The sequence below is a fragment of the Vidua chalybeata genome, chromosome 1 (genome assembly GCF_026979565.1).
Source record: "Vidua chalybeata isolate OUT-0048 chromosome 1, bVidCha1 merged haplotype, whole genome shotgun sequence".
In the NCBI taxonomy this organism is placed as follows: domain Eukaryota; kingdom Metazoa; phylum Chordata; class Aves; order Passeriformes; family Viduidae; genus Vidua; species Vidua chalybeata.
This window is the reverse complement of record NC_071530.1, coordinates 134,540,725-134,829,082: the sequence shown is the minus strand read 5'-3', so window position 1 is coordinate 134,829,082 and position 288,358 is coordinate 134,540,725. Positions and strand designations below refer to the sequence as shown.

Here is a 288,358-nt window from a genome sequence, read left to right as displayed (position 1 = left end):
GGTGAGGTTGACAGGTCAGTAGTTCCCAGGGTTACTCTTTCTAATGTTTTTTTTTTTAAAGATGGGTGCAATGTTTACCATTTTTCAGTCACCTGGAACTTCACCTGATTGCCATGACTTTTCCAAGATCGTGGAGAATGGCTTGCCCCCTTGACCAACAGAAAGGACATGTGATTAAACTGAATGTTTTCAGAAAAGGCATCAAGCAGGAAAAAAAAAAGACAGAGAAAAACACTCCTGTGAAGAAACCAGTGATTAAAAATTTTAACACTTCCAAAAGCCTCCATTTCACAGACATTGAGAGATCAGACAGCACTAGTCAAACACACAGTTTTTATACTACTGTCTGTTGGTGGTCAGAAGCCAGGCCCTCATCACAGCCTCTGAATTTTAACAGAAGTGTCTACAGCAAAATGTAGTATTTTACTTTAAATTTAATTCTATACTTCTGAAGCATTTTTTACCATTTTCTAGAACTGATATCCTAATTTTTCCCCATCAATATAATTCACTAAAGCAGTGGATATTATTTGATTTTGTCACACCTAGTTATCAGTAATTTGTAATCTTCACCCAGGACAAGCTCTGGATTTATAGAGTTTTGTTCTGAAAATTGTGGTTGTTCTCCATATGTTGCTGTTTCATATACCGGTACTATAGCCAGACAGGAGAAAAAAAATCCAGTTTTAATTGAGCCTCACAATGATTTAATGTAATTTACTATATCTTTTAGCAGCGTGGTTCATAACAAGTGCCTTTCTCTTAATTCCACCGTCTGTTCCCTTGATCTCCTTCAGGAAACACAAGCTGCAAAATATGACTATACAGTCTCTCTCTTTTGTTGGTTCCCTGGGAGTAAAGCAAAGTTGTCCAAGAATTGGGGTAAACACAAGCAAAGTACTGAAAACATTATCGTTATTTTACATTTTTTACATAATTATCTCATCTTCTATTTTCAAGAGAAAAGCTTCTAATATGTATGGATGCAGGGAAAAAAAAAACATTGAAAAAGCATGAATTTATAGGACATTTTCCAGTGCAGTTAGAGACTCAGAAGTTTTAGGGCTGAGGAGTGAACTTAGTTATCTGGATCAGTTCTGACTCAGAGTCTTCTTACACATTCTGCTTTAGCAAAGTTAAATACATATTGGTCAACATGGACTATCTAGAAAACAAGAAATGAAGAGTGGTGTGAAAATCACATGGAAAATTTGCAGAGAGCAAAATAATTGGTACCATTTTCATCAAAAACTCAACAGACACAGACAACAAAACAGAATCAGGGAATCATTTTCATGTGACTGTCAAGTAGAGTTTATCAGTTATGATACAGAAGTATACATAAATATGTATACATGTGTAAGATGTAACAAATGAGTATGAGTAATACAGAATACTGAAAATCATGTTCAGCCAGCAGAGAAATGTTGTATCTGGACACATATTTCACACAAAAATTGACATGAACAGAATAAACCCCATTTGCCAAAATACAAGTATTTAGGTTTTTATTTTTACTTCTAGAGTGCTTGATTTAAGGACCAAACAAGGTATTTCTATTGGGGAGAGCTCAGTCATCACTGGAGAAAGGATATGAGAAACAAAGAAAAGTCATTCAGAACTGATGTCTTAAGCAACATATGGACCCCTTTATCTTCCTTCTTAATATTCAGTGTAAGGTTTCTCAATGCTCTGGTTAAACACACAAACATCAGACAATTAATATGAAGTCCAAGGATTCCAAAAGATAATGAAGACTGAGTGTTCTGAGATGGATAGCTGAAAGAATTCAAGATTCAATCCCTCTCTTCATTGTGATTTTCTGGGAGAAAAATTCCAAATATATATTCCTAAATAGTCTCTGGAGTTACACAAGTAACTTCTCATGTTAATTACAGGGATGCCTGTATAAATAGGAAGTCATGATTTTTTGACCTCTTGTTGAAGTTACTCTTTCTGTCATTAGGACTGCTCATATACTAAAAATCCATGTTGACCATAAACGCCATGCAATTTTTCCTGGCATGGTTAATGCAGCTGGATTTAATTTTTTTTTTAATTTAAAAGCCTTCTCTTGTTTTAAGATGTCCATATAAATAAAATGTTTCTATATGAGGCTACTGACAGTATGGTAGATGCTTCTGTCAGGCCTTGAGCTGTGCAGGCAAAAGCAGGGAAATGCATGAGGGGTTGAGTTGGAAGAATTGGCTCAAGCTATTTCTGTGTACACAAGAGCACTGCAAATGGAGTTTGCCACTTAGGTGCCACCTCCTTCAGTTCAACCCTACCAGCATACTCATGTGCAATTAACTGGCAGGCTCAAAGCTTGCTCTTCAAGGCACAAAGTGTCCCCCTGAGTCTGACCTGCACCAGATCTGCATCCCCCTTTCCAAACCCATGTCCAAACCCTTGAGATACTGCCTCTACTGCTCACAACACTTCCTGCCAGGGATGATTTTCTACATATTTGGTATGGGATATCAGCCTCCCCAGACCAAGGTGTTTGCCTTTCCACATACATCTAAACTCCACAATCAGTCTAAACACCCTGGAAATGCTTGTGCTGAGTTGATGTGAACATAAGGACTTCCTTATCCTCCTGAGTCTGAAGGGGACCACTGGGGAAGGGAAGTCTGAAGAAACATCCTTCCTCTGCAGTACCACAGGAGCAGGCTAGGATGGAGAGCTTGTTGCAGGTTTTGCAGCTATACAAAGACCTGCCTGCACTGAAGGAGAAGGCAGGAGAACCTGCTCCCATTCACCATCCGTGCTGGATCTGCTCTCACCACAGTTTGCAAACTTGAATTATACTTTGTATGTAATGGCAGATGAGAGATGACTAATATATAGGCAAATTATTAGATTTTTTTGTTTCTTATTTCCTTCAGCCTTAGAGCTTTGTTTTCTTAAGAACACAGCAATATTTTTCTGGACAGCAACAGAAATAAGAAACTATAAGGTCATTCCAGATATCTGCATTTTTGGTGTCCTTTTCTCTTTTGCCTGCATAGATTCAAAAGTTCTGTCATAAGATCAAGAAATTTTGGACTAATTAAGACAAAAAGAGCTGGCATGGAGGAGATCACAATGCAATACATTTGCTTGTATCTTAAGACAAGCAAGGCAGAATTTTTGCTTGTTAATATTTATTCCTACGGTAGAGTTTCAAACAAACTTTATACTCATTACAGGAGAACCAAAGATAATTTGTTCTGACTCTTTATTCTATTTTAAAAGATGACTTTCACATATTTATTTTGGAGTACTCTTATTTTACCCTTGGGATAAGAGATTAACCAAATTCAAAGGCTCTAATTCAGGGCTTATTGACTTCAGTGGCCTCTTTTCCTCTGTCTTTACTGGAAGTCTCTGGCACACTGAAAAAATTACCCTAAAACATTTACTTTACAGAAGTGATTCTGTCAGAGACACCAAGTAATTTCCATGGGGTGATTAAAACCTGCTTCATTTGCTCTGTGAACAAGTTGAATCTGATACCATAGTAGTAACTGAAACAGCCATGGTTATCAAAGTGGATTAATGGCCTTTAGGGAGTTTCTGTCAACTGTGATATGGGTGGCTCATGCTGACAGCTTCCTATGTGTAATAGCATATCCCAAGTCTGTGAATACAAACCAGAAAGTACCAAGATAATAGCAAAAAATATATTTCAATGTCTAAAAATATTCCACATAAAAAAGGTAAATATATAGTTTAAAAAGGTTGTTTTCATTTAAAATCAAACATTAGTTTAAATTTTTTAGAGTTGCGTTAGCAACAGCTTTACAAAAGCTGTACTTTTTAAACTGACAGCATCACCTCATCCAACTACATTTATTTCAGCTAAATATTTAAAATAAATTCCTTAAATAAGCTCCTTGGTAAAAGCCCCTCCTTCCATTTATTTTTCTATTTGTTTCATTAAGTTCCCTATCAACAATAAAAATAAAATTGTTATTCTCAAATGATCACAGAGATCAGCATCTTTTATTAAGCCTGTTCTAGACATGTAAGACTTCTGAATTAAATATAATCAGAATTAAGTGGTAGTAAAAAGGCTCTTGTTACTTACTTCCCAACCCATTTCAGTGTAGTTGATTTATGATGACTCTGAGAAGATTTTGTGCGTAACCTCATGCCTGTGTAATTTAACACAAGGACTAGATCAGTCAAGAAGGATATTAGACAACTTTTTTATTACCAGCTAAGACTAATGCTATAAACTCAGGGATTAAACAATATGTATAGACTCATGTCTGGACATTTCAATTTTCAAGTCACTTTGGCAGAGCTCATTTATAACATTCTCTTCCTTGGCCAAAAGTGTAGATTTAGACATTGTAATTTCATGGAGAAGTGGCCAAGGTGAAATATTTTCACAAGTTTTGCTGTATAATAAAGGCAGTTTTCAAGAGTATCCCAAATATAGTCCAAAATTATCCCCAAAGTAGTCCAAAGGATTTTGTTTCATCTGTATCAAAGCAATAACTCCTCAACACTTTAAAAAAGAGTAGGAGACATGTTTCCTATTCCTAATGGCATATTTTGAATGTAAACTCATCTAAAAATTGAAATGAAAATACTTACTTTGTTTTCACAATAAATGGTTCCAAAACCATGCCTATATTACACCTTAGTTATATGAGTTAAGGTTTTTGGCTAAGATCATCCATGGTCCAAGGAAAAACCAAAAGCCACTGGTTTGTTTCCTTTCTAACCCTTTGCATTTCTTTGTTTTAGTCATAAAGCTAAAAATTATTTAATTTGTTCCAGCTACATGGGAAGCAAAGGGCATGCCCTGCTCAGGTGGGTGCCACTCAGTTTGACCATGGACCATGGTCCCAGATGTGACTCAGCTCTCTGCTACAAACCCAGAGGTTGCATAAATGGGCTGTTACAATCCAATTCAAATTTTTCAGCTGAAAAATTGGAAACAGAACAGTCAGACACTGCTGGATGGCTTCCTGGTCAGGGCTGGCCTGTGTCAGGTTAGCAGAGAGCAGGGTGGGCACAAGCTCAGCCATGCTCGTCCTCATTCAGCAGGAAGTAAAAGTGAGTAGTCTGTCAATTCCTTTGGACTTCATCTTTCTGTCTTTTAATTCTCCATGGTTTTAGCTCTATTGCTACATTTTAGGATATTTTAGAAGAAAGTTAACAACCCAGAAATTTTGTGCTGTTTGACATCAAAGGCACCTTATTGTCATCCAGTCTTTGATTATGTAGGTTGTTTTTGTTACTGGACAGATAGTTTTAGTTCACTTGGATAAAAAGGTCCCCAGGATCTCTCACCTTCTCTGGGTCCTCATTCCACTGCTGGGAAAATACTGGGCTTTCAGCCCATACCAGACATGATTTTTTTTTTTCCACTGAGAATCAAGAATACTTTTGAGCATCCTTAACAAGTTCTATGCATGTGTCTTCCATTTTATCAGTCAGAGAGATTCTAAGGAGATAACCTTCTTTTCCAGTATCATCAGAATGTCATAAAGCTCTTAGTATTTTTATATTAAAAACAACGGGATATTTGCCACTGCTTTTAATGAGGAGAGGATTAGGGCCAAAATCTTAACTGAAGGGTTGTTTTTATAAGAAGAATGATTTCATACCATTCCCTTGCTTGTCCTTTATCTGACTAAACTGCATACTCTATGTTAAGTATTTATTTTCAACTGGATAAGGCAAAAATCATTTTTGTTGGCATTTACTCTTAAGAGAACAAGTTCTTAGAAAGCCTTCAGTAAAGAATTGCATTCAAACCTTGTTTTTAAGCATGGTTTAATATTTTAATATTTTACAATTAATCTTTCTTGGTTTTGAAATTGATTGCAACAATGGATAGAAATTGCATCTTCAAATAAAACATCTTGAACTAAGGAACTATATTTTTAGTCCACCATTTTAAAATTTTGTGGCAAATATTTTCACTTGTATAAAATATGTATGTAGTATCTTAGACATTTCTCCCTGACTGCAATCACAAGCTTTTAAACTCATATCCTGAGAGTTGTTTTATTTTTGTTTTTGTCTTTCAGTTCAACAGTGTATATTGATCAGTCCTAAAATTTATAAGGACAGCAATTGTAAAAATGTCAAAATATGCTTGAGAAACATACCACAGAAAACAGAATCCAAACAGATTTTTCCCAACCAGTTTATCATTTAAAACAGGACTGTAAAAGCATTGAATAAGAAGTAAAAATTTATTTAAGTATTTACTCACTTGAATACTGTCCAATGTTCTCTGAAACATAAGGTTAAAATAATGGAGATAAGAAAGAACATGCTATCTTCCTATGTAGCTCCAGTTTTACTTTGATGTTTAAACAGCTCATTATCAGCTATTTTTAGTAGTGGTAGGTCAGTTTTCTGTTTTGATTTTATGGGTGTTTCATAGACTGATCAGTGTGAAATAGTATTGAAACCATACAAAAAATGGTAGTCCTTCAAATTGTTTTGTTTTGTTTTTTTTTCGTATGTGGGACATTTTTATATAAACCACTTATGTACTATTTTGTCTCACAGTATTTCCCTCCTAATTCATAGTTATCTTTGAATATGCTTTTTAAATGACTGTGAAAAGCCACTGGTATAGCTGCAGCAAAATTGACATTTTGCTCACTGAGCTTGACAGCCTCCTTCCCATCTGTGTGTCACTAACATTGCCAGACTATGGAAGACATATATTTCTGTTAAGAAATAAAGATTGATTTCAAGATCTTAAGTATTTTTCGGTAAGTTATTTGCAGTACATATTCTGCCTTAATTTAAAATATTTTAGAATATTTTATATAAAATACCCATCTGACTAGTATATTATCAAAGGTTATTGCCCTGGTTTTGGCACCCAGGTCAGTGGGAGAGGGTGTGACGAAGACCCAAATGATATTTGATACCTCTCCACGTCATTATTGGGGCAGGGCAAAGAGACTCTCACTTCCGTGGAGGACATTCCTTTTGGGCAGAGAAAGTGCGTCAGGAAAAACAATCTGGTATTGTTTCATTTTGTATTTAAATAATTTCTTTGTCTTATGCCTTTTGTTATTAATATTGTTGCTCTTACTCTTTCCTTATATGTACGAGTTTGAAAGCATTAAATGGTGGCTGCAGTCCTCTTGAAGTGACAGATGTGGTTCTGTTGAAGCAGTGATCCTGTGGAAGAGTCTGGTCTTCCTTTGAAGGTCCAGTGGTGGTTATGGAGCTCTTGTCCTCTGGGAATTCAGTGGATAAGGCTGCCTGTGGCAGCCAATTCTCAGATTATACCCAGGTAGGAATGTTTGGTTCCTCCCCCTGGGCAGAGCATCTCACAGTGGGATGATGTAATTTTATCAGTCATGCAGTGACACTCAGTGGCCCATTAACAGAAGATATCCCCCTTGAGGGAGGATGGGTCATGGAAGAGATAAAGAACACTGCATCACCTGGTTTTAACAGCTTATGAAGATGATGATAGAATACCTACTTTCAGTACACCTTACATTGTAACCTAAGACATTAAGTCATTCCCTTTTTCCAGAAAATGGTTCTTATCTTAACCTGTGATCTTTATCTTTTATGCCTCCCATTCAGGAGGGGAGAGGAATGGTTCATGGTCTTTTTAGTGGGCGTACTAAATTGAGGAAAACTATTTCTCAACCACAACAATTGTGGAAAATGCTACTGAGCCAAGAATGATATGGCAGTCAAGCTGAGTTTTCTTAAGCAAAATCATCAGATCTGGATTTCATTGCTCCTTATTACACAGAAAATTATGAACGCTTAACCCATGGCATTCAACTATTTGTCAATCTTCATTATTTACAGATCTAACTCAAACTGAATGAGAACATTGTAAGATTTTTAGTTTTCTGCATGGAATTGTTTCCTATGAGCAGTAGGGCTTTCTTGAATATATGATAAAAAGCAAAACTTCCATCAAACTAGTTCTGATGGGACATTATACAATAGATTTTGAAGAAGATGTAACCTTCTTTTTTTTTTTTTTTACAGGCTTTGAGATCATGAGGACATTATATATTTGCATACTTTAAACATTCTTAAAAATCTAAATTACTCATAGTAACTATCTGAATCTGTAAATTAAATTTGTCCCAGAAAAAATATCTGAATCTGAATTTAACTGCATGCACATACTTAAAATTCATTCAACAACATTTTATTCTAATAACGAATTTCAAAAAGGCTTGTCAACAAAAAAAATCTGATTTTGCAGTTATCAACAAATAAAAATAACCTCATAGATCTGCTTCTAATGGAATTAGGTGATACTCTCAAAAATGAGGGGAAAAGATATTGTTTTCAATCTTTCAACCATGAACTATTATACTGTACTATTATAACAATACTATGCCATTTTATAAACTGTCATTAGTAATAAAACTAACATTTTCTATATTTGCTGCAAGTTTACAACATATCTCCCTGGGTTAGTTCTGGAAAACATTTGAGGCAACCTATTGCTTGATTTTGCTCATTATTTGAGGCAGGGTTGAAAGCCAGACATGGGTTTATTACTGTCACCTCATCTGAGGGAATGGCCTCCAGCTTTCAAAGGCTCAGAATATTTTTGCTTCTGCTACACTGAAGTGTTTAAGGATCATACTGAAAATCCTGCAGCAACTCAGCTCTGAGTTAAAGTGTTGGCCTGTATTTTTTTTTTGTTCTAGTGTATGAAAAGCCTGTTAGAAAGTGGAAAAAAATATCTTACTGGCTTAATTTTCATGAGATAGTAAGTATTTTAAATTCTAATAGCAATTTCTCTTTTTCTTAATTTTGTTTTCTAATCTCCAGGCTTTTGATACTCATCAGAAAGTCTAAGAAAGTCTTCCAAAAGTTTCTTAGCGTCAGTGATATGTACTTGAGGTAAAACACTGGTTCAACTGAAAATAAAAACAACACTTGATTTTGTATTACTAGTAAAACATAGTCAGGAAACCAAACTAAAAGAAGCACCCAATAAAAATGAGAATCTCATTTTGACACCAAGCCAATACACATTTCTCTCAGAAGTAACAAAGTATCCAATGTATTTTCCCTGGCTTAAACTTTACTATCAGAAAGATAACTAAAAATCCTCTTCCCTCTATTTAAAACAAAACCAAAAGGTAATACCGAGTTGATTTCCATTTTGACAGCATGAACTTAGACAACTGTGTTGGGACATCTGAAATGGAATCTCTGACCTGGAGCAGATGCAAGTGGTCAAAGATTTCAGTTGAGTGATCAGGTATTACTGCTGATGAAGTATATCATCCATCAAACAGCTTGAGGGAAGAGCTGAAAGAACAAAAGAAAGCCAAAAAAGAAAGTGTCTTTCTTTTGTTGTACTTGACTTAAAAATCAGTATATGCCTTATTTTCTTAAGGTTTTTGTAATCTATCTGTAGTGTTACCGGAAACTTGCCTATATTTTGGGGAAAATAAAAAAAGTTTTTTCCTGCAATAATGACAACTGCTGACTTAAGTTTCCATTATGATTCTGATTTAGCTTTAGAGGAAATATAAACTGCCCTTTGGGACCATGGAATTAAGCAGAGCTCCTGGAATCTTAAGGCTCAGTACTGAGGTGGAAATTACTTGGGCCTCAGCTGTAGTAAGAGCTAGATGACTGGGATCACCCACATGCATTAGGTCTAAAGGAAAGCCCTTCAGTATAACTCACAGCAGCAGGAAACATGCCGATCTAACACAGAGAGTCAGATCTGGTGAGATGAGAAATAACTAACTGGCATTTTTGGGTGGGGAGGGATAAGACCACTCCCTGGCCTCTCCATTAAGGCTGGCAAAGGAGAAGGATGGCACTAGATTTAAGGGTGATCAATTTTTAAATTTTCATAAAGAAGCAGAGTAATGGCCTCTCCAGCAAGAGAATGGGAAATTATATTCCCAAGCCCACATAAACAGTGCTGTTTCTGTTTGACTGCAGAAGGAAATTTTGGTTCCTTTCCCTATTAGCATATATTTGTTTTAAAGAGCTATTTGTGGTTTCTGGTGTTTTCTAATATACACATATATTAACACATTATGATACACAAAAATTTAGGAAAAAAACAGTAGAAAGCGGTAAGGAAAAATCTCAGCAAATTAAAATTCAGTGTAAAACCAAACTGTTGTTCTTTTGCTAATTCACAATTGAGAATGTCTGTAGCTTACTTAGAAGGTACTCATTATTTCTGAGTTGCAATCACAGAAAACTAAAATTAGATTTATACTTCATATCATCATCCTCATTTGCAGAAAAGTGACTCAAAATTTTGGAATTAACTTTCTCCTATATGAGACCTCTCCCCTTCTGTCTGGTTCTAATTCTGACTACAAGAAGGAGCTCTTGCAGCCATTTCATTATTCAGCTTCTTTATAAACTCATGGGATGGAGATATTCAAAAATCCTATAGATATATGTATTCAGAAAAGATATTAAGTATGTATCAGTAACAGTCAAAAAGCTGCATTACCCTCTTGGCTTTCTTGAGCATCTGGGAGTGGTATCTAAATATTTTCTTTTGCAAAAGGTTTATGTCTACAACATCTGAAATGCTTATTTACCCCAGTACTTTTGAATAATTCCTTGACAAGGAAAATAAATTTCCTGCATTCTCTTTATAGTCATCAGTGGGGCTACCTGTCTGCATTCCAGAATATGTTAACAAATCATATTGCATAGCTTAAAGTTGTCTCATTGCTTTCAACTCAAATTCACAACTCCAGCTATGTAAACATGTTCTGGACTCCTAGAGTTGTAATTTTAATGGTTTATGATCTCATACTGTCACTGTTTGTTGTAATATGATAAACACATTGAAGTAATAATGATACATTTACTTTAACTGATTTAATAGAGTACTCACAGTATAAGGTTTTTCCCAAATTAGGTATAATTTTGACTACTGCAAATAGAAATTGTTTTACAGACTCCTGTTTTGGTATGATCTTTCTGGAAACAGATATTTACTTGTGAAAGCCTTGTTTACAATTCAGAATAAATTACTTTTACTCAGAAAACCTGAATATTCCCAAGAGCCAGATAGAAACAAGTGGATCAACCTATTTGGATAAGGTTCTATTATATTTAATATTTATTTCCATATCACAGAGTATTCTGAGTTGGAAGGGACCCACAAGATCATCAAGTCCACCTCTTGACTGGCTTATAGGGGGATGAGATCCACAGCCTTCGTACTATTAGCGCCGTGCTCCAACCTCTAATCTCAGAGTAATTCAGCAATGGAGAAGAGACATTCTCTGAGGGAGGGCTCAACTTGAGTTGCTTTGAACACTAAGCATTTTCTATCTAGCTGGAAACAGACACATTTATCTTACCTTTGTACCAAAGACGCCCAAAAAGCAGCAAATAATGTCATATTACGCAATGGTATCATCACTGTCTTTAGCTACTGCCAGCATTTCAGGTTCTTCTTTTAATTTGTTGGCATTTATTTTGAGCTAGCAGGTCAAAGCCAGTCACAGTTGGGAGAGCACAGAGTTAAAGTTTGCATGACAACCTGCACCAGCCTTAAATATCAGCCAGAGCCGGTTTTGACTCTGCTTTCCTGAGCACTAAATTCACTCAAGTTCTGAAATGCAAGAAGCGATCATTATTACATACAATTAATTTCTGAGTATTTGAAGAGAACAGGGTATGAAACCAAATCCTCATCTGAATTTAATGCTTGGACATACCAACAAATTTACAGCAATAAGAAGATGGACTGATAGCACTAAAATTAGATATTGGCTGGATTTTTCAATGGAGAAATAGATAATGAGAATATATTTTTATTTCTAATGAAAATATTTTCTCACTAAGACTTTTAGTCCTGGTCTTGGCCTATGTTTTTTTCATATTCTCAGACTTTTCTCACTCTAGGCCAGCTCTCCTGATAATGTACATTATCACAGTGAGCTCATTCTCATGTAGTTCTTTATATTTCTCAGAATCTGGAGATTGAAGGAGTAATTAATTTTGCTAGGATAAAATTAAATAGACATATCCAGAAAAATTGGAGACTTGCCTGTTGATGCTGGCTACAATGACTATCTATTTTTATTGTAGTGTTTTTCTTTGCAATACACCATTACAAGTTGGAAAGTACCCTAAAAGCTGAAAACAAGCTTCGAATGTTACAGTCTAAAGATCAGCATTATTCTCCACTAGAATTATTGACAGCTTCAATTAATAGTTTTAAAGAGTGCAGAAAGTGTAAAAATTAAATGCAGCTAAGTTCCAACTAAGCCCTACCTTGTGTTCTGATTATGCTTCAAAATATTACAGTAAATTACTTTTTTGAACATACAATTTGGCAACCACAACTTTAGGTTGCAAGAGAAATGACCTAGGGAAGTGCTCTAGCTTCTGTATGGCAGGCACCAAGGAAATCAAATTTTCAGTGGGAAGAAACAGATCCTGAAGTTGGAGGGGAGCAAAATTCTTGACTTGTTCATCACATGCCTTTCTAAGCAATTTCTCTCAAACTTATTCAAGTGCTAAAAGGAGATGTGTAGCATTGCTTTAATACTCTAATGGCTAATGGCTAATGTGCTAATGTGCTAATGGCAGTATTTAATCTCTATGTTAGAAGCAATGTTTTCATAGCTGCCACAGATTTATAACTCCTAGCTCAAATATTTTTACTCATTTTTCCTGTGAAGCTTTGATAAAGCTCATCAGAAAGCTACACTCAGGAGGGATTTTTAAGTGATTTTTGGTTTGATGGAGATTTTGTTTGAATAGAGAAATTTCCACCTCTTCTCTCATTTTCACAAGAAATAAGAGCCGCTCATGGAAATTCAAGTTTATCCAAAAACTTGAAAACTCTAGAGGGAACTTCTACCTTAGAGAATCTGGTATGTGCATTTTGATTACAAAGCCCTTTAACAGACAAAAAAGGATTTACAACAGCACCTACAATTTCAAAGTATATTTTTAGGATAGGGATGTCTGTGATAACTTTTGGTGAGTAGCTTTTAGTTTGACTACTTGATATACAAAATGTCTGGTTTTGTGACGTGTTAGCCTGTTAATTGCTGCATTAATGAAGCTACTTACTGATATTGAAAGTTTTTCACAATATCTTGTTTGCTATAATTTTATGATAGTATGTCAAAACACGTAAAATTGAGATACAGAGGCAAAAGGCAGTTTTGTGCTATTGGTACAAAATTGAGTCTGTTTAATTTAGTAAAATTACTATTGTACATGAATGCAACAAATCATAAAATCTGTTCCCGTGGTTTTCATTTACCACTGCATATGCATTTCATTTACCATTTGCATATGCAAATCCTTACCTTTAATTTAAATGGAAGATCTTGAGAGAACTATCTCAATTGTAAAGGAGAGAGAATTCCAGTGGGGAAAAACAAACAAAACAAAACCCACCAAGAATAATATGTCACCTTCATCCTTACTGCTTTCCAGGGAGGAGTTTATCTCACCAGCAAGGAATGAAGGCCTTGTGTCAGCAAGAGAGATTCCCTTACATCCATGCAGAAGTAATGACTCTTAAACATAAGCTGATAAAGCAAGGCCATAAGATGAATGAAAGTATTAAAAGAAATATTCTGATTAAGAATTGGACAAAGTATTAGTATTTATTTGCTGATATAAAAGATTAAATAATCATTTTATGACAAATCTTCATTTTATGCAATATTTTTATCAAATGAGATAATTAATAGAGGTAGAAGGAAAAAAAAAAGGCTGTTTAGTAAGTTGATTTGAAATTTTATTATCCAGAGCTCTCAGGAACTAAGCACTATCGAAGCCAGATAAGCATATGGGTAGAAACTAGTTAAGCCAAGTTCCAAGTGTCAGATAATTATGTTAAATATGTGCTGATTTCCAGGTGCAGGCAAATATCTCCACAAGAACAGTATCACTCCACCTAGAATTTAACAAGTTGGAACTAACCTCTATACCACTCAGTGTATATTTCACTTGCCATATGAGATTCAGTCTTTAGTGGGATGTCTGTGATAACTTTTGGTGAGTAGCTTTTAGTTTGACTACTTGATATACAAAATGTCTGGTTTTGTGACGTGTTAGCCTGTTAATTGCTACATTCATTTAGCTCTGCACAAAAAATGATAAAATGATGACTTCCAGTCTCTTCCAGTCTCACTTTTACAGGCTTCTGCTGGATACCCTCAGACATTCTTTTTCAGCTTGCCAAGTCACAGTCTACATAAGATGTTCTTTGTACAGAGTCTCCCACCTTTCAGATGTCCTCTGTTCCTGTTCCAGTCTTGTATCTTTCCTGAGATGGGAGACAAGGCCTGTGCAGAGCGGGCTGGACAACTGCACTTCCTAGAGTATACAGTGATATACTGATGCTCTGTTTATCGTCCGTTCAACATATAATCCAAATACAGGTAGTTCTGCCTGTCTCACTTTACACCTTTGTACTTTGGAAACAGACCATTTCATAAGTAAAGTATTTCTTCTGAAAACTTTTTTTCCAAATAGTGTGTTTTGCTTGGCAGTCTGTATATGATAATAGGTCCCCATATATAAGTATGAAAGAGGAAAATGTTATTTAAATTACATATGAAATTAAGATTCTTACTGCTTTTTAATAGCAAATCAGGAAAAATCACCCCTCACTCAAAGTAAAATAAAACAATAACGTGAAAAATAATTAAATACATTGTAATATGAACACTGTATCTTTCTAGAAGAAAGCATTATTGGTTATCTCTTCTGAAGTGAGCTAGATCTGGGAAAGAAGGGAAGCTTGGTCTGGTTCTTACAGAGATTTCAAAACCGTGTAGAGATAGAGGAGAACTCATTTTAAAAAATCAATAAAATTTGAAAGAGTCTTCATCATTAATAGAATTTGAATAGTACCATATGTATAAATCTACAGATATGAGCAATATTCATGCAACTTCCAGACCCTAATATGTAGAAAATGAGAAACATAACCATTTTTTTCATTCTCTTTTGCCCATTATGAATAAAATTACAAGCCCCTATTGGATAGCATAAGTTCCATACCAGGCATCAATAGTTGATTCAGCTGAAGGAAGTAAAATATTTACAGATATCTACAAACAAAAAAAATGAAGACAAAAATAAGGTTATACAATTATAGTGACTTTTTAAAGTCATATATTAACAATACACTAAGAGTACATATTAAAATCAGATATAAAGTTAAGAACACTCTTTGATAAGTGTGGAAAATTAACTTAGTCAGCAGCATGGAACAGAAGACAGAACTGCTTCTAAGAGCTCAATTTGCCAAGAGTTTGCATTGACGTGGCAACTGATGAACATGAAAATTCACCAAGAACTTGTGTAAGCTTGACCAGGCTTCATTTAGATTCAAACCCAATTTCCCTATGGTGAAAAGCCACTGAAAAGTATAAGAAAAATATATTTTTTTCTATATTAAGCTTCTTTAGTGTATTTTATATAAACCAGCTCCAGCTGAGGTTAACTCTAAAATCCACAGTATACCCTGATACCTAGTGCTAAGTTACTGCTCTTTATTTTGGCAATGTTGTTACTTTCACAGTCATAGGTCAAGAGATAAGTCTTTGGCATTAGAACTGGTTTTCACTTGGTTTAACCCACTTTCGTGTGAAGTCCTCCAAATCTAAATGTTTCCAGTGATTTGCTGATATCATAAACCTTATGTAGTTAAAATAGATCTAGTAGTATTGTTCCTCTTTTTGATAATTTGCAGTCAAAAAAAGGAACTTTGACTTAAGGGAGAATTAAAAAGTTACCTTAATTGCAAAACAAAAAATAAAACTTTATTTTTATAAAGTTAAAGGGTGTTAAATTTTTCATTTTGAATGCATTAGTAATTAGCTCACTTGCACTAAGGACTTAGTCCAAGATACTGAAATCAGTTAGAAGTAGGAGTTAACTTATGGTTGAAGTTAACTTATCCTGAGTTCTAATTATTTGCTTTATGTAATCTGCAGAAGCAGGCAGAAAGGGAATCAGTACAGAAATGTAGAGAGACATTCCTCTGGACGCCTGCAGATTCCTCTTTGCTGAAATGGGCAGGGGAGAAGATAGAAAGGGATCAGGATGGGATCAGGATGGGTTGTGTTCTGTTTCTTTAGAAGCATAAATCTCTTTTCTGAATCAGGAAACTCTTCTTAAACAGACTTTGAAAACTGCTGAAAACACCACAAACATATTTAGTGGTCTGTGTTAACAACTAAAATTGTGGATAAGCATGACATTTACTGAGACAGTAAACAGATTCAAGTGTGACTCAGACACACTGAGGCATATAAGCTAGTAAAAAGGTGTCATTCTGCATTGACAATTAACAAATGAATGACACTTTCTTGTATTTCACTAAATTAGCTGAAGTATAGGAAGGCATTAAAAAGATAACAAGTAGGGAGTGCAGAGGCAGCTACTACACTTAAACCTTTTAATGCTATCTTCAGTTCATTAGTTAGATATTAGCTAGAATGTTTTATAAATCACTCCTGCTATCCATAACTGACTCATCATTTGAAAAAAATATATTTCACTGTAAATAAACTTTATTTCATAGGTCAAATCCTGACATAGTGTTTCTCCCTTCAATCCTCCTATATTCATATAGGCAGTGTAAATGAAAATTAAAATAAAGTTTACAAGGTAGGTTAGAAGTGCTCTTTCTTGGTCACAAGCAATGTGTTATTCATAAAGAATTGTGAATGTTTTCTGCTGTTAGCAAACATCTTGTGTTTGATGCTTATATATAAAAAGAACAACGTTTAGTTTAATTTAACCCCCACAAATCAAAGCTGAAATATCAACTAAACCAGTAAGCAGTAATAAATGCACTAATGTTGCAATTGCTTGTTGTCACAAGCTGGTACTGTGCAAAATGAATTTGTAGTTACAGGTCATGTTACAAGGCCTGTAGTTACAGGCCTTTGAACAGCAAAATTTTTTAACACCTATTTCATTGGTATGTTCCATTTGAATCTGTTTCCTGACACATGAGTTGCTAGTGAGTCTTCATGTACCTCCTAACTCTCATGCAATTGAAAAAGATGCTTCTGTTATTGGGGTTGTTCTGTTTGAGCTGATCAAACAATCCTTCTTGCAAGAAATGCCATCCCTCTTCTGGCAGCCAGGGGTCCAGTTTCTCCTACAGGGCAGGAAGTTGCCTGGCCAGAGTTCTACTCCTCTTTTCTTACCATACTCAGTTCCTTCCAAGTCTGTCTCTAAAGGAAACAAGATCTACAAATCTGGCATCAGGGTCACTTGTAAAATGCCTATGTCACCTCTGACAGCTGAAGAAGAATGAACTTTTCCTGGCTGGGTCCTCTCAGGAATTGTGGTAAGGATGGCCCATCTGACCTGAGTTCGGACCCCAAGTGAAAGCAGCAGTGCTGAGACACCACATTTATTTTTTTAATCTTAGCTCTAAACAGTTTTCACATCTCCTCCCAGTCTTCCTGGAAAAGGCTCAGATTCAGTTTGGTTTAAGCACTGGGCAGAGGTTCAGTAAGACTGCATCCGAAACAGCAGTTTTCCTGAGAAGAGAGATTCATGTTCAGAAGAAAAATAAAGAAGAATAAATAGTTGAAGAAACCTAAAGCCTCTTCCTACCTCCATCTCTATGAAATACCAGCAAGTGATTAGATTGTATTTCTCCTACTCATTTTCTTTAATATAAGAAAGGGACACTCATAGTTTAACTCCCAGCAGTAACTCAGACTAGTGTGGAAAATACAGTTCTCTCCTGGATTCTATTTATGTTTAACTTATTAGATAAATGCTCAGCCAAATCCTCCTCTCATTTACGCAAAGAAACCTACCAGTTATAGCATGGCTTCATTGTTACATGGGAAAGAATTTGTTCCAGTCTCTTCTATATGTCCTGCACTTTCAGTTAACTCCTCACAAAGATCTATCTTACCGCCTTTGTGCCCAAATAGTCTCAGGCTTAAGTACCTTTCAATCCCTCTTTCTCCAGCCTTGAGACTCTCATCATGGCAGTTTGGCTTTGGTATAGGTGCTGAAAACTAGGTTAGATGAGGGAGAGAAAAATGACTTGATAATGTGCTGTGGATTGGCACGAAGGCTGTGTTGGCACTTGTGTGAGTTAATCAGATTGCTCAAGAGTAGTAAAGATTCAATCAAATTATTCAGGTCACCCCAAAATCTTCTCACTTTAGCAGTTCTTGTAACAGGTCCAAAATATACCATAAATGCTCACTTAGAACAGTGAAAGTATTTTTGCTCAATATGGATTAAACAATATCAAGTATATTGTAGTATTATTTAAGGAGATAGTACTGGTCTTCCTAAAATGCTTGTTTCTTGGTTGTTTTAGTTTGAAATATACAACATGGAGAAATAATTCACAAAATATTTTTCAGTGAACTATCTTCAAAGGTATTGTAGTACAAGAAGAAGTAGTTTAGATACCTGTACAGAGTTTCTGCCTCTCTCTTGATCACCCCACATATGTATTTATTAAAACATGTATTTTTAAATGGCTTTCCAAGGCACTCCCTAAAGAAAACAGTAATCTAGTAACTAGAAGGCATTATGAAAACAACTGAAAGAGATATTGAACCAGCAAGACAACCCTCTGCAGGGATGAACTCCAAATTTGAGGGGCACAGCACTGAAGGCAGACTGACTGAAGGAATTCCTCCTGAAACCTGGTGTTGACAGGGTAACAGCAGTGCTGGCTCCTACAAGAGCATGCCAGCATATAACTCAATATGCAAGCTGTGACATACATTAGCTAAAATTAAAGAAAACATTAGTCAAATCAAGAGAATGGATTCTCAGCCGACAACAGCGTCAGTAGTAAGAATGTAAATTTAAGTGTGAGACTACATCTCCCATCAATGAGATCAGTCATGATGTGGCTTCTGCTATTAAATTTGGTGACCAACACCAGTACAATTTTCATGAGATAAAATGGAGAAACAATCAAAGGCATAGGTGACTGCACATCTGCATGTGGATCTCTTAAGGGTCTTTTCCTTACTAATATTTCTTTATAGATGATTACCAGAATAAATATACTTCCTGTACACTTTAATATGGCCTAAAAAATGGGAAAAGGGGAATATTGCCCAGGACTGCATAGCTCTAACAGAAGGTTTTCTACAACAGTTCAAAACAATTTACAGTATTCAAATAACATCTTCTCTTCTGAAGGCTCTATCTTGGTAGAGTATAAAGTAGGGAAGGAAATAACTTGCACACAGCACATGCTTTGCAGCTGTCCAAAGTCAGTGACCAGGGATAAAAAATGTTGGGTGGACACAGAGCTTTTCTGAGTCTGGGCAGTGTGATGGGAAAGAGACCTGCAAGGCTCTGTGGAGTGGTACAAACAATGATGGAGAGGGAGAGGGAGAGGGAGAGGGAGAGGGAGAGGGAGAGGGAGAGGGAGAGGGAGAGGGAGAGGGAGAGGGAGAGGAGAGGAGAGGAGAGGAGAGGAGAGGAGAGGAGAGGAGAGGAGAGGAGAGGAGAGGAGAGGAGAGGAGAGGAGAGGAGAGGAGAGAGAAACCAAATATTGCAGGTTGAAGTACTTTTTATCATTTACATTTTCATCAAAAGACAAATTTAACATCAAAATATTTTCTATTTTAAGCATAAAGTTATCATCTCCTTTTAGAATATATTTGGCTTGCTCTGCTCTTTCTATATGATGGTATGAACTAAGAGCAGTTTTATTTTCATTATCTGGTAAATCTATTATCTTGAAATATCCTTCTGTAACACTCTTCTAACACATATAAAATTAATACATTGTAAGGGAAATGTAGCCAAAAGCTACATAACCTCTCTTATACATTAATTTTTAATCTGGGTGTGGAAACAAACCCTCAAAATATGAAAGTCCATTCTGACATTTTAAATATAAGAAAGGCATTTGATTCAAACTTGATAAATGAGTTTTTAAGATGGGAAATTTTAGGAGGAACTACTAAGTATGGTGCAACCCCCATTATATTCACTTGCCAATCTTACATATTTTTATAAATTACACTTTTTTCCATGAAATAAAAATTTGTAACAGTTTTACAAACTTTAAGTGCATATTTTCAAATAATTCTTAAGATTTTAATTCCTCAGTCCAATTATGTTGTATCCTTACACTGTTCTTAGGAAAAGAAGCCTGCTACTGTTCTTCATTCACATCAGCAAAAAGCTTTTTAAATTTACATCAAACAAGATGGTGACTTAAAGAGATTTTTAAGTATGGATATTAAACACTTACTGCTACCATTTAGAATATAAATCAGGAACTGTGAGATGCATGTCAAGCACTTATAAGAAATATACTAAGCAGCAGCATCATACAACCTTTATATCAGCAATAGGAATTCTTAATCCAAAATTTAAGGTGAAAATTTTTTGTCATGCAACTTTATAGTTGCATAGTTTAGTGTCAGCTAAATTTTAGCAAGTTGTTATGATGAGCCTTCTCCAGTATCAACAAAAGGAGCTGCAGTGTGATTGAGGCTGGAGCACCTTAATTCACCTCAGAGAACCTCTGGAGAGCTTGTCCAGTCTGGTCCAGTCCAACCCCACTTGAGCAGGATCAGCCAGATATGGCTGCTCATGTCCAGTCATGTTTTGAATATCTGCAAGGATGGAGACTCCACAACCTCTATTAGAAACCTGTTCCAATGTTTGCCCACCCTCATAACACAAAAGCTTCCGCTAATATTTAAATGGAATTTCCTGTATTTCAATTTTTGCTTGTTGCCTCCTGTTCTGTCACTGGACACCACTAAGAGTCTGCTTCTCTCTTCTTCACTCCTCACTGAGCCTTCCCAAGTCTGGGCTAAACAGCCTCTGCTCTCTCAGTCTCTCTTGATTTGACAGGTATTTCAATGACTTTATCATGCCTTTATCATGCCATTATCATCCCTTTCAGAAGATATTGTGTGTATAATATGTCCTTGTACTGGGCTCAGAGTTGGATGTTTTGATACATAAGAGTTCAATGTGTCTTTTGTGTATAGTTGCTTACTTCACTAATAACCTTGTTGAAGTAGTGTGGTGAGAGAACCACATTTTAACTTTCCATCTAACTTGTATATAGAATTTTGCAGAAATTATTCTGAAATTTGAATCATCCAGTGTATACATCAAGATATACTGTACAGAAATCTAAACTTATTTTTTATTTTCCATAAAATGTGCCATAGTTGCCACAAATGGCAGTTCATAATTCCATTGGAACTGCCGGTAAGAAAGCAGTGGACATTTTTACCTTTCATATTTCCTTTTAAACTTGATTCCCAGAACTTCTGTGTTCCAGTCCATTGTTACAGTAATGTGAGGGCTAATGAGTTTATTGACTTTATAGATAGTTTTCAATTTAGAGGAAAGAAAAATTCTTAGAAACAAATTGTGCCGAAGATCATCTGTCATCAGTGAGAACATCTCTCAATTAGAGGGTAATAACTGTCTCCAACAGAAATATATTCAGAAACTGGCTCAAGAATTATTGTCTACTTGTATCAGATACCATTTCAAGGGCAGATGAATAGACACTTCTACTGCAGGAAAGAAAATGAAAAGCTAAGGCAAATAAAAAGCTCTGAGCAAGAAGAGCAAGGCACAGAAAAGTAAGGCAGTATAAAGCCCAGTATCAGTGCACATGGACCATTTATAGCACCAAGTCAGGAACTGATAAGCATAGTCACCTAAAAGCCAACAGCCATTTGCAGCTCTGAACAGAGATAACCAAAGTCACAGAACACATGCAGGCTCTTAGTGTGCACATACATTTGTACCTGAAATAGAGAGGAGGATATCATTTCCAGCCCCATCAATTACATCCAAATCAACTAATTTTTGCACTTCTAGCTAACTGCTTTGTCAGTTACAAGAATGTTACAGCTGGCAGATTTGAAGGTGTCTATTTTTTTTTTAAGAAATATCTTCCATAAATCATGTTTCTTTTCCATATCTTCTCTTAGTTTTGCCTTTTTTTTTTTTTTCTAAGGCTTGATGTTTAAAACCTGGTGAAGTAAGAACAATGAACTTTAACAAAATAATGAGGAAGATTCTAAGCAAAAAATAATGGCAACATTTTACTATAAAATTATGTTTACTCAAATTATATTATTAAACTTCCACTCATGACATTGAAAATGTTTTATATAATGAAAAAATGCATCATTTAGGACATTTTAAAGTGTATAACACTAGAGAGATATCATTACGTTGCTTTTTGTCATCATTATGTTCCAATTTAAAATTTTTATATCTATTCTCCAAAGGCTGTCTTCAAAGGAGTGTTTTCTACTTTTTTCTTATTGAAAGTCTATTTTTCCTGAATTTCTTATAAAATCTTGACCTCTGTTCATAAAAGAACAGTAAAACTTATCTTCAGCAGTTTAAATGCACCTCCATATTAAAGATACGGCCAAAATAGAACGGAATACCTTAGTATGTACCATCAATCTGTCTCTAATGCCAGATATAATTGAAAAAAATAGGTATGAATATCCAAAGAAATTTTGGTCTTATATTTTATCAATATATATATAATTCTGCTGTTAGTGTCTCAGTAATTAGACATAATATATTACTCATTCTTGAAAAAGAACTGTACATATTTCAGTAGACAAGGTATTTCTAAAAATATGCCCATTTTGTTTCAATACCCTTTTTGTTTCCAAAAAGACTAAATAATACAACAATAAATTTTTCCGTCAAAATATCTGGATTGTTTTTCTCAAACATCAATGATCTAGATGAAGATTAAAATATTGAATTAGCTAATTTTCTTTGTAATTATTCACACATACATCTGCACATTCTGTATTCATATGCTATAAATATATCAGTCAATACTAAAGAAACCTGAGAACAAGAAGAAAACATGGCAAATTATTTTTTTGTTCTTTTGCCATAAATAGCATTTGAGAGAGAAAACAGTTGTGCCAAATGCTAAAGCTGCTCTGTGTCAATGGTTTATAGAAGTTTATAATATAAAACACATTCTTCAGGATTTCAGCTCAATTTTTTTCCCTGATGTAATATTAATACTTTCATAAATATTACTGATAAGATTCTGAACAATATTATTTCCAACTTAAACTTAACTTCTTTCTCCCACAGTAAAACAATGATGTCATTTAGCCCACTGGAGTCAATGTGAATCATGCTATTAATATAGTAGACTGTTATATGTAAATCTAAAGAATCCTTTGAACTATTTCTTTAAAGGTTTTCCATCCTGTAGTGGTTCCATGAAAATACATTTGAAGAGCAATGCAGCAGAAGGTCATCAGTCTGTAAAAATGAAAATATAAGTTCAGATCCCAAATATACCTTCCTCTCTACATCACAGACATATCCTGCTCTCTTTTTCCCTCAACTGTTACAACCATTAACAAACTTCCACTTACCAAGGGACTATTGCCATTTCCAGGTAGCAATTTTGTGAAGAAAGCAAAATTTTTTGTTTTCCTATTCCACTTGAGAAAACATATAGTGGAAAGCAAAATGAGGGCTGACTTCCAACATCAGAGGTATGTGTCATTGGTGGGGGACAGGTTGGGAGAAGCTAATGTGAAGAATACAATATTACGGTGATGTTTTATTTTTGTGCATCTATTTTAGCAGAAGTCTTCAATCTTGTTCCTTAAATATTATGCAATGAAATCAAAAAAACGTAGAAAAGTAAACTGATGAAGAACAATAAATATTTAACTCTCTGTTTGGAGATTTGGGCTGGTTGTGGGGTCTCTGTAGTAAGAAAAGAAGAAAACAAATCAAGGAGGACAGTGAAGAAGGAAACAATCAAAACACTAGGTTTTGCTAATATGTGCTAATATATGTTGCCCTAAGGAATTTGATACAATAGAGATTATTTGTTTTGTGAAATAGGAGCCAACAAGAACAAGAGCATTGTTATGCTGGGTGTTACAGGGTGTGCAACATGATGCATATCTCCAGCAGTTTACAAAGCAAATATAAATTCTATCCTTAATCTAATTTGCAAGTGAAATCTTCTCAATGTCAATATTGCTAAAGTACAAGACATACAAGTTCAAAACTCTTCCCATAATTCTGTGTGATTTAATTTTTATAGTGGCTAATCTGGAAATATGGAAAGTCTCAGCAACTTCTCCAGCTGTTCATAATTTCCTTGATCAACTTATAAGAAATAGGAATATTACCCACAGTACTGCCACTTAGAGATGTAAGGTGAAAACATACATGGCCAGTGTAAAATTAAATTTTTAGCAAAAGTGACAAAATCTATGTTATCATTAAATATTTCCCTTCTGACATAGTGTCAAGTAAACATTTCTTATAATTAAGGACAGAAATACTTTCTCATTTTCATTTTCAAGACAAACTTAATTAAAATAAATATTGAAAGAAATCAGACATGTATGGAAGAAAAAGTCTTCCAGTGAGTGAAAGATAATCCCTAAGGGATAAAGTTACAGATTCAAGGAACATGTTAATGAATCCTTCATATTTTAAGGCCATGACAGTATTGGCACTATAAAACATCCATATGGTACTGACAATAATAGCAGTACTATCACATCAGCACCACACTGTTCTGGTATTTTGTGTAGTTTTATGCAGAAACCTTGACACTGGGCTAATCTCATTAGTGTACTGTGCTTTCTAGTGGTTTGGCTTTATTTCGACAAGATCTAGTGGTAACAGAGCCACTTTCCTTCCACTCTTCTGCACATAGCTTTGATCGCAAAACCTATGTGATTTTAAGGACTGACTCTAAGCATAATCATGAATTGAAGAAATAAAAACACAAAGTTTGGAAGAATTTTAAGATGGTGACCCTGAGAAGACTGGCATAGTTGGTTTTAATCCCTATTCACATTTGAGTCACAGTCATATAGATCAGGAATACTAAGTCAAATGACTATATTGATGAAACAGTACTGATGAACCTTTTATTTATGGTCTGGTGCACCAGCAGACAGCATCAGCAAATACAATAAGAAAATGAACTTCATGTACAGGTTTTTGTGGAAGCATGCCCAGAAACAACCCCTTCACCTTTTTTACACATGTAGTATAGGTTCCTGAAGTATTTCTTGGAAAGACATTGGTGGAAAGATTTCTAAGTAAGGTAGATGGCTTTGTACTGTGTCAGTGTCACATCTGGCTCTAACCAGATGTGGAGGGTTACTGGATACTGCTGATTCTGCCTGACAGTGTCAGACGTGACATTTAAGCCAGGGTTCTCCAAGGGAAGTAACTTCTCAGGCCACTTGTTTATGCCATACTTCCAGAAGTCAGGCAGCCAAGGATTGGAGGTATCACAACACTGAAGAGCTACAGTCACAGAGGGTGGCAGCCTGCTGAGTCACAGGAAGGACAAAATAGCTCAGACACCTAGAAAGTTAAGGTAAAGAAAAAGTAATTGTAGGTCTCTCAAAGGGAGTCTATCAGAATCCTCTTTTCCTTCCAGTTTATTCTTTTCTTTGTTTAAATAAAAGCAAGCATGCAAGTAAGCAATAAAATGCCCCTGGAAAAAAACTCAATTATACAGACAGTTTAACTTATGCCTCCACTTGCTTCCATTGAGTGTATTACATACAATGAGTTACATCAGTTCATGGCACGCTATTTTTACAGGATTTCTCCTTGAATCTGAGTATATTCTAAGGGAGATTTTTCTGAGGGGTGTGGATACTTTTTAGAGATGGAAACCTCCCTTGGGGAAGTTTTCATGTCAGCTAAACAATCTATAGAAGTGTACAAGTGTTCTGTATTAGAGTTTCTACATAGGCTTATGCATGCATAACCATGAGTACTACATTTACTTCTCTCATGTGTTCTTTTTCCTTTGGATTTCCATCTCAAAAATATTTTTGTTAGCAGAATTTTGTGAATACTTCCAAGTTTGAATCTTTGATGTTATTGTTCTTCCCAAAAGAGATACTATCAATGCCAACACAGTTCATGGATGACTGTATGTTATTAAAGTTGGAATTTATCTTTTTCTCTTTTTTTCTGATGATACTGACAGCTCAGTATTAAGACCTGGAAAATAATATTTTAATTTCACTGTTTTTATCTACCTTTCTGACAAGTTCAATTGGTTTGATGGCTACCTAAATTGCTCTTTTTCTACCTAAATCTTTGCTGAAAAGAAAGGAGTATTTATTCTATGTTCTACGTGCTGTCTGGTTACTATCCTGGCAATTGTTATTGCAAGCTTAAAGTATTTTCTGAATTATGAAAAGGGATTACATAGAGAAAGTATTTACATTCCACATTATTCACTAGAGTAATGAACATCTCAGTTTTTGCTTCTCTTATTTCCATCTTCCAGTATGTCAGGTCTTTTATTTGAACCTGAATGTTACAATTGTTGGTTTATCTATCCATAATGAAGATCCACATTTTGTAAAAAGCTTCATTCAAACCAGGATACTAATGTGACTTCTGTTAATTCACTGCAAACAGCCCTGACAGCATGCTGATGTAGTGCCCACCATTCAGTTTTCCTGCTGTGACAACTCTGTTCCATAAAGAAGTTTCTTTTGGTATTTAGTCTCCTCAATATAACAGCAGAGATACAAGGCAGCTCCCTCACTAAAAACAAAATGGAGCTGAGAAAATAATATTTGGCTAAGTTACAGTGCTGCTACTAACCTTAGTCCTGAATATATCTCTTCAGACCTCCTGTCTTCAGTTCATTAGTCAAAACTCCTCTGACACAAGCATGGTTTTGGTATGTTTCTATCTCACAGCCCTTGTTTCTGTCAGTTTTGATGTTGTTGCTATGCATAAAATCAAACTAAGTCTTGTTTTACAATCCCAGTGTTGCCTGTGGAATCTGAGCAGTGCAAGAGCTCCATTAACAATGTTATTCTTCTCTATGGTCACTGTCACACTCAATTTAGCTTCAGTTTTATTTTTTGCCATAAAACAGCATTCCTGGTCACAGTAATTCTGTTACCACAATGATCTAAGAGCCACTAAAGGATATTAATGAATTAACAAAGTACGTGGCTTAGTGCACAGTCCCCAGGCTTCACTGAGGTGGGAGGGCTGAAGGCTGTATCAGTGAGTGTCCATCCCTGGGGATGACCACAACTCAGTGAGCTGTCTGAGAGTGGTCTGCTGTGGTTGGGCATCAACTCACAGACAGACCCTTGGGGGCTTGGAGTTCCGAAGTGAAGGCAGGACAGAAAAGACTGTTTGTTCAGAGGGCTCTGGGAAGAAATTGCAGATTGGACTCTGCTGGTAAGGAGACCTGTGTCAAGAAAAGGAGTTTTAGAATAAAGCAGTTCCCCAGTCTCCAGTAAAATACACTTTCCAAATGCCATAAAACTCATGGACTGAAAACACATGCTCGTGGCCATGTGTTTGTCACCAAGGGGTATTCATCACATCCCCTTAGTTGTCAGTGGGTATCTCTCAGCTCTTGGGTGCTCTGTCACTTTGAATCCCCTGTTGCTTGCACCAGAAAGGGAAGAGTGAGAATGGCTCAGCATTTGACCAAGGCTCTGCCTGAAATTGATGATTGCTTAATGATGGTACAAAGATATGAAAGGAAGGCATTGTAAAAACACCAGGTGGTAAATTATTTCTATAAACTGTTATCATATTGCTGGGCTTAGGAATGAGATCCACATATAGTATATGGGCAGTTGGTCTTCCTGTGGGATCACTAATGACTCAGGCACATATTAAAGACAAATGAAGACTGAAGCTTCTATTTTCCTATTTTCATATAGATCTAAAATGCTAGCAATTTAAAAGCAAGTCTGAAATAATGAAATAATGCATTAGAGGATAAAGTAAAGCATTAATGAGTCAAACTCATAGTCAAGGCCATATTGTGGTGTTCACTGTACAAGTAGAGGACAATAAATATATTCCTGCTTCAAAAGTGCAAGGTAGGCAGTCATTACAGCTCACCTCCAGCCTACTTTTTCTTAAAGATGCTATAAGACAAAATTGTGGTAGAAGGGGTGAATAAAATACTTGATTTTTCTAGCAAGTTAAAAGTAAAGTTTTACATGTTATTCCTGATACTTTCCATGTTAGGCCCATGAGGTTTATAAAGGTGAGCAACAAGAGTTGGAAATCTTTTGTTTCACTCTACCACTATCTTTTGGATTTTATTCCAACATTTTGTCCTACCTTTTAAAATATTTTAAACATGACAATTTAGCAGCCACTTTCTCCAACATTCTAGCCTCTTTCATAGTATTAAGACAAGGAGAACTGGGAATACAATCACTTATTAAGAGCCTGGCACATGGAATGTGGTGGCAGAGAGCTGTTTTCTCCAGATGTGAGGAGATAGATTTGATAGTTGTCTATTAAAATGACAAAGAGAAGTCCTAAAAAAAGCTGAAGAAGCTGCAGTGTTGAACACAAAAATGTGAATTTCCAAATTAAGAGTCTACTCCATCCCTTGCTCTGGATATCTTTTGAAATTCTGGTTAACTCAGTCCCTCTGTTCCTCAGGTATCTACCTGGAAAGTCATCCACTCACATAGTTCTTTTAGTCTTTAGGTTCTTCAAGGGGAAAGGTTATTTTGTGTGGCTGTCATTCAAGATAGAGATGTTTTAGACAACAGAGTGATACTATCTACTTCCTTTCATTCCCTAAGCACAAATAAAATAAAACCAAACCCAAAACCAAACCACCAGCAAAATCAAAACCCAAAATGTACATTTTTTCAGAAACAAGAAATCATAGAATTAGTATTTCTTTGCATGTATATGTTATGATACTAGCTCTATTCATATAACCTTCACTGTTGCTAAATACAATGGAAGTTAGTGTCTGAAGTTTTAGTAAGAACATATATGGGGCCTCAGCAGTTATAAAACTGGGAAAACACACGGAGAGTTGGAAAAACTAAGCACTTCATTTTATGAGAAGAGCACACCAAAGAACATAGAAAGGGTCCAAAGGCCATGAAGATTAAGTTAAGTTGCTCAGTAGATATGATCATGATTGAGTACAGAAGAAACCTAGAGCACTAGGTTTTGATTAGACACTTAACTTTGAGATGGCACAGGTTGCTCAAGCTAAACCTTAACCTAAATGACAAATTGACCTTAGATAGTAGAATGTGAATGTTTATTTTCCAGAAACTTTTATAGAAAAAAATAATCTTAAATCCTACACTTCCTAGACCAGGAATACTCTTTAATTTAAACTGTGGAGCTCTCAGCACCTTGTAGGGATTATATTCATGAATGAATAAGAACAAAACAATGGTTGTTTTTCCTGTGAGTGATCATTAGCATAAAATAGTAATGTTTCATGGTCAGGAAACCATTCTTTTTGCTGCACAGTCAACCAGTGTAAAAACTTGACAACAAGAACTACTAGGAGATGCATGTTTTAGAGCTCCATTCAAAACCATGCTATAACTAAGAAAGTTTTTGAGGTTTTTTTAGCTTTTTTTTTCCTGATGTTCTTCAGAATATGAATAAAATTACTCAGTGGAAGAATTCTTAACAGATGGTTGTCATTTTGGCCTCAGATGGCAGAAAGCCCTAGAACCAAGCAATTACAGAATTCTTTGATGCAGAACCAGCTGAACAGATTTTAAAAATTTCTTCCTAATTGGAGACACCTGGCCTCCAAGAAAGTGCCGCAAGCTGGATTATAGCAGAGGGCAATAGAAATATATTCCTGATGCCACCAGCATGGTTTTGGTGACAAAATCATGAAGACCAATAGGAAATAATATGAAAAATGCCTTTTTCTTTCTACTATTAATGCAATGAAATGTTGCAAATGGCCCTGTAAAATAATTTTAAAAATACTCTGAGGAAAGATTGTTTTGTTTTGATTTTCCATTACTAGAATATTTTATCTCCTGTCGAAGAATGTGGTACAGGATATACAGCTTTTATTGTTCACCTTTTTAAAGCTCATGAGCCTAACTCAGAAAGGATTTAAGAAGCACATGTAAAATGTTACTTCATCAAACTTACTCCTATTCTATTTTCTTCATGTAACTCCTGCCTTTGGGAAATTCAGATATATTCCCCTAGATGCACCACGTGCCCTAGAGAAGCCACTAGGCCAAACCCATTGGTATGACACTTCTGTGACAATTCTCCTGCATGGAGAGAGACGAAAAGGGGTATTATTTCTAAGGTTCAGCTTCACCTGAGTCACTGCCAAATTCTTCCATTCTCTTCTCATTCATTCAGCTCTGTGTCTGCTTTTGTGAGGTTATGTCTAGCTCATGCTTGGCAAAGCCCTGTTGCAATGCTGCCCATGTCTCCAGTACAAGGGAGCTGCAGCCAGCCAATTGCATGGCTCTACCACAGTGCTACGTGTGGTACAAATGCTTTGTAGGGGATCTGGTAAATCAGTTTGCTCTGGTGGCTGACAACCCAGCTTGTCCAATGAGCCAGTTGTGCTTGATAAAGCTGAGAAAATGGAAAGGAATTTTACAGTGCTGTCCCTGGACTTCATAACCTTAGACTTCTCCCATCCTGTGGGTCAATTTTCCTTAAAACTTCTCCTTGGTAAAATTAATTTATTGGTATAAAACATTAAAGTTATTTTGACTGTGTTTGTAGAATATCACATATACTTAGGAATTTGAATTGTGAGTGTAGGAGCATAAAAGGGACTGTAAAAATGCTAAATATTACAAACAAATCTGGCTAATTGATTTGTCTGTGTTCATAAATGTAAGTGCAATCACTGAATCTATCTTTGGTAGATTTACTAATTCTCTATGTACTAAAGAACATTATTTGTTATTAAAGATTATTTGTCTTACAAATAATGTACCAGAACAGCATTTCTGAATAATTCATTTTTTACAAAAAGGAACAAGAGACACAAATAAAGTTTTCTGATTTTCTCAGCTGACAGTTTTTTTGAACTGTAGTGAAATGGGGTGAGTAAAAGTGAAGGGGAAGAAATGCCATGATTTTATTTATGAAGCCATATGTCCTGATCCAAACCGAGCATTTAAAAGGCTAAAGTTTACATCCAAAAGCTGTATGTACAGTACAGCCAAGATAACACATTTTTAACTTGGCTACTTTTATATGTTTTGAATCAGATTTCATTTCCATGAAAATCAAAATCAGAAAACTCCCTGTGCATAAGATACACAAACTCAGTACAGACATCACACATCCTTCTGGTTTTCCATGTCCAAATTATATTTGACTGATTTATGTTATATTATATTATCATATACAATAACTTTTTACAATGTATATCTGGCAAAGTTATCCGTAAAATTGAATACAATAATCATTATAGTGCAATCATTCAGTTTTAGGGAATTAGTTGGGAATTAGTTCCATTTAAGTGGACTGCTTTTCACAATATGATCCATTCAATTGCATGCTTTCTCTCTTCACTGGAACAACCTCAGTAACAGAGTAGATTTGTACTCAGTGCCTTGCAACTTCGTTTGATCTCTTTGTTTCCTACAAAAAGGAATCAGTAGAATCAAACATTAGTGACCATTTTTACAGTCAGAACAAAGTCAGGTCAAATGGAAAGCAAGCACTTAATTTCATTCCCATGTCTCATAGGATACTTTCACATAACACATAAAACATATAAAAATACTTAAATGAAGTTACATTGCAATCTATTTTCAGAACTTTTTTCACTTTCACTGTAAATAGAGACAAAACATCAAATTTGTCTATAGTCCTCCTGAATATTTAAAACTCTCCCTCAGTGTTTGCTACATTATTTTTAAATGCCTTTTACACCCCTGCAATTTCTGTAAAGTAAGTTAGAGTGCTCTGCTCCTGTTCCAAGCCTGGACACTTTAAAGTTGCAGGATGGCAAAACCCAAATAATGTCAGCCTAGAGTAAAGAGATAAGTATAAAACATCTAAGGTTACAAATACTTGAATTTTTTTTTTTTTGTTATAGTACTATTAAAGCACCCTGTGACTGGAAAATATAATGAATTCTGATTCAATTTGAAAGAACTAAACTAATTGCTAAAAAAACTCTCTTAACCACATTATAATATGCACAAATCAATGGCATGTTAAATTTTAGGACAGCATTTATATAAGATCAGAGTATGAGCTCTTAGACTGCAGTTATTTGCTTGTTTAATTTCACTCATTATAATATTGATTCTTCTTTTCCATTAGTGATTAAATAATTTTCATGAGACTTTGCATACATCTCTAAAACAATTTGACATAGTTTCTTGCCTTGTAATTTCTGAAATTTGACTGAAGTAACTCAGTAGATAATTACCTAGGTCTATCTTGAAGATCATACTCTGACTCCAGCAGTTCCCCCACATTCTACAACTCACAGGGTAGGTCCTTGGTAATGGTCTATAATACCAATATAGTAGGATATAATCTCTGACTGTGCTTGATACAGATGAAATTAAAACCATGGTGATGAGTGTCCTTTAGGAACTTAGTAGGGAATACATAATCATCCATGCAGCAAGCTTGAAATGAAACATTACTGGTCAAGAAATGTGTTTTGTTTCTTTGTGTGGTGTTTTCATCATTACAGCTGTGACAGTTCAAAAATTATTTCCTTGGTCTCTATTTATCTTCTGCCTCTCACAAAAACTCATCCTGAAATGACTTGCTTCCCTATTCAACTTTTCCAGCTCACAGTGCTGTTAGTGTTGGTGTCATTAATTATCAGAAGAAAAGTCAATCTTCTGTAGCAGAACCATTAAAGTCTCTCAGAAGATCATAGAAACTCTCATCCTGGCTCCAAGAATGACTGATTATAGACTGACATGAAGGTCAAATTCCATCCTACTTTTAGGTGTTCTTCGTTCTTTTGGGTATTAACATTTGTGTGTATAGATCTCCTGTCTTCTGTGCGGTTATGATGTGTGACTAAGAAATACTTTCCTAGTGTGTGGTAGGTTCTGTGGTTTTGGTTCTGTTTGCTTTCTATGTCCTTTGTTGGAACTTGTCCTCTTTTTTCATTATTTTCCATAATTCTTTCTTGCCAAGCGCTGCTTGATGTCTGCTGTCACTGTGTTTTTTTCTCAGTCAAAGAAAGGAGTGGTTTATGTGCCAAGATCAGACAGCCCATTGACTTCACCTCCACAAACTATTTCTCCTTTACTAAGGCCAAAACCAGATGTCTGATGAGAAATTTCAGAACAGAGAAAACATATAGGATATATCCAGTCAATGATTTAGTAATCAAAAATATTCATCCAGCCTCCAATATTTTATGACTCAGGAACTTCCTAAGTCTGCAGCTCTGTGTCTGAGCAAAATGATCATAATCATCAGAAGAGGCAAAATTCAATATTATTAATTTTTGCCTACTAACATCTCAATAAAACTGCACTACTGAAAGTGAAATGTATGCATTTCACACATGATTAACAAGGGCTGTAGTAGATGAATACAGCCATGACTGTAAAGGTGGCAGGCTAATGCTGTGTGCCTTCATCTTCTGCTGCAGATTACTGATGCTGTAGCATGGGCAGCAGAACAGAAGACATTCAACACAATTCTGATACCCTGCTAGCACCTTTCCTGGAAGTTCTCTTTTGTGGTTTGATGTAAGTGTGAGCTGTGATGGCTGAGGAGAGAGCAAACTGAGCCTTGAGACATACCTGTCTCCATTATGATCTTCAACACAGGACCAGTTAGGACAGCTGAGGGTGACACTGCTGCCTAACCTAAGGAAGCCCTAACTTCCTTTTGAGGACGCTCAAAACCACTCTTGATGCGAGCTTCTGCATAAAACTGAAGCTAAGCTGAATGAAAGAAAGAACATCTGGACTCTTGTTCCTATGAGATGAGGGTTGTTGAAGATCTCTAGTCACCTTATGAAATTTTCAGCAGCCCAAACAGAAGTGATAAACTTCAGTAAAAGCATATCTGTTACTTATTGACATTTAAAACTGTTAGGGAGCATTATTTGGCAGTAAATCTACTGTGTTTCAGTAGTAAACATGCTTTGGTAAATAACTCATGCTTGTAAAACTTCTGTATATCACATTAATTTAAAGGCTACAGGACTTGCTAAAAATAAGCATGGACTTAGTAGAAAACATTTTATGTCCAAATCCCTAATTAAACTGCTGTAGCAAATTTAGCATAACTTCAAACTATTCCCGCCCTGCCTTCTTTTACCACTGTATCACATTCCGCCACAAAAGGAAAATCTCTGTTGATAATGTTTTATATTCTTTAGTTTACAGGAGCCAAGCATAACCAAATCATATTTTCATTTTATTTCACATTCTGCTTACTAATATTTGTACTATGTGACTAAGTTTCACTAGAAAAACAGTCAGTGTACTCAGCAACAGGAAAATGGAAAAGCGTACATAAAAAAAGCTTGTTTCAATAGTGCAATTTATGGACTTCAACAATGTAAATCTTAGACTGACACACTCTTTCTGGTTTCTCAGAAGAGCACCTATGGATGCCTTCTGCAGCACAAAATTATAATATTTGTGCAGATTTCTTCAACTCTGGCCTTAGCTATAACAATTTCAATAAATATTACTTTTAAATAGATTTATAGCTTTCGTGTCTTGTTTCCATGACCTTCCTAATTCAGTCAAACTTGAGTCTCATCTTTACAAAAATGCCTTGGGTCATTTGCTTATTTTAATCAGCATGGAATAACACTATCTCAGTACACTCAGAGAGAGCTGAAATGTTTAAGAAAAGTGAAATAAATCCCATGTGTAACCAACCAGGAGGTATCAGGGTACCAACAATATTTCTGCTTACTTCTCTTACCACAAGGTACTTTGAAACCCTAATTCCTTTTAGGCTTTTTTTCCTTGGAGAATTTAAAGAAAAACGAGGCTATTTAGGCTTGTAATATGGGCATTTCATTTGGACAAGCTAAATATAACACGTGCTTGGCAGTGAGTCAGTTGGATTACAGTCTGGACAAGTATTTCTTGGGACAAGCAAATGATATTTTGGTTCTTGTTTTGACACCACCACTGAGTTTCTATCTTGTTCTGAAAAGCTCATGTGATCTCTACATTTTTTCCTTTTCTAATTATTTTTTCTCTTGTATTTTTTTAATTTTTTTTTTTTTAAACATCATAAGTGTTGCGACTGTCACATTCTAGCATACTGTGAAATACCTCACATAAACCTGTCCTGGTCCCCATATGAGATGAGCAACATTCCTGAAGTACTATATGTAAACATCTGAAAATTGTCAAAATTAAATTTCAGGGATCCAAAAAATTTAAAAATTGTTTTTCATCTCTGTCACTCTGAACTAGTATTTTCTTGGAAATTTTCAAAATATATTTTTTATATTACAGCACAGTATCCACCCACCATCAACTGTTAAAATAAAAAGTCCCTTTTTCTTCACAGAGTACTCAACAGAAGAGCCTCTGAGGCTTTTGCTGGGTGAGAGAAAGAACCAAGAAAGGACACACATATAAACTTGGTGCTAAATTCTGGATATGGGATAATTCATCATACTAATGTTATACTTGCTTGTAGAATTGCCTGGGTCACCAGTTAGGAATAGCCAACATCTCACTGGAAAACAACTGAAGAATTCTGATACCAAACTGATGATTCAAGTGCTAATTGAAGTAAAAATATGTATTCCTAGCCCTTTGTCAAGCAGATTATGCTGTTCCAAGCATCATACTGAATATGCAGCAGATGTACAGAAGACAGGAAAAATCTTGAGATTTTCCTGCATTTAATGGCATTTTCAGAGAACTCTACAGAAAAAAAACAAAACTTCTGGGAAGTGACAAGAACTGTAAAATTCAGAAATATTTTTGACATATGACTGGAGGTAGCATTATGATCCTCATGCAACAAACCTTTCAGAATCCTGTTCAACTTTAAGTACATGGAAAAGCTGTTTTCTTTGTTGCTGCTTGTGTGAATTCTGGCCACACACCTAAAATGTTGTGTAGGTTTCATGCCTGAAAACCAAGGTTATCTGTCTGATTCTCCAAGTATGTACAGCAGTGATTCAGGAACAGCAACATAAGCCCACACCAAAAGCAATATAATAAAATGTTTCTACTGTTTCTAATAAAAACCCTCAGAGTCTAAACCTAATTTTATATTTAAATAGTAGCTTATCAAACTAAAAAAAAAATCTTACTCCAAGGACATGGAAATAAATAAAGTAACAAAAAACAATACAAGAAAAATAATGGATGTTTAATAACATACCTGAGTTTCCTACATTCATTTTGAAGGGAAAGAGCTGGGAAAGGTTTTATTTCTACAGCCTTGCTGTAGAATTGTATATGACAATAGCTTGAAAACTTCAAGAATGTGATAACAATGCTTAATTTTATAAGTAGTGTAACTGGAGGTAAATATTTAAAGTCATATCTGTCAATAGAATGGACATATGTTTTAGCTCTTCTGGTTTTAATATTTTTATTTTTCCATTCTACCCTCTAAGAATACAATTCTACCACTAAACACTACCAAGAAAACCCACAAATTATATGAATAAGGGGTGGATTTGGAATACAAATAAAGAATGCTAAAGTACAGCATTCAGACTCAAGCATTTCCTTACAATGCAAATCCTCTGCCCCAAGGGCCACACACAAATGACCAGTCATGTCACAGGTAGACCTGCTGTGATACAAACCTAGACCATGATCTTTTCCAAACATGCATAAAAGTTATTCACACGGTGTGTTTCAATACGAAATGCCATAAATTTTGCCTCCCAGTAATATCCCCCTAAGATGCTGAAACCATTGTACCTAATTTTTCTCTTTCTCATCTAGTGAACAGTGGTCACCAAAAGAAGTTATGACTCAAAAAAAATTCAGTAGACAAAATAGACATCTAATCAGAGCTACTAGCTAGGATAAGTTTTCTACATATAATTGTTCCCTGTAACAAGTAACAAATTCTATTGACACTAAAAATGGCATATTAGTAAAAAAAATATTGGATTTTACCAAAACTATTAACGAGAGTATGCGATTGGGAAATCAAATTTATTAGTATCTGAAAATCATAATGCTTTATAATATACATTTTTTCCCTTGTATGGTGGCAAATGAAAGGTAAAAGAGAAATTTCTAATCCTGTCTATAATGTCTATGTGCTTGCATTAAAGTCGCTGTTTTTTCTTTTACAGAGAAAAGAGTTCAGGCATAGTGAGTTGCCCAATCCTTTAAGCTACAATTCCACTGTGAGTAGTAAATTCTATATAAATGTGCAAATTTTAGGGGGCATGGGGGAGGAATTTTTTCCAAGACAGAAAAATATGTAAAGCATTTTTATTTCAATTAAGCAATAAGTAACGTAGTTGTGATGACAAAATTTATGTTTGAAATATCTGTAAAATAATCTTAGTAATTAAAATGCAATAGCCATCATATAGGATCCAATATATATATATAAAATTATAGTAGTGCATTATTGCAGTCTGGCGTCCACCTGTCCTGAGGAGTTATGTAGCAGGAGCCTTGCTGAGAGTTCCCTAAAACGTAATAAAACATTATTAGCACAGGGAATTCTGGACAGATGTCAAACTGGTCACAGTCTCTGCAGCTAAAGTGTTTCCTGCAGTAGAGAGCATGAGTGCTGGGGCTAAGGTGAGACATTTAAACCCAAGATTTAAACCAAGCAAAACCATGTGCCTCTGCTGCTGATGTGCTGGGAAGCAGTTACATTTCCCATGTGCCAAATTTGCTTCCAACACCTGAACATCCAAATATGTACCAAGGGCCCTGTTGCCCAGGAGTTCCAATGAGCTGAGACTCTGTGCACACAAGCACAAAGTTTTGAATGTGATGCCTTCTAGGATTTTGGAACCATCTTGCCAAATTGCAAAATTGGAGGCTACATTGTCCATCATGATTGACAATGGACATCTCAGAGTCCTGCTGTGTGAAGTTGCTTTCTTAAGATTACACAATGACTTTAAGTTAGGTAAGAGAACGGAAGTCTCTCTGTAAGTTTTTGCTTTCTCTTGGGCATAAGCCTTTTTATTCCACTCAATTTAGCTGAGTATCTTGCTCTCAGGGAACTGATTGGTTAATGAAGTTGCTTGTAGGATCAGTGAAGTGATTTCTCCTTTCTCTGTCTGTGTGGCTCAGATCTGGTGTCAGAGACACTTGTCTTCTGGGCAATTGAAAGGAGCTCAGAGAGGAGAATAAATCTGAATTTAGACTAATCACTACTTCTGAGGTGTACAAGTTCTTGATAAGCTAGCTGATTTTTTCATTCCAATTCTAACGTGGTAGGTTTTCACTAAATCTACTGACACAGACACTCTGTTACTTTATACAGCTTAAAAATCATGCTAAACTGGTAGCTCATTTTAATCTCACTTTTATGAGATTAACATAATTCTTAGAAAGGCTTCCTAAATGGAGATCTGGCTATTGTTATGAGCTGCTACATACAAAAGGCTTCATTTTTGATAGCTACTGAATGACTGCTGAGTGATCAAGCCTGAGATTTGTCTCCTTTATTTCTTTTAGTCTGAATAAGTTAATGAATTCTTCTACTCACAAGAATGTTCTTCACATGAGTATCTTACATGAAAAATAGAGTGGCAAGTCTTAAAATGTTGATGAAGTGTTCTCTGTGTTAAACATAGTACAAGGAAATTTCTCTTCATGAGTATGTGCATTTATTACAATTTAATAGAAGGCTAATTTTTAAGGAAAAAGAAAAATCTCTTTTGTGCTAGTCATAATATGACAATAGTTCTGAAAATTTGTAAAGGATTGAAGCTACACTTTATTCCTCTAGTAGACACACTGTCTCAAGGGTGAAGCAACAATCATAGTTCTTGATTCAAGCTTTCCCCTTGTTTGCAGTGTATGCATCAATCTGGATTTATATGGAGAAGATTTTGGCATGGAGATAAAAACTCCCTCCAGAAGACCAGGATATCACAAGCAGCTGTTGACAGAACTTTGACGTATCTTCTCACTGTCAACCCCAGCTCCACCCTAAAATATAATCTGGGACTTGGTGGTATTTAATTGACCATATTTGCATTTACACATGCACATGAATTTACTAACATAAATAGAACGTTGCTGCTTATGTGGACAACTAATTTTTCATTGTTCTCCCAAGCATATCTCTCCTCAAGAAAAATGGTTGCATTTTTTTAATGCAATGGATTTCTTTGCATTCATATCCAGATGAATATACTTGAAAAACAGAACACAAGAATGACAATGTAACTTGTAATGAGCTTTCAAGAAGATGGAGCAGCTAAATGAAATTTAATATTATATTATATTTGAAACATTAAATTAATATATATCAGGAGATTTTGAAAGTTGAATATCAAATCTTGCTTTTGCAGTTGATGAGTTTTAATTGGTTTGATGGGTTTGATTGTGCCTTAAGTTATCTGACATAGTTTTGTTTTTCTTTGTTATATTATTACTGCTAGTAATTTGGGCACAGATTGTACCTTGGACACATTATGCAGGAAAGAAGGCGTGGTACTCTGCCAAGCAGAGCCTTTCATAATTAAAAACTGCTACATCAGTTTTCTGCAACTGTGACAAAAGAAGGAAAGTGAGAGACAAAAAAAGTGGTGCTTTTAATTAAAACTGATGGTAGAAAAAGATAAAAATATTATGGAACCATCTCTTCAAGGCAAATACTGAACTATCAGACTGTTGACCCTCAGTTTCAACAATTGAGCAATATTAGGTTCAACAACATGTAGACTGATATAATGTTACAGGAGCCTGACCCTATTGAAACCAATAGGAAGAATTTCAAAGAATGTTGAGAGCTTTGGATATGATCCAAAAAGTAAACTGATACTCCTGTGGGAGACATTTTGCATACCACTTTTGTATTGTCATTTGCACTGTTATTGAATATGTCATTCACCTTAATATTAATGTATAGAACTGGTAGGGATCTTTTAATAAGCAGAAATTATATTTAATTCTAGCAATTACTACAGAAATACTGTCCTTTTCATAAGAATATGGATGTTTCTTCCCTATAAATGTTTAATAACATCTCATCTTGCAACACTTAATAGATGAAATGGCTTTCGTCAAGTACATCTAGAAAGCTTTTCTTTCTTTCTCAGATTTATTTGCATTTAAAATGACTTTTTAATTGTTTGTTGTTTTAGGCTTAAAGTCTACAAATAGAATAGAGTATAATCTGAGATTCTGGTCTTTCATCTGTAATAACAGAGATCACATTGAGGACTGTTTTGTTACTGAACTTGTATTCTTGTTTCATAAAGACTGTAATGTTACACTTGGGTCAGTAAGGGAAGAGCTTTGCTGACCAAAGGTCTCAGATTTGCTTGCTTCAAAAGAAGAATGTTTTTGAAAACATTTTTATGTTCTCCTTATGCTCACTATAAATCACCAGATTGCAATTTTTTAAGTTTAAAAGCTGACAAGTTGGGACTTTGAAGCTGTCACCAAACTATTTCTCTGCTGGACTCTTACTCATGATGGTTCAGAGTGTTAGTCTCTGCACAGGAGTAGTCAAGCTTTCTGTGTTGATGAAAATGCCATTGCTTCATGAAAACTGAAGTACTGCCCTGCTCTGCTTCCCTGGAAGGAAACCAGACTGAATCTCTCCAGAGCTTCTGGAGGCATGTCTTGAATCCTTCCCACAAGGTCAGTCAAGAACATCCCACAAGGTGAAAGAAGTGAAATTCCTTTCTGCTCAGCAGATACAGAGCAGAGAAATCAAGACCCAACAGCAAATACTAGTTCCTCTGATGTCTCTGGATACTAATAAGCATGGGAACTTGTTCTGGAGGACTTACAGAAAAATTGAACACTTGGGGTGTTGGTGTCCATATTTCTTCCATGTCATACCAGGGCATATTCAGTAACTTTGGTTTCAGAGCTGTGTTATAAAGTATGAGGGATTTATATTCAGAGTGTATGCTTCCTTCATTAAACACCCCCTCTCGAGGACAGCAAAGCTGGCAATCTTGTCTTGTGACTGACACTCTGTCAATGGTTTCATCAGCTGGACAGAAAATCCAGCTACAAAAGCCAGCTCTCTGACATTAGTTTTGCTTCTAGGTTAAAGTGAGCTTTGAAAACAGATATTACAAAAGGAAATCCTTTACTTTTTGAACTACTAGGAGAGATCAATATCCCTGATTAGTCTTAGAAGGAGTCATTTGGAAATATATAAATAATCAATTATTGTTTCCATGGGAAAAAAAATATTCTTGCACTTTTATTTCACTTACAATTGAGATTAGCAACTATTATTTATCCATAGCTTTAATTTGTGTCTTGTATATATCAAGTCTGTTTCACACATTACAAATCCAAAATAGTTGCAGAATATTTAATCTTTCATTTTCTTGTTTTCTTTGCTAATTTAACTTTTTTAATGATAAGAAATGGCTTTTCAAGCTTAAATGAAATGTTTTCATATTAGGCTTGTGTTTTGTATGTCTTGGAATTTAGCTGTGGATATTAAAAAGATTACTGAAATATGAAAACCTAATTTGTGAGGGGTTTAAAATATATTTTAGTATACAAAGGCTAAAATGCCAGGGAGACTTTCTAGCAACCTTACACTACCTAAAGGGGGCCTACAAGAAGGCTGTGTCTGATCTTTGGATTTAGCTATAAAAGACTAATTTTTTTAAAAAGTCAAAAAATCTAAATCTCTTAAATGTATGACTGCCATATTTTCATAGCTCTACAAATAACTGCATATTCAAGAGCCTGTCTCCTTGCCTGTTAATAGCTAAAATGTATCAGCAGAAACACTAAAAATTTCACTGGTGGTTTATCCAGGTTATCTCGGATTTTCTTCTGCCTGTTATCTGTATGTATACAGATATATATATATATATATATATATATATATATATCTCAATATACTTGATATATATACACTTGTCACAGCGTGTGGATGGTTAAAGAATATATTCATGTGTGGTATTACCTGAATTTATGTTCTGATGCGTGTTTTCTTGTTCAAATATATCAAATATCAGAGAAATGGTTACAGACAAATAGGTGACAGATTTGAAAACAGGTGTTCCTATGCAACTGTTTAATCAATAATCATAGGCATAACCTCAAAAGAAAAACTTGACTGAAATCAGTCTCAACTGATGGATAAAAATGAAGGCTTTGGGGAAGCTGTGGAAATATTTAACATGGAGGATAGCCCCAGAAATTATTTCAAAATTAAGTGCATGAAACGCCATTCTGAGCAGAGAAACAATTTTTTCCTGGCTGGTGCTGCACTGGTGTCAGTCATGAAACTGACAAAGCCACTGCTCTCCTTATGATTAACCAGCAGTGAGCACACACTTGACACATCGGAGATTTGTATCTGCTCAGGGGAGGATGGGGAAATGTGAGCCTGATGTTCTCACTCTGACTGTGGCCGGCGATTGGCAAGCACTGATCCTTACAGGATCTCAGGCTGACATGCTCCAATACTAATCTGACTCATCTGTGTTTGCCTTTCATATACGCTCAAATGTATCTTGAGGAGGAAGGGCATGTTTTTTAGAAAAGCAGAATATAGTAGCCTGAGGGATGATCTATTTTGATAGAGATGCTTTTATTTGCCGTACAAAAAAAAAAATTATTTACTGTTTCAGGCCAAAAATACTTTGCATTTCCAGGCTTTCCCAGTAAAATATTATGTTTAATTCTCTCACTACTTTTGAAGGCATGGTCAATAAAGCTGCTTCTTGACAAGTTCTTAAAGCTGTTATTTTTTGGCCGGGATCTGCAAACTAAGATAATAAATGTGTTAATAACAAAGTTCTGATGTATAATTCTTGAAATAAATGTATATATTTCAAGTGGTTTGAAGTGAATCCATTAGCAGTAATTTTGTAGAGTGATTTGGGCACTTAAACACCAAATTCCATTGGTTTAGCATGGAAATTGAGGTAGAGGAACCAGTCTTTTCTGGTTTGTAAGTCACTCAACTCCTGCTAGGTGTAGAGTAGTGCAGAATCTGAGGTATCCAAAGGAGTTGATTGCAAAAAGATGGGGTAAGGGAGATGAAGAGGTCCTTAAGCAAGTGATATTCAAAAACAGTTAGGGGAAAACTGTAGGGATAGTCAGAGGGACAGAAGCTGCCCTAAGTCCCAAGCTTGTGATTTGGGTCTGCTTAGCTTTCCCCATCCCCCAGTCTCCTCCTGATCTCTGCCAGCTGGAGCTGATCCCACAGCTCTTGTTGCTCTCCTTTGCTCTTTCACAGATGTGCCAGATCCTCTCCCTTTGACCACAGATCACCTAATAAGAGGAACTTATAGAAAACATTAATTTACTGGGTAAATGATGTTACAATTAATTCTAACATAGTTTACAGACATATAAATCATTAGAATGTCAGACCTAGCAATTAATTTCATCCAGAATATTGAAGAAGACAATATAAAAGGATCTGATCTAACAGTCAAGACAAGATCTTATATCAGTCAGTGTAAGAATATCATCTGCTTTGAAAAGAAATATCAAAGACTGTTCTTTCTTTCCAACCTGAATTCCATACCATCATTGCTTTGGAAAAGGCTGCTCAGGGAAGTGGTTGAGACAACATCCCTAGAGGTATTTAACAGGCATGCAGATGTGGCACTTGAGAGTGGTATTTAGTGGTGGACTTGGCAGTGTTAGGTTAATGGCTGGACTTTGAGAACTTAAGGGTCTTTTCCAATCCAAATGATTCTGTGATTTCTTGCTTTATCTTCCAGGATTACTGATTAACTTTTTATGTTTCACTCACTATAGGAATAACATTCTGTACTACAAGACGTGAAGACACAGAGACATGAAGGAGAGGTACAATGTCCAGCACCAGCAGTGAGAATATAGTGTCAGCATAAAAGCCCAAAGGATCATAGAAGTTGTGACCATGACAAAAAGCAATATCAATAAGTACATTGAGTTCTCTAGATTATTTAGCAACGGTGGCACAAAAATAGTTTCTCATGATCAAATGTGGTGGATTTTGATTCATTTTAATGAAAGAGTACTCATCGCAGGGGCCAATTGAATGAGTCTTTGTATTAACAAAATTAATTACACGATATCTTCTCTGCTCCCTAATTCCTCATAGTGCAGCTGAACTTGTCTTTCAGCTACTTGACATATTTTTGTCTCATTATTTACTCCTGCTGGAAGAATAACAACAGAACTAAAATCAGTGCTGAAGCAATCCAAGAACTAAAGCCATGTGATCTCAGCTCAGCCTAGAGCATGGGGAATGAAGCATTGCTCAAAGCCAGTGACCTGGTGAGTGACAATATAAAGCTGTGGCATGAAGTCAGTTCACTGGACTGCATCAAAATTTATTTTGTCTTTTTACCAGGAACACTGCTGGCTACCTTAGAGCATAGTGTATGCTGCATTCATCAAAAGGAAACTTGTTCAGCCTCCCTTTCAGGCTCATGGCCCACCTAAAGCAATCATGATTTATTTGTCCTCACAAACCCTTCTACTGACTTAGCTTCAGCATGAGGTTCAGAAGCCCTAATCTGTTTTATTGCCTAGGTCTGATGCTGTTTAAGATAACCCTGCTGACACTGCAGGGTTACCACACTGCAGCTCCTGTCAAGTTAAAAATTCACTCTGTATATCTGAAGAGCCTCCGCAGAGATGCCTGCATGCAGACAAGAGCCAAAGGGAATACACGGGTTGCTGGCTGCTATTTCATTCCTCAGGTACCATCCCTTCCCATCTTGCAGAATACTTCTGAGCTGCATGAAGCAATGTAGTGGAGCCAATTTTTCCTCAGTAGATGCTAGAATTACAGACAGAAGAAAACACAGTTGTCTTCAACATGGACTGAGTCACAAGAGACCCATGCAGTCATGTAAATAGAAAGATGATCAGCATGTTATTGCTGTGAACTGGAAAGGCTGTGAGAAGAAATATTAAGCAATCAGTTTTGTTTCCTTAGCAATGTTAGTCTTCAGGACAGTAACAGAGAGAAGTCCATTTTCCTGTATAAAGCTATCAACCCTGATCTCAGTCACTTGATGATTGAGTGGTCTCAGTCAAATGGTGAAACACTAAATAAGTAGAAATATAGTCATAGGAAAGTAAAGAGAAGTAAAACATCAATACATTAAATCTATAGTAAAAATGAGGTGTAATTTTCTCAACTATGATAACTTTAGCTCTTCTAAAATGATCTATTGCTGTAGAATTTAGAAAGAAATGTAAGAGAAACATCAACTTAGTTTTCTTTTTAGACAGTAATTCCATGTAACCAAGAGAATTATGCACTCCACTCATCATAAATACTTTCAGCAAATATTTTTGTCTTAAATTTTGAATAATTTCACACAATTACTCTTTTTTTCAGTATGACTGTAATATCATGATTTTTTACACACAGATTCTTAAGCTTTGGGTGTGCATGGGTCAATTTCAAGGAGCTCACTAAATGTACTAAAAACATATATACATCTTTTAGGAATACAACAAAATCTAGACACTTTAAGTATCTGTGCATTGGTAAACCTGCTACAAGTAAAGCAAAGACTTAAGCAAAGGAGTAAGCATGTAGTAAGCAAAGACTTACATGGGATATAAGATGCCAGAATTCAAATGGTATGAATGAAGTGCAAATAGGACAGAATAATTCCAGTTTTATCTGCAGCTATTGTGGTAATAATGGGTTTGGGATCCTAAAACTAAGTCCATTTCCTTGTGTTTAGATACAGTTTCCTTTTCCCAGACTCATCCCAGACAGCTTTAGACACTTGACTAAGAAATATCATTTTTCCCCACTGATTTGCTAAAATGTCTCTATCCCATCAGTCTGCGACTTGCATGAGATTCCTAAATGGCCAAAGGCAGTATGACAACAATCCTATCATTTGCTTATTAATTCCAGATAGTTGAAAGAAGAGGAAATACGGTGTCAGCCACCGTAGCTTATGAGAGACGGGGTCTGTTTCCTGCTTGCTCCTGATGTTATTGCATTGAAAACACTATCGTTCTGACTTTCCAAGATTTACAAGATTAATTTATGAGTACTGCTTAATGTAGCAAACATGGTGAGTGTTTATCAGTGAACTTTTTTTCAGAAGTCCTGTCTGTATCATTCCAGATATGTTTTATAAGGATCTTTAAGGTCTTGCTTTATTGATGCCTTTTCCTTTGCAGAAGAAAAGGCTTTTGCGTTTCGCAAAAAGAAAGCAATATCCTTTTTTTACAGTCAAACATTTTCATGTGAACAAAAGTATATTAATTTAAATACATTCTTTTACATTTATGTGAAATTTTTATGTGTCTTTTTAGTGACATACTTTCCTTGAGTTTATTTCCAGGTGTATTGACTTCAGTTTAATAATATTTTTTTACAGCATGCTGAGTTCTGATGACCATATAGCCTCAGACAGCTTTTTGGATATGTTTTACTCGTGGCTTCATTAAAAAAAAATGACTGTCATTTTTCTATAATTTTTGAAAGTATTGTTGAAATTATTTTCTATATACTTGTTATAGCAGGCTGAGGTATATTGTGTTATGAAAAACTGAAACTATAGTCCAGTCCTGTAATTTTCATGATTTGTAAACCTGAACAGTGATATCGTAGAAGTACAGAATGAACCAAACAAGAGGAATCATCTGGAAATTATCTTGACCAACCTCCTACCCCAGATCACAGAGTCACGGAAGGTATGGCTGGAAGGTACTACAGTGAGTCCTGTGGTCCAACCTTGCTGCTCAAGTAGGGTCATCCCAGAGCACATTACACAGGATGGTGTCCAGAAGGTTCTTCAATGTCTCCAGTGAGGGAGACTCCACAAACTCTGGACAATCTGTTCCAGCACACAGCCACTGCCCTGTAAAGTTCTTCCTTATGTTCAGGTGGAACTTCCTGTGCATCAATTCCTGCCCATTGCCTCTTGTCCTATCACTTGGCACCACAGGAAGAGCCTGGATCCACCCTCTTGACACCTTCCCTTCAGGTAATTATAGACAGTGATAAGGACCATGGCCCATACTGAGGTCAGATCCAAGCTGAAAGTTAGATCAGTTGAGGCTCATATTGAAAGGCATCGCTCTTCTCAAGCCTCAATCCAATATTCTCCCACTTTTCTGCATTCTATATGCAGACATGGTTTTTACTGTGACGTTGGAAACTCCTGACTGAGCAACTGGCAGAATAGGACAAAAATTACCCTGGCAGCATTCTAGCTTTATGCTTGATTTGTGATTCCTCAGTCTTAGGTGTCTTCAAGGTTTGATTCATTCCATCTGAAAAAAAGTTGATTCTAAATTATGTGGTATTATTTTCTCTGTATTTAAAAAAATAATATTGTCAAAGGAACAAATTTCAGCTCAGAGACAGACTGACACCAAATGTTACCTGTGTCTGTTGTCTGTGGGCTTTATGCTCACAGGTAGATAAAAGCAAGCTGGACTCTGGGAACTGGGTTTACAGCAGGAAGGAGATGCAGTTTCTTCTGTCTGTGTATGGCTGTGTTCAGATTAGAAAGACCTCACTGAGATAAAACATGGTGAATTTTTCACCAGTGCAAATAGAAGAAAAATCAGCCTCTTGGTAATTGTTATTCATGCTGGAATATGTTATTTATTTCATATTCATCCTCTTTTCTGTAAAAAAAGTGGCTTTAGTGATCGCCAAAAGGCTTAAGACAGATTAGATACAGACTTGTGACACAAAACATTTATTTTCAACTGGAGATTCAAAATGTTCTATTCAGCAGACATTAAAATAACTCAAAATGTTGTCTCTGTCTTTGATGTATGAAGCCTGAAGAAATGTGGCTGCCAGCTTTATCTGATTACTGAATCTTTATGGTCTGATACATTCTAGGATGCAAAGTTCAAGAGATGTTTGCATTAGAGTGTATAGGTAACCTAGGAATTGTCAGACCTAAGCAGACCAGTTACCAATTATTCTCTCTCCAAGTATTAGCTCCTTAAGGGAAGGGCTCCAGAGGTCATTGGTAGGGGAAGACTCGCATACTGTATGTAACTCATGCTGCAGTCTTCTTGTATATAGCAAAGTCAGTTATTCATTTAAGAGTTATATTCTATATGAAAAAGTTATTTTTAAATTTTGTTATTTAATTGCAAAAATTCCTGTAATATTTTTTAATACCTGAATGACTCATCGGAGAGGAAAGAAAGCTTCATTTTCTAAATGTAGAAGACTGCCTATTTATTGATCATACATTTCATTGTTATCCTTCTTAAACTAATGAGGAGCAGCTGCAGTTTTGGGATATTGAACCTAATGGAGAACTTTGATGACATAGATGCAGCTCTTCATAAATTTAATAGGCTTTAAATTAATTTGGTTGCTTCTTTACTTTCTTATTCAAGTCCAGCTAATCTAAGTGGCTAAAAGGAAGGAAGTATGGACTCGAAGATTCCAAACTGTCTCTATTTCTTCTTTTTTCCTACTATCATTTTATGCAGCATTTCCCAGGATTCAGAGGGAAAGATTTTATGTGATAAAATGTGCTATACAGATGCTCAGATTCAAATTAATTGGCTCTATCTTTTCATTCATTCATTTTTCTTCACTCATTTTTCCAAAAGCTTAAAATAACCTAAAACATTTTCAAAAGTGTTTGACATGTCACAGACAAAAACCAATTTAATTGAACTTTTCCTTTAAAAACTTCACCCCCTTATCAGGCCTGTTTCCCCCCTCCCCAGGTTCTTGAATATTTATCCCTTTTCATTATTTTCATTTCGCAGTCTCGCCTTTTACCCGAGATCACTTATCCTTGATTTTTAATATTGTATTAAACAACCAAGTCTTTGTATTTTATATTAAGATATATAATAGTATTTGATTGTGGAAGGAATAAGGTACAAATTGACCTTTGCTTTGTGTTTCTGGATGACCAGAAAACCTCTTGATTTATTAAAACCTAGTATTTTTTTTTATTACAACTGTCATATGAAATTCTGCCTTGCCTGAACTCAGCAGACATTTTCCCCACAGCTTCCATGCTGTTTCAGGAGGGAGAGGCTTGAAAAAAAGTTTTGCAATCCTCTTATAAAAGAAGTGGTTTTATCCTTCTTGGCTACACTGGGAATCTTAAAGTCTGAGAAAACGGTTCACCTTTTCCCATTCTAGGAACATTATCCTAAAAATGTCAATTTCCAATGTAAATTACACATTCTGTTTTGGTTCAGTGCTTAGACAGCTGAGGCCAGGCAGATGAGACATGTCCAAAAGAGAAGATAAGACATAATTCTGTTACAAACTGGTGGAAGTCAGGCTTGTTTAGCAGATATATATTTAATTTTATATTTGCTTGTTTAGCAAATATATTGCTTTTGTTCTCCCCATCCCCAACAAAATCATGAGAGGAAAATTTCTTATAATTATAGAGAATAAGTTCACAAACATTGTACACTTTGATTTGCACAGAAGTTTTGAAAAAGCCACATCTTATTTGATAATAGACTTACAAAGTTTACTTCCTTGGTTTCATTCAGAAGAGTGTCATTAACTGCTTTGCAAAGGTTTAGAAATTGGGTTTCTGCTGAATGGTCAAGCTCCTAGACATATATTACAGCATAAAGAAGCAATGACAAAAGACTTTCTTTCTGGCATGCTTTGCCATAATATAAACCTTTTGGAGATAAGGCAATTATTTGCTTTCATCATCAAAAGTTATTTCAACCACAGTAGTCCAATTGTGAGAATTTGCTGAGATTTTGTTACTAATTGCCTTTAATACTTCTGGACACCATTTTAAAAAAGATCTATAAGTATTAAATTAAAATAAATCATTATTGTAAATTAGACCTAAAAAAAGGAATGCACCCTGAACTCCCATAGGAAGAATCTGTTTTTACCCCTGAATGTCAATACCTTTTCCCAAATGTGAAAATTGTGATACAGGCTGTTGGATCAGTGAGAGGTTTAACAATTGAACAATAGAAACCAGACACTGATATCATTATAAAATCAGAACCACCTTTGGATTAAGGAAATGCTTTTGTTTAATTCTGACCTTGGAAATTCACTCAGTAATAGCTTTTAAAACTGTTGCATTCATGAAGAGATCTACTTTGGATAAGTTAGCTATTTTTTTTTTCCTTTTGGTGCTTTCTTCAGCTCAGAATATCCTTATTGTATAAGATCTGGTTTTAAGCAGGGAAGTACAAATTACATCAGATACACATTATGTGTCCTACACTTATGCAAATGGCAGCTTTATTCCAGGAATAAACAAAACTCAATCAAATGTCTGCTAAAATGCCTGGAAATTGGAACGTTCCCACTACAGTTCTGTGCTCATTAGCACCAGCAGACGTGAACTGATTCTTCTTGGGCAGTGCCAAGCATGCATACAATAAGGGGGAGTTTAAAAATGCTCCCCAAGCAACAATAACTGAGATTATGAAAGTCAAGCTAAAACTTCATAGCAATGGCCAAAGGATTTGCAGGGTTCCTTCTATTTCCTCTCTCCCCCATCTAACCTCAAGGTCCTATTTCACTGTGTTTGGTTTGAGAAAATTTTTAACAATTGTTTTCTAGGATATTTTTCTCATGGGAAAACTACTATGTCACTCCTTCTCAGCATTACTTCTCAGGAAGAGTTGAACTCAATTAGTCCAGATCTCCTTGAAAGATTTTAGTTTTATTTGGCTACCCTGGTGCCTCAAAATGTAAGTGACTGAAAGAAGGAACTTATGACAAGAAGTCTTACTGAGATCTAATGACAGATAACACTGAAAATCCAGCCTAAAGTGGCACATAAACTAAGCTGTCTAACTCAAATATATTTTAAATGATGTTCATTTGCAATTTTTGTTTCCTTCTTTTCTTTCATTCTTTTTGGTTTTGCTTTGGTTTTGTTTTTTAATAAATTATTTAAATCATATCTATTTAAAGAATTTCTGCTTTTAAGGTATGGGGAGATGAATATGATTTTGGCCAAAACCTAGGAACAGTTTATATGTAACCTTAGTTGTTGAGCATCTGGGATTGATCGCACTGAACCTGTGTTAAAAAGAACACATTTGATGAGTCCCAGATGTTTTGATATGGCAAACTCCCAAACTAACTGGATCAGGATGGGAAACAAATAAAAGATAAAAGTTTTAAAATTAAAGACCAAAGCAGTCTTAAATGTAGGCAGCTTGAAGGTGATGGAGATGGTGGCATTGTGTCCAAGTAAGTAGACACAAGTCCAAGTAAGTCTCTATACTTTATTTGGTTGATTTTGAGAGCTGAAATCTCATATGGACATAGAATTAGAGGAAAATGCTTAATCTTGACAGTGAAGATGGTGTTTGGATTAACTTCAGCTTGCTGATACCTGTGCTTCAGCCTTGTTTCATTTTACAGATGGGCATGTTAATGATGTAAATTTTAAAGACAAACTAATGCACATGGTAATTTCAAGGATAAGAAAAGCAAAGCAGAAGTGGTAGTCAGATAAAAAACTGGTAAGTTTTTACCAGTTTCTCTGTAGCTTAATAAGAGATAGACCAGCTAATTGATTAAAAAACACACAGTAAGTTTTTAAACATTTTCCTACAGCTGACGCACACAAACATAGGACCATCTTTGTCTCATTTTTCCTCTTTTGGGCTATTTTCTCATCCTTGGTTTTGGCTAAGTCAGGCATAAAGTATATTGTTCTTCATAAAATAATCTGGCATTTAAACTTTTCTTCTTTCCTTCCTCCAACCCATTTAAATTGTTAGAAAAATGTTTATGCAATAAGAAGTTTGCTGTTACTGCAGCTTGGACACTTGTCCATGGCTTTTGCTAGTACAAGGAACATGGAGAGGACAAGGGTCTTTTGCTTCATTATGGTAGCAGATGAGCAAAAGCATAATTCTCACCTTCCCAGAGTGCTGTGCAGACACAAAGAGCCAATACTTACCCTTTGAGGCCTGTGATTAGGCCGAGAAGAATAAAAAAAAAAAAAAAAAAAAAAAGGGTAAAAATATTTTCTAAATGTTGTAATTTAAGCCAAATGGGGAAGGAGCATGAGATCTACTGAAATAAAAGGACAGTTCCCATTTTCTGTGTTTGAAAGAGCAATTTTAGCTGGAATCCTAGGTAAAATTTGTCCTCCAGTGTTGGCTTCTCAGCAGAGGCAGGACAGTTTTTCTGTTTCTTTTCACTAGTGGTAGCATGGCTTGAGATGCAATGTGGGAGTCTGTCAGATCTTTTACCAGAGTGACTTTGTAGTGGGTTGACCTTGGCTGGATGTCAGGTGGCCTCTGAGCTGCCCTATCATGCCCCTTCTAAGCACGACAGGCTGGGGAGAAAGTAAGACAGGAAAATATTCTGGGTCAAGATTATGCCATTTTAATAAAGCAAAAGTACAGGTCACACACACAGAAGCAGAGGGAAACAAAAGATTTTATTCTCTGCTTCCCACCAGCAACCCATTTCTGGAAAGCTTCAGTATACTTAGAGGTCACCCAGGAAGATAAGTAGTAAATAAGGAATGTTCCCACTTCCTTCTCCTTTTTCCTAGCTTCTGATGCTGAAAATGCTCTATAGATTTTGCCCACCCCCAGACTGCTGGTGTGGTGGGAATGTTGGAAAGGGAGCGTTGGTGCTGTGTCAGCACTGCTCAGCACCACCCCAACATCTTCCTCATTACCAAAGCAAAGCACGGAGCTGCTGTGGAGAAATGAGCTGCATCTCAGTCCCAGCACAAGCATATAGCTGATTTTGTTTGCTCCACTCATGTGGAAATTGCCCTCTATTGTTCCAGGAAATCCTGAGCATTAACATCTTGATCATCCATATAACTTTTATTTTAATTTTCTTTTCTGCTTAGTTGAACCTTTTTTGTTAGTTTTATTTATAGACAGAAGTAATGTCTATACTGTCCTCTAAGTGTGTGCATGTGTGCACACATTTGCTACCCCGTGGAGTATTGAAGACAGATTGTTACCAACATCTGCAAGTTTGAGTGGAAAAGTATGTACTTATGTACTGCATTATGGAGAAATAGTGTTTCATTTTCGTGAAGGGGAATATACTGCAAGCCTGTACCTACAGAAATGAAAGCAAGTGCCTTTACAGGCCACTTAGTTTTATTTTGAGATAAAGTAATTAATTTTGGAACTTGTGACTTTAAAATAATTACATTTAAATGTCTAAAGTATTGAGTTGTACTTTTTCCACCAAAAATACCAAAGTATATCTAGTCAAGACAATTCCTAAAGTAAATGTTATGAATTCATGATGAATCAAATTATTAAATCATTAAATTATTTAAATTGGATTGAACAACATCGAAAGAACACATTTCAAGCTACATTAAAGACTTGATCAACATTCCAGAAAATTTAAAACTAATATATTAAAAGCACATAAATCAACAGTGACAACACAAATCCAACATGAAGACAGACTTTATGTCATATAATATTACAAATACTTTTACTTTAGAAGAACCATTAATGATTTAATCAGAATTGATAAAAGGAAAATAAGTCAGAGATAAGGCTCTTACTTTGAACTACTCTTGACCTGTTTTAGGGGTCTTGTCAGACTAAATGATCTTTTACTGTTTAGCATGGGATGTCTCAGGTGCAATAAAGTACAGTCTGCTAACTTGTTTTTTGGAAAAAGCCCTGTTTCTTAGTTAAAAAAAAAAAAAAAATAAATAAAGGTGTGCTTGAGCTCCTGTAAGCACAGCTGTGATGGGTTGGAATAAAGATTCTTCTAGTCCAAGATCCTGCCTCTGGCACTGCCAGTAGCAATTGTTTCAGAAAGAAGGAATAAAAATTGAATGAGTATAATAAGATAGTCCCCATGGCAAATCCTTCCAGAGGCTGGCAATCTGTGATTTAGGGAAACCCTGAGCCAGAGGCTGCAACCTTTCATTCACATTTCACAACACTCCATGAACCTGCTTATGATTTTACCTAATAGCTTTTTGCACCAGTTATTCTTCTGGCGTGCTGTACACCTCATGGCAATGAGCTCCACAGATTAAGTAGAAAGCTGTGAACGGCTGTGTCTTCAGTTTGTTTCAATCTTAAATTTGATTCTATTTCTTTATTCTTCTAATATAAGGCCTAGTAAGTACTCAACACTGTCTCATTACTTCTGCTTTTATGTTATCTCTAGTTATAAATCTTCTCAGTTGTCTTTTTCTTTGATGAGTTTTTGAGGTTTTAACTGAACTCTCCTTCAAAAAAGGTCATTCTGAACTTGTCTCTTGAAAATGTCTTAATCCACCTACCTTTCAGAACTGAACTGCTGAAGTTAGGGTCTTGTTTACTTATGATTCCTGAAGTGACTGGTGCACACATGTACCAAGACAAGGCATAACTTTTTATCTGCCAAGATTAAAAGACAGCTCCAAAGACAGCTCCAAAGACAGCTCCAAAACAGGCATGGCATTTAACTTTAAAAGAGTCTCTTGGTGTTAGAAGCCACCTACAGGCTCCAAACCACTGAAGACAAGTTGATCTAAGGGCAAATTTTGGCCCTAAAATTGCATTACATGAAGTAAGTGCCATTGGGAGCAATTAAAATTCACCATCTGCCAATAAATACATAGATATTTTCTGTTGGAAGAATAGGGAGTGAATGATATATTAGGTACCATTTTGTAATGACAACCACTGTACCAAAGTGAAAGTTTTAAAACACTCAAGAGGTCTTTCAGAAACTAAATCTTATGCCCTTGTGTCATCAGACCAAATATATGACATACAGAGGAAAAACTGGGATACATAAAAAAATGTTTGTTGTGCAAATACACTCAGGTCACAGTCACAGGACTGTGTTGCAGGTTGCATAAACATGAAGAAAACAAGCTTGCATAATACACAACTTCATTTTTAAGGACTTATATTTAAGGAGAATTTGTAATTAAAATTATAATGTAATTAAAATTATAATGCAGTTAAGAATTGGAATTTTTCACCTTAGAGAAGTTGCAGTTGAAGTTCAACTCATAAAGAATAAGAATGTATTTAAACAGGAATCCTAGCAGGCATTTTAGAGTTGTGTGTCACCACTGAAGAGCCCCATAGCTTCATTAATGAGCATCAGGGACATTCAGCCAGACAATCTAGTTTTGACAGGAGAGAAGACAAGTGCTTTTGTGATTTGGTTAGCTTGACCAAGGCCTTGCCTTCACCAAGTCCTAGATAAAACATAGGCTACCATGCCTGTGAAGAATGGCCACCTACACAGCCTCAGCCACATGACTTCATGAAGGCATATTGTAACAGAAACTTGCTGATGAAAAAGAACTATTTTAAAATTCCCAGATATAAATGTGTTCTTATAAACTTTAAGAATTTCCCATTATTCCTCAACCTTTCTCATATTATTTTCATATTACTGCTATATTACTTGCGTAAATCACATTACATTACATTAGCATATTGTTCTTCTACATACCTACAAATACAAAGTGTTTCATATTACTCATTAGTAAGTGTTGGTGTTTTATTTTAAAGTAAATTTTTCTACTAATGAGTTCCATCCTTTTAATTTTAATTTTTTTCTGTTGCATTACAGCCATCCACCTGTGAAATGCAGCTCTTCTTAGAGAATACATAGAAACAGTACTCAATCAGCCTCTAATCTTCTCCTTGATAAACAGACTATTTATCTATCCTTTGTTATGAAGTACAATTTTCAAACAACTAATTACCCTCTAAATGTTTTTGGAACCTCATTTAATATTTCAATATTTTTCTTAAATCACATAAATTATGTATACTAAATCTGGATCTCTTTGAGAACTGCAGAGGAAAAAATACTAATTTGTACATCATGTACCTACTCCTTAATATTTAACTTTATTTATAAAAGACAACAATTGAATTACCATCTTCAGTCAAGGAAAATCTTCAAAAATTTACAGTGAACTGACGGTGCTAATCAAGGTCACTATAGCCTTTGCTATTTAAACAAGTCATCAATATTATTGTAACTATGACCTACTTTTTTAGTTCCAGCAAGTACAAATTTCTCATTTTGCCATGAATTGATTTGCATCCCATATGCTGTCTCTCATCTGGAGGGTAATCCACATTACTTCAGTCAACTGCTTTATCTCTCACCTAAACTTGGAATTATATGTAACTAAAATCTGTGGTGATTTTATGTTTTTTTGTTTATGATACTTTTTTTAAGCTCAGGACCAAGAAACCTTAAAAAATGCATTTTAACACAACTTCCTCCTCTATGCCAGTAATAAACCCCAATTTACATTCACATACACTCAGGGTTTAATCCATTCAAAATGTATAATTTGTAACATTCTGATTTCTGAATGAAATGAAAGCACAATGGTATAATAATTCAAGTATTTAATAGCACATTCAATATACTATGTCATTAATATTCTGTCTACGGACCAAAGGGATTATGCAATGTTAATATGACTAGTGCTACAAGACCATGCTGACTATTGTTAATTTTACTGACTCCCCCTTGATTCTTTATTAATTGATTACCATACCATCATTTATCAAAGTTATGATGACAGGTCTATGAATTATTCAGATTTTTTCATATCTCAATTTTGGCTTGACATTAGCTTAGTTTGGATTTTTTTCAGTATTCCCTGGTTTACTAAAAATAAATGAGACAGCTCCCAAGCCATAGTTTTCAAATCTCTTGGACACAGTTTATTTGGGCCAGTAATTTAAAAATACCTAGAATTTAGTAATTGCCTTGTGATAGCTGGCTAAGATTCCACTGGAAAGCACATGTGTAACATTATGTAATGTAATCCTATTTTTTTATCCTAAAGATAATAATTGAAATAACACTTTCAAATTTTATACATTATTCAATCCAATATTAGTATCGTAATTTTCCTTGTTTCTAGCACCAAATGAAAATTCATCAGAATTCTACTTTACTTTCCCAGGCTAATAATTCTCCTTTCATTTTGTTTTTCATTTCATGTCAAAAGTATGCTTAATTTTTCAATATCACAAAGATATTCTTTCACTAAGAATCATTGTCGTCATTTCCTGTCTTGTCATATATATCCATTGCCATAAAATTAAATGTAGATTATTCCATTTTATCTCTAGACCAAGCTGTTATGCTAATGATTTGGATTTTTTGATCAGCATGGTATTTTTTTCCAGACTTTGGTTTCTGACGAATTCAGTTAACTTTTCTTCAGCATTTCCAGTTATCATCATAATTTTCTGTTTAAATTTTCTTTTAGATTACTTGACTCATATTAATTTCACCTTTGAGAAATTAGTCTCTTATGACATTATATATTTACTTATATGAAGCAATTTGTTTTAATTCATTCACAATATTTTAAATCTATGTATATAATAATGCTTGTGATTAATGGTTTAATATGTGACAAGACAGGAAGTAGTAGAATTTCACATATTTGCTGCAACTCATTTACTGAATAAAATTCATCTATCATTTCCAAAAATTGTGACATTTAAATATAGTCAACAAAATAGTACAAGCAGCTGCTCATATTGAATTGCACCATGATAATGTTATTTTACCTTCCCTCTGCAGTTCTGTCTTCAGGTGTCATTTGCTGACTGATTAACACTAGGTGTCACCTAAGTGACTATATTCTGTGTATGTATTCAAAAACACAAGAGTAGACAATGTGTTTTTCCTTCTCCCTAACAGATTAGAGGTCTTAATTTCAAATATTAGAGTCATGCAAATCTTGTGAAGACATCTGATTAACACTACAATACTAATTTCACCCTTCCCTATTGCTCTTAGTGTGAAACTTTTCCACCTTATACATCAGTTTGTCTTTTCTGAAAAAGGACGTTCGGTTTCTGCTGGGCTGTAAATGTATTCCGATCACATAATTTCCAACTAAGCTCAAAACATTCATGCATACAAGCCTCAGGATTCATATCACCTGTTCTCATGTACCTAAAATTATTCAATAACATCTTTTGGGACTATAACATAGAATTCCTTAAACCAGACTATGAAGTGCTTTGCACTGGGAACCACGTCTAAGTCCTAGTGGAAAATACTTAATTTAAATCTAAACTGCCACAGGAAAATAGTGCAACAGGTAAAGCTCCCAGCTCCCTTGGATAGAACTGAGTGTAATGCAAAGCTCATCCTCTTTCATTCCAAAACGTGCACAGAGAAACACAAAGAGAAATGACAGCCTGAAAGCAATGGCCTACTCATGAAAGCAAATTGGAACGCAGGTTTTTAGGTTCATTTCCATCTTAGGTGGTTTGAATTCACTTTGCTGAGCAGCAAGGTGCAAATGCCAGTTTAGAATTTTCCAATTTTTATTTTGAGGCTGTCATAGTGCCACCAAAAATGTGGTAATTGAGAAGCCAAATAAAGACTTAAACTAAATCTTGACCCTGTGTTGAACAAGAATAAATGCTAATTTTATTCCCTTGAACACTGAAGTAAGTGGATCATCCTTGGTGTCTCATTTTACCTAAAAAGGATCAGGGAAATCATCATCATGTGACACAGGTGGGGTAATGCTGTTATAGTTGAGTAACATCACACCTCTCTGTGGCTGGTCATTAGTTCCACAAATACATAATGAATTGTGCTAAGCCTTTTTTTTTCCTCCTGTAGCTATTCCCATTGCTACATTGCCCAGCGTTTAACTTTGAGGCCTCTGGCCTATCCCAAAGTCATGTTGTGCAGGAACCCTGTGCACAGGACTGCTGGGGACACAGCTGCTGCAATGTGCTGCTGCCCACTTGGCCACAGCTCACAGCCCTGGGCTATGGAGAGTTTAGACAGTGGGGTCTAAAACAAAGAGTCAAATTGTTGTCTCTTGAATGAGTTGATTTAAAAATCCTAGAAGCAGGCAGAGGTATGTGGATGGGCTGAAAAAGAACACCCCAAATTTCCCACCATGTAAGGCAGTGAGATTGCCAAAGCATGACCACACACAGAAACATGGCCCTGCAAGACAGGCGTAAACCACGGGGACATTCCCCCACAACATCTCCCAGTGTGTCTGTAATTGTCACAGACATGCTCTTTCACCACAAACAGGATGGTGATACACATCTTACCCTGCTCCCTGTAAGACATAGAAGAATGACATAACAGGGTGTTAAAACCCTGACACAGCTGGGAAAGCATTCTTTCAGAGCAGGCAAGACAACATCACACATACTCCAAGAATCCAATCCAAAGCCTTGGGATAATTCAAGCATGTGTTATGTTTCCCTGGACCCTGAATGACTCCTAAACTCAAGCACTTTAAGAGATGACAGCACAAACACCTCCGGGGCAAACAAACACTCATGTAAAGACATACTTACAATTTCCCTTTCCGCAAATACACATTTGGATGGAATCTGAGATAAGAATTTCTGAAGAAGAAGAATGTCAAAGAAAAATCTCTATTCAAATGAGTATCAAAAGATTTTTTTGTTTGGTACCCCGAAGCTGAGTTTGTGACAACCAAAAAATCTGACCTTGGAAAGTAAACCATTGGTGAAAGCCTGTGTTTCTAAAGGAATGAACTGCATGCCAAGATAGAAAAAAAATATAAATAAATAAGATAAATATTGAAAATGTTAGCCTGGCCAGAGTATAGTGAGGCTTTGTATGTGTTAATAAAGAGAGAACACTATTTGTTAATAAAACAATAAGACTAAAATTTATCTGATAAGAAGTCTTCAAGAATGAGAGAAACCCACATCACAGAGAGTATATAAGATTCATTGCTGTGTTTCGTAAACTTTGCAAGTGAAAGATAAGGAGTGAGACTGATTAGAGCTATATGGCACTTTTATTTATAACTTTTAACACAATGTATACTGTGTTAAAATATTTGTACCCATTAAATGTGGGCTCACAATTTACCATCTAAGCTGTCCTCACTGAATTCAGCTTAAAGAGAAATGCAAACAATGTCATATACATGGTAATTAGGTACAGATGTGATTATTTGACAAATAATCATAACGAATAATTGTCACTTCCTTGTTTATAAACCACTAATTTAAAACATGTGTGTGCTGACCTAACCTCACTAGTGCACCCTTTTCTGATGTGGGGAGAGAAGAGGGAGAGAGGTTCAAGCTGTTATCTTTTCTTCAAGAAAACTAACCTTTTGTTCTCTGGTTCTAACTTTCTGCTTCACAGAGTTATTTTGCTCAGAAGCACGTTTCCCACTGGCTTCTGTTTTGCAACACTTGTCATGAAAAGCCACTTTAGGAGAGAGGAGCAGGAGGACAGAGGCACAAGACACGGTATGTGGTTGATACCATTTCTTCCAGACATAGCAGTGAAAGTGGTTTACATCATTAGAGGGCTGCACACTCTCAGACATAAATGATACACAAATATCTTCTCAGTCAGAAGAACCATAGCTTAGATTAAGGCAACAACATAATTGAGAGATATTTCTTGTGTGAGAGAATGAATCATTTCACAGAGAGAGAGAGAGACCCAAACTAACTTTTCACTTTGCACATAGGCAAAGTTTTCAGTTTGTTCATGAACCAGACATGAAGTCAGTAATGGCATTTAATAACACCTCCTAGTTCATAAGAGACACATGACATTTAGTTGTTTACATATTAGAAAATAAGAATTTTAATTTTCCCATTTACATCAGTAAAATCAAAGGTGATTTCACTTCAGTTAATGATGTTATACCAAGGATGAACAAGCAATCTTTTCAGTAATGATTAAAATGGTATATTTCTAAGGTTGCACATGTCACATAACAATATTTACTTTGAAGTATGTTGTTTATCTGTACTGAAAAATGTTAAACCCTCTCTTCAAACAATTTAATTTAAGTTTGCAATCAAGTGCTGGAGTAGAATCTTTAGGAAAAAAGAGCAAGACTCTTAGTGAATGTTTATGTAAAAAAGTACTGTTTACATTTCAACTTCCCCTCAGGATCTTTAGTGTAATGTTTATAGAAAGTAGACAGCAAAGTTGTATAATTTTATTTAAATGAACAATATCATTTAAATTAATTATTATAAATTTCTCCTAGATCACCACTATAAAAAATTGAGATAACGGGGGTCTTGTACAATCACAGGTTGTTGACTTCTCGTCTCTTTTTTGTAGATGTTTCCTATAGCACAATAGAAACCTGACTTTTGACATCCCTGAAGATGCTGCCAAGATCTGCTCCTCACAGTGATATCAGTGCTGCTCTCCATGCAGAGGCTCTGGCTATGGCGAGGATGCAGGATGGGTGCACCCACACCCCTGGTCCTCAGAATACTCTGTCTGGGAAGATAGCAGAGCATACCATAGATTCCACCCTGTCCACAACCCCAGGTTGTTTTTGAAAGGAAACCAATGTGCATAGGAAGACAACAAGCATAACACAGATCTTCTCTTGGAGTTGAGTGAGAATGAAACAGATCCTGGTAACAAAACAATCAGAACTGGGAAGTGAAACATGAACCACATCCTCCTGCTCAGCCAGCATTCAACATGTTCTTTGGGTGTAATTGACTTTTTGTGCATCTGAATCTGCTAGAGCAGTAGAGCATGCAAGTAACAACCTTTCCAATGTTAATTAATACTTCTCAATTAGTTCATACTATTCTCAATTATGATTTTGAAAAATATTTTTTCAACTCATACCTTAAGGCAGACTTTCAGAGCAAAACCCATTCAAGATAAGAGAACTTGAAGAGAGGACTTTTCTGAATAAAGTCCTGTCCTGCTTTTGAATTTATAAGTTGATCAAAATTTTTCATACTACACTCTGAATATTAGTGTCCTGAGGCCTCAGACAGTGTGCACAGGTAGTCTATCCCAGAAATGGCAGACAACAATATCCTTGAGCAACACATGACCACGTGTAGGACCACAGCACCTCAGAATGATCCACCTCAGGGGAGACTGGGGCTCATACACCAGTCTCTTCTCTCCAACACCATGGCACTTCATTGGCACTGTCTTCCTTCCAATCCTCTTTTCAGCAACCTGTAACACATACTACCACCCCTCCCATCCCAGCAGTTTTCTCTCCCTCTTTTTTTTTTTTGGTTCCATGACTCTGCACTCACTCTTAAAGAACAGCTCCAGAAGCTCATTTCAGGAGAGGCAGTGCGAGCCCAGCTGGACAGGTCGCAGCCTTAGCTGTGGGACTGAGACAGACTTGCCAGTCTAACAGCTGAGGTTGACCCAGTGGCTCTGACCATCCACCACAAATAAACAGCTGCTTTTGGCTCCCAGGACTGGGAGAAAACCCCAACTACCTCACCTGATACTACCAAACCTCTCTTACTTCCTCTTCTCCCTACTTTTTATCAGAGAGAGTAAAAAACACTAAAATCTACTCTCCACTTCAGAGAGCTTTGTAGAAACCCTCAGCAGAAACAGTTTACTTTTCTCTATTAATAATTAAGACTAATCCAGACTAAGAGGCCCTCACCAATATCTCTGACAAAAAAAGGCTCAGGAAACTCCCAAATAAATTAACTTCACACTATCAGACTGTTTCCTAACCTTTCAGCTTCAGAACCTCACATGTTTTGTTTTGGTTTGTTGTGTTTTTTCCTCCAGTACAGTCTAATTTAAACTTTGTATGTGTGTGTGTGTGTGTGTGAGAGAGTGTGTGTGTTTACCATGAATATTCCAGTTTATTTATCATGGGGATTAGCCATGGTGATCCAGGGTTTCTGTACTCAAATATCTGATATCCTCGTAACTGCTTTACAGTGACTTGATCAGGTTAACACCTTTGGGTCCATTTACTCTGTTGAAATTAATATCATATTTTAATTCCATAATCATTGTACATATTTTAAAATATGTCATTTAAATGCATACATCTAAAATAGATAATTTGGCCCCACTTTATTCTACAGAGAGAAGCTAATTTTCTGAATAAAGTACATGATGTTTCCTCAGAGAAATTTCTTATGGAAAAATATGTATACATTTAAAGCTAAATATGTTTTTTCCTGGATTCATCCCTAAATAAATGCAAAGAATTAGACTTGATATCAGGAGATCTAGTTCAATATAATTAGATTCAATTACAAAGAAAAAAGGCCAGAAAACAACTCTTTACTCCAAAATAATTCAGAAAAGGGAAAGCTCTGCTGATGCAACATGTATTCTCCTCAGCTCCCTTTAGTGTCTGATCTCAGTATACTGAGACATCTGTTATTTTTGTGTATGATTGGGGTCAGAGAAAGAAATTGGCTTCTTTCATGTCCTGACACAACTGTGGAAAGAAAATTTCTAATACTGAGGTCAACTTCTCCTCACCCTGCAAAAGACAGAAACAAGTGGAAGGAATAACTGACAGATATAGTGAGAAATACATATATTAAAAAGTAGTTTAACATTTAAAAAGGGATACATTTACTTCTTTTTTTCCACTGTTTTAGGATAATGAAATATGTAAACTCTAGAGTGTCAACAAAAGAAGTGGATTCCTTTAGTTTATTAATGTATCTTTGACTATGGCACTGGGAATAACTTTTCTATGGGTGTGTGGCAAAAGAGCATCAGGAAAACACAGAAGATGCAGTGAAAACCTGAAATTCAGGGAATTATCACAGCTTTTCTGACTTCACTGAGTAAGCTGGCTTGCTAAGGTGCATCAACCTGATGCAAAGCTTTTCTGTGTCCTTGATTAACATGTGCATAATCAATCTTAACCAAACACAACTCTCATACACTTGCTCTGGCTTTGAGAAAATTAGGTCTGGGGCAGGTCTACAGAAAAAGTACTGTTTAGCACTTGACTCATAAATTTTCACTGACTAGTGGCACTGCTCACCCAGACCTGGTGCTTACTTGCTCTCCTCAGTCTCTCTAGGTGACCGCTGGAGGTTTGATGAAATATGAGATTTTCCTTGCACCTGCAGTCTCACTGAAGCAGTCAGCAGTTCAAGTTGTCTCCTTCCTGCCCGCTACAATTTGTCTGCAGGTTTGTGTCAGAAAACAAAGCAAAATATGTCACCACTGCAAAGGCAAACAAAAAAAAAAAAAAAAAAAAAAAGAGAAAATTAAAACCACAAAAAAAAACCAAAATCCCCAAACCAAAAGCACAATCAATCATACTAAAGGCTCAGTGTATGTGGTTACCTTGTTATAAGTCTTAGCACCTTACATTTCAACAGCTCTTCACAGCAAGCCTCCTGTGTGCAACTTGTTACTTGAAAGCTTAGATGCAATTTTTTTACATTCCTTTAGACTGGGGTTCACTCTACAAGTGAAAGAACTAAATTACACATCCACTTACTGGCCAGAAACAATATACTTGAAGAAATGTATTCACCTTAGATCATCCATGGAATGTAAAGCTGCTTACTGCAGAACTGTGTTACAGATATATGGTCTGATACACACTTCTTTCAGTCTTTTTTTTTTTTTTTTTTGTAAATTCCTCAAAAAACTACTAGAAATACATTTTTAAACATGTCTTGTATTCATTAAGTAGTATAGAAGAAGAAAACTTACTGGTTATCTATGAAAAATTGATTTTTAGAAATACTTTACTGTATCACATTTTAAATGTTTTTTGAGTGAATATTTCAGTTATTCCAGGACTTCATTATTTTTCCCTGTTGGTCAGAATGCAGTCTCCATTTCTGTACTGCATTAGTTACATTAAAATGCTTGCAGTGTGACTTTGGGAAAGTCATTCTGATTAGTAGCAGATGAGTAACAGCCAACTAAGATCCCTCCCTAACAGTGTCCAAAATCCTACTGAAATAAAGAGTATTATAAATATAGAAACATTAGGGTTAGAAAAGACCATCATTGAGTTAAATCTTTATACTCACATTTACTTATTTTCTTTATCTCTAAGGATTTTTCTCCACCATTACACAGAAAAATGTCATTGATTCAATAGTCTCAGAAATTGTGTAAAAACACTCGGAGATTGTGTAAAAACAAAGTACTTAAAGATGGAGGGAAAAATCTAGAAAATTGTATTTAGCATATTGGTAATTGTTATTTGTCATGAAAACATTTCAATTTAGGCAGAAATAATGGGAAAAACAAACCAAGATACTATCTAACTGCTCTACCAAAACAATTATATGTGTTTTGGTGAATAGCAAGCTAATCACAAAATAATATCACATTGTTTGTTCCCGAAAAATGTATAACACCTGGAAAGACTCTGGAGGGAAGTGGTAAATAACATCTTGAAAAGGTCTTCACTGTGGAAGGGATAAAAGAAACAGGATTGTGCATCTTAAGGAAGGGGAGGATGGAAGAAAGAGAGTGGAACACAGTAGTCTTCCAGTATGCAGATCATTGACACAATAGAAATAATTATTTAACTGGAGATGTTGCTATTAGCTATGCCCACAAAAAGGTGGAAAAGAAGATGAAGGAAAGAAGATTGAGTAAGTCACTCAAAAAAGGAAATAATCAAATATCACAGTAGCTTTCCTGGAGGGAGGCCTGGGAGAGTTCACTGCTGGAGGCTTTAAGGCCTGGTTATAGAACTGTGACTGAGGACACAGGCAGACCTGAAAGCCCATATGCAAGCTGGATGCTGCTGATTTTCCATTACTTGCTGTGATCTGTGATCTGCGTTTGAACACCAGGAGAGCAGAGTCTAAGTGCTATGAAATTCCCAGCTAAAAGTCACTCAGTGTCTGCTTTGACTCTTCATTATTTGTGCTGAGGGAAAAGTTGTTCTATATTCTTTCAAGTTTTCTCTGGATAGTTTTGAAAACAGAAGATTAGCGGCCAAAATGCCAAGAGAGCAAATAATAAATTGTGGGAAATGGATACTCTGACAAATGTGCTTCGTTGCATGTGAATATGGGTATTGATACAAATAGAAACCATTTATGAGAGTCTTCTGTAAGAAGAAATCAACTGTTTATTGAAGACAACAGGTTTTAAATTGGTGAAACAAGTTTTTAGGATTCCACCCATTGTTATAAACCATATGTAGGGTTTATCCAACTCCACTGTAGGTTATAGAGGCAGGGCCAGGTCTACCACAGCAGTTAATTCAGCAGTTAATTACATTAGCTAAACATAAGTAAAGGTCACCAAAATTCCTCATTTCATCAGGATGATTTTGGACTGAGCTGTGTTTTCTCCCCCTAACCTGCTGATTTTGTCAAAGACAAACCTGTCACTTCATGGATGTACAGCATTCATTTCATCAAGTATGTACAGTGCTAAGGTCAGTTCTGGCTCACTAAGCCAGAGGAAAATTTATCATGTCCTTATCTAGAGTCACAGTGAAGTGTGTCATTATTGGCTCCATTTTTCTGACATCTTCAGTCTTCTATAAAGACTCATTTCTATTTCCTTTTATCAGCTCTTGTTTAGCTTGTGTTTCTCTTGGTCTGAGATGTTCTTCAGTCTGCCATTGCCTCAACTGTCCTCCCACAGAATAGTCATTCCTGAGCAGCTTTTTGTCTCTCTGTCTCTCTTTAACTTGGGATGTTGGTAATTTATAAATGTGATAGCTGCTTTCAACAGAACTGAACACTGGATGTAGCAAAATGTGTGTTGGGGGACATCTACAGGCTGATTCCTAACACAGAAATTTAACAGAGAAGCTTTTCCGGGCAAGTCAAGGACATCTCAGTCTCACCTAGGTTACCTTCCCTTTTTGTTTTAATTAGTCAGTCTTGAAAAGTTATATTCTCACTCCAAAAATAAAAACAAAAAATCCATGATTCCACATGACATATATGCAAGTAAAAGAAACTGCTTATTGCCATCACAATAGCAGGAAAGCAATTATTTGATCTCAGAGCACTAAATTATATGATGTTGCACTATAACCCTTATGTCTGAAGATTTTGGCAAAGCAAAACCAAAAATAAACAAAAAAAAAAAAAAACCACACACCCCCCCTCCCAAAAAAAAAAAAAAAAAAAGAAAGAAAGAAAATTAAATACTCTTTACTCCAAAACAATTTGTGTTACACACTACTCAGATATCATAGCTGTGAGGTAAGCAATAGGTAAGTTTTTCACTTTTTTTTTCCTTTTTATTAGCTTCCAAAAATCAAACTAGTGAGAAAAATTAAGGTCTCCCTGACATGAAAAGAATATGGGTAAATCTAGCTGAAAATTCAACATCTCACACATAAAATTAATATCTTTCTTCTGAGTCTATAAAGATATCATTAAGGCAGCAAAAATCAGGTCTTCAAGGAAATGCAGCCATCCATTTCCTAGTGAATCCAGGGATGCTGAGAAATAGAGTAGGCCTAATTAGCCTATAAGAAGATGCATATTGAAATGTATAAAATATATCATACTCAACGTTTGCATAAATTCATTTTGTGAGAGACAGAGTTACAGATGAATTTGGAGGATTTCCACCTGAAAAAGTCCAGTGGCTTTCATATATCCTCCACGGCAGAAATCACCTATCTGCCAGTATAGCCTGGCTCACCTATAGCATAACTGCTGGAAGAAGTGTACAGCTGTCATTATGAAGTGTTTAGGTTACATATTCTCCAATTCCCAAACTTTCTGGTCACATTTTACTTCAGTCACCACTGCTGAGAACTCCCTCAGTTGGGATAGGGGACAAAGCAATTTCTTAATTCAAGATTCTCAGCCTTACCTTCATAGTAGTTGAGTATTTAATGAGTCCCAAAAAAACAGGAGTAAATGAAGAAATATCCACAAAAAATCCTATATTTGATCTGTGTCTCAGGGTTTGCCTGTTCAACTCTAGCGTACACTTAACACTCAAGACTGTGTTTAGAGAGGTGAAAGTTGCCTCATAGTGAAATTTTCACTAAAAGTCTTGTCTGTTGGGATTTTAGTGAACAGAAGGAATCCAACCCTGATAGAAACCTGAAGACTTTTAATCAGAAGGCAAAGGTTGCATTCACAGCACCAAGTAGATCAGTCCTGTTCTCTCCTCTGACATCTCATACCCAGATTTCTGCAGGAGCTCAGCTGCATGAGTGCCAAGCAACCAGCACAAAAAAACGTTTATATGCTTTCAGCAGATATTCAGGACTGGGCTCCCAGTGCTTACACAGCTGAGCTGTTGGCAGCATCTTATTACACGTTTTGCAGCAGAGAAAATCTTTTCCAGACCACTGATTTCTTTTTCTTTGCATGTGCCAATGTACTTAAGTGGCTCCACACAGGTGAAACAGTTTCCCATATGAAGCTGAAGAATTGAAGGATCTGGGGTTTAGGCTGGGAGCCCTTTGTGGAATATAGGCATCTACTTCCTGTGGTGGTATTTCTTTAAATCACTGGCTAAAGCCAAGGTCATGTCTCTTTTTCCCATCTTTACTATGACTGAACTATGATGAAGAGTGACCAAAGGCATAACTAGTGGAAGAAGTGAGGGGAAGCATTGAGGATAAGCCCTTGGTAGATTCTTGTGGTCTATTCAGATCTCTGCAACAGAGGGCTTTTGAAACAAAAATAATATGGTATTTTCATTTGAGTCTATCCTAGAATGGCAAGAAAAATACAAATTAATTTTCAATTGGTAGTTAAAAACTCTAATAAATTGGGTTAAAGTGGTGTATTTTGAAATTTTCCCTGAAACTCTGCAGAACATTTTTTTAAAAAGGCAAAGTGGTAGTGTTATTTGATATGAAGCTCATCATAGAGTTTTCCAGCCATAATTTACTTGTTTATTAACTTTCTTCTTGTAATTATTCACTTTCCTTTCTGTAATAACTAATATTCAATTTGCTTTCCTAACATTTCTTGTTGAAATACAACAGATCTAAGTGAAAATCAAAAACATTAAAAACATTTTCCTTGTGTCTGGATCAAAAGGTAGGTTCAGTGGTGTGTTGGTGATATTCTTAGTTACTCCAAAAATATAATTCACAATCCCAGACCAAACTTCAGAAAGTTGTTTCAGTAATGAAATCTTATCCATACATTTAAATGCATTCTTCCCTAACAGCAACCTGAGCTAGACAGATTACAATACCACTATTAAAGTGTGGGTTAGATTTTAATATAACAACACTATGTTAAAAATATTTATCTGTACCATATGCTCACATTCCAGACACGTATATAATAAAGCTATTCCTCCCTCTCAAGGTTTTCAGTCAGCACACAATTCTTCTGAAAGTACTGAAAAATTGCTAACTTGCACAGGTAAATATCTCAATTGTTAAATGAAGCCATATTCATTATTTATTGGCCTGAGAATCTAGTAAGTGACAGCTCTTTGCAGGTCACATAGTGATACAAGAGGAGCAAAGCAGGAAGTGGGTCAATATGAAAATTGTGATGCCACTTCTGAGCTCCTGAATTCCCCGGCAATTTGTGACAGTGTCAGAAGGACCATGCACAAGCTTGTAGATTTTCTACCTTTACACTCAAAAATTATAATATTTTAAATGTGGATTTCTTCCTCTAAATCAGCTGATATGCAATTTAGGAAAGAACTTTTTTTTATATGCCCACAAATACTTTACTACTTTGAGGACCTCATAATACCTGATGCAATCTGCTATGGTTCAGAGATTCAGAAGAGGGAATTATTATATATTGCATTTCAGTGTTAACATTTCAGCATCCATTAATGACAATGTTTCCTACTAGCAAACATATTGCAGTTCTTGGAGGATAACTTGTCTTCTGAACACCACCATGTTAAACTAAATGGGAGACCAGGTCGTCAAAATGCTCCGGCAAATCATGATATGCAGCTATGGAAAGGGCCAGTGGAAAAAACTCCTTGTAACAGAAGGGCGCAGTTTAAGGGTCATTCAAGTGCTAGTCAAAATCAGCTCTGCTTTTGTTAGTTTTGTGTCTCAGAGGAAAAGTATCTAACAGTCATCATCCCTTGGCATAGCTCTTTCTTCTCCTGCAACAGGTATGAAACTGCACTATGGAAGAGAAGACATGACAGTCACAATACTCATGAGCACAGCTGTGGAGTTGTGTTTTTAGGTTCCACTGTATGTATGATCAAAATGGTTTATCCCTCTGTACCCCCCTTGTGCCCTTTTGGTTCATCCTGGGTTTTCCCATCAGCACCTGTGTGTCCATCAATCCCAAAAACCCTGACTCATGTCCCTGACCCCTCCCAGGTGACTTGTCCATCCTTCCCCTCTGTCTAGAAGCTTCTGCCGGGGTCGCTGGGTGACTGGACAACGGCCTGGGGTCCCTCCCCTCCTTCCTGCTGAGTGGATACCCTGGGTGTCCTTCCCTCGGAGGGCCACTCCCATGTCTTCTCCCATTGCCTGATCGGGTTTCCCGCCCACCCTATATCAGGGCCTGCTCAAGGCCCAGAGCTCACTCTCTTCTGGAACCTCTTCGAGTGCTGTTGGGCTCCGGGACTCTCCTCAGAGTCACAATAAATCTTGGACCTACCCCCAGAAGGGTGTCACCTCCTTCCTTGCCGGTGGGATCAGCAGTGTCCTCAGACCCACGAAGGCACTCTCTGAAGCCCAGCTGGGTTCAGCAGGGAGTGCCTCTCGCTGCCCTATCGCCCTGAAAAGAGCTAGCCAGGGCTAGCAAGGGATCTGCTTTTGCGAAGTTGGGATGAGATGTGGCACACAGCTGCCTTGTATTTGTTCATAAAATACTCACTAAAATAGTCACTATCAAAAGCTAAGATCATAAAACTACGTCTTCAATCTTAAAGTCATACTAAGGCATGGTGTACTATGCCTTTATAAATTGATTCCCTGAGGATGATCTCTTCACAGGGATGAAAGCTATCAGCTTTCACAGTTTTTTGCAAGGGAAATATTTGCCTTTGTCAGGCCAAGGTAAGGTCTTAGAAGTGTCTCTTGTTTCTCATCTGCCTCTTTCAGCAGATACAAAAAAGCTTGAATGTCTATAAGATGCCTTATTTTCCTGAGAAGAGGTAAGGTTTTCAGGCACAGCACAACTACGTTCCAAAAGGTCTTTTAGGTCAGCTTCTTTATTTTAGTAAGAGATCTGTCATAATGCCGTCCTGCGCACATGATAACACAAAATGTATGCTGGTAACACAGCCTGCAGTTTTGCACAAAAGCCAAGGTTTCACTCTTGCATCAGCACTGGCCACCAGCACCCTGATGGTCTAGCAGCTCTGTGTTATCTCCAGTACTGCACTGACTGCTCCCCTGGCCATCCTTCCAAGTGGGTGATATGAATTTCTGTCCAGCCACAAGACTTGCTATTACACTATCACCTCTTACATCTTTTCATCAGATGGAGACCTCATTCCACATCCCCATCCCACAAAATCTGTCTTTCTCAATTCCTGCTCTGTCCTCTTCGCTTAACTAACAAAGACAACTGCTGTGTCCCAAAAAAACATTTTTTACTTCACCTGTGTGATCCTTGCCCTACCAGCCCTGAGCGAAATGCAGATTAAAGGACTAGGGGTCCTAGTCCTTTAAAGATCAGATTAAAGATCACAGCAGGAAGTTATCAGCATTCAAGTGACCAGCACTCAGTTACGCTATCTGCAAAAACTGCTTGCATGAATCTCTTTGTAGCACGGGTTTTCTGAGCCTTATGGCAAACTGGACACAAAGGCATAGACCAGATTGTGTAAAACTCCTGCAGAAAGTTGTTCTACATCTCACGTAAAATGCCACAAGCAGAGAGGGCCAGGAGGAAAAGATGACTTCCTGCAGAGACATCACACACATTTAAGGGGCAGGGAGGGGCTGCATCTATAGAGTGAGGACTAAATCTCTTTAATTAAACTCAGCTGCAACGAGGAATGTACCCAGGCCCAGGGACTCAGCTACTTTTTCCATTAAGTTATTAAAATGGTCTCTGAACATGTTCTGGTTTCCCAAACAATCCTCTCTTTTGTGCATGTTTTTGGAGTCTGAATGGGCCACTGTTGCCATCAATAGGCGGGTGTCCTGCAAATGACCACTTAGATGTGAGGGTGGCAGAGTACAATAATGACAAAGGAGCCTAATCCACTCCAGGATTCAGTGCCAGAGAATGGACATGGACAAATTTAGCCAGAGTGGTTAAGAAGCCTATGGACTGTAGCTACAGCTCTTCTAAGAGAGGCAAGCCAGGAAAGCTGTCACGGGCAGAAAGCCCAGCTGAACAACAGCAGATTCGTCCTGATGCATCCAGCACTAAGCTGCTCTCACTCTCCTTCGAGGCTGAACAGCCTCAGTCAGCCTCCCTCCCTTGGCTGAAGGCTCATCAAGCCTATTCCAAATGATCTCCTGAAAATAGTATTTCCTGTGTGCTGAAGATTTGCCCCAGAATGTTGTAACTCTATGCAGCACTACGACATTCACTTCAAGGGATTCATGTATCAGCCGTGCACCACAGCGTGGGAACTCAACTTCATGTATCATTAATCCTGCCTGGGGATAGGAAAATGAAGTAGGTGACCTTTTGAAATCTCTCCTATCCCTTTCTTCTACGATAAATATGGATTCAGGATGCAACTTCTTTCTATTTTCTTTTCTTTTTTTTTTAAGTCATTCCCCAATTTCTATAGTTCACCAAAAAAAGAGAAAATATTTAAGGAGATAAACCAAGCCATGCTCATTTAATGCCTGAGAAAATAGATAGGTCTGCCAAGCTCTGTCAGGTTCTGAGACCAATCAAGGAAGCCAATTTTTAATTCTGTGGGTGTCCCATGAGAATACTTGGCTAATATTTATATCTCTGTTCCAATTTGGGTGATTGCCCAACTCCTCAGCTGAACTCATCCCCTAACCCAATGTCAAGAGAAAAGAGACAGTTGTTTCTCCCTTTTGAAAGCTGCACCACAGGGCATCCAGCGCAATTCCAAGTCTCAAGCAGTAGCTACCAAGAATAAAAGATGTGTAAGTCTAAGTGCTCTCTTGGGTCAAGAGATCTGGGGTTTTGTTGTGCTGATACTTGCTGAGACTTCCAGTGATGCTCAGAGTATTTATTTATGCTTTCACAACTAAGTTCTAAGACATGATCACCGAATATATAGAAACGTGGATACTTTCCCTTAAAGGTTATAGGATTCCTCCTAGGTAGCGTGATCAGGGTGCACTTTCTCAGACAAGATATGGAGTATCCAGTTGCTCCTAATGCTATGGCTTCAGCTGTGCCACTACCAGCATATGGGAGAAAAAACTCAATACAAGATTCTGACAGAAGATTTCTTTCTAGGTCCCTCATTCATCCAACCATCTTCTAGCTGTCTGCATTGTAAAGACATATTTTGGATCAAAAAAAAGAGCATAAAAACTTTTGAACCTAAAAAAAAAATCTAACAAAACTCAAATTATTTTCAATTATCAGTGACACAAAAGAGTTTATTGATATGGAGTTTAACAAAAGTTATATGTAAAATCAAAACATCATAATTGCCATGGCCAGTAACTCTTCCAAACACCACAAAGCCAAAAACCTGCAACTCTTCTCTACATCATTATTAACCAAAGCCAACTCAAAGAAGAGAAGGAAGATGTTCTTTATTTGAGAGTATTATTTTAGGCCTCTTATAGCTATGTCTTTAAGAAAGCCCTTTTAGAAAGCAGAACTGAGTGTGTTTGCTTTTGTTCACCTTTAAGCAATAGACTCCTGATTTTCCAAATTCCCCCAGCTTTTTCAGATAAAGTTATTTTTAACAATTTGGTAAAATTGTTTAAAGGCAAGTGCTCCTTTTAAAATCACATGATAACACAATGAAAAGAATTGTCAAAGATCCATCATGAAATATGAAATAATATGCTTCATAAATCAAATGCTCTTCAGGTAAATGAAAGGGAATCCCATCTCTTTGTTCATCCACCAAAAAACCTACAATTGCAGAAACATGATTTTCACACCCTAACTACTATTTTTAAACATCAGATTGACCACAAACTTTCCTGTTCTAAAGTATTATACTAAAAATGCAGTAAATTCCAGAAGAAAGATTGCTTACACATCCAAGCTGGTGAATAACTTCATATAAATTGATTGAATTTTTCCCAATGTGGACACAACAACATTAAACCACATCATAAATGAAACTATAAACATGCATGCAAATACATTCCACATCCACCATGGATTTCTAGTCCGAAAATTCCATATTTTGTAATTCACTATTAAGTGAATGATGGAGTCGCCACCTTTTACTTGAGAGGGAAATCTGCTAATCTCTGGTAATTTCTTTTTTTTCAGCTCTGGGTCACAAGAATTTTGTCCACATCTGAAGGCCATTCCTGGCAGCTTCACTCATTAAGGCTTATGGAATTCTATTTCAAACCTCAGAGCAAAACCTTTGTCACAAATTTGAAGTAGAACAGAGAAAAACCCTTCTGATTTTTCATCACATCTAAGGAAAACAAATCCTATTAATCCCATTATCCCATTTTGCTGGCTCCTTCTGCTCACAGTGTGAAGAGCTGTCTCTGCTAGACCAGCTAATTTCTTGCATCACCTTCTGTTACACACTCCTACAAAAAAAAAAAATTGCATTTCAGGTGTGACTATGTTATTTTTCAGACTAAAGTCACACAAGCTGTTGTGTTGAGTACAGATTAAATCATTCTAATCTCCAGACTTTTCTTAATGGTCATTCCTGCTATTCTACTCCCATGATGACAGCAGGATATAACATTTGTTTGACCATTTTATGATCCAGATTGATAATGAATTGGTTTTTATAGCAGGTATAAATTAAGGAACAGGAAATTCAGGCCTGTACAAAACTAACAGCTGGGAGTGAAGAGAGGATGAAAATAACAGAAATCAGATATTTTCTTGAATCTAGTTAACTTGTGCAAACAGGCTGTAAGTGCACTTGGAAGTGGAAAAGCTGACCAAAAAGTTTAAAAAGGAGATATCCTGGTATAAAGGTCAGATTTACATTTTGTTCAACAGCAATTTTAGCAGCACAAATGAAGCAAGAGGGAGCTGGGGCATGGAATGAGAGCTGCGACTGAGGATGGGAACAAGGAGGCAGGAGGAAAGGGTTTCCTAAACCAGAGTCCCTACCATAACTGCTATGGAACCTCATTCTTTGCAGTGATTCTTGCCTTGGTTTACCACCCCCAGTATCAGATATTCAGGAGCAACACTGGGCTCACAGCAATGATCATACAAACCACAGCACCATGACAGCTGTTTGCAGCCTCCCCTTGGGAGCACAGCCCCATCAACCTGCCTCCCACTGAGCACCCACTGCCTTCCTTTTGAGAGCAGGAGGCAAGCCACTTTCCCAGCCAGGACTGTCAACTGCCAAACATCTCTACAGGCTCTTCAGAGACTAACTTTGATAATTCAGGACTCAATCCTCAGAAGAGTTAATAATTTCATACAGACTTACCAGCTTCTGTCACAGATTAGCGATTTTCTCACTTTAAAGATGTCTGTCTCTCCCCTGTCAGATCAGTTCCTGTGTCTATACAGCTCTCCTACACATGGTGAGAAATTTAGTGTTGTGAATGGAGCTCTGTGTCCTTGCTAAGCTGGGGGCTGACTGTGTTCCTGCCAGTGTTTGCACAGCAGCCTGCTAGGAGGGAAGAGAGCCTGGCTGACACTGGAAGTACACCCCAACTGCCAGAGTAGTTTGATCTGAAGAAAAGATGTCATTCTTCCATAATGGTAGTATTCCAAAGCTATTAAAATCTTTTTCAAAGGTCACAGAATAAAAAAGTGTGTCTTGAAAGCCAGAGCAAAGGACAAGAAAGTGCTGAAGGAAGCAAATCTGCTCATATCTATTCCTCTGCATTGCCAAGGACTCCAGACTAACCTTGATTTGTATTGCCTCTACTCCCTGTTTCTAATCCACATTATGGTAAATTATACGAGTAGATAAGAGCCAAATAAAAGTGATATTTCTAGTTGCAAGTGTTAGATCTGCCTTACAAGCAGAAAGATGTGTTTCCTCCCTCTCTCAGGTGGTCAGAGTGTACACTGGGAGATCCATTAGGGGCACTGGTGGTCATAGACTTGTTAGGAAATGTAAGCCTATTGAAATCCATTTTAATCCACAAAACCAAGATAACACTACAAAGTACTCTGCCTAAGAAGGAGCTGGCCTTCCTACTTCTTTAATCCACATAAGACAGTGGCTTATAAGCTTTAAGGCATTAGTGCCAATGATCATTATTTCAAAATGTCAAGAATACTATTTAAAGTCTTTGCCCCTTTACCACCCTACCTCCCCTTGTTTTTCTTTTTCTTGCATTCTTGAGAAATTAAATGGGAATTTAATTCAATTCCAATTCACCCCCCATGATAGATTTCAGCTTCCCCAGAGCAATACATCAGTGTGCTGAGAACTGTCTGCTAGGTAGTTCACTATAAGTATAGGCTACATTAATTCAGTTATGAATTAATGGGGGGAAATGCAAGCAGGAATGGAGAAAAAGATACAACAAAAGATAGCAGGTTTTTAGAAAAAACATCAAAGTAATGCATTTAGTGTTGCTACTTTGATAGCAACATTTGTCTTCTGAGTATTATTAAACTAGTTCATACATCTCAGCTTATACCTGGAAATAAAAGTCTTCTTTTAGCTATAAAAATGCAGCATAAGCTTCAGAAGCTACTGTGTAATAAACTGGCATCCAGCCCAGAGAAGGGAAAAGCTCCATTCAGGTAGGCATTCATGTACTCATTTATAATTCTAGATTAGAAAACCCCCACTTTGTCATTTTATGTTGTGGTGAGAGTAAACTTCATTTTCTTTCAAGTGATTCCTCATTCCGCTAAACCAATAGATGCTCTTCCAGGCAAACATTAGCAAGAGTAATCTGATTTATCTTCTGGATGAAGAGAGTTCAAGCACAAAAATGCCATCGCCTTCACCCTAGTGTAGGCGTAGAGAACCAGGGGCTTGCAGCACGGGAGGCAAAGGCACAAGGCCTGTCCCCTGAGGGAGGAAGGCACTCAGAGCAGCCAGATAGGGGTGTGTGTGCATGGCACCAAACCCTGCCTTCAAAGCTCTTCACTTCCTTCCCATGTGGATTTGAGGAAAGAAGTCAGGAAGAATTTATTTTCAAATCCTGTTTTTAGTGTATCCTTCCTTCAAAATAAATTTATCAGTCTATGTAAACAATCCCCATGGCCTCAAGTCCTAGGAAACATAAGTTTCCTTTCCCAGAAGCTCCTACATCTGCCATTCTCCAAGCAGGCCATAGCAACTTGGCCAATTTCAGCCCTCTGTCAATCCCAGAAGAGTCTATTGGCAAGCCAAGCCTTACCTTGTTTCTTTTTTTATTTTACTTTCAATAACCTATGTATCCTAAATGGTGCCCCTCTTGAAAGATCAGCACTTTGTGTCCCAAACAGTTTTTTTATGCAACTCCCACACTTTTTTGCTATTTTTAGCAAGGACCAGCACTGAGTTCCACAAATTATCCTTCTCTTTCTTGTCATGAGGGAAAAAAATTCCTAAAAAAAATTCCACAATTCCTGAGCAGAAATTACCATCTCATCTGAATTTTCAGGAATCAAAGCTTCTAGAATACCCACGAGGACCTCACCTTCAAAAAACACTTTCCATTTTTTTGGAGTCCTTATGTAGTCCATGTTAATTAACAATGATTTCTAACATTTCCTTACCAATATTAAATATATGAATTAACCTAGAATTGCCTTTTTGCCAAACAGGATGCAGCCAGAAATGGACATAAGTAGAAAATAATATCTTAAATAAGTAGGGAAACATGGACAAAATGCAGCACATTGCACTGCTTTACAGTCAAGTCTACTGGCAGCAGTGTAGATGATGAGCTCTAAACTTAAAGCAGAATGAAATTATGTTCTTATTCTGTGCATACCCCACTCTCCTGTAGATTCAAGTGATTTCTGAAGGAAAAGAGATGTTATTCCACTGGCAGAAACATACCCATAAAGCACAAACTGTGAAAAAAGGCTCAACCACGGAGAAGAGTTAGAAAAGGTGCAATGAAAGAGTCTGTAACTCAGATTAATAATATGCAAATTTTAAGAGAAATGAAACATAATGTTGCTTTGCACTGAGTACATTGAAAGCATTTCACAATGCATTAGAAGAACAAAAATTATTCCATCTTCAGTTATACCAACTCAAACCATTCTGTCATACTACAGTTCTATGATCTGAGTTCTCCGTCAGCCCAGAGCAGTTTGCACATCAGCTTCAAGTTTGGGAGGAAACATTTTCTGCTCTACCTGCCAGCTATGGCCCCTGTTTCTTTCATTAAACCAGATAAATGCTCCACTCAAAGGGTTGCTATCTTCTCCATTCTTGTTCCCAGCAAACTGAAACCTGGTGAATGATCTCCTGATTTTAAGGAAGGGCAAGAAGAAGGACCCCAGAAAATACAGGCCTGTTAGTCTAATTTCACTGCCTGGTAAAATTATGGTGTAGGTATTGAAAAACACCTGAAAGGTGATACAGTCATTGGTCCCAACCAGCACAACATCCTGAGGAAAGTCCTGCTTATCAAACATGATTTCCTTTTATGACAAGGTAGCCACTTACTGATCAAGGGAAGCCAGTTGATGTAATCCTTTCTATTTCACTACTGTCTGTCATAAGACCCTTCCAGAAAAAATCTCCAGATCACAGCTGGATAAACACATCATGTGATGGGGGAGCAACTAGCTCACAGGCTGGGCACAAAGTGTTCCAGTGAGTGGGGTGACAACAGACTGGAGATGCCACTAGTGGGGTTCTCCAGGGCTCGATTCTCAGCCCAGTTCTCTTCAACATCTTCATAAATGGGAAACTGAGCCAGTTTGCAGATGATACAACACTGGGAGGAGCTGCTGACTCCCTCGAAGATGGAGGCCTTGCAGAGAGATCTCAACGAATCAGAAGACTGGACAATGGCATGCCAGGGAATTTCAACAAGGGACAGTGCCAGATTCTGCTCCTGGGATGGGGCAGCCTCAGATGTAGATACAGACTGGGGATTGAGATGCTGGAGACCAGCACCATGGAAAGGGACCTGGGGGTCCTGGTCGATGGCAAGTTGAACATGAGCCAGCCGTGCCCTGGCAGCCAGGAGGGCCAAGTGTGTCCTGGGATGCATCAGGGACAGCATCACCAGGGGGGCAAGGGAGGGGATTGTCCTGCTCTGCTCTGCCCTGGGGCGGCCTCAACTCCAGTGCTGGGGGCAGTTTTGGGCACCACCATGTAAGAAAGAAATTAAACTACTAGAGCATGTCCAAGGGAGGGCAACAAAGATGGTGAAAGGCCTTGAGGAGAAGCTGTATGAAGAGTGGGTGAGGTCACTTGGTCTGTTCAGCCTGGAGAAGAGGAAACTGAGACACCTCATTGCAATCCAGAGCTTCCTCCTGAGGGAAAAAGGAGGGGCAGACACTGACCTCTTCTCTGCGGTGACCAGTGACATGAGACAGATTTAGGTTGGATTTTAGAAGAAGGTTCTTCCCCCAGCTGGAAGAACCTTTGTGGCTGGGCACTGGAGAGAGACTCTTGGGGATGGTACTGTGCAGGGCCAGGAGCTGGACTCACTGATCCTTGCTGGTCTTTTCCAACTCTTTTCCAACTCAGGGATTTATTAATCTTTGATTCTGTGATTCTGTGTGTGTACTGAGCTCTCTACATGGTGGCAGTGCTGGTTAAACTCATGAGGCTCAAGTGAGTAGATTTTATGCCAAAATAGAAGCAATACATTACAACAAAGAAACACAAATAATTATTTTTGCAGCCAGCAGTGTACATGCAGTAATAACACTGTGTGTGATAATTAATGAAGACTTTTCTGCAGCTATTTAGAAGGGTACTATAGATTCAGTCTTGAAAGAGCTGATGGATGGCCATTTGAATATATGAGGAAAAAATTATTTGTTTAATCACTGAACACAATAAATTAGGTTTGCATGTTATTTTGATTCCATGGGAAACATGGTTCATTGCATTTCTATTTTCAAAACTATGCTTAAAAAGGGCCAACTCTGTAGCCTAAGAACATAACTTTTTACTGCCAAACAAGGACATACATTCAAATCCCAGGTTTGGTAGGATTTAGATAATACAATCAGGTATAGAAATGAATAATCCTGATTTATGCCACAGAAATATAATGAGCGCACAAAGGTAAGATTGATAGTTTTGCTGAAAGAGTGGCAAGTATTTCCAGAGATCTCCATGCAACATAATCCTACACTCTGTGTATAAAGATATAAATAAAACGAATAGAAATGCAAAGATGTTTAATCTTTCCATCTTATCTCAGTTACTCAACATCACCACCCCTAACCTGGAAAACTCAGCACATACTTGTGCTCCCCTGTTGTAAGAAAACACAGCAATTTGCTTTATTGTAGTAGAGCATATCAGGGACTAAATGGAGAGAGCATTTGGAATTGTTGAGCCTCTACCAACTGAGCTGGTTTAAAAATGCCATGAACATCAATTTCTTTGAAAATAAAGCCTGCATGATTTAGTGACCTTAGTACATACTGAAGATTTCATAGATTCCATCTTAAAGGTATACTTGAAAGAAAAATATCAAACTCACCAAAGGGAAACTTTCCCTTTTGATTGTTATTATAAGGCTTATTCTAAATAAATTTCTTACCAAATTGCTTCAGGAATATCTTGATATAGTGCAAGATGCAGCATAGTGTGACTGTACTTATTTACTTATGCAGAACCCAGAATCTCAAGGACATAATTAAACTGGATTAAGTATTAAAGATTCCTCTACCCAACAAGTAGATACAAGGTAGCTCTTCAGTAAGTCACTATTTGATATGGATGCACAAATTAATCTTAGGGAAGCAAACTCTGTCAGCTGTCATTCCACTATGATCAGGAACTTGGGTGACTTCTAACAGTGATAAAATTGTCCTACTGAGGTACCTGCCCCTTTTCCCAACAAAGAATTTTTGAAATCAAGTGCCTTCTAAAGCACAGTCAGAACTTAGTTCTGGGAAGGAAAAAAAAAAACTCTGCAAGGGAAGGATGGAAATTGCAATGTTATTACCACTCTGAAAATGGCCAAAAAATTACCACCCCATATATTGTCACTGTCCTAGCAACTGGATAGATATTTCTTGATCCTTCTACCTTGTCTCAGTCTTTATTTTAATATTTGCTACTTTAACTAGAATATAGTAACTTTTATTCCATCATGTTTTGGTAAGATTTCCTGTTTACGTGTATTTCTGATAAGTGGTTTCTGTAGTACAACCAAATTTTGCTGGGATTTTTTATCCTATCATCTTTTTTCCAAGTAGCAGGTAATATGAAATCAAAGCCACATTGAAATCATTGAAAACTTGTCACAGATTACAATAAGTAAAAGAAGTTCAGGCTAGAGTTCATAACTGTAAATTTTTCCAGCCATCTAAGCTTCTCTGATCCGCAGAGGAAATTTCACAAAAAGACACATTTAGGTGAGTCAATTTCCTTTATCTTTTTGAGACACGTAAGTGAAATTATCTTGATTAGTTACTGTCCTTCTATAAACTAAGACAGCCTGGCTACATCTGCTTCTAGAACAGAATTTACATAGTTGGAACTTGATTACACATACTTCACAATTGAAAGCATAGATGTTTCTGGTGTGTGGTTGGGACTGCAAATAGAGTGTTCCTTGATTCATGCGTAGAAGCTTAAGCACAGGCCAGTGGGATAATGCACAGATGCAGTTCAGGTTTGTGTTTGTCTCTGTGCTGAGAGCTTCTCTGTGGTTGCAAAAAACAGATCAGGATGAGGCAGTAAAGAAAATTTCTTAATGACACAGTCAATATTAATGTTCCAGCCTGAAATATTTCTTTAATGACCACACTCAGGGTAATATAGTATTATGTTCAAATTAGTATAGTATTTATGTTCAAATTAGGAAACTGAGACATGGGCTTCAGTCATATAACACCAAGGGAAAAGGAACGTGGAATCATATTCTAGCAAGTTTTATTAATATATTTATCAAATGATGGTAAAGAGTTAAAGTCTATTATGTAAGCTTAAAAAGCAGAAAACAGTACATACAAATACAGATCTGATTTCTTTCCCCTCACATTTGTGTCTGATTGTGTCCTCTCTTAGCCCAAAAACGTTTGATAAGATGAATATGTAAACAGAGGTGTCTATTAGAGGGGTTAATTAATATCAGTTCATTAATGACAGGATATGTCAAATTGAGCCCCTGTCTGTCGTTGTTGACTTTCTTGGCAATCTGATCTATCTGGACTTAGGTGAATATGATAGTCTATTGCATGAGATATTAATAGATAAACCATGAAAAATAGAAGCAATAAAAGCATTATGAAAGGCTGAAAACAGCTGTGGGTAGTGCTGAAAGATCAGGTTGAGAGAAGAAAAAGGAGTTACAGCACAGCCCTGTGAGGCTTGGTGTGGGGAGGAGTTTCGTTACAGATTTTGTCACAAAAAGTAGGATGCTTGTAGGGCTTGCTGATGACATATGGTGGAAAGCAACACCAGAGGGAGATCAAAACAGCATACTAGATAGACTGGTGATCACTGGCAAGAGAGGGACATAGGAACAAGAGTGGGAATAGGATATAATTCCAGCTACATGCCTATGTAGAAGATGACTAGTAAGGATTTTAGGTATAAATTGCCACAGTCTCACAGTGTAAAAGAAGAGGCAGTGAGACACTGTTAGGCAGTCATAAAATGGCTGCATGTTCTGAAATGTTATAATCTAAACAGGACATACAATGCAAAGTGCTTTTGCCTCCACCAGAGGCTGAGTCGATACCATTCCATAAAGTATGGATGGGATGAGAAGAGACATCAGGGACAGTTGTGTCTGAAAGGAGGTTTGAATGTTTGAAAGCACTGAATAGAAAGGATAAATAGATTTTATCCAAACTTGTGTAGAGCCTTTCTACAGTTAACTGTTTTCTACCTAGGAAAAGAGAATTTTCTTTTAACAGCTAATCAGAGTAGATCATGTTTTACAGCATAGAGGTAGATGATGACTACTGCACTCATTAATGCTTGTAGGGTTTACTGAAGATAGTTATCTGCTTGTAGTGAACAGTGCTGGAGCTCAAGAGGATTACAGGAAAAAGCAGGGGTAGGAAGTTTGAGCTGGTAACATCTTCTACTTATCAGTTACTAGAAAGAAATGGCAGAAAATCCAAACTATCTCTGATGAAAGTAAGGCCAGACAAACTGTGTCAGTGGCTCCTCTCTGGTCTTTTTCAGTGAGCTATGAAAGGCCACTCAAAGGGCCAGTTTTGAGATGACACTAAGTTCTAGCACATCCCTAGTTATTTGGTGTAAGGCCTTCAAAGAGGACAATTTTAACAAGAAGCAACCAAGTTTGTTGCTGAGGCATCTTAACCTTCTCAGCTGGGTTTCCTCCCCAGTACTGCTTTGAGAGCAGACAGTTTGAATTGTTTCCACAAGCCCAAGAATGAGGGATCATACTGTTTATTTAGTTGCATTAGCATGCAGTGTGAACTTGACACAGACACAGTTAGATCAGGAGTAAGATCACAGGAATTTTTGTGTGTAAACTCCAAATTAAAAAACACACTGAGATTGTACAAGAGGTAGTTGATTTAGAAGCCAAACTTGTTAAGTTTGCATTTAACCAGTGATTGAATTAAAAATTCAAATTCACTCTCAAAAGGCAAAAGTTGAAGTAAGGAGTTTTTCTATACTTCCTGTTGCTGCCTTAGTGGCTGGAAAAGACTCCAGCTTCATTTCCATATGATGCAGTTGGAAGATCCTAAGCCAAACAAAAGGGCAACACTTTCTCTTGCTCATCTATGGTAATTGTGACAATCGTCTCTCATCTGAGATCTGTATGAATCTCATAAATTCCCAATAGCACTGGGATTCTCAGCAGAGGCTGGGATAGCCTCTATAGGTGTCATTCTACATTTGCTCACTGACAGAAACAGGGAATGCAGCCATTGTTTCACAAGGCTTTGATTACTGTGTGGTTGACACAATGCTGGACAGTGCCAGCTGCCCATATAGTGTCCTCAAACAGGACATCCCACTTTCCTTGCCCAGGGCCATCAGAGAGAGAATAGGTGAGGGTTTTGCATACAGTATTGTCCATTTGGAACTACTCATAATCTGCTACTGTAGGTCTCATATTTGATCTTGGTTTAGAAGTTTGGAGGGAATTGGAAAACAGAAGCTGGAATATCATTGCTCTGCTTCTAGTATTGACAAGGACTTTTCTTTGCCTTTTTGTGCTAAGCATTCACATCCAGCAACAAAAAAAAAAGTACTGACCACATATCCTACAGGAATGTACCAAGAGGCTTGGAGAAAGATGCCTGTTGCCATCTGATTCAACAACACCATGTAACACATCATAAACTTGGTTGTGGTTATTCTGTTTTGTATACAAAAGGTCACAAAGATATTTTCTGTGTACAGAGCTGCTGTTCCTGCTCTGTGGCCAATCTACTCTGCTGAGAAGAATTCTCTGCTGAGAATCTCTGGTAGAGAGAATGGATGGGTCACTGCTCTCACTGCTTTTGGCATCCTCCCAATGAGTTTGCAGTATTGATGAAGCCAGAAAAACAGCCCTCCTGGTTGAAGTGATTTATTTTTATTAGTTAAAAACTAATATAAAGTATGGAAGTAATGTGAAATCATCTTTACTTAATAAATTCCCAAAGGTATAATAATTTTTTTTATTGTTTTAAAGTTGTAGCCTCGTTTAGTGCAGTCTCAGTTCCCCACACAAGATGGCAGCTCTTCTTTCCTTCTGCTCAGCTATTCCTCAGTGAAAGCTGCCCCTTTCACACTGACACTGCAGGTGCTACTGCAATACAGTAATAAACCAAACCAGCCTATCATTATTCACTCCAAATAGAGCATCTCACATAGAACAGCATGGTTTGTGAGGAGCACCAGTTCTCTATTCAATACTCCATTTATCTAATTCCAGCAAGTAGCAGTAACTGTTTGTATTTGTGCTGATTTTGATTGAGATAAAATTATTTTTCTTCACAGTATCTGTCTCAGGGCTGCAATTTGGATTTGGGCATGATAACACAGAGATGGTTTTTTTTCCTGCTGAGCAAAGCTTATATAGAGCCAAGGCCTTTTCTGCTTTTGTCTTGCCATGCTGACAAAGTTGGGGGTGCATGGGAGACTGGGAGGAGAAACAGCCAGAAGAGGTGACCTAAACTGACCAGAGGGACACTCCAGACTATGTGATATCATGCTCAGTATATAAAGTGGGGGCAAAAAGAAGGAAGGGATGTGATGGGGTTTGTCTTCCTAAGTCACTACTATGTGTGATGGAGCCCTGCTCTCCTGGGGATGCTGAACACCTGCCTGCCTGTGAGAAGGAGTGAATAAATTCCTTGTTTTGCTTTGCTTTTGTGTGCAACTTTTGCTTTCCAAAAAACTGTCTTTATTTCAATTCAAGGGTTTTCAAGGGTAATTGTTACGCTTCTGATTCTCTCTCTCAATCCTGTTGGTAGGGGATTGAGTCCATGGCTATGTGATACATGGTTGCTTGCTTGCAGTTAAACTGCGTGTTGCAGTTTTTGAGGTTTGAAACGGCAAACTAAAAGGGGAAAAAAGCCAAAACCACTTCTTTCAGTTCAGATTACAGGACATTCACTTGCAGAGAAGGACATGAAACCCTATGCTCAAACTTTTAGACTATGTCTCCTACTACCCTGGCTGCACTGTCATTTAGAGAAATGTAAAGTTATTTACATTTCACAATTTTTTAAACTCACTAAATAAGTGAGTGTATTTCAGTCAAGGCAACAGAAAATTAGGTCTTTCTGTAATTCCAGCTTGCTAGAAAATAAATACTAGATTGTCCAGCCTGATATCTATTTGACCCCAGCATTGCACTGAGTATCCCTGTGAAGTCAGAAACTCTGAAGTAGCTCCAACAATTAATGTTTCATAATGTCGTGTCATAAAAGATGCCAAATAGCGAGCACTGCAAATTCATTTTGAAACATATGATGAGTCAATGTACACTGTACATCTTCTGCTCAGCTGAAACTCTTGTCTCCTTGAGTAGGTTGTGTGATGCCTCATTCTGTGGTGAGCCAGCCCGCAGCTGGTGTGAAGTGGATCTCTGCTCCATTGTCACCACCTTGGCCTGTCTGTCCTATTTCCAGAAGAGCCTAGAAGAAATACTGGAGTACCTAAGGATCATATTTACAGTCCTCCCAGGTGCAGAGGAGACATATTCTTCCTATGCCATGGTCATGGCATAATGTAGGCTTAGCCCGATAAATATTTGTACTAAATATATAAATCTCCTCTACAGTTCAGCAGCCGGCTGCTCAGGGCCTCGAAGGCAGCAGGAGCAAGAAGAGAAGAGAGCTGGCCCTCTTTCCCAGGCAGATGCCCCCCAACATTCTGAGCGGGAGGCCAGCAGGTGTCAGCAGGAGGCTGGGAATGGGACAGAAGCACACCGACCCCAGGAGCGGCAGGACTTCCCCGCTGACAGAAATAAGACTTGTTTACCGATTAATGAAGAAAACCTAACCAACCGACCAAAAAAAACCCAACCCACAGCCAAACCCCAAAGCAAAACAAAACATAAAAACCCACGACTTTTTAAGTGGGTTGTGGTCTCAAAAGCGCCTCCGGTCCTTTCCCTCTGGCTGACTCCGGCGGAGCAGCAGCGGCAGCCGCAGCCGGGGCCGGGCGCTCGCACACAGCGCACGGTCCCTCCCTGTCCCCTGTCCGTCCCTGTCCCCGCCCCGGGCACGGCTGTCCCGCAGCACAGCTCGCTGCCGGCAGCGTACCGGGAGCTGCAGGGCTTTGGCAGAGCGGCGGAGCCCTGCGGCTCGGGGGCCCCTGGGGCTGCCCGCCTGCCAGCAGAACCCGCCCCGCTGCCGGCGGCCGGGCTCCGGCGGGGGAAGGGGCAGCGGCTGCGGGAGGGGCAGAGGGAGGCGCCGGCTGCGCTACTCAGCGTCGAAGCCGCTGCGACTCTCCTCTTCATCTCCCAGTCAAGGCACCCCTGTGTACCTCATGTCAAATGTCACCTAATTGATTGAAAGTTGCTTACTTTTCAATTAAGGTACAAATTAATTTATTTTTCATCTCTTGAAGAGTGCCTGGTAGCTGAAAAGAATAGGAAGATAGTTACCATAGAGAATTTACCATGGTAACGTGTCCTTTGACTGCTTGTTTGTATATCAGACCTTTTATTTAAATATCTGCCTTCCTCAAAATCCCTGAGAAGTCTGGCTAGAGAGACTTAGCAGCTTCCACATTTGAGGCTTGGTTGTCCCTCTGCACAGGTCCTGCACTGCAGCCCTCGTTCCTGCAAACACCTAATGGATCCCTTTTGTTCCAAACAAGAGAAAGATCCCATGGAGGCCTCAGCACTATGAAGGACTGTTGCTATTCACCAACAACTGTGGTGTACTCTCAGGGTATCAGACAGGTGAAAATGCATTACACTATTTCCAGCAATGTTTCTTTCAAATTAAGTGAGTCAGGCCCTTTGATAGAATCATAGAATGACCTGGGTTAGAAGGGACATTAAAGATCCTCTAGCTCCAGCTCCCCTGCCATAGGTAGGGAACATTCCACTAGACTGGGTTGCCCATCCCACCTGGTCTTGAACACCTCCAGGGATGGCAATTTCACAACTTCTCTGGACAAAGTGTACCAGTGTCTCACCACTCTTAGAGTAAAAGGTTTCTCCATAATATCCAATATAAATCTATCTTACTTAAATTTAAGGCCATTTCCCCTTGACCTATCACTAAATGTCCCTGCAAAAGGTCCCTCTCTGGCTTTCCTGCAGCCCCCTTTAGGCACTGAAAGGTGCTCTAAGGTCTCCACAGAGCCTTCTCTTCAGCTGAACAGCCCCAGGTCTCCCAGCCAGTCTTCACAAGAGAGGTGTTCCAGTCTTTGGATCATCTTCATGACCCTCTCCTGGACTAGCTCCATCAGGTCAATGTCTTTCTTCTGTAAGGGAGTCGAGTTGGACACAATACTCCAGGTAGGGTTTAACAAGGGCAGAGTAGAAGAAGAGAATCACCTTGCTTGACCTTCTGATCATGCCTCTTGTGATCCAGCCCAGCCCAGAATACAATCCTTACTGAGTTTTTATTTGCTTGATTTTTTCTTTCTTCTATAAAGGAGTTTGGCAATGCAGCAGTATGGCCACTTTAAACAAAAATGGGAAATTTAGTATTAAGTTGGATCTCCAGCACTCGAAATATGTTACTTTATCAATATATATAGAGCTAATGTTACAACTTGAAAAAAGGTGAGAAAAACAAAAGAACAAGAAAACCACTTTGGTAACGAAGTCTTGGGTTGCAAACATAAACAAAAATGTTGGGGGTTTTAAAAATATTTTGATCTGTCATTTTCAGATATGTTTTCTGCTTTAGGAGAGGGTAGTATAATAAGATCTTCCAGCAGCTCTTCAAGAAGTGTGAGAAGGACTAGAGTACAAGCGATGTCACATCATTTTTCCTTTGATTTTCCAGGGTGTTGGTGAGCCAGTCAGGGTTTGTCTGTATCTTGTAATCAGGACAGTGAAAGCTGTACCACAGCTTGTATCAGTGCAGTGGGAAAGTGCTACCTTACACCAACCCATTAGTTATTGACAGCCTGTGCATGCATATTTTTCCCTCTCATTCCAAGGTTTACAGAACCATTTTTCATTACCAAATAGTAAAAATTTAATACCTATAGAATTTAGTGGCTTCACTCACTGATTGAAGTCCTGAGTGCATAATGACTTTCATTGACAGACAAAGCCTTGATGAAAAATAATTCCTTGTGGAGGCAACATAAATGACATAAAGTACAAGAAGGTTCTTGAGAAAATGGTGCACATTGTTTTTATTTAAAGGTATGTCTCAGGATGTGTTAGAACCCTAATACAGATTTAAATTTTCTTTTTAATGTTAGAGGAGTTGAAGGCTCTGTAGACAGCAATATTACAAACTGGAAACAACCTGCTACTTCTGGACAACATTGTGCAGCCAGAATGGCAAAGTGCAGGTGCCCGGCCACAATCTGAAAATACCCACTGACCTCAAGGGGAGCTGCACATTCCAGAAGAGTCTTGGGAACAACCCTGGGACATCACACAGGCTGCAGCCAGCTTCGGTGGCAGCTTGGCATGTCCACCCCAATAGAGCCCTCCTGCATCCACTGTATCTGAGTTTCCCCTAATGCTAAGACAACGTGGCTTGTCACCACTCTAAGCAGAGACAAGCTGTGTGCTCACACAGGCGGCTGAGAATGAAGGAGAGGGCTCAGGGCTGCCCGCACAATGCATGTCCAGCACACACCAGTAGCCCAGCACAAGCAGAGCCTGATGCTTACCCACATTCCCTTCCAGGGAAGAAACTGCATACAGGGATAGCTGCAACTTCACCTGGGAAAGGTGCTAGCCCAAATGAAGGCCCAAATACCAGGAGAGGAAAATTTCCTTCTCTTCCCTGCAAACACCTACTGCCAGAGTGTTCTTTCCCTGGAAAATTTCACCTTGCTGCACCACAGTGACTGCTCTACAAACAGAGGAAGCAGCTGCAAGACTTAGTTGAATATGACTAAAACATTTTTTGCTCTCTCTGCTTGGAAACAACTGGGTGAGGTTTCCTGGGACTTCCCAAGTAAAGCATCTAAAGGAAACATCCTGCTGAACAGCAGGAGTTACAACACAGGAAATTGTCACTGGAAATGCCAAGTAATTGTACACAAATGTGCTAGCAATACTCCCTTAAAAAGTATGTGATCATCTTTGATCCAAGTTTATAGAAATACTTGATTTGTTTGACAAGCCAGGTTCAAAATTCAGTTTCCCTGACAACATCTGAAAACATTAAACTGTGTAATACATTTAAGAAAGAAAATAAAAAGGAATGGAAAATTACTCCCAAAAGTTAGTTAAAAGGGTATGCAGAGAGAAGGAAAAACAAGAATGGACAAACAGTCATACATCAGTAACCTCAAAGATCAAATATTTCATCTTTCTAACTTTTGCAGGAAATAAAAGACTGAAGCTGGTAGTGGCTGCTGTTGCTTATATCACCCAGTTGATTTCATTGCTGCAGTAAGTAATATGTGGCAAAAACTATTTTGGCTGCTTCTAAGAGACAAAACAGGCAGAAGACTGCACTGTTCTCCTTAAGCATGGCTGGCCAAGGCAGCCTTGCACGAGCTGGGCTAAGTGGCCATCTGCAGAAGTGACCACTGGCACCTCTTGTCAAAAGAAAACCCCCACTTTTGTCTATGTGTGGGGATGATGGGCAGCCATTTATGAGACACCACAGCTAATGGTCAGAGAACACAGTGAGGGTCCTTAAGGTCCCACCCTGTGCCTCAGCACAGCCTCCTGCTCACCACTCTTGCCCTGCACAGAGCCTGTGTGTGACCTTGCGGGGATGGCGAGTCATGCCCAGCCTGCAGCACGAGCTCTGGCACCCAACCCATGGCTCCCTGCAGCCACAGAGCTCCAGACAGGCAACATCCCAAGGAGCCGCTGCTGAGCCCACCAGAGCTGGGTGAAAAGCTTGGCAGCACCATTTGCACAGAGTGGCACTGTTTGCAGTGTGGCATTTCTGAGGTTTTTATTTCTGTTAAATACAAACTGCAAATGTGTTATCTTTACCTGAGTTCTAATCAGCAAATTGGCATAGTTTGCTAGCTGAAATATTTCTGGGCATTCACAGAGCAATAGCTGATTCAGAGCTTTCAGAAATGCTTCTGTACTTTCCAAAAGTGAAGGAACTCAGAAGAAAATGAGCAGACCTCTCTTCAAATGATAGAAACAAGTTCTTTCTGCACAGAATCACATTCTTTATATTGAATAAACCACTAGACCTTCTGGGCTATTGGATCCACACCAAGGGAATACTACAACAGAGCAGTGGTACTATCCCTACATGTCCTCCATATACCAATAATGATTACCTGGAAAGACAACACTGCGAGAATGTGATTTGTTTAAGGAACAGACAGCTGTGGCATACAAAATGATTTGTGTCTGTGTGCTTCAGTGCTCAACTCTGCTAACTGAAAAAAATAAACAAAAGCCTGAAAATGCAATGAAATACCAGGTATTTATTGAGCCATTTATTGTGTTTCCAGCCTGTTTGTCTCTAGATTGATTTAAGAGCTCCTCTTCACCTTTTGTAAATTAAGCTTGTTTTCAAGCCTCATTTCACATTAAGAGTGATTTTAGAGTGATCTGGCACATTTGCTGCCCCTTTCCTCAGGGAACTGTGAATGTACTTAATGTGAACTATATTACACCATCCCCCTCGGCCACAGGAGTCTCTCCCTGTCCATAGGGCATCCTCCAGTAGGCTGGCTGGAGGCTGACAACATCAATTGTCAGATTTCAGGTGAAATACCCCCTCTGTAACTGCTAGCCACTGCTAGATGATCAAATTCAGGAAAGCATAATGAAAACTGATGTATTAAAGGAACAAGTGGCTCTATTTTCACATGAATGGTCCAGTGATGCTGCTCAAGGGGGGCAGCTAATACCTCCTATGCATACTGTATGGTTGTGACACTTTACTGTCATGCTCTTTTTGATTATGTTTAGCAGGAGCCAGTAGGAAGAAATGAGTGCTGCACCAGGTGCGAGATTCTCATTGATCATAGTGTGAACCTCCTTTCAAGAAAAGTTCCTGTTTCTGTACATTCCCTTCCTCTGTGCAAATTAGAGGAAGGAGAGCAAATCTGATCACAGCAAAGTAAGATCAGTCTTAGTTATGGGAGGGAAATGAAGCTATTGGGAAAAAATTCCTTAAAAGATATAAAAAGAGCAGTTCTAAGAATCAGTCTGTGGCTAAGAAGCTATTCAGATAATACCAGCTAGGATTTGAACTTTGATGTGAAATTCCCTTGGTCTTCAATCCTGCAGTCTCAGTATGATTTCTAGATGCCAGGACTAGAAAGGCTGCAGCTGGCATTCTCCATGCTGGGTTATGTGCCACTGACACAGAGCAGCAGACTGCTCCAGCCACTGGCTTCAGCCTTGGACAGAGGGAGAGCAGCAACAAATTATCATTAAGGTATCACGTCTGTGCCCAGGTCTGCCCAGGCTCCAGTTTCAGGAACACAACATGATCTGAAGCCACCCTCTGCCTCCAGCAAAATAAACATCGAGTGCCTTTCCTAGGAAGAAGCAGTTTTCCATTTTTGTACCAGCCCTGGGTGATTCTTTATTGGCAAAGTTCTGCCCTTACTTGCAAACCAATATTGCCTGAGACTTCTGCCAAATTGATCATGCTTCCTTGTCCTGTGACTTTTAAACTTTAAAGGCTGCTCTGAGTTGCTTAGAGAAGCAGTTTAGGTAAGCAAGTGCTGTATGAGGAACAGGAATATATGAAAAGTTTTTTGCTGAGGAAGGTGACAAAGCTTGTGGAACTTCATTTCAGAGAATGGCCCCAGTAAAGACTGCTGCCTCCCACATATCACTACTACAACTGGAGGCTTCCTTATACCCAGGAAATTATTTTTATCAGTGACCATCTTCATACTAGAGCTTTATGCAATCACTGAAAAAAAAAAAAAAAAAAAAAAAAAAAAAAAAAAAAAAAAAAAACAAAAAAAAACCAAACAAACAAAAAAAAAACCAAACCATTTTACTCTTCTCAAAGTAAGAACAAGTTCTCCAATCTGGCTTCTTTTATTTTTCTCCACCACTCTGGAGAAAAGCAGAGATTTGTGATGCTTCTGAAAACATTTGGTGTTGGTAAGATGTGTAGTACTGCTTTGTCCTGGCTGAGCCTCCCTAAATTCGCTTTCCTGTGTGTTCATTGATGTAATCTGGCTCCTAAATAAGCATGTAAGATTAACTGAGGACAATTTTGTATTCATTAGGCTGGAAGGCAAGGTTTTAGTAAGGCTGAGAAAGAACTCTTGCATCACTTAAGGAGCCTTTTTATGTTGCCTTCACCAGTAAACAGTGAGAAAGAGTCATGGAAAGAGAAGGAATGATAACAAGACAGCTGACACCAGCCATGGCTTTCACAGCCTGCAGCAGCTGACATCCAGACAGCCTCCATTTCCCACAGAGCTTCACTTGAGTTTTGATAGACTTTAGGAGAAAAAAAGATAATTACAGAATATGACCATAGGAAGAAGACAAGGTCTAGTGGTAGACATTCCTTTCTTAACCTTTTGGGGACCCCCAAGAAGAATCTATCAGATTTTAGTACACTTCTCAAGGCCTTACTGTTTTTCTGTGGTCTGCAGAGAGGTCTAAGAACCAGGGATCAGTTCCTGCCCAGCATCTATTACCAACAGGGGACCATCCATCACTGACTCCAAAATTATTTCCATTCCTAGTCATGACCTGAATCCATGTTGTGAATGATCCAGTGTTACCTTCAATTAGAGAAACTTGTAAAAATCTTAGTATTTTGTTTGTGATTGCTGGGGAATGAGAGGTTTGACAGCCCATGGCAGTGCTAGGTGGCATTTCTTCAGTATTGGCCATGCTATGATGCCTTGGCTGTAGGAACAGGAAAGTTCTCCCTGAGTGATGTGCTGCTTATTTTAATCAAATCTGGCAGCAGTTTTCCATGATTCTTACATTAGTTAAAAGATCAGGGAACAGCATCACAAGGTTTGGGTCAAGATGCCATTAAGATAGTCTTTCAACATATCACATCACACAGAGTCATTCTTTTTTTTTTTTTTTTTTTTTAATGTTTTGTGTATTTGGAAGACTTTAAAAGAGTTTCTTTTTTTAGTAAAATGCAGTTAATAGATGTGTTGATGTTTAACATTAGCAATCCACTTTAAAGTGTTTGATTGGAAATTTTAAGCCCAAGACTCTATTTAAATAAAACAAAAGCAAAATCCCCTCATCTTTGATGCTGACTCTGTTTATCAATTTTTATGCCATCAGCTTTATTCAGAGGAATATTGCAGAACAGCCGCTGTATCAAATGGAAGTACCAGTGAACAAAGATGGAGCCAGTGAGTTGCAATAAAATAAAAATCAAGAAAAATCATGACCATAACACTTTGTAAAATCCAAATTAACAATTATAGCACTCATACACAGAATGTTATTAAGTTTAAATTACTCTAAAACTTATTTGGGTTTGGTGAAACACCAGCCTTTGCAGCCAGCAAGAAAAAAAATTCAAAAGAAATCATAGTCCACAGAATTATTGAGCAGCCTAATTTCAGTGTAAAAAATATTTGAATTCACAGAAGTCTAGCCCAAGATGAGATGAAGAAGTCCGGAGAATTGTGTAGAAATGAAGTTCTCCTACATGTTATAGAAACACATAAATAGGTTATTTCCAGAATTTCTGGGAAACTACAGCACTGCTGAACTCTAAGACCCTGGAAACTGCTGACTGAAGGTGTTGCAGTTCTCATCAGTTTTATTTTGGGAAGACAAAGTCTGGTCAGGGTGGTAATGACAGTCAAGATGGGGATAGGAGGTCTGACAAGGACTGCAATAACTTAGTTCAGCAGCTGGCAGTGCTCACAAAGGACACGTGTGTGAGACAACAAGTAACTTTCTCTTTTAGATGCAGCAAAAAATAAATTCTCCTGCTTTCCTTCCAAATGAAAAATCAGTGAAGGAATCAGAAGAATTCCATTAACTAAGAAACCCAACAAAATCTCTTTTATTTTCTTTTATTGCAGAAGGAAGGCTTACAGTGTGACATTACATTTAATATTACATACAGCAAATTATCAAATAAAACTGAAAAATGAACTGTAATAGTTTCCATTTTCAAACTTTGAAAGGGAAAAGTTTTCAATTTTTACCAACTGTTTTCTGTTTTTCCTTGCAAACTCTTTGGGTTTCAGAGGGTGCAGGTGAAAGGTCTTATGTGGCAACAAAGATGAAGTTCTGAAAATTCCTGATGTTTTGTCAGAACTTTGTTGAGACTGAACTCTTTTCAAGAGACTTTTGGGTTTTCTATAACTTTATATTCCAATAGAGAAGGTGGTCCATAGAAAATTTTCTAGGAAATTATAATATGGTCTGTGGCATGCAAGATGCTGCTTTTGTTGTAGTACAGTATTAGGGATACTACAGTACAAAAATAAAAAAGAGCTGTGCTTTTGGAGACCTGCTCCCCTCCTGCCCCAGGCATCTCTCTCCACCCAAGAACTTTGTCCACCTTCCACAGAAATTTCTCCTCATTCAGTGCACAGGGACAAAAATGTTTTACAACAAGCCATTATTCTTTTTATCTGAGGTTTGTTATCACATACTACCCTAAGAACATCAACAATAAAAAAATGTTGATAGCAGTTGCCTGTACTGATACTAGTCAGCTGTCATAAAGCGTTCAGCAGCAGGAGATTCACCATTCCCATCATTCAGATAAGAGCTATTGATTGCAAGAGCTCTTCTTAATGTGCAATGAAAAACATGGCATTTAATATAGTTCAAATACAGCTTAGTGGATATTTAATAAGAGTTATCAAACACCATTTGCTACTACTCTGGCAATCTTTTTAGGTGGGTTCAACAGTCCACCCATATTTAAAAAGGAGAAGCTTTATTAGTCCCTCTTTCTTGTTGAAAAACACTTTTACAATAGCCATGGAGGGAGGTGGTTAAGTGGTTTCTCATGCAGAGGAACGTGCGACTTCTGGGGGCGTCGCGCAGCAAAAGACGGCTGACCGAGGGTGGTTTCAGGTTTCCCAACAGGCCCGTGGTGGGAAGGTATTGCTGCTGAGTGACCGTGCCAGTCAGGATCAGAGCTGAGTCTTTCATGTTATACTAAACCCAGACCAGGCCCTGGCAGCATGACCTCATTAACCTCATGACTCTTGATCTCTCAATTATGTCCAAGTCTCCACTCACTGAAGAATTTGGGACGAGTCTGGCTCCAATACTAATTTATTTATTTCCATAAATGATCTATTTACATTGGCTTGGAGGTCAGTATCTTTTTTTAAAGACAGTCACACTTAGAAGAGATTATCTATGTTTTTGAGATGCCTTCATGGTCTAATAATACAAATGTGGGACAGATGGTGTTGTAGAAGGAAATTTAACCTGGGAATTCATTTGCCATCCAAAATTTCAGCAAGAAAACTAAAAGTTATGTGTTTGAAGTGACACTTGAGATTTTTTGCAGTCATGCAATTATATGAACTAGTCCTGCATAATCAATGAAAATTGTTCAGAAAGCAGCTGAAATATAGAAGAGAGCTAAGCTGTAGGAAGATATCAAACAGGAGCATAGATAGACAATACCAGTGTGCAAACAGAGGGAGGTGAAGCTCTGCATTTACACAGAAGTCACCCACACTAGTCATTAAAAGCAGAACATTCTGTCTGATTCAGTAGGAAGGCTCTGGATCAATACTGGTATCTTAATCCTGTTACTATTTCTTCTGCAACCCTTGGTGTCATGTTCAAAGTTGAAACAGTCACAAGGACCTGTGCTTCTTGTTCTCTCCTAGACTCATACAGGATGCAGAACATTAAACACAAAGTCAATGTGATTTTGGCAGAGAAGTTTTCTGGCTATTGCTTCAGAGCTTCATGTGCTTCTTACAAATTCTCTCCAAAAGAAGCTACTGCATTTTCATTTACAGTTGTACCTGAGCAACCTCGGATCAAGAGCTTTATTTTGATGAAAGATTTTGCCCAGAGAGGTTGTCGAGTCTCCCTCACTAGAAAACTCAAGAACTTTCTGGATGCAATCCTGTGCCATGTACTCCAGATGACCCTGCTTGAGCAGGGATGTTGGACCAGATGACCCACTGTGGTTCATTCCAACCTGACACATTTTATTATTCTGTGATTCTGATTCTGTGATTAAAGTCCTTCTAGAGTTAGGTATGCATATAAATGTTCTATGACAAATGCTCAGGATTATTCATGACAGTAAAGACAGACAACTTTTTCTTAGAATGGAGTGGATAGGAGTTAATTCACATTAACCTACGAAGATATTTCTAAAACTAACTTGTGATACATTGATGTTTCTCTGATTTTCAGTGTCACTGAGGTACTTTTAAAGCTGCTGCCATTATTACTCTCAAAGACATTAAAGTTAGCAGTTGCCAAATGAGCAGGAGGAACACTTTCCTAAAATTTATACAGTAAGATGTATCCCTGTGCACCACAGGAAAAATCCATCCAACACTCAAAGAAACACTGATCTATATTCAGATTTATTTGGGTGATTACACAGTGACTGATTACCTTTGTGTTAGTATGTGATATGTGCATTCATCACTGCCATCATTTAACTCTGCACTCTAGCCTGAGCAGCCAGGAACCTTGAATTCCATTCCATGCCCTTCATCATCTAGTTTGTCCACACTTGTGCATATCTTCCAGTCCCAATAACAAGAGCTTTTCTGTCACTCAATTAGTTTTTTCTTCATTTGATGGACCACCACCCTTCATTGGATCAGATGAAAATCACTCATCTTGCCAGTGTACTCACTAGTGTCATTGCAAGTCCCTGTGTAATAAGCCTTAATCAGCAGCAGTAGATGTTAGAAGCTGATTCTTTCAGATTTCCCTAGATTTGAACTGCTTTCTGTACTAAAGCATTAAATATGCTTAAAGTAAGACATTCGGGGTGGTTTTAATGTAGGAAAAAACTTAAAATAAGAGAACTACAGTGCTTTGATCTGTGTCTAATATTGCAACTTCCAAAATGTACTGTTCCATAGATGGACTATAGTCTGTAGTCTGTGCTTAATAAATGTCAAGGAACCATCCTGATCTAGATGCAGCTGCACAATGTGGAAGATGGAATGGTTCAGTACAGTGATTTACTGAAGATTAGATAAAGTTAGATAAAATTACACTCAGACATAGAAATCAAATCATCCCTTAGACATTCTTCTGCATTGTTAACCTACATTATTTATACCAAGGATTATTCCCATAAATATTCCAGGATCACAAATTCTCACTAATAAACAACATAAGAAGGTCTTCCTCCCTTTGATCTCCTCAGCTGGCCAGTTGTCTCTGGGTATCTGACTCTTCCCATTACACTCTTTAAAGACCTTCATTGCCTGGCACCCTGGACTCTGCTCTGGGTGCTGGGGTCAGGGCAGTGCTCAGCCTCCTGGCCTCTCCATGGATCCAGTCTCACTGGCACAGCACAGGAACTGTGAGCAGCACCAGTGGGAGGAGCTGCTCGGGGAGCCCGAGCACGGTGCACTCCACAGGGGCACTGTGCACTCCATGGGAACACTGAACAGTCCATGGGAACATTGTACACTCCATGGCAGCACTGTGCACTCCATGGGAACACTGAACACTCCATGGCAGCACTGTGCACTCCATGGGAACACTGAACACTCCATAGGAACATTGTACACTCCATGGCAGCACTGTGCACTCCACAGAGGCACTGTGCACTCCATGGGTGCACTGTGTATTCCAGGGGAGTGGTGGATGGGTAGGAGCTGCCCAAGGGTTCATCACAGCAAGGCCTCCCCCATGGAATCACAGGAGAAAGTACCCTTGGAGTACCTCATAACAAATACCTCCTAAACAATGAGAATGAGAAATGTTCTTCCTACACACAATGCTTTTAATTGCACTTTTAGGGTACACGCAGCAGATATACTTCCTGAGAAAGATTCTTCCTAAGCTGCAAATTGTGTGGAATACTGTATCCCTTTTACTATTCAACTCTCAAAATAGGAGAGGCCTTAAAGAAGTACATACCCCTGCTCACTACTTTTTCTCATACCAAATTTTGCCTGTGGATTCCACTCGCTGAAATGCTTCTCTTATGATTCTCATGGGTTTCAAAGGTATGATGAGAAGATCTTATCTTTATTACATCTTTCCTACCATTCAAAACCTCCCAATCATTTTCTCTTTCTTTCCTGAGTAAACCTGGAACCTGGAAAAATCACTATCTGAAGAGAAATACCAAGAGGGAAATAAAGACCAATATTGATGCACTGCAGTAATTTCAACAACAAAAATTATTGGCAATTATATGGCTAAGAAAAGCACAAAAATAGATTACTTCGAACTGATTTAAAATTCTGATACTGTTATTATATTGGGAAATCTGTTAAGCCCTCAGGGACAGGTCCATTGACCTCTGCCACAAACCTTAGCAGGTTCCACAGAGAAAAAAAGAAAAATGCTATTGGCCCAAAATTACTGTATCCAGTCAAGTGATGTGAGTGCCATAGTACTCTTCAAATGTAAACATGTGTTTCTCCTTTATTTTAAGAAAAGAGCTAGAAAATCTGAAAAAGCACTCTGTGAAAATACTGACCTTGTTAGTGTTCACTGAAATTCCAAGCCTACAAATCTCCCGGGATATACAAGACTGAATAAATTCAGCAGTGACTAGTGATATAGGGAAAGAGCTAGGAAGGTCCAGGTCTCCAGTCCAGTGAGAACTACAATCAGTTTACTTGCCTGAGAAGCAAAACACTTCAAACTGACTAGTCACGTATTTTCAAATATCAAAAACCACCCTTGAAAATGCACCACCTTCTCAAATTTTCTGTGCTGAAATGGCTGACACCATTGTGAGGAATACTGTCTTGGTTTAGTCAAGCAAAGGGGAAGAGGAAGTTGATTTTTCCCTCAAAATCACTATTAGTACACTGATCTGTATTTTGTGTCACTAAGTCATTCACTGGATTAACAGGCATACCTGTCTCTGTGCTGAAGCATGAGGTAGCCACACAATTAGAAGATCAAGTTGCTGACAAAAATGAGTAGATACTTGTCACTGCCTCCCGGAACAGCTCATTCCAGTTTGGGTGCTGCTACTAGCAATTAGATATCCTTGTATCCAAGAGGTATGCATAGCTTGCTCCCATACTGCAAATCAAATGATGGGCAGTTTTAAATAATGACCTCAAACTCCCACTCTTCTACTCTCACCTTGTTTTTGCAAAGTATTTTACCCCTTAATCATGGCCTGTTAATTACTGTGACCTCATGTGAGAAGTAAGGCAGATGTCTGAAGCATAGTTTTAAAATGAGGTAGGTGTGGAATTTAATCTAATGTGGTTTAGAAGTTTCTGATGAAAACTAGGCCCATCATTCGGTCTCTCAGCTCTTCATTGCCAGCTTCCTTGGCAACTGAAGCTTAGTCATGAGCCAAGGGAACATCCATACAGCACTGTAAATATCACATGATCTTCCAGCAATTCCCATCACTCACTTCTTGACACCAAAAGTCAACGGGGCTCAGGCAGGCAGCTCCAGAGAGCAGCGCTCCTCTCGCAGCCTGGGCACCAGACTTCCACTCAAAGCCAGGGGTCTGCCTGTGCTAACAACACAGCTGCACGCTCTTAGAGCAGCTGGTGGCTAAGTGAGAACCAATAAATAAGGGTCTGTCCCGCCTGTGGCAGTGGAATGTGATAGCAGGGGAGCGCGGGCAGAGCCAACGGCACCCACGAGAATTCATCTGCGTCACCCAAAGGTCAAGAATCAGTCACAGGTTACGGCTTCAGCACGCTGCTATCACCTTTAAAATGAGATCCCCCACACTGCACGAAAATCCACAATGAATAGTCAAGAGGATTTCTGCTTTTTACCATAGATACCTCTAAATCTGAGCCGTAATATCAATTGTTTCAAACAATCCTTTGTGTCAGGATCTTTCAGGCTATGGAATGACAAAAGAGCTGAGCATGGTTTTGGCTGAGGCATTGAAAATATGCTCATTTCTTTAGCCAATTGATAGATTAAAACAGAAATGCAGTGTTTACCTAATTCAAGGTATTTCCATCAGTGAATATTAAAAAATCTTCACAATAAATTATCAAAATTATACTGAGGCATGTTTCCTGAGTTCTGAGACTGGTTCTGAATTACACTTTAAAGCAAATAACAAAATACTGTATCTCTATTATACTCAGACACCATTTTTCTGGGTTTTTTTTTCTTTTTTTTTGTATAGAGTTTTTGCATTCAAATATATTTCCTAAAGTTTGCAATCTGTTTTTCACTCCATTCTCCAACGATAATTTCAGAAATTAAGATTTTAATTTTTTTTTAAGTTGCAATACTTATAATGTAAAGACAATAACTAGTAACTCTATTAGAAGTACAAATGTAAATTCTCAATGATCCTTCCAAAAACCCATGGTAGGTCCACTATACACATAGAAGGCACAACTGTTTATGTTTTATACTTTTTGTTGGCAGATTTTAATATGCTAATAAATATAGTAGACTGTAAAGACAATACAGAAGAACCAAGTGATGCACATGCTGGAGAACTGTGCATAACTGGAAGTAAATGCACTTTAAACAGACTAGTGATAAAGCAAACACTTAAAAAGTGATTAATTCAGGTCTGATTTGTATTGCTGTAATTAACTGGACACTGTCCCTGAATATTTTTTAAATTGTAAAAATTCTACTTTCTTCTCACATTTGCTGTTTTTAAATCTGAGAAACACCCATTAGCAGAAACATGCAGTTTATGTTACCCTAAAAATAAAAGTCACAATGCATGGGAGCACTGCCTTATTAATACCTGGAGGACGCTAATTCGATTATGCCTCTTATCTCTTGTTTGTAACATATTTTGACTATATAGAACTGTGCTTTTATTTACTTTTTTTTACCTGTGATTTCTTTCTTGTAGATGTGTAAAATACATTTATCATCTCTCATATTACATCCAGGTGTCTGATTTCAAGTTCTCCTATTCTGGTATGCCTCCCATCCATCTTGTATTGCAAAGTTATGTGAAGACTCAATTCCTCATATCCAGTGTTCTTCTCAGATTTCAATAGCAGCAAAAAGGCCATATTCTCAAAGCCATAAGACTATTTCTAGGTAAACTTTAAACTAAGATACGTCAGCAAGTTGGAACCACAAAATTAAATTACTTATTATATAATTTTCTTATCAGAAAAGCATAACCATTCACTGACAAAAAGATATGATCAATACAAACTTGAATAGCAACATATTTGTGGATTTCTTTCAAAGGCTATCTTGTTTAAATGATCTTCAGAAAGTTCTCCATAATGCAAGTAGAACTAAATGCCTCATGCAAATTATTTCCTGCAAGTGTTTGCTTATAAACAGAATTGCTTCATTACTGCTTCTTACTTGTTTCTGTTCATTCACTATAGATATTCAAATAAGACATGCATTTATGCTCAAAGCTAAAATAAGACTAAAAGCATGTGGTCTTACCTCTGCTTCCCTTTCCTGTGTAAATTTTATTAAACTTGTATGGATTTCTTACAAGCTTCTGACTCCAAAAAAAAGCTATGGGCACTATTTGCAAAAGTAGGAAAAAGGTGCCAAAGTGCTTTAAGGCTCCACATCCCAGTCTTAGTTTTCATCTTCTGAAATGTGAAGACAACTTTACAAGACAGCTAAGAATTTTGTCACTTGAGTAGCAGGTAGGAACTTGAAGATGCATGGATTCATGTAAATCCATCCTGAATTGGGTTTGTCAGCTCTAACAGCCAGGTCTCTCTACCAGACTGCAGCGAAAAATTATGCTGAAATCTCATCCTCAGCCAGCTGAGAATCTGCAGGGCTGTTTTCTATTACTTGGGTGGCTTGCATTTAAATCTGTCTCACCTGGAAGGAGAGGAGTTTTGGGGCTGCACTCCACAAATAGCTGCAGCTGCTGCTACTGGATAGTGCATCTTCCCTCTCCTCATTACCTTTCCACAACTAAGAGTCTGTCAGCCTTGGTTCTGACCAGGCTTTTCTTCGGGGTTTGTTGGATTTATTTTCTTCACAGAGAAGTGCTGCCATGATAGGTCATGGACAAGCCCTGATATCTCATATATTGAAACCAGATGACACATAATCAAATGCATACTCAAAATTCCATGTAATTATTACACAGGGATAATTACTCAGTAAAACACAATTTCAGTTAAACAAAAAAGGTTATGGCCAGATATAGGATGCAACTATAAGAAACTACACCAAAGAATGCATAAACTTCTTTCAGCTAATGGCTGGACACTACCCAGTCCAAAGGCTCAGGAGCATCCATTTCTTGGAGCTCAGACACCTGGATTGTCCATGGAACTGCACGCTGAATGAGACACAGTTGCTCACTGCTGTTAGAAGGAATTTGTTTGATGTGAACTCTAAAAATAAGGAAATCCCAAACTCTAACTCCTTTTACAGGCTTCCTGTGATAACTGGCAAAGTATGTACTTTAACTGTGTCACAGTGAAAAGAATTGCTGAGATTCCTGATAATAGCAGCTGGTTATACTTAGGAAAGAAACACATCTTGTTTTCGTTATTCACCACTAACTCTGGGGAGGAAGACAGCATCTTTCATACACTTACAATTGGTTCAAAATTAAATTCCTTGGAATCAAAAACATTGAATAACTTATGTCAGTGTCTGACAAGGTAAAGTAATGTATGAAGGATACAGTTCTACCTTTAAAATTAATCATCCTTAAACAAATCAAAAGTAATTTGATAGCATACTGGTCTCCCAGATACTGTTAGTCTTCTACAGCAAAGACAAAATTAAAGGATTTTTAAACAGTTTATAACCATACAGGGAAAACTCCATCCAGGGGGACCAAACCATCACACAGCAAAACCATCCCAACTTTTATCTCTGACACTGGCAACCCCTCAGCTGGTCCTTCACAACTTTGGTTTCAGGAAGTCAGAGGTATTATGTGAAATGGAGCTACCTACAAGCAGCAACAAGGTCTTAGGGACATGTGCAGACTTGTCTAAAGGTGTCAAAGAGATTAAATCCCAGAAATGAAGGCAGCCAGGGTCAAGGAAAAATAAGTTTACAATGTCAGTATGTGTCAAGCTTGCTCATCAAAGTTAATACTTTCTCCAGTGACCTTTTCTTGTATAGATCTTCTGCAAGAAATCTGGCCTCAAGGATAGTAGCTGAACTTATGAAAGCCTGTGACAGTCACCCTCACACAGCCTTGCTAAGCATTTAGAGTGCATTTTGTGACCTTGTGATGTATGGAAGACATGTAGAAAATGTGTTTTGGTCCAGCCTGCCTAAAACATACCTAAAACTGCAATAAAACATTTGCAAAGTAAACAACACACGAAGTATGAATATCACTGGATGATTTGGACATAATTTATACTTATAATTAACTTCTTGCTGGCAGCACTACCATATAAAATGAGACAACATTCAACACATTCAAGGCATCGTCATTGTACACCCTAAAATTAAGAATTATAAAGATAGTTATCCTCAGAATAATTATATCAAAGTTTCACTGGCACTTTGGACAAGTCTGTGATAACACTTCAGCTTAATATAGTGACCAATTTAAACTAAACATTTGTTTAACATGTTGTGCAATATGGATTTAATAGCAGTTTAGATCTGCAGTCTTGGTGGTTTTCATTAGTCTGTAACCTTTCATTGTCATTTATCTAAACTATCTAAGCATTAAGTCTGTAGGATTGAGCAGTATACCAAGGTCAAGTCTGTAAGAAAAAAAACAGAAGTCTCTTTTAACAACTTCTTTAAAATGTACTGTAATTTCTAAACATTCCTCAGGAATGCAATTATTTTTCAGTGCCATGAATTTCAATACAACTACTTGCAATTATTGTATAAGAGCAAAAGTGTTCAAGAACCTCAAGAGTATTTGCACTAACAAACTGAGAAGAGGCCTTTGATTGCAAAATACAGCCAATTAACCAGTGGAATAGATTGCCTAGACAGTGGGGACTATCTCCTGCTGGTAGTCTTTAAGAGCAGGTAAAACAGGATCCAGGACACATGGAGGTGGAGCTGACCTTGCCTTTTAACAGGGATCTCTATTGCCCTTACGCTTCAGGATTGTCCTTCCACAGTCCCTTGTACTACATGCAGTCCTTCTTTGGCCTGACCCCTTATCTGTATTTAGCTTTCAGCTCATTCTTAAAGCCTCAGCCACCCTTACACTCCAGAAATCACACAGAATGACATAATGAACTGGTGTAATACTCTTATTCTGCATGTGCATTATTATCTTTCACTTGCCTCTTCCTTGTATTTTAGGGAGCATACACCCCCCTGTGTGTGTGTGCATGGACATGTGTAAATTCTAAGCACAAGGAGGTCCAACTCCTGATTAGCCTTAAAATGACCAAAATAAATGTTTGGTGACACATGTTCCTTAATCGGGTTGTATGGGTACATCTCACAATGTCATCTCACAGCTATGACGCAGTGGGCAATAGATGAGACTGTACAGTACACAGAGGTGACACATTTTTTTCTAAAATAAAAGCATGAGCAAATATCTAATAGCAACACAAACTTACATTATGTCATCAGTTTTGAAGAGGAAATTACTCCACAGATTAATGAGGAATTCTACATGGAAGTCAAAGGTATGATGTAGACTTATAGCATTAATCAAGAGCTAAATATGATCTGACCTACTTCAAACAGCCCAGCCTTTAACAGAGAGAAGATAAAAAAAGGCAGAGTACGAGCGTCCATATTTATCTCTGATGTAACACCAACAAAGCCAACAGAATTCCTTGAAGTTCTGAGTGCCTCAGAGCACCACATGGCAAGTGCCACGGGTCATCCTGTAATCTGCAAGGTATGATGGATTGAAAAAGCAATGACATTTTCCGTTCCTATTTAGGAAACATTGTACTAAGACATAAAATATTACAGGACTGTATCTCAGAAAAATGTTTATTACCATGCAACAATGGATGTATCAATTCACTAAACAATTTTACAAGTTCGAATATGAACTCACTCCAGGAAGTCCTCTGGAATGAACAAATCACAAGGTTTCCTAGAAAAACTGATTTTTTCTAGACTGTACACAGTAAACATAATTATGCTGCATATAACTCGATTGAAAAGCAGTGAGAAATTAAATAGGTTATATTTTATTTTCTCAAAATCCTAAAACTTGGGAGATCATTCATCCATCCGATCAAGTCAGACTTACTATACTGATCCACAGACATAGTGATTCCCTGTTCCTTAGTGCTGACAGCAAACATGATAGTGTTCCCAGGCCCCCCTGAAGGTACGTTCTAAAGAGAGAGACATTAATAGATAATGACTGGGAAGAGAACTCATAAATACCTTTTAAAAAATTAACAAACTCCGATTTCCTTGGACACATGAGCAATAAGAAAAAAATCATACAGTATCTTTTTAGGAAATACCTCTAAAAATTTCTCAGTCATAACTTGCTTCTGGCTTCACACTCCATGACAAGGGCCACTATTTTCTTGTGATGATGAGGAGTGTCCATTCTGGCCAGACTTCCTAGCCACTGACAGCCCTTCACATTTAGCATTTTCAGCCATTCTGATCAGGATCTCTAACCCAAGTGCTGCATTTCCAAAAGAACAAGACCCTTGCCAGCAAACTGGGAATTCAGCAGTCCCAGGGAGGGGGGACTAAAGGAGCTGTTACTTTCCCACTATTTCCAGAACAGGTCTGTGTCACACTGTTTACATCATGCATAATTCATCTGCTGTGATGAAATGTAACCCTGCATTTTAAAAAAAGACTTCTGCAACAGTGAGGATACTCTATCTTTGTGAGAAGCATGTCACATATTTTCCATGGGCATCAACTGCTCCTGCTTCTATTTAAATCTGTGTGGCCCTCTTCAGAGGGCATTATTCACTTCAGGAAGCCCATTCAGAAGGTGCTGAGCAGAAGAAGGGGAGAAGCCAGGATGGCAGCAGACAGCAGCATGGCTCCTGAAGAAAAGCCGAGAACTGCTCCTGTGAAAAGGGCTGTCCACAAGATCCGGATGGCCAGCCAGGTCTTCAGCTTGGCACGAGGCTGGCAGCAGTGGGCATCTGACCACCATGTAAAGCAAGAGCAAGAGCCCTCTGGATGGGTCCCCACTGCTGAAAGCTCATCAGCTGAGCCTGTACAAGAAAGTTCCTTTGAAAAATGGCAAATTCCATCTGTCAAGAGGGACCAAGAAAAAGATGATAAAAAATCCTTAGCAAAGGAATCGGTGACAATAAGAGATGCTGAGAAAAAATCAACGGAATCAGATGAAGACCTCAAAATGTTCAGCATTAAAAGCAAAGAGGTGACCAAAACAGTCGTCAGCAAAGCCTACGAACGAGGGGGTGATGTCAGCCTCCTCAGTGAAAGATACGAGAACAACAAGAGCAGCTCCGAGATGACCAAACTTAAAGAAGAATCAAGTGCTATTGACAAAATTCTTAGTAACAAATTACCTTCAACTATAAGGAGGAAGTGTTCAAATGTGGTATCAGAGCTGACCAAGGGCTGGGAGAAGATGGAAGATGAGGACAAAGATGGGCCCAAGGGAGAGCTGCTGCTGAAGTGTCGTGATGACAGCCTGGATGCTCAGGACAGTGGCTATGGGGAAGCAGAGGACAAGCTCGAGCAGGAAGACAGTGACCGGGAGGTGACAGCTGTGAGGATTAAACGGCCTGTCCCATCTCTGTAAGTAAAGCATCTTCATTACATCAACACAAATGGCAGAGGGACACAGCTTTCCATGAGGAAAATGGTGGGGGTGGGGGGGTAGAGGGAATAGGAAGTGGTCAAAGATGAACTTTTATTCTTGATTTAGAAGACTAATCAAGATTCAGGAGATCTTTCACTTATCACTCTGTGCTTAAATAGTTACTCAACAACATTTGACTATGTACGTAATACAAAAAGTCAGGAAGTTATATTTGGGAGATGTTAATTGTATTTAATTTGCACATTGGATTTACTGGTTCATCAAAATAACTACTTCTTAATACTTAGTCCATATTTCAGAATCACAACTTTTACCTCATCAAGAGCCTTTAGCTAGTCATTAATTTCAGCAAATTTTTTCTAAATCAATATATTTGACAAGTAATATTTCCAAATACTTATTTATTATTTTGCTTAGTATAAATTGTAAATATCCTCAGGAGCAATTTGAAGAGAATGTCCCAAATTAATGTTGCAGGAATTACTTCCATGTATTTCTTACCAGAAGTTGGGTTCACTGCTTCTCTTTGGAAGCTTTCCATGAATTTGGAATTCATCAACTCAAAGAAAGGAAAATTCCACAGTATCTTGGACCCCAAGTTCATACTGTATCTCAATCACATTTTCAGAAATTAAAAACTGGATCAGCACCGATGATGAAAAACTGATGAAAATGCCAAAACAGATATTGTGATCCCTGTGCAGACAGGCAGGCAGGCTGTATTATGGTCACTGTTTTGGTTTTACACCTCACTACTGATGAGCATTATCGTGACCATTAGACTGTGACTAACATAGTTATGGACTTCAATCATATAGAACCTTTAAGCACAGCTATCTGAACACACACCCCCAGAGCTATTTTAACTATTCAAATGGAATTAGAACGATGCTTTGCTGTACAGCTGAGCAGTCAGCTCCTGTAAGAAGAAAATGGTTAACAGCCCAAGTGAAAAAAGCTCCCCAGTAACCTAGGGCTTGAAAGTTCATGGTACCTGCTTTTGGCAAGGACTGTGTGCACCATCCTTTCACAGAAGTTATGACCTCAAATCAAAGATTCCAAATATACAGTGGAAAAAAGATACATTTGCAGCACTTATCTGTAAACAACTTCATTTAAAACAAATTTTCTCAGTTTCAAATGTTATAGTAGAAACAGACCAACTATCTAGCTTCTGTTAAACTTTTCTTATATTTTCCTCATATGTCTAATTTTAGTGCTGCTACCATGAAAAAGATTGATTAGCCATATTTACCGTGATCCAAATTATTGAAATAACACTCTCTATGTTACTTATAGCTCTTTCTTCCATTGAAATTGAACACAGAACTAATTTCCTGCACTTACAGTGCTGCTATCAGGACTGAACTTTTTTAACTATTCATTTTTTTTAAATTTTTTACAGCCTAAGAATATAATATTTCACCCTGCTACCCTTATGAACCTTTCAATGTGGTTTAATCTTCAAAAAGGCCATAAGTACACAGTTGTTAAAGCATATCTCCTATTTTCCTCTCCACATTCCAGGAAAAAAAGCATCAATACAAGTATTTTGTTTTCCTCACATCACACTCCATTATTTCCAGCTTCACTACTTACTGGAATAAGGTTGCTTCCTTAGCAGAAGGCTTGTTGACTCCTACTGGCATAAGAGACACTCTTCTGTTCATGCTTAGAAGCAAAATGGATGCAACAAAAGGGATATGAAACTCAAAACATTAAAATAGAATTCATACCTCTCCCCTACAGACAGAAACAGGGCAAATATGCAACATGGACATTATTTGCCTAGAAGGTCAGAATACATTTAGGATGATCATTCTGGTTAACAGGTTAACTTAGTTGATTGTTGCATGTAAAGCACCTCTTAGACTGACTAGAAGTTCAAAACCTTCACTTTGGGTGCACAATCCTTCGTGTCGGTGCAGTAGAAATATGAAGAAATGCTTCTCTGTGTACACAATTCACTTTTTAAACCTGTTATTAAGCTAAACAATGGCAAAAATAGCACTTCAGCAACTAGAAATGATTAAATTACAAGCTGCATTAAAAAAGTAAGTTTTTTTCAAGCCCATATGAGGCACAATAAAAGCAAGATGGTTTTCTCAACCACTGAGAAGATGATTTGGATGAGGAAGGCAATCATAATATTCTGCAGGAAAGGAAAATTAGTTTCAGTAGAAAAAGGAGGGAATACATTCTAGACCATTAAAGTAAGTAACAAAGACTTCACAGCCTCCTCCTGTCTCAGTCCCCCTCTTCTCTGAACTCAACCTGGGGAACCAAAGCTCTAGGACTTTCTCAGTGGTCATAGTCCCTGGAGAGAAGGGGAAGCAGCTGGCTGTGGCTGAGGAATAAGTCCTCCACAATGATATCTACTCATAAACTCCACTGAGACTGATGGCATCACTTCTTCAAGGCAATTTTGATTCACTTAGGATTTTTTCCCCCTGCCTTAACTGATAGCTTCCACATGAAGAGCTAGTGAAGCAATCTGAGCTCCAGCTGGAGTTCAGACTGTGCTGGCACAGGGTTTCTGTGACTTTTGAGGTAGCCATAGGCTTCAGGAGGCAAATTCCTTTGCATAGCCAAACCCTGTGACCACAGTTCCTCTGGGCAATGAAGGCACAATTCAGGTGAAGAGACAAAGGATCCCAGCTCTCCCTTTCTCTGTATGACAATAGCTTATATAGAGGAGCATTTGGTTTATTGTCGGGAAACCAAATTGTCTATATTTACCCCACTAGTATATTTTAATGCTTTCCTGCCAACACCTACCTGTTAGTCATTTACACAAAATTACAGGTACAGACATGCTGCCCTCTCTCAGGATGCTCTGTAGTCACATCACAGAAGAAAGGTGCACTTACTTGGCAACTCAGTATGCTCAATTCTTCTGATGATTTTCCACCAAATTGATAGGGAAGAGTATTTTGGAGCTTTTAAAACACAGTTTCTCAATACAGCTAAGCAAATCTTAGGGCAATTCCACAGCTAATGAAGTAGTGCAGCTCTCCTAGTTCTTTTTCTATCCCTGGCACTAGGTGTTTGCAGTTCTTACCCTAGCATAGCCCTGCCTAATATTGGCATCTTTCTGGTGCACTGATCTGAACTAGGAACATCTCTATGAGCCCTATTCTGTATTTCAACCAGCTTAGTAGAATACAAAGGAATGATCAAACAGCGGGGCAACAGAATTTTCTACAACTTTGCAGCCCTGTGTATTGTTTGCTAAGTGCATTTTGATTTTCTGGTGTTAATATTCAGCTGACATTACTGGGGAGGTTTCAGAGCAGCCTTTTGGGGAGGAAAAATATTAGAAAACAAATTACTTTGGCACAGCTACAGCACAGCATAGTCCCAGCTGAGTTCAGTACATATACATTGACAGGACGTGGACAGCACAAAGACTAGCTCAGACTATCTATAACTACCCCACAAGGTAGGGGCCACTAGAGGATAGAGTGTCTGCCTGGAGTCATCCAGAACTATTACACACATTAAAAAAAAGAAAAAAAAAAATCTCTGAAGGTCTTTCCTTATCCTTTGTCCTTGACACTTTCAGGCTTCTACTCTACACATGGGAATGTGCATTTTGGACTTCAGTATTTGTTCAGAACCATACTCTAAATATAGAAGCATAGACAGATCTACTGCACTCAATTAGCTCTTTGTTGTTGCTATAATCATTGACATCTATTACAGAGGGCAGATTTTTCTAGGCACTACCCTCTAGTTTTCAGCCAGGTCACACACCTACAGCAATCAGCACCTCTCACCTCAGGGCAGGCACACTTCAGGCTTGGCCAAGCAGGCAGGAATGGGGAACTGTGTGACTGACCAAAGGTACAGAACGTGCAGGTGTCAGCAACATAGTTTTGTTCCCTTACAGAATTAAGTAATTCTGGGACAAAGTTTGTCAAAACAGGCTCAGATCAGGGCTGGAAAGTGGTAGCATAGACAGGATAAAGCTGGGATCACGGAACTTACCTTTGTGTGCAAACTGAATGTGGATAAACAGCCCCTAGAGAACTAATGTAGAAGTGGTGAACTCGTGCCACCTGGTGGATTCCAACTCATCCCTAAAGCACAGAACCCAGTTACAGCAGAGACCAACAAACAGCAGAACTGTATCAGGAAAGGTGGACATGCAAAGCTCAGGTGTGTTTCTGTGTCTTTCAGCGCCAGCCGGCTGAGCGAGGAGGCGCGGAGCAACGCGCGCAGGAAATGCAGCGCCGTGCACAGCCTCAAGGACAGGTGGCAGGAATGGGCCGACCAGCACATCATAACGCAGAAGCTGAACCCCTTCAGTGAGGAGTTTGACCACGAGCTGGCCATGTCCACACGCCTGCACAAAGGAGATGAAGGATACGGCCACCCAAAGGAAGGAACCAAAACTGCTGAGAGAGCCAAGAGAGCTGAGGCCCACATCCACCGGGAGATCAGGGACATGTGCTTCATCATTGAATCAATGGCCAAGCCACGGCCCGACGGCAAGATCCAAGTCACTTTTGGGGAACTCTTCGACAGATACGTTCGTATTTCAGATAAGGTTGTTGGGATTCTGATGAGAGCCAGGAAACACGGGCTGGTGGACTTTGAAGGAGAAATGTTATGGCAAGGAAGAGATGATAATGTCATAATTACTTTATTAAAATAGGTTAGGCTATAACCAGAACAACTTTTGGAAAACTTTTCTCCTCCCTTGCCATTAGCATTTGCACACTTTGAATATAAGATTCCCTTGTTCACCACATAGAAAAGAATATTTTTTGAAATATGTATTTTATAACTAGTGCATGATAACCCAAACACCCAAATGGACTTCATTTTATACCAGAAGTGCTTTCAAGACAATTAAGTTAATTACTACATAAAAAATAAGGAGGAAAAGCAATATGGAATATAAGCAGCTGATGATAAAAGCCCATAGCAATATAAATAGCTACAGGAATATGAAACATGCCAGATCAGAAGCTGAATGACAAAATAAACTCAAAGTTTTTGATCTGAAAAATGGTCTTGTGCATGCATGCACTTTCTAATTAATTAACTACAATTAAAATTACCTTATTTTAATAGAGAATCAAGGATGCCACATTTGTTTTCTTTACAAACAATATGTAACTATTACTGCAGTATTCTCTTGTTGATACAACTGTTGACACAGCTTTCTCTTACATATCACATAAAAATTCTTCTTTTTATAAATGGAGTTTTATATATTTATTGTATTTATATAACTAATTTTTTAGATTGTTTCATATTTAAAGTTATGGAGGTTGGAATGTAATGAATAAAAATGTTTTGATTAGATAGCTACCTAAAAAATACCTTCTATGTAACATTGTGCAATGTCTTATCTGATTATCTATGCTGATACTGTTCTTATAAATACAGGGAAAAATAATATGTAACATATAAAAACTAGCCAGGTACTTGTACTTTTGTATACAGCAAAAAAGTGACTAACATCATCATCTCCTATTGAAATGTATCTCTGTGAAAAAAGAGAGAAACGGCATTCATAACTTCGAGGAAAATGTTGTTCCACATTACACAGAAATACTGACCTAATTTTAAAGGATTTGCCATTCCAATGTCACTAAAATAATGTATTTCAGTCCAGGTGATGCTGAAGAGGACTAAGTGCTAATGAACTAATACTTTTAGGACTTGAAATTGTATTGTTCACAAATCTGAGATCTCTGTAAGGTCTCTGCTACTTACTGGATTAGAGAGATCAGTTTACTACTGGAAAAATAGCTGTCCTGGTAAAATGTGCACTTCACATGAAAAGCATTTGTTTTAGAGCAGCTGCCTGGGCAAGTAATCAAAAAGAAGTGTTTTTTTCCCCCTTAATATTCTTTCAAACTGAAAGAACAAATATCTTCTTACAGAAGTAGAGGTGTATTAACATCTTGTCTCTGATAAAACAAATATTGCTGTCTTATTATGAGTACAGGTACTCCAGTCTGAAGCTTCAATGTACAAATAAACCAAGTATTTTATAACTCAATTATACAAGAACTGACTACTACATATCCTAAATCTATGTAGATCATTAATACTTTAGGCATAATTATGTGACTATGGAAGAAAAAATTCTAAGGTCGAATCAATGGAGCTTTTTTAATATTTTCTTGAGATCTCTTAGACTACTCAAGTTAACCTACAAAATGGATGTCTTAGTGTAATACTTACATATCATAATTTTTACCTGCATATTATTAACTTATTATTTACATCTTTATATAATGACCTTTTATAGCTATCTAAATTGCACAAAGCAATTTAGCATTCAACAGCATGTGTACTATTAGCAGTGTAATTATCACAGGAGAAAACAAACTACAATTACAAAGCTGGTAAGGTAAGCAGGACAGCAGAAATCAGAGCTGGCACTGGCATTTCTGCAGTGAAATGCAGCCAGCAGGACTGGCTTGCACATACCATACCAAATGTACACCAGTCCCTCAGCTGGACAATCCCCCTCTCTGCTCCAGAAGCACAGTGTAGCTGTCTATCACTGCAGTAGCACATACTCTTTAAGTGGAGAAAGAGGAGTTTTGTTCCCTTAATTGAGCTCCAAATTGCAATGACAACAGTAAAATACCCTGATGACATCTGTTCTTTTATGAAGGGAGAACATATCAGTGTTTAAGATTCAAATACTGAATGAAGAATACAAGATTATTTTTTTATTTGAAGTTGAATGAATAGTCAATGCTCTTACTCATCTTCCAAGAGCAAATTTTATGCAGATATTCTAATTCCTGTACCAAAAAATAATTCTAACGCAATATAAACAGGTGAGTAGGAAAATGCAAGCAAAAGCTGTATGTCATAAATTATGACCTTTTTGCAGATTACACAAAATCAGGCACTAACACAGATAGGATTTAGAGCCAAAAGATGGTACTTTAAGAATCCCACATTTGGATCCCAGGTACCCAAATAAAACACCAAATTACTCAGTGAATTCATCTAAGTACTGGATGCTGAGACACGCTCTGCTGGCAGCTAACTCTAGATAAATGGGTCTCACAAGCCTTCAGTGAATGTCAAACCCCAACACTTTACAATCATGGAAACAAACCTTTCCAGGAAAGATGGAAAGGAATTCTATTGCAGAAAAAGAATGATGAACTGAAGACAGAAGGGACATCAAGGCTTCTATGTATGTCATACAGAAATTAACTACACCTCTGGTAATAAAATTCATGGTCTTGCCTAAATAGACATACACTACTTTCTACAGATCTCTTACACAGTCAGTTGCTTCACCAAGCATTGCCACAGTCACTTATGCTTTAAATCAAATGTCCTTCTTTTTCTGAACTAATTTAGTATTTTACAAGCATGATTGCTAATGTACTGCTCACACCAGTAAGCGCCAATTTCCACTTTTTTGCTTTCTATTTGCTTTTCCAAGACTGGTCCAATACTTGGCAACATTCAACTACTGAAGATTTTTGTGTGCTTTCATTTAATTATTCAAAGTATAATTATTTATAAAATTCTCCACACCACCTTCTAAAAAACTAAAATATATTTATTTGCAATATGAGCTTAGGATAGAGACTATGCATTTGAATCAATAGTTTTGTCAGCAAGGATGATCCGAGACTTTTCTTTTTCCCTGTCCTTCTTCAAAATGGTTGGAAACAATGTATTTCATTCCCACTGCTTCCCATAGGGCTTTAAAAAGCCCCAGAAATGCCAAAAAAACATGGGAAAATGCATTCTGTACATTCAGTTGTTGAATGAACAGCAAAAAATGGCATTTGTGCTTCTACATAAACTCAACCTTCTAAATAAACTCCAACTCAAGTTTATTTTTACATATATTTAGATTTATTTGCTATACATCACTGTGAGCTTATAGTACTTGAAATCCATTACAGGATTTTTTTTTTGTTGTTGTAATCATCAGTTGTAACTCCACAAAGACAATAATACTGCTGTGGAAGACCAAAGGGGAGAAAAGCCATTTCAATTTATTTACAGTTCCTTATTTTGTAAACATTTACTCTACACATTGTACTAAGTTCTAATAAGGATAAAGAGATATACATAGAGACAGGAAACAAAGCCCTGTTTTTCTATTCATATTGAGCATTAGCATATTATAAATGAAACATCTGCCCTTTCTTGTTACCATAGCAGTAAGCTGTCTTGAAATAAGTTTTTTTTTTAACTTTCCAGAAATGTAAATATTTTGAAATATACAACTACATCTACGTAAGCCAACCCATTTGGCTTTTATTCCATTTCTAGAATAATTTAAAGTGCTATAAGCAACCCGTCAATCAACACTTTTCTATAATAACAAAACTACTTTAAACATTAATTTACAAGATAATATACAATGTTTGTCTGAAATAGCTGAAATTTCAGCACAAAGTCAGTCACTGTCACACTTAACAGCAATTTTTTTGTTTTTTGTTTTTTGTTTTTTTTTTTTTTGCAGAACATAGAATAAAAGCTTTGAAACAAACAGTTTTGTTGAGCTGTTATTGCCACAATGGCTTATCAAGTTTTCTACAAAAGTGAACAAGAGCTACTGGAACTGTATTCTAGCCTGTCATTTATTTTTTGAGGTCACATGACAGTAAGTTTGCATATTCCACAAGTCTACTGAATTACAATATTGTCTACCTATGATACATGATGTCATTTTAATCAGAGCTGGTGCTTATTGTAAATTTACAACACAGACCCACTCAAAAACATCACAAGTTTTTTTTTCTTTGGACAGGAATAAGCTATATTCTTGGAGCTGATGTGCTACACGGCTACAACAGTATAACAGTATATATCTGACACTTTATGTTGAAGAAAGATGCATCTGTGTCTGTACTTTTAATGCCCTACTATAGCTACAAATTGTTCACTGAGTTTTGCTTGCTTTAGCCTTTTAATTTCTGAACTATCATATTCTTACATTCTCTTGCTATTTTGTAAGTCTTTGCCACTTAGCTCAATATTGTCAGTATTTGTCCCAAACCTGCAGATCCTTAACAGCATGTGCAAAACACTCTTTAAATACAATCAGCATGCAGCTACAACACCTATTAACTGACTTTTTTTCTACACGTGAACAAGAAACAAGACAAGTGGCACTGTTGACTTTGGATATCTTCTAACTTCACCATTTGTGTACTGGGATGCATTAGGAAGGAATGCTCAGCTTCTCATCCATTTGTGGCACCACTTGAATAACCCATCATTGGTCTGGACCAATCTCTGCAGTGCCACGGCCAAACACCCACACGCAGCTTTCTTAGAGGTTCACAGAGGGCAACTTCATTCATAGACATAATTTGAATACAAAAATAATAAGCTATATTCAATGAAGCAGCCCCCTAGCAAGATTGCAGGAAAGGTGTGTGTGGGAAACCTGGGAGGCAACTGTAATATAGAAAAGAAAATTTCACAGGCCACAAGGCTCAAAGTAACTAATGTTAATTTTTAGTCCACAAGGTCAATATTTTGTAAAAGAGTCTATAGCTTAGAAAAAGTATGACAGTATATTACAGATGCAAGAGCATGAAAAAACATCTGCTATTTAAAAACAATAACTAATGGCCACACTGAAATATTAAAAAAAAAAAAAAAAGATAAGTAAAACACATTATATTGCTCCTAGGGATTTTTAAGCTGCACTGATTCATGTCAGGTTTGGGACAATAACCTGTAGAAATAGTGAAATACTTATTCAAAAGCCCATATTTCTATGTCTTGAATAGTGAAGTCTTCCCGCTTAGAAAGTGTGTGATTCCCAAATGTTTTACATGAATGACTTCTTCCATGGTAGAGATCACCATCAAGCCAAAGAGCAAACTCTCCTCTGCAAGACAGACAATATATTAAAACAAAAGACTGAGAAAATAAGCATTAAATACATCAATATATTTTTAACACAAGTACATCATGGCTATTAATAAATTTATGCTACAAGGATTTTTTTTTTTTTACTATTATTAATTTGGGAATATCCCTTTTGCAGATATTCTGAAATAATCTAACTATAATTCTTTGGTTTTCAGCCTCTTCCATTTTTATTAAAGAGATGACATAACACCACTTTTATATCTAAAGAGAATGCTAGCAACAAATAAGGAAAACATTCCAGAAGCATATGCACTTGCATGGGCAGGAAAAAACCAGGACATGACAATGTATGATTTCTGGAGACCCTGGCATGTTTTGGGGGGCTCAGTTTCAATTCAGGCCTCTTCTAGTTACATATAATTTTCACATTTACATCCTTCCACAATCATATCTTGTGTCCATTCTGAATACGGGAAGACACACATGCAAGTCAAGCACGGAAGGCATCATAACCTTGCAGGGCAGAAACCTCATGCCACACAACAGGGAAGACAAAACTCCTGTTTAAGTTTTGTCAGCATCGGAAGCCTGACATACTAAAGTTCCTTGGCTGGTAACTGTTGAGTCCTGATCTACCAAACTGAAGTAAATTCCAATTTTTCTTTTCAAAGGTGTCCAGACAAATATTTTTAACATATTCTAACTGTAACTTACCCTCCTCCACCAAAAGCAAGAGAGTCCATGTCTCCTTTAATGAAGAACATGTTGTCTCCTGTCCATTTAAAAACCTAAGGAAAAAAAAAAACCGAAACAGACTAGCAAGTAAAAATATCTGAACTTTTCATTTTGGCTGAAGGGAAACCAACCATCAGTAAAGACAGACTATGGGTGGGTAGACGCCAATTTAACGAAGTTGACACAAAATTCAGGAAACAGATAGCTGCAGACAAAAAAATTCTCTGACATTTTACACTAATTAAAGTAAGACCATTCCAAACCAGGTTGGTTTTGAGCACCAAAACTCCTACACAATGAAAAAATACCAAGGAAATATGCTTCAATTAGATGATATGCTCCTAAAGGATGTAGTTTGTGAATTTAAACAGTAGAAAAATCTTCAGTACAATTAAAGAGAGTCAGTTTGAATGTGTTCTTCAGCATGCAAATACTACTAATTCACTGTGTAGTTAAAGATTCCACAAAAAACTAGTGTGATGACTTTTTTTTGGCCATCATGCAATATTTTTCAGATTTACCGTTACATTTATTCCTTAATGATTTTAAGATCATGTACTTGTGGTGGTGGTGGTGAAGGGAGCAAAAGCATACAAAGTCATTACAACTTACCTCGAAATCTGGAGAAAAAGTGAACATAAAGGTCTCTCCAGTGCCATAAAAGCCATCGCTCACTTTAAATGGTTCAGATGCTAGTGCACCAAAAACCTGTAGCAAAAAATCATCAGAGCGAGAAAAACTTCAGAGAAGCAACATAGAAACCAAAAATCTCTAATGATAGTAACTGATAAATAAGGTTGTAAATAATGTCAATTTGAAATTCACTCTATGAATTTCACTGTACCACAGTTCTGAGATATGGCCTTGGCACATGTAAACTCTAAAAAACAAGACAGATGAGACACTTTACTTTTTGTTATTTCAGGCATCTGACTAGACTTCAGGAAACTGGCTGTTAACTTTTCTCTGTCAAACATTTTGTGACCGTAGACTGCACTTAGTGTATGCAGATAAGTGAACTTAAATAGAGCATTTTTTAGCATAAAAATCCATACTGAACTCAAATTTAGTTTCATCAATAAATATTACAAAATGTGCTGGTGAAATACATAATATTCCATATTTAAATAACTACATGCATATTTTCCAGCAATGGGAACCCTTGCAATTATTTCTTAGCCCTCAAACTATTTGAGTCTCTGTATCCTAACTTCTTTAAAGGGCTCAACTCATTCTTTGAATAACTGCAGCAGTTTTGGTAGCTAAACTACATTCAGGTAGCTCTGACATGCCTTATTTCAGATAAATATCCTTAGGGCTGATACCACATCTAGTAAATAAATATAAGTAAAAAAGATAAAAGTTAATGTAAGATTTCATTAACAACTGAGGAACTAACCTTCAGTTAAATTATCAAACAGAGTTTTGTCAAACCTAAACTATCTCAGTTCAGCCTCTACACAGGTGTAAACTTTACATACAACACTTATTCCAGCATTTGTCTTGGATCCTCTCAAAGATGTTATCCGGGTAGCCAGTAAAACACAAAACTAGTAAATTCTAACCATGTAGAAGACCTTACGTATTTTACTTAAGAGACTGAAGCTTTATTTCTAATTATGGAATACATTTAACTATTAAGAATCTCAGACAGTCTACCACTTATTTCCCAACTTAATGGAGGACTGACTCTGAAGCTATTAGGTTGACTCAGTTTTGTCCAGTTGAGCTTCAAGTACCCTCAGGAATTAGGATGTGACAATCTCTCTGTGCTCTATATGCTTCAAGCTGACTCTTGAAAGATCACCTCTTTGCTATAAGCAACAATAAAAGAATAAGGCTTTACAGAAAAAGTGCAATCTGCTTCCCAACAGTTATTCTAGTTCTTGAGAAGCGATGTACCTAGGATTTTTCCATGATATCCAATTTTTGTGGCTAGTTGTTAGGGTGGATAACTGGTGAAGGACTGAGAATGTAAAATTCATCTGAACCACCCCTTCTGCACATGCTGCTCACTGAATAGACATGGATTTCCCCCACTCTCATGTGGAGTTCAGTGACTACTTGATCCAGAATTCCAAGGCATGCTTTCATATATATTCCTAGGTATAAGGCTGCAAGCTGAAAATCAGCAAGGTTTTTTTCACAAAGAAATAAATAAAATATGACATATCTATGAACTCCATGTTTTGACAGGGCAACTATGACACTTTTTGAACATTCAAGCCAAGATGCTCATATACAGAAAGTAACACCAATTCCTTCAGCAACAGACAATATGACATAGTTGTGGCAAGACAGCCCCACCAGAAAAAGGACATTTTTTCTGGGACAGATCAGGTACTAGGTAGGAGGTATATCTTATTAATTTATGAGAAGGAGGTAAGTGTAATTAGAGAAGTCACCAAAGTACATTTATGATACTGATGAGTCTGCTGAGACATCTCAGGTCTATTCAATTGTTTTTGTCTTCAAGATTAAAAGGTAAATGAAGAAAATATTTTTAAAGAACTTCTGGGAAAGAGTCCACTACTAGTGGAGAGATAGAAGGGATTTTTCTTTTTCATGGACCCTGGGGTAGGAAACAATGAAAAAATCAGGTTGTGACTTGAATAAGAAAAGATACCCTTCATTTACTGTTTTCCAACCCCCTGAACGAGACCACGCTTCCTGAAAATAAAAACGTTGGTTACCAAACTGGGAGAAGTAAGTGAAGTGAAAGCTATAGATTTTATAGCAGTTCTGTCAATCTTTCATGACAGCAGTAACATGCTTCCACAAGCAAACAGAGAAGCTGCAGAAAAAGAATCAAGAAGTTTCATACTGCCTGCAGTGTTCACCTGTTACTAGATTATTCAAGAGAGGATGTCTGCTATTCAAATGGTGAGATGTGAGCCACTTCCTAAAATTCATAACCCAGTCAAAGAAAAACAGAGCACAACTACAGAGACTCAAAGAACAAATTAATAATGTAACAAAGGTAGTACAGCTCTTGAAAGATGTTAGCTGCAGCCACAGAATATACCAAGAAGAACTAGCCACAGCTAACAGCATTCCAATTCAACAAGCCCTTCCAGCATCAGAAGGTTTTAGAGACTTTATTTCTCATGCCTTAAGTGCATAAAAAATTAAAATTAAATTGATTAATTGGATATTACCAGCCTCTTGCATTACATCAACTAACTTATATCATTCACTTATTTCCTAGACATGTAGTATGTTGGAGGACTGCTTAAGAGTAAAACACAATTTCTAAGGAGAAAATTTGCTTGATACACAAAATTTTAACTTGCTTGATACACAGAATTTTATCTCTCATGATGGATTGAAGCATCAGCTATTCCTTTATACTCCTCAAACATTTTTCTTGATGGGCCCCTACTGCCACACAAGTATTTTCCTACCTGTCCATCACTGTCTTTGATAACCAACAGCACAGGTGTGTCTAATCCCATCATTGTCCGATACAAGGTCTTCAAGCTCATGCCATGCTTTGCAGTACTGTAGACAAGAGTCCATGGATAGCCGATAGTCCGTGGTGGAAGAGACTTTGTGAGCTATTAACAAGAAAATTACAACCCTTTATTTAATATATGTTTTATATTTAAGAACACATTACACATAAATGAAAGCAGATTATGTTCTGCTCAACCATTTTTATGTGGCCTTAAAACCTAAGAACTAAACCTGAAGTTTCACATGTATATTTTCTACTTTTGGTCACTCAAGCAGGTTTCTTTTCCTGCCTCTACTAGTGACCTGCATAAGAATGATTTATCAACTAAAGAACATGTGTTTGTTAAGGTCTCTAAAAGGTTCACTCACATAATTATTCTTGCCTAACAATATTGCATGTCCCACCAATGTCTTAGCATTGAGTAAGTAGATCATTCAAGTCAGCAGGTAACAAGCTGAAGGGTAAATGCTGCTTCTTGACCTGTTCTTGTGCTTTTTAATCCAAAACTTCAATTAACACATTTGTAATGAAATCACTTTAGACTGGACAGCAAGAACTGCCATGTTTTCACTGATATTTTCAAGAAAGAATGGAAACGGGGCAAAGACAGACAGGAGTCTGTCTGAATATATGGTGTATTCAAAGTTAGGATTTAAAAAAGAGCAGTATTTTAGCTATGAATAGCGCTCTGCTTTGACACTTAGACACACACGTCTATGGTGTGAGATGGGATCCACCCCAGGAAACAGACAGCTGGCAGATATGCTCACTGAGCCACTTCTCACCATTTATCAGTATTCCAGGAAAACTGGGGACGTCCCAGTTAGCAAATGTGTGTCTATTTATGAGACGGCCTATAGGAAGAATCCCAGGAAGCACAGGCCTGTCAGTCTGACCTCAGTGCCTGGGAAGGTCACAAAACAGGTCACCTTCAGTGCCATCACACAGAACGTGCAGGAAAACCAGGGGATCAGGCCCAGCCAGGGTGGATTCATGAGGGGCAGGTCCTACTTGGCAAACGTGATTTTCCTTTATGCCAAGGTGACCTGCTTGGGGGATAAGGCTGTGAATACTGTCCACCAGGACTTCAGTAAAGCCTTTGACACCGTTTCCCACAGCACTCTCCTAGAGAAACTGGCTGTTCATGGCTTGGACAGGTACACTGTTTGCTGGGTAAAAAACTGGCTGGATGATCAGGCCCAGAAAGTGGTGATGAATGGAGGTAAATCCACTTTGTGGCCAGTCACCTGTGGTGCTCCCCAGGGCTCAGTACTGGGCCAGTCCTGTTTAATGTCTTTACTAATGAACTGGATGAGGGGATGAAGTGCATCTCAGTCTGTTTGCAGATTACAGCAAGCTGGGCTAAAATGTCGATCTGCTGGAGGGTATGTAGGCTCTGCAGAGGGATCTGGACAGGCTGGACTGATGGGCCATGGCCATCAGTATGAGGTTCAATAAGGCTAATTGCCAGGTCCTGCACTTGTGTCACAAAACGTACTGCAGCACTACAGGCTGGGAGAAGAGCAGCTGGAAAGATGAAAAGGACCTAAGGGTGCTGCTTGACAGACAGCTGCGCATGAGATAGTGGGTGCCCAGGTGGCCAAGAATGGAATCATGACTTGTCCTCCTGTACTGAGCACTGGTGAGACCACACCTTGAAGAACTGTTTGCTGTTCCGGGCCCCTCACTAAAAGAAAAATATTGAAATGCTGCCGTGTGTCCAAAGAAGGGCAGTGAAGCTGGTGAAGAGTCTGGAGAGGACTGAGGGAGCTGGGATTGTTAAGCCTGGGGAAAAGGAGGCTCAGAGGGACCTCATCACTCTCTACAACTACCTGGAGGTAGGTTGTAACAGTCAGTCTTTTCTCCCAAAACAGGACAAGAGAAAATGTCCTCAAGTCGAGCCACTGGAGGTCTGGATTGGATCTTAGGCAAAAGATCTTCAGTGAAAGGGCTGTCAAGCATTGGAACAGGGTACCCAGGGAAGTGGCTGAGTTACCATCCCTGCTGAAATATTTAAAGGAGGCATAAGCCATGGCACTTAGGGAGAGTTTAGTGGTGGATTTGGCAGTGCTGAGGTAACAGTTGGTTAGCCATCTAACCAGTGATGGTCTTAGCCATCTTTTCAATATATACAGTTTATTTTCTTCTATTTAGTATCACACAAGGGCTTCTTACTGGTGTGTTTTACACTACAGTCACAGCATTTGTGATACATTAATGTGCAAAAGTAAAAAATTACATATCTAAGTGCAAACCTTTTCAATTTGTTCTGGCTGTAGTAATTCACTTGGATCACTAAGATTTGGTCGGAATGCTTCAGGCTCCAGGTCTGTTTTGATATTTGTTGCCTGTTTTGAATTGATATCTTCTCTTGTTGTTATCTACAAAAAGAATAGCAAGAAAGTAAGTATATGCCACCCTATTAGCAGATAAGGTCAAACTCCACAGGTTTAAAATCATGCAGTTATCAATTATGCAAGTCCTTTCAAAGTTTAAAAATTGAATAGATTTGATCTGACAGACGTTTTCACTGTTTCTGATAGCAAACTAGTACACAACTATATAACAATAACTTACACAGACACCTACTCAGAAGAAAACTATGGTTTTATGCTAAAACAACAAACAGTTCTCATACACAGCTGAAGAGCTTCAAATGCTTTTCACAAGATACCTTAAAAAGTTCTTGAATTTTAATACTGACATAGCATTCTAACTGCAATTAAAAAAACCCCAGAAACGAAAGGAATTAAAGCTTCAACACAGACATTTCTCAGTAGCTTCTGAATCAATACACTTTTACAGTACTTAAGAAATGTTTCAGATATGCAGAAGACTCTGGGAAGACTGCTGCCATATATTTTGAGCAAACCATTTGAATGGAGCCTTAGGAATACTGCTGCTCCATAAGCTGATCTGCCGGAGTACTTATGGGAATCTAAGAAGAAAGAATTGAGATGGTGGGGTGGGAAAGCAGCAATAATACTTAAGTTGCATTGTGAGCACTGAGCTCTGGCACAGACACACTATACAGGGTCCTGTAATAATTTAAAATACCTGACCTACATATCTACCCTATTGAGTGGAGATGGCAGAGGCCACAAAATTCCTCATCAGATGTAGCTCACAACAGCTTCTTACCCCAGCCAATACTCACTGGCACTTCAAAGTTAACTAGATAACTAGATAACTAGAATAGCTGCAATCCAAACAGATTTCCATCTATAAATCCAGCTGCGGTGATATTTAAAACTTTCTAGGAACAGTGAAATCCAACAGAGGACAAAGTGAGAAAGTTAGTAAGATAAGCCATTGCAGCAAGACTTACTAAAATGTTGAGAGAAAAAAGAAATCTTAACAACATTAAGTGCATCTGAAAATTTTTTCAGCCTAAACCAAGTATCACTGAAAGCCAGACTGTCCAAATTAAAACCTGAATCCTGAAAATTTCAAGAAAATACCTGCCAAATCCAGTTTGCCACATCCCTTATACTTTAAGCATACAGGACACAACTGCAATATTTCACAGTATCACCATGGTAAATTTTGCCAACCTTTTGTGAGCTTCCTTAGTTAATTAAAAAAAAAAGGCAATTCAAAGAAAACTCTGAAATACAATCGGAATATTTAAACAAATACAGTCACCTGAGCCAAAAAATAAGGACACCCCTTTCATCTCCCTCAAGAACTACAAAAAAGTTCCTATCACAAACTCTTGTTGTTTAAAAATCAGCTTATAAAGTCAACATATCAAAGTATATTCATACAGTAACACAATTACAGTATTAATTCCAAACCCAAGAAAAGGTGTGCTTAAACTGAGTATCAAGCAAGAAAAAGCTGAAATTTTCCTTTTTTCAATGGAAGGTAACAAGAAATTCCAACGTAGACTAAGCACTAATTTCCATATCACAACAAAATGCAATTATCCATATAGCTTCATGTACAAAAAGATGACCTGCATGCTGCTTTACAGACTGCTATCTCTAAAATGTTATTTCATAGTCCAAGTATTTTCCACTTTAAATGCCTGACATCCATCATATTAGTGCTTCAGCTCCAGAGAAGTTCAGCATTGTCCAACTGTAGAGCATAAAGCTTTTTTCCCCTTGTCATTCTTTAATTCTCATTAAAGACCACCATGCAAAACATGAATAATTTGGATTCAAGTGTGTGGCAAACTGAGTTTTTCGGTTTAGAGTTTTTGGGGATTGGGTATTTTTTGGATAGATATTTTTCCTTTTTTACTATTATTAACGTAAAGCAGTTTTCTTCTAGGAAGAACACTGCTTTGTAGAAGCAGTCAAACAGTGTCTGTTCAAAAGAATCTGAGAGAAAGCACTCTAACTTCAAAATCTGCAGATTTGCTTCCCACCAAAGTTGGACAAAGCAGACTAAGTTATAGTCAGATTCCAGGGGCTTCCATGATTGGTAAATGTCACACAGTCTACACCACATTTGAGAGCACAACTCTCAAATGGCCTCAGAGCAGAGTTTATAGGCTGCAGCACATCACATCAGATTTTTCTAGTCAGCCTAAACCTTGAGTTTGGGCATATCAGGTGAAAGGTATTTGGAAAGAACTCCTACACTTCCAGTGCATTAATACAGGGATTCTTCACCACCACTTGCCAAAAATAGAATAGTTCTGTTCTCAAGTGGGAATAATTTTTTTTTTTGCAACATTTTTGACTTTCCTATAATGGTGCAGCTTTCAGGTTCAAGGTTCATGCTCATTATTGATCTAGATAATTGTACTACTTACAAAACATTTTAAAGCAATTAATTTTGGATTATTAAATTAATAGAAATATCAGAGCTAAGAAAAAGTTTGCTTATTAATATATAAAAAAAGCCAAGATCAAAGAAATAAAAAAACACAGAAAATAATTTTACATTTTCAGCAGCCAAGTACTAGGGAAAAACAAAATACTCAATGCTTCTAAGGAAATGTAAGCTATGCTTTCTGTCAGTAAGGCATGTATAATGTGCACAGCAGCTAACAACTTTATAACTCTCAAAAAACTATGAAATACCTAAAGAGAATGCAAATATCAGTTTCAAGACCTTCAAAAATCCAAACTGATTTCAAAGTAGTGTTTTGTGTGTATGTGTATGACCTTTGCCATGTTGAACCGCCTCAGTTACCTGCTTTTATAATGAGAAAAATACTTACCTATTTCACAGAAGTTGTGAAGCTTCATACTTGCCATATACTGTGAAATTCTTGATGAAAGATTCCTATATAAAATTAAACACCCATGCAACAAGGTTTTGATTCTTCACCTGTTTTGCATTCTTTTTAGGGAAGATTCTAACACAACACACCAGCCTAAAGTAGAAGTTAAAACACAACACTGCAAGTCAAGCAGCACTGAAAACGAATTTTCAAATTCTAACAGAAAATTTAACAGAAAATTCCTGTGTGAAAAAGGTGGAAGTAGTAATTCCATCATAAAATTACTGATTCCATCATAGAACTGCACAATTAAATACACCCAAAACAAAGGAATTTTCTGCTGCGTCCTTGTAGTGCTGTAGACAAGACAAACCCACTGAGTGCAGGAATTGCCCTGATCCAAGACACTACAAAGAAAGATGTTTTAGTATCTGGAGATGGGGTTTAAACTACTGAAGAGGGCACCTGGAGACGTCTGCAGAGTGTGCGCAGTTCTTCACTATTTAGAGCATCGATCCTGCGGTGATACTCAGCCACTGACACTACCTGAATATGGAGACAGGAAGACAATAATTCCACTGACAGTTGAAGAAAAGTAAAAAGGTATGAAAGAAAAAACTGGAGGAGAGTAATGAAGGGAAAATGCGCAATGACAACAAACAAACAAGAAGGGCCAAAAGATGTGTGTTTCTGCAAGGACAGCGCACATGTAGGTGATTTTAGACATATGAGTAAACACAGCAAGATTACAAAATAAACACTAAGGGCACTAGCAGTCAGATATCTCACTGATCTAGGATGAATAAAGAACTGATATAGGAGTGCATAAAGTTTCTAGTATCAGGATGCTAAATGAAAAGTCAATCTGAGTTACATGCCTTAACCCAAACTCTTCAGCTCAAGGTCCTCTCAAACATTCTTTACACTCAAATTAATGAATCTTATGAACCTGGTTTGCTTTCCTAGATGAAGACTAGAAGCAAATCTCAGGCTTCTCAGTAAGCTCTAACTCTTGTGTCTGGCAGTGAAGGTAAAGACTACAGTTTAGTAACATCCCAATACAACCCAAACATTTCTTTATCCTGGACTTTCTATTCCCCTCCAAAGCTTCTGGAGTTGCTCATCTGTCAACACATTCACTTCAAATGGCATCTCCACTTTGGCAGGAGATGGACAGCCAGAAAGTCTTTAGTCAGAAAGCTCTAGAACATGCTGCTCTGGTGCAACAAGCTGGCTAAAGGACTACAACAGTCATTTTGATGTAACTAGAGCAAATAATGTGATTTTGAGAATAACTCAAAATCATCATTGGTATGAAAGCATCTTAAAACAGCTGGTGGAGAGATTAAATGGATGTCCCATGTAGTAAGAGCATATTAAAAACTTCTAGAGCCTACCACAGTGCAAAGGAAGACAACCACAAGTCCAGCAGCTCCCCATCTACCTGTCCCTACTACAAGGAGTTTGGCCAGATACTCGCCACTGTCCTGAGTACAGAGCCCACAGTCATTCATGACTGGCTCTTGAGCAGCGATGGTTCACTCTACCCCATGCAACTGCAAGGCAAGGAAAAAGGAATACTTGTGACACCCAGCTTTATTACTGAATAATCTGTCATTACTAGCACTCAATTTATTTCCATTATTTTTCTACTGTTGTCTCAAAACAGATAACGAATATAGTTGTAAATTGTATTGGCTTGTGCATTCTCAGAGTCACATAGATGTATGTAAAGCTTTAACAGTATTCCACTCAAACATGTAAGTGATAGTGCAGTTTTATCCTTTTATTTGCTATGACACCTCATTGCAAATTTACATTGTTCACACCAGCAACTTATGAACATAACCCTGAAAGCAGTAATGTGAGGACCCTTTAGCCTTATTGCTTCTTTAAGCTACACCCTACCACATGTGACACTGTAGGTAACTTACAAAAGGCTGTAAATATGTGATTACTTAAGGAAATTCTTGAGAAAAAAAATCTCAAAATCTCTGACACCATTATATAGTTGTTTTTTCACATAGTGGAAATGTAGACGGTTTTATGGGCACTGCCATCTTGCCTTCAACCTCTCAAATGCACACTTATCTTGCATCTGTGAATTGCTTATAAGCTTTTTAACTCAGAGATTGACCTTTTCATATGCCATGGAGATGCCTTATTTTTCTTGCTTGAGAGAAACATGAATACCTATTCATGTGTATACAATATAATAGCTTCTTGGCATGCTGACTCTGTTGCACACTGTCACATTCCATTTGTTTTGAGAACAAAAACCTGCATAATGGCAGACCATTGGTATGCAATGATAAACATCATAAATAACATGTCACAGAATGTCAAACTAGCCACAGGAAAATTAAAGGAAAAGAACCCACACTCTCAAACCCAGAGCTTATTTTAAGTATAGAGTTCATACTAAGTTCCATGAGTAAACCATGGGACACTGCCTCAAATTTATCCACTCATCACTGAACTAGGCTTCAAATGATTATGTCAAGATACTTCAACCTTTCAGATGCAGCACCTGGCCTTCTATATAATGCCTGTGGTTTAGGCCAACATGCTTTATTCTTGCTTTGCAGTGGACAAGACTATGTACTTCTTGATTAAATTAGCTACAGAATCTTAATGTCATATATATCTAAGCTTACTCGCAACTACCTTCCACTTCATTCAGGAATTGAGATATATCTTGCAAACAGACAGCATTTTGTTGCTGCCAAGAACAGAAGCTCAAGAGCACTACTTTGAAATGTTAGTAGTAATACTAGAAGTTTATTATTCCTTATAACCTGGTTTAATTCATAGACTGCTTATGCTATTTCCTCTTAAATCAAGATTTCCTCATGTTCCTTCCTTATAGTCCTATTAATCTTCTAGTCTACTTCACCAAGCTAAATAAACCAGTGTTTTCTTCCGTCTCCTGCCCCACTCCCTGCCCCCCATCAGATGTTTTCCTATAATTCCAGGACCTACTTCTACCTCATTCTAATTTGAACTTTGATTCTCAAATATCGAATGTAGTCTTTCATATGGTATGAGAAATACCTAGAAAGCAAGACATTTCATTAAACAAGTAGATGCAGATTCATATTCATCAAATTAGTCTGCAGTTTTCAGTACAAAGTACTTTGTGGTGATGAAATTCTTCCATTAAAATAATTAGTTTAAGGTCTACCTGTATGACTTTGCTATGTGCTTTATTTACTATGTTCTCTTTACTAAGCCATCTCAGCATCCAGTTTCCTGGATAACCAAAGCTAATTTTTGAGGATCAGGAAACGTTCCTGAAAGACACTTTATTCTCCTTCTAGTTTTTTCTGCTTTAAAATGAATATAGGAGAAGAGAAAAACAGCTAAACATCTTATAGTTAATCTGGGCACTGGTTGGAATAGAGCAAAACAAGTAACATATATAGCCTGTATTGTTAGTGTACTTCAGGGCAAAAAAGGGTTCCAAAACTGTATAGTGCAGATGATACAGCACTGGGAAGAGCTGCTGACTCCCTCAGAAAAATGGAGGCCCTACAGAGAGACCTCAGCAAATCAAAGGACTGGGCAATCACCAACCACATGCAGTTCAACTAGGGACAGTGCTGAATTCTACTCGTGGGATACAGCAACCCTGGATGCATGGACAGATTGGGGAATGAGATGCTGGAGAGAGCACCATGGAAAGGGACCTGGAGGTCCTGGTCGATGGCATGTTGAACATGAGTCAGCAGTGCCCTGGCAGCCAGGAGGGTCAAGTGTGTCCTGGGGGGCATCAGGCACAGCATCACCAGCTGGGCAACAAGGGGATTGTCCTGCTCTGCTCTGGGGCACCCGCCTCGAGTGCTGGGGGCAGTTTTGGGTGCCACAAGAAAAGACAGATAGAAAACTATCAGAGAGTGTCCAAAGGAGGGCAACAAAGATGGTGAAAGGCCTTGAGGGGAAACTCTATGAGGAGAGGCTGAGGTCACTTGGCCTGTTCAGCTGGGAGGAGACTGAAGGGAGACCTCATTGCAGTTACAACTTCCTCGTGAGGGGAAGAGAAGGAGCAGGCACTGATCTCCTCTTTGTGGTGAGCAGTGACAGGACCTGAGGGAATGGCCTGAAGCTGTGTCAGGAGAGATTTAGTTTGGATATCGGAAAAAGGTGGATATATCAGAAGGTGGTTGGGCACTGGAACAGGCTCCCCAGGGAAGTGGTCACAGCACCAGCCTGACAGAGTTCAGGAAGTGTTTGGACAGTGCTCTCTAGTACATGGTGTGACTTTTGGGGATGGTGCTGTGCAGGGCCAGGACTGGATGATCCTCATGGGTCCTTTCCAACTCAGCTTATTCTATGATTCTGTAATTCCAAGTTTGAAAATATATGGAATATATCCTTAGATATCTAATACTACCTGCTGTATTCATATTGGCAGCATTGGTGAAAAAACACAGGATGAATTGCATGATTTGTGGCATGACTTTTTAACTTGTGGCAAAACCTTTTTAACCTCTCCACACCATGTATATGTGAGTTAACCACTTAGCAAAACATCCAACAGTTTTAATATTTAATGCAGCAAGTCGAGGGTTTATATAATAACGATTCAAACAATCAAGAAGCCAAGGATTCTCCTTTTGGAGAAACTCATGTTTCTAAACTTTGTTTTCCTGAAAAGATCTAAAAAAAAAATACCTCACTTTACAAGCTATGCTGGCCACTTGCAGTGAATGAAGCTGAAGACAAAATTCCAAATATGAAATATTTCTTGTCCTTCAACAACACACATGAAAATGCAGTTACATTTTTTAAATGTTTGATCAGCCCCTTCAGCCACTGATCATATCATCCTGCAGATGTAAAAAAAGCTTTTTACACCAGTGAGGGATTCCTCAGTTTAACAAAGCCACAAGTGACAACCTCCACCCCCCCGCTGCCCCCCCATGCCTGTTTGCTAACAGGGAGCAGCTTTCACTGCTGCCCTCAAAACAAACACAGCTAAATGCTCAGAGCTAACAAGTAGCCGAAACTGTCTCCCATCGAGAATGGGAGGTTCTTATCAGAGCTGAACAGTGCTTCTGGAAGTTAAAAAGAGATAAAGCTTAACGGCTCTGAAACGTACATACCTCGTTACCAGCACAGAATATGAAATAAAAAAAACAAGAAAGAACATAAGCTGAACAATTTTACTTTGAATCTTAATACATAATACTGAATCTTAATACATAGGTGTAAGCTTGGCTGAACTGTAAACTTCATGGACATTAATACTTGAGATACAAAAATATTTCAGGATATTTAAATGAAGAAAAAGAAAAACCCAATGTAGTTTTATTAGGCCACTTACAAAGTTACTTTGGAATACCTTCCAATAAAAAGCTGCCTATGTGAACTGAATGCTGCTATGAATATTTTAAGAGAAAACACTAGTTTTATTTTTCAGACAAATTTAGTTTCCTCTCAAAAATATCAGACTGCTGGAGAGAAGACAATATTGAAGAAGCACTCTGCTCCATCATATCAAATACAATTATTTGGGACATATTGATTACCTCACAAAAACACATTAATTCATGGGTCATACTGCACCAGATAAAAAGCTGTAAGGTATCATTTGAAAAAAACCCAAACCTTAAGACTAATTTAATTTGATTCATTTTTAAAGCATGTGGCTGTTTTGTGTGGTATTCAGTCTGTTGTTGTAGGTCTATAGCTGGGGAATAATTAATATTGACTTTATGACTGTAGAAGGTTTATTAATTACTTCATTATGTAATATAATTTTATACTATACTATACTTATTAAAAAACTTAGTAACTTTTATAGTTAGTCTGTTGGAGTCCAGGACATCTCTCTGGCTGCCCTGGCAGTCTCGAGACCCGGGCAAGGGGCTAGAAGACCTGGGCACAAAGTCAAAAACACCTGTGACTTTGATTTTAGCCTGTGGAAAAAGCTGCCAACTCTGTATGAGGAATTACAAGCCACAAGGGTTTGAGTAGTGTAGTAGCTGAATTGACACAGGGTGAAAAAGTAGAATTTTGGAATTTTTAGAATGCGATTCAGGGGTACAAGATGGAGGAATTTGAGCATGTCCTAGCCTTCTTCTTGTCCTCCATGTCTTGCCATATACTGTGGTGACACTTCTCTATTGGTTTAAGGCAGAGACACACTGTCCAACATAGATGATAGTTATTGGCATAGAATTGTAAACAGACTATACGTAACTTTTGATATAAAAGGTAAACACCGCCCGACAGGGCAGGCAGATTACCATGGCCTCCTGGCTAGATGGACCTCAGCAGGTCAGAGAAAATGTTATAGATAAGGAAAAATAAACAACCTTGAGAACTCGATCCTATGCATTTCAGACTTCTTTTGGCTGCGCGGGCTAGGAAACAAGGACTTTTACAATCTTGGGGTCAGCTGAGCATCAAGACCCCGAGATTAGTCCAATACAGCTTTGACCTAATTGGTCAACTTAGCTAAACAACATCTAGTGTTTAATTAAGAAATTACTTTTTGGTAAACAAATTTTTATGACACATTCCACATGTGCACAACAGTAGGTGTTACAAGTGGAGATAAGAATTGTTTCTCATTCTTTTATTTGATCTTTTCACAGCCTTCCCCAGGAAAATGCCTGGGAAAGCCTGTCTGTGCTCCTTGTGGTCAGAGAGCTGCTGCTACATTCAGTCAGTTCAGCTCCCTGCCACTCTACTGGTGACAAGGAAGGGAAGGGATGACAGCTGGCCATTTTATGCAGAGAAGGACCATAGAATGTCAGCAGTCCCCTGGTTTGGCTGTCACCATGGTTCCTCCTCTCAGTGTTTTTAAAACTGCCCCTCTTCAAACTGTTGTGCACACTAGGGTGTTTTCCAGAGCAGGGACAGAAATGCTGAGTAGGTCAGGTGACAGCAGAATTCTCCCTGTGACCAGTAATTGTCCCCACAGCTTTGCAGGATGAGCCGTTAAATATCTGCCTCAAAGTGCTCTAAGCCCACAGAAACTGTACCAAGCTGTAATTAACATATACTGATGATAAACGGAAGTATCTGCAATAACCAGAATAAATGAACTTGAAAAGAACGAAATCAAAGCCTGAAGCACACAAAGTGTTACATCAAGTCTGCAGACCTTAATAACAAGATATTGTTTTCAAGACATGAAAAAACACTCATACGAGAGATATCATAATGCCAGCAAGATAACTAAATTTAGCATGCAAAACATTAAACAGTTTAGGATGTTTGTGCAAAGAAGTAAGAATTAGATTTAAGAAAATTACTTTCTTAAAGAGGCAAGCCAGACAACTTTATTAATTTTGTCCTAACAGAAAAAGATCTGTAGCAACACAGCCAATGAAACACCGCTCCCTTGCAAAACTATTTAAGGAAGTTTCAGCACTTGCAAGCAGAGAAACCAGAGGTTCAGCTGCTGAAACCACAGCACCTGGTGCTTGAGTGCAAGCTGCCATTACAGGAGAAGGCAGACTGAGCAAGGTTACATCTCAGTTCTGATATTGCCTTGCAAAGATTCTCTCAGGTATGACAAGAAAGCATTACACAGGCTTAGAAGTAACTAGCCCAGTATGAAAACATTTGTCTCCTGCTTTAAGCAGAAAAAACTCAATTACGGATCGACTTCAGATTCCACAGATCATTAGAAACATACAGGAAAAATGTAATGCTTTACTACTCATTTGCTTTCTTTTAACTTATAAACAACCATTTCAAAAACTCCTCTACTACTCTACTTTGACTTTGTTGAGGTAGACTAATATTTCATAATTATTAAAAATGCAAACAATATAACACCAAATAATTCAATGGAAGAACTATAATAACTGAATAGCTCAAGTTGGAACAGACTTTACAGACCATACAGCTCCAGTCCCATGGGTAGGGAACTTTCCATTATACCAGGTTACTCAAAGCCCCATCAACCTGGCACTGAATACTTCTAGGGATGGGAATTCCACAAATCCTCTTGAGAAATCTATTCCTCACCACCCTCATAGCGAATTTCTTCATAGTACCTAATCTAGACCTTTCCTCCTTCACGTTAAGGCCATTCCCCTTTGTCCTATCACAACATGCCCTTGGAAAAAGTCCCTCTCCCATTCCCTTACAAGACAACCCCTGTAGGCTCTGCAAGGTGTCATAATAAGGTCTCTCCAGAGCCTTCTCTCCTTCAGGTTGAACAGTCCCAACTCTCTCAGCCTGTCTCCATAACAGAGGTATCCAGCTGATACCAAAACACAGCCCTTGGATCAACTCAGTGGCCCGCCTCTGGACTTGCTCCAAGAGGCTTGCATGAGACCATGCAGTCATGGCAAAAGCACAAACTTGATTCGTAAACCCCCAAATTACCCAGGACAACAGGTACAGCAAATATCTGTCAAGGAAAGGTTCCAGGCCAAGTGATCTGTATAAGTAAGTACTGGATTTCACTCTGCTTTTTTATTACTAAAGTATATAATTAGTTCACTAAATTACTCTAAAAACTTAATATGGAAAACTGATTTTAAAAATATTTCAGTAGCATTATTGAATTGATGCAACCGTGCAATTCTGGCATCTACAGAGAAGTACTAAATTCTCATTTTTCACATGTAAGCCCCTATTATTAGACCTTTGTAATTGCCAAAGAAATACAGGCATTAGATTACTAAGTAAAGTTAACCAATAACTCAAAATGTCAGAAGTTGTGCAAGTGTCAAACAATTCAAGCTCTTAAAACCAACATTTTAATTCTCTTTACATGCTAATAACTTGAGAATATAAAAGCCAAGATCAGTTTTCATTGGTTTTGTCCCCTTTGGCTATACTGCCTATCCAAGCTGTGCAAAGCACAGACAAGCATGGCAATCCACCTTTTGTTCCCTTGCATTGTCTGATGTCTTTTGTCTGAAATGCTTTAATAGGAAGAACTATTGCTTGCATTTTTGACATTCTAGAAACTTACTGGCATCCCTTGTATTGCCATAAAATAAACAGAGTAAATACCAAACATTTACTAAAACATGGGAGGCTGACATTACTAGCATTTTAAAGGGGGAGCATAATACACTAGTAAGTCACCAAAATTTTGATTTCTTACCCTGGGAAAGTACCAAACCCTTTCAATGCTGAGCTCAAATTAATAGTATCATCAGGAAAGTAACAAAGGCCTTTCCTGTAAATAATCTAGGGCAACTTAGTTGCTTCAAGCTAGCATTTCTATTTTATCACTTCATGTAGCCCAGCAACTGTTACTTCATGTCAGACTAGACTTCACACAAATTCAGAACAACCACTAATGAGATATTCAGTCAGAAACCTGTACACTTTATATGCTGCCAGTCTCCTTAATATTCTTTCCACTGGTCTTGCATAGCAGGAATAATTATACCAATACTCTTTCCTTTCTGTGAAAAGATTACACTTGCACATTAGGTTTATGAACATTCATTGAAGAAAAAACCCAACTTCAAGAATAAAGCTTGTCTTATTGACATAGCAACATTTAAAAAATATCCTCATCTGTAGGTAGTTCTCTAGCCTCTTTTTCCAATTTGCCTTTTTACATGTTATAATAACCTGTTCTCTACCTCCCTCACAGCAAAGTTGATTCTTATTCTCAGTCTTCTTTAGTTCAAACTGTCCTGATAAGTATTGTTTTTTATAACATAGCTAGACTCTGGCTAAAGTTCAGTATTGGTCCTAAGGGAAACAATTATAACAAGGGATACTACTACTGTTTAAAATAACTGTGCAAGTTATATCTATGTAACTAGATACATGTTAAAAACCACATTTTTTGTAAACTGAACTTCACATAGTTTTACACTGCTACAGAGTATGCTAAAATAACATTGCAATTCATTTACATATTATATCTCCAATCTACTCCACTACCACAGAGGAAAGTTAAGAGAGTATAGCTTCAAAAATGTGTTGTTATTTAGGAACACACATTTTATAGAACCATTTGTTGCAACAAGTCAATTTCATACTTTGCAAGTATCCTGGCTAAAAATAAAGAGAAAAACAATACATAAGAGATAAAGAATAAAAACTTGCTAATAAATAAAAAATAAAACCCCAACTCAACAGCACCCTGAAAGTAGTATGTGCTTCAAAACCCAGTAATATGTAATTCTTAAGAATTAGACTCTCCTGTCACAAGGAGAGTCTAAATGAAAGCTATTTTCCAAATTTACCAGTGGGTAAAAGCACAGTATATTGTCAAGATCACTTCTTCCCTATCCTCAAGATGTTGTTTCGCAAGTCTCACTGAAAACCTTTTCCTTTAGATATTACTACATATTAAATAGTACTACAAAAAGTCTGTTTGGGGAAAACACTGAAAAATCCCATTTCCCTTCATAAATTGAATAAACTGCAAAGCCGGTGTTTTTGCTTCCTCCCCTTCACTATAAACATGAGAATGGGACAACAGCAAACTCATGTCCATGAATTTAGAAGTATTATCAGACCTATATATATGGTTGACTGACTTCTGAGAAGGTAACGGTAAGTCAGGAAATTTACACTTCTCTAATTGTATGCCCATGAAAACTCTTGTTCTTGGTACTTAGGTATAAAGCACATTTTTTTTGTGAAAAAAATTCATTACTCCAAGGGAAAAGAAAGGAAAAAAAAACCACCTTAAAACTGCTGAACCCCCTTAATGCTCAAAGCAGTTTCTATTATCGAATGTCAAAGGAATACCAGTAATTAGATTCTATTCCAAAGATAATGAAAATTTGTGACTTAGCATCCTGTTTACACATTCAAAATTTAAACTTCCAGAGACTGTCTCTGCACCACAACATTTAAAGACCACAATAACAGACATGAAGATACTACACTGAGAATTACCAGAGTGCATTTACGATTAACTGGCTGGTGCTTTCTTCCCTTCTTCCCATACCAGAGACGAGACATTTCCCTTCTAAAAATAAAACGAGACTGAAAAAGGAAATGAAACAAAAACCACGGTTCAAGGGTGTTTGAAAGCATTCTCTGTACCTGCTGTCAGCTCCAAGCACAGGCAGAGCCCCACGACGCTGTGACAGGATAGTTTGCTGGACGCTCACATTTGACTGACAAGGTAGGGAGCAAATGAGCGAGTGTGTAGCAGGGGGATGTATCGCAAGTGATGACGATACACGAGGAGGAAGGCTTCCTGTGCTCAAGCGTGGTTGCAGAGCACTAGTTTGTTAAAAGGCCAAAGTATTTAAAGATACAGAGCTGAATTATTCATACATAATATTGAAGAACACAAAAAGAATCCCCAAGGACTGCTTGCAATATTCGGTTATAAGGTAATTGCTTTTAAACGATTTCTAATGGTAAAGTGTTTGCATTCAATATTAAACTAATAGTTTGTCTTCCTTATGCTGACAACCCTGTAAGTAAATTCTGAGAGTCCAGAACCAGTTAGAAGAGGGTCAGTGAAGATTTAAAATATTGTTAAAAAAAGGGGGGCTTTTAAAGCATTTGGAAACTGTTAGCCTCACAGCCTTTTCAGTTTGTAAGCTACAAGAAAATGAATCCTTCTGTGTGTAAGCTAAATTTGCTGTATGGGTTAAATGCTAGTCCCAGCAAGAAAGTATTTTTGGACTCATGATTATTTTTTCCTTTAAGGAAGGATGTTTAAATAAACAGGCACGTGCAATACTAAAAAGCATGACAACCCTGTAAGAATCTCTTTGCAGTAGCACTTGCAGTCTTTCTAACCCACACCCAAAATGAAACACCTCCCTTCCCCCCCGCAATATCCCCCAAAACAAACAACAACCACCAAAATAATCTCCACATCACCCATGCTCCAGGTTCTGTGTGAGAGTATTAAATAGGCCAGGGCAGCAACAGAACAACATTAAATCATTGCTCACTCAGGCTGTTGCACTGTGATCTAAAAGCCAAGACATCCAAGCAGAGAAAAGCAGGACCAAAACTTGTATTTTACTGCAAATTATGTATTGGAACACCTCACCTTGCACTAGTGTCTAACATTCTGATGGATAAAATGTTTTTCTTTTCAGTAAAACCTTTTATGGGAGCTGGCATTTCTAAAAGTAAATTTGTTCTAACTTATCAGAAGTATTAAGGTGGCAAGTCAGAAGTATTAAGGTGGCAAGTAAAAACATCTTTATCATTGGAACATTGAAGCTGGTATTTAGGAAATTCAAATATGTGATTTGACTAAATATATAGTCAAATGGTGTACAATTCCAATAATAAGCCATATGCCTATTTATGTGCTTGAGTTTTTTGGTTGGGTTTTCCGTTCAAATAATAAGCGAACTAATACTGAGGGTTAAAATAAGAACAAAACCCAGACATCCTTAAAACTGTTTCAAATGAGAATTGCCATCAATATAAAAATAATACAAGCTACAGACATCACCCCCTTCTCTGCCAAGTATGGGAAATCTTAAAGGAATGGAGACTATGCAGCAAAAGTATTTCAAACTTTGTCTGGAAATGAAACCTTTAGGGCTGAAAGCAAAAGCTCTTCCACAGCCTACAACAAACTCTTCCACAGCCTACTATCAGTCATCTGTTCCCTGCCCTTCAAGAAAAAAAAAATTCTTCCCTAACACAAGCCAACATGTTTCTGGGAAGGAAGAAAAGAATCTGACGAACTGAATCCTTTTTTATCCAGCAACATTTAATCTTAAACAATTCTAACAATTTGCTTATTAGAAGTTTCAAGCTTCTCTCTAAATAAAAATGACTTCTCTCATAGCTTCTCAAAAGGATTTAAAAACATGCTCCAATGAAAAGTGAGCAATAAAATTCTGTTCGATCTGCCAACTCACTTTTTCACTTAACTACAGCTGCAAACTTTAATGGGAATGAATGCACAAGTAACTTTATGAGACCCCCTGACAGTGTTTTGCTCTCAGCCCTGCAGCAGCCACCCCCATGAGCTGGCAGCTGCCCACAGCTGGGAGCATCTGCTGCAGAGGGAGGGAGGCAGAATCTGAGCAGCACCCAGACACAGCACACTCAGGGACGTGGCAAAATTGTCACTTGCAACAGATCTCCACCCCAGCCACAGAAAGAAGCCCACATGAGAAATCTGACCTCAGTAGCAACACTTAAAGATTAATAAACTGCTCTTTTATTTTTTTCATGTGTTTGGGGATTACAGTACTGATCTGTTAACTGGAATCAGAATCTCATATCTTGTTGCAATTTATGTAGGCCTTGCCATCAGTGTTCTTAATAAAAGTTTCTAGTGAGGAGCACAAGCTCACACATGACATCTGTGCAGAACAGCAGTAAACACTTAAGAGCATCCACCTATTTCTTACATTGACAATGGAGCAACAGAAGATGTATCTAATTACATTGAATAATGATCTTGTTATTGTTAATTCACAGCGAAGATAAAGATCTCTACACAATCAATATGCATAGTCCTTTCAGTAATTTTACCTCACAAAGTCGTTTCTTCTAATAAACTAATCTGTCTCAAAAAAAAAATCTGTCTCAGAGAAAAAGGAGAGTGACAATAAATAAAGGCACAACTTACAGAATGTCGTATTTCCTCTCCAAACCAATTACCTAGTTTAGACCTTTTGCCATACCAGATTTTAACTTATCATCAAGATTTTCACTTATGACAAGATTACATAACACTGAAACAGGGCAGTAAGCATAGTAACCCTCAACTTCAGTAGGAAGACTAGACACCAGGTGTGGAAAAAGGTTTTTGCAGCCAGATAAGATGGAACTATTTTGTTTCACGTAGTCACTAACAATGTCCTGATACCACAGCAACAGAAAAGTTGTGACACTGAATTCTACAATCCCTACATTTAGCATTCATGCTTTTTGAGTGAGGTTACATTAGTAGAAAAGATATTTCCTGTGCTCCATTCCTCTTAAGAAACAGAGGTTAGCCTAGAAGGATAACAGGACAGGTGGGAGGGGGCACAATTACTCCATTTATTTACAACTTGCTGTTGACTCCACATGAATAAGTATAAAGTTCAGGAGTAATGAAGTTAGAATGCAGTTGAAATTAAAAAAAAAAAAAAGACACTGAAACCTTACAAAAAGCTATCTCCTCTAGTATCAATACAACATGGACTGGCCCAGCTTCTTAACTTCTCTTGGCTGAGAAAATTTCCATAAGAAAGGAAGTCTAATTTGAGAAGTCATCCTTTGTTTCCTGTCAACAGCTTAAGGAAAGGGAGGGGGAAAAAAACTGAAGTATTTTTCCATCACAAAGCTTTTCTGAGGATTTTCAAAGGTATGCTGAAAGCCATTAAGAATCTCAAAAGCACAAGTTTTTTAGATAAATGGCTCTGTTTTAACTCTTAGCAGAGGGACCATCCCAGATGCCTCTATCAGACCAATTACAACTGCACATTCACGACTCCAACTACAGGACAGCTCCAAGCCATCAAAACCTCTGAATTTCCACTTACAAGTTATAAATAGATTCAAAATAGATTAAGTAGCGACAATAAATACAGCAAAACAAGAAATACCCTAATACTGAGAGACAGTACAATATCACTCAAGTTAATTGCAAAAGCAAGAAAGAAATTTATCAATCTCTGCAAAGAGATGTAAATAGACAACAGAGTCCTTTTCTCCAACCACAACAAATTAACAGAAATGTTTCTACTACAGCACATGACTGCTAGAATTGAAGAGACTCATCCTCCAGTATAAGAGCAAAGCCTATTAGAAATTCTGTGGTAATGCAGAGGAACACATGCATAGTGACACATCCAATTTCTTCACTGACAATACACAATATAAAAACCAAATAACCATCTAGCTTGTATATCCAATTCATTATCATAAAGAGACAGCCTTTCCAGAAACATATTGGAAAAAATATTCTTCTGAAGACTGTTAGCATGGTTCATCTTTACACATCCTATGCAATGTTTCATTCAAGAAGCCTACAAGTTTCAGGCTTCCTCTTCTCTCTGCTCATCCAGTATTATCCAGCTTATCATACAGCATTATGTTCATATCACATTTTAAAATGCAAGACACAACAAGCAGATGTTGCACCAGCATCCAAGCACTGAAGTAGAGAATGGAACTAAATTTACAGAAGGAACATGATTAAGAATACAAAAATTTAAGATAGCAGTGCATTCTAAAACTGCAATATCCACTTTAATATAGAAATGTTGTAGGTTTCAGTCCAGATCCAATAAAGAACGTAACATCTGAAAAAGGTTTCAAGACTGGGATACTGCACATAGGTGCTTATCTAACCAGGAGACAATCACAATTTGTGACCTTCACATTTCCATAAATACGCAGAAATAGAATTCTGAGACACTCCAGAAGTTACAGCTTCGGTAATGTTGGATTGCTGAGTGTCCAAGTCCAATAGCATTTCAAGGAGATAGAACTTCAGTTGCAACTAATGGTTTGATCTAGTAAGCATTTTCAAACCACATCTTAAGTTCTAACTGAAATTCAGTTGGACAAGTGAGTTACTGCTTTCCAGAAGCATTGTATCCATGTTTTCTACAGACATTCAATAGGCAAAACCAAAGGTAATGCAAGTAAATGCAAGTCCAGAACATGACCTACCATGTCTAGGAAAAAATATTTGCAAGTATCTATCAACTCAATCTTCATTTTGAAAATTAACTTCTAGACAGTTTAAAATCAAATTTTCTGTATTTCTTCCACAATGAACAAAGGTAATGAAAAAAATCAAACTGATGAGCTTCCAACTACTTTAAGACCAGTTCATGGGTCCTAAGACAAGAAATTTCCTGTTTTCAAATATCTTTTGCATGAGTATTTAGATTTACATGGACAGTAAGTACGACTCAATCTTGAATAATGGCAATGAGATCAGGTGACAGTGAAAGGAAAGGAAGAATCAATGCTTTAAACAAGAATTACTCTAATGCAGAGCAATTCAAGTGTTTCCTTAACAGATATCAGGTTTAAAAGGGAACCTACTATATACACAACTTGAACTTAAAAAGGAAACAAGATTACATCATAAGTACCAATTGAAATTGTTTCCGAGACACTGCACAACAGAAGGAGTCAGCTTGCTGTAAAGTCTTGCCATGTTTGGATGCAAGTGTAGAATATGCTTAGGAACACGAGTTTGTTTATTAACATGTAACAGTATTCATCATTTGTGCTAACAGATATAGAAAGCCATTAGCACTTGAACTTAGACACATCAAGTAAAAAAAGAATACCATGATAAATATACCTTATAGCTCAGTACAGATGGTAAAAAAAAAAAGCACTAAAACAACCCTGAAACATAGCCAAAACAAAAAACCCAACAACCCCACACAATTCAAAACACCCTCTTTCTTGGTATAAGCTCATTCACTAAAAGTACAAGATAAAAGAGATATTCGAGAAAAATGGATGGGCTTAACACAACTGAGAACCTAGCATCACTTTCATTTCTTAGACAGTATATTAAAGTTATTGCCTGTTTATTTCTAGTGGATACCAGAGACAAGTCTTTAGTAAGGGCTGATCTTAAGTGAAAAAGTATCCTTTTTATAAAGCTTTGCAAATGACACAGGCAGGAAGAGATACTGAGCAGCAACATCAGCAACAGCAGCTACAAGGTGTCTCGGACAGATTGTTTCAAACTCTGTGAATTAGAATTACCTTTACTGATGGTAATATTAGCAGTAGATTCATCGTTTTTTCTATTAAGTAGATTTTCTATCAAGGGTGCAACACAAAAGGACAAAGTTACAAGGATTTGCTGGACTTCTTCTGACACTATGTACAATGCAGTATTTGATTAAGGTAGAAGCAAGCACACAAAAACTGAAGTTTGAGTAAGAGTTCAATTAATTCATTATTCATTGATAAACTTAATAAACCAACACCTACTATCCCATAATCTTTCCATAATTTCTTTTCCAGTAAACAAGCATAGGGTTTCTCAAAGTGTATTGATAAAAGCTGCACCTGAATGTATTAACAAAAATTGCAAAGAAACAAAAGCTGTTTCAGAGCACCACACCTGGGTTACCCATTAATCCTCTTCCCTGTTCTTCTAGTTTTAAGATACTGTAAAATGACAGCAGGAAGAACACATTTTGGAAAAGAAAGGTACTCTACTACCTTCATCCTTTGGTAGATGAACAATACTTTGTCATGCATTTCCACTTCCCTTCCGCCCAAAGTTCTCCTATCCTTGTGATCTGAAAAAGGCAGCCTGTTTTTCAGCCAAATACCCAGAAAAAGGCTTCAATTATACTGTTCACCTGCTATTTTAGATTGCACCTGGAGCAAAAACTGGCAGAAGAAAAGCTTGTTGCATTGAAGGAAGTATATTGATTGAAAATAATGACTGAAATTCAGTGGAAATAATGAGTGTGACAACAACATCTACAATTCCCCATATTTTCTCTAATTTTCTAGCATATATGTTAAAAGGCACTGAAATGATAGCTCAAACCATCCAGTACTGTCAAACATTTCTGATTAGAAGGTTTTTAAGAGCTTTCAGATTTGTGCTAAAAGTCAGTCATAGGAAGCCACCTTACACAAATTAAAATGCACAGAAGACCACATTAGCATATTTCTTGTACTATTTCTATACCACTTTTTTATAAAGTTATCCATCTCACTAATCACATTAGCATGTAAATCCAGAAAATTATTATTTGATAATACTAAGAGAACCAAGCTTGACAATTTCACATAACACACAGAAATTATTGTATTAAGTATTTTTGAAATATTTCCTATGACTGTTTCCAGAGAAGTCCCAAATACAGGCTTAAGGTGCGGTCTCATTCTGTGGTAAATAACTTACAGATTTTAATACTTGCAAAAACTCTACTGCCTCAATTACTTTCAGAAATAGTTTCTAAAATCTACCACATTCCATCAAGAAAAAAACATTTTCACTATATTCTGTGAAAATTATTCTGTAGTTATATTAAGGTGCCAAATACTGAAGAGCTCACTAAAAGAGAGATATACTGTGCTTTTAAACCATAATGTAGATCACTATCCACTGATACCCATGCTCCAAAAGGTCAAATTTTAAACCACCAAATACCTATAAAGGCTTTGAGCAAGTGTTAACACCAAAATACACTGCTGGGAAAAACTCAAGCAATACATATGCTGAAAATATGAAAGTTAAAAAGACAAGTTTTTATGATACTAATTTCAATGTCTCAAAGCAAAATTGCTCCATGGGACCATGGGAAATCACTGAGTTGCAGGGAATGTCTTGCAACCACAGCCTAATTCTTCAACTAGCTACATTTCAACTTTGAATTCAGAGTTCTATGGTTCTGAGTTTTGTAGCTAAGCAGAAAACTACTACCTGTAGTTAGACTATTGCTGTTCTTTAAAATTTCTTTTACACTCTACATAAAACAGTGTAGACTTCCTTAATTTCAACATGTTACACTGCAGGGTAGGGGTAGGGGGAAGAAAAACAAAAGAAATCTTACAGTCAGAGATTGCAATTGCTGTCCCAAGACTCAAATTAAACAGTGCTGATGGGATACTTCTACAATATATATGACAAGAATCATCAAACTTTTGACCAACACTTGAATGTACAAGACTGGAAGTGCTTTAACTGCATGTACACTACAAAACAAAACCACGTAGACGTGTAAAGATGTGTCCATAGAAACACAGTGGACACAGAGTCACATGAGCGAAATGTGCTTATTATTTAAAGAGAAAATAAATAGTTACAATATATTTCTAAAATACACTCAACAGCATTATAATGCATGAATAAGTCAAAATTGCAAAATTAATTACTAAATTATTGAAAAGGCATGTCATTAATAGCTGTTCTTTTCGTCTTTTGCTGTCCCGTCCATTTTTAGAGTCTTGCCAATAAACACTGAACACTCTAAATATAGGAATAATCAATATCAGAAAACTGTCAGTTTATGAGACTGAAAATTAAGTCTGCTTCACCAAAATTCCAACTTTGTTGCTCTACTCACATTCCTTTACCTAGGAGTTTTAAGTTACAACTTGCTCCACACAAAAATGATTTGGAATTGTGAAATGTTGCCCTGATCTGATGTTGGAGTAAAGCATTAGGATGGCATAAACTGAACAGCCATGGTCATGATAACCAGACTAATAAAGTGTTTTTTTTTTTCCCTCTTGGAAAATATTTAATACTATTTTAATATATTCTTATGAGTGTATTAAAAAAAAAAATCTTTGACACTGTTCTTCCTTACCTCCCATTCTTTAGCAGCATCTTCAGTACTTGATTCTTCGCTAGTTTCAGGCTCTTCCTTCTTTTTTACCACTATAAATCCAGGTTCCCGAAGAGACTCCCCAGTATCTTCTGCATATATTTCTGGACTCCACTGGATAAAGAAGACATACAAGTGATCTGTCCTAGAAAAGTCAAGTTATGACACAGAAAAAAAAAATAAGCTAAGTTTGTGATGTCTAATAATATTAAGTATTTAAGGTTAAAATAAAAATACTATTTCACATTTTACTAGATATTAGAGACACATGTAATAAAAACACTAGCTAGTTCTTTGGGTTTTTTTTTTTATTTTTTAAATACATGAAGCTGACTCTGTAGAAAAAAAACAGGAAACAAGTTGGCAATGGATTAGCTGTGATTTCACATACAAGTATGATCTTTCAACCACTTCTGTCTCATTGGATACCTCTGCTTAAAACTGAAGTTACTGCCAAAATAAAACATAAAGACTTCTTCATCTTATTTAGAAAGAGTTACATAAAACCAAACAAAATTAGAATTTAAAAAATTCCTGCACATCTGTTTTCCCTATGCCTGAAGAACAGCTGACCACTTCCAAGACAATCAGAATTATACAAATTGTGGGAAGTACTACAGATGTGGGGGAAGACTGCTGAAAGCATGCACATATATATATGAATCATGAAATCATAAGCTCCAAGCTACAGTAAGTACCAAGATTCAAAGTTACCTCCTTTTAAGTTATGTGCCACAAATGGCACTGTTCTCCAGTTTAGAAGAGCAAAATCACCCAAATTCACAGGAGGCAGTTATTTGCAATCCTAACAGATGTCAGTTTATCCTGTATTTGCTGCAGGTGCACAGACAGAGCACTCAGGAAAAGGACTTGCAATGCATCCACTAGTATCCCTTGATCATAGAAAAGAGTCGGAGCTAGATCTTCATGGCTCTGGTTACAAGAGTTTGAATATTTCTTATGTCTTTCTTCAGAGATGTTTTGCTTTATCTGAGTATTGTCTTAGCATGAAGAATAATATTTGAGCCTTTTTTTCTCCCTTCCTTAATAATCCTTGAAAAACTGAACACTTGAAGAACAGGAAGAGATACAGAACTGCAAAGTTTCTCAAAAGTGTAGTTATATTTTTCATGCACCTTTGCCCAAAAGAATGCTGCACACAGGTATGCAGTAACAGTCTCTGAACAGGGTCAGACTTATTCATAATCAATCTTAACAAGGGTGATTCAGAATCACCCTTGTTAAGATTGAGGTTCCTGAATAACAGTGATAAAAGGGGGGAAAAAAAAGGGGTAAATCTTTCTCTGGCAATAGGAAATAATAAAATATTCTGGATGCACAAGGTTAGGTAAGTTCTTTCAGTCAAAACCAAGAAACTGCAGACTCTTCATGCACTGAATGAGGCATCAATTTTAAGTTGTCATGCAAGTATGAAAGTTTTTTTAAGTCCCGATTTTAACTTTTCAAGAACTTTGAGTTATATATTATTATAGTAGTTACAAAAAGTACATGAAACTTGATGCTTGAGGAACTGTAAGACACTCCTTCCCAGACTGGCTCCTTTGAGAGTAAGAACACTGAAATAATGCTTTTCTCTCTTTCATACTACTCGGTGACAAAGACAGCTGGATTGGCTCTAGGTATTTTCATCTATGCAGACTAGCACTCAGCAAGATTAACACCAAATTAAGAAAATTAACACCCCACTATGAGGACATAGCTGTTTCTTTACAAAAAACATAGGACACACATTGAATGAATAAAGAACTGATACTGATAGTATACTACTCCATTCAGTTAGAGAGAGACCCTCCACAGATGAAAATAATTTCCAAGGATATCAGTACAGACTGAAAAATAAGAAACATTTCTTCCAAAATAGGTGATCAATTCTGCTTTGTGCTGGAGATAAGTGCTTGCTACATTAAAAAATGAGCCAAAGAGACAGTAATAATTTTAATCAACTAATCTAGATATCATTGCCATATATGAAACATCTATCTGTTTTCAAATTAAATATGATACTACTAGAACAAGCAGATTTGAGTTAGCTGTAACCACAAGAGAACTCCTGGCCCAGACAGGATTAACAGCAGCAGAATTAGTGGGACAGACCTTTGACTCAAAACTTTGTGTCCCCTCTACCACTTAAGAGCTAGCAGGGTTGATGTTTGAAAGCAGGTTAGTGATGCATTACCATAGACTCAGTTCTACCTGTTGGATAAGTATAATACTTTGCCATAATTTCAGTCCATCACACATTTCCATCCATAGCAGACATAAAAAGAAGACTACTGCCTTTCTTGTTGCACCCAATTTCAGTATAAAAGAATTTTATTTCTGTAATCAACCTCTTCTGCTTCAGATTAAAGAACCCCACTTCTAATTTTCTTTATATGTTACACTTTCTAGGCATTAAATAGTCTTGCTGTTGTCCTCTAGACTCCCTCCAATTGATCCATATCTGTCCTCAACTGCAGTGCCCCAACTGGACATTCTATGCCATTCAGCTCAAAAGAAAAGATGGAAAAGTGACTTGATCATGGCAGGTAGGTATTTATACCAGCTGATAACTGACAGTTTTTTGTTTCTTTCTTTTCCCCTCACTCTTTGACAAGTATGTACCACCCCTAAAAACCACTCTTGGGTTGAAAAGCAGTTACAGTTTCCTAGCAGTAAAGATCATTTCAGAATACGAGACTGTACCAGCGAGTGAGCATGAACAGTCTCATGTCTTATTTGAATGAGTTCAACCAATTTAGCTATTTTTCCAGTAGACATGCTTAAGTTGGTTCATGGAAAGGTTTTGTGTTCCATATACAAAGATAAGACAAAGGAACCCCAGCTAGCTCTTCTGAACTACAAGAGGATTTTTAGAAAGTTTCCAAATAATGGGAAGCACAGATAATGACAAACTTAGCTTCCTCCACCAGACTTGAATCTTCCTTTCATTATTTACTTGCTACAAACAAGAGCTTAAATAATATGATGAGAAACTATTTGCCAAACTTACAAGTAACTCCAGTAAACCAGTAAAATGTCAGTAAGGTAATGAGGTACTCCAATGGCAAATACAAGCCAATCAACATCCTCAGACGCTGACCCTTTTTTGTGGTTAGAGAGATACAGTCACTGCAAAATTTTGAATAGTGCAGAAAAAATAAAAAGCTCAAACACCTACTGGCAATTGCTGATTTTTTACAATTTATCTCTGTCTTACCTTTCTTGTGGAACAGCAAACCAGTACTCATGTTTTTTGTCCCTTTGTGCATACTGCTGCATTGTTGCACTTGCTTGAGAAACAAATGTTTTTCTCATGGGTTTTCCAACCCTGAGACACAGAAACTTGTGAGATCGATGTCGTCTTTTTTCTTTCGCAACAGAAGAACCTATTAATAAAGACAAAGTAAGCTGTCCACAATGTACTAAAGAGCTTAACAAAATCATTAATTATATTAGACAATTGAGGGATATAAGACATTTATGTAAGTAAGTAATGGGAGATGGGGTAAGATAAGCAGTAATAATAATCTGCCCTTTTATGTTATGAAAATCACAACAGCAGAATTAACTTAAGAATACAACACACTAAATTCTAACATTCATTTCTGCTTCCAACTACAGATCACACTGTTACAGCATTTCATCCAAGCTTGCAAGTATTCAGACAGTATTCTTGATGCATACTCTCAACACTGAATCACCATCCTCCCACTATTAAACAGCTATCCCACATATATGAAAAAGATACTGTGTTAAATATGTATTTTAAAAAAAGACTTCTGTTAAATACACTTGATTCACACGTGTCAGAGCTATTTGTTATTTTCTTATAATTTACAAGGGAAAATGGGCCCTATTGATACAGGATTAAGACAAATTTTAATTTTTTAGCTATATCAAACATTTCAATGGTATGAACACCACCTCAGGATGAAGTATACTGGATGTTGCTGTACAGGATTTTTCTCTTTGGTTGTTTATTGAATTGAACTAAAAGAATTATGTGATTACTCTCAAGGTCTAAATTGTCAAGTCAGCACAAGGTAAAAGAAGAAGCCTTCTTAAAATTGTTTCTTTACTATATTTGCCAAATCCTCCAGCCACAAGAGAATTTTTTAAAGCAAGAAAGGAAAATGTAATTTTAAGAGCTATTATGATCAGTTATGACAAGTTTATCCTAGCTCTGGTATTACATCTACATACAGATAGGTTTCAATTTCCCAGGACACATCTTTTCTTTACAGCTGAAGTTCTCCTTCAGCATCCATGCAGACCACAGATCCACTAAGCACAGACCTTCTTGCTCTATAAACATTTTCTTAATGAGATTTTCACCATGAAGTTTAGAACAGCACTGTTCCTCAAATACTATTTTTTTTTCTAGTAACTATTTAAATGTTTGCCTCCTAATTTTTAGTCATGTTTTCAGTCAACATTTTAGAATTATACCTGCAGCATACAGTATAGTAAATTAGCCATAGTAACATGCATTATTTGGAAGTATTTTATTAATGTGTAAACGCAAAGGTAAATTGTCATATTAAAAAAAAACAACACTAAAAAGAAATAAAAATAAACAAAAAAGCCTGGTTCATAGGACTGGCATGCAAACTCTGTGGCAGTGTTAGATAAATACTCTTCAAATGATTTGGTATTTGTGATTTTGGTCCTTCAGAGGCAGCACATTAGGACTTCCCTGAGCTCAGGTAAGTGGGATTATGGTTTCAGCTATCAGATTGATAAAAAAAATAAAAAACAATTTAGCTCTGCTCCAAGTCTCAAAAGGACTATTTCAGATGCTTTCTTTTTTTTGTGAGTTCTCCAATATCTTGTTGTATATTTGACACTAAATTAATGAGAAAAGATTTCAGCAATGGCTACTGTCTCATGCTTCTTGTCTTTCCTTTCAATCTCTGCCAATATTCAGCTAAGCAGCAAATATTTTGACATGTCATCATTAATGAGATTTTAAATTGTTTATATACACACAAAATTATAGATTGTTACAATTTCTCCAAAGTATCAACCACATCTAGCTTTATTTCAGTCCAGTGGTTAACAAAGGTGTCTGTAAAAACAGAAGCTTGGGCAATAAAAAAATAAAAGTAGATACAAGCAAGACTTTTTTAGTTATTCTAAACTTGATGTGTCTACCCATAAGTATCTACTTGCATTGCATCACCTCAACATTCAGAACAAAGATTTAGATCATTAATTCCAAACTCAAACAACTAGCTTCTGCTAAGTTCAAAAAAACAATAGCTCTCAAAACCTAAATTCTCAAAAGCTGCCACAAAAGAGAAAAAATTCAACTAAGCTCCTGCTATATGAAAGAGACAAAAAGACTATCTAGGTAAGTTATTGATCCAAAACTCATAGTATGACTACTTTAGAGTTGTATTTTGAGAAAGGGTACTTGAAAGTATTTATTATATTTCAAATCTTAAATGACCTGGTGTTTTTAGTGACCTACTGTTAACAGATGTCATATTCAGTCTGATGATTTTCAAGAGTTATAGATCAGATTTATGCTTTTACCTTGGTTCTGTTTAATCATGCCTAGAAGCTTCACCAAAGGTGAGAAATATTACTTCATAATTTATTCATTTATTTGCATTCTGCTAATACAACATGCAAGAATAAGAGCTGTAGTAATTCCTGCTTAAGTTGGACTGAATTGGTCCAAATCTCCAAGAGGCATCTTGTGCTTTTCGTGTTTTTTTCTTTGTACTTTAGCCCATCAGCCTGGAGTGAGGCAGCAGCACTATGTGTATATAAGGTTTCTAGCCAGCGCTCTTCTGTAGGACTGTATGCAGACACTTTTTTGGTTATATATATATTTACTCTGCAAATATACATATCACATAACACACAAACAACCCGCAGTTAGTCAATGATACAATCTTACAAAAAAACCAAAATTAAGGCATTTAATGCAACTGAGTTACAAATATTAATTTGTAAGAAAAACAGCAACTGTGCCAAAGAAGACTTAGTACCTGAATTTTTTTAAAGTTACAATCAGCAACTACTGCTAGCTGACATCTGCCAGAGGTATTAGAAAGTAGTACTAGTAAGTATATTAGAAAGTAGCCAGAAGTATTAGAAATACTTCTAATATTTACAGCATAAAAACCAAATTTATCACAGAATGATGCAAGTATTCATCTGCTTCAAATTTCAAAATTCAGTTACTTCCTTAAAAGAAAAAAACCCCAACCCAACCAACCAAAAAAAAAAGTGTAGATGAACTTCAGTTAACCAAAGAATGTACTTCTATTCAATATAATTTCAACTTTAATAATTAATATAATGAATTTAACCTTTAAATGCACTTCACTTACCTTTAATGCCTGTCACACACTAACAGAGCCTTATCTAGTTACCCAAATATTGCACAATTAAAACAAATAGTTCGGTTATCTCCATTAGTAAGATGGGAAGACATGAGAAAGTAACTTGTGATTTTTTTAGAAAGCAAATTCAAATTCATCCAGAAGCATATTTAAGTTGTTTAAAGGCACAGCATATTTCTGTATGATAAAAACTTGAACAGACTTTAAGGGTAACTTCCAACTAATAATCCCAGGATCCTGATCTTTGCAGAAGAATCAAGGTACTCAAGAAATAAAACCTAGCTGTTCACTGTATCCACAGTACTAGTTTCCTAAAATCTAGCCCTTATTTTTCCTGAATCAGGCTTTTTGGATGCTTAACCTTGTTCTAGTCAGCATCAAAGTAAGACAAGATGCAAGTGAAACAGCATTCTGAAAGCATCAAATATTTTCTCCAAAAATTATGTAAAGTTTAACTTTGGAGTATCTTCAAGCCAATAAGAAATATAACCGGCACATGAAGAGATATGTTGTACAGAATGAAAAAAATCCAGAATTTCCATTAAACTGGAGGATGATATATTTTAAATCTGAAGGTAAATACTGTACCCATGAATACCTACTGACTCACCTTCTAACCGCCCATCTCCTGCAGACACAGCTTTCTGACTGATTTCTTTTTGTGAATCCTGATGCATGTTTTCTCTTTGTTGTTTTGTTTGTTGCATAGTGTGGGTCTTCCAGAGCTTGCGGAGTTCTTCAACTTCTGCCTCTGAGTCTTGACTTGGCTCTCCCACTACTTTTCCTTTGCTAGGTGTCTCTTTCTTTTGAGAGTCTGTGGTACCTTCACAACCTGGACATTCCTCTTCCATCTCATTATCTGCTTTTTTTCCTAGTGAGGAATCCTGATTCTTACCCACTTCTGTCTCCTTGCTGTGCTCCTCACTACCCTGTGATCTTTGCAAAGACTGCTGGAGGATATCTGCAGTATTTTCACCAGGTTCTTGTCCCCCTTTTACAGACATTTTAGCACTTTCTGAACTTAAGTGGGTACCAAACTGTTTAACACCTACAACCATTTCGGCACTGGGCTTTAAGTCACTGGCAGCTTCATTGGATTCTGAAATGACTGTTAAACATTCAGCACTAGTCTGGTTTATTGTTTGGACAGATTCTGATGATGCTCCAGAAGATTTATCTTGTCGAAGCTCATCTGAGGAAACAAGTTCCTCACGTATTGGAGAAAGTTCTGATTCTGTGAACACATCTTCTGAAAGAGACTCCTCTGTGCTTCTTGGGGCAGTGCTAGCACTGTCATTGCCCGTGTCCCGAACCTTGGAATCCATGTCATCTGTATTGCTCTTTGCAGCTTTCTTGGAATGGCCAAGTTCCCTTACTGACAGCTGCTCTACATCTCTGTTGAGCAAAATAAGAATGTTGTTATAACAGGTACCTTGTTAGTGAAGCTCTTTTCTTCACTGCATCGTTCAAGCTCTTAAAACAAACACAATTTCAACTTAATCCAGAGCATTAGTAATAAACAAGCATAAAATGTGATACCATCATGGTAAACGTGGCTGACCTTTTGCCAGCACAACATAGCTGGAACTTCCCAAGTTCATGACATTACTTTCACAAGAAACTCTCCTATGAAACTAACAAGATTATGAGAAGCACTTAAAGTGTAAAAATAAAATAAAAAACCAAAGTAAAACCAACAAAAAGCTACACAAACCCATAATCTCTAAAGGTAAAAATCATCCACAGTTTTTTAGGTTTTGTCTCCCCAAGCAATCAGTACAGTTGTACAGACATGCCCCACCCTACAAGGAGGCTGACACCTAGCTCACATGTAAGACATGAATGGCAGAAATCATCTGGTCTAACCTCAGATATCAAAGCCAGTAAATGCAGAACAGTAGGAACCATCAAAGTATATCTCACTATTCTGCCCATAGAAAATACCTGAAACAGTGTTTAGTGTCTTCAGCAGGTACTTAACTTTGAGGATACCACTGTTTGGGGAAATAAAACCCAAACTACTTGACACTACTGAAGATGCTGATAAATAGTGTAAAAAAAAAAAAAAAAAAAGCAAGCATAAAAATTTATTTTACCCAGAGGAAATAATCTTGCTTAAACCTGCCTTTCAAAACAAACTGACTAGAAATTCTATGACTTTTGGAAAAGGAAGGCTAGAAAGGTACTATGAACATGCTCAAGCTTTTCCCTGTTGTCAAAAAACACCTGGGCGGTACACAGCCATCACAAAAAATTCTCATATTTAAACTTACTCTTGACTAGAGCTCTCTGTCAACTTCTTGGCTATCAGAAGCACACCAACTCTTCGATTACCTAGTACTAAATGCTGTTAAGATGCTTGTACATTAATCTCTCTTTTGAAGGACAATAAATTCACTCCACAAGTCTCACAAAACTTGATAATCAGTTACATCATATTACTGAGATGCTGCTAAAATTCAGGCTGTTTGCAAAGCATATGCACCCTCCTATCTAAGTGTTTACATGAAACTTGTACTAAGCTTTAGCTGACTGCATGATTTTGCTTACAAAGCATGTGGATTCAGCTTTTGAATTCATTACCTATTAGACTAGGCCATTTCTTTAAATTTGCAGGATTACGCACAATGTAAGGTTCATGAAATCTGTAAAACATCTGCCTGCGGTCAGACATTTCTGTCCAGTTTAAGCATAGATTGTGGCTCACATATAGAAACCATACAACACGAAATTTTAGTTTTAAGAACCAAAACATCCATTGGGCTTATGACCATTTTCCATATCAACAATCTGAATACTAAAAATAAGATTGCTTTCCCAAGTTTAAGCAGGTTTGACAGCTGGAAAAATTGAGAGAATGGAAGAAGGTTAACTACAACAGTGGAATATAATATGTAGGGAAAAAAACAGTGAGAAAACATGATTTAAGTGTCAAATACCTCAAGACATATGGGTCTTGTCAGATCTAGCTGAAGCTGTTAGGACTTCTGTTTAGACATTAAAGATTTGATTTCTGTTTTACCCCAAATTTACAAATATGCCTCATATTTAGCTAAGGCACAAAAGTACAGGGACTGAAGAAAATGCTAGCAGCTAGTGCTCCATCCACTAGTTTATACAGCTGACAAGAAAGATAAACCAAATTGGGCATACAGGCCTCTGAATGCAGAGTATGACCTTTCATTAGCAGACACATTTTCATTCCATATGCATTCATATTATAAACAAAAGATGCATGTAAAATGCATGTACTACAGAAGCACAAAAATCAGTGGCATCATTAACAAACTAAGCATTTTAGAAAAATACTTGCTTTCCAACTGCAATAACATGATTCAAGCATAGAGTTATCTAATTCGTTCCACTGTGTATCAATTGAAATAGGAACTGTGAGCTACGTTTTAAAACTCAGTCTGGAAAAAGAAACTTCCAGAAAGAAATTATGCTGAAGGCATCATCATTCTACATCAAAAGCCCCAAAAGTACTACTGTAGCAACATGTATTTCAGTTGCCCTTTCAACAGACACATGACATTGGAGAGCAAACAAGACCATGCTAAGATAACCGTTCATTCCCAGGTTTACGCCAAAACTGAGCTCATAAATGATATGAGGCAACTTACTACTTGTGAGTGTCCATATTGTTAAGATTATCAAGAAAGATGTGCTTAGGGTACTACCTAGATGAACTGGAAGAGGGTATTTTGAAGAGTTACTGAGTATCTAAAAAAATGCAACTATTTATGTAGGGTACAGTGTTACATATCAAGGAAACAGCTTTACACTCTCTTGGTTAAAGATGCCCACTTCACTGCAGCTCAACAACTGAGGCAGTCTGCAAATGTTTGTGCTTTATGGGCTGCAACAGGTAAAGGTGGCATGATTTATTTTTTAATCCTTTTTGGATTTCAAGACAGCATTTATCTTTTTCTGATGACAATATAAAAGCTCAGCATAAAAAAACCAGAGAGAACAGAACAAAGATTTCTCATAATGCTCTTTAAAGTTGATTTTAAATATCTGCTGCACTAAACACCAGTGCTTAGACCTCACCAATCCAAATTCACTGTTTACTCCAAAAAAAGACTACACCTAAAGGTGAATATGCAGTTCCTCCCCTAGCCATAAAGGGAGAAAAATATACTCCTATGCCCATGATAATTTATACAAATATTAGAAAATGAGTTTAAATAATTTGTCAGAGCAACAAGATTGAGAAGCAAATGAGAAATGCCAAACAATGAAAATTTATTCCTAAAATTGTCAAAGCTGCACTTTCTTATTGTGAACACGAGTTTTTAAATTACTGAAAAACCAAACAGCATCTATTACTGTTTCCATAGTGGGGAAGGGGCAGAGGAAATGATGTGGTACCACAGATCTTTATAAGAGATTACTGGAGGAAATTAGAATCCATGTATATAGAAGATGATTTATCCTGTATCATATATATGATGTGAGAACTGAAGGTAAAGCAAACTTTCTATAGGATCTTTCCAAGCCAATCTTTGATATCCTTTCCTAACAAGAAAAAGAAGGAAAATGCTGGTTTGCTAGTTTTATATGGTCAACAATGTGGCTACAGTTCAGATTTACTCAAAGCTTTACAAATACTGTTCTATCTTACATGCTTAATGACTCCTTAATTTTGCTGTCCACAATTTCCTTATACAGAGCAGCTGACATCACTTCTTCCATTGGACACATGATGCCATATTCTTCACAGCCATTCTCTTGGACCAGAGGATCCATTTTATGAGGATCAAACATTATATTATTTGGCGTCACTAGCAGCACACCATTGACCGTACCCTAAAATGAGAGGGAAAAGAAGTGGTAATTTTTCTCCTTCAAATTCCAGTTTATTCTTCATTCTTCATTAGGAAAAAGGTTTTTTATTTTTTTCTTTTTAAATAAAGCCATTTTAAATTTATATTTAAGCAACCTGTTATGTTACTAAGTCACTGTTAAAGACAAGAAACTGTAACTTTTTCTGGGGAAGAAAATTAATACCACCTGCTTTCCCAAAAGAAAATAGTTTTATTCCTCACAACTAAGCAATCACTGGTTTTAGTAAAGTAAGAGAAACCTTACACACTGGAGAATACACTAAACAGCTCCTCTGAGATAAGGAGACATCCTTCCCAGATAACCACTGGGCTTAATTGGTAGGTCTGAAAGCAATTGTTGTCTGAAACTTGACTCTTAACTCTTCTCTCTCACTTACTAGTATTTATTTAGAGAGACCCTAAAAACCTATCATTATCTTAATTTATTTTACACAAAAGTAACAGAGAGGCTGATACAAGTCCTTCTAACTTAATGGACACATTGACTGATGGGACAAATGCATTTATAGAATGAAATTAGAATAAAAAATACTCAAGATTATTAAAGATGAAACTTTGGATGGTTTTAATCACAATTGTACTGCTGCAGTACATGACTGCAAGTAGAGTTTAAACTTTAACTATGAAAAATTTTGAGACTGATATTCATACTATGAATTGTAGGGTTCTTATACAATATAAGTATAAAAACAGTTAGCTTACAATATGTTGAACTTTTTTTGAACAAAAAAAGTTAGCAACACGTGCAAACAGCAATTGCCTGCTACAGAAATTCATTTAACTGTTGGAACAGTACAGTTTGAGCTGCAACTACGAACTGGAGAAAACCTAGCTTTAAGTAGAGTGACAGGAATACTTCAGTTACAGATCTTGACTCCTAAACACTTTACAAATCTGGTCAGACATTCCAAACTTTCATGCAAGAACTCAGTTCACGAGCTGTTGAAGGAATCAAATATTTATCTTACTGATAAAACATTCACAGCTATTATAAAGAGTGTGTATTGGAGATTGTTTTCAATTTTGTTTCAAGAAGACGTTAGCAGAGCACAAACACAGATAACAGTTCCTCCAAACTCAAGAAATTTTCTTCCCAGGTGATGGTTGATGACCTTCACAGTAGGAATACAAAGACGACAAGTAGTACAAAGAACTGTGCAAGTTATAAAAAAACCCCAACCAAAACAAAAGTGTTATTCAAGTCTCAACAATGACCAATGCTATTTCTAGTACAGAAAAATGAAGACATGTCTCAAAAGCAGCCCAAGCATCTGTACTTGAGTCTTTTAGTTGTTCAGTGTTTAATCAGATTTCATATAAATCTTTTAGAGTGCAACACTTGTGCTGAAGACTTTGACGTCAGCAGAAGACATCTACATATTTCCAAGGTGTTTAAAGTACCAAAACAAGATTGTTACGGGCATTTCTTTCCTAGCGCTATACTGTGGAAATAGACTTTCAAGGCTGTCCTCCAAGAGGACAACTATCCAGAGAAGTCTACATTTTGTTATATCTATTGTAGTCAAGAAAACAAATTCAATATGACTGCAGAAGTCAATGAGTCTACTCAGAAGAACAACTGCTTCTCTTTAAACAAATATAACTTCTGTAAATTCAGTACATAATTAAAACAAAAAAGCAACAGCTTTTCTACATCTGAGCTCTTTCATTAATGGTCATGAAAATGGAATTTTATTAATACTCTCTAGATCTGACCCAGAAATTGTCATAGTCTTGATGGCAGTTGGAATAGATGATCATTGTAGGTCCCTTCCAACCAAAATATCCTATTATATTCTTTCACTACCCAAATACTGCATGTGGATCTTCAAAATAGCCAGGCTGAAGATGTTAAGACTGTATGACTGCTCTATCTGAAGGATTTAAGTGTTCAATACCAACTTCCACAAATGTATTACTCAGTAGAAAAAAAAAAAAAAAACAGTAATTGAGTTCATTAGAAAGCTCTCAATTTCCAGAATAATATTGTCTTTATTTGTCCACTAGCTCATGAACCTTCCTTGATAAATTAAGTACACAGGAAGTGCTAAAGCTTTTGAGGCAATAAAGAGATGATATTTTTCTGTCAAGGGGTGCACTGTCCCAACTAAGATATCATTCATGTCAACAAGGTCCAATACTTTATAACTTGCTTTCTAGAGCACTGAAGCAACTGCTTCAGCTGACAGCACAGGCCAAAAATTGATTAAAGGAAAAAGCTTATCTGAATATTAGAGAGTCATCATCAGAGTAACTTGTATGAAGAACCAGTTACACATCAACCACTCATTTCAGTTGTCTTGCCTCACACTCAGTTTTAGCAGTTCAGAAAACAACAACTTACCCCTCCCAAAGCCCATAAGCCAGGCTTGTTAGTATCTTAAGGAAATACCATCATATCAAGGACAAAAATCTGTTCATGTGCAAGACTACTCACTATATAAGAAAAACAAGTTTAAGAGACCTTCTATTGTAAACAGAAGATTCCTACAGAATGACTGACAATGACCCATCTAATGGCAAAGATTCCCAAACTGGTACCTTGACATGGCCTTAGCACATATGGAATTAAGGATTAAAGCCTACCTCTAGAGCCTCAAAGACACAGCTAGAAATAATAAAAGCTTATATTGACCTTAGAAGAATTCCTCAACAACAATAGGTAGGCAGACATTCAACATGAAAATTAACTGGAAAGTGTATTTTCATGTAAAATTTACTACAGCTATAGAAATTGAGAATTAAACACTCAGACCTAGCAGACTTTTATCTGGATTTGACAAAGTGGCTCATCAAACACTTCACCTGCAATTACTATAAGAAGTGAAAGATTATACAGGTATCTTGAAAACAATGGATTTATAGCACCTTAACAACAGATGACCTATTTCATTTTTATCTATTTAAAAAAAATAATGCAACACTTCTGTTTCACAAGTTACTAGACATGGTCCACAGTTTCTAGTTGAACACTTCAGGATACTTTTCTAGAGAAGAACTGCTGCCCCAAATTAATAAAAATTAAATTCCTAATAATATACTAATTAGCATTACTTTTCATTATTTCCTCCAAGGATCACTGAATGTAACCCAGGTAGCTAAGCAATGCTCAGGTAAGAGCCAGATAAAGAAACATTTGTTTGGCTGCACATTTTAGTTACTCTTTTTCAGACATGCCAATATTTCTGACACTTTCTCTTAAAATTTCTATGACTCTTACAGGAGAAATACCTTCTGTCTTTACTACCTTGTTTGCAGGAGTAAAAGCTTCCTTAAAACCTATTACTCAATAGATGTTTCTAGCATGGACAGAAACCAAGTGCTATTGATTCTGGGAGGAAAAAAGAACATCAGAACAAAACATACAAGTGGGAGCACACAAGCCTTTAGCCAACTGCTTAAGAGCTGCTCATTGCATTATGCTAGTCTTCCCTGAGAGATGAAAACTGCAGCAACTCCTGCCTTTGAGAGTTAACACCAAAGCTTCGCATAAGTCAAGAAAAAAATCACATCTGTTCTTTAAAGGAAATACTGGAAACTTCATTTCCTTGTTGGAAATGAAGGATGAGACAGATTTCTCTGTTAGCATTCCTAAAATACATATACTCCAGAACTATTGTATCGGAGTATGCAATGATGAACTCTAGAGTCCTGTAGTATCAGGCGCTCATTTAAGGTTCTAAAACAACTTTTCTGGTTACTCATATAAATTTTTGCACTATGGCAACAGATGTCACAGTCATCTCATAAAATACCCAGGAATGGGTAATAACAGTGGCACCAGGAAATACCCTAGAGTATCTCTGTATCAATAGTGTGGCTGGCAGGACCAGGGCAGTGATTGTCACTCTGTACTCAGCACTAGTGAGGCCACATGTCAAATACTGTGTTCAGTTCTGGATCCCTCAATTCAGGAAGCACATCGAGGTGCTGGAGCAAGTTCACAATAGGCCAGTTGAGCTGGTGAATGGTCTAGAGATTAAGTCCTGTGAGCAACAGCAGAGGGAGCTGGGCTTGTTCAGTCTGGAGAAGAGGAAGTTCAGGAGGGACCTTATTACTCTCTAAAACTGTGTAAGAAGAGATTGTAGCCAGGTGGGCATTGGCCTCTTCTCCCAGGCAACCAGGGACAGGACAAGAAGAAATGGCCTCAAGGTGCACCAGAGGAGGTTTACGTTGGGCATCAAGAGGAATTTCTTCACAAAAAGGATTATTAAGCATTGGAATGGGCTACCTAGTGAGGTGGTGGTGCCACCATTCCAGGAGGTTCAAGTAATGACTGGATGTGGCACTCAGTGCCATGTTCTAATCGACAACGTGGTGGATCAGGGAAAGACTGGACATGACCTCGGAGGTGTTTTCCAACCGAAATGATTCTGTAATGCTGCTCTTGGTAAGTTACTTCCAACAAGCTAACCTCCCTTGCTATCTTACAAGCACCAAAGACAACTGAGAGCCTAGTCTGCTCCCCATATATAATCTCCTCAATTCCTTGCTCTTGGAGCAGGGAGCAAGTCTTCAAGCTCCTTCTCTGACCTCTGAATTCAGCTGAATTACTGAAAATATTTTCAGTGTGAATATCTTCTTCAAAATGAAGAATATCATGGGGGTTTATTTATGAAAAACAAAGCCCTTTCTATGCCTTTGTCTACCAATATTAAGAAAAGATGAACCCAGCTTCTCCTTTATGGGCTACTAAGTTGGGTCTTCAGCCCAGATCCCTTTAAAATAAATCAAATACTCACTTAACATTTCAGAAACAGCTTTTTCACTTATTTTTTTTACTAATTCATTTTTTAAAAATAGCCACAAGAATTATTCAAATTATGTTGAATTTTTAATTGAATATTATTTGAATTGAATTTTAATTGAATATTATTTGAATTATGTTGTTTGAACATTGTTGCTATTAAGAGATCTGCAAATCCGAGCGCAAGCTCAAGTAAAAACACTGGACAATGGCATGCACACTACCAACTGCTACATGACTCCAGTACACTGATGTTTGCTCTAATCTCCTAATTTTCTAGCCCTTGGGAAAAATAATTTTTAAAATGAATATCTATAAACAGCTCAATTGTTGCTACAGAACCTTGGGAAACAGCTTTTTAGGGCATCCTCCACAAAATAACCAATAGCTTGTTTCTCTTGGACCATAATTACTAAGTTTTTGAGAGAAAAAAATACTGTCTATGAAAATTAAATACAAATTAGGCTCTGCATGTAGCTACTAAGTAGTTCAACATAATACTGTTACAGGAAGTTCTGGTTCTGGAACAAAACTCCCCAAAATAGCACTTGCAGAAGTCAAGTTTCCTGTGCGCAATAGATTTTAAAGACATGAAATAAAATTCTGTCCAGGTGACGTTCAGATTTAAGATCCTCCAAGAGAAATGCTAAGCCACACTCTTGCTAAAAAGCATGTGGAAATTCTAGGTTATTAAAAAAAAAAAAAAAAATCGATCCCTTGAATCTTAAAGCTGGTCCAGAAAATATTAATCCAGATACATAAAAACATACACATTGAAAGTAGACTAAACTGCACATGCAGACATTCAGTTCTGAATCAGTCTTCTTACCATTAAAATTCCTTACACCTCAGGAAATGGAAGCTCTAATTCCCATGCAATACCTGAGATGGAAATCTGAACAATCATTATAAGGGGAGGTTTAGAGCCAAACTATCACACTTGTGAGCCCACACATTAAGATTAAGCAGTTCAGTAAAACAGTTCTAAGAAAGTTTGAAAGGACTCCTAACAAGAATTTTTCAAAGATAAGTTCTCTAAATAATTCCATTATATTCTTGAACACACAAGGTTGAATAAAAACTGTAATTTATGATTTATGAAGCTTTCATAATGAAAATAACATTTATATTTTGTTTCTTGTATAAGTTTTGAACCACATTAATGTCCTACTTTTCACTTAATGAACGATAAATGTGTATTTTCTGTGCTTTAATTTCCAGGTCAGTGGTTTGAGTTTTTTCAAGCCTGAGTATTAGTAATTTTCCCTTACCTATTACATTTCAAAACAGTTAAGTAAGTTAGCAAAAATAATAAAGAATTCCAAACTTCCCTTACCAATTCCAGTTACCATCAAGCAAACTTTTTAATATACTTTTAAAAACTTTTAAAAGTTTTTAAAGTTTCTTTCCGCTCAAGGAACAGTGCAGAGAATGAAAAAAACCCAGAGCAGCACTTTTCTACAGCAGAAGCCAACAGTGCAGCTGTAAGACAGGGCACACCTATGTTCACAGTAAGCAGCGAGTCAAGGTGTGACTGTAGCACACTGGTCACACTGATTTTTTTTATCTGTACAGAATATTCACATGACCCTGTCTCTTACTGTGCTCAGCACCCTGCCTCTATCAGTAGCCATAACCAGTTAACATGGAGCAAGTGAAATGAACACAGCAAGCATTCCAGGTTCCAAACACTGCTCCTCAGAGAATTCCTCTGTGCTTGTCCAGAAAGTCACAAGTGTGACTAAATGCAACTCCAACCATATACAGAATAAGCAGTCTAAAAAAGTGAGAAATGAGACAATCTTACCCTAATGAAAGCCCTTATGCATAGGCACTGAAAAATAGGCTTTCACTAGATTTCAGTCTACAAGTAGCAGTCACAGTGATGACACACTCCACAGCGGAAGCCCTAAAGAATGGATAACTATGAGATTCAAAAATCACTTTCAGGGCAGAAAGCAAAGGATCAATCTTTTAAGCTTTCTCCAGGAAACTTTTACAAGTTTATCATCCTGCATCATAAGAAAATTTATCAAGGAGAGGCAAGACAACATTCAAGAGGACATTCTTACCAGATGTGGCACAAAGTCTAAATTACACGCTAACCTACAAGATCTGGCACTCAAATCTGAGCAAGTCAGTATTCATTTTTCTCCCACCCACCTCCCCAAGTATTCATAGACAGTGCAGTGGGTTATAGAACTTTTTAGAAACAGAATTCTCCCTGAAACTCTTCGAAAATAGGCTGTAATGCTGAAAGTCAAAGACCATTAATACTCCCTGTAATATTCTGAGGAGAAAATACAGCACATAAATAACATGCTGTAAATTTTAACTCCAGATTTTTTTTTCCAGTACATCAAATTTCTAACAAAGGCTCACATGTCTCAATTCCTCTGCATAACAGCACTTAAAACTGATAAATAAGGATGTGCCTAGGATTAACCTAAAAAAAGTCACCCACAGGCAGAACGCAATGAGTGAAAAAAATTACCTGCAAAGTAGAACAAAGTAAAAACCAAAGCTGTTCCAGTACTTGCCTCACCAACTCCTAACAAGTAGCTTTTGTCAATATACATATATTGTCAAAAGGCTTCAAGCCTAGACACACAGATTTGCAATCCTTTCCCCATCAGCCAAAAAAACCTAAAATTGCAGTTTTAGGAGATTCTTATTAATCTGTTTACTATTAGTGTACCTTATCTGCAAACCTATTGCTGAACAAAACAGAAACAGCAGTATTTCTACATACACATCTAAAGTTCAGGCAAAGGAGAAAGTATTACAAGTACTTTGAATTTTATTGCATTCATTGAGTGAAAGCATTTTTCATAGATAAAGTGTCTAATAGTAATTTTTCTGTGAAGTAGGGGAGCAATACCTTTTGATTTTTGGTAAAGTGCTCTGAAATAATGGCAAAACACTTTATCTCAGTCCCTAGAAGTCTGTGCAAGACTTGTGCACTTATGCGCTAAACAGAGTTTAATTAAGTGTCACTAACTTGAAGGCATTTTGTGTAATGATGCTATTGAGAGAACTGTAACTGTGTCAAAGAAAAAAAAAATCAAGGTTTCTACCATACCACATCAAACCAAATGGTGAAAAACACGGAACTTGTTTGCAAAATCAGAGGTTTATTCTGCTCTCACTGTTCTGCTTTTAAAAAAAAAGCAAGCAAAGCAACACAACTATGTATTTTCTAATACAGTTTAAGGCATGTTTTTGTTCACTGCAAGTAAAGAAAATTACCTATGAGAGATACTAACATAAGGAACAGACCTCAGGCCCTCAACATACAAGAATTATGTAACAGTATGGCATCGGGGATGTCTGTCACGTATCAACTGCTTGCACCAATCATGTCCTGAACAAGAGGCCTGGAGAACCCAAAGGAAACAGTGAGTAAAAAAATTAATATATTTATACAGATGTAGGCATGTGAGTTGATTTCATCTATTCATCCCTGACTAAAGGCTATTCTATGTTTATACTTTAAACATGCTTTATTATTAGATCCTATACAGTAACAGTAAAGCCTGAATGTTTCAGTACCTTGCCATTAGTGATGTACTTGCAATTAATTTTTAGAAATTTCTCTGTAAATGCTTCCTCCTCTTCAGAGGTGGATGATACCACTCTTGAAGGACGAACACATGCATGTGCTGGCGAGACAGCTGACTCCTTCTGTTGGACTCCATCTGAATCCTGAAAGGAAATATAAAGAAACAAAGAACTTAGCAACTTGTTTTTTTCAATATCAACTTCTGGAGATTTTCTGCTGTGTAATTGGACCAGTCAGATCATTGATGGGCAGATTATAAAAGAACTGCCCCAACAGGGACTCAAGGATTTGAAACTGACCGCCAACACAGCAAACAGTGTTCAAGGTCAGGCTGGATGGAGTATGAGTAATCTGGTCTAGTGGAAGGTGTCCCTGCCTGTGACAGAGGGGTTGAAACTGGATATCTTTACGGCCCCTTCCAACCCAACCTATTCTACAATTCTACAAAAGATTAAAAAAAAGAAAAAAATCACATACACAAATACTGAATAAGTTTGAACACAATCATCCTGGCAATTTTTCTGGCCCATTTTTTAGTCTACCCATTCAGTTCACATTTTTCCAGTATTTTAACTGGGCTGCTTTGGAACAGTGTCAAGGGCGTGGCTCCAGTCAGGGTAACAAACATACCTTTCCTCATCTGTTGAGCTTGTCATTTCCTCACAGAAAGCAATCAGTTTTGTCAGGTATGATATAGCCTTGGTAAGTTCTCTCTGGTTGTTTCCAACCATCTCTGTCATTCACATGCCTGGATTTAACTTTCAGAGGATTGCCTTCATGACTTCCCCAGCAAGATAACAGAGTTATCTACCTCACTATCTACCAGTATATCCAACTAAGTAATGAACATGGAGAACCCTACCAGGGACAGGACAGACAACAAAAAAAATTGTTTTCGAACAAACAGACAGACTTCACCAAAGTCTATTTTATAGGCATAGAAATCCTGTTTTGGAGCTTCATCCACATCTAAAGGCTTCAATTTCATACATAATTGCTATTTTTAGTTACTAATAAAATATTACTATTTTTAGAAAACAGGAAGTCCCATGTTCCCTTTGGTTTTCTGCTTTCCTGTTCAGTCCTATTCACTAGTACAGATTGCAGATAAATGCCTTTAATCATATCTAGGAACATTATGTACAACTGTTTTCAGTTCATTATCTCTCTGGCACGACTTTAGTCTTTGCCAGCATCTTTCAACCTCCATTACAGATCAACCAAGAAACAAAAACAATATACAGAACACAAAACTGAATTTTGCTGAAAAAGCTAATCAAGGTATAATTGGGAAACAAACCTTCTGGAGATTAATTCTACTTCTACATATGCCTTCCTACTGAAAACTACAGAGTCACTCTTGTGACACATAACTCAGCAAGTGGCTCTGAAAGTGCTCAGCTGATATCCAAGCCCACTCAGAATAAGGCAGCTATTTCTCACAGTCTCAGTATGGCCTGGGAAAGGGAGGGGCAGGGGGATGCATCACCACAATGGTACTTTCCAATTTAATGATGATGCCCTTGTCACTACATATTATTTTGAAGTGGAATTTAAGCTTTATAGGTAGCAAAGCATGCAGGATCTTCTCAAATATGTGCCTAAGACTGCTGAATGAAGAAATCTTTCAAAAACCCAGCAGCACCAGAAAAACTTCAAAATCTAAGCTAGTTCTTACACAGTCTTACTGACAGAAACAAAATTATTGAAATACACAATGAAATCTTAGCTTAAGTGTCACAAAATTAAAACAAAACAAAAAGCCAACCAAAAAAACCTACCAAAAGCCCCCCAGTTTTAACAAAGAGTTATGCAGGTTTTATATCAGCCACATGCTGGTTGTATCTAGCCACATGGCTGTGGTAAGCTACTCCAATTTTCGATACAACAAAAGAACAAGAATAGAACATGCCAGTTTATTTTTGACTGAGCAGACATTCGGATATTTGTTAGCCTTCTTATTAAATTTGTAACAAGAAAGCACTGATTCTATTGTCCAGAGCTGAGAGAAGACTCCTTTACATTATATAAGCAGAGGAACACATCTTTACCTTGAAACATGCTCAAATTTAAACTGCAAATCTGGAGTCAAAACTGGAGGACAGTCAAAGAAGACAGGCATCAAGAGAGCATTAGAGAATGTATACTAGTATGTGTCTCCTTCATAATGATAGCAACCAGCAAAAAGAGAAAAGAAAACCATCAAAGACAGCTGTTATGATGAAGAACAAAACCCTCCAGCCTTAACTGCTCACATAGAAGCTGAGTGCTTTTTGTGCTGTTAGAGAAGACTGAAAACAAAACCAAATGCACACAGTCTACACTGACAAGTACAAGTGATTTCTGTTCCTTGGTTTTTTGACAAACATGTCTTCTTCCCTTAGATGTACTTTGAAAGGCCTCAGAAACAAAATAATTATATTATTTTATATTATATATTGTCTCATTGCTAATCTGATCTTCCCTGAAGCCTTTAAGAACTGCTTGTGATGATCTACAACATATAACAAGATACTTTGTTACATAACTATTTTGTGCATCGGTTAAATGAAATTTAATATTCCAACTGTTTTTAGCACTAGACTGACTACACTAAATGAAAAAATCTTTTGCAGAAGAGGTTTTTAAGTATTTTCATTTACTTTGTTTCTTCTACACTTGCAAGTTTTTATCTCCCATATGAGCATACAGTCAACAAAAAGTTTTCAAACAAATTACAAGTATGGTTACATCTCCTTATCTACTATATGCTAAATGATATACACAAAATAATTGACAAAAGGAAGAATAAGGTATTTTTCTGGCATGGAATCTGTAGGAAAAGCTCAGATTCTCAACTGTAAAATTGATAATTTTTCCCTCTAGTAACTTCTCACAACATATGTTACACGGGTAGGTCTTTCTGAGACTGATATAGATACAAGATATATGATACAAGAATGTATTCTTGCAGGCGAGTCTGCTTACTGTGCTACACCACCCTCAGTTTGCCATCAAACAAAAGAAATTATTCAGCACAAATGACAGATATAAGAACTGGCATGCTAAGACAGAGAAAAGGTATCACAGCAAAACAAAACACTGATTTTCAGTAGAAGGGCCACCATAGGCTGTAATGCAGCTTGGGAACCTGTTGAGCAACAATGCAAAATCTTTATATTTAAACTTGTCTGGACCAAGTCATGTAAGCAAATCAGTAAATGCTTTAAGTCTCAAACCTTCCTAAATTTTGAGCACACAGAATCCTGGAACAGATGTTTTGACAGTTTGACTGAGTAGTGTCAAAATATGCTAACATGGAAATTTCTTATTTGAGAGGAAAAGATAAAAACTGGGAAAAGAACAGTGGTGATGCATGAAGAAGCATCCAAATGAGATCATAGTTACAAAAACTGCAGAGCAGCTCAGGCTCAAATACTGCATCTTCCTGGTTGGACTGTTCCCTATGGGATGCTGCTGACAGCAAACCACTGTTCCTGGAAAGACACATTTCTTTCTACAAAGCCAGCTCCTACTCAAAAATCTACATTTGAGCTGAATTACAGTGCAATGCGGGTGGCTAAACATTTTTAGCATTTTGAAAGTCTACAAATGTAGAACTACCAAGTAAAAGTTTGTTGCAATTAATTCTGCATTAGTCCTTCACCAATCCCCCTTTTTAACTTCATTTTCTGAAATGAAACTAGAGGACCCTCTCCAATACCTCTATAGCAAGCAGAGGGAAACTGAGCATTCCTGCCAATACATCTTTTCTAAAAAAACTATCAATAAGATTAGAGACAAATGTTTAACAAGCTCTGAAATGTAACAAATACAGAAATGCAAGTAATTAAGATTTCCATGTGCAATTGCAGCATTTTGCTACAAGTAATTTGCCTTCAAATCAGTTTTCACACTGAAAACTATAACTTTAAAAGACTAAAATCTTGTATTTACTTTTAAAAATGAACTATTTTACTTTCAACTCCAAGTGTTGCCTGATACTTTCTCCCCAAAACAAACAGTTTAAGAAGAAAGCATGGCATCTTCAACATTTATCTTGTAAGGGAAGGTTAATTTTAAGGACAATAGGTATACCTACATTTACTGTAGCCTTGTCAAGCTCTGCTTCGGAAGATGTAGGTGATAGGGGACTTACAGGACTTAGAGAGGGGGAGCTGTCCACACTAGATATGTAGTCTGGGTCAGGAACATACAAAATCTATAAAGAAGATATAATGTAGACAGATGTTAGTTATGCTTTCAGATTTACTTTAGATTTCCCATCAGTTAAGCTATATTTACTATGCTTTCTCGAGTAAGCTACACAAAATCGTTTCTGCTACCATTGCTTTTAAAGGAATTATGACCTGAGGGAAAAAAACAATACTATACAAAGTACTTGAAATTTTAGCATTTCAAGTTTTAAATGCTATATTGATAAAATTTTGATTTTCAGTCATAATAACAGAGGAAGAAGTTCAGATAGAAAGCATTAAAAGTATACAGCATGCCAGAAATAAGAGTGTCCAAGGAAAATGTGTCCAATTATTTCTCTTGCTATGACTCTACTATTTCAGCAATAAGAAACAGACTCACTGAATGTATAAAAAAATTTCAACTGAAGGTATTCACACTTTTAATACATTATTTCAGCCATAGTAGGCATTCAGTCTACCTAGGGAAAGTTCTGCAGCAATCAAAAATGAATGCAGAACTTTATCAACCAAAGGGCAAATACCAAATGACTGATACCACAGTTGACCTATCACTTGTTTCCAGGCCTGGCTTTCAAGGAGAAGTGAAAATTGAATGCAAAAACAGGAAGGGGGGGTGGGGGGGAAGGCAATAGTGACCTATAATAAGTGAATGGCAATTAATATACTGCTGGTAAAAACAAAGTTTCCAGAGCGGAACATAAACATTAGAATAGAAATTGCAGGCAGTAATATACTATACAGTCACAGAAGCTTGTAAGCTCCACACTGAACGTGTCTGCTGATCTAGAGTTGGTAAACAGCCTGCTATATTTGCAAAGTAACAATTTGGCTTGTATCTAAATGTATTTGTTGTACCACTAAGTACATCTAGTTTTATAAGTTCTCTGATCTTATATAAGGGACACAGGTAGCTTCCTTACATGTTTCCTTTTAGGCAGTTATTTTATAGGAACAAGGAATAGACTGGAGAAAATGGAAAAACTCTTTTACAAAGCCAGTAAGAAAATCAGTAAGAGAAGTACTTTAGCACTCTGGTAGGAATGAGAAATATAGTAAAAGAGGACTTTGTTGGATAAGTAGCATATATAGTGTAATAGTACCTGTCCAGGAACGACTGCTCTGGAGAAAAGCTTATTTAATTGAACCAGTTCATTGGGTGTTGTATCAAATTTCAAAGCAATACTGTTTAAAGTATCTCTTGATTCCACCTGTATCAATTGGGGAAAAAAAACAAAACAAACATAACAAACCTGTAAGCAGTTAGTTCAAATAGTGGCTTACATATTTTAGCATGTGTAGATTTACCAAGATTCTGATGAACTTTAACAATAACTTTCTTTATTTCTTATGACTTCCCACCCCCCAAAAAACAACAAACCCACCACAAAAAACATTCCTACACCCTAAATATTAGTGTACTGCAACCCCATGTAAAAGCATACACCTTCCTACTATATTTCCAGGTGGCCAGAAGTGTCAGTCATACAGTTTGAGCTGTAGGCTCAGCTATTGCACCAGAACTTCCACTCTACAAATTCACTGCTGGTTACCACTAGGCAATACACCATTGACTGGGTTCATAGAATGATTCATTCCCTTTCTTCAACTGCTTTTCTCCTACAGAAAAGCTCAAGGGTTCTCTCTATAAATACACCCTCTTACTACTGAAATAAGCTTCTGTTAGGCCTTGACTTTCAAGTAAAATCCATCACTGAGAAAATGCAAAAATGCTGAAGCAAAGCAGGTCGACTACTATGACAGCAGATGAAGCATAAACATTTTGAGAAAGTGATTTCCAGCTAAGGAAAGGATTTTTTCCAAGCTCAGATTCTGACCTCCATCTCCCAAAGTGTAGTCAAAATGAGCTACTAGAAGAAAGCAAAAGGAAGAAAGTTTTATACAGAAAGACTATTTCAGAATAAAGAAATCAAAGCCTTAGGAATAATGGTGATACAAGGAAACAACCAGAAGTTTTACTGCATAATAGCACAAGGCTTCATAAACATTGTACCAGAAAAAATACATTTTATCAGTTAAGACAAGATGAAGCTATATAAGCTAAGATATATTTGCAGTTACATGCAAGTAGAGCTAGAGAATTCTTTTCCATATGATTTTGTAAAGGTGCACTTGTCAACCTGGATTCACTAACAAAAAGATATAAGCATTGCCAAAGAAAAGGCAATTAGCTTTTTAAGATAGGATTAGAAACCTATTATGAGATTTTTTTATACAGAAAAACCAATTAGCTAAGCAAAGCAGCAAACATCTCTCTACACTAGTATTTCCAGTATAGAAGACTGTATTGTAGTAGCTCTCAGTCATTCAGTATATACTATCACAGATATACAAAAAAGTAAGAATATTTTCATTTGCCATGTTCAACTGGTACTACAGCAGAAATCAGAACAGGACTGTAATGAGACCAGATATGTACCACGTGCTTCACAGACCACAACAAAACTAACCGCCAAATCATTGAACATCAGAAGCTCTACACGATACAGAAAGTTTGCTAAAACAAACTGTAAATTCAAAAGTTTTGCCTAAGTTTGCATTCATATAAATGTTGAAGGGCAACAGTCAGCTGCTAGGTAAGTATTTCTTATGTATCACTTAATGATTGAAGCAATTGAGATTTTAAGACTAATTTATGACATAAAACAAATTAAAAGCATTCAAACCACAAAGCTTAAGCCCTTTTTAGAGTGCATTCACTTTTACAGCCTTCTGAAATTAAAACATCTTGTGAAATTTTGGCAACTAAAGGACTTATCTCACTCATGATAAACATAATGGCAAGTATAAGCTTCCATTTTGTTTGGCTGTCAAGTTTGCACAGGTAAATTTCCACACTACATGGGACTTCAGGGACCAGCAGAGATACCTTCTCAAAACAATGACACTGCTCACATAATAGAGACTTCCAAAGTATCTTCCTAGATTCAAAGGCCTATTTTCCAGTTCTCAGGCCCTCTACTATTCTAAAAAGTAGAATCTGAACAGCCAAAATCTCAAAGAATAACTTTGTAGAAAAGCACAGAACTAACAAGATTTGAATAGTGCCACCACATACCTTGGATTCCCAGCTTTTCCCCTATCAATTCACTTCTATATGAGAAGGCAAGAAGTTTTTCCTTCTCTCTCAGAGAATAAACTCCCTATACATTGAGGTAGCTACTTAAATGCTATTCTGAATGTTAAAAGTCTTATATAAATATTTGAATATTAAATCTTCATTGAGAATACACCCATGTTTGCCAGGTGCATTTATGTATAACAGCAGACGGAGAACTTCAGCCACCATTGTCTCTTGTTTCAAACCACCTTCATCTCCCTCAGATAAACAGCTGGCAAAGTTATTCAAAAACTTTATTTTAAACCAAATTTTCTACTGGTATTTTAATGAACTTTACTGTAATTGCATCTCAACAGTCAGAATTCACTCATTCCTCCATTAAAAATTAAACATCAAATACATATGAATCAGAGTGCAGAAATAATTATTTTTTATTTCAACACTAGATGCCCAAGAGCCAGAAAAATCAAACAGTAGCTTAAGCACATTAAAATAGACTAACAAAATTAAACAGATGGGAAGACTAAAAAAAAGGGTGAGAACAAATAATACAACTTTGGCACTGTACCCAAGCCTTTAGAAATACCAATTATGACTATATTAACTAATTGTTAATTTTTATAATATGCAACATCAGTAAAACCCGGTAAATATCATAAAGCCAACTTCAAAAATAATTAGTAAAAGACAACAGATGAAGTAACATCACCATTATGACCTACATTTCCAATATTCCCCAAAGCAGGTTAAAAGATTATGACAATGGCATGCTCAAAGAAAAGCAGCAGCCAAAAAATAACACGTTCCTTGAGTTTAAAATGGAAGAGCCAAGAAATTAAAAAAAAAAAAAAAAAAAAAAAAAAAAAAAAAAAAAATATCACCAAAACTCCTGTGTGTAGCTTTCTAAATAGCATGTAAAGGCTTCTAATGGCAATAGAACTAGTGGCACCAGCCAGAAGAGTGCCCTTAGCACTCTCTATATACAGGCTGAAAATTCAGTCTTGAGGCTAGGGTCTACTAGAGGCTTCTGTGACCTTCAGGAATTTATACTGGCCTCTTACCATAACAACATCATCTGTGTATTAAGTACTTACTCACTACTTCAGGAGAACACAGCCTTCAATCCCCAGAGAGATAAAGGGAAGTCGTAGATTAGACCCTACAACACTCATAAACCAGATCACCCATTTCAACTACTCACTTAAATGTTTTTCTAAACAAAAATTAAATATATCTGTAAATATCGACAATGATTTCTTTCTTCTCCTCAAAAGGAAGAGCAGTTAGAAGGCTTTCACTGAAGTCACAAGACTGCTAGCATGCTACAGTCACTAGTGATCAGTAAGCAGTACTCTGCTCATGTTCCAATATTCACCCATAGCTGGCTCTTTTGACACCTATAGGCAGGCACCAGTTGTGTTTGTACAACATGGAACACAAAAGGCAGAAGGGGAAAACATATTGCATGAGCAGCAGCTGTGAATTCTGAAATAACAGACAATATCAACTTGCATCTAATATGCTGACTCACATTTGAGAAAAGGATAAATATTAAGATATCTGTTCGCTGTCCAAGCAGTATCAGCAAAAATGAACCAGTTTTTTCTGCATCCTTTAGAGGCAGTTCAGGACTTACTTCCCTTAATTAGTACCATATCTGTTGACATCTTCTCTCTGCTGCTACATACAGAACAGCAGGTTCAAGTTTTTATGCCTTGGGAATTTTATATTAAAATCTTAAACATTAACTGCATTCTGTCTTTAGGTTTTAAAAGAAAATTTATTTTATTGTTTATTTGTCCCATAGTAATTTTTTTTCTGGTGTGAAGTCTACTTCATACTAAAACCCCATAGCTTGCACAAGTGAGATGCCAACTCACTCCAAACTTCATGAATAAGACCTTCCCTCCTAAAACCACATAGCCACTGGAAAAATGAACATATTAAATTATTATCTTATTTAAAATTATGAAATTATCTTAAAGGCAAAAAATCCCACTAACTTCAACAATGCTGGAAGGTGAGGTGGAGTCTGGTTTCTGCCTTCATTCTCTACTACTTCTCAAAGAAGCAACACATGCAGGTATATAAATTCATGTGTGCTCATGTGTCATCACTGTGACAGGAAGTAGGATGACATCAGAAACAAGACACAAGTGCACCTCTTCACATATAATAAAGTAATAAATGACAACAGTAGCAAATTACCACAATAGCTACCACAATAGCTTACAGTGAGCATAAGCTCAGTTCCTAAAGGTTATATCCATGCATTTTATTAAAATAGATGCACACAATATTAACTAAACATGATGCTACTCAAGTGTTTCACAAGCTTCATGAGTGAAATGTACAGCAAGACCTGGCAGAATACAGTATTTGTGAAGATGATATGCACCATGTTCCATATATGCAACAGGCTCCTTTAGAAGGTGGACTAAGTTTAATGACAAAAAGCTTTTGATTCCTGTGAATCATCTTTTTGACTCACAAGGAAGTGATGCATATTTCAGTACGTATTAAGAAAGCTATTTTTGGCTCTAAAACTCCACCTACTGGAACACAAAAACCTGCAGAAGTATATGACAACTTGACACAAACACACACCAAGTTAAAAAAAGGAAAGTTTGTTGCTTTTACTCTGCCTGGTATGTTACATACCAAAGTAAAAGCACTCACATGGTGGCAAGAGCCAAATTACTGGATTTACTGAGTATGTATGCCAGTAATGCAGAGCTACACCTGACTGTTTTTCCCAGGTATTTCAGACCAAATGGAGTTAATATAACATCAACAACAGTCACATTTACATTAACATTCTTCAACTGCTAGAACCTAAGCAGCAGGAATTTCTGTTTTGAATTTCAACTTCAAGGAAGTCTTTAGAGCAGGCTAGAATTATGTCTAAATTCCAATAAAAGCCAAGCTAATGAAATGCTTCTTGCTCCACTCCACACATTCTGTCTCTATCCAAAAGACTATCACAGCCCTCTCAGTACTTAAGCAATTATCACAGCTTGGCTTAATGTAACAGAGTGAAGTCTTGCACATATCTCTTATTCCTGGAGTAAGAGAACACCAAGAGGTCAAGTAAAGACTTTTCATAAAGCAGTTGTCATTTTTATTTATCATGTCCAGCTTCAAAAGCATTCAAAGGGAACTGTGGCAGACCTTCCCTATTTTAACATCAACTCCATAAGCATTATTTATAGGCTTAATTGTATTTCCAGTACATAACACAAGACAGATACTTCTCACTTCTGTTTCCCTTAGTAACCACAAATGTGAAAGCTGACTGCAGCACAGTTTGAGGGTCATTTCAAGAACAGAACAGGGAGAGAAAGGCTCCATTTTCAGATACTGATGCAGAAACTGAGTTATACAGTAAAAGGCACAGATCTACAGCAATTATTATAAGAATACCAGAAAGTCAGTATCAAGATACAGCTTCCCTTCTCAACTTTATTCTGTTATTTCCCCTGACAGCAACAGTTTACTAATAATGCTGAAAGCAGAGAACTTGCACATAATGATATAACTATTGTTACTTGTTTCTAACTAGTTACCTAAACCTGAACCAGTCAATAGTTTGATTAGCTTGGAATTTCTAAGGAAAAAGGCACTTAAAGGGAAAAAAAACAGTATTAGCACTACCAGCTAATTCCCTCATTTAATTTCTGTCAAACTAAACTATCAGATACACAGAATTCTAACATTAAAGGCAATACATATTACAGTTTTGCTTATATTTTGTAACGCAACTTTTTAGCCTGCATTTGCTTTGCAGTAACATTCTAACAGTAAAGCAGTAACTTACAGAATATTCAAGAGTCCCTCTAGGTTTTTGAAAAGACATTCGTCGCCCATCTTTCTTGTCTGGGGTCTTCTTCTGGCCAGCATCTGAAAAAAATTGAGGCAATGTGTGTGTTAAATTCATTTTCCTCTCTCAGTACTGTCACAGGCTGCTGACTACAGCCCCGTGGGCAGACATCTAATCCACCAGTTACACAGCTTACTCCTGCTGATTCCAACAGGCACCAGCTGCTAAAATAGGGACTTCATTCCTCTGCAATGCTTTAAGAATTTGACCAATACAAACAACTGATAACTGGAAACCAGCTAACTACAGAAGTACTTGCTGCTATCCAGGAAGACATTAATGAAAACATTGGACATCAAATAGGACATTGACCCCATCAGGCAAGAAACATTTCTGGAATAGCTGTGTTTGATTTTGTATCATACCCAGTCTGCTTTCATCTGAGGGGAGATGATTTGCAGTTCCTGCATGTCTGATCTAATCAGTGGAGATATTTTGCTGCTGTTTGATAAGTACAGAGTATTTAAAGCTTTTTTTTTATAAAATAAAGAGTATTAGTATTAAATTCAGAAGTATCCTGTCTGTAGCAAACACATAGAGCTAGTAAATAAACACTAAAGATTCTACATAAATTATACAAATGAAAAACTGTTCTTTTTTTGGGACCCTGTATTTTGATGACCTGTTTCACAGGCCAAGCAAGCAACCATCTGTAACTAAAGTATGCTCTATTTTATACTAACTGGCTTGATATTTATGATCATCACAATGCACCTGTGTAGTTATATGATTCAATAGAAAGCACATAGACCTCTAGAAAATTGAGAGTTTTAATATCTGCATCTATACACATACACATGTTTTTTTTAAATTAATCTCCTCCACCTTCAACAGTCAAATATCTGCTATTAAGAAGCCCAAAATACTTATGTGAATGAGACATTAAGTTTTCGTGCTACAATGGGATTAATTTCTATCCCATTTTGATATATTCGGTTTTTTTACCATAATTTACTCAAATACTTCAAGCCAAATTGAATAGAAGCAAGAAACCTTCTATATTTTTAAAAATACTTTAGCATGGCTACATTGAGAATAGGATATTCAGTGTAATCCACTTAAGCCTCACATAAAGTACAAAGGAAACGTGCTATAAACAAACAGCATCTTTAGTGCACCATTAGATTTAATTAGTATCATGACTCCAATACTGTAAGAGACTAGAGAAGAATTAGCACAACTTTCCTACACCCCCCTCCCAAATTTCTACATGGATAGCCAAAACTATCAAGATATAGAGGGCAGGGAAATCACAATGCAAATTACACAGCAAATTCTGCCAAAGAAGAAGAAACAAAATGACATCTTGGAAAAAAAACAAAAAAACCCAAAAAAAAACAAACAAAAAAAAAAAAACCAAAAAAAAAAAAAAACAACAACAAAAAAAAAAAAAAAAAACAACAACAAAAAAAAAACAACCCACAAGAGGAAACCTACCTCAGAAATATTTTATATATTTGCTATATAGGACAAGCCACACAGGATAAAGTAGTGATTTCTAGCAGAGCCAACATAAATAATCTCCTGTGGTACTCTTTATATAGAAAAAAAGGATATAAACTTTGGTCTAATCCATCCTTTTTTTATATAGCCTGAGGAAGAATGCACCCATACCTAAAACTGATCTATGGATGGTATTAATTATGATAAATTTTTATAGCTATGAATGATATTCAAGACTAAGCCTACTTCTAAGAAGTTTCTAGCAATTCTAAAAACCTATACACTAATTCTGCACACTGCTATCTTCATTCAATACATGCAAAGGTACTCCTTCCCTTATTTACTAATAGCAGCTTTTTATAACTTAGCTGAAAGAAACATTCATTTCTGATTATATTCATAGTGTTTAAACATACTACAAATGCCTCTGAGGGAAATGAAGCCATCTTGGGAACAATAAAATACACTACAAGTTTGTGTGTAGGCTTAGGAACAGCAATGTTCTCCTCATCTAGGTCAAATATTTTGTTACCAAAGTTTCTACCTGACCTTGCAGCACAACAGGTGCCTCCTTAGCAAGCTACAGAAAATCTAACAGTTGCTTGACTGTAGCTGTTCCAAATTTTTCAGCCCTTATCAAAACTTTGCCAATAGCCTAATTATTTTCTTTCAAGAGCAGTGTGGGTCAAGTAATCCTAAGAGGAAGTCCAAGGATGCATATGAAAATAGACTGATCTCATCCAGGATGCCATACATGCCTTAATAATCTGTAAACAGAGAACCCTTATTCCACAACAAAACGTCTTCTTCCCCTCCTCCCCACCATTAGATGAAAGTAAAGAAGTCCCATACTACAAATACATGTACACACACTTCAGTTGTATATATGGCCCAATGTAGCTTGTGGGTTTTATTTCCTCAACCCAAATTTCTTTTTTCTTCTTACTGGTTCAAGTGTCTGAAGAGCTTGCCGACAGGTGCCACTCAAGAGGTCAAGATAAATTATCTTCTCCCTCTACAGTAACTGAGCAGCAGAATGAAGCCTTGTACAAATACCCACTTCTGTTCCTTATGCCAGAAATAAAACCAGGAAATTATTTGTTCTTCACAGCAGAAGAACCTTCACTGCTGCTTTAGACTTATAATCACAGAATGATCATAAAAAAAAAAATCCTGAGTTGGAAGTCACTCACAAGGATCACTGTGTCCAACTCCTGGCCATGCCCTAGACAACATCAAGAATAACATCATGTGCCAAACTCTGGGAGTCTTAGTGTTGCAATCACTTCCCTGGGGAGACTGTTCCAGTGCCCAGTCATTCTCTGCTTGAGGAAGCTTTTCTTAATACCCAGCCTTAACCTCCCTTTACATGGCCTTATGGTGCTCCCTTGGACCCTGTCACTGGTCGGAGAGAAGAGGCCAGTGCCAGTCCCTCCCATTTCCCCCTTCTTGAGGAAGCTGCAGGTCTCTATGAGGTCTCCTCTTCTGCAAGCTGGACAAGACCAAGTGACTTCAGCCACTTCTCATATGGTTTCCATTCTAGGCCCTTCAGAGATTTAAGAGAACCAGTAACTTCAGGAAAGTAAGATCAAACAGAGGGTAGGGGTGGGGAAGACAGGTCCCTGTTAAAGGCATCATGTAGGAAAGCCAGGAGAGCTCCTCCCTAAAGTTTCCCAGAGTTTATAGTCTGCAGTTACAGTTTTTGATGTCCTCCCCTCCCATACCTAAGGCAGTAAATCCTACCCTTCCCATCAGTGCCCACTTCCACTCCTTCAGTCTGTGAAGGCATTACCTCCCCCCTCACTATATGGGTACAGGATTCAAGTGTTTCATAACCTGACACAATGTAAGTCTCCTGACTCAACAAGAGATGGAGGTAGGCAACACTGAGCTCCATCTCAGTGTGTGCTGACTACCCAGCTGGCCAAGCTATCAAAATCCACACCTCTGCCCACAGCCCAAGTCCTCGAGCTGTCTGTTCATACAGAACACATCAATTTTGACCTAACCTCTCAGAAACAAAACTAGGATGTATTTCAGCTGTGAAAATAGGTCAGAGCAGTAGAAACATGAATTCAACTTCCCTGATGACACACTACAAAGCCTCTATCTCTCACTAAATGAGTCAGCTATTCATTTTTGAGGGCAAAGTAAATGCATCTTTCAGCCATTCCAGTGCCCCTAGCATTCTAGGAAGCATATGCAAGCAGAAATAACAGAAAGAATGCAGTGGTCTAAAAAGTCCTCAGACCCAACAAGAGTCAGTCTGATGCTTTCATTTTACTTATTTTCCAGGTAACTCTTGCACAGGCACTCATTTTGTTAGGTTACACACAAGCATTACTTCATCTGCCAGCAGCAAGCCAGCAAGGCTAACAAAGGCTGATGCTCTCGGACCACACTAAGAAAAACTTGACACCACTGACCACACTTAAACACAACCTCAGGAGTCAAGTAACTTGTTTAACATGGGATCTGGGGTGCTATGTTATCAGAGCTCTTAGCTGTGCTGTTTTAGACAGAAAGAAGACAAGACTTTTTGTAACATGAGGATTCATGCATTAATTCTCAACTACCTCTTCACAGGACTGGGCAGGCCTCCACAACAGCTTGAAACATTGAAGTCAAGAAGTGTGTGCCAGGTCCACAAATGACAAGAAAATATTTCAGCTAGGATTTAAAATACTAGAACTAGAAAGATGCAAAACACAGTGTTCAAAGTGACACAAGACCAATATTTAGTCTGAATGCACAGACTCAGAATCTTGAGGTTAAATAGCTGCAGCATAAGAACGATTATATATGATCATCCAACACAGAAAAGAGGACTTTCTGTTTCAACATACTTATACAAGATAGGAAAAGGGGGTTATGAACATGTTTTAGGAAGATGCAGTTTTCAATAAGGCAGTTTTGACATTAGAATATGAAATAGTGGCATTCAACTCAAAACAACTAAAGTCAAACTCCTAACATTTAGAGCAGGCCTTCTATAAACAATCTCTATATGGCCCTGTGCCACTAAGTTTTGGTTGACTGAAAATATTCTTGTGGTACTGCTAGCTCAAATTATTATGACAAGAGTGGCATTTCTCATTTCTTAAGTATGCCACCTAAGCTTAATTGTAGAACTCAATTGGCTGTTCACTGATGCTTTTAGCACATCCTTTGGAGTTCTGGCACTAAGAGCTGGTAAAGATAAGGATACAAGCTAAAACTGCTTAGGAGGATCTACAAGCTCTGCATAGAGTAAAATGAATTCACTTTCCTTTAACTTTGTCTGCACACTAAGATTAAATCTCAATTTGCAATGTTTCTCAGCTGATATGTCATTCATTCCAATGTAACAAAAATAACAAAAATCACTTTTTCCAGAGAAAGAAATTGATAAATCAAACAAGTATCCTCTGACAAAAAGCAAAGAATCTGGACAAGTCCACAATTACTGCAAATGGTTTAAAATTAATAAATGAGCTCAAAGTATCAAGCTTATTATTATCAAGAAGGTAAGAAAAAGATGATTCATCCACTGTGCCACACCCCAACAAGAAATGTACATTTGTGCATCAGATTTACAGGTGTTTAAAAAAAGGAAAAGGCAGCAACTTTGTCAAATTCTTGTCTAGGACACAGTTTTTCACAGGATCTTAAATATACAGCACATATGGAGTAATGAATCAAAGTAAGAAAAGTAGTCTGAAATATTTTCAAATACTTCTTTATTTAACAGTACATGGAAACAACGCACTAATTGATAAAACAGGAAGCACAGATATTACATCTTTATTAGATTAGTTCTGCTCAATAACAATTAGATCATTATAATCCATTCATAAAGAAACAAAAGAGATTAAAGTAGGAAATCTTTATATTCCAAAAGACCTGGTGACCTGACTCTCCTAACAGCAGGGACTACATTTCAGTCAGCAACTGTCTCATTAACCCTTCTCCCCTCCTGCAGTTAGATATGCTTACGATAATTACAGGAATATTATTTTCAGTTATCTTCCAACGTCTTAGGAACCAGAAACACAGGCCCTAACAGTAGCCTACAAGATACTTGTAGTCTGCAGTTTAGCCAAAATGGTAAGCTTTCAGACCAAGGCAATGTCATAATGCCTCCTTCAGTCTCTTCTTGCTAAGCAACTGATATTTATTCTGATTCAGTCTTTCCAAGTCATGCTCTCAAAACTCTTGATCCTTATCACTGCTCTTCACATGATGCTTTTGTTCACATTTTTCTCAAGCAAGCCCCCATGCTCAATGAATCTGAGACCTTGCTAATGTTGCATTAGCACGTCGAACACATCAAAATAGCTTTTTCCTGAACGGATACAGCATCAATCCAATCCAATGTGATTCCCCCTTACACACGACACTCTGCTATCCAGTCAGATGCATAGTATGTAGGCAGAAATAATTAAATTTATGATTTCAGGAATAAAAACAATTGAAGAGAAACAAACTTAAGACAGGAGACTTCTCCAAGTGGCTAGAATGTGCTCTGTGCATGATACTCCTGGTATGTGCATCACAAGGGCTTTCTTCTAAAATAAGATTTCACATTCAAAGTAAACAGAAATGCTTTACCAAATTTTCAGATTATGCCACAGTATGTCTAATCAACAGTAAGCTTCCTTTCCTGTTCCATTTGCAATATACACGTATACACTTTAATACATTAGAAATCACCCAACTCCAATCTCCACCTTCCATATAATCTCTCTGTAGTCCAAACACATCTTTTAATGAAACTTGCAAAAATCTTGTCTGCACTATTGATACTGCAAGTCAACTTTTCCAACAACAACTCACCACCTCTTTCAGATATTTAAGCCCATTTAGTTGTACATGCTTAAGCCTACCACATCAGCAGTTTGACCATCAAGCAGTAATATCAAGTTATATCCTTACATATCTTCAAGAATTTACACTTTGCCTTATCACACTTAAGCCCATGATACCTACCCCTTTCTAAGAGTTCAAAGTCAGTCAGCTTATCCTGCTGACTTGTGCACTACAACTGCTCTGCTCAGATGCAAAGAGATCGGTCATGAAGTCACTTGTAGAGCCCCAGTGAACATCTTACTGTACAAGTTTATTGCATTACGTTTGCAGATAAATAGGGGACCAGTACATGATAGCAGGGCTGCCATTCAGCAGGACCTGGACAGGCTGGGGAGCAAGCTGAAAGGAACCTAATGGAATTCAGCAGGACAAGTCTTCTGCACAGGAGGGAAGAGCCCTTGGTGTTGTAAAGCTGGCACTGCTCAGCCAAGGAGCAGCTCTGCTGAAAAAAAACCCCAAGGGTCTTGGTAGGCAGAAGCCAAAACAGGAGCCTGAAGCATGACCTGGAAACAAAGAGGGGCCAGCAGCATCCTCAGCTGTATTACTATAAACCGAGGTCAGCAGACTGAAAGCACACTTATTATCCTTGCATTGCACTGCCTTTGTAATAGTGGCTCTAGTGGCTCCCCCTGCCCCCATTCAATATAAGGAAGGCACAGACAAACAAAACTATTTCGGTGAAGGGACACCAAGGTAGTCGGGGGCTGTGAGAAGAGGCCAGGAAAACAGAGCCTCTCCAGTCTGAAGTGGTTTTGAAGGACTGTAACAGCAGCCATCCTGTACCTTTCTAAATAGCTTTCCCAGAGGTGTCAAGATGACAGAGCCAGTGACATATAGCAGGATAACAAAAGGTAACAGACAAAGAAGAAACAAAAGGGCTTCTGAGTAGACAGAAGGCAAAAACTCCTAATTTATCAGTGCAGCTGATAAATATCAGTGCAGTTTCCATCTCTGGACATTTCCAAAGCAGAATAAAGCACTGAGAAACCTAGCCTGAAACCATCACCTTCCCAACTTTAGCAGGGTTAAACAGCCTTACTTGCAATTTGAGTTACCTGTAACTATGATTCCTTCCATTTTTCTGGCAAGCAATACAGATACATAAGACCACCCCATCAAACTAAGCCAGAGGGAAATTTACATATATAACACAAGGTGCATTGCTTACTGATGAAAAGAAATTATTCATACATGTAGTGACCTGAAATGCTGCTATGAGTACGCAGGTTCTCAGTATCACCTTCTAGACTGTTTGAATGTTAGAAATGGAAATTAACCAGAAAAATTAAGATAAAAACACAACCAATATAACACAGTAAAAAAAAATGCAATACAGTCAAAGGATACTAGAACAAAATGTTTCAGTCATCTGCTAGATTAGTATATAAACTAAACTTCAGCTAAACATTTGATACATCAGAATCCTGCTGAACAGCAAAAACTGGATAAAGAATTATAAAATATGTAAAAGATTCAGTGAAGACGAGAGAAATACAAATCAGGAGAATGGAGAGGTGTATTAATGAGATCCCAATGGGGTAGTTTTTAACACAGTTCAATTGCACATCAGCAGACAAATTCAAAAGGATAATCAACAGCAAAGACTGTGTAAAAGGACACACAATGAATTCTGAAGTTCCAAAGCTTGGAGGAACAAAAGCAGGGAAAGATGCAATAGTACAAAGCAGAACCTGAAGTAAAAGATTATTTAACATCACATGCACCAAGGGAATACTCAAGAAATCCTGTACACTAGTAGCACAGAAGTCTGAAGAAGAGCTTGTGCATACATTAACATATCACAAGATGACTGAGTCACCAGCCTGATACATTCCAAGATCACATTTGCTTCTTATGCCTGTACCAACTGAATTATTTTCAGCCATGAAAGCAAAGCATTCGCATCTTTGTAAAGGGTGTTGGTACATTTCATATGTGCTTCATCCGGAACAGTGTGTACAAGAAAACTCACAGAAGTGCGTCTCCCCAGTTTGAATCCTCTTTCCTACTTTATCATACACCTGGTAATTTCTTAAAAATGAGGTACTGAATCAAGATGAAAGCAGAAAACCTGCCTTATTCTTATATTTGTCTTATATTTGCTTTATTCTAAGACAGATTTTTTAGAAAGAAAGAAACTAACTTTTACAGCAAGATTTGAGAAATGTATTATAAGTTGGCACTGCACATTTATCCTTCTAATGTACTGCTGCTACCTTGACCATAGTACAGAGGACTGACAAGCCACACAGTTTACTGGATATACTGTGTATGGTAGCCTTACCAATCAAGACTCCAAAGCTGGTATGAAAGAAATGTATATAAGCCCACAGGCCAGATGGTTCAGAACTGAACAATCAAGTTGAACCTGAGGGAGAAAAACACAACAAAAGTTTCAATAGAAGGCAGCTATAAGAGCTTCCCTGACAGTTGAGAGGAGTCTCTGAATCACTGATTTTTATTTTATGTCTGTACTTAATGAAAGACACACTGCAGGAAGTCAGCACTACCCATGCAGTGTATCTTCTCTCTCCATGAAATGAGGTGAAAATATCTAGGAGGGAAGAAGCATAATACTCCAGGTACGAAAGTATATCCTCACAAAATGAAAAGCTTATCCAGAAGAGAAGCCTCTTGAATACATTTACTCCAGCCTCCAGTTTGAACTAGAATTATCATCAACATCAAATCAGGTCAGCTTAAAGCTGTCCCAGGGACGGACCACTCTATGTGAAGTTTTTCCTATTGTCCAGTTTGAACCTCCTAAGCTAAAACTCATGGCTGCTGCTCCTCCTTGATCTCTTAGCACTAAGAAGAGTGTGTCCCTCTAGGTAGATGAAGGTCATTATTAGATTGCCTGTAAGTTGCCTTGGTCTCCCTCTGCATCACTAAAGCCCAGCTCCCTCAACCCCTCCTCACAAGCCATATGCCCTGTGCCCCTAAATAAACTGGCTGGACCCTCTGTAGCTCCCCAGCAGCTCTCCTTAACAATGGTACACAAACCAAAGAGCACATTCAATGTACAGCCTCAGCAGAGTCACAGAAAAGAAGCAAAACCATGTCCCTCCACTGCTGGTCACACTCTTCTTACAAAGCAAAGCAAACAACAGACTGAACTACGGGATGTGCTGCTGGCTCATTTAAGTAAAAGGTTTGTATAGATGAGACTCAAATTAAACTGAACCTTCAAGTTAATTCTGCAGAAAAGATAATTCTTAACCACACATTCCCTAAAGTCTTGAGTTGCATCTTAAAGCAACTAAAACCACATGCAACTTTAGCATGCTAACCTCTATAGTACATAATAATGAAGAAAAATTACACTGTTCTAGCTAAAGTTTCTAGGTAAATCCAGGCTTGAATACATACCTATTAGCTCATCCTATAAATTATCAATAGATTATACTTAGAAGTTTAATTTCAAAGCTTACAGGCCTTTTTAAAAAAATAATAATGTTACACTCTGACATTGAGAGTCTCTTTACTAAAGCCAGATGTTTTCTCTTGACTTTCTAATTATATTCACATTTTTATCCTGCATCACAACCATTAAAAGACAAAATCTTTATGAAGTTCTTTCACTGACTACGCTGCTGACACAAACAGTATAAACCAGATAAACAGGTTTGTAGCCTCCTATGGCACTACTCAGTCTCTTCCAGTGCGTCCGTTCTCCCTACTAAGAAATACTATAGACTGTTCTGCATGTGTCCAAAGAAGTGATTTAAAACACAGCATTTGAACAGACTTGCCTCCCTGAACTTGGAAACCTGATAGAAAAGCTGTTCAATTGTTCAAAAAGACAAGCATAAAAACAGTAAAGGTAAAATTCTTAATATTACATTTGACTGAGATACTTCATTGTAGAAGCTAAAATAGGTTTGCTTTTGTTTCATATAAGTTGAAACATGGTTTTAAGGCATTTATGAAGAACTAGTCTCTTAACAAGTAATGCAGTCTCAACTGAACCACTCAAAAAAAAAAAAAAAATCCAACAAAAAATACCCCAAAACACTGAAAGCCTTAAGTGGAGAAGAAAAATTACAGTAATAGGTGGGTCTGGGTTCAGAACACTGCAGAGACTAAGCATTTGGAGCATTTAGAGTCTGCCATTAAGTCTTAAGCTAATGCCAGGGGACCCATCTCTAATTAAAACAGAGGTTTGATTTCAAATGAAGCATTGTAATCATTGTTACAGCTTCCACAGCACCCATTACCAGGACACAGGTGGTTTGTGAAAGCCAGCAAAATGCTTGACAGAAGAATTCTACAGTCATAAGGATTTGTTTCTGCCCATAACTCATAGAAACTTTGTGGAGGGGAAGGCAGCACAGGAGGGCCAAGGCCTACCTGCCTTGCACATAGTTCACCTAGGTGAGGAAAAAGGTGCATTAAAGTCCATATATGCAGAAACTCACTCTGCATTCTAGAACTTGTCATTAACACAAATTTTAAGCATTACATTATGAAAGCATCTGAAAAGATACATTTTCTGCTCAAAGCTAGATGAAAAAAACCCAGAACATTACAATGCACTCTAAGTTAAGCCTTTCTCCCAGAAGAAGAGGGGAAAAAATAGAGCCTTTCCCTCCAAGAAATCCCATGTATTACAGGAGATGCTTTATAGTAACAGTTCAACACAAGGCCTTGTAAGAGATTAAAAGACCAGAAGATGCTGAAGTATTTTACTGCCATTTTGGTTCTGCAAAAGAGTGTAATCTTTGTCAAAAAGTCTTTAACTGTTTGCAGAGGCCTTATTCAAGGTACTTCATTTCACTGCTGAAAAACAAGTTACTGTCTCTATCACTCTGTGTATGTTGTGAGGAGGGACATGAAATAAATAAAGTGGCACTGTAAATATAGCCAGTTACCAATTATCCTTTCTGTGCAAGAACTGTGACCCAATGCACACAAGGAAAAACCATCTACATCCGACTGGCTGCACGGGCATTCCTATTACCTTACCTACCACACTGAGCAGCAGACTCAGGTTCCCTTGAAGGAAAACAACTATTTCACTCTTACATAATAATCTACAATAACAAAGAAACTTAATGTGTTTTAATATTTCATTTCAGTAGAGACCTGACTTCAACCTCACCTAGAGACTATAACAAACATTCATTCATTCACTTCACATACAGATTCTCAAAACAGGGGAAAAAAATGAAAATATTTACTATTCCTTGTATACTCCTCTTTATTTATTACAAAGCACTTTCATAAACTTAACTTCATATGTTATTTCCTTTCCAAGCCATCATTAGATCATGCTGCTCTTACTAGTTATGTCATGACTTGTTTTTAACTCCCAATCAATAGCATTACCTCTCTAGAGTTCACACCGCGTGCTCCTCTTCAGCATAAACAAGGGTGTGTGCAATCACTCCTCCAGTTTTCGTGGTATTTCTTGCCAATATAAGTGATCGCATCAGATACTTACAATACCTATACCAACAGCATTATCAAGAAAAGGGGTGGCAACAGCAGCCCTCTTCCTCCCAGGCACAGGACAAGGAGTCATCTACTACTGGCTCCTGACTGACCTGTTTGGCCACTGAGCGGCAGAGGTACTACTTCTGCCCTTAGCATCCCCGAGCCTACTTCCCAGTAATGCTGCCTGTTCCTCAGGAGCACCTGAGAGGCAGAGGCAACCTCGTAGACAAAGGACATCGCCAGTCCAGGAGCTTGTACTCCAGGTGCTTTCCCACACCCTGGTCTGCAAAAATACCAGGAAAGGGAAGTTAATAAAGGAAGTGTAGGAGTTGTGTCACGGAGATCAGGAAGACGTTCAGTCGGTTTTCTGCTGTTAGACGCAGCCCCGCTGCAACCGCTCCGTGGCGCGGCGCCGGCAGTGCCCGGCCCCGGCCCATGTGCCGGCCCTTCCCCGCCCGCCCTGCGCCCCTTTCCCCCGCCGCCTCCTCCCTCTCACCCTCCCCCAATTGCCGCCCGGAGCCGCCCCGGGAGCGGGACACCAGCCGCTGTCGGTCTCCCCGACAGGCTCGGCTGCGAGTCCGGGACACGGCGGGGCCGCTCCCGGCTGAGAAGGGACCCTCTGCCCCTGCTGCTCCCACTCTCTCTCGCTTTCCCTAAGCGCACTCCAAGAAGGCTCAGAAGGGGCGAGGAGCCGAGCCCGCTGCCCGAGCGAGGCCCAGGCCGCCCGTTGCCCGTCGTTACCCCCGGCCACCCCCGCGCCCTCGGCCCCCTCCCCAGCGGTACCTGGCGTCGGCTTGGCGGGGCCCGGCTCCCCACGGCTCCGTCCATCCTGGCAGCGGCCGTGGCGAAGGCCGCCGGGCACGGCGCCCCAGAGGCGGCTGGCGGTGCCGCGGAGCAGGCGGCCGCCCTTGCCGGTGAGGGCGGTCAGCGAGTCCATGGCGGCGCTACCGGCCGGGGGGCGCCATGGCCGGGCCGGGACCCGCGCGCCGCCGGCCCGCGCCGCAACTTGGGCAAACTTTGGGGCGGCCCCGCCCCCTTTTAAAGGAACCGCGCCGCCGCCGCGGGGCGCGGGCGGGGCCGGGCCGGGCCGGGCCGGGCGCCGGGCGCTCTGTCCACGGGACGCCCGGGACACCGCTTCCTTCTGGCCTCGGGCAGGCTGACGGCCACCTGTACATCTGCGTGGGCTCACCCGCAGTCCGGGGAGTTGGTTATGTTTCGTGGAAGCGCAGTGCTTTGCAACCATGTGCTGCAACGCTTTCTATGAACTTTCAGCTTTCCTGTCTCAGCGTTCCCAAGCGTGAAAATCAAGGCAATCGCTTACTTTTAAATCTTTTCACAGTCGCGGATACGAAGATGGTTATCCACTGTAAGTGTAAAACAGGACCAGCCGTGGCACTGTGTGGTTTTGCTGTTCTGGACCCCTCCCTCTCTCCGAGTGTCCCTGCCGTGGGATGCCGTCATCCTTGCCAGCCATGTCCCCGTGCCCTCCTTGGAGTGTTTGCCAACATCGATACCCGACTCAACGTTTGAACCGACTAGGGCACTTTAGACTTCCAGCAAAACTTACTAGGTACACACTTTTTCTTTCTTTTTGAAAAAGACATTTGATTTGTGGTATTCATTTGTAGCTTTGCATTCTTCATCTCCATAATTCTTGGAACTTTTTAAGTTTTGAAAAAATAAATCTAATTGAAACGTGATCCAACAGTTTCACAGAAAAAAGAAATACCTAAGGCATTGAATCTCATTATTAAGATCTGCCTTATGATGTGTTCTGTGATATTTATACCTGTGCCATAGACCTTGAGAACGCAGAACTGTAAGCTAATGTGCTTATATTCTGAGTATGATACAATTATATGCTGCATCTAGCTGCAAATGAAGGCATTGTTTAGTAAAAAAATGCTCTTGTTGAACCAAATCTATTGTGTACATGCATTACAGTTGAACAAAGTGCCGAGCTATTTCAACTCCTATTCACTTGCAGCAGCTGCTCAATTAAATCAGAGTTTAATGTCAGCATTTTAGAGTGCTGATTTCTGAGGGTTACTTGATTTAACAGTACACTCAAATCAACCTTTCTACTACTCAAATCAGTTCTTGCTCAGGAGATAATAATGTTCAAGACTTTTTTCAAATAAAACCTTTGACTGAAAGAGAACAAAAAAATTTTGACAGATTTAGCTCCTCCTCCCTTTCCCCAAGATCTGCCAGTAGAAATGGATGAGTAATCTGTCTGTTCCAAGGCTACTGAATAAATCTGGAGCTGTAGAGTCACTGGATGGTCTAAGTACCACTAGATGTTTAGAATATAAACAGCTGTGCCAACCAGATATTTCTTGCCCTAAACAGTGTAATTAGTTATCATTTTATGACAGGGCTTCTGCCATGAAGAAGTTATGACTGGTCTTTTGCCCTGCTGATACTTTTTTTTTATACTATAAATCTATTATATCTTTGCATGAGAAATAAGTTTACAAATGTGGTGATCAGCCCATTTGAAACTTCCAGATCAGTTGCCCACCAGTATTCCTGCCACATACAGACCTCTGCTATTGTACTGATTGCATGTATTTCTTCTGTGGTTTGAAATAGTCCTTTTTTTTTTTTTTTTTTCTCTTTCAGGTTTATATTTGTAGAACCATAAAATTGTTTAGGTTAGGAAAGACCCTTTAGATCATCAAGTCCAACTGTTATCCCAGCACTGCCAAGTCCACCACTAAACCATGTTCCTAAGTGCCAGACCCTCTAGGGATGGGAACTCTACCACTTCCATAGGCAGCCTGTTCCAAGACTTGACAACCCTTTTGATGAAGAAATTTTTCCTAACATCCAATCTAAACTTCCCCTGGTGCAGCTTGAGGCAGAGTTTTTTCATTATATTGCAGTAATAGAGTCTACAAATTCAGATTCAGACAGCATTTTGACGACTTATTCAAGGTAAATGTTTGATAATTATGAATTTATTTTAGCTGCTTTCATCTGCTTTCCTCACAAGTAGTCCTACTGAACTATAAAAAGACCACTTCTTACTGAAATATGGGTTTTTTTCATAGTATTGAAAATCATTGTCTATACTCAAAAGCATCCATTTAGCAATGTTTTTACTTAGCAAGAACAAATTCTTCAGTTAAACCATTTTAACTATAAAATCAAGATTTAGGTATCAATGCTTAGAAAAGTAACAGTACTCTTTAAGACACGTGACACTCATAAACTACTGATAAAATTTCAAGGCATTACTGTAATACAAGAATTAATGTCACACTGTTATTAAATTGTGAAGAACATAGAGCTATACTCATTGCCATCCAGAGGGATGCACTGGTGAGAAGGACTTGGGGGGTTGGTTGATGAGAGGCTCAGAGTGATCTAGCAGTGCACACTTGCAGCCCAGAAAGCCAACTGTATCCTGGGCTGCATCAAGAGAATTGTGGTTGAGGGAGAGGATTCTCCCCCTCTACTCTGCTCTCCCACCTGGGAGCACTGCATTCAGCTCTGGGGCCCCCAACACGAGAATGGGGACCTGTTTGAACCAGGGAGGGCTGGGGTGCAGTCTGGAGAAGAGGAGGCTCCAGGAGATCTTAAAGCACCTTCCATTACCTACAGGGGATCTACAAGAGTGTTCAAGAGGGTATTTTTACAAGGAGTAATGGCTTTAAATTGAAAGAGGTCAGGTTTAGATATTAGGAAGAAATTCTTTGCTGTGAGTGGTGGGGCACTGAAACAGGTTGCCCAGAGATGTTGTGCATGCCCCATCCCTGGAATTGTTCCAAGCCAGGGTGGACAGAGCTTTGAGCAACCTGGTATAGTGGAAGGTGTCTCTGCCCATGACAGGGAGGCTGGAATTAGATGACCTTTAAGGACCCTTCCAACCCAAACCATTCTAAGATACTTCAGTAGGTATCATCAAATATCCAGTAGTATGGGCTTTAAGATGCTGTTTCAACTTGGTTATGCCTTAGTTGAATAACATCTGTGCTAGCAAGATTTTTAACAAAGATCTCTGCTCTGAAAACTGACCAGACTTAATCCAGTGTCACTTTAAAAATCTAATGTACTGGTACTTAAGATTGTAGCCTATATTTCCATGTGAAAAGCTTTGCAGCATTCCTTTTTAATCAGTAGGAGCAACATGAACACTCCATACATAAGCAATGTGTGTCCCTTTTGCCCTAAAGCTAAACCCATATAAATGGGTTCTAAAATATTTGTAATTTTTTACATTTCTATTCATCTTGAACACCTTTACAGATCATTCTACCTTTCTGTCCTCAAAATGTCTGGAAACAGCCAGGATTTTGCTGAGGAGGACTAATAAATCTGTGTTTGATCTCTAAATGTACAACAAGGATCTCTTCTGGGTTTATCTTCTGGCCTGTGGTATCAGTGGTATCAGGAGTATCTCTGTAACTCAACCACTTTAAACTGTCCCTCCAAAAAAAGGAACTGGTCCTACCTGCTTTTAATTGCTTGTTTCTGCTGCCATGCTATGATTGTAAGTACGAGGATTCATTTGGCTGGTGAATGAACTATGTATAAAGCTGATCAATTTAAAAGTACCTTTTAGTTTAGTAAAAACTAACTAAACTTTTTTGTTAATTTGTTATTATTTTGTTTTGAGGGTACAATTATCCCCAGTTAGATCTCTAGATCTGTTTGAATTGTGTGTAAACACCTGTAGTAGCACAAGCTGCAAAACAACAGATGAGTCTAAGTGGCTGGGAAAGCAGAAAGGGAGGGAGGGAGAGAGAGAAAGTTTCATGCCAGTCTCTGTATCTTCAGAGATATACACTTCAGTGCCAGTGTATATTAGCTCAAAATGAAGTCAAATTGTGGCACAAATAGAGATGCCTTCATATTGGTATTATACACAAACCCTAGTAGCTACAGAAGTGTCCCACAGAATATGTCTGTATTTATGATGTAATATTTAATAACACCTTATGCTAATCTGTTGCACAACCTGGTCTTGTAGCTAGATCTCCAAATCCTAAACCAGAGCAGGTCTGAACATACAGTTATATATAAAAGTATTTCATAGGAGAATAAAAAGATCAAACCTTAGCAAGTGGTAGCGATATCAGGGACAGATTTCTTGCTTGTGAAAATGCAAATTGTAGCAAGTAATCCAGCAAAATGCCAGCAGATGCTGTTCAGCTTCCTCAGGGCTGGGCCAGTTCACATGCCTGGTGTGCAGGATATGGGCCTCTTGCAATATGTCTTGCCAAATTCACCAAGCTGCAGGCAAAAGTGCACCAGGCACTAACACAAACCCCTCACTCTATTTTGTGAGAAAGGAGGTTTGTACATGCCTTCCGAGATGACAGTCATTTGGCAATTAGTCAGCATTCATTTGTATATAAACAGCCTCTAGGCAAGTATGTAATTCTGGCAGCTTGAACCAAATGCCCCATTTAAGGTTCCTTAGTCATTCTGGAGGCACTGACTGTCATGTAACACTATGGGGATGCTGCATGCCTTTGTTAGGTATTCTAAACTACCACCTCTGGTCAAGACACTACCTATTTGTGTGGTTGTAAAACCCATAATTGGCAAAAATATGAATTTGAATTAGACCTTCTTAAAAGCTTAACCTCTTTCTTGGTTTTTAATGAAACCTATTTTTAGTAATGTAAAATAATTCAGGATTTGTTTGGGTTTTTGTTTCCTTGTGAAAAAGATAAACTCTTAAGACACAGAAAAGCGTATTGCACTCTGTTTCCAATGCTGTTTCTATAAAAATTAAGCAGAATGCAGAATGCACATGCAGTCCCTGAAGGAGGGACCAGAACTCAGGCATGAAGAACTCCCACATTCTCAGGCCTATTTCCCTAGGAACAAACTAATTTGAATGATGAAGTATGGAAGTACACAGTTCTAGAAGCAAAAACATTTGCACAGATCTATTTTTGTGATTAAGAATGTTCCATTTATTCCAAAGGGAAATTCGGTGTCAGTATAAGTTTGGGAGAATTTGAAAAGGGATAACCAGTAGGTGACACTAAATAAATGGGTGTGTTGAAAACAGGTTCTTCACAGAGAACTGTGGGCTAGATGTGGCTGTTCATAAGGTTTCACAGACCACATCCTCTTTTCAGATTAGGCACTCAACAAGAAAGGAACTCCCATCTGCATACTAGCTTCAGAAATGGGAAACCTAAAACTTCAGACTTCAGCAGGTAGGGATATAATTCTGATTTTACTAACCAGCTCCCTGTAAGATTGAAATGACATGGGGCCCATTCTCTACTTTGACCATTGATGCTGTTCACTGTTAGCAGAAAATGTCACTCTGAAGGGACAAGACAGAATAAACATGGGTAACAAGGGAATTTGGCAGTCCCTGATTCTGGACTGGGATACTTCAAGTGTACGTTGTTTTTTGTATACAATTACTTTTAAAATAACACTGAAAAAGACAGGAAGCCATAACAGCATCTCTTTTAGGAGAGTTGTTTTCTTAGTAGAAAACTGAATCAAATGCCTACTGTATTTGTATCTCAAATATGGCTCAATAAATCTTTAATTTCTTAAGAAGCTGTATAAAACAAAGGTACCACACCTAGATATGAGGTTTCTCCAGGCTGAGGAGAACATTAGGACATCTCAGCTTACCCTTACAATATATTTTAGCATCAAAAGATGCACTGCTCCTTATGTTTAATTTCATAATAGCTAAGTACTGTAACATTCACTGTGTGATTTTGTCTTCTTACCAAGAAGTTGAATACATAAATATTATAGTTTTGTTTGTTTGTTTGGTATCTAATCTAATCCAAGAGAGACTATTTATAATTAGGACAGCCCAACAGGTCCATTTCCCCTTTAAGGACAAAGGAATTTTTGCTTTTCTAGCCAGATTTCAAAACTCTTCATACAATAATTGAATTTAGATAGTAAAGATAGAAACATCATGCAAATAAAACGTTCAATCAAATCTGGGGCATACTATAACACATATATGAAAAATGTTAATTGATTCACAAATGTCCTGTACTGGCATACATAGCATAGTTACAGGAATGCATACTAAGCATATGAAACCCAGCAGAAGTGAGTATAAATTAAGAGTATTTTACTCCACTTAACCTCATCTTGCAAAATAATTTTTTCAGATTTCAAAAACATGCCACAGTTTTTTGACACTTTTGGGTTGGGTGTACCCAATTTCAGCTGCGTATGGTCTGAATTTTCAGAGATTCAGGTAACTGACAAGCTTTGTTGCCTACAGTTATCCAGCCTCTCTGCAAAATTATAGAATCATAGTCCTCATCCAACTTGTTTTTATGGTTTTTTTTTTCATGAAACAGCAAAAGAATTAGCATTACAAAAATTAATATTCTAAGACTAAAAGTGCATTTTTTCTTATTTTCCCAAAGTATACTTATGTTTGGATGTTGAAATGATCCATTCTACAATAGCATGACAACATTCATTAGAATATCAAAGATATCAACATGGAAGTTTTCAAATATGGCCCTGAGAACAAAGGCACATCATATGGGCCTTCTCCATGTTTATGGCAGAATTTTAGTTTCAGCTGCAATTGCTCAGCTCTTTATAGAGACTACCTTATCAAATAAACATGAACTGACCTCCAGGTCTTTCGTTCATATTTATCTGGTCAGTAGTAGCTTATTGTAAACAGAACATTCTGTTCTTTCAGGGAGATGTATGAAATTGTATTTGGACCCCAGGCAGTATGAACACATGTTCATAGAGACACCCATGCAGTTTAAGGATGTTTACTAGTTATGGCACTTGCTGAACAGAGTTGGTTTTCAGTAGACACGTCTTCTGTCTTTGTGTCATCCATTTACTGACTTTTTTTTTCTTTCATCATGTGTTTTGCAACTGAATGTGGGAAACACTGACAGTATAATTGATGACTCCATAGTATTTTCTAGCTAATCTTGTCCTCCACAGAGGCATAAATTATGCAAATGATAAATAATTGCTTATGAAAGGTGTTCAGAAAATTGATTATTCATCAGATATTTGAATCACAAGCAAACAGTATTGACTTAATCATTTTTTTCCTTTTTGCCATATAAGTGTAACTATTTTTTCCTTAACACTCACTAAATGCTCATCAAGTTGTTAATGCATTGTATTCCTGTAAGGAAGTTGCTTGTACTTGCTCAGAAGCAATAGAACTAGATTCCAATTCACTTTTTACATTGACTGGTCCATGATAAAATAGAATGTCCCTCTGGTAGGATACAGTTGTTAAAGTTCAGTCTGGTTCTATACCATTTCTAAAGACTAAGCAGACATAACTCAACTCAGATTTCAAACTAAAGCCCTGATTCAGAGCATTAACAGGAAAAATATTTTTAGATCAATATCTCAGCACCTCATGACTGGCTGTATTCCTCATGTTTATAGGAAAAGCCACATATTTTAGAAATCCACAGTCCTTCTTGGTGTTATAACATTAAAAATCTTCAAATTAATAATGTCTTTAAAGTGATATAATGAACTGGTTCTGTCTGTTTGAAGAAATAATTAACTGCTTGTCACATAGTCTCATTATGCTTGGTTGGCACCAAATCAGTTTACAATTCAAAAAACATTACGGCTTTTAGTAATGAGTTATGTGTTTTCATTGCAACCTTTAGACCTGAAGATATCTAAGATACAAGATGCTTTCAGTTCACTAGAACAAAATAATTCTTCTCAGACACGTGGAAAACACAGGCTTAAGAACAAAGATAAGCAGTCAGTTCTATGTAGAAATGCCATCTAAAGTACAGTGATATTTACTAGAGAAATGAGTCCAAAATATCATCAGAATTTATCTTAAACCAGAATAAGGCTAATGGCAACAGCTGATCATTTTGATTGCATTTTTTTCATTCTAATAAGAATTACTGATTTTCTATTTTACTTGCTCCTGCTTAGGCAATGCATTCTAGGATTAAGGATTAGTTAAAAAAAGACTGAATTCTGCTCCAGTCTTTGCTACCTGTTTTGGTTTTTTTTTTTTTTTTTTTTGTGGTTGTTCCCCTTAACGAAGCATATGAAAGCCTTCTGTACATACCTTTTCCTGAGCCTAAATTTGTGCAGGACATTTCTGAAATTTTCTTTTGAATGAAAACCCAGAAGAAGTATGTTGATCTTACTAGGAGGAAGTTCTGCTTTTTCTTTCTTGTTAAATCTTGCTTCTTAAGGAACATCTGGTGTCTCTCCCCTCCCCCACTGGCACCACATCACAAGCGTATGCCTGATTCATTTGCTCCCATAATATCATGTACAAAACTTCAGGATGGTTATTCACTCTGTCCTTTTGGAGATAATTACTACAATTTATCCTCAAAAATCAAATCCATTGCTTCTAGCTAGCTAAATCATTTGAAGGTTGTCCATTACTGTATTATCTCTGAATTAAGAAACTTTATCCTTTATACAGTAATTTTTCCCCCTGAGAGTTCCTATCTTAACTCCTGTGTCTCTCTCACATTTTATTATCTTGGCTTTGATTACTGTCACAATTTCCCCTGAAATGATTTGCAGTATGTTGTGTCTAGCCACATTTAGCTGCAAGGCTGTACACACCATTAAGAACCTATGCACATACAGAGCTTTACAGATCCTACTTGCCTCTTATTAATCTCCTTCGATTTGTTTAGATGGGATCTTCTGTAGGCTTCATTTAAAATTACTACAGGCATGTCTTGCTGTTTTCCTTATATTTCATTTGAGGATGAAATATTGTGAACATACATTGTATACAAAATCTCAACAGTTCTTTTCATAGGTAATTAACGGTTATCTGTCAAGGTTTTTTATATCAGTGCTTCAGGATCAAGATTTGGAATTTGTAAGTGATTTGACTGACAGGGGTTAAGGGTGAAGCACTAGTGACATGCTTTTTATCAAGGAAGCAGGCTGTTATACTTCTCAGAAGTCAAAAGCTTATTTCTTCCAACAATAGGTCCTAATATTAATAAATTATGCTATGTTGGAAATACATACAGCATACTAGTTTAGTCATGAACCTTAGTAAGGTCAGCAAACCTCAGTGAGAAGAGAAGGGAAAAATAACTACTGTCTAACCTTGATCTATTTTTGTATTAAATACGAAGGAAAAATTCAGTTATTTGAATTGGAGCTTGCCTCTTGAGTTCCTACTAATCTGTTGTTCTGCCTTGGGTATGGCTCATATCTCAGCGTCATTGAGAAAGACCTCAAGGCTGCTCCAGCAGACCTGCTCTGGAGCTGACACCAGTGGAGCTGCCATGAAAACCTCCAGGTGTCAGGCTGCAGAGCGTGCCAGGGCCGGGCAGTGGCACTGGACGGCAGGAGAGGTGACTCCTGTGTGGGGTGTGGCCAGATGGATGAGCTGCTCAGCCTGGTGGCAGAGCTAAAGAGGGGGAAGAAAGGTTAAAAAGTATCAGGGGCTCTGAGGAGGAGATTGACTGGTGGAGAACAGTCTCTACCATCCCTGAGGTGCATGCACCAGACCTTGCACCTCTAGAAGGAAAGGATCCTCTCTTGCACTTTCCCTTCCCCCTTTCACCAGTGGGATGGGAATGGGAATCAGGAAAGAAAAGAAAACATAACTCAACTGAGATAAGAAGAGTTTAATGACTGAAACAAAGTAAAGGATAATAATTAACAAAGTAAAGGATAATAATAATAAACTACTACTATTAATAATTGTCATAAACAGGAGAAGGAGGGAGAAATATGGAAACCAGGAAAGACAAGGTGCACAACACAATTGCTCACTACCTGCAGCCCATTCCTGAGCACTGATCAGCTCCCTTCCAGGTAGCTCCCCCAGTTCATACACTTGGCATGACATGCTATGGGATGGAATATCCCTCTGGCCAGTTTAGGTCAGTGGTCCTGTGTTGCAGCAACAGTCCTGGCTGTGGTCCCTTCCAGTTTTTCTGCACCTCCTCACTAGTGGAGCATGGGATAGTGAAAAGTCCTTGACTCACAGTAAGCACTGTTCAGCAACAACCAAAATATCAGTGTGTTATCAAGATTATTCTCATCCTGAGTACAAAACACAGCTACTAAGAAGAAAATGAGCTCTGTCCTATCTGAAGCCAGGACAGGATCACTAAAGCAATTCTGAAAAAACCCAGCACCACAACCTTTTAATACTTTAGACTTGTTTTATAGCCTCAGTAACTTTCCTTTTTGTTTTGGTTTTTTTGCACAGAAAGCTTTGAGGGACTTTGTGGTATCAAAGTACCTCTGGTGTTACTCAAGGCTTCATGAAGAAATTAAATTGTAATAATAAAGTTAGAAGGCATCTGGATAAGTAGAACAGCAAAAATCAACAACTGTTTTAATCATGGTTGACAAATCTATAGTTCTGTATAGGAGTCAATAATCATGTGGATAAGAATAATCTGTTGATAGCAGTGTACTTGTACTTTCAGGAAGCTTTTTACAAAGTCCTGCAGCAAGGAAATGAAGCTGTTGTAGGATGAGATGGCTCATCATTTAAAGTACAGTAAGCAAGAGCCCAGACTTCACAGCAGAGGAAGAAAGATTCTCAATTCAGCCCAACAGAGATGCATGTTTATGAACTTACAGCATTATTAGGCTAAGGAGAGAATGACAAGGTGATGGAGTTTGCTGATGGTACTAAATTATGTAGAAAAGTAAAATATGCTGAAAAAAGTTAAAAATTGATTCATAGTACAAAACATAAACAAAGCAGCAAATGAAATTCATTGTTGATAAATGCTGGATAAAAACAAGTTTTCCTCTATGTGCCTATGTTTATACATACACAGTGATGATCTTTATGTGAGCTATCCAGTAGAGATATAGGAAACTGTCAGTCAATAGACATCAAAAAGGCAAAATAAATATGAATTATTAGAAAAAAAATATAGTTACACTATACTGTAAATTCTTCAAATGAATATAGATTGAACTGCTGGTCACACTGTCTCAAAAAAAAGATGCAATGTACTCAGAAAACGTACTGAGAAAAGCAACAAAGGTGTTGAGCTGCTGCTTTCTAGGAAAGCAGAGAAAATAATAGAAAGTAGGTAAGCAGAAAACAGATCAGAGAAAAACTATTCACATTTCTTGTGATAAGAGAAGTAGGGGCACCTAATGAAATTACTATGAAGATTTTTATAAAAGCGAACATTTTGTTACACAACATAACTGAATCACAGAATTCATTACCACAGGATGTTGTATATGACAAAACTATGAATGGTTCAGAAAGCGATTAGAAAAATCCATAGAAAGCCCATCAAGACCCAATAAGCAAAAGAATGCAAATGCAAACTGGTTTCTGGAAATCCCTGTGCAACAGACTGCCTAAAGCTCAGAGCAAAGTGTCCTTTCATACTTGACCTCTTCTATATTCTTTCCCTAATTACCAGCTGCTGCTGGCCGCTGTGGAAATAGGACACTAAACTGAACATGAGTAAAACATTACCTTCACCTCACCCTGCCCAGCCAGTGTGATGCAAGGACTTGCCATGACACCACCCTGTCCCCCTGCTCTGGAACCAGGAGAAGTTCTCGGCAAGTGTTTTCCTTGGGTCACTTGCGGTCTGAAGGGGGTGACCTCTGCAGATGGCGGAAGTTCAGATCAGTTCTGGGGCCTCAATTGCTATGGATGTTGAAGCAGAGAGAGAGAGAAAAGCTATCATTTTGCTTTAATTTTTCTCTCTTTTTTAATCTCCTGAAATGAATACAAGATGATGTGGCTTTTCCACCTCAGTTGCCTTTTCCAGAAAATTGGAAATCTCACCAAGTACCAGTGTTAATAACTTAGTTTGAAGAGGAGTCATGAACATAAAGTGTTTCTGGAAAAGAATCCAAATAGACTTCAGAACATTCTCAGATATCTAAATCTTAAGGGCTCTGAAGTTGTATTCTACACAGGGAAACAAATGTTAAAAAAAAGCATTGAAGGACAACCAGGAGACTTTGCCAAATATCCTGGGTATTATAGTGGCTGTGGACTGCCCTGAGAAACCAACTGTGATCTTGGAAGGGCAGGGAATGTATTCTACAGCAGGTTTAGATTTAGCATACAAATATCCCTCTGTGCTGGTGCAGCTGCACTGCCAAGCTTGCTGGCAGGCAGGGAGAGGAGGAGCCTGCTCGTGCCCTGACTCCACAGATGCTGCTTTGCACTCTGTAACACAAATAGTTGGCACAGGAGTTTCATAGCACTGTTCCTCAATGTGCAGACATAGGATAAGGGATTCTTTGGTTTTCAAAAATTAAAGCTAATCTTCAGAATTCAAGGCCTTTAGGAAAAGAGATTATATTTTATGGGTTTTTTAAAATCCAAATTAATATTTTTTACTGTCATGCAAAGTTATTGTCAGGAATGGAAAATCTGTTACAATTAAGAGATGTAGTGCCTATAGAAGGAAGGGGTATTGAAAAAAGCTTGTAACCCACTATGCATATTTCATTTTAAAAAAGTCAACCTGGAAACAGCTTATCAAATATAATGGTCTATTCACATATGACTTACCAAACAGAATGATGCTGTACCAAAATAAAGCAGCAATACCCAAGATTTGTTTCCCAAGTCTTACAACATGTCAGTCATTCCTCTAATAAGATACAAAATTCCTACGTGAAAAAGGTGCAAGATTGAGCTAAAATAATTTTAAAACATAGTCAGAGGCATGGCTTTCTTACTATTGATGCACGGCACAAAGCACTGGGAGCTGTTACTTTGCTTTCTTTAGCAAAGCACAGAGACTTTGACCGTGACCATAACTTTTTCCCTGAAAGTTTTGTTCCATGCCAAAATGAAGATGAACCTGAGGACTGTACCATGGAGCTATGATCATTTGTGATTTAAACTTTCAGCACTCAGGTGTTCTGACTGCTCAAGAACTTTGATAAATTACCTAGGAACTATCATTTATTTTCTACCAGTTTGAGTCAACTACCACCTGTATCACCTGGTAGAAGCTACCTTTTACCTTACCTCTCTTGATGCTACTACATTTCTCTCGTAATGAATGTGGCAGTATGGGATAACACAGAGTGTGCTGGCTGCTCTTTTAGAGCATCTTTCTGATAGTTCAATAGTTCAATAGGAGTAACAGTCCAGAATTAGCTCTGCATTCTACTGAAGACCACAGGAATCAGATACTGAATTATCAGAATTAGTATTATAATAAATACCATAATTATTATGACTGTCAACACTTTTAGGAAAAGTCAAGGGAGGCAGACAATTTGGATTTGTTTGGCACTGAGATTGTACTCAGCTGAATGAAATACATGGATATAAAACAAGCCAGTGGCCCAAACAATTTATCATTTAAACAGATTTCTGCAAACTAAAGTCATAGCTTTCTGATGCTGAAATCCTTTTTGATTAAATGATTTTGCTTCAAAGGTGAATGTAGGCATCACAGGTGTGAATTAGTAGGTGCATAATATCTACCCACCTAAACATATTTTACATTCTTCATATCCTCCATGCTTCCCATGTCCTCTGGATTAAGAATATACTACCTGATTATTCCATTTTGTATATAATTCTTTATTTGGCCATTGGACTTTGTGCTTTTTAAAAGGAATTTTATTTTCTTGGTTTTTATGAAACTCAATAAGCCTTAATAAATAAATATGCATCACTTGTTTTCATATGATGCTCATTTTCAAGTTGCATGAAATGAGCAATTTTTAAATTAAAGTATTCCCCTCTAAAAAATTATTTTAACCTCAGTACCATAAGATTTCTAGGCTTTTTGCTGTGTAATTTGTATACAGCATTCTCTGCATAAGGACGTCAAACTAAACACCATTTCTGGTATTAAATATTTTATTTTGAGCAATAATTCTTCTAGAAGCATTTTGTTTTATAATTCACAGAAAAACAGTAGTCTTTCAAATGAGATGTGTCGTAAATTTTAAACTGAATAGTATTGGCCTTTCTGTGAAGAGTAATGTTTTGCCTTTACATTTTAAAGCTAGCAGGTAGAAAACAAGATAGTCTCATTTTATAAGTTTTCTTATGCATACAGTGTTTACTTATGTGATCAAAAATGTTGAGGTCAATTAGAAGTTTGAGACAGCACATTACAGTTCACTATTTCTCAATAGTCTTAACATGTAATATTACTTTTAAGAGGCGTGATGACAAGGGAGCATGAGCTAGCTATAGCATTCGCTTTCCAACGTTACTCACACTGGATGACATAAGGATTTGCTTGTACCATAAACATTCCCCACCTCTCCTGCATGAAAGCCTGCAAAACAAGCTTTAAAGTGCTGCAGGGCCTCAGAGGAGTGGTTTCGCAGATTTTTAGTGCATGAATAGCAAAGGAGGGTAAGCCTCTAGTGGTGATATAAATAGGGATTTCAGGAGCACTGTAATGGTGTATGTTCATCATAACAAAGTGCTACCTGTGACACATTGTGACCAAATGGTCTGGATGTAGAAGCTGTGTTTCCTTTTTGTAAATTGGTCTGAGTCAGGACAATGGTGTCTCAGTCAACAAACCAGCATCACTGGGTGCTTAGTCTAGGCAATATTCTCTCCTGGGAAATAGGGTGTATCACACATGTTTGATATCCACAGCAGTGTTTTGATTGTTTAAATGCTTTTCCATTTGATTTTATAACAAGAACCTTCTTCAAGTATCAGCATTATTACTCTGAAGAAAAAGAATTAGGAATAAATTGTGTGCAGCTTGCACAATCACACAAGTCTTTTGAAAGAGGTAATTGGACTTTTGAGGGCAGATTGCCATAGCATATTGCAGATAGGAAAATATTGCTAAATTTTGTGGTCTGCCATGCCTCTTGCATTTTACAAAAGCATCTTGCACCATTTGAGGGTAAAGCATTCTCATAAACATTAAAAAGGAGAGGAGCTATGGTTTGTTTTATTGCAAGCAATATTCTCCTTTTCTCCCCCAATATTAATTTTTCCATTCTCTTAAGAAAACTTTCATACAGTCAGATGTTAGTACCACTAAATTCTGACACTCCCCTTTAAATGAACTGCTCTTCCAACACTTTTTCAGCCTTGGTGTCAAACAGAATCTTGTGGAAGTTATGAGCCAATGAAAGCATAACCACACTGGCCAGTCAGCCCCGCTGCGACACAAAACACACTTCATAAAAAAATATTTTATCGCCATCTACATATGTAATGCAGAGTTGTATTTCTTTGATAACAGGATCTTCAGACAGATCTCCATTGTCTGGAAGTGCTTGGTTTGTACGTCCTTTGCCTATTGTTTTTTGGAACTCATGCTTCAAGAAGAAAATACAAATATTAGTCTAAGGTTAAGTGCAAATAGATCCATAGGGATGATCTCCAAGCCATTTTCAGATGAGAGTCTTCTTAGTTTCTTTCATACTGAAAGATGATGTGTAATCTCACTCAAACATACTTGAAATATTTCACATTTACTCCCTGTTACAGATCATAATGTTTTTAGGAGGGAAAAAACCCCTGAATTTCAGTGAACAGTTATCAGTAAGTGCAACAGATTCTCCTTACATTAGTTAAAGTTGAATCCTGTGAGCTACTTCATTACTACAGCAGAGTAGAAAGCAATTGATTCTGTTGTATTTCAGTAACTTAAATTCCTCTGATGCCCTTTTTTCTTTTTCCTCTTTCATGGTTTTACGTATATAAAACACAGGAAATGTTTTTACTAATGGTATTGTACATCTCTAAATTAAGTTTTCAGGGCTGGTTCTGTAACGAAGGTACGGTGCACTCAGTGAAAAGAGGGCATTGCACAAGTTGAGACTGAGCTCTTGCAGATGTAGGGAGAAAATGCTTGGTTTCTCTAATAACTGATCAAAATAGCACAGCAAGGAGACAGCAAAAAACTATAAGTGACAAAGTGTTTTCACATATGATAATAAACAGTGGATTGCCTACTTGGAAATCTTATTCTTTGCATAAACACTATACAAAATGTTTGAAAGAAATTGTATGAACAATCCTCTCAAAAAATATTACCTTTCAAAATATGGCAATGAATTAAAACAGCATTGCTAGAAAACAGTAATAAACTGCCTGACTCACCCAGTTTTCTCAAGGACATATTATGCTAGATGTTGAGCATGAAGTACAGCTGGTTTTCAGAGTTACAGTGTTAAATGCTTCATATAGTTTTATATGCTTTATATAGTTTCATTTATAGTTTTACACAGTTGATGTTAAAGATAGACACTAAAGTGCCTGAAGCTGCATTGAGGACACACCAAATTGTGTATTAGCATAGTATCAAATAGCATCTTTAGAGGCTTCTTAAACACTTGGTCTCACTTGATTCCTTTTACTATCAAGGACTGTGTACTGGATCCTTCAGGGTGGATGCTGGGGGGAGGAAGCTAGGAACTGTTCCGCTCACAAGAAGTGAAGTCCTGTGGCCTTTTATTTCACTGTTAAATAGGTTTGACAAAGGGCGTGAACATTTCAGTCTGTGTCTTCCATTACAACCCACGGGTATTGTTCTGCAGGACAAAGTTTACAAGTGAAGAAAGTAGTTATTTTCCACATCTGATATGATTTCCTGCAGAAAGGGCAAAGTATCATTACATGATTTTCCAAAGAAAGGACACAGTACCATGAGTCACATACCCTGGATGAATTCCTTATATGTACAGGAACAAATCTTGCATTACTGACCTCTAAGAAGGTACAATGTCTGGTGTTAGCTTTATAAATCATATCCTGGAAATTTCTCCACAGGGCAGTCTCATGCAAGAATGCTTCAGTACAGAAGTGTTTGATGGCCCTGGCATAACAGCTTGACTCCAAGGCATAGAGTCTTGTGAAGGGGCATGGTCAAAAATGTGAAAGATGCTCTGAGCCAATTTCTTCTGGCTACTTTGGTCATATTCTTAACTCAGCTCTGTTTCTGGGTCAAGAGGAGGTTTGGTTGAAGAGCACAGAGAGAGATGGAAAGCACTGAATGGGGCTCAACGAGATTTTACAGCAGAACTCCTGTGGTGCTGTTGCAAGTCCTGAACTTTGCTTCTCTTATTCCACTCCAAGATCTTATTTCCAAATGTTAATAAACTGGGCAGCAGAGGATTAATCAAGAGAAAAGTGAAAGGGAAGCTTTCTCTACTTCTTAGTTGTTTGAAGAGCTAACCGAGCATGCAGTAGAAGAATTTAAGAAAACATTTGACCAAGATTTGTTTGTGCCAACCACACCTTTTCTTTCCTCCTCACAGAATACAGAAATGTGTATCTCCCTGAGGACATTCTGCCGAGTTTTGAGATGTAACATCTTGACAGTGGAAAAGTACAAGTCTAAATATAGTACATTTTGTCAAACTTTGTTTAAAGGAATGTTCCAATACATATCTGTTCAAAAATGCACCTTGCTATTAGTTCCTATGCAAACCCCTTTATTAATAGGGATTCTGCAAGGCAGTAATACCAGTATGAGGCCATATACATGACTGATTGCTTTGGCAAGTATTCAGGCCACACAATGGCCTTTGGCTTTGCAGTCATATTTGTCATAGTCTGGAATGCAGGAGGTCTTACTATTTTCTTTCTTCTTTTTTGTTTACTCACTGGTTCCTCTTCTCTGGCACATAACAAACTGTGTCCTTGAAAGGCACAAAAAGTACAGTTAGCTACTTCATTCCCAGAGCATTTCTTTCCATGATGGATTCTAACTCACAGCTCCCAAATCTCCATTTATACAGAAGGAAGAAAACCTTGCAGTGGGCAGGCAAAAAGAAGAAGACAAGTCTTTGAGATATGGAAATTCAGTATCTGAAAATCTACACAGCACTGCAATCACAGATATCAGAGATAGAGTTTTAAGGGAAAAAAAAAGGTAGAACAAGTAAAAAGACTGCTTTGTCTAGCAGTCTATGCTTCTATCATTAGCGTTCCCTTGTTATACAAAATATTTTATGATACCACACATTTCATACTGTCAGGAGTAGTGGAGACACGGGCATAGTTACTGGAAGAGAAGGAAAGAAGCATATTCATGCAATTTTTATTGCTCTCCTTAAAGCTTTTTCTTGGTGCTAGTGAAGGACACACAGGAGGCACTTAATCCTCTCCCCCACTTGTGTTTTTGATGGAATCCCTGATCAGGAGAAGGTGACCTCCAGGAAACAGCATGCAGGGGGTAGCCAGCAGGACAGGATCTCCTTGTGAATAATATCACTTCTCTGGGAAGCCTAAGTGTGATTTTTCACATTTTACTGGAGCATAATGTCCAACCTTTCACTCCTCCTCTGTGACCACATGCATGGATTCTGCCTCATCTAAATACCTAGAAAAAACTTTATAGTCCACTCTCTGTTTTCTTATTTACTTCTAAAGCTACCTATTCCTTGCAGTAGGTTTTTGCTCACATTGTATAAACAGCTCTTCAGGCACTGCTGTGGTACAGTACATACCTACTGGAATCAGAATGCAAGAATGATAAGAAAACAAAAATCATGAAGGCACAAGAAAAAATCTCAGCAGTGATGAGACAACACATGGTGCATTTTGCAGCACCCCAAGTTGGAAAAAGAGATTTTAAATTTCAAAAATGTTTTGAAGCAGAAATTATGTCTTCTGCACACTCTGATGACAGCAATTTTTTCTACTTTTTTTTTTTTTTTTTTTTTTGCAGCAATGAAACTTTGCTGGAAGATACAGCTCCAATTTCCATGTAGGAAACAATGTGGTGGGGGTTACCCTCCTCCCACCTCCCACCAGGACTTGTTAACAGCAGGTAAAGACCCAGCAGGACATAGAAAGTAAGCTGATTTTTTCAGCTCTTTTCCCGCAGGATCCTAACCCAAGAAATGCTTAGGTAGCCCCTGATCTGGCCCTTTGCACAAGACTATAATTTTCCTGCTGAGGAAGCACAAACATTTCAGTGTTCCCCATTCATCTTTGGGAACTTCTGTGCTGGCACTGTGACAAACTCACTGACCTCTGTGGAGGGACTTACAGCCTCCATTGACATGGATTATGAGAAACTGATGCCACATGTGGTAATAACAATGGCACAACCTGAAAAGAAATTCACAAATGCTCGTTCGTAACTGAGCAAAGCTGCAAGTAATTCCATGGCTCAGGCTCTCTCAGTGTCAGCTGTGAGGACTCATTTATATTTAGTTAAGTCTCATCCTCAAGTTTTAGTCTATCTTTGACATCAAACTTAAACTGCCTTTTCTTGGGGAACTCTTCAACCTAGAGGCAGTACAGCTCTGGAGGATGGGACATGATTGAAAAAGATTGCCTGTATTAAAAAATGCTTAGATAATTTTCTCCAGTACCCAAAAACATATATTATCATTCCTGTGAAAGAAGAATGGGAGATTTGCAAAGGATTCCGGATATTCTAGATATTTTTCCACTGAGTGATTTCCATATATGGGAATCTTCCCTTGGAGCTCCACTGGAGATAGAACTTGCTCTAAACTCAAAATGAGGAAGCCCAGAATTTTGTTTTTCCAAGGAGTTTATACATGCAGCTCCCCTTTTGTAACTGACCTTCTAGAGGATTTTTTTTTTTTTAATGAACAAAATGTTCGTTTATTTATTGGATCAAAAGTTGTTCTCTTTAAAAATACTGGCCATGTTTTATAGCCATCAGAAGACATGTTCTTTCATCCCCTCAGAAGTGGACTGGCAAAGGGAAGAGCCTCCAGAATACAAGGCCTGGGGAAAACAGTGGCCAATAGCCATGCAAAGGTGTGTTTAGAAAAGTCTCTGTCACATCAAGTCCCAGCTGGGGCACAGATGCTGTCCCCATCCAGCTGGGAAGGGTGGCGATCACAAGCACAGCTACAAGCTTCTTTGAGTTAGCAGCATAAAATCATAAGTAATTTCCTAGAAATGCCTAAAACTCTAAATTACTGCATGGAGATTGTCAGTCCATGGCTTTAAGAAGGCCTGCATGAGCTGTCTGTCCCAAAATCATAGAATTACAGGATCATAGTATGGTTTAGGCTGAAATAGACCTTTAAGATCATTGTCCAACTGTTAACCCAGTACTGCCAAATCCACCACTAAACCATGTCCCCAAGTGGTGCTGCTATGTGTCTTTTAAATACCTCCAAGGACAGTGACTCCAGCACTTCCCTGCACAGCCTGATCCAATGCTTGACAACCTTTCAGTGAAGAAATTTTTCAGATATCGATTTTAAACCTCCTGTGGTGCAACTTGAGGCCACAACCTCCTTTCAGATAGTTGTAGAGAGCAATAAGGTCTCCCCTGAGCCTACTGTCTTCCAGGCTAAACAACCCCAGCTCCCTCAGCCACTCTGTTCCTCATAAGACTTGTGCTCCAAACCCTTTACCTCCAGTTTGTATTCTCTCTGCTGTGTTGTATTTCCAGCAGACATCTGGTAAGTTGAAGTCCTCCATGACAAGTGAAAGCGAATATGAGACTGTTTATAGAGTATTTTCTTTGTCTCTTTGTCCTGATTGGGAGCCTAAAGCACACTCCCACCGTGATAATTGCTTTGTTGGCCTTCCCCCCAGTTCTGACCCAGAAACACTCAACCATATCCTCACCATCATTAAGCTCTAGATAATTAAAATACTCCTAACATAGAAGGCTACCTCAGCACCTCCCCTTCCTTGCCTATCCCTTCTGAGGAATTAATATCCATCTATTGAAGCATTCCAGTTGTGTGACTCATCCCACAATGTTTCCATGATGCCATGAGTGAGGGTAAAACATGAAGGCTATTTGTATATAAGACAGCATTGTACACACACCAAAAAAACCCCAACCCACCACATGTTTTAAAACAGAAGCTATATATTTGTTCTCCACTTGGCTTTTAGGTAGCAATCACTTATCCAAGTGTAAGTGTATTCTTAAGACATAATGTTCTCATTTACTATGCTTCTGAAAGAGTGCTCTGTAATTTCTTTAGTAAAGGGTACAGATAAGTATTCCTGCCAAACTTACAGGCAGGAGCTGAAGATCGTCTCTGACTCAACTTGGATGCACCATTCTGAACCCTAAAAATTCTGGTTTCACTTTCTTTGTTCCTGTAGAAACTCTTGGTCTACCAGAGGCAGATCCTTCAGGAAAGACAGAGCAGTGAGAACTTCAGAGTCTTCCAAGCTGTAACTCCTGACAATTACCATCCTGCATAAAGAAACTGTCATCACAACCTGTATCTGCTATGTTCTTCCAAAACTTTTATCAGTAAGTAAAGATTTAAACTGTCAGAAGAGCTTTTGACAAGAGTATTGATTTCTCCATGCTCTCCTCCAGTCCCTTTTATCTTCTAGAGAGAGACTCTTCACTGAAGTTTGAATTTGCAGGTGACACTTCTGATGTTATTTCCCTTAAGTTTTTGCAGTGCACCTATATGTCTCCAGATGAGGTGTAAGAGAATGCAGTTGCCTTCTCTATGACAATTTTTCTTCCTTAAAATTGTTTTTATAGAGGATAAAGGATATGCAGAACTATGCAAGGGAAGCACATTTAAAAATAGGAGCTGTGGTCCCTCTATCAATTATGAACTTAAATAAGAGCAAAAAGCAATCTTTTTGATAACTTTGCAACCCCTGAGTTCGAGTTTGTGTTGAAGGAGAAGACTGCATTAATTTTAAATTGCTTCTCCTTTTTATTACAGGTGATCTAAAGATATCTGAATCATTTTCTTAAAACAAATGATGCAGTGCAACATAACTTGCACTTACGCAGTAAGAGCAGCTCATATAACTCTGTGCTGATGGTGACTTCTGAGTACTCTGGATGCAAGCTGTAAGTCTTGACTGAAAACATTTTGTGGGCACAATATTAATGCTAAAAGGAATGCCCATCAGGACAAAGATAGTTTAAGCAAAGCACATTTTAAATTCACAAGGGAGACAGATGTTGGAGCCATTTGAGAATCCAAGTCAAAAGCTGCCAGCAGTGGAGGAACTGCATGAGAATCCTTCAGCACTAAGGTGAGCACTAGTTTGCTATCAGACTCAACACCAGATTTTCCTCATCAGACCTTTGCCAATATGTGCATTTTGTACATGATCTTGGTCTGTGTATTGCAAATCTGCATTTCAGCTTCACAGATGGTAGGTTTGGTCTTCTGGAAATATTACAACTTGTCTTGGAAATTTTAGATCTGGGCTTCCTTTCAAGACAATCTCAAGTGTATGTTCCATTCAGAAATGCATCTATTTCATTAACTAGCCAAGCCTACAATATTAAAACTCAACTCCACTCTTCCTTCTCTGGCAGAATGTGGCACTGTTGACATTCTATCAAATCCAAATGTCCTAGGATTGTAAAATGCAAACCATAAGAATAGTGCCGTGTAATAAATCTTTGTAGAGGTGAGGAATTTGTACTAAATTTCACCTAAAATAAAATGTACATGTACTAAAATGAAACTACATTTTATGGGGAGATAATATGTTTGCAACTACTTGTGAAGTTTCTAGTAGCAATGCAATCTTTAATTCATTTTTATAAAACTGACACCCTCATTCTTGGTGATTCAGTAGATTGCAAACGTTTTTCTTAAAAAAAGGTATTTCAATAAATCTTAAGATACATTTTAATCCTTTGAAGGTAAATTGAATAATTCTTCCATGAAAATGTATTACCTTGACATGGAATGGAATGAGGAAAAGACAATTCTAGTTGAAACTTTGTGTTAGGACATTGGACCTGTCTGAAAATATATAATTAAGTTATTTTTCTTGCTCTTGCTGTTTTATTGAGAAAAAAAGTTTCAAGCTAATACTTCCATACAGTTTGGGTTTCACATTTGATAATTCAGTCATTGCTAAGAGTTCTTCCTAATAGACAGCACCATGCTCACACTTTAATCTGCTGCCCAAGATTAAGGGGGTTGGACCTTTAAAGGTCGCCTCCAACCCAAACTATTCTATGGTTTTGTGATTCTAAGACTAAGACTAATCTGTCACAGACTAGCCTGGACTGCAAATGTCCAGTAAATATAAAGAATACAGACATCACAGTAATTTTAAAGGAAAATTGCACATGCTGGAAAGGAACTAAATAATGAAACATATGAAGTACATCAAATTTGTTTAGGGAACAAAATAACATTTCCTGGTGGCAAAGGAGGAAAAACTTTTAGGAGAAATATTACTTGCATTGTTCATTGTAATAAAAAAACCCCAAATAATCCTTCAATATTTTTTAAGATCTTCTATCACATTTCAGGTATCACTTATAACTGAAAATTACAATAATTTATGATGACATTATATATCCATATATATCCATATTTTAATTTTTTCCCCTATACCAGGTTGTTTCAAATTATAATAATAAAATATTTTGAGCACTAAAGTGTTTTGCTAATCTACTGTAATATATGGCATTCTAGAAATAATTATTTCGACTTCTCACTTTTTCTTTATTTATTTTTTTCTTTAAATTCATAGCTGTACAGGTTTATATAGCAGATAAAATTTCTATATAAAACTCTGAAATACCAGAATTGTTTACAAAACAGTTCAGTGTAGTCCCAAAGCAACCTACAGTTATCATAATTACTTTTATAGAAATTAGGTGTTGTTAGACACTTTGCAAAAATAGGGCTCAATTCTAAATCTACAGTCAGTTGAATCTCTGCTGTTCTAAGGCTGGTTCACCAAAGCCTCATTCCATAGTAATCATATCACTAGTCTGACATATGCCAGTTGAGAATATCCCTAAAATGCCAGCCACCATCTGGGAACAGCTAAAGCACAGTAGCTACTGCTCTGATCCTTTCTGTTCCTCCAGTATTCTTCAGTCAAAGAAGCCAAAACAAAACCAACTACATCAACAAAACTACTTCAATGCCATTATGTAATTTATGAGTACCTGTCTGCATTTTGTCTAGCTTTGTAAACATTTTTTTGCTATTTTTTTGTCTCCAAGTTATTCCCAGCTTTCCCATTCTGACCTCTTTCATACCTACATCTTCACCCGCATGCCCAGATCCTGAGCATTCACACCCTGCATAAGCTTGGGTGCACTCACAAGTGCTGGAAGAAAGTCCTAACAGGCATAATGGGGTCACTAAGACCTCAGGACTACTGATCCTCTGCAGCACCCTGCATTGGATACTCACTGGCACCTTGGGCATGGGAGTGCCTTGGTCAAAATACCACAATCTGTGATCCATCAGTGCTCACAAACCTTCATGTGTAGGAGGCTTTTTGAGAAAAAAAATTAAATGGCCTAAACTTTTCACCTTGAGTCAGTTTGGCTCATGTAGTTTTTCACTTTATGCTGCACAGACAAATTAAAGTTTCCTCACTTAGAACTGGACTGTCTCAAAAGCCAGCCCTAGCAGAGCCTGGGTTTGAGCTGGGACAGACGCTGTGCACTGGACATACATTCTTGGCAAGGCTGGGGCCAGGGGCCTCTGACAGGTCCATTAGAGGGCTCCTCTTACTGCTTTTTGTCCCCTCCCTTCAATCTTTGTTTGGAGGCTGATGGGAAAATACGGAGTATGGTTGGTTTTCTTTGGATGGCTCCATTGCTGCTCACAGGAGCAAATACTGCTGCCAGAAGCATGTAGTTTCTTTGGGGGAAAGGTGGGCATCTTGTAGAAGACAAGAGGCTGATCTTGGTATTGGTGATGAATCACATACAAAACGGGGAATCACATATAAAGTGGGCTTGAAAACAAGAAAATGTTTCCTTTATTGCAAGATTCACCACGTGAGCTCAAGGTACTTGAAAATAGATCTCTAACAGGTCTTCAGAGCACATGGCCTGAACAAGAATCTGGTTGATTGAATGAGAGATTTATAGGAACTTTGGTCTTTTGATGTGTATTTCCAAAGTTCCTACTAAATTGTGGCACATTAATGTATATAGATGTGGTTGATCTGAGACAAAGCATAATCTAAAAAGGCAGGGTATATCCAGCAAAGTCAATTAAAAAATAAGTATAAAAAAAGGAGGGAATAGTCTTTGCAACTCTGCTCTGTGTTCCAGCAAACATCATATGCTTTGGGGTTTAAAAGTATTGATTGACAATTATATCAGATCTAATCAATCTTGCACATTTAAACAGACTTCTTTTGCATGCACATACTCTATTTATTCATGTTTTGATATCCTTAATTTCATTCTTGTAATCTGGTTTTCATGTCCGATACATATAGGAAGTAACAACAAGTTCGAAAAACTAAGTAAGTCCATTACAAACATGCATTTCCTGTTTGCATGCTCTGTGCAAAGGAGCCTGTTCTCCCCAAGCATAGGTGCCTATGGAACTGAAACCATAGAAGCCGGCCTCTTCCAGGAAAGTAAATTTATAAAAAATGCAATATCCTTTGGTGGAGTTCATGTTTCAGAAAAACTTCCACAGTCCGTGGAGTTTTACTATCCCAGCACATCACTCAGCAGTCAACTCCAAGCATATGGGCCATGGGCTGAAGCTAAAGCTAAAGCTAAAGCTAGAGCAGCATCATGGTCTGCACCCTCACAAGGCCATGAATGAGGAAAGATGGCAAATTATGCACACAAAAAGAATGTGTTACATTCATTCCCTCTCCTTACAGCTGAGTAATTTCCACAAGCATTATGCATAGATCTGGTTGCTCTAGCCATAGGCGGTACGTGTCCTGCCCACACCTTCCTGCATCAGACACATAAGTGAATCAAATACAAGTTCATTTATCAGCCATGATTCCTTCTCCACAGTTTTGACAAGCTTCTTAGAACCACTAATCAGAAAATAGATTTTCATTTTCACAGCAAAGTCAAAGTTCCACCTTTTATTTAATCATGCAACCCAAATAAACTCACCAGAACATTTTTACATAAGGTTGTGAATGCACATACACAGATCTGCATCTAGAATAATGGAGTTGACTTTCTATTATCCCTATTGAATTTAGTGAGACATTTACCTAACTGTACATTTCAAAGAAAAAGAAACAACCTTTTTTTTCTTGACATGAGAAACTTAAATTACTGGGGTGTTTTATTTCTAAAAATTAGAACTTTCATATCCATTTTTAAAATCACATGAAGGATTATACATTTTGGAATTCATAAGCAATTTTACTTAACAGCAAAGTTAGTGTTCCTTTCTGTGGGAACCAACATAAAAATAAATTTTCTTCTACATATACACAGTTATTAGTAGAGAATTCATTTTCTGTCTTGGAAATGCAACAAATGCTGAGCCAGATGAAAAATAAAAAGAAAATGAGAATTGAGTTATCAGTATTAAACTGATAATCCTGTTTTCTTTAGCAATCAAAAAACTCTGCAGTAATAAATCCATCACAGTGTTGCTTGATCTATATTAACAAACCATTAAAATTGTTGTCAGCTGACTCTTCAGCAGGCTAAGCTGCAATCTGCTTTTGCAAGCCTGTATTGAATGATTTCCCAATTTTTTAAGGATAAAGTATGTTCAGGCACATTTTGCAGAACAGCAAAATTGACTGTAATATTTGAAAATAGCCATAAAGCACAGTTAAACTTTTTAATGAGACATGTAACATTATCTTCTGTCAGCCAAAAAGGCTCTTGATTTTAAAGACAGTCACTACCTTGCAATTTTACAGAAGAGAAATGCACAGCTCTCCTGCCCACTTATAACGTATGATAAATGACATGCAAATCTCTGAAGTTTCTCACACAGTTCTCCTTTTTAAGTTAAAACAAATCAAATTATCTTTGAAAGAATTTAAAAACTTTGCATCCTACAGTGTAAAACTACCACAAAATATTGTGTTGTCCTGTTTCTGTTTTCCTTTTGTAACAAGAAGGTCACTCCTCTGAGTGCAGCATGATGTAACATTATTTCTGTGAGCCATGAGCATTGTCAGTGTTGCAGTTTCCTTTTAACCAATGCTGCACTGCCAGCAGTGGCCCAGCAGCTGCAGGCAAGGCATGAAGAGCTGACACTGAAGTACTGGGTGCCTCCTGCTGAGCCACCCTCCAGCCAGCCCTTCCTTCTCCTGGACACGGGGAAGTGACCAACCATCAGCTTAGGGCATTGGGATACACACTGGGGGAGATGGGTGCAAGGTAGCTGAGATGAAGAAGCCCTCAGGGAGGGTGAGGGGAGGAGTGGGACATAGCATGAATGATCTAGTTCTGACCTGTCCCTCAGTCACTAAAACACAGGTGTGTGTGAATACTACTTGCACAGTGTCTTACTTGTATACTGACCAAATTTGAATTGAATTATGCTCAGATTCTTGCACAGCTGATTGGAACTAATTTTTGCCATATGCATGTGCCTTGATTCTGCACTGACTTACTTTGCCTTCTGGAAGCAAGCAGACAACACCAGAACACACTCATTCCTAACCAGGATTTACCAGCTTGTACCAGAAGCAGAGTAGAGGTTGGAAAAAAACGTAGTCATACAGAAATTTGGATATCCTAGAATATCCTGAGTTGGAAGGGACCCACAAGGATCATAGAGTCCAACAGTTAGTCCTGCACAGGACAGCCACAAGAGTCATGCCATGTGCAAACACGTGGTCACAGCATTGTCCAAACGCTTCTTGAACTCTGTCAGGCTTGGTGCTGTGGCCACTTCCAAGAGGAGCTGTTCCAGTGCCCAGCCACCCTCTGGGTAAAGAATCTTTTCCTGATATCCAACCTCAACCTCCCCTGGCTCAACTCCATGCCATTTCCATTAGCCCTGTGAAGTATTGGTACCTGCTCCTCCTCTTTCCCTCATGAAGAAGTTGTAAGACTGTGATGAGGTCTTCCCTCAGTTTCCTCTTCTCCAGGCTGAACAGACCAAGTGACATCAGCATCTTCTCATACAGCTTCCCCTCAAGGCCCTTCACCATCTTTGTTGCCCTCCCTTGGACACTCTATAATTGTTCATATTGTGGCACCCAAAACTGCCCTCAGCACTCGAGTTGAGGCCACCCCAGGGCAGAGCAGAGCAGGACAATCCCCTCCCTTGCCCCTCTGGTGATGCTGTGCCTGATGCCCCCAGGACACACTTGGCCCTCCTGGCTGCCAGGGCACTGCTGGCTCATGTTCAACTTGCCATCGACCAGGACCCCCAGGTCCCTTTCCATGGCACTGCTTTTCCAGTGTCTCATTCTGTCTGTCCGTACATCCAAGGTGCCCCATCCCAGGAGCAGCATCTGGCACTGTCCCTGGTTGAACTTCATACAGTTGGTGATTGTCCAGTTCTCTGATTTTTTCAGGTCTCTGCAAAGAATCTAATCGAATCCTTAAGTGTTCATCCCTCTTTTGATTAGAACTTATGTTACCTGAAGGCACTTCATATGATGATCCACATATTTTTTTCTGCTAAGTTATTTTGCCTTCATGTACCTGTTTATTTCCAGAATGAAATATGTGGTAACTTCTTCTGATTACTAATTCTTTGTGCCTTTCACAAAACATTACTTTTTAGGGTTTTTTTCTGCATGAATTTTGAAGATAAGTGTTTAAAATATAAATGCATACACATAAACATATGTCTCTCCAATATATTCTAAATTACTGATGTGGAGCTACATGATTCTCCTAAAATAACAATGTCTCTGATGAAGTACAGCAAAGCAGTATACTTAAAATCACAGACAAGTGATTTTAAGTCAGGAAGCAGCATCAGGAATAACCTGGCATGACATAAGAGAAAGAAGCATGCTATGAGGAAGAGTTCAAACCCTGGAAAGGTGAAAGGAAAATCATATTCTTATTCAGCATTTGTGTGTCTTCAGGGTTTAACCACAGTGCATGTCAGTACTACTGCTGTTGCTACAACAATTTAGGACAAGTGAGAAATCAAAACAGCCTAATCTAAATTAGGTGAACATCAGTTATGAACAAATACAAAGCCATAATGTAAAAACTCATTGTAAAAATAGTTGGTGTCATCTACATGGGCAGAAATCTGCCAGTATTCATGTCTCATAACAGGGAACAGCTACAGTGGACGGCAACCAGCACCCTAGAAGCAGAATCCCTGTTCTGAGTGCCTTATGCCTCAGGAGAGCCACAACAGTGACACTGGTCAGCTGGTATTTCATGTTATACCTCTGAGGAAGCAAAGACTCAAATGAGGAATGCTCACAGCAAGAAACAGTGACTGACTGGAGAGGTTGTTTGTGTGCAGAATCACTAGCAAGGCTGTGAGGATCCCCAGCCACATCTCCTGGAGCTGCCCACCCACTAGGTTCCCAAAGGAATCACAGCAGTGATTGAAAATATGGGTATTTCAATACACATGTGAGGTGAGGAATGGGACAAGAGATCTGTGGCTGGAGCTGCTGAAGAAAAGGAATCTGCCCAACAACTAGAGGTAGCAGTAAGGGAGATTTTGAGGTAGTCTTTCATGATATGTCTACATTATTTGAGAAATTGTGAATATATATATGCTACCTGCTGGGACTCTGCCTGATTGCTAGCTATATCTACAGATGACTTCCTTTAGAAGTAGCTACTCTGTGGAGTCTGAGGAGGTAGACAAGGTCAGTACTACACAACAACTTGTTCACTATTAATAAAACTTCCAGCTTAACATAAACCAATTTCATTTATCCTGAAAATCAGTCTTGCATTATGCAGGAAAAAAAATAGAGTTTTCTGTTGTTGCTGCAGCCAACGAAAATACTGAAACGTGCATTAAGCCAGCTCTCTAATAGTACTAAACCATCAGGAAAACAAAGTTCAATGATTAAAAAGAAATTATTTCCTCTGTTTTCTGCCTTTTTTATCTGAAAGACCTGATTGATGGAAAATAATGAACAGAAATGCTTTCTAGCCAAGAAGCTGCTCCCACCGTCTGGGAGGCAGCAGGGGCAGCCCCACATCAGACACTCAGCTCCTTTGCTGCTATTTCCATGTGTTTCAGGGTTTGGCTTGAAGTACAAAGTGAAGGGCAGAGCCTGTCACCTTTCATCCACACGGTGACCTCGGGGGAAATCCCTGCACTGACAGTGCATCAGGTCTTCCAGCACAGAATACGGATGAAAACTTTTTGTGCAATCATGTAAATGAGTTGCCACAGGTATGCACTCTCTGCTGGTTGTAATAAAATTTCAAGGTGATCAGCATCTGAGCATAATGAACACACTGAAAGCTCAGTTGCTTAATTGAACTAAATTTCTCCAACCAGACTTAATCCTGGATGAAAATCAGGAATAATAAAAAAATAAGACCTATAACAAGTAAAGACTCCAAATCCAAGTACTACTACAGCTCATGAAATCAAGGCTAGAGATCTCTTTTCCATATGAAATATGTTATTTTTCTTTGACCACCTAAGGGTCAGTCACACTAGCTGTAAGCAAACCCAGATGCATGAATTGGACAAGTAAACAAGATCCAGTCCTTCTCTTTTGTTTTTCCTGCAAATTCTATGTTCATTTCTCCTTGCAGGAATGCACTATTCCAGCATCATAGCAAATACAGTGAGTTAATTCCAAGCACGGGTATGGTCATATAAACACCTTTCTGCACCTTAGGAAAAGGTCATCAGTCTTGGCTTCTGGAGCAGAGACTTTCAGACCCCTGAAGACACAGCAGTGCAGGAGACCTCCAGAGTGACCCATAGGTCAGTGTCAAGAGCCTCCAGGGTGTGAGGCACTGCCCCTTCCTCCCAGTCTGACCTGGCACACAGGTGCATCAACGTGCAAAGATACACTTTGGATCTAACATACACTTTTGGCCAGCCTGTTTGCAAGATACATGGTGACAGAAACAGATTCAGTAAGAAGGGCTCTCTGTCCCAAGCTGACTGTCATCAAATACTGGTGCAGAAGATTTCAATCAGTAGTTATTAAGAAACACTTCATTAAAGAGGGAGAGGAAAAGAGAAAGAACAAAGCAGTCTTATGTCCTGAATCATGAAAGGAACAAATCCACAAATGCTAACAAATTTCTTTTAATTAGTCTTTCGTAAACATCTGCTGCCTCATTAAAAAAAAAAAAAGAAATAAAGAAAGAAGAAAAAAAAATCAAGAAAATAATCCAACAAACAGCACCCCAAAATATACATTCTGCTTAGTAATAAATCTGTGTTATCTGCCATAGACTTTCATGAGGGCAGACCTTGTCAGATGTTACCAAGGTTATTTATCTAGACATTTATCATTACTTCTTTGAAGTTCACATGAAAAAGATTCTAGAATGTCCTAAAAGGATATAATCTATATTTTACCATTATTGACTACAGAGGGTTTGTGACTCATTCTTGATCTCACCCTAATCAATGGCATTACTCATTCACTTTGACAGGCATGAGATGAAACTCTAAAGTTGAAATCCTATTTTCCTGAAATCAACAAAATTTTCTATCCATTTTACTGGGTTCAGAATTTCAACCTGAAGTTTTGAAGAGAACAGAAAATATTTACTCCTATGCAGAGGCCTAACATGTTGCCTGTGTGCCTAAAATCCCCTTAAATCTGGTCTGAAGGCTCTGCTAATGTATAGTGCTTGCATCTCTCACCTGAATAATGGCAAAGTTGACCCCAGAAAGTCAGGCATATTTTAAAATTTGAAAGTCTATAAAAGAAATACAAGTCTGCTGTTTTTTTTTTTTTTTTTTTTTTCCCGAAAGACTGCATACCCTGTATGTGTACCCAGGTAGTAGTCTATACTCATATTTAGCCCTGTGTTGAATGGCAAAATCTGTTTCCTACTTACATTCCAATGCCATTTAAGACAATATGGTATCAGATGCATGGATTACACAGATGCTATCCTGTTTCCCTTGTTTATACGGTTAAAGTTTTTCTTCAGTTAAGGAAAAAAAAAAACAAAAAAGGCAGGAAAATACTCCTTTTATAACCAGCTGTCTAGACTACCTGTATTATAAATAGACCAAAACATTCTCTTCCATATGTATTTCTCATTCTAATTTGATTAGGTAGGAAGAACCCCAAAGATTTAGTGTTCAAATTATATCTTGTACACTTCAGACTCAGGCTAAATTAACATGTAAGAAATGTCAGGGGACTCACTGGCCAACACTTCGCCAACACATATCTCATTTGCACAGCTCCCACTGCCTTGAATGAGCTGGTCTATTCAATTCCTGTTTGCTAGCTTAGCATTTTATTCTCAAAAAAAACCCCCACCTATCTCTAGAGAGTGTCCTCTAGTCTAATTTAGATCCGTAGTAGCTTCTGGAAGTCACTCCGAAGCATCCACTGCTGTCCCTTCATTCAGCGATCCAGTCACCTTGCCAGAGGATGCGTTCAGTTTCCCAGGCACTGCCCTTGGTAGCCCCAGGCTGGGTGTACCCAGTCACACCTTAGCATCTGGGGGCCTGCAAGTGGCTACTACTCCTACACTGAGGGGAGCCTGACAGGTCCAGATCCTCTCTCCTGAAGATGGGTGTGCATTTGTTTATTTCCACTCCCCAGGAATCTCCCTGATCTGCATGACCTTTCAAAGAGACAGAGAGAGGCCGTACAACTGGCCAACTCCTCAACACCTTCAGATGCGTCATGGATTTGTGCAAACTGTGGTACAATCTTCATATTTAATGACGGAACCATCTTTATAATTTTGACTTTACAGATAGGACTTTTAAAACATTACATTGTATATTTACATACAGAAAAAGAAAATCCAGTTATGCTCTTATTAGGTTAAGAATACAAAAAAATGTAAGACATATATATAACCCTGTTCTAACATTAAGTTATATAGCTTCAGATTATCAGTGGCATTCTGGCTCCCTGGAGTATAAAGTCTACTCAGTTTCCTATTCATCTCTCCCACCTTTTTTTCTTTGCTCTTCCTGTCATTAGTTTTGTTTATGTCTCTCTCAAATATTGGGGATTTTCTTCCATATTCCTTATGACACCTCAAGCATACCTACTAATAACAAGCTATATGCCTAAGCTCAGGAAGGCTAAGATAAGCTTTCGTTACAAGGTATCTTTGTAATTAACCTTTTGTAACCATGTAGAAAACAAGGTACGAACAGAAAAGCTCACACACAACTCTTCCATCCTTCAATAAGTAATAGGTAATTCTCCTTATTAAGGAATAGTATTCAATTCTAAACAAACTTTTTGTGGTAATAGATGTCACAGTACTAGGGTTGCACTCACTCTGGATGGGACATCCAGGCAATGGTACTACAGTCATTCTTAATCCATGAACTTTACATAAATGGGAAGCCCTCAATGTTGCTGCAATAATTTTTACTCCATGCACTCTAACTGTATAAATGGGAAGCCCTTTATTTTATTTTATTTATAAAATAGTTCAAAGAAGCAATGCAGAATCTCTCAATGAATTCTATGCATGGACACCAATTCATCTGAAGCATGGCAATGGGACTTGACTTCAAAGCATCCTGGTACCAGGGAGAGGAACAGAGCCTGAATGAGTGACACTTACATTGTAGGGCAAGTCCTAGATGACAGTCAAAAGGAGCCACAAAGTCAGTATGGCTCAGAAATCAGTTCAGCTCTCTCCCCAGCCCAGGGGTGACACAGACACAGGATGACACAGGTTAACTGAAAAGATCCCAAACCTGCTGGTCTGGATGGACTATGTAGACATGAAGAAATCATAACAAGAGATGGTGTCGATGACTGCATCAATCAAGGCTTTGATCTCTAGGCAGCATTAGATCTTGTCTCTAGGCAATGGCAGTTCATAAACTGAATGGGTGTGCTAACAGTCCTCATTCAGGCTACAGGAAAGCCCTGCTGAATACTTCAGTGGACTGAGATAAGACTAAAGAAGCTACTGCCTAGGGCAATCCTGCAGGTGATAAACCCTTATCGCCTAGATACTTTCAATATCCCCATCTATCTTATCTGAAAACAAAAAACAAACAAAAAAACAAACAAACAAACAACTTTAATTCATTCTCCATTTATCCAGGGAGAATAGAAGTCAACATATCCATTAGCTTCCACTGTATCTGAAATTGCCTGAAAAAAATTCGCAGATGAGGCAGCACAGTGCATTAACTCAAGGGCAAAGCTGCTTTTGCTGCTTCCAAGATCTGTGGACAACCCAGCCACTTGAATTACCCATGGAAACCATCCTGCACAACCAAGGCAGCTCACAAGCACAATATGAACTGAGTAACATGGGCATACAAATGGCTCTGCAGAGTGTGTTAAATCCAATCGGATTTTCTTTGCTCTACTAGGCCTCCCAGAATCACTGTTTTGCACCAATTTTCTCAGCATGCATGGCTTCATCAGCCCTCTGTCAGCTAGGTCAGAGACAGCCAAGTGCATCTCTGTTCAAGCTAATATAGTCTTCCAGAAATGAAGTAAAGTAAAAATGAAGATATGCAAAATAGTTTGGAGAGAGCCAGGCTGTCCTTGACATGGATGGCAAGCAGATCCTGCTGCAACCTAAGCAGCTCCACACAGTGCTGCTCTCATGCCTTTCCATCATAAGTGACATGTAAACCTTCCCTTATCCAATTGTCCTAAGTCTCTCTCCTCCCTTTCCCAGTCCCCCGGGAGATAAAAGCTGACTATTGGAGACAAATCCTCAAACAGCCACTTTCTCAGAGAGACCAAACAGGCTGCATGGATTTTTTTGGGGTCAAGCTATTTTTCTTCTTTCTTCTCCTTTCAGAGTCTGTTACTTTTGCCATTATTATTTCCTAAAGAAAATCCTACACTTATTTTAACAGGTAGTACTAAAATACTCACCAGTCCTCTGAAAGCTCAAAATCAACCCAGTCTATGAATGCAAGAGAAGACATATCAATGAACAATTAAAAAAACCCACACAACAATCTAAAAAAAACAAACTCAAATAAATTCAGGTTTTTTCCTGATTTTCTCTAATATGTTTTCCTCTGTCAAAAATTAACACCACCAACATCTATTTCTACACAGTGAAACTATGATATTCTAAACCCATATAATTATTACCAGTAACGAAATTTATATTTTAAAGTACTACTGTTGTATACAGATATTGAAAGACAAAAGGTAATGTCAAATTATTTACTATATTTCTAGAAACCTAAGGCATAGATTCATTTAAAACACGCTATAGTATGATCGCCTCCTCTGAATTATTGTACCGCTAACATCTCATATAAAATTGAATGATTAACAGGGTAAAACTAACTTACTTAGCAAAAGAAAAGCTCTGTCACAACATTGTATTTTAGGCACAACACTGTATTTATAAACTCTCCCAAAAACATACTGGAACTGCCAAATCTGTGCTTGACACACAATTCATACAGCCCTGCTAAGAAATGATTGAAACCAGGCGGTGCTGGGGATGTAGGCGTGTAAATGCCATCTGAAGACATCTTTGTGGAAAAGTGCCATTTTGGTTGTGTAACTGGAGGCCCAGAACTCTCATCAGGGAACAATTCTATTCTCTGCTACTCTGGCAATGATCTGATTAATTCAATCTAGTTGATAGATGTCCTTAGCAATTTTGGGTAGCAAATTAACTCCATTGTATTTGCAGGCATGACTTTAATGCTGTTTGGGGGCTGTGCCATGACAAATGGCAGGATTTGTGCCTGACCTATGTCTGAGAAAGTTATCCACATCATATGTCAAGAAGAAAGCTTGCTGAGCACATTGTGCCCTTTAAAATGCTATTCCAGGAAGAAGCAGTCACCACGCAAGTTTTTTCCACCGTTCACTACTGCAATTGCCTGTCCTACATGAACTCCATAGGCTAACAGGAATGATCTCATTTGGAACACAAACTCAAAGAGAAAAGTAGGACTAAAATATCTAGCAAGGAATCACTGACAAAAAAAACCAAAACACACAAAAAACCCCCCAAAAAACCTAAACCAAACCAAACCAAACACCAAAAAAAAAAAAAAAAAAACAAAAAACCAAAAAAACCCCAAAAATACATCAACAAACCAAACCAATCAACCAACCAAAAACACCCCTCACCAAACAAAACCCTGAGATGTTTGTGTGCTATTTTTAAAGGTTAAAAATATTTTTCAGACTGTGTGGCAAGAGTTCTGTGCACTTTCACAGGAGCTTCGAGTCTTTGTGGTTTCTGCAAAGACATACATAACTAACATTTTCTTTTATTTTAAATTATCCTACCATTATTCATCTCTTATTGAATGCATAGAAATTGCAGATCCCTCCTCATCTCATTTCTACTCATTTTGTGTCACATAAACTTCCAGTCTGTCACATCTGCAGATCTTGTAGCCATTTAAATATATATCTCAACCCTGAAGGCCCAGCTGTGTGCCCTGGGGGCAGAATAAAACTACAGCAAAATATGGTGGGTGCTGAGAAGACACTTTTATCTAGGGAACATGCACATGCCCCATCCTTTGGAAGTGACTACTCTAAGGGCTTTGAGGCAGAGCTTGCTCCCTCTGCTCCACAGGCACTGGCAGTGCACTCTGTACAAGCCTGGATGGGTCTTGTTCCAGCTTCACCCAAGAAGGATGGTTCACAAAAAAAAAAAAAAAAAAAACCACCAAAAAAACACCCCAAAGTCCTCAGAAACCTTTCCCTTCATATAATCAGTTTGAAGGTGGAAGCTCTTTGTCACTGAATCTCTACACACTTTCTAAATTATACATGTCTTCTAAATTAACATACCATACAGTCATAAACTCATAGCTACTTTGTCTTTAACCATACAGTAACTGAATATTTAGAAAAAGGAAATAAAAAGGCATACATGTTGTGTTGACTTTTGGCCTGTTTTCAAGGTGCTTAAATGGTCCCAGTTTGGGCTGGTGTAATTGTTTCTGATAGCCCTCCAAGGTACAAGCACAGGTTAGGCAACCTTTGAGCTGTAGGTTTTGCTGGCATAAGTAGGCAAAATGTCTCCTTGTGCTACACACAGCTGGTTTGGTACCTGTTCTCCACGACTTGCAGCAGAATATAAAGGCAATGATGGTATTAAACTGGAGCACTGCAGACTGGAGACCCTGCTTAATTAACATGACAGATAGACTGCCCTGCTGCAGCCTGAGCACATTCTCAGTGCCTTCCTACCAATTAGGTTAAACACCACTCTGGAGAGTCCACTTCATGGGTGAGAATGTTTACTTGCTAATGTTTATGTTTCTCCACCTTTCAGACTCGATTCCACAGCTGCTACTACAGCAGCCCATCAGTATTAATTGCTATAGTCTTTTATGACACACTTGAACAGTAGAAACCATTCCCATATCACCAGTTCATTTCAGAGGCACAGAGCCTACCCAGCGCCACCAGCCTAAATTTGTTCTGGGCTAGTGACCAGAGTGGAAAAGCTGGATATCCTCTTGTTAATTCAATGAGCTCTTACTAGCATAATTGCAGGATATTAGCTCAAATTAGTGTAACACGATTTTTCCTACCAGTTTAAACATTTTTTTTCCTTTTTAAAAAGATTTTATTTAAAAATGTAACATTCAGTGTTCAGTTGGGAAGCTGCTTATATTCTCTACAGAATCACTGAAAAGCATTTCTCTTAAGAAGTAAGTACTTCAGTAAATTCAAAATATCATAACCTGAGTTATTATTACACACAAAAAATATTTATATATTTATAGATTTATTATTTTATTTGTGTGTATTATTACACACAAAAAATTATATAGGTCCTGCAGTTTTAATATTTAGAAAGAAGAGCTGTTCTTGAGAGCATGCATGGTTATAATATATGAGTTTGTAAGGTAGTTGCTGTTCGTCTTTTCACAAAGAAGGACAGATTTGGAACATTTTCCATATATATTCCTCTGGCTGCACCAATAAGATCACCTCATATAAAACCTAAACTGCTGTATAAATCATAAAACAGCAAATTCTTTAAATACCCTTTTGTGAATTACAAAACATTAGATAAATAATAAATAAACTGTAGGAAATCATGAACACCTACAACTTCAGGACATCAAAAACATCAGCTAAAGCTTGTCTAATGGCTCACAGACCAATTAAAGATCTTTTTTAGCTTGCTACAAAAGAAAAAAAAAAGAGATGTGTCTTCTACTTGCCTCACAGGCAGGCAGATTTGGAAAGTTCATCTGCTACAACAAAGCTTTGTGCAGAGAGGCAAAGGCTGTTGTGGAGCAGAAGAGACACAGTTCTGTACAGGATCCGTTTATACCTTGACATCTATGCTGGATCCCCTTGGCTCAGTTTATCACTGGATACACAAACCCAGGTATCTACAGGCAGGTGTCTTCAGACCAGCCTCCTGAGCTGGGCCTAGCTCCTGCAGGGCCAGCTCAAGCCCACTTTGGGCACAATCACCCTCTCCCTGTGCTGGTTATCTCCATGTCTTCCTCAGCAGCCTCTCAGATGAGAAATCTGAGGCTGAAGAAGGGACGGTGTGGCTCTCTGGTCCTGTTCGTAATGCACCAAGCACTAGAGGTTCACTAATGGGGCTCCCAGGTGTCAGAGTAATTAAGACTTTGACCACTTTGTATTACTCATAAACTGCTAAATGAGATAGGTACTGGGAAGACACTGTGTTCATTATAGGTGCTGTCACTACTTAATAAAGTAATTTTATAATTAGCTTGAATCAGTCAAAATTTTTAACTCAAAAAAATAAATAATGGGCTTTAACAATGTTGGGGTGTCCTCATTATCAAATTTTAGTAAGTGTCCAACATTTGAAAAACTTGACATGATGAGGGAAGTGCTTAATTCATTATGCGTTCATTAGTAAAATGTTTGGAGGTAAGTTTTTGTTCTTAATTAAAACCTTATGAGGTTTGAGAACAGAACATACAGAAGTATTTCTGGTTTTTTTAATGAACCACTTTTCTACATTTCTACATTTTCAACAGTATTTCTGTTTTTTTTAATGAGCCACTTTTCTACATGTAATGTAGAAAACTATTTGCGTTATCACTGCTATAATAATCGCAATTTTTTATTTACGCAATAGACCCAGAGCTCATTTCTCACAAGTTGTGCTTTCATACTGACAGTCTAGAGCAGTAACTATAACAGAAGTACTACAAATATCTTGAAAAAGTATTTTGCTGCCACATTAATGTCACAGCAGAAGTTAAGAACTCTTGGATTTGATTACACATAGACACAGGACAGATGTCTACAGATGGTTTGGGTTGGATGGTTGTGAAACCGCAACAGCTGCGCAATCGTGTGCAAGACAGACCTGGAGTGAAGAGGTTTATTTCCTTTGCTGCTATGATTACTTTATGCCCCAACCAGAACATAATTTCCACTCCCTTTTGTGCCTAAAGAAGTTTTGCTTCAGTGATCAGATCCTGATTCACAAAGTTATTAGAAATTCCCACATGGTGCTCTCACTGCATGTTTTTGTTTGAAAAGAGGTGAGTGGTCTCCAAGAAGGTGACATTTTAGCTCTGCAAACAGCAAATACAACTCCCTTCCTAGTTAGCTTCAGTCTTGCAAAGTGGTTTGGCTGAATACTTTCCTCAGTGCTGTTCAGCTGTTTCAAAGAAAAAACCACACACAAAGTAAACAATTATTAAAAACCACTCATTTATTAAAAATCACCATAATGTAGGGTACAAAAGTAGATGTGGACACCATTTGGGCACCACAGTGGTAAATAGCTGGAGAAAGCTGAATTAAGCATTTCCAATTAAGTTAGCAATTCAAGTTTAAAAGGAATTCCAATTCTTGGATTGAAGCTGTGAATTCAATGGTAATTTACAGTTCTACTTTTGGTGCAAGTCTGTTGTGACAGGAAGTGGTGGAACAAACAAACAACTTTTGTCCCACACACTGCTCTGCTTGGGCAGTGCACTATGCACACACACATCCTGCCTTGAAGGGAAGAAGCTGCCAGACTGTTCCTGCTGCCAATATAATTCCATACTTGTATTTGAATCACTGTAATTCCTAACACACCATCTTTAGGCAGGTGAAGCCAATTTCTCCATTGCTCCCTACAGCCTCCTGAATAGCATTGTGCAGAAATGATGGGCACATTCTGCTTAAAGCTTTGATGAAGCAAACTCAGAGTAAACTTTATGAACACTGACAGTTTGTGCAGATTTATACCTTCATCTAGGACTCACTCCTGAATGTAGTAGGGTAGATTATTTTGTACATAAAGAATTGGACATTTTTGCCTCTGCCCCCAAGTTTTGTGAAACTTACTTGTTGTTTTTAAATTGTCTGAATTCATAAATTTTACAGAGATAAATGGAAGGCATTAATCTAATTTGATAATCAGACTTGTAGGCATTGATGTTTTGAAGTGGTTAACTGGCTAACAGCTAATTTCCCTGTGGGATTAGCAATGCACTAACCTCTCTTCCCCCTGAATGACAGCAGCATATAAATATCTGCTGCATTTGAAAAACTCTTAAATCACTAGCCATTAAGAAACACTAATAACTTGCATGTTTTCATACATAATTTATTATGAAGAAATGAATGTGGTCTGTATCAGAGCATGTCTGCAACCCCCAACTCTGGTGACTTCTGCTAGGATTTTCAGTTGGTGCAAACTGTCATCTGCCAACACTGCCCTTTACCAGGAAATTTAACTTGCTTGGTTAGGACAGCCTGCCCTCACATATTTGTAGAATTGTTCACAGGCCAGAAATATAAGCTGGAATTGGGAACAAGGAAAGTTATAAGACAGCAGAGCAAATAATCTGCCTTGCAAAGAAACTAATTTACCTACTAGTATTATCAGCATATAAAAACAAAGGGGATCAGCACTCATAGAGCTGAGGAGAGCTACCCATTTAATTTAGCCCACAGTAACAGTGACTGAATTTGAATTCCATGGGAGCAGTTCAGTTCACGTGAACAGGAATTTGTATATACTTCAATACAAAATTTAGAGCATTACATAAATGGAAGAGAGACTCTTGATTTCTTAAGAAATTAATTAGTCTCTTGATTTCAACAGCCTTTTTGGTGGGGTTCTGCTCAGAAAGGTGGTAGCAAATTGCTCGATCCTAGCTTGCATTAGTGAAACAAAACCTGGGATAAAACATAACATGATGAACAGAAATCATCTGAATTGAATAGTTTGAGCTGAACCTGTTCCTATAGTATTGATGGCAGCAATATTATGACAGTTTGTTGGATTATGGGCTAAACAGACCAAAACCATTTTCTTTATAGGTCACTTAAATACAACAAGAAAAAAAAAGTACATTTAAAACCTCTATCACCAGCAAATATTACAGCTGTCTACAAAATACCCTTCTACCATTTTTTTTTTACTAGGAGAAGTAAGTTTTATAATGTATTTATTTTATATACAATCCTAATTCTGAAAGTGAAGAAGGATTCACTCAAGACCTGTAGCACAACTTAGAGTGTTGATAGAAACCCAAATTCTACATTAATTGATGTGAATTTAAAGACAAGGGAGGGAAGGGGAGGGGAGGGGAGGGGAGGGGAGGGGAGGAGGAGGAAGGAGAGGAAGGAAGGAGAGGAAGGAGAGGAAGGAGAGGAAGGAAGGGAAGGGAAGGGAAGGGAAGGGAAGGGAAGGGAAGGGAAGGGAAGGGGGAAGGGAAGGGAAGGGAAGGGAAGGGAAGGGAAGGGAAGGGAAGGGAAGGGAAGGGAAGGGAAGGGAAGGGAAGGGAAGGGAAGGGAAGGGAAGGGAAGGGAAGGGAAGGGAAGGGAAGGCAAACTTCATCTTCCCTCCCTCATGAAACAAGAAAAGTAATTTCCAAGAGTGGAATGACTTGTTCTCTGTCTTGCATCCCAGAAAAAAAAAAAAAATCAAGCTCTGGTAGAGGGCATTGAGTTTTTAAACTGAAAGCATTGGTTCCCCCACCATACATTAACTTAGCAACTTACAGTATTTCCCTGAGTGGGATATGCTTTGGGGGCAGCTTGCTTCCAGCAATGCAATCCAATTACACTTTAACCTAAGTCTCTGTTTTTATTAACAATACAGGTAAAGAATAAATTATTTTAAATCCTTAATCGTTCTGTATGACTTTGATCAGTGCTTCCTGAATATACTGCAAGAGACTCTGTTTATTCAATTTTTTCTTGCTGTGATGTTAGGCTGCATGACAACAGGTTTATTGTGCTAATACGTCTACAATGTTAACAAGCAACTGACACTAGCTGGCTGTAAGACTCCTCAGTGTTGCAAATACCTTCTTTTTTTAATATGAATTTCCCCACTAGGATGGAATCACATTCCTAGGCACTCCTCTACAAAAATTACACCAGCAGGATCATCACAGATGTCACACACAAATCTTCCCTCAAATAGCATTAATTCATGCTGAACTGTTCATCATCTTTGTGGACAGCATGGATCTGCTGGTGACACCATGATGTGTGGTGTGGTCAGCACACTGGAGGGAAGGGATGACATACAGAGGGACCTGGACAGGCTTTAGAGGTGAGGCCATGGAAACCTCATGAAGTTCAACAGAGTGAAGAGCAAGGTTCTACACTGGGGCCACAGCAATTCCAATCCGAGGCACACCCACAGATTAGGCAGAGACATGATTGAGAGCACTTCTATGAAGAAAGACTTGGGGGTGATGGTTGATGGGAACATCAATGTGAGCTGGCAATATGGCCTCATAGCTCAAAAAGCTAACAAAATCCTGGGCTGCATCAAAAGGAGCATGGCTGGCAAGTCAAAGGAGGTGATTCTGCCCCTCTGCTCTTATGAGACCACACCTGGAGTGCTGATGTCCCCAGCATAAGAGGGACATGGAACTGTTGGAGTGAATGGGCCATGAAGATGGCAGGCTGAGAAAGCTGGGACTGCTTAACCTGCAGAAGAGAAGGTTGCGTGGAGACTTCGCAGCACCTTCTAGTACCTGAAGGGGGCTTGCAGGTGAGCTGGAGAGGGATTCTTCATCAGGAACTTAAGTGATAGGACAAGGAGCAACAGGTACAAACTGAAAGAGGGGAAATTCAGATATTAAGAAGAAATTATTTGCTTGAGAGGGCGGTGAGGTACTGGAACAGGTTGCCCAGGGAGGCTGTGGATGCCTCATCCCTGGCAGTGTTGGTGTTGGTTAAGGTCTTGAGCAACCTCAGTAATGGCAGAAGGGGGTTGGGCCTAGATGATCTTTAAGGTCCTTTTCAACCCTTAATGTTCTACCATTCTATGAATAACCTAAATTCAAACTACCATCGTAACAATGAAAACAATTATCTCGCATGCCTTGGGGTGTCACAAAAATAACATTAGACTGATATTTGTCAGAACATTGTCCTGATTCTTCTCTCATCTGTGCTGTATTAGAAGTAGGCAAGTTCAGAGAGATGGATCCTTCTGCCATAACCAAAACATGCCTCCTGATACCCAGAAAAATTGAAAAGAACCCCAAAACCAATCTGTTCCTCCCCTCCTCCTCCTCCCTCCCAAAAAAAATCAATAAAAGCCCCCTGACATAGGCACTGTGTTTATGATGGAACTTACAGTAGAAACCTGTTTTCTAAACACTAGCCTTGGGAGGAAAATGATGCCTTACAACAGAGCTGATCTGCAAATAATTGTTGAAATAAATTCCCATAGCAGCAAACCCTACATTTTATGCTGTCACCTGGTGGCACTGTTATACAGCCTGCTACATCTCTCTTTTCAGCACAGGGCTCTGGGAGTGCACATGGTGCTGCATTTACCCTGGGGTTACCCAGGACCTCCCAGGAAGCTTTGGGATGGAGCCCAGGAAGCTTTTGGAAGGGAGCCAACTGACCTAGACACTGAGTTTTGTTTTTGACTTCAAAATATATCTGGTCTTCCAAAACAGGCATTTGTTAGGTTGACATTTGGGAAGAACACCTATCTAAACTCCATCTCAAGGCTGGTGTTGGTATAGATAATAGCAATTTGCATGTAAGTTTCATATTTCTGATAATTCTTCCATAAGCAAGACACTAGCGAGCTAACTGAAGACCGAGGAGGTTTCAGTGGAAAAAAAAAAAAAAAAAACAACAGAAGAAAGCTGTTGTATTACTGCAGATGGTTTTAAGGGAACTTGTTTCACTGAGCAGATAAATATGAAGATCATGTAATATAACCCCCTGAAAATAAGAATAACTGCAAATATTAACAATCTGTCCTGTTTGTAGAAATAATATTTTAAACTGCTTCCTTTAGCAAAGATAGAATAACCTATACATTGTGCTAAAAACCCCAAGTCAAACCGACCAAACCTGCATCTCCTATCTTCCAGTCAGTATCCTAATTTACAGGCAGATGAAGAACATTCAAAACTGAAATATCAGTTTCAATTATGCTAATAAGCAACAGATACCTCTTCAGTGTATGAGGTTAGATACCACTATACATAATTTTGCATTCATACATATGATGTGCATTGGTTAGAAAAATATGATCCCACTCAAGTCTCTGACAACTAAAAATCAAATTATATTTAGGTTTTTCCCCTCTACTTTTACATCCTATTCCCATGTAAGTCATCCTGACAGTAGAAAAGGGTGAAGTGTAAGTCTACAAGGCAGTGGGTACATAAAACATGCTAAATGTTCCTACCTTTTCCCCCTCACAAAACTATAACTGAAATTATCAGAATACTAGAACTGAGATTTCTGTATTTTTCCTAACAAGGTACTTTAACTCAGGGATAGAAATTCTATCCCTGTTCTTTAAAATTAAAAATGTCTTAATACCAAATGTGATTGATAGGAATGCTGTCAGCAGAGCAAGGATCTGAGAAGACTGGTTAATTAACAGAACACTGGGTTGTGGTATGAGACAGGGCTTTTCTGATGTTCTGTATCTCTACTTGTGCTTTTATCAAGTAAATATTTTTGATAGCTCTGATCCTCTTCATTGCCTGGGCACCACTCTCATTTACTTCCACACCTAGCCTTGTGCTGCCCTCTTCTTGTGTTGGTGCTTCACTGACACTATATTCCTCATATCTGTGGTGCTGCCATTCCTTTACTCCAACACATTTCCCTGCAATCTCTTTCTTTACCCAAGCAGAGTTTGATAACTCAGGGTTTACTCAGATGAATTATACATCCCTCAGACATATTTATTTCAACCCTATGAAAGCATCTTTTAGCCTTTCTTTGCTAAGTATTTTAGATTGAAGTTGTAATAAAGAGGTTTTTTTTTCTCTCTCTCAGTGTGACAGTTTCATGTTTAAAAAATAAAATTAAGTATCCTTTTTTCAAGTTGTCCCTAATTGTCACTCAGCACATTCTCCCCCTTGAAAAAAACATAAATTAAATAATTCAAAAGAACTTGCAGCATCTTGTTCTTAGCAGAGTAGAGAAAAACATTTGTTGGTCTGAAGAAGAAATTTGCCAACTATCCAAAAGAAAATGAAGTTATGCTTTTTCTCTCTCTCTGGTAGTTGAAATAGGAAAATCAATTTGATGGCAAATATGGGGGTAAAACAGTGAAAGAGATGGGTATTTTAAAAGACCATCAAATACAGGGACGTTGTTCAATGAATACTGAGCCACTGAGTTGAACCCAATCCATCTTTATTAATGGGGCTTATTGGAGAAAGTGTTTTCTGGCAGGTTATTTACAATCACATGTAACAATGACATGGTATTCCTAAGACGACACTATTCCACCTGGATATATTCTCATTCAAACAGGCAATCCTTCAGAACCACCTTGTCAGGAAAAAATAAATTCTCCTCTCTTGGAAGATCCTGCTGTAGGGTTCAAGGCGAACCCTTTACTTCTCAAATTATTTATCTTTACTCTCATGTTTTTTACTTGTGATGACTTACAGTCCCACTAGTAACCCTAGCAGAGAAATGTGGTGTTTAAGGAAGGCAAAACTGCTTGGGCTTGGTTTGTTTTCCAGCAAACACTGAATAAGTTTTATATTTTACATTTGGCATATTATCTTCTTCTATCTGACAGATTTAAAATGTGGGCATTCAATACTGATTAAAAAAAATCACAAGAAATCAGTGCAGATTTAGATCAGTGTCAGATAACATGACAAAGCTCTCCTACTCTAACTAAAAATGTCAAAATCAACTCAACTGTGCATTATGTAGTTGCAATCGCACACTTTTACTACTACAGCTGAGTTTGGGCCAAACCACTAGAGAGCTGAGAGTCAGCAGTGTGTAATTCAGCATTTCCTCAGGGTTCACACTGGTGATGGTTTCTCTCCAAGATCCCAGCAGATTTCAGTACCTAACTGATGCTAGCATCAGCAGCTATGTTGAGAAGTCCTGACCTGTGAACAATCAGTGTCTCATGTTTTATTAAAATGAGAATTTCTTGGTTTTAAATAGAACATGTCATCTAGTTTGTAGATGGAATTTATGAAAATTTCTCAAATCATCATTTTATTTCCTAGTACATTTATGTTTTAAAAAATGACTGTAGGGAGGAGCTATTTTCTCTGGGATTTATTCAGAGCAAGAGCATCAGAGACTTGGCAAACTATCAAAGAGCCAACCTCAGCACTGTTTTACATACAAGTGTAAAGGGAAAAACATAATTCAACCTGTAGATAGGTGACAGAAGCACCTAATTCCATACCCATGTGGTCACGCAGGTTCCTAAATAAATGTGTGGCAAAAGTGCCTGAGAAACTGCAAGTCAACAACCCTTAGAACAGGTCATGCTTGTCACATTTCCTCTGGCAGAGGAAACAGACTGTCATTCTTTCTTCTACAAATTAAAAGAACAAAATAATCTCTCAAGCATATTAATTAATGAGATTCATTGGAAACATAGCAGGCTGCTGCTACTATTTAGTTTTCATGAGCTTATCTGGCCAATTAGTATCTAAATTTATAAAAAGAATTTTTGTACATGTTGAATATTTTATGCTTGTAAAGTCTTTGTATACCGCTATGTGCATACTAATGCTCTAAAATTGTGGGATGTTCAACAGTACAATAACTCCATCATAAAATCCAACCGTTTTTCCTGGTTCAAGATAAAAATCAGGGTTTAGCGACAACACTCAGTTCCCATAATGTTTTTGAGGGAAAGAAGCAAAACAAGCCAGTTTGCTAAAATCCAAAAGGACCTTCACAGCAAGCTGTCCTGGATGCGATCCTAACTCAGAAGAACTGTCTCCTGAAAATTGCATCTGACTCTTATTTATCTAGCAAAATCTTTATCTAGTAATAATATTTATCTAGGAACATCTAGCAAAATAATATGATAAATAATCACACTAATACAAGAAAGGGTAAAAATTTATTAAAAAGGAAGACCTAAAATGACAGTTTGTTTGAAGCCCAGTGCATGCTGCAAGGTATTTGGTAGCCCCTCATGTGTAGGACCCATAAATATAAGGCAATGGGTAAGGTCTGTTCTGGCACAGTATAAATGGCTTGAATTAGATCTTTGAATTGGATCATTCTCACAGGAAAACAACCTCCTTGAACAGGAGGGAGACGGTCCCACCCCATCAGCACAGGCCACCGGGTGGTGGAGACTGAGGTGGGTCGTGCCTCAGGATCAGCGTCCCTGCACAGCTGGACTTGGTCACTTTATTCCAGACTGACTTTGGTTTCAGTGTAGTTATTCTACAATAAATAAGATCAGATTTTGACCTTAGATTTCATGCTCACGCATATATGTAAGCTGTATGCAAGGAAACTCAATGGCTTCATTCAGCATCTCAGTGTTGGCTTCTAAGGGTCAGGAAGTCACTTTGCAAACAGGTTTCCAGCAGTATTTGTGGTTTGATCCTTTGCATAATATCTTTTTCCACTCTCACACCACTCATCTCTGAACGCTTTTTATGGATTTCAAGAAAGTTGAAGGGAACAAGTAAAAAACATATGGGGACATTTGACACCATCAATAAAGTAGAGTTTCTGATTAATGCCCCAAAATCATAGCTTTCATGATATATATACAGAGAAGTGAAACAATCACTAAAACAGAAATATCACAAGAGACCAAGAGATCTTCCATAATATTTTAAGACCTTTTATTTTTTTTTTTCCTGAGAGTGGAGAATCAGAAAAATTCAGCTACCTTAAACTTTATTTTAAAAATAAAAAATAACAAATTTTTATAATCAATTTTATTGCATTTTTTTAGCTATATAGAATTATCGAGCTGTCTGGAAAAATTGCACTTGATTTCAGAATGAGTAAAATATGAATAAGCACAACAGGTGCTTTGGTGTGCTAACATTCCTTTTACTTATAGAAAATTGAGTTGTTGGGTCTTAAAAACCTCTAAAGATAGAGACAGCACAGCCTCTTTGTACATTCTCATGCGCTGGGGGAAAAGAGTTTTTCCTTCTGTTAAGTCTAAACCTCTTATATTTCAATCTCTAGGCTGGCTATGTGCCATTTCCTGCCTTGCACCACTGCAAAGAGCAGACTAGAGGTTTGCAGACAGCAACAGGCTGCTGTAAGGTGCCCTTCAACGTGTCCCTTCTCCAGCTCCCTCCAACAACCGAGGGAGCTGGAAAAGGGACACGTTGAAGGGCATCACATCATCGCATAGCCCCTGATGATCTTGGTGACTGCTGTCTTTAGAGTTTTTTCCAGCCATGAAGTAGTCCAACCACCTAGGCCATAGTGCTCCAACATGGACACAGGGCTGCTCTGGAAGACAATGACCAATAGAAGTGAAGCTGAACAACCTGTGGACCAGGCCTGGAAAATCCTTCTGGCCCTTTTTGAAAAGGAATTTAGCATTTGCCTTTTCCAAAATGTCATGGGTCTCCCATGATCTCCATAACTTTTCAACAATGAGAACCTCACAATGACCTCAGCAGTTCCTTCAGCATCCTTACTATGTATTCCAATGGGTCCCATCAACTCCTATGGATCAAGATATTTTTCAGAATCACTGACTTAGCCCTTTTCCACTACCAGTAATAATCATTCTCCCAGTACTATGCCCCCAGATTCAAAAGCCTCAGTCCTATCTGCCTCTGCTAGCACTAAATCACCCAGGTATTTCAGCACTGAATCAGTATTTTCCTTCTTTGTTCTTGTACTGCTAGGAGGAAGACTTTACTATTTCCCAGTACTCAAAAGACTGGTTGTCACACTATGTTAGAAATCATGTCCTTTTTTTTTCAGTCATTTTTCTCTTCTACAGAAAATCTCCAATGAGAGAGAGACTGAGGGTGATGCAACCTCTAACAGCTGAGAGCTTATGGGTCAGACCAAATTTTTTTTCTTCCCCCAGAGATTCAAATTTTAGTATCCCAAGAGTACACATGATTAGCTGATCTTGCAAACTGGGTAGCTTGCCTACAGAACTATAAAAGATTTCAACTTTATCCTGACGTAAAGCAAGAAAATTAGAAAATCCTGAAATATTTCTTGTCCAAAATGACTCAGCAGATGATATGATAGCATTCTATATGATTAAAACCAAAACCAGATGCTAAGAAAAGGGAAATACTGAGATGAAAGGACATTAATGAGCATCACATTTCTGGTGGATGCTGTCTCTATAGCTCAGAACTAATTTATATTCAAAGGATATGCAGAGTATCTGTAAAGGACAAAAGAAGGATACAACATTAAAAAGTGGCTTGTAATGGCTCCAAGTTTGAAATACTAAAAAATAGAAAAACAAAGACATGAATAAATGCTTGCTTGCTCATCCAGAGTAGCTATGTGATCTGAATCACTAATAAAAATCTTCAGAAAGGTTGAATGAGTAAGGATTTTGCATAGTTACTGTTGCTATGAGAGACACTTTCCTTATTATCCACACATTCCACAAATTATTTCCCTTTCCTTATCACTCACAAACAGGTAATGAGGTGCTAGGAAAATAGCCTCCTCCTCTAAAAGTTTCTGAAAACATATTTGAAAGAAGGCAGTCAGAATGATGTTTTTCAAAAAGTACTGAGTGTTCAATAAAGAAATTATAAGTGGAGTGAATGGGACAGAGTCAAACTCTGCAAATGTGTCCAAGCAGCATCTGGATCCTCTGAGATAGAGTTGGAAGCTCCATCTCCCATCTGTCCTTCTCTAAAAGGGAGAAGATGAAGCTGAAATTTACAGCACCTACTGCATCAAACTCCACCAGTTATCTAACAGCTAATATACCTATGTATGTTGTGTGCTTTGCTAGTATCAGCAACAAATAACTAAAGTAATTTGGGAGCCACTACAAAAAGGAACCACATTCAATTATGCAGAAGAGTAGAAGCAAATATATTCAATGGCCAAATTATAAGAATGTTATTTGGAAAGAAAGTGAAGTATTCTTTGCAGGAAAACCTCTCTAGTAAATACACCAAATATCAGATAATGTCTTCTAAAAAGAATATCTTTCTAGAGCATCTCAAATAAAATCTTGCAGAGCAGGAAGAGGTTGGCACACTGAAAACAAGAGTACCACAAGTCACAATGTCTGTCTTTCAAACAAGTTTTATGCCTATTTTAGAGGAGAAGGTAAGAGGCAACCCCCTAACTCTGTTTTTAAACAGTGACTTCGATAGAGGGTAGTCCCATAAGGTAAACTCCATAAAACTGTCAGCTTGATTGTAAATAAGCTTTTCAGGTGGATCAATGTTGTCCTTTTCCAGTTTTGAGTCCAATAGCAGATTCACTGTAATGTCTGACTAGCTCTCTCACAGCAGCTCCAATAGCTCCAGCAGGGTGAGAGATCAGTGAGATATGAAATCACCACTTGAACTGATATTAATGCCACACATTAATTTTATATTGGCAGATTCTGTGACACCATATAAATTTAGTAACAAATGTGTATGAATTCACATTTAAACAGATATCTCTGACTTTTTTAAAAGTAATATTTTTATGGACGCAAACTGGAATGTATGCAAACAGCAAGAAAATTAATCTACTGCATATCTAAACAATATGATATTTATTTATGCTTCCAAATCATTGGTACAGTTACGGTGTAAACAGACTCACTGGAAAGCATATACCACAAAGGTTAGGCATAATTGTATCTACTAAATAATAGCTGATCACTTTTCATTTAGTTCTTCCTTTCATAACAGGAAGAATGGATTTATTAATCACTTAAAAAAAATTTATGTTTTAGGTTTCCCCATAAAATCATCTCTATTATACTCTCACTTTATAAACAGTGTTTTATACAGCTTTGTGCATTAGTAATAATTCCTGTAACCAGTTGTAACTTATATGCATTAAATTAACTTACATACTTATATTTAACATATAACTTATATGCATTCAATTCTTTGGAATATCTATCTTCTTTTCACATCAATACATTTAGAAGTACTAAATTATTAGTAGTGACTTGGGGGTGCTGGTTGATAAGGAGCTCAACATGCCCCAGCAATGTGCGCTCACAGCCCAGAAATCCACAGGTATCCTGGGCCTCATCACAAGCAGTGTGGCCAGAAGGTCAAGAAAGGTGATTCTGTCACTCTAGCTCACTCTCTGAGACGCCTCCTTGAGTAGTGTTTCAGTAGCTCTGGGACCTGCTGGAGCGAATCCAAAGGAGAGACACCAAAATGATCACAGGGCTGGAGCACCTCTCCTATGGAGACAAGCTGGGACAGTTGGGGTTGTTCAGCCTTGGACAAGAAAAGGCTCCAGGGAAATCTTACAGCAACTTCCCAGTACCTGAAGGGAGCTTACAAGAAGAACAGAGAGGGACTTTTGGCATGGGCATGTAGTGATAGGACAAGGCTTTAAACTAAAAGAGGCTCGGTTTAGGTACTAGAGAGAATTCTTCATGAGCATGGTGAGGCATTGGCACAGATTACCCAGAGAAGGTGTGGACATCCCATCCCTGGAAGTATTCAAGGCCAAGCTGGGGCTTTTAGAAACCCAGTCTGGTGTTAAGGTGTCTCTGCCTATGGCAAAGGAGCTGGAACTAGATGAACTTTAAGGTCCCTTTCAACCCAGACCATTCTGTAATTCTATGACTAAATTAATCCCAACTAAATTTGAAGAAACTTCCCAATGAAACTTTGTCTCTTACAAACAAGATTAGGAACCCACATGAAAATCAGTCTTTTCCAAGTTATCACTTTGGCATTAGCTACTAGACAATTGCTTTGGAAACTTAGTCAATTAATATGTATTTATTCAGATTTGCTTATCCCAAAAGCTTAATTTCTCTTCCACACTGATTTTATATTAGTTAATTCAGAGCATTAATATGGCAAGGTTAAGCTAGCAGAAAATATTTTCTCTGTTAAGAATTCTACTGGCTCCATTTGCAAGAGAGTATGAAGGAGAAAAGGCTTATTTCTTTTTTTCCTTTTTTCTTTTTTTTTTTTAGCAAGTGGAATATGAAATAAACTTTTTAAAAAATGGACCACTGCAGGGAAGGGAACTTTGGCAATTAGTATTTTTCAAGTGTCCTCATGCCGCATATTATGTGCACATAGACATACTTAGGCATTCTGTCTAAACGACTAAGTGTGTGTAGTTGTAGCAGCAACACCTTCCACTGATGACAGAGATTGTGCCAACAAAAGATGTCTCCTGAGGCAGTTGATAGTTGTCTTCCAAATGAAATAAGCTGTGCTAGGAAGAGGCTGCACAGCAACACTTGCATTAAGGCATTTATTAGAAGATACAATGAAAAAAAAAAAAAAAAAACCTGCATTCCTCATCTCCCCACCAATACTGTACTATAACATTTTTTAGTATGAACTTCTGTCCTTTTTCATCATTGCTTTTGCCTGATCAAAAGAATATTTTTATGCAACCTTCTTATTTTTAAATCATGTATTTACTCTATGGCAGTGCTGCAGTTTTATTTTAATGGCAAATAAAACAAAATGAGGCCTTTTACATCTACAAAACTAGGTTTATTAGGTAGGCAGTCCACTGGGTATGTCCTTTTAGAGGTATCTAAGCACGATAAACCAGGCTTGCACAGCTGAGTATACACCTCAAATGTCTCTGTAGGGTAACATTAACTACTCCATTCATCTTAATAAATTGCTAAAAGTATATCCTGAGGCAGCATACTGTAAAGTACAGTCCTACAACCCTTCAGCTGAGTCCTACAAACAGCACAGCTTTGATGCAGCCACCTAAGAATGGCTGTAGCTCTTGTAGTTGGACAGGGCATTAAGCTGATACAGCCTTACTGCTTTGAATTCAGGTTACCCATATCATTCTCCATTGTTTAATATTCCAGCCCCTTTTTCAGAGTGCTGAAGACCCAGGCACCTTCTTTTTCTCATTTGAGGGAGCTGCTTAACAAAAAGCACTTCAGAAATAAATGGCCTGAATTTTTAAGTGTATGAAGCATCTAAAAAGTCTAATTTTAGTTTTTTATTTTTAAATGTCTTGGGTGCTGTTTCTAGAGTTCTCCAAAAAACTTCATCCAACCCACCATGCAGACTGTTTTTCCTACACTCATCTTATTAATCTAGAGGTTCCCACTCAATTTCTTCACACCAGTTCAGCACTGGAGGTGCTGGAGCCTTCCTGCCTGCTGAGCCTGCCATATGGAAGAGATATTTATCCCTGTCACTGACTCTAATTTTTTATTTCATTTCAACTAAGCATACAACTTGTTCCCCTTTGCCTATTCCTATCAGTTCTTCTCTTTCTTACCTACTTTTTCCCCCACTTTTAAAAAGTGCAACTAGACTCACTAAGTTTGGAAAGCACCTGAAGTGTAGTCTGTGGAAAAGATGAAATGCAAAATAAGTGACTTGTTTATAGCTGTCTAAAGTAGGAGCAGTGCTGATGAAATTTTAAAATCTCTTGGAATTACCAGACATTCCTTCCTTATTACTCAATCAGTTTTGGAAGGTCTGGGTAAATATGTGTGCACATAAGGTGTCGAAAAAAAATTTAAAAATATTCTGATGCTAGAGAGCCTTTACAAACACAACCTCTTAGACAATTGCCTGTGCCTACTCACAGTAGCTGCAAGCATACACAAGCTGCTACAATTTCTTCTGCAAAGAATATTTGTGCAAGGTAAATGCTCACATTTCTGGATCTGCAAAGCAGAGTCTGATTTATAGAAAGATCTCTGAAGTGCTTCCTGCATAGCCAAATCAAAAAAACTCCATATTTTTAAAATACCTTTGATTTTTTAATGCTTCCCATGAATTGATAAAGTAAAACTGGTTACATATTCCTTATACATAATCATAAGTTGCATGGCTATTTAATAAAATGGGCAGATATTAACAAATCCAGCTAGTCCCTGAAGTAAGTTTTCATTTAATAGACAACGTGATGCTGACAGTTCCATTTTAAAGCACAAACTGTCTATATGCACAAGTCTAAACATAGATGTGATACTTTTTTTAATGTATTGGAACTCAGTTGTCATATCTATAAAGTAGTTTACACATCATATAATTACTTAAAATAAATTCTTAAAGAGCAAAAGAGTAACACAAAACACATTTGGTGCTTGTTAGCTCAAGCTCAGTTACTCACTGTCACAAACACTACCATTTGCCAATTTGTTCTGAGGTTAATGTAACAGAATGCTAATTTTAAAATAAAATAAAAAATCAGCTGAGAGCATTACTTCTTTAACATATTTTCTTAATCCATTTACTTGATCTTGAACACAGGTTGCTTTTAGTAGAACAACATGAAAACAAGGGCAGAACAAGGTAAACCTCTGTGTAATTGTATTAAGTCAGCCACAGATCTAGTGTGCTTGTTTATGCTATATAACAGCCAATCATACACAAAACATCACAGGAATCTGAGGGTTTTTCTTCAATTTTAGAGTAAGGGTCTGTTACAGGTGTGTCAGTACATTCGTCTTCAGAAAGTAACAAATTATTTTATTATATTTTAACTATCAGAAATTATTTTTGAGACAAGTCACAGAAAATTTATTTTAAGACAAGAGGGTGATATAGGTCATAAACTAACATATGTTCTAATAAGATAATTATTCTTTCAGGTTACCAAAGCTATAGAATCAATATTGGAGCAACTCAGTCAGTACAGTAAACGTGTTCACCTGGTATCAGTACTGTGCTGTCCAAGATTAAACCATTCATTTTCACAGTCATTAGGAATGTGTGCTATCAAACTTTGAGAAAATACAGAGCAACTCTTGTCTCTTTAATTTGCCTGTCAGCAAAAGTAAGACATAATGCACTGTGCAGTAATACTGGCTCTAGCAACTTAATCTTTGTGATTTAGACAAGTCCCATAGACAAGGCTGTATGTATAAAAGGAGAAAACCAACATCTCTCCCATAGTGGGTCAGTCCAGATGGCTCTGGAGTCTCCCAATACTCTGTACAAGGATAACAGAAGATGATATTTGGAAAAAACATGAAAGTTTGGCCACTTTCTATAGTCTGTTGCCCTCATACTTCCCTAGGGTCTGCAACTGTTGTTCACTAATGTCAGCATCTGTTTATGGGCAAGTTGCCCACGACTGCTGTTGTCTATGGACACACTGTCCATGTTCCAGCATGACAGGCAGAGAGGTAGTGGAGTATCCACCCCTGGAGACTGTCAAAACTCAGCAAGACAAAGCCTTGGCTGTTCTATCTGGTGCTGGCTGAGGTCCTGCTTTAAACAGGACATCAGACTATGCAAACTTCTGAGGCCTTTTCCAGTCAACAAGTCTGTCAAATAAGTGCTGCACAATATCCAAACAAATTATTCAAATGTATGAACAACATTCTGTTACTTTGGCACAGAGATTACATCCTTAGCAGCTAGGGCTCAGACCCTGTGATCACTCAAAGCACATATAGACTGGAGTTCACAATATAGACTGCGTGAAGAGTCCCAAAAGAAATTGCAGTGAGTCAAATTTAACAAGTAGATAAACACAAATCTTAATCTGTAGTTCCATATGCAGACTGTGTTTTGGGTGCTCTCAGAAATATTCAACTATGGTCAAAATGGCAATAATACATTTTAATACTGAATTAGATTTAGAACTCCTTTTGATGATGTGGTGGATTTCTACTTTCATTATTACTCTTATGAAACCCACCCCGCATTCCAAATCCTGCTTCACGTATAAAGCAATCTTGGCTTATCTTTGATATTCCTGTAAGATCATTTGAAGAAAATAGGAGAAAAAACACCACAGAGTAAAATTTTTGGGCATCACAAAATGCAAACACATACAGTCAGTCACCACTTAAAATACAGATTTCATTATTAAAATGGGTAGATTGCTAATGCAGTTCTCTTTTTTAAAAGCAACATAACTTACAATGACAGCCAGTTTCAAGGGATCAGACATAACACAGTGAAAGATGTCTAAGGAAACACATTTTTCTTGATCTTTTAGACAAGTGAAAGATATGTAAATAGTTCCCTTGGAGCAGAAGAAACAATCACATTATACTGCAATAATTCAACAGCTCACAAACTATTGTCAAGCAACAGGAAGAGGCAATGAGCAGAAATTGATGCATGGGAAGTTCTACCTGAATATGAGGAAGAACTTTACTGTGCAGGTGACCGTGCACTAGAACAGGTTGCCCAGAGAGGATGTGGAGTCTCCCTCACTGGAGGTATTCGAGAGCCATCTGGACACAATCTTGTGCCATGTGCTCTGGGATGAGCCTGCTTGAGCAGGGAGATCAGACCAGATGACCCACTGTGGTCCCTTCCAACCTTGCCAAAAGGAGTCAAGCACAATCTCGAAATTATTTATGGGGAAGCAGGCTGCAAAACATATTCCAGGGTGCCCAAGATTGTTTTAAAGACTCATGTAGATGCTGACATTCCAGATGAAAATCCAGAAAACCAAAATATTCAGCAAAAGATAACTATAAGCCCCATAAAAAATTCTTCACAGTCAGTATGCCTCCTCCCTCTCCAAACTGGAAATCCTTCCTAATCAGGAACCTTCTAAACAATCTCTGCTGAAATTCCAGTGCAGTCCATTGTAAGAATTACATTTTTCCTAAAGCATCCCTTTCAAAATTGCTTTTATGCCTTCTTCAATAGGTCCTCTTATGGAAAAAAGAAAAAAAAAAAAAAGAAAAGAAAAAAAAAAGGAGTAAGAAAGAATTCAGGTAAATAAAGCAGGTTAACTCTTTAGAGCAATTTGACATCAGCATTAAGCTATGATAACTTATTGCTCACTGTGAGCATTTGTAAACTTAGTAGCCAGCCGTGATTAAGCAAAAGAAATAAACCACAAATAAACAAACAGTCCCTACTTTGGTAAAAAAGCATATTTGATTTTTTTCCTGTGAAAGGAAACTCACCAATGGTGTAATATCTCTTCAAGTCACTCCTCCGCGGGTTGCGCCTTTGGGTGTTTGTGGTGTTGTCCTGTTCCTCCTCGGAAGCCGCTGCCTGAGTGGCAGGTAAAGGTTTGCTGGGCTGAGGTGTCTGAGCTTCAGCTGCCACTGGGTTGCATCCTGGCCCACTAATATCCACCGACTGGGACTTTTTCTTTAACCTAAAGGCAATTTAAGACAGTAAAGTATTACTAATCATCATTCTATACCTAGATTATGTGTAGAATAACAGTGATATTCTACTGTTCATTGTACAATAATTCATGCATGTCACAGCCGAACACGGAACAACAGTGATAAATTAGGCCTTGCATTTATTTCCCCTTTCAGGTTCTGCTAAATCAGTTACAGCACGTCCATCTCCCATGTAGCTGCAAATAGTAAACTGCCCTCAGATCAGCCTGCAGAGCTGCTTGAAGGATCAGTTCCTAATCTATTTCCAAGCCAAGCTGCCCACCACTACCCTATCATTAAGGTGTTTGGCTTAATTTTCCACAGATGAGGGGAGTAAAAGAAATTAAATAATTTGCACGAAGTTGCTGAAAGCCTTGAGAGAAAAGAATTGATGTATGATCTTCTGAATTCAGATGTAGCTCTACAACTGCATTTCCCATTCTGCAATATTTTCTATACCTTATTTGTCAAGAATCCCACTAACCCCAGGTATCATTTTTGCACTGCAGTAGCAGGGGACAAAGGAAAATAAATTCTCTGTTCTGCAGAAGAAATTAGTGTTTAACTCATTACTGGCAGACAGGTACTGTATGAATTATTAACCACTATTCTCTAGGCTTTTTACCCCTCTAGTTGTACACACATCCAGACATAACATCACAACTTGTGCAAAAGTATATTCTGTGGCATTGTCAAAACCCTTTTTAAAGTAGAGGCAAATTACTTTATCACTCTCAACTCCTCCTCAGATCTAGATATGTTATCAAAGTTCTGAGCGAAAGACTTAACTAACTCTCAAACCCTAATTTGGAGTGGGGTGAGTCCACCCCTGTCACTGACTCACCATAGTTCTGATGTCTCCATTATCTCTAGCAATGTAAAATAGAGGTTACTATGCTGCTAAGGTTGTTGAATAGAGACAAATGACCTGTTACAATGAAGTTCACAGCATACACATTGGATTTTGTCAATACTTTTCTTAAATTAGGACTCTATAAATGTATATAGATGACTACATTATTTGATCCTAGAATAAAAGAGGTTTATGACTTCACAGTGAAATACTGATTTGAGAGGAAGGGATCATAACAACTCTGGAATTTTGAAGCAAGTGAAGTAAAATGATAAAGTTCTGCAATGCTAGAGGATAATTTTATTAGGCTAACAATTTAATGCTAAACATCCTCCTCTTAACTCTACACTTCCTTATTTTTCAAACATTTTCTCCAGGTATTGGTTGCAATTAAACAGCATGGACTGAGAATGGAATCTGCTACTTTAAGGTATTAACTGATTAAATATTGTCATAATAGTAACAACTGCTCTAAATAGGTCAGAAAATACACAGGTCATGATCAGCCTCCGGAAGTTATGTTAATGTATCAATGTGTATGTAGAATATTATGAATTACACTACAAGGGCAAAATAACTATACTCATGCAGAGTATTGCTTAGTCCAGGGAAAGGACTAGAAGTTAGAAAATTGGCAGTTAGAAATTAACTTCTCTATGTCTCCAATAAGATTACTTTAGAACCTTTTTCTGGACTAATCCAGGGTATCTTGCATTTGAAGGAGTGGTTCTCAGCTCCAATGACTCCACACAGAAGGTTTGGGTTGACTGGGACATTTATCCCTCCTACATATAAGAAAGGCATCATCTAGACTAATATCTCCAAAGGCATCATCTAGACTAATATCTCCAACATGTCCATCAATGGATATCTTTCCAGCCTCCGGTAGATTCTGGTTTATGGGTTTTCTGAGTTAGATGCTGCACCTTTGGAGTTATATTTCTTGGTTTGTCCTTAATTACTCCAGAACTCATTGAAAGTTCTGAGGTAGGCAGCATCCAGCCTTGACAGTTTCTGGTTTAACTCTGCACTGTGATCAGACAGCAACACCAGTAGCTTATTTTAATGACACTTATAAGAGTGACATTATGAGAAAAAATGAACAACTACTGCTGCTTACATTTGCACTTGCTCTTCAAACAGCCCTACAGACATGGGAAGAACTTGTCACTGTTATAAAACTATCTTTACTTGAAGGGTCTTGGTCAATGGACCTGCACATGGAGTCAGTGGAGACACAGCTTGGGATAAACTAACAGCACTATGAGCACTGATACATATAAAATCAAGAATGGGCAGGGCATCCTCTGAGTAAACATTGTGTGAGAAGAAAAGACAGCTCTTTTGCCTGAAATGATGTTCCTGAAACTGGACCTTGTCTTGAACACTTTTAGCTTTAAGCCTACAGCTGGTCAAATATATTTGCCTAAAATGAAGGCTGGAATATTTCATTGAGTTATTAACAGTGAAATGGCGTTATTCACTGTTTATATATAAAACATATACAAAAATTATTTCCATCATAATGTTATTCTGCTACATTGTTGAATATACCATCTCTCAGGTGGTATAAAAAGTCTTTACAATTCCTTACCACTAGAAACCTTTGAAGATTTAAAGGATTATTTTTGAGAAGAAAATCACTAGTTTTTAAGACGTAATTCTCTAACTCAGACCACAGCTTTCACTGTGATTGCAGAGTATTGCTTCTGTGTTGTGTAAAATAGCTGTGGGCAAAGAGGCTGCAAAGCGTTCAGCACCTCTTCATAATCCTGAGGCCTTCAGATCAATAAGGGTACATATGTCCTGCATTATGCAAGTCTATGTTCTGCCCCAAAGGAAGACATCAGGTGAGTGAAAATAAATATTACAAATTGAAAAATACTGTTATGATTTATATTTTTAGCTGTGTTAGGAACACATTCTTCACCACCAAGGCTGTCTGAAGGACAGTCCAATTAATAAAGCTGTCTGGAGGTAACTAATAAAATAGCTTGCTGCACTGTGGGGAACACCAGATTGTTATTACAAATACACTGTCTATTCTTCTAGCATCACATAGGAATAAAGGAATAATACCTGTCATCTGCACAGTAAAATTTTCATATGGCCTTTCTCAAGTGACTTATGATTAATAAATGACTTGGTTGAAATGCTTGTAGCAAATTAATGTTGAAAAATTATCTATTCTTGCAATTGAGAATAATTTAAAAGTAAGACTTCCAAAGAAATAAGTACCAAAATTAACAAAGCAGGACCATGACAGCCAAACAAGTGCATGTAATATTGTCAAACTGTTCTTGAGAGACCATAGTGACAGTGCTTTTGTTGGCAGGAAAGACAGAAGATACAGGCTCTGAATTAATCCAGACTGCAATAACAGGGTCAGCTGAGAAGGATACAGGTTCATGCAAAGACAAAATTTCATGGCAATGACTTGACAAAAACCAAGCAGTTTACTCTAATGCATCTTCCTTCAGCCTACCTTAATTGTATATTGATACAGCCATGGTTAGCAAATAGTTTGAAAAAACACTGCAGTCTTTGAACTGTATCTTCAGTAGACCACATGTCTTGACAGTAAGTCTGTTCTGCATGCATTTTGAAGCCAAGAGAATGAATTCTCCATAAGCCTGACCCTTCTCCAACACCCTGCTTTATTACTAGCTTTGTCTTGCTCTTGGTTTTGGGTTTTCTGCTGGGTTTTTTTATATATATTATGGCTGCACAGCTGGGCTGAAATGATTTATTCCTCATCAGAAAAGAATCTGAACATGAAATGCCTTGGGATCACATTCCTCATTCTTCCTTTGTTTCAAGCTGCCTGCTTGTAGAAAAATAAATAAAAGTTACAAGAAATACTGTGGCAAAACTTTTTTATCTTTTACTCTATGTATTTTGTATTAGCTTTCACCTAACTTTTCAACAATGGGTAACACAGGTCTTTCAATATTGCCTGGTATGACACAAAATGCTGCTGCTGCAGCTCCCAGCAGACAGCCAGATAACAATGGCTGCAAAGACAGGTGGGGCTGGGAAATGCTTGTCTGACAGCAAGGACAAAGTCCTAACTTGACTGAGATCTGAAGTAGAAGTGGCAAAACTTTCCTTTTCTGCAACTATGCTTAAACCATAGGAACTCTAGGGGAGAGAAAACCACGCAACAAAACTAAGAAAATCTGCATCCTTTGGGACAGAGGAACCCTGAGCTGGTTATTGCTGCTGTCTTCTGGCTACTGGCAGCTTCTGTGGATTTTGGTTGTGCTCTCCTTGGGATGTTAGAAGACACAGACACGTTCCTAGCAAAAGTGGCTCTTTCAGAGAAGCTAACATAGATAACTCTGAAGGACCAGCTGTTGACAAGTAATCAAGACAACACATCCTAAGGCCAAAGCTCGGGTTATTCAGCTGCTGGTGACCAGGTCTGTGTTTGCTTGGAACACAGCTGAGCAGCAACTTGGTTTGACACAACTCTTTTCAAACACACCTTTGATGCACCTGTTTGTGTAGTTCAATTGCACTATTGCTGATAAGCCATTAAACTCCCATTTTCTCCATTTCTATCTCATTGTATTTTCCTAGGACAATGATACTGCTCACCCCAGTAACTCCAGCTGTTGAAAACCTTCACTGCAGCCTTGGTAGCTCTAATCTACTGAACAGAGGCAAAACCCAAATCTGCCTCTCAGTAGCCTCTAGTTACTAATCACTGAGGGTTTGCTCATTCAGTTAATCTAGGAGGAATGTGCATCTCCAAGCTGTGTCATATGACATCCCTGTAGGTAGATACACTGATTAGCTGTTGAACTTGCACTTTATTTCTCTGTCCTTCCTCTGCATACAACTGCAAAGTTTTCTACTGCATCTTAGAAACCACCTGACAGATGTTTTTACCTCCTCCTGCCCAGCTGGCACCCTGAGCTCCCCAGCGGCACTTCCCAGGAATGGGTCACTTTGAGCAGTTTCTTACCCGTTCCCTCAAAAATAAAAGTCATCAGGTGCTTGGTAGGTGACATATAGGAAGTGCTGGGGCTAGTGAATTCCCCAGAAACTCTGCTGTAGGATTTATGAGTATTAGGGTTTCATTCCTGGCATTCACTATCACAAACCTATTCCATTCCTAACAAAATCCATGCTTTCCTTTTTTAATATTACAATGTCAAACTGCATTTTTGTAAAGCTGGATGACAAAAAAAATAAGGCACTATTTTCTAAAGAGATCTTCAAAGCACCTAAAACCTACATGGCTAGAAGTCCAGACTGAAACAAAAGGGAAAAGAAAAAAGAAGAAACCATTTATGGTGGAAACAAACAGCCAAAAGAAGCATCTCAGGAGCTGGGAATCTGTACAATTAAGTCTTTGCAAATTTCTAAGTAAAAATCCCTTACTGCAACAAAGATTTGGAGGAAAGCCTAGCTCATTCTTATCTGCTGAGTACAAAAAAGCACTCTCTGTGCCCCTTGTGACTATTGCAGAGATTTTACTACACAGTTAATAGGAGAAGCAAAACCTTTCATTAGAAGAGCGATGTTTACTATTCAGAGATGCATTTAGGAATTTTGAATGCTCAGAAGAGCTGGTTATGAATTTGATTTCTTTGTAGCAAGAACTGTGATTCAAACTGATGTCGACAGCTATGTTTTAACTGATTTTGAAAAAAAAAAAAACAACAGGCAAATTTCTGTTTTAAACCCAACACTACAAAGGTTGACAACTTAAACACAGGAGAAGGCCTAACCCCCTGACGTCTGCACAGAGAGCTCCCAAGACAGTTATTTTATTCTCCTATGGACATACTGGATGTCCCCCACAGCCAGGACTGAAATCTGCATTTGAAAATAGTTGGGGCAGCTGGTTTGGCAATTCAGAGGAATCAAGTAAAAGGCTTGTGGTCTGCAGTCAGGCTCCACTTACCATCTGACACTTCTGTGTTCCTGCAGCATGAGGCAGTGCCATGGATGGCTGCTAGAAAATCTTTTGTTTAATGCTCTTGAATATGACCTGGTTATGGCTCTGGCCATCCCCTCCCAAAAGGAAGATAGCAGAATTAGACTGGCACAGAAGTAAACACCTGTGATGATGATGAGTTGGCTCCTCATGGCGCAAGGCAAAACTGACTGTGGGAAGGAATTACCAGCAGGGAATCAGCCCAGGGATCTCTGCAGCCATCAGTAATCAGAAAGGGAGAGGTAAATGGTTTTACACCGACAGAAATTGCAGAAGATTCAAAGGAAGGCAAGCAACATGTTTGGAGCAAACACAGCTAAGTACTTCTTTGAGTGGTATATATAATTGACATGACAGAGATAATTGTACAGACCAGAAGTATCACTCGGTACAGAAAAGAAAGACATGAGTCAGGCAGAAAGCATCCATTAGAGGCTTTGAAGCATGCAGGTACTTCAGCAAACAATTTCCCCGAGCCCCGAGCCAGGGAAGGTGGAGGTTTTTCACAGGGAAAGAGCCACTCAGTGCATGCTCCATCTTTTGTATTATCACTAATTATCCACTACCAAGTACTGCAGGCAACCGAGTGCAACAAACTTGCAATTCAAATCTGAATTGGCCATTATGAATTGCAGAGGAAAAGAAACCAAACACCACAGAGCAAACTAGAATATAGGACGGCGCTAGATCTAGTCTCACAGTAAACAAACCAAAACCTGCAGAAAAGCCCTTCAGTCTGTTCCTTAATGTGTTGATCATGCAGCAGAGTTTTCAGAAAATGCAAGCAGCATATGACATCACTGGACGGCACAGAGCAAACACAATGTGATCTTCACATGGGAGGCGATAGGAAAGGATTAGGAATGAATTCACACCTACTCAGCCCACAAAGCAATTCAAAGTGGCAGGTATGTATTAACAATGTAACACTGAGCACAGTTTCAGCAAAGAAAACATTGCAGGCATGAGAGCTATATGAAAAAAAGAGGCACTTCAATATCGTATTTTGCTTTATAGTCTCAGCATTATGTATTTGAGCAAGTAGAGGAAGCATACAAAACACCCTTTTTTTTTCCCTTTATACACATTGCTAAACATTGCCACGCAAAGACACAGCAACTGTTAATCGTCAGAGTACCAGAAAGCAAACCAAAACCACCTTTTTTTTTTTATGGCCACAGCACATGCAGGAAAATTGCCACCATCCCTCACTCTATAACAAAGGACAATGTCAAAACAGAAGTTGTGACCAGGCTTCAGGGAGAAGATGAATAGTATCTAAATAATTGAAAAATTGCTTTTTTTTCTATGTGGAACAGGCAACCCACACCCTTTTAACAAGATTTATAGACAAAGCTGGAGCCTCATGGGTTTCAAGGGCCCATCACAGAACAAAGAGTTACAAAAATGAACACAAACCTTGTGATTATTCCTGGGAGCATGACAGCACTGCTACAGGTAAACCCTTGGAGGATCATTTACAGAAGACATATAGATTGGTGGCTGCCAGGTTAGATCCATGAACTCCAAGCGGGAGAATCCAGAATCCCCTTGTGGTTCAAGTGTGACAAGGCATTCTCACTGCCTGGGAGAGAAGCGTCAGTGAGTCCACGGGCAAAGGAGTCAGAGCACTTTCCACACCACACATGGGCCTGGAGATGTACATCCAGGAGGATGAGGGAGGCAGATGATGATGATGATTATGATGATGATGATGATGGAGAGGAAAATGGCAGCAATCACACTAAATACATAATTCAACTCAAATATACAGCATATACAATTCATTCTTCTTTTCCTGCCTAAGCCTGTGCAAGGATTTACAGCTCAAGAACATATGGCTTCTCCATGGCTGTATAATATTTTACAGCTACTTTACATGGTGGAAATAATATGCTCTGCTACTAAGGTTTGTGTTTTGTCAGGGATGAGAATTTCTTGATCTTTCAGAATTTTGAGAAGGTAGGTTGCAAGGCTGTACTATTTGCTGACAGATATCTTGATTCTGGACATGTTTTAGAAGAGATGTGTAAAGTAAATTACTATTTTGAATCTCACTATTTTGTTAATAGCTGCTATACTGTTATTTAAATAACTCCCACTAGTTCCATTTTCACAAAAGCTCTTCCAGTGCATTATGCAAATCTACTTCAGTACAATTTTCATGGGTCTTGAAATTTCCAGCTCTGTCATATTCAGCACAGAAAAATTTTGCATAATGGTTTAAAAGTGATAATGATTTCTATTTCATTCTTGTTTGTCTCATTAATACTGCAGGATGGTATCTATTGCAGCTTTATTTATAAAGATGGATTCAAACTGTCCAGACTATTTTAAGGTTGTATCTCTAAGGAAAGTCTTTATTTCACCTGGTTAGAAGTTTCTGAAATTGTTTTATTATAGTCTATGCAACCAGCACCCAGATCCTGTTCCCCTGAAAATTACTGTGAGATTGGCACACATCCTGTACTGTGGATGATCACATTCTACACTACCATCTTCTCTCCCATACACTGAATTGAGAGTTTTCAAGGGCCATTTTATCCAGTGGTCTGGGAGCTCCATGGGATACTCTTAGACATACAGAATACCTTTCTTACAGTGAAGCCATACAAACTCATAATATTTTTCCATGTAATTAACTTTGTCATAGTATCAATTATTTTCTGTGCTAGCTGCAAGTAATTTATACATCAACAAAGCTGTTTTATCCATGGACTTTAATTCAGGCAATTGCATTTACATTTCTGATTCCAGCCCTATGCTTGACTGTTTTCCAAGTTGTTTACAAGTCAGCTGCAATACCCCTGGGCACTTAATGTTCCCGAGATTGCTGTGCTATATGCAATCATAACCTGCATACATTTATGTAGTCAAATTTGGAAGGAAAAGGGCCTTTCAACTTCTCAAAGAGATGGCAGAGCAGGTTGAAAGTTACAATTCTCTTACAGTACCACAGGTTTTTGTGATCTAGTTCTACCATCTCAACAAATAATCATCAGCACAGCAGACAACCACAGCTCAGGTTGAAATAACATACTGTGGATATGGTTGTCACAAGATATGGAAATGCAAATCTGCACATTCTTCTGCCTTGATGTAAATCATACAGCTTGAAACAACTTTAAGACCTCTTTTGAAATATAAAACTAATTTATAAGTCATTATTACCTCTATTCCATGAGATATAATTGGGATAAGACATTCTGATCTCACCACTGAAAATTCAGTGAGGTAAAAAGGCATTTTGTGAAAGGGGAATTCATAATAAACCATCAGTGATTGAGATCCAGCCAGCAACATCTGAGCCCAGGCAGATACAACAGCCCTGAGGCTGTAGTGCCTCCAGGCAAGTGGGGACCTTTTGGTCTGACCTCAGCCTCCTGCAGGGCATCCTGCTTTGTCTCCTGACAGCCTCTGCCTGGTAACACGGGGCTGCTTGGCAGCTGAATGACAGCCCTGGGGCCAGAGTTGCAGCAGGCCAGAGAGCCCTCGGTGAGAGCATTAAGACATGCTGCAGAGTGTAAAGACCATGCTCTGTGAGCTGCCAACAGATCACAGGGCTGAGGAGGGAGTCAGTCCAGGGCAGCAGAAACACAAATCTCACAAGAAATCATCCAAGCTCTCCTCATGCTCCTCTCCAAATGGAACATCTTCTTCCTTGAGCCACAAGATTTACCCTTGTACTAAGGCTGAAGTGCCCTTTGGGTGAAGTCTCTATGAGGAAGCTAAAACATCTAGAATTTCTCCTTGCTAGGAACATAAACCAGTTCTCAGAGTGTTCTGCAGGATATAACTATATCAGGTAGATCTCTGTGGAGACACCTAACTTGTCAAAGGAAAGTTAGAGACCAAGCAAAATGAGAAATCTTTCCTCATCATTGCCAAAGCAGAATTGAATTTTTGCCTTCAAACTTATGCATAATTCAAGTATTTTGAATAATAAGTATCATTTTAGCATTTTAGTGAAACATGCAGAAAACACTTAGACAGTATAAAATGAGCTTTATATTGCTTGGCTTTTTTGAATATTTGATCTATACACCACATCCTTCATTGAAAACATGTTAATTAAAGCTCTGTTTACTTGAGGGTGTTTCACCAGGTACTGGCCACACAGGTTTTAAAAATTTTTCTTGTTCTTTCTGCTCTTCTTATTCATAAATCAGGTTAGCCTATACTAGATGGGAAATAAAGATCTTCAAATATACATGAATATTTTATACTTAAGACAAAATTATCCTCCTACCCTTCTGTCAGGAGACCCTCTTCCACTAAGCATTGAGCTCTGATTAAGTATAGCCAGCTTTCTCTTTTCACCCAGGGTCTTTAACATGGCCAAGCAGGTACTGGCATTTCCACCAGAGCTCCCAGAATGGCCCAGAGGGCTGAGTGGGGATTCCAGCCCATACTCTGCTCTTTCAGACACTGCAGCTGCACAGTAGCTGGAGATCCAGAGCCCCGGTAAGGAAGGGCCCAGCAGAGACAAATAGAAGACAGGAAGTCTGTTAATAGCACCTTTTGAGAAAATGCTATCTTGGGCATATACATTCTCATTTCTTGTCATCCTAAGAAATAAGCAATGCCCCTTCATAAGCTGACTAATAACAGGTTGTACTGAGAATCTATATATAAAGGAGAAACATACTTCAGAACAGATAGGTTGTGAAATACTGCTTACTTACTTAAAAACAAATGGAAAACCTACACAACTATTTTGTTTCTTGGTTTTGTGGGATTAGGAGGAACCTTTTCAACAACTTTTTACTTTGTGTTCACAAGAGTATAAAGGTTGTAAAGATATTTCTTTATGTTTTCACCCTCCAGGCACAGCCCACAATGATGATGATACACCCCCTTGGCTGCAGAAGGGACTGTGCACCAGGGGAAGCTCTGCTGCACCAAGCAGCAGAAGCCACAGGAGACACAGAAGCTGCAGGAGTGGGAAGCAGGGCATGAGCATCCCCAAGAGAGAATGAATTGGCTCAAGCAGGCATAGACATGTGCTTGCATTGCATGCACAATGATCAAAGCATATCACTGGCTGCCAGAAGCCACTGAAGATAAAGCTAGCTGATTTCCATTAATTTAAAATACCCATCTTCCATAAAAATGCCACGATTCATTTGGATTTTTGCCATTTAGTGGAAATAAGGCACTTCTATATCATAGCAGGGGTCCCTGCCGGGTACTAATTACTGTTGAATCCATGATTCCAGAAGGCTGATCAATCACTTTATTATGCTATACCATACTATTAAGAAACACTCATCACTCTTGCTAACAGTCCAATACAGACAGACCTGATTGGTCAATCCATCCAAACACCATCACCAGTGACCAATCAAGAAATCACTCTTTGGTAAAAAAATCTCCACAACACATTCCACATGTGCACAACAGGTGCAGCAAGTGAAGCTAAGAATTGTTTATCATTCTTTTCTCTGAGCTTACTCACAGATTCCCAGGTAAATCCTGGGAGAGCTATCTCTCTCTCTGTTCAGAGGATTCCACACTTCTAGACTACAGAAAATGTTGTCACCACCACATCTCCTGCTGGGAGGCCATGTCTGTGCACAGTGCAAGGGCTGTGGGCTGCTGGAGGTGACACAGGTGTCCCTCTCACCTAACCTTCAAGCAGGCTGGGTGGACTTTCCATTTACAGCTGTCACAGAAAAAATAAATATGTTCTCCAGTACTTACATAATTCAGATTTATATAAACATGTAAGATTCTTTAAAAGCTGTATATTTTTTTAAATCTACCTTTAAAAAATATCTAAGCACACCAAAAGACATTTTTCAGACTTTTCCTGAAAAAGATCTATACCTTGTTTCTATACCACTTATAATAGTTTAGCATTAGGAAAGGATATTGCCTAAGAAAGGAAGGTACTCTTGTATTTTACAAGTTATAATATTAATTTTGTTATCTACAGACCAAAGGCTTAATTTTTAAATTTTGTGTTTAATAAACCCAACTTGACATAATGTACTGCAGTTATAAAGTTTGCCAGCATTTTTGCAGAAGCTGAACTTTCTTCTGACAAATGTTGCCAGTCAAATTAAAATAGAGAGCAGCATGATGAAGTGTGTTACTGCTCAGTCTTTAATAAACCAGTTGTGTATTCCTGAGTGATCTCCCAGCTTCCTGACAGGGTTACTGAGTCCATGACATCCTTAGGTCCCTGCCTGATGCTGAGGCCCCCAGCAAGCTGGTTCAGCTGTCTCCATCATGGGAAGGAGGTGACCATTAATGCACCCTGTGGCTTATTGAGAGATACCACCCAACATTTTTTTTACACATGTGATGTAAATCTCTAGCTGTCAATTTTAATGTCAACAGTAAAAAGAAAGATCTGACTCACAGGAAGTGAAGGTACCTGGGCTCTTCTCAGCATCCTACTCTAGCAGAACTGTATTTCTTGAACCAGCTGTGGAGGCAGGTCACCGCTTGCCAAAGACCACTCGCCTTAGTAGGAACATGCACATGCTGAAGTTCAAGAGCAGAAAGCTTGCATCCTTCTGTAGAGTTATCTACCAACCCATTACACCATAAAAACACTTAAATATTAAAATACTGATTATGTTGCAGAGCATTTAGAAGCCTTGTAAGAAATTGCATTAATAAACATGAAGTAGTTGATGCTTGAGAGGCAAGAATGTGCCTAGGATGATACAAGCCTGCTCAGATCCTTGCCTTAAGGCACTGATCTTGGAAAGCAAAACATTTCAGCACAGCACCAAAGAAAAATGATCCCTCTCAGCTTTTCCCTTACTTTTTTTCAGGACACATCTTGCCTCTGTGTTCCTGTGCTTCAATGAAACTCCCCTGGTCAGCAGTGTTTGAGCTGTTGCGTCTTCAGTAATAGCACTTTCTGTCAGGAGCATGGGGAGGATTTTTGGGACCACAGTGCCTGGGCATTCACACTGCAATAAGTACAAGTATTTTATTCTTTCCTTCCCAGAGATTTATAGAGGAGCTCCTTGACATTTAGGAGCAGTCTTGGTGGATTGAGCAGGAAGGAACATGCTCCTAGCAAGAAGCGAAGAAGACACCCAGAAGGGCAGTGTCACCCTGCAGTGACATTGCAAGAGGTTAAAATGAGGTGACCAGGCTTTATCCACAGATTGAGGATCTTCTTAACCTTTCAGCTGCAGGTGGGGGAGACACCGGGGCAAAGAAAGGAAGAAGAGGAAGGAAGAGGAAGACAGGCAGCACTCCAGGCAGCCACCTCTGCTTCTGTAGAGGCAGCAATGGCTGCTGCCCAGGCTGCAGCTCATGTATGCTGGGAAGGGCCTCACCACCACTCATGCCTTTTCCCTTTGCAAGTGGGTCTCACAGGCAGCACACACTGAGATTCAAGAAGACAGTCTAAAGCCATAATTCAGTTTCATACCCAAGTAAGACATGTCCTCTCCAGCAGACATGGATGACCTTTCCCTTGAACCACCATTTAGATTTATGCCTGTGACAAGCAACAATCTTTTCCTAATTTTTTTCTGCTCAATGATACAAAATAGAGTTGGACAAGCATAGAAACAAGAGATTGTATAACACAGTTTCCCTGCAGTGTTTTTTATTGTAATTTTTAAATCAATAAGTCCAGAGAGCAGAATAAGCACTGCACCTACACCCACTGACACTGGCAATCTACAGGTACAGTAAATTACATTAATGAAAGAAGAATCCAATCAAAAAGCACTAAACTTAGGTTTATTAAAGCACAGTGAAGCTGCTTTTTTTTTTTTTTTTCCCTAGTCCAGAACAAAGAACACCTCAAGGCTGGTGCCTGGCTGACATTGCCAGGTTAGGATCCCCATGATCAAACATAAGCCTCAATAGATAGATGAACAGAGAAATATAGGAGATGAAGAGTTAGTGCCTGACAGTGTGAAAAAAGGAAGCCAAGGAGAGATTTAAACAGTTTCAAAGGATCAAAACCAGAACCCAGAAGACAAATGAGGCCACAGCATGTTAAATGAGGCAAGTGAGTTTGGAAACATTTGTGTATTTAGCTTCCTAACTAGAGCTCAGCTGCAAGGCAGAAGTGTTAAACAACCACCTGATCAGAATTTGTAAGGAAACAGTGTACAAGCTAAAACATGGAAGCTGCATTTAGATGCATGCAATAAAACTGTCAAGATTTAGAAGTCCTGTTAGATAAATCAGATGCTTTTTGTCTAAATGTGAATCAGTAAATCACATTTCCTTTAAAGGAAGTATTGGCAGTATTTCAAGATGTATTTAACTAATCTCAACAAAGTTTGGTTTTTTTCCCTTGGTTAATCTTCTATGAAAAGAAGCTATTAGGAAATCAAAATATTATGGCTAAGCTTTGCTAATTGCTCTTAGGCACAGAAAGGTAAAACCCCTTTCATCTCACATGTGAAAAATGTGAGAAATAGGAAGAACTTTGGAATATAATGCAATAGAATCCATTCCCTTCATGTTGTTAAACAGCCCTCTGTATATATATAGATTTAGTTCAGATCCCAGTAAATTTGGGGGTAACTCCTTAGCATATTAGTGGCACAACACTGTTGTGATGCACTAAATAGTTATTTAGTTGTTGTTTTGCACTGGGTGATTGGGAATTTGCACTGAGTAGTTTTTATATTGCACTATGTCACATTGGTCTATTCCCCTTCCCTCCACCCCCCCTAAGCCTCAGGTGTGATGGGCTCTCCCTGACCTGCTCCCCCCTCCCCTTCTCCTCACCTGTGTCCCATGGGACGTGGCCCCTTGGTTCTGCCCCACCCATTTTTCCCTGAGCTCAAAACCCCACCGGGAGGATACTCTCTCTTCCTCTTCTGGATGTCACCAGACACCTCGGCCTCTGTTACCCCCTAAGGCGTCGCCTGGACCTGAGGTGGCTCCTGTAATAAACAGGATTTGGTCCCGAGGAGAAGAGTGCCTTTCGTCTTTTATCTGTGTCCATGTAGGGTTCCCACCCCGTGATCAGAGGGCACCAAAAGGGAATTCCTACACAACACATCTATTAAAACCTGTGTAAATCTTTAGACAAAAGTCAAAAGGAAAAAGGCAGTAGAATTGCTCACTCTCCTGCCTGCCCAGACTGGATGGAGGCACTGTTTGGTATCTGCCCTCACTGAGCGTATCCTGCTCCTGCCTGCTGTACTGGAAGGATGGCTCTGCTCCAGCTGCGTGTATCAGGCAGGGTCCTCTCCTTGAAACTCTGGGAGTATAAATACTCAAGCCTCACTGCTTCAGCACAGACCTCCAGTGTTTCATGCAGTCAAGACTTCCACTTTCATAATAGTTTAGGCAAAAAAAAACCCAACTTTCCAACAAAGTCAAAATCCAGAAGTAGTCAAGCTTTGGATTGGGAAATTCTTATGCTTCCCAAATTTTGTCTAAAAGACTAATTCCCTCTAGAAAAATTTCTGGTTTTGGTAAAATAACTCCAGAAATAACAGAATCAGTCTGGCTGTAAGATTAATGCCAGGTTTGTATTTTTACAGAAATATTTTAAAGCAACCACAAAGATTCATCTGGAAATACCGAAAATCAGACAGAAATCCAGTCAGTGTTTTTCTCAGCAGTTATCATTACAGTGACCTCCTGCTGATCCAGTCCCACAGCTTTTCCAAAATAATTGGGTGCCCAGAAGATATTTTATCTTGTACTCATAATTTATGTGAACAAAATACAGAGTTCCTTGACCTTCCATTACATTTACTCTGCAGTATATATATACTGCAGGGGATAAAAAGGCTTGGAATTCAGTAAATCATTAAAACACATACATTCTGAGAATATAAAGCTTTTAATGTTAATATGGTAGAAGTTAGTAATTTCCTTCTATAAAATGACAGGTGACAAACAGGAGAAAAGTTAGATACAGTACGTTATGTATGAGAACTGACATCTTCATCTGTGCTGCAGCTACTGCATTTCATATTTACAAAGTGCTGAGAAATCAAGAAGTTATATAACTTAGTGAAAAGCTGATAGGGCCAGTGACATTTTAAATCCTGCTCTGTGAAAATCAATTGCAAGATATGAAAAGAAAACCCTCTTCAGGAACCAAAATCTCCATCCCATAATATATCCATATATATGTACACTTTAGAAATAAAAAAGAACAATAAAACTTTGAATAAAAAGGGGGTGTGGGAGGGCAGTGGAAGAACAGGCAGAGCACAGAAGGAACAGAATAATCACAGATCATTTCAAGATACTGTTATGAGGAAGCAAAAAGACAATTTATTTTCATGGCACCCTTTTGATTCTGCTTATGCTAAATAGTAAATAGGTAACATAGCAATTTACAACATGGAACTTTATTGGAATAAGAAAGCCAAACAATCCTTGCATACATAAAAAAGCATATGCTTTTTTAACCTAGCAACACAAGAGTTCTACTTGGATCAGTCTTTATTTTTCTAAGGTAAAATGGCCCCATCAAAAGGATTTAAAGCTATCTGTGACTGGAAGCAGATTAAGAAAAGTCAACAGACCTAATTTATTTTCCAGTTGTCTCAGAAAAAAAAAAAAAAAAAAAAAAAAAAAAAAAAAAAAAAAAAAAAAAAAGAGACAACGATACTGAACCATAAAAGAATCTTTACAATCCACAAAAATTGATTTCTTAATATTCACACCGATAACTCTGACTTTTTATCCATTCAAACATGGGTCACCACAAAAAGAAAAGATCTGGTAATCCTCATTTGATTCATATACAAGTGAAGTGAACTTTCAGAGAAGAAAAGCAAAAGAAGACATTTTCTGTAAAAGGGGTGTAATGGATGAAAAGGAGTCAATTCAAAATACACCTAAAGCACATTAAAAGAGAATTCACTGAATAAGTGCCAATTAGAATCATGTTCCTGTTCATCCAGCAAGCATCTACTGAAGATGTCCACCAGATAAGGGCTGAACATTTTTAGGCACAGAACTACATCTGGATCTAGTCCTGGGTGCAAAGGTGAGAGCTGCACAAGCACGTGGAGACAAAAGGCACCCACTGCCCATACTCAGCACAGAAAAACTTTGCACTGAGGAGAATGCCAAGAGTTAAAACTCTTGCTTGATCATCAAAATCAGCAAACTACAAGCATTTTGATGAGCTGCTCTGTTATAAAATCATGGCTGACTCTTGAGCACAGCAAGCTGGCAAACACACAAACCTGCCCTACCTGCAGAATTCTTCCTACAGGAAATAGTCTATTTTACCAATAAACTTTGCATGATAAGGACAGCTGCTAGCTGAACCTGGCATCTGCTAAACTTGATTTCACAAGAACACTTTTTCCTCCAGAATTATATTTAGTATCTTTTAGAAACATAAAGATAAAGAAATGTTCACTGCATTTTGTTCAACCATTTCCCCCCACTCAAACAGCAGCAGCAGAATTTTAATGACTGGAAAAATGCAGCACGGCTGTAAGAGAATATTGTACTGCAGTACATCACTGCTTCTGTAGGTTTCCTTCACTGTAACTCTGATCTCCTAAATCTGCTTTAGCACCGGTACATACTTCTGTAAAATGCAGCTCCTGGCAGAGATTATGTAGGAAAAAAAAAAAAAAGGGGGGGGCTTGAGAACTTCTTAATCAAGTTCTATAGTTACAATACCTTGGAAAAAGCCTAACCAATTTTGGAAAGCTTCCAAGAGCAAAAATGTTGGGAAACTACTGCAGATGCAGTAACCTGCGCATTTCAATCAGGAATACAAATAATATCTCAAAATCTATTTAAACTAGCTGTACACAACACTGATAAGAAATCACTTCCATTTTGTTTCTAGGCTTTTGTTTGAGCAGGAGCTTGAAATGATCACTCCCTGGCAGAGGCCTCACTCAGGAAGGCAGTGCTCTATCAAAAAAGATGTGGCCAAAAGACATGGGTCATCCCTGCCTTGTCCTTTCAAGTTCTCTCCCTGTTGCTCTAGCAAACTGCTTTCCCACCCCAGAGGCCCATTCTGAGTGTTCCATTCTTTCTGCAGCCTCTCCTCTCCTCTCCTCTCCTCTCCTCTCCTCTCCTCTCCTCTCCTCTCCTCTCCTCTCCTCTCCTCTCCTCTCCTCTCCTCTCCTCTCCTCTCCTCTCCTCTCCTCTCCTCTCCTCTCCTCTCCTCTCCTCTCCTCTCCTCTCCTCTCCTCTCTCCTCTCCTCTCCTCTCCTCTCCTCTCCTCTCCTCTCCTCTCCTCTCCTCTCCTCTCCTCTCCTCTCCTCTCCTCTCCTCTCCTCTCCTCTCCTCTCCTCTCCTCTCCTCTCCTCTCCTCTCCTCTCCTCTCCTCTCCTCTCCTCTCCTCTCCTCTCCCACACCCCAGGCTCTTCAGAGCCCCAAGGAGGTAAACACAGACACCTACCTGCAAGTAGTGTCCTGTATGATCATGGCCTGTTTTTGGGCTTTTTTCTTCCTGTTTTTTTTTCCTCACAAATGGCTTTAAAACAAAAGGTATCCCCTCTGTTAATGTCATAATGTGGATGTGTCTTTATAAACCAACTGGAATTGTTTTACCTATTAGCCTGCTTATGAGACAATGCCTTAATACCAAAGCATGAAGTTGGAAGCAGCTTTGTCAGGATGCTGCCAGCAGTCTTAAAGCAAAAAGCCTGCTTCAGAAATTGGGCCATTTCATATACCATATACCAAAAAAGAAAAGCTGTTTTTAAGTATTCCTAATTTCAGCAAAACAAGACCTGCATTAAGAACTGACAGTAGCATTCAAAAACCATTTCTCCATGGTGTTCCTCTAATACCAGGAATGCTTGGCTAAAACAATTAATTTTCTAAGTGGCTTTCTCAGCAACCACTTGCCATGACACTGACGTCAGCCTTCCTCAGGTCAGGGCCTGTCTGTCGTAATGAGAGTTTAGCTCTTGTCTCTTCAGAGTTGTTGGTGCCTTCACAACTGCTTCACTCAGGAGACTGCTTAATCAGTGCTATGATTTAAAATGCAATTCAGCTCTGAAATGAATAAAAGAGAAGGCTGAACATTTCCTTCTCCAGGTGGAAGTCTCTATTCCCTTTATCCTTTGACTCGAGACTACCAAAGATGCCACATTATCACTGATGAAGCGAACTCCCTTCATCAAAACTGTTAGGTTCATCAAGGAACCACACCAAGTATTTGGGTTTTTTACCCCTAGATACTCTGTGGAGAAGGAAAGCATCTGCTTTTCCCTACCTCTCATCAAATCTCCTGTCCCTCCTACCAAATATACCAGGGACAGACTGAAATGAAAACTCTTGGAGGCAGTTACCTTCCCTCATCACAAGCCATCTCACTTCTACTTCAGTGACTCATCCAGGGCAATCACATAAATAGGAATTCTTCAGCTTTTCTGCAAGTCACATTTTATTTTTCATGCTCTTCATTTTCACCAGCAGTTGTTGAATGTACTAGCTAGTTCTTAGAGCCATCCTGACACATGAGATGTGAGAATATAGGAAACCACAAAATTTCATCAGGGATAACAGGCTTGTGAAACTGCAGTTTTAAAGAAACTTTGCAAAAGGTTTCTGCCTAATAAACCCCATGAATCACACAGTGCAGTTTTAGAGAACAAAAGGGTTTTAATCCTGTTGGAAAATGGGGAACTGCAATATGTCTTTTTTTCTGATTATAGGAAGGATAGAAACACCGAAGATCATCTCTGAAAGGAGGAATACATCCCTAATTTCACAGAAGAAAACCAGTTTGAGATATAAACAACTTCTTGCATTGACATTAATGACAAATATGGCAGGGAAGCAAAGCAACACCAGGGCTATTCACAAGCATCTCTGAAGTTCAGAAAGCAGGTGGCTAAAATAACAATTGGAAACAGATAGGCAATTTATTCCCATTTAGCTGTCATTTACGGGAAGAGTGAATATAAAAGTAAGAACTAACTTAGTTATTTTCCCCATAAGATAATGTATCATTGACAACACCGAAACCAGTTACATTTAACATCATGTAAGAGTGAGCCATCCTGTTGACAAGTATCTTTTAAAACAAAGCTTCATAAAAAAAATAAATGAGGCATTTAGGTTTCTATTTAATTCCTGGCTCCTGTAATAAAATTAATGTTCCAAAGGCCATAACAGTAAAATAATAGCAGTAAATAATAACAGCGATTATTTTAATCATTTTGGCCTCTTAGTTCTATCTTGAAATAAAGGTTTCAGTTGGGAACATGCTGACTCCTAGTTTAAATTTTTGTTCTAGAAGTGGCATCTAAGGGACATATATTGTATTTCAACACTTTTAAAAGGTTGAATGTAGATTTAGGAACTGATATCAGCAATGACCTTAGGTTTCCTGAAACAGCACTGATCATTAAGATCACCTTCAAAACAAACCAAATCACATTATGTAGCCCATGGTGTTAACATCTATGCTATTATAAAACATTATTAATGCAGTTTTGTTTTTCTGCAATGGTGTCTTTCTTCCTGTCCTTTCAAGGAGAATACATGGACAGCCTTATGTCTGGACATAGCCCATGTCCATTGCTCTTCCTCACTTCCACCTTGTAAACTGTCAGATCAAATTTCTTCATCTTGAAATTTATGAAACAGAAGCATAATATTAGAAAGGCTCATTTCCTAAATTAAATGGCTAGCTAACATCCTTCTCTGTATTACATAAAGGACTTTAAAAGAAAAGGTACCCAAATAAAAAAAAAGAAGAAAATATTAGACCACTTATGATGCCATATTTTCAGTTTGGTATTTTCTAAGAAGCTCTTATGTACAGTATGTACAGTATGTACAGTACTTCCTGCACACCCAACCCTACCTTGCATGCTATCCTCTCAAGCAGGAAGGTTCCACTATAATTTCTCTTGTTCCTTCATAATGTAAAAGGTACAGAGACATATGAGCACTAAGGCATATGCCCATAAATGAGAGAATACAGGTGGGCAGAAATTAATGTCTAGAAATGCAGCAGAAGAATGTCCATTTTCTATAAAATCTACTAATGAATGCAGATACCAGAAAACTGATACGGTAATGACATCACTTGTCAGACTAACTGCATCACTTGTCAGAATGCTCCCAGCTGAAAAGCTACAGGTTTACTTCTCCAGGCTTGCTCCTAAACCTCCACAACTCCATCAAGTGGGTGGAACACCTTTCTTTGAAACATGCAGCAAATCCACTGTGCTCAGTTCCTGATCTTCCAGCTTCAAGAACTTGTGTGCAAGGAGACTAGGTAGCATTTTAAAGGCTAAGAAGCACAAATGAGCCAGTAAGAGAAAAAACAATGTACTGTGATATTCATGGCGTGGATGCTACAGTTAATTTTGTCTTAGCAACAGTTTTAGCATCAATCTTTTGGGAAAATAAGTGTGCATATGTACCTACACTGCTTTGGAAGGCAAAGCTTTATCAAGTGTATCGGCTCAGTTGGTATTTTCCAAATTCAGTAGATAAAATTGAAGTACCATATTTCTTTCTCAATATTTACATTGACATGTTTCCTGTGCATTCAGGAGGAACATTTAGATTCAAAGCACTGAAAAAGTACAAGTTGTCTCCCTGTTCTGTTCTCTGCAGCACAAATCTTTCTCTTCAGCAGTTTTCTCTGCTCTGAAAGGCAACGCAATCAGATGCTGAATGGTAGAATGGAATTACTATTTCAGGCCATGAATTGCACTATTCCCATTTAGAGGAACATCCTGTGTTCAAAAGCACTGAACAGCCAGAAACACCTATTGAAATCAATGCTAGTTAGTGCTCAGAACCAAAGCTAAGTATTTTTTTTTTTTTTTTTGCATTGAATGAAGAGTTTAATTTCAGCATCCAAAATCATGGTCCAAAGTCATGGATTTGAGTTTGGTTTTGTTCACAGAGGCCTTTACCTCTGTCTTTACCAGATAGTTGCTAACACTTCCACCTGTGAGTAGATCAATAATGAACTGAAAATCAGTAACAAGCCAGAACACAGGAGAGCTTCTGTGCCAAACCTCTCTACTCTGCACATCTGTAACATCTTCCACTGCCGTTCATTTTCCGTGGTCAAAATCACCATCAAATACAAGCAGAAAAAACTAAAGACAAAATAGAAACCACCAGCCACACAAGGTGTAGGCAGCTAACTGGGACACAGAGCAGTTCTGGAAAGTGACACCCACAATTACAACACCCACAGTCTTTTCTCTGACTGAAGCCTAATGGCTGATATGACCAATTTGGGGTTTTGCTATAAATCTAGGACATTAAATAAGGATCCATTGACATGGAATGTGTGAGTCTGGATTGAACTGTGAGTCCAGGATGCAGAGATAGAGGCTGGCAATGTGGTACGTGGACACACAGGTCCTGAGCTATCCTTGGAAGACCATTCACTCCCCAACAAGTCATACTTGAAACAAAGCTGGGTTGTGACAGGTCTGCCTAATAGCAAATCACCGGTACTGAGAAGCTCCCACCATCTCTGCACAGCCATTTTCACAACACTTACATTTCCTGCTACTGTTCTTTAACCTTCTCTCTTCTCATGTTCATAACTTCATATTTAACACACAGCTTCCCAAAACACCACTAGCTCCTTAGAGTGTCCTCTAAAGCTTCATGTCATGGAACACACCCACAGCTGAATGATATCACAGCATACCCAAGCCTTGAACCTGTCCACTCAATGGACACAGAGAGGAAGAATCTACTGTGTAATCCAAGCTGATCCCTTCATTCCCAGTGCTCATTGCTTCACCTCAACTCCCCACTTTGTCAATTGGAAGTGGTATCTGTGTACACCGGAGAAACTGTCACCTGTACCCCCATCTCCAGCTCTGCAGAACTCCCATCTCAGGAAGAGCAAGCAGGAATAAGCCAAAAAGGGAACATGCATGATAAAATGGAGGAGAATTCAGGCCAGTAGATTTGGCCTTTCACTCCTTTGAATAGACAGGGATACCACAAAAGTATTCCTTCTACCTGTGATAGTGGACATACATCTGTTATTTATAAATAGCTTTTCTCTTTGCATGTTCAGTACATGGGCATCTTCTTTCAGGACAGGTATCCTAGATTAGCAAAGCTTGACTGGCAGTGGGTAAGGCCTAAGTATACATTGTGATGTACCTCTGCTGATATATTTTCCAAACCCTTAGACCAAAGGAAAAATGCAAGATTGAAAACAAAGCATCACTATTTTTAATATCAACATTTTATTTCTTTTTTCTAAACATGGTGGTGAAATAATGAGTCCTAAGCTACAGCAGTGATCTCCTATCTTAAATAAGCTCTTTAAGAAACGCAATAACAAAGAAAGGAGCTAGGAAAATCCTAGGAGCTAGAAACTAATGTCCTGATGTGCCAAAAAAAAAAAAAAAAAAAAAAAAAGCAGCAGAAGTGTGCTTGTGAACTCACTAGGAGCTCCTCTGGTGGAAGTAAAGGATGATGACATGAAGATCAGTGTCCCAGTGTCACTCAGTTCAGGACACGCTCTATTTTGACACAACCTACATTAGGGCCAAATTCTTGTACCAGTGTAAAAAGAAGCAGAACCATTTTCCTGACGCAACACTGCACTCATGAGGCTGGAACTGAGGCTTGCATTTCTGTAGGCACACAAAAAAAGCAGCAGGTGCCAGTAGAGATTGTGGCATATTTTCCCCACTGCCATGACCTGCTCTGATCAAGGTTAGACTCTACAGCCAGATAAAAATGTTCATTGCAACTTCACTACTCCATTCTGCCAGGAATATGACACCTATATGATACATAACTGCAGGCAAATTCATGGACTTCAAGATTTTAAGCCCTATCTAAGCCCTGGTTAACATCCCTCTGTTTATTTACCGTATTGATTGGAGAGAAGAATGAGAATCAGGATCATTTTGCACAAGTTTTAAGTGATCACAAATATTGTACTGGTCCTCAACAGAAAAATACATTTTGGCACCCATACATTATCACTTTCCTTTGTCTCTATTTTATTTCTCCTACATATCCTATGTCTTATTTCTTCATAACTTTTGTCTTTGTTCTTCTCATTCTTATGTCTCATTTATTTTATTGCATTATTTTTCTTTCCATTTTCCTTTCTCAGTAGACTGCCAAAAAAAGTTTGCAAGTACTTTAGTTTTACAATGTCCTTACACTCTTTTAGGGATGTTTTAGAAAAAAATCTCAACTAATGAAATTTTTTGTGAAGCTCTATTCTCTCTGAAGGAACATTTTTATGCCCTGTCATCATAATGTTGCATAATCAGCAGTCAGAGAGCATCATGTGGACATGGATGAATTCTGCCTGCATTGGCTGCACAGAGGGCTCAGACTGATGTTACTGGACTTGTCACATGTCTTTTCTATGTGACAGTCTAGAAGAATCTTGTGGGAATGCACTTTCCCAGTGAAATGGGGTATCAATAATGTCAGAACTGAAACAGTTAAAAAAAAATAATTGGAGAGGGCCCAGATAAAAGAAAGGGCTAGAATTTATAATATATGTAGACAAAGGTGTTTTTCTTCAAATTCTGTTGCAATACTATGGTGAAGCCCGTCTTGACAGCTTGCCTCCCAGTTTTCCCCATTCCAAACTAACCAGTAACACAAAGGATAACTGGACCTGGCAGCCTGTTAGCATGGCACCCAAGCAGAAACTCAAAATGTCAGTTGTATTCAGGAGTGGAAGGAGAAGTGGCTCTTCACAGAAACATCTCTATTGGAAAATATTTAAGAAAACATAACAGAAGAGCAAGAAATTGGCTACAGTCTAATTGGCTTAATTACCCTACTGTAGGGCTGCTTTATTCTGCCACATCTGCATGTTTTTTAAATACCTCCAGGGACGGTGACTCCATCTCTTGCCTGGGCAGCCTCCACCAATATTTGACAGCTTTTTCAATAAACAAATTTTTCCTAATATCCAATCTAGCTCTCACCTGGTAAAGTTTAAGGCTCATCTTACCACTTGTGACTTGGGAGAAGAGGACAACACCCACCTGGACACAGCCTCACCACAGGGAGTTGAAGAGATCAATAAGATCCCCCCCCAGCCTTCCTTCCCCCAGTCTAAACAACCCCAGCTCCCTCAGCTGCTCCTCCTCAGACTTGTGCTCCAGACTCTTTCTCCAGCTCCCTTGCCCCTCCCTGGACATCCTCTAGCACTTCCATGTCTTTTTTGAAGCAAGTGACCCAATACTGAACACAGCACTCAAGATGTGACCTCACCAATGCCCAGCACAGAGGGACAATTCCTGCCCTGCTCCTGCTGGCCACGCTATTCCTGACACAAGCCAGGATGCCATTGGCCTTCCTGGCCATCTGGGCACACCCTGGCTCATGTTCAATCCCTGTTGCCCAGCCCTCCCCAATGAGTTAATGAAGAAGACTGTACTGACAGATTGCCACTGGAGTGACAGAAAATTATTGGAAAACCCTACATTTCTTATTTTTTAGAAGTTAACAACAAATGCTTCCTATTTTCTTAAACAATAAAAAGTGTAAGATTTGCTTTTGCTATATTTTTTGCATTATTTTCATCAGTTCTAATGAAAACACAAAAAATACTCAGTAAAGTGATTAGTCTAGGAGAAAAAATCCTATTTTAGCAAAAGCCACAGTAATTTTGACTTTAGTGAAAGCTGTCCTATAGCTCCTTTCCCTCTTTCAAGGAACTCTGAACATTTTAAAGGCTATAAATACTGAATATATATATATATACACCTTTCTGCATCTAATATGAAGTAAACAAGTGGACTGCATTAAAATACAATCTATTTTCTATTTCCAAACAGGCATGCAAAGGAAGACTCCATTCCAGCAATTCATAATAAAGGCAACACACAATGGGGCATATTCTCAAAACTGAATAAAGCTCTTCATCTTCTGTCTATTTTTTAAAGATACTGGATAGAAAAAATGAGAATCTTAATTTCACCAGTTTCTATTAACTCTCTAGCATTCATATCTTGAGAGTTAAATTCAAATACTCCTCTCAATAAAAATATCCAAGAAACAGACCTATTGTGAGATTTTAGCATTTCAAGATTTAGTTGATTTTGCACCAACAGCATTGTCTACAACTCATCTGGGTTCTTCCAGAAGCTATCATACCAGCTTAAGAGTAACTTGAAACATATAGCTACTGTGAGAGGAAAATAAATGTAATATCTTGGTTTCCCTGTTATTTCATTACTGGGAATCCAGCAAATGGCAATATTCCATCCTAGAGCACTACTTATTCTGAAAAACTCTTTCCTGCTTTCTGTAATTCTAAAATTTTTTTCTGTGGTCTTTAGCCTGGATCCTATGGACTGACAAATATCTGCTAGGATGAGCAAGAGGGGCTGAAGGAACCCTAAGTTCATGCATTTCACAAGAAGAAATTCATCATTGTAAAATAACATCCCTCCTCCAACATCCTTTTAGATTTCTTGTCACAATTCACATACCAATAGACAGGTCTAACTGTGAGCAGGGATCAAATTTAGACCCAAACTTTAAATAAATTCTGTGCAAGTGAAAAATGGCTACCTGCACAGACACTGTTGGCAATTAAAAGTGACAAATTATCGCTGCAGAAAAAAGTAGCTTGAGGTCAAAATCTTATCACTGTAGAAAATAATCATGGTTTTGCTTTTCAACAGAAAAAAGTGGCTCATGTCTATGCCTACTCCTTGTCAAGAAAGAAGTTACATTTAAAAAAAATATATACCAGCACAAATCTCCTAATTCTGTGACAATCAAGTTAGGTATTTCCCAATTCAACCAATGTCACTTTTTCCTTTTTTTTAAGAGCAAAAGAGAGCAAGTTGATTTCAAGTGGACCATCACTGGAAACACAGGATTTTGGGTGTCTCTTTTTCTCTGAATGTCTGAAAAAGAAGTAATGGTGGGGCACATGCTGGTACGTTACATCAGTAAATTATTTCGTTTATGTTTAACATACTTGGAAACAGTAAAAAGTATTTTTCATGGAAATGCATCTTAATTGCAAACATTACAGTTTCTAGAAGGTGTAAGGAAGATAAGTGTGGAAAAATCTAATCATGATTGACTTTTTATAATGGCAGGCAGTAACAAATACTGGGAAAATATGCGTGAAGAACTTAAAAGGTGTAGATTGCTGTGGTGGTTGATCCCACCTGGCAGCCAAGCAACCACCTAGCTGCTCACTCTCTCCATGCCCAATGGGACATGAGAGAAAATAGGAATAATGAGAATGAGAAAACCTATAGGTAGAAATAAAGACAGGGAAATCACTAACCAAGTACTATTGCAGACAAAACAGCCACACTTAAGGGACATTTAATTTACTGTCATTAAGTGTAAATATTTAATTAATTATTCATATATTGGGAAAGAAACAAAAGAGGGAAAAAAAAAAACCCTCTCTCTTCTCTGCCACAACCTTGTTCCAGATCACTTTCCTTGTCCTTTCCTGGTCTCCACTCATCATGTTATTACTGTGGGCTATACTCAGCCCCTTGGGTGATGGCCAGCAGATGAAGGGTCAGATCACAGCAGTTTTTCTCAGCCACTCTCTTTTTCCCACTCTCCTCTTCCACTGCTCCTTCCTTCTCACTTGTTTCTTTTGCTCCAGCACGTGCCTTCCATGGTTCCTTTGGGAGAGCACCTGCTCCAGCATGGGCTCATCATAGTGCCACAGTTCCTCTGCTGTGGAGCACCTCCTTCTGCTCTAGCTGTGGTTGCTCTGCCTTCCTTCTCTTCATACCAGTGTCCCTTTTCCAGGCTGGTTCCACAGAGGTGCGCCAGGGTGGCAAATGGGCTCAGCTGAGGCTGAGGTGGCTCCTGTGCAGGGCTGGCTGGGATCTGCTGTGCTGAGCACAGGGCAGCCCCAGCCTCTCCTCAGAGCTCATCCCAAAGCCACCCTCTGGCAAAGCCTTGGCAGGGATACCAAATACAACTGCTAAGTGTAAGAAACAGACCGAAGATTTAAAGTATTTGGTAAAAGGCTTTTGTAAATAGAAAGCTTGGAGGGTAGTTTTAAAATACATGCTGCATTCTAAACAATGTGAAATATTTGCCTTGAAAACAATGAAATGGAAAGATCTTATTATACATAATAAAAATACTTACATGAGAAAATTAAGTAGATCTTCAATATTTTATTAATCTGCAACCAAGTTTTAAGTCTGGAGTAGTGAATTTCTCTGAAAGGGTCAGAAATTCTCTGAAAGAATCTGGAATTGCTTTTTGTATTGATATCTAACATGAGAAGGATCAGATTTTTTTTTTGAAAATAAGGTTTTCCTAAAAGTTTTTAAACTTCTTAGATTTATACTGATAAAATTTATTACTTTTTTATTCTAACATTAAAACATTCCTGTAAAGTGCTATTTCTTAGCTTTATCTTTATACTTACTTTGTATAATACATATTAATAGCAGAAAAGAACTCTAGACAAATGTAGTTGATGGCTTTGGCCATCTGTTTATCAAGATCTGTTTAGGAAAATTGCAAAATTTGAGAAACTGCTTGTAAAACAAATAGGTTTTTTTCAGGCAGGTCTTCTTTTCCCCCATCCCTATTCCAATTTCATCTTGCAGCTTCTAGCTTCAGCTAGAAGAGGGGAACAAATCTTCACAAAGCTGCAGGTATCTAAGTCTGCACATCCTGGGGTGGATTGGCCACAGACCTCTAGGCTCCACAGGGTACTTTTCAGAAGTTTGTTTCACTGGCTTCTTGTGGAATTCAAAGCCCATCTGAGCTCCTGCTCCACACATTTATATACATGATTTGATGGTGTATTGGGGAAAAATCAAGGGATTTTGAAATTCTTCTTGATATGCATCGAAAGTAAAACAAAGAATAGTTGTGGGACACTTTTACTGCAACAACCTAATCTTCCAGTAAATCTGATAGTCAGGCTGTACTCTGACAGTATTTGATGTGAGTTACCAAAGGCATGAAAGCAACTGTGACAACACTCCAGAGTACTGCCTGAAAACAGCAATGGAAAGATTCAGGTATTGAACTACTTCATCTGGCAATAAAGCAAACTTCAGAGGATTTCAATGGTTGGTTGATTTACATTCTTGTGAACTTCCAAATAGTTTCTCCCACGAAAACAAAGTCTTAAGAACATACCTGCTCCTTAACTTTCCCACATACAACTAAATCTAATAATCTCAAGCAAAACTAATGCAGAACATAAATCTGGAACACATTTTGGATATCAATCAGAATGCTTTTAGACACAGCAAATCCCTACACCCAAAGAGTGCTTCAACAGTGCACAGCTTTCTACACAGTTTCCCAAAGGCCAGAGCACTCCACAGCAGCTGCAGGAGAGGAAGCAGAGGTAGAGGCAGACCTACCACCACCTGGCATTGCATGTCCAACCAGACAACTCAGGCAAGGCTTTGAAGCTAACAGAGAGGTTCAAGGTCTGATCAGAGATGTACTGGCAGAGACACACTGAGGATGTGCTGGCAAGGTACAACAAACATGACAGCATGTTCTTGGTTCTTTGTTGTTCAGAATCAGTGGCTCTATCTTGGCCTGGCTTGGCTAACAAAAAAGTACCAAACATTCTGAAAAATCCCTGCAGCACAGCTGGACTGAGCGGTATGTTTAAAAATGATCCGAACCCCATTTCTCACCCTGTTCAGCAATAGGCTCTTGGAGTTTGTTTCCTCACCTATTGTCAGTGCCTTCAAAATTGAAGAGCAGCTGATATGAATAGACACCATACATGGAAAGTTATCACTTCAAGAACAACTGGCATCAGTGCTTCTTCCAGATAGGAAAATGACACCATGCAAGTACCACAGCACAGACCAACCTCAACAGCAGTAACACAAACACACTGACAAACACGTGTCCAGAGAGCTGAGTGATACACTACATCAGCCTGGATCAGGCAGATCTGCAAAATTACAGCTTCTATCCATCAGTAACACCATCCTCCTTACCTTTCCTCTGCCAGGAGATCAGCTCTACCACAAGTCCCAGCTGGGAGAGCAGCAAAGTCACCAGCTCCTTCTTTGAGGGCCACATCAAACAATGAGCTCAGTCCAGCCCTCCTTACTCAAGGAATGCACATCTTTGTTACAACAGCTGGTTTACACGTATGTGTGCTGCAAACACCAGAGAACATAAAATTCATCTGGAGCACACACTTACGCAAGCTTGGCTTTGCTGACGTAGAGGATGACAGCACAAATCTGAAAACATTTTCAGCTTCTCTTTGAAGAGAGATTTCCCTTCTTGGCTAGCACTATTTATTCAGTGCAGAAGAGTCACTGGGTTTAAAAACAGGATGACTCATACTTGTTTAGATGTTTATAAGTTATGTGCAGTTACGGAAGATGCTTGGAGAAAATGTCAGGAAGGTTTAAGTACTGTTCTTTGAAGGTGGGGTGAAGTGATAACTAATGTATTAATTTCTGAGAGCAGCTGCTTGAGCACTAAAATCAAAGTGACTTGGCTTTTTCCTTCATCATTTTATCAGTGTACAACTCAAGCAAATAAAGATCTTTGAAATATAAAACAGAGAGTTTTATAACAGTGTGCAGTGTTTAAACACACAGAAAACATGAGATGGATTGTCTTGATGTTACAGCCTCAAAAATGACACCCCAGCACTGACATTTTACAGCAAAGACATACAACTATGGCTGATAGGACTGTAGAGTTGATGTAATAATGCTCAAATAACCCAAGAGATAGTTGTTACTTACTCCTGTAAGTATAAGTCTGTATAGTTAGAGTAGCACAATTTATCTACTGCACACAGTGGTAAATATTATGAAATTATTATTATTATTAAATTATTATCACTAATGGCTCTGTTTTCTCTATTTAACTTTCTTGGATACCAAGGGCAGAAGAAAGTTGTGTCATACCATCCACTACCAGCTACTCTTGAACTCTGCTGCTCTGTACTCGTGACTGTCCTAACAACCCACAGAAGGTAACACAGCAAGAGAAATAACTTTTTATGCCATGTGGAAGTGTTTGTTCTTTTTATTCAGGGTAAAAAGGTAGGGTCTAACTGAGTCCTACTCCACAACTTTTCCTATCCCATAGAAAAGGAGGCAAAACAAAGCAAATGCACAGCATACCCCAAGCTAAATCTCCTCTTCCCTACCCTTCATAAAAGCTAAGTAAAGACAAATTAATCAGAGAATAATTAGTTACAATTTGCACAGTTTTGTCACCATAAGTAAAAGAACTTTTTCTCAAGATTAAAGGGACTGGAAAGCACTATGTAAAACCCTTCTTGACTTTTTCTTCTCAGGGGAATTTTTGCAAAGCTTTCTTCCAGTACTTCATGCAAGGATCTGATTATATATTTTAATTTACTTCCTCTGTAATTAGTCTAAAAAGCTGGGTCATATGAATATTTAAGCTACTTTAATTTGAGCAAATCTTCTACAGGGATACACATTATATGAGTTAGAATTTGGGGCACTGAACTCAGTATGCCCACTGGTTTAAGAAGCATTAAACAGCCTTGGAGGATGGGCAACTGCAAATGAGATTCTGATTCTCTCCACCCCAAAGAAACCAAGAATTCATACATTTGCCTAAATTTACAAAAGATCTATAGAGCAAGTTCTCAGAATTGCAATCTATGTCATACATAAGGATATGGTCAAATATTCACCTATCAAGCAGAAGCAATGATTTAAAGGAGTTGTTCCTCTGTTGCTGAGATGTGATAGTTCACAACAGTGCTCTCATAAAGTGTGTTAAACTAATTTATCTTCCTTTCCACTGAAACAGATCACAAACACTCTTATCTTTCAGTAGAGGGAACAGCAGCATTTTGAACAACTTGGTCTCATAAGGAAACAATTTTCTAAGAGCAAGGCTTCCTGGCTGGATCCCAACCTAGCTGTTGTTACGTGCTGCTCACTGTACAAAGAGCTGAGTGCCTCATTTCACTTGCACTTGGATCGTCTGCCCTATGAGCAAAGCAAAAGTTGCCAGATTGATTGGTTTTCCTAAACACCAACCAGCAGTGAAGGTAGCAGAGGCACGTGCTCCCACACCGCTGACCATATTTAGGATCGAGAGACAGGGTTAAGAATTTTCTCTAAATCACTGTCTTGGAGAATTACATACAGAAAACAATTAGCCTTACTCTGAATTCCAGATACACCAATGAGCTGCATGACAAGCAATAGATCTGCCTTTTAAAACAACTATATTGTGGTGGCAGTGTTTGCTCATTGCATAGCACAGTCAGGAGTCAGGACTTCCTCAGAAGTTTTAAATTTCTTTTTTTTCTAAAGAGTATTTCATTACTGAAGCAAGATGAGTACTGTTAATATTCTAAAAGTTTGTAATCTTCTGTTATTGTGTTTGAGCATGAGATGATTATATTACAGCCAATTTCATTAAATATTTTCCTTTATGATCCTGACCTCAAATATTGATGATATATTTTTCCTTGATCACATTATGATGTCATCACTGTAAATAGTGGGACATGCTAAGTGTTTTATTGCACTTCTTGTTCTTCTTTAATAAAATACATTAGTCTAGCACTGTATTAATGCACCATTTGGTTTGGTATTTTAAAATATTAATCTTTAAAAGATGATCAAAACTGCCTGTTCAAAAATGCTGCAAACCTAGAATCCAACAGCAAGTCTTCTTACCCCAAAATTTGTCAACCTAATATTCTTTCAAATGGAACTGTTTATTCCACAAGTCTATTGACATCTGAAATCAAGAAATTTCAAATGAATTGTCCATTTTAATAAATGGACACCAGTCTACCAGTACTATTGACAGCAGTCAAAAGTAAAGGATTTGTATATGCTAAATTGAGCTTAAGTCACATGATGGCTGACTGAAAAAAAACAATCTTAGAAAGATAAAAACAAACAAAAAAAAATGCAGAAAGAGTTTTGCACCTGTAATAGAAGAGGGACAATTCCTTCCAACCATTTACTACTCACAAAAATGTCAATAAATCTGGAGAGCCAACAAAATTTAATCCAAAATAAAATCTAGTCTAAAATGAAAACCTAACTAAAAACTGAAAATACAAACCAGCACTTGCAGTATTTTACATTTAACAGGCATATATTTAACAGACTTTGCATTTCTATTGATACCTACTTCTACCTTATATGTAGCATTCATATGAATATAATATTGATACAGCTATTAAATTATTTGCTTATAGCTGTATTTTCTGGAACTGGTCTTTAAGCAGTATTACAGAGGAGTATTTCTCCTTATCACCTAGCCATAAGATGAGCTGCTTTTAGATTGGACAAACTAGTTATTTGCTGGAATACATTTCATTATACTCAGGCCTTCTAAATTAGGTCAGTTGTCAGGTCCTCCACGCATTCTCACTTTAGAAACTTTGTAAATTGTGACAGGTATTTTTCTTTCCATGCAAAATGTCCAGTGACATTGTCTTTTTACTGTTACACATGGAGGGGGTTCATGCTCTGTCACAGATGTGGTTCAACTAATACACACATTTCTGTTGCTTAGTACTTTATCAATACAATATTCATAAAATTTTATAAAGATCAACACTAATCTGCCATTTAGAAAGCCTTGTCATCAGTAATGGTTATAAGGCAAGGAAAAAATACCCCCACCTTGCACTTACAACTGACATCCAAGACAGATTTAACCCAAAAATACAATTTGGGAAAGGTTTTGCCTGAGCCAGTTCCTGTCTTATGTCCAGACTACACAGGTCCAGCCAAGCTTGGGCTGGGCTGTGGGCTCTGCGCAAGCTTCAGAAGAGCAGCAGGAGCAGATCTGAGCAGCACAGCTGCAGATCATGGAACCATTCTGGTCGGTCTTCAAGTCCAACTGTTTGTTACCCCAGCACTGCCAGGTCCACCACTAAATTATGTCCATAAGTGCCACATTTACAGGTATTTTAAAAATACCTCCAGCAATGGTGACTCCAAGCACTTCCCTGGGCAGCCTGATCCAATGCTTGACAACTCTTTCTGTGAAAAAAAATGTTTTGAATATCCAAACTCTCCTGATGCAGCTTGAGAACATTTCCTTTTGTGCTGTTGCTTTTTACCTGGGAGAAGAGACTGACTCCCACCTTCTTACACCCTCCTTTCAGGTAATTGTAGAGAGTGATGAGGTCTCTCCTGCTCCTCCTTTTCACCAGGCTAAACAACCCCAGTTTCCCCAGCTGCTCCTCATGAGGCTGGTGAATAAACAGGGCCCGGAACGACCACCTCTGTTCTGCCAGGTTTTTAACATATAAGCAATATTTTTCTGTGGTGACCACATGATATGAGAGACACTCATATGCTAGGATGGCAAGGCTTTTTTCAGCATCACAGGCCTGTGGTGTTGGGATGTGGGATTTGCAAAGATTTCTCTTGAAGACTGCATTTACAGGGTTCAGGACAGGGAGTGTTCTGCTTTGCAAGCTATCTCTTGAGCCATTGATGATGACAGAGACATCCTCAATTAATAGAGATCATGGAAAAGAAATCGATGGATTTGCCAAGAAGTAAAGCTGCCAAGCACTCCTTCCCTTTTGTCTCAACATCATATTTTTCAGGATCACAAGATGTTTCCTTCCTACACACTCCTTCCACATACTCAGGTAACTCTTAGTTATAGCTCTTTCAGAAAACAAGTTTACCACAGTCTTTCTTGCACAGAGCTGGAGGTTCATACTGTGGTTTGTTTGCTGAGGCACTTCTTCAGCCTGAGCGAAGCACAGACATGCAGATCAGTTTGCATATTTCTCTGTCTCTTCTCACAGACTGTCTCACACTAACATGTTCCTCACCATCTCAAGGCTATGCTGGCTATAAAAAGAGTTGTGAGGTGCTAGCTGCAAGCAGCCAGTCCTGCAGCACATTCTGGCAACCATGAAGCAGATGTGGCTTCAGAAAATGTGTGTCTGCTTTACATCCTGAGCTTTGGAAAGCTTCGTATATCAGAGAGCACATGGAATAAGAATTAATTAATTTCTCATTAAAAGTTTTAATGACAAAATAGATTGTTCTCACTCTCCTAATACAGCTGGGAATTTACCCTTGTCTCCAGCCTTAGTTTCCCTTCTGGTGATGTTGTGTGCTTGTTTCACACAGTGAAGTGTTTGCTAAAGTCAGCCTTTTCCAGAAGGATAAATCCAGAACAATAAAATAGACGTCCAGTTCCTAAATAACTGTTTCATCTGCTTTCTTTCACCTTCTGCTCACACAGTGTATTTTTCAGTTCCTACATGGGGCTCAGGCTTTGGACAGTTTTACTGTTCTTATAATGTGTTATTTAAGCACTTCATAGCAATGGTGCAAAAAAACAAAGAAATAAGTGGACACAGAGTGGGAAGCTAAGTCGTTTATGTGTGCCACTGGTATTGGATGACAGAGTTGAGTCAGGATGATGGAGGACACAGGAATAGCAACCACTGTACATGATTTGGGTCTTCCCCATTGGCACAGTGCTTGCATTTCCTCGCAGTTCAGTCTTCAAGTTCACTCATTTGCTGTGCTGCTTCTGTACAGGCTGTCTACATAGACACTGAGCCTTAACATTTCATGTTTAAGGTGCAGTGTGACCCCTTTGAGAGACTTGTTTAGATTTTTTTCATGACAAATGCAGAGGTTTGGGATTAGTATAAAAACTTACCTTTTACAGAGGCACTTGAAATTCTTTTTGTACACAAACAAGGTATGCAGACAAAACACAGCAGAATTTTGCAACATTTTGTTTGTGGGGCACTAACATATGGACTCATACAATCAAAGTAATCGATCTCTCACTATAAATTAGGCAAAATATGGGGGGGAAAGTTACAGCTTTATCTGATTCTAGCTTTTCATCTTTACTTTTTGCAGTTAAATTCATTAATTAAATGTAGTTAAAATAAAGAAAACCATGGAAGACAGTCATGAAAATTTTCATAGCCTACCACTGCAAAACTTCTATAAATGTAAATTTTCACCACACGAGTAAGAACTGAGAATGAATATTTGTGTTGAAAACTTCTTTTACTCTAGTAATGTGAATGTGTATGAACAAAAGTAATACAGAAGCTATCCAGATTTATACACTAAGCAAAATACTAAAAAATATCCTTACTTATAATATGCATACAGACTTAGAAGCACGAAAGAAGACAACACTGAACACCTAAGTACTTCTGAGCTTTGATCTCCCCCAGGAACTGATCCAAAACCTGCTGACATTCAGCTTTGTTGAGCAAAGTTGATTTTAATTGGCCTGACCCAGAGAACTGCTTGGGTTAGACACTCCAGAGAGTGTCACACCAAGGAAAATGCCCCACTGGAAATCAAAAGATTAAGAGCCATCTCATTTTTCTCTTGGCTCTCTTCTCTGTTGTACAACCAACACCTTTGGCAGTTCTGTTTTAGAAATAATGGTATTTTTGAAATATCTCTTCAGACCTAGCATTTTTCTGTAATTTTGAGATATCTCTAATTAAAAACAAGAAAAAAGAATTGTAAATCAGAGGATATATCAGTTTAAAACAGCGATATTTTCAGTGCCTCAAAAGAAGAGCAAAAATATGCCATGAAAACAATCCTTTAGAAGCACACTATGTTATTTTACATCTTAATACACTTTTCAAGACCAGCACTTTTCCTTCTCTCCACATTAAATCAAAGGCTAACTGGCCTTGTAACTTTAGAAAAAGCAGTTTCTTCAATTCCCATGATATCTGGCACATGGTGAGCACTGGCAATTTCAAACACTTACAAGAGCACATTACACCTGCTTTACTGTTTGCTACTTTCTCTGCAGGATATAATTTTCAAGGAAAACATATTAAAATGTTTAGGAAACAAGATGCTGAACAAAAGTAACTTATATCATTATGAAACCACATAAATAATTATCAATCCTGATGTAAAAGATATTACAGACAGCTACTGCAAATCTCCTTGAAATGATATCAAATAATTCTAAAAGATCTATGCCTTATTTGATTACAAATTAAACGCAAAGCAACTACAGGTAAAAGCCCTTGGATACTCCACATATACCCACAGTTCTAGAATACCAAGAATCCTGATTTTCATGCAAGTTTCATAACAGCATAGGTATACACCTTACTGACTATGAGAGAAAGGGGTATATGCACCTTACACAGTTCACTTGCAAAATGTTTAAATACATTGACATCTTCTACAGAATTGGTATTTCCAAGCATTAATGTTGAACAGCACTGTTATTGGCAGTTTGTTACTCTGAACATCTAACAGCATGTAAATAGGTATTAGCTACTACATTTCTATCTTTGAGCAAGCATGTGCAGCTGAGCAGTCAAAACTCCAGCAGCAGATTCCCGTCTTATCCACCAGGAAGTCGCTGTAAATCATGGTGTCAAAGAGACCAAGCAGCAATCATGTGTTCCACACCTCAATCAATGTACAGGCCCATCAATATTACATGGACACTCCCAGCTGCATGCAGAGCCTCAGAAAGGCAGCCAGGCACAGTTCAGCTCAGCAGGTATGTTTGCAATAGCAGAACAAGTGGGTATTTCTTTGTTTTTTTTCTTTTTTTTTTTTGGTGGGGGGGGTGGGTTGTTTTTTTTTTGTTTGTTTGTTTTGTTTGGTTTTTGTTTTTCTTTTTTTTTTTTTTTTTGGTTCAAATATTATTTCACTTTCCATTAAATACCCAGCATAACTGTGATGGTACAGGAACTGTAGCACCAGCCTAAGAAACTCTCTTTCTCTTTGTCAATCCTTTTCCCAAGAGTAGCCAAAAACTGGTATTTACAGAGAGAACATAAGGAAAATGGCAAACATACTATTCCTCTGTATTTATCCTGCTGAAAATAGGTAGCTTAAGAACTTGCGAGACAGATCAAAGAGATTATATCTGGACCACTGTGTTTGATCCTTTTTTCAACCTACTTATGCTTTTTTGTCCCTCCAGGAACCTGTGACAATTTACTTCAGTCTGGGTGAAAAATAAATTCCTCTGTTTCTGTGTCTGGTACCCCATTCCTGGGCCTGGGAATATGTTTAGCAGAAACAACACCATTTTCTAAGACAAACAAAATGTCAGTGTGTTCATCACACCCCACCCCCCTCTCTCTTCCCATTTTCAACACTGTGGCTGTCACCAGGATGTGATGACCCTGTTATAGAAGAGATCACCCTCCTGTCAGCAGTACAAGAAGACCATTTACCCACCAGGCACTGTGGCCAGGTTGTGGGGACACCTACTGGGGAATAGGGAAGGCTACCAGCATGTGAGATATTGCCCATAAAATCCAGTGGCTGCAAGTCCTCAGTGGGATACAGAATAGAACTGCTGCTGGACAGGAAAACCCATGCACCCGGGGGGTCTGGAGCATCCCTGCTTCCTCTGAGACACAGTGACTCTTGTTACTTTAGGTAAAGTCTGGGCCTAGACTGTGGTTATTGTATCACACACGGGTTATTAAGAGTTTGACCCAAACTGTAGCAGGCCCAGGTAACGAAAAGCCCTAGAAAGCAAGAAAGCTACACTAATAACTAGAAATTCTATTTAACTGAAAGCTATGATAATTGCTATGATAATTGCTAAGGATACTCCGCAAGCTATGCTAAGAGTAGCTAAGCTGCACTAACTGCTAGAAACCGTAGACAAGAATAACCTATGTTGATTGTTAAAATTTTTATGCAATAATAAGGCTCTAATTATAACTAAAACCCTGTGGCCAATCCTTACTCTACTCTGCCAAGGATCCCTAAAAGAACCTGCATGTCCCTGTTCAACAATTTCAAACCTGCTGACAGCTAAATGTACTGGATGCTGTACAGACCACTGTGTGTGTATATATACACATATACTCAAACCAATCCCTGCATACATTCTCCTTCTGTGGAGGTCATGCCATACTTCTGAGCAGCTTTGCCTCCCTGCTCTGCCTGTTTCTGCTAAAAACTGATTAAACATAAAAACCCCTAACTAATGCCAAAATTTTGGTATATAAAGCAACCATCCATTCTAATTGTAAGCACATGTTAAAGCAAATGTGAAGAACTGCTTGCAAGTTTTCCACGTAAGTACAGACAGCTGAAGATGGCCGTGCAGCTAGAATTCAGGTTTGTGTCTTTGCTAAACTGTTGTTGTATTTGAAATAGGAAAAACAAACAAACAAGCAAAAAAACAACAACAAAAACTGAAACAGTTAATTTCTTTTTTTTTTTTGTTATAATACTTCCATATGTGGTTTTCCTTATATAGGGCAACAGCGCTAGGATATTCCTTATTCAAAGTAAGCATGATGAATTACAGAAATGAATTAAGTATTTTGAACACAAAGCTGCCTTGGGGAAGCATAATTTGAAATAAATGTGTTAACTTTGACTTGCATGCTAAAAATCATACCAGTTCCAGCACTGGTAATAATTATGCATGCTGGAGTCATCTGCAGCGCTCAAGCAGAAACCTAGGGCAGACCTGTCTGCTGGTTAACAAACTACCACAGCTCAACTTGCACAGTGTAAGAGTGACCAAAGGCTTATATTTTGTGCTTGAAAGAGCCATTTCTGTCACCATGGAACACGATTTGCCCTTTCCAGGATACAGTATAGTGCTTTCCCTTGAGCCTCTATATGGCTGTCCAAATTGCTTATTTCCCAAGAGATATATGATACGCTTTTAAAATAGTACAAAATCTTTTGTGAACCCTCAGGTTCCATCACCACCTTTCCCTTCTGCAACCACTAAGAAAGGTGGATCTATCTTATTTTGAAGCCTAACTTAACATGCATCCTCCCATTATACCTAAGTAGGTGAGCCAAGGAGAGCTTGGAAGCTTCACAGAGGACTCTGTTTGGAATCTGAGCAGTGACCTCACCCAGATCTTGGTTATCTGAGACAGAGACAAAGACATGTGGGTGAGAAGGGTCCTCATTTGAGTCAGGGAAGAGTTCAGAAGTGGAAGACAAACACCACTCAATCCAGAAATGGCCATAAGGTACAGTGTCAAGTTTGCCAAAAAAGGCTAATATCTGTACTGCTGGGCCCAACAAACTGTCAGTTCCCTGCCAGACCTTGCTACTGTCCTACCCAAAAGAAATACGTGCTCCAGACATGAATTTACAAAACTAATTTTCAAACAAACCGAGCACTTCTGGATAAAGTAAATTAAACAGTTCTATTCTCATATAAGGAAGGACAGTTTGCTAAAAAGGGACCTCGAACTCTAGGACAGGTTCCATTTTGCTGGATCCCAAATACATCCCAAAATATGCAAAATGCAGACATCTCTGGGCTCATATTACACTCTTGACCATTTGAGAAGTGTCAGCTCCTTAGATCTTGCAAAGAGATGCAAATTCATATGAACTGATAGAATTAGCCTTTAAAAGATCATCCTGAAGTTTGAGGAAAAAACAGGTACACAGAAAATGTCTTGCATGCAAAAAAAAAAAAAAAAAGGTCCTCTCTTTCTTCAAAACTATCTGTCTTAAAGGAGAGGTGCCTCAGTGTCAAGTGGCCAAACTCATATTAGACCATTTAGACCAAATTCCTGTTTCTTTCATCACAGTTTTTCACTTTCTGGCTTGATATTACTTAATTTAAATAGTCCTGTTCAAGACACTAAAAAGAAAACTGAAAAGGTAAATAGCCAACAGGAATGAGCAAGACACTAGCACTGCCTGAGACACTTCTGCTGAGAGGAAACTAATTAGCTTAAAGATGCCCAGATGAACCCAACAAGGGAACCACTAAGTCCCCAGGTAAAAGATCTGAAAGATGTAATATATTAAGAGGTCAGACCTATCATTTTAACAGCACAATGCAAAGAAATAAAACTTGAATCAACGGTTCAGCAACAGAAAATCTTTCGACAAATACTTGTCTGAACATTTAGTTTCATCCTAAAATTACAGTCATACTGAGAATTTAATTATGTTAATATTATGGGACTTAGTAACTTCAGATTCATCCATCTTTTGATTTTTGGAGGCAGAGTGGGACAGGAGGAAGAAGTATAGAGCTGCATCACCATCCTTTTAAAACAAGTAAGCAAAAAGTGCAAACAAAAAAAAAAAAGAGATTGAAAGAGGAATAAATAAGAAAAACATTGCAACCACTGTATATTGAAATAACAACTATTTCATTTCTAAAGGGCAGGAATTCGGAGGGGTGCACAGAATCTATCAGGGATTTGTTATTGCAGACAAGTTTGCATGAATCATGCTTAGCTGCTGATGGAAGTACAACAGTATAAAGATCCATCATATGTCAGGAAGACATCAGAAGCAGAGAGCCCATCAGTTTTGCATCATGGTCAGCCTTGTTGCTCTATCAGTGTCACTGAGATCTAATTTTTCACCAGCCTAACATTTCTACCAGTTTCTAATGTTTGTAGTGGCCCCTGAGACCTGCTCAGAACAGCCCAAGGAAAACAAGAAAAGAGGGCCCTTCATCCATGAAGCTGTAAGATGTGTAACAGCCCTGTACAAATCACTTCAGGTCAGTCAAAGCACATCCAGACAGCTTCACTTGCACATCCCTGTGTTCCCTGGTGCCCTTACACTGCATACCATACTAGAGATCACTGACAGCAGCAGGGCACGCTGCCCTTTCTTACATTCATCATACAGCATCTTGCCAGATCAGGAATGATAGCTGCCTCCATCTGCTGGGAAAGGGCAATTTTATCATGGGAGGTTTTGCCTGTGCTCTTCTGCCTATTGATAACAGTCTCAGGAGAAAAGGGCATCGCCAGCAGTGCTCAGTTCTGCAGCAATACCGGCACCAGCCACTTCTGACCAAGAGGGAGCCCTGAAGCCAAAGCAGCCACCAAGGATTACGTGACCATGAAAAGGCTCAAGAGAAAAAATTTCACTCTCCCTGGAAAAGGCCGAGGATAGCAAGCCCTGTTAGGCAGGGCTGTGTATCTGTGAGGTCAGGGCTGCAGCCAGGGCTCCCTCTCACTCCTCCCAAACCAGGGCACAAGATAGAGGTTACTGGGGGCAGCCACAGGAGAGGGGCTGCAGAAAGGCACGGATGCTCAGAGGCTCTTACACAGGAGGCCTGGGGGATGCACAGCTCCCTGAAATGTGGGTCAGCACATGCAGAAGGGTCCCAGTAGGCATCTTCTAGGCTGGGTATCCTTTCAAGAATGCTGCTGCTGCAGCACAGGCTCTTCTGATTAATTTCAAGGTAGCATTAAAGGGCCTTGGGTGTGAAAGGTACCAGAGAGTATAACAACACAACAGACATACATTACCTGCAACACACTTTCACAATATTTTCATATTGTTTGCATGCTCTTATGTGATGGTATGTGAATGAAGATATTTTGCACTGATTTTGCTAAGAATTGTGCCATTGGATTAATAGCAATAATGTGAAAGTAATTAGCCTTAAATAGATTTTATCATAAATTTGTTGATTAAGGTTGTTAGGGGATTAGACACAAGTTTAAGTCATTTAGGAGAAAAAATCTTAACTTCTGTTTAGAAAAAAAATCAGGTAAAAAATCTGTTTCACTCCAGAAATGTTGGAAAAATTTGGGTCAGGCTGTTATTAAAGTAATTTTCTTTTCTTCATCATCTCAGCATCTTAAAAGGATAAAAGCTAATATATTGCTGGAGATAACATAACTAGTTTTAATTATTGTCATGTATGGGGTTTTTTATATTCCAGGAAGCACATCAGTGTATATTTCAGTGTCTGTGAATTTGTTCAAATGTTGGAAAAGAAAATCACAGAATCATTTAGGTTGGAAAAGACCTTTAAGGTCATCGAGTCCCACTGTAAATATAACACTGACAAATCCATCACTAAACTGTGGCCCTAAATGTCATAGTTATATGTGAAGAGATAGTCACAGCACTTGACTACTGATT

General features: G+C 37.9%; 2 protein-coding genes and 1 long non-coding RNA gene across 10 annotated transcripts; 2 read left to right on the top strand and 1 right to left on the bottom strand.

The window, feature by feature from the left end:
* Positions 1-106,172: 106,172 nt before the first annotated feature.
* On the top strand, positions 106,173-111,609 carry ABRA (actin binding Rho activating protein). The gene is made up of 2 exons (XM_053958398.1): positions 106,173-106,924; positions 111,132-111,609. Exons 1-2 carry the CDS (start codon positions 106,173-106,175, stop codon positions 111,607-111,609), a joined length of 1,230 nt encoding a protein of 409 aa, XP_053814373.1.
* Positions 111,610-114,783: 3,174 nt separating this feature from the next.
* Positions 114,784-253,189, bottom strand: OXR1 (oxidation resistance 1). 7 transcript variants are annotated; one of them, XM_053947733.1, is made up of 16 exons: positions 253,056-253,189; positions 245,626-245,822; positions 175,970-176,052; positions 170,174-170,281; positions 168,956-169,075; positions 164,865-165,017; positions 156,343-156,527; positions 152,326-153,110; positions 148,577-148,745; positions 145,339-145,501; positions 126,623-126,703; positions 123,234-123,359; positions 120,926-121,078; positions 118,134-118,229; positions 117,501-117,574; positions 114,784-116,802 (listed from the first exon to the last, which is right to left on the bottom strand). In XM_053947733.1, the coding sequence occupies exons 1-16, from the start codon at positions 253,112-253,114 to the stop codon at positions 116,667-116,669; spliced, it is 2,688 nt and encodes an 895-aa protein (XP_053803708.1). In that variant the 5' UTR covers positions 253,115-253,189; the 3' UTR covers positions 114,784-116,666. The 7 variants fall into 7 exon arrangements, with proteins under 7 accessions (XP_053803708.1, XP_053804474.1, XP_053805302.1 ...); XM_053948499.1 differs by lacking the exon at positions 126,623-126,703; XM_053949327.1 differs by lacking the exons at positions 245,626-245,822; positions 253,056-253,189 and adding an exon at positions 188,543-188,730.
* On the top strand, positions 188,591-211,963 carry LOC128793777 (uncharacterized). 2 transcript variants are annotated; one of them, XR_008433031.1, is made up of 4 exons: positions 188,591-188,673; positions 189,099-189,329; positions 209,736-209,889; positions 210,323-211,963. It is a non-coding gene; the product is annotated as an uncharacterized LOC128793777 (long non-coding RNA). The 2 variants fall into 2 exon arrangements; XR_008432958.1 differs by lacking the exon at positions 188,591-188,673 and having other exon boundaries at positions 188,849-189,329.
* Positions 253,190-288,358: the final 35,169 nt, after the last annotated feature.

Coding starts and splice junctions, on each gene's coding strand:
- ABRA (XM_053958398.1), top strand. CDS start 106,173: ATGGCAGCAGACAGCAGCATGGCTCCTGAAGAAAAGCCGAGAACTGCT. Junction 106,925..111,131: donor AAACGGCCTGTCCCATCTCT/GTAAGTAAAGCA, acceptor TGTGTCTTTCAG/CGCCAGCCGGCTGAGCGAGG.
- OXR1 (XM_053947733.1), bottom strand. CDS start 253,114: ATGATCCTCCAAGGGTTTACCTGTAGCAGTGCTGTCATGCTCCCAGGA. Junction 145,502..148,576: donor TTTGCTGTTCCACAAGAAAG/GTAAGACAGAGA, acceptor TGACTTTTCTAG/GACAGATCACTTGTATGTCT. Junction 118,230..120,925: donor TCAAAGACAGTGATGGACAG/GTAGGAAAATAC, acceptor TTTTTGCTACAG/GTTTTTGGTGCACTAGCATC.